Source organism: Triturus cristatus, chromosome 7 (assembly GCF_964204655.1).
Source record: "Triturus cristatus chromosome 7, aTriCri1.1, whole genome shotgun sequence".
Taxonomy (NCBI): Eukaryota; Metazoa; Chordata; class Amphibia; order Caudata; family Salamandridae; genus Triturus; species Triturus cristatus.
In genome coordinates this window covers 1097691166-1097979523 of record NC_140590.1, presented here as the reverse complement: position 1 = coordinate 1097979523, position 288358 = coordinate 1097691166, and the positions used below count along the sequence as shown (strand labels likewise).

At 42.9% G+C, this 288358-nt stretch overlaps 1 protein-coding gene across 1 annotated transcript; it reads left to right on the top strand.

Moving 5' to 3' along the window:
- The first annotated feature begins 46456 nt into the window (after positions 1-46456).
- On the top strand, positions 46457-270726 carry LOC146811153 (uncharacterized). The gene is made up of 9 exons (XM_085618217.1): positions 46457-46571; positions 49560-49645; positions 63763-63828; positions 76293-76352; positions 115662-115712; positions 124406-124459; positions 154128-154190; positions 204891-204960; positions 270531-270726. Exons 1-8 carry the CDS (start codon positions 46523-46525, stop codon positions 204915-204917), a joined length of 456 nt encoding a protein of 151 aa, XP_085474343.1. The 5' UTR covers positions 46457-46522; the 3' UTR covers positions 204918-204960; positions 270531-270726.
- The last annotated feature ends 17632 nt before the right edge of the window (positions 270727-288358 follow it).

The window sequence follows — 288358 nt, the reverse complement described above, 5'->3', positions numbered from 1 at the left end:
CAAATGTTAATGTACCCTTTCAGGATCCCCCCCTTACTGCAGTCTTAGAGGCGGCAAGTAACTCAAATTCAGGTACTTACAGGCAACTAGAGACTCAAAATGCCTATGATGTACCTACTCTGCAATACCTGAGCTCTATAAAAATCAAAGGCAAAATGGTATGTGGGACATCTTCGGCAGCAGTCTCCGAAGTACCACCTGGGGAGATTGCTGCGAGTACTGAAGGTAGCATTTCGACGGAACAAAACCAGGATATCACGCCCACCCTGGCGAGAACAAGTTACTCTGGAAGCATTAACAAAGCAATGAAGGATAAAACGGACTGTGCTGCTGGGGCAACCAAAAGAAAACTGCAGAAACAGACGCAGAAAAAGAACCCAGCGATTTCTACTCGTTCTCCGATGACTATGAAACCTCAACTGGGACAAGCTCTATATCTACCTGCAGCGATATTGAGGCTGATTATGGAGCCCAGAAAACAGTCAGGAAAAGAAAGGGCCATCATGGGGCAGCTGATTTGTTATGGGATTACACGCCTACTATACATCCTATGCTGCAACTAACAGAACACATCTCAGCTAGCGCTTTGTGCCCTCCTCCTCTTCAATCGGCTTCCTCTAGTTCTATGGAAATGCCTCCAGGACCAACGGCGACTCTAAATACAGTAATGGAGACTGTTCTGCAAGCTATTGCGGCACATAGAGAAGAGACAGCACAGGATGGGCGTAAGGTTCAGAATACTCTTCCTAAAGTACAAGGGGTCGTACGGAGATTAAACAAAACAGTAACCACATTCGGAAATCGGCTGACTGAGCTAGAGTCTCGCATTGTGGCCAATGAAACTGCGATAGCTTCTAATCATGAAATAACGGTGGCACATGAAGTAGAGCACTCTGACGTCAGGTGGAAGCTAGAGGATTTCGAAAATCGTCTACGCAGAAACAATCTTTGCGTGCTGGGAATTCCGGAGACTTCAGAAGGGGAGGACGCTCGTTCCTTCATCATCAGACTATTTCAGGACTCCTTACCAGAACTGTCCTCATGGAATTGGGATATCGAAATACAACGGGCGCACCGGGTCCCTATGTATCAAAAAGAACCTACACGTCCTGGGGGATATCCTCGAGAAATCCTGGTGTACTTTGGTAATTTTCTCCTGAGGCAGGCAATTTCAGACAAAGCAAGGCCAGAGGCAAAACGTGTTAGTGGTAATATCTCCTACTTTGTGCGTCCGGATTTTTGCCATGCAACGGTGGAAAGGAGGTGGCACCTCCGACAGATGATTAAACCTTTCCAGGAGAAAAATGTGATGGCCTATCTGAATAACCCTGCTCGCCTTAAAGTAATTAATGAGGGGACAACCAAATTTTTTACATCCGAGATTAAGGCCAAGGAATATCTAGATGGTTTATGATTAGATTAGATTAGATTAGCTTTGGCCTCTGCTGAAGATTTCATTCTAATCCAAGTAAAATCTTTGCATTATTGGCCACATCCATTGTCGGGAAGGGGGAAAAAAAAAAAAAAAGAAAGGAAAGGGGAAAAAGGGGGGGGGGGGAAAGGGGAAAGAAAGAAGGAAGAAAAAAAAATAGTAATAAGCTTTAAGGCTCTAAAAGCTGCAAGCTGTAGGGTGGAAAGAGTTCACGCTAGCCATTTCAGTCACCTTTTTTTTAGGAATTCCTTAAACATAGATATTGAAATTTTCTATCTTTTTGGGTCAAAGGTTAATATGTCAATGCGAAACTCCAGCACTGGCCCTAGTATGCACATTCATCACATAGACTCTTATTGAGTCTAATTGCCTCACTGAGGGTGCGGGGTGGAGGGTGGGGGGGCGGGTCATGGATCTTGGGGGTAGGAGCTGGGATGGGGGTTGGAAGGGGGGAATATGCAGGGGGAAAAAGACAACTTCTTACGTACAATGTTTTTTAAAGTAATAAAGAATATGCTATCTTTCTACCATTATGAAGAACGAACCTCCGGAAATAAGTGCTTGATGCTATGGGGAAGCTAAAGATATGTACTTGGAACGTGGCTGGTCTAAATGATAGGGCTAAAAGAGCCAGTATCTATGAATTAGTTAAACAAACACCCTATGATATTCTATGCTTTCAGGAGACCCATATTACATGGGAGGACAGCGACCTATTAAGAATACCAGGGTACAATTTGCTAGCAAACACTACCCAGACTACTAAAACTGGTGGTGTGGCTATTTTTGCTAGAGGTTTTTTGGGCAAGCCAAACGTAAGTTAGTGGATGCTCTCGGAAGGTGGGCTATTATTGAACTAGATCCGGGAATTACAATTTGCTCGATCTATGCTCCTAACTTAGATGATCCACGGATATTTGAAGAATTAGAGCTTGAGCTTGCTTCATGGCCTAAGCTATTGATACTCTGTGGTGATTTTAATATTTCTTTCAATCATCTAGGAATGGCATATAATCAGTACATGACCACCTATACAGGAAAAAAAACTAAAGCCTATAGGGCGCTCTCCCAAGTTAAAGGAAGTTTGGACCTAATAGATATCTGGGCTCTCAAACATCAACTGGATCCTGGATACACGTACTTTTCATTTCCACACAATAAATACGGACGAATCGATTATATGTGGGTAGTCAGCGAGCTATCATCTGGAGCTGAAATTGATAAAAGCCCTAAGGTACTTTCTGACCATAATATGCTCATTGTAACTATTAATTTGACTAATTTGCATAGGCCCCTATTCAATTGGACATTTGACAGAAAACTTGTGGCAAATAATGAATATACTGAACATATCAAGACGTGGGTACAGGGATATTTCGACTGTAACCGCTATAGTACAACAAGGAACATGGTCTGGGACTATTTTAAGGCTGCTCTCAGGGGCGAAACTATGAGCTTTGTAGCCAAATTGAGGAAAAAGGCAGCCCTGGATAACCAGCAGCAGATGTTGGAATTAGCTAATGCAGAGCAGGAACACATAAACACTATAATCAACAGGGATAATAGTCATGATATATTACGCAAACTAATAATTCTAAAAACGGAGATTAATAGTAAGCTCAATCAGAAAGCCGCGTTAATTTTCCAAACTTACCGAAATAAACTATACGAAGACGGGGAGAGGGTTGGAAAGCAACTAGCCCTTCGTACCCGACAAAAACAGTCATTCAATAAAATCAACATCATTCATGCAAATGGTATGATTTATAGAGAACCTGCTAAAATACTAGGGGCCTCATGTAGGTAAATAAATTTTACCGGTTCTTAAATACCGAGCCGTACCGAATCGGTAAATTAGAATCGGTAAGTTATATGTAGGTAAAAATTCGGTAACAGTTACCGATTCGGTAACATTTGGTAAATACGAATCGGAATTCACCGAATCGGTAAATACCGAGGTGATAATTACCGAATCGGAAAATACCGAGGTGGTATATACCGAATCGGAAAATACCGAGGTGGTATCTACCGAATCGGAAAATACCGAATCGGTACGTACGGATTCGGTAAATAACAGCACATGACTTGACGAAACAGCTAATCCTGTGCAACGACAGCCCACCCAACCAGGAACTGCCCACACCCAGGCAGGTGTACACAATTAGCCGAAGTGGCCACACCCAGGCAGGTGTACATAATTAGCCGACCCTGGAGAGGCTCGGAGTGCAGAGGAGAGGCAGGGAGCAGTTGCATGTGCGAGCGGGAAACGAACAGCATGTCCAGCCAGAGAACACAGAAAGACGGAGGGGAAAGGAGGAGGAAGCTCAAATTCAGCCCCAAGGAACTCCAGGTGCTGGTGGAGGAGGTGGTGAAGCAGCACCAGAAGCTGTTTGGGAGGCAATCCCTGCAAGTGCCTGAGGCCGAAAAGCGCAACATATGGCTGGCCATCCAGGCGCAGGTCAATGCTGTGGGAGTGACCCACAGGGACATTGAGGTCCTCAAAAAGCGCTGGTATGACCTGAGGATTGTGACCAAGAGGAAGATGGGCGACATCCAGAAGGAGGCCAGCCAGACCGGAGGTGGAACCAACAGGGCACCTGCCCTCACCGAACTGGAGGAGCTGGTGGCGGCCACACTCGAGCAAGAGAGCGTCGTGGGTCTTGGGGACGCCGACAGCTCTGCCAGAGCCGCAACACAGCAAGGTAAGACGAAAGCACAGCAATGTAGCCGCCCCTACCCCTATCCCACATCCCCCATTGTGAAACGAGAATCACACTGCAGTCCACACGTGTCAGTGCAGACAGGCAATGCATTCCGGGAGATGTAGTCAGGGCAACACTAACGATGACGTAAATGTCACAGGGCAACAAGGCATGTCACGCACTCGAGGCACAAGGAGACAGAGGACAGATTGGAATGTGAAATGATTTATTGTGACGCTTGCAATGCAGCCCTTCGGGGACACTGAGCCAATGTTGTTTTTCTGTCCACAGATGTGACATCATGCAGTACAGGGCATGCTGCAGGGGAGACGGCACACCGGCCACAAAAATCACCTCTAGCCAGCACGAGTTCAGACCAGGGAGCAGGCCCACTTGCAGCCGCACCACCTACGCAGCCAGCCTCGCCGCACACAGAGCCAGCATCACCTCACCGAGAGCCAGCATCACCACCACCAGAGCCAGCATCGCCACTCATGTTCGATTCACCGGCCACATCTCCGCTTGCAGGTGTGAGAATGAGGAGGCGTCCAGCAGCCAGGCTACGAGCCTTTGACACCTCGTCAGACGACAGCATGGGCCCAGAAGACCGCACCGGGCCCCAGGAAGGGAGCCATCCCACTGTGCCCCACACCTCACAGGCAGCACAGACGGGAGCAAGAGGGCGCCGCAGGTCGCGTGTCCAGAGTCCACCAGCACCCACTGACGGCCATGGTGTCTTCTTGGGGCTCGAGGGCCAAATGTTGAAGCAACAGCGCCTGCAATCAAAGGCAGTAATGTCAGTCCAGAGGCACATGCGGGTGATGAGGACAAGCTTAGTCAACATGGACACAAACATTGGCGGCATGGCTGCGGGCATTCGGGACATGTCCCAGTCAATCCAGCAGTTGTGCAGCAAATTAGATGCTGACATCGAAGCATGGCGCCGGGAACGCCAGAGAAGGGACACTACCAGCAGGGCACTCAACCGTCTGGCAACTGCGACTTCCCTACTTTGCCGGCGCTCTGTGACGATGCAGGAGGGCCTAACACAGTGCTGCAGCGACCTGTCTCGGGGGATGGTGCAGGTGACAAGTGCACTAGGGGTGCTATTGACAAGTCAGGCGTCGACAACTGCTGCAGGGGATGCTGCGGAGAGCATCGACACCAGCAGCAGCATCACACCCCCCGTCCCAGAAGCACGCAGGAGCAGCAGGCGGCTTGGGGTTGGCTCTAGTGAGGATGCACAGGCCGTGCAATCCACCACTGCAGCGCGTATGCGCAAACATTGATGTGGCCCTGCTTATCCACTTGCCATTGGGTGACGTAACCCTGGACATACTCATTGTATAGATGGCATATTGCCAGATTGGCCTGTTCATGTGTTCATGGCGTGGTGCCACATTAAACTACGTCATGACTTCTCACAACTCGCTGTGTCCCCTCACTTACTCAGAAATAGTTGCATGTGATCTCTGCCCGTCTCTCTCTCCCATCGATTGCAGTTGGCACTCTAGCTGCGCTGCCCTCTGGCTGGCCTGACTCATCCTCGTTGTCCTCAATATATGTTAGTTCCACATCTGTACCTTTTTTCGTGGCAAGGTTGTGCAGCATTGCACAAGTGGCAATTATCTTGCAGCAGGTGATGGGTTTGTACTGGCGTGCGCCTCCGCTCTTGTGGAGGCAGCGGAACCTGCTCTTCAGCAGTCCAAACGTGCGCTCCACCACATTGCGTGTAGATTTGTGGGCCACGTTGTATCGTCTCTCACTCTGGGTTGCTGGGTGTAGGTAGGGAGTGAGGATGAATGAACGGCATGCATATGCACTGTCGCCTGGATGAGTAAAAGGGAACCATCAGTTACATGCCTCTATACACTCTGATTTGCAGGTTTCAAGGGGCGTCACTGTTACTTACCCAGCAGGTATCCCTCTCCGAATTCTCCGGCTCTCAGTCGTGTGTAGATCCCACTATTCTGGAAGATGTAAGAGTCGTGGGTGCTCCCAGGAAACTTGGCAACAATATCTGTGATGATGTTCCCTGCATCACAGATCACCTGCACATTGATGGAGTGGGTGGACTTCCTGTTCCTGTAGATGTGCTCTGTCTCAGCTGGTGGACAGATTGGGATGTGTGTACCATCAATACAGCCGATGACATGGGGGAACTGTGCCATGTGATAAAAGTCTGTTTTTGTTTTCTGCAGTGCAGCCTGTGTGTTTGGGAAGCTTATGTAGTGGTGCATTCTCTGCATCATGGCATCCAGGAACTTCCTGAAGAAACGTGACAGGCAACTCTGGGATACCCCACCCACCGCAGCTATCACCACCTGATAACTGCCGGATGCCAACAGATGTAGGCTGCAGAGCACCTGCACATGTGGGGGTATGGCGTGCGCCCTTCTTATTGGCTGGTCCAGGAGTGGGTGAAGGTCCCTGATTAAGTCCATGATGGTTTCGGGGTGTAGCCTGTACCTCTCATGTATCTCTGCATCAGTCAGCTGGAATAGTGTGATGCGCTGTCTGTAGATTTGTTCCTCCCGTCGCCACACCCTCAGTCCTGCTGCCTGTAGACGTAGGCGCCTTGCAATGACGTACATGGCGGCCATGTTGTCCACGCTGTTGCATTTTGGGATTGCTTATGTGCATTGTTGATGGTTACCACCTGCTTTCCATCCGTGTTAATTACCGACTCTTATTTACCGATTTTCCTGGATTTCTTAATTACCGACTGCTCCTACATGTCATTTTAAATTTTTACCACTTCATATTTACCACTTCATATTTACCGATTCGTTAATAATGTATTCGGTAAATATGAATCGGTATTTTAGAATTCGGTAACTATGAATCGGTATTTACCGCCTCATATTTACCGAAAAGTGGTTTTTGGACTCCTACATCTCACTTGTCTGAATACCGGTCGGTAACGGCATATTTACCGAAAATCGGCCGTTACCGACCGGTATTTGGCTACCTACATGAGGCCCTAGATGTCTTTAAGAGATATTATGAAGACCTTTATTAAAATGAAGACTCTCTCGAGGCAGACAATTTGCAAGAGGTACTATGTGATTGGGGTGCGAGTAACATTCTCGATGCAAATAGTAGAGAAGAATTAGAAAAGGATATCACCCTTGAGAAGGTACAAGTGGCGGTAATGGATCTTGCAGCCGGTAAGGCTGCTGGCCTCGACAAGATTCCCATAGACCTTTATAAAATTCTGGGATCAGTAATTGGATCTTTGCATAGGGATACAGACGAATGGAAAATACGCCGGTGTCTTGGAGGGAGACTAATATAATGATATTCCTTAAGAAGGGCAAGGCGCCGATACATCCTACATTGTATCGCCCTATCTCCCTAATTAACTCAGATGCAAAAATGTATGCAAAGGTCTTGGCCAATCGGCTCAGGAGGGTGGTTGAACATCTGGTCTCCCCGTGGCAACATGGATTTATCCCTCATAAGGGAACCACGGATCATACCCGTAGGGTTATTTCATTATTTGATATCATGGCTGCGACGGGGGGCCAGATGTCCATTATCCTCCTTGATGCCGAGAAGGCCTTCGACCGAGTATCTTGGAGATATCTCTGGGCAATAATGGACTCTAATAACTTCGGGCCTGGGCTTATTAAAGCAATACAAGCTATGTATCAAGATCCGACAGCAAAAGTTCTGACGATGGGCTTAGAATCAAGACCATTTAAAATTCAACGGGGCACAAGACAGGGCTGTCCCTGCTCCCCAATATTATTTGCCCTATATATAAATCCTCTGATTGAGAAATTATTGACAAACACGGCCATAACACCAATTAAAACAGGCATCTACGAAACTAAGGTATTGGCCTATGCCGATGATGTGGCGATTGTGACACCTAATCCCTATGAGGCTTTAGAAGAAATCGGGAAAATAACTTGGTCTTTCGGAGATATGTCTGGATATTCTTTGAACACCGAAAAAACCGTTGTCATATGTACCCAAAACACCTTATTCAATGATCCCCGAAAGACATCTAACGCAGTATATTTGGGTGTCTGTATATCCTCACAGATGGAAAACATTAACAAACTTAATTATGACCCCATGCTTGCAAATATTAAAAAGGATCTACTGAGGGTCAACAGCCTCAATCTTTCAATTATAGGATGGACTAATTTTGTCAAAATGAACATCTTTCTGAAGATCTTGTATCTATTTCGCGCGATTCCCATCTTGGTTGAGGATAAGATGATTAAAATCCTGGAAACACAAATTTCTAAATGTATCTGGGGCTACGGTAAGATCAGAAGATCCTCAAAATTTTTATCTCTCCCACAGCAGAGAGGGGGCCTAGGGCTTCCGAATATAACTCTATATTTCTGGACTAGCCTTCTCCAAGGGATGTTCCCTTTACTTAATATAAGATCTCTGTCTTATAATACAGCTAGTATACGTATCCCTTCTATACATGAGTTAGCTGTAGGGGAGAACGCAAAAGGACTACTGTTGCGACATATTGAACCGTCCTATTTTAAGAAGGTTAAATTCAAAATTATAGATAATGCTTGGAGGGTTTCAAAGAAAATTTGCAATCATTTTGATATTTCAAAAATTAATAGATATACACCCTTATGGCACTCTTTTCTTTTTTCCAGACAAATCAATGATGATATTGCTAAAAGATGGGAGGCCCTTGGGTTCCTATCAGTGGGGGATTTCTTAGATGCTCTACCCAGTACGAGATTCTCCAACCTTCAGCTTAAATTTAATATCCCGACTTCCGATCTTTTTAAAAATATACAAATAAATTCCATTCTTTCCGCGAAGCTTTCACACACTTCAATGAAGATTGTTTCTATTCTTGAATTTATTCGCGGAGGGAAAAAACCTAGTATAAGTATATTATATCTGTTGTTGATGGAACAATGTCAGGATGACATGGAAAGAACAGAATCACGCTGGGCATCTAAATTGAATAATCCAAATGTGGATTTGGATAAGATCCTCTCCCTCGCTGATAAGATCTTTCTAACAGCAACTCTTAAAGCACAATTCTATAAGACTGTATACAACCTATATTTTACACCGGCAAAACTGTTCTCATGGGGGAAACGGACAGACGATAAATGTCCTCGGTGTGGGATGGGCCCGGCACATTTAATACATATGTTCTTTGAATGCAGTAAACTGACTTTGCTTAAAACTAAAATATCAGACTTTTGGGAAGAGGTTTTCGGGCATAAAGTCCAGATGTCTCCTATTTTATTTTTGATAGGGCATGACAATACTCTGAGTCATAGTAAGGAGGAAGAGTTGTGTATGTTTTTGGGCATGGCAGTATATAGAATAATATTGGCTGCTAGATGGAAAGACATAGATCCCCCTAATTTCCAAGTTTGGATAACTCGTTTTTTGGGAATAGCTAACCAAGAAATGGCAATTTATGCAGCCAAAGGTAAAAAGACTAGACAACGTGGTGCTCTAATTTGGATGCCATTACAACAAACAATTGATGGACGGAATGCTGACAATGCAGACATTCTCCCCCAGTCAAGAGATCTGGGTTAAATCCATCGTTCTTTTGCCCACTACACCACCCCAGTTTAGACATGGCCATATGCAAATCAGTCTTGACCCTGTGCCTCATGGGAACAGTCCAGCCCGAACTGCCAAGCCATGTCTTCACTGGACCGGAATCAAGCATCCTAGGACCGGTTGTTTTTGCATTTGTCACCCCGAGTGGGAAGGGTATGCTCAGACGTGAGTCCCTTGCTCTCCATGCCACTGGAATCAGGCTATCCTGGCTGACGAGGGCTGAAAGCCCGAAACCGGTCCTAGGATGCTTGTTTCCAGTCCAGGGAGGACCTGGCTTGGCAGTTCGGGCTGGACTGTTCCCATGGGGCACAGGGTCAAGACTGATTTGCATATGGCTGGGTTCAAGCTGGAATGGCATGGTGAGCAAAAAAACGATGGATTTAGGCCCAGATCTCTGTACTGGGGTGAATGTATGACATTGTTCTGCATTCTGTCCATCAATTGTTGTTTTTGCATTTGTCACCCCGAGTGGGAAGGGTATGCTCAGACGTGAGTCCCTTGCTCTCCATGCCACTGGAATCAGGCTATCCTGGCTGACGAGGGCTGAAAGCGCGAAACCGGTCCTAGGATGCTTGTTTCCAGTCCAGGGAGGACCTGGCTTGGCAGTTCGGGCTGGACTGTTCCCATGGGGCACAGGGTCAAGACTGATTTGCATATGGCTGGGTTCAAGCTGGAATGGCATGGTGAGCAAAAAAACGATGGATTTAGGCCCAGATCTCTGTACTGGGGTGAATGTATGACATTGTTCTGCATTCTGTCCATCAATTGTTGTTTTTGCATTTGTCACCCCGAGTGGGAAGGGTATGCTCAGACGTGAGTCCCTTGCTCTCCATGCCACTGGAATCAGGCTATCCTGGCTGACGAGGGCTGAAAGCCCGAAACCGGTCCTAGAATGCTTGTTTCCAGTCCAGGGAGGACCTGGCTTGGCAGTTCGGGCTGGACTGTTCCCATGGGGCACAGGGTCAAGACTGATTTGCATATGGCTGGGTTCAAGCTGGAATGGCATGGTGAGCAAAAAAACGATGGATTTAGGCCCAGATCTCTGTACTGGGGTGAATGTATGACATTGTTCTGCATTCTGTCCATCAATTGTTGTTTTTGCATTTGTCACCCCGAGTGGGAAGGGTATGCTCAGACGTGAGTCCCTTGCTCTCCATGCCACTGGAATCAGGCTATCCTGGCTGACGAGGGCTGAAAGCCCGTAACCGGTCCTAGGATGCTTGTTTCCAGTCCAGGGAGGACCTGGCTTGGCAGTTCGGGCTGGACTGTTCCCATGGGGCACAGGGTCAAGACTGATTTGCATATGGCTGGGTTCAAGCTGGAATGGCATGGTGAGCAAAAAAACGATGGATTTAGGCCCAGATCTCTGTACTGGGGTGAATGTATGACATTGTTCTGCATTCTGTCCATCAATTGTTGTTTTTGCATTTGTCACCCCGAGTGGGAAGGGTATGCTCAGACGTGAGTCCCTTGCTCTCCATGCCACTGGAATCAGGCTATCCTGGCTGACGAGGGCTGAAAGCCCGAAACCGGTCCTAGGATGCTTGTTTCCAGTCCAGGGAGGACCTGGCTTGGCAGTTCGGGCTGGACTGTTCCCATGGGGCACAGGGTCAAGACTGATTTGCATATGGCTGGGCTCAAGCTGGAATGGCATGGTGAGCAAAAAAACGATGGATTTAGGCCCAGATCTCTGTACTGGGGTGAATGTATGACATTGTTCTGCATTCTGTCCATCAATTGTTGTTTTTGCATTTGTCACCCCGAGTGGGAAGGGTATGCTCAGACGTGAGTCCCTTGCTCTCCATGCCACTGGAATCAGGCTATCCTGGCTGACGAGGGCTGAAAGCCCGAAACCGGTCCTAGGATGCTTGTTTCCAGTCCAGGGAGGACCTGGCTTGGCAGTTCGGGCTGGACTATTCCCATGGGGCACAGGGTCAAGACTGATTTGCATATGGCTGGGTTCCACCTGGAATGGCATGGTGAGCAAAAAAACGATGGATTTAGGCCCAGATCTCTGTACTGGGGTGAATATATGACATTGTTCTGCATTCTGTCCATCAATTGTTGTTTTTGCATTTGTCACTCCGAGTGGGAAGGGTATGCTCAGACGTGAGTCCCTTGCTCTCCATGCCACTGGAATCAGGCTATCCTGGCTGACGAGGGCTGAAAGCCCGAAACCGGTCCTAGGATGCTTGTTTCCAGTCCAGGGAGGACCTGGCTTGGCAGTTCGGGCTGGACTGTTCCCATGGGGCACAGGGTCAAGACTGAATTGCATATGGCTGGGTTCAAGCTGGAATGGCATGGTGAGCAAAAAAACGATGGATTTAGGCCCAGATCTCTGTACTGGGGTGAATGTATGACATTGTTCTGCATTCTGTCCATCAATTGTTGTTTTTGCATGTTTCTAATTTGGATGCCAATCACCTCTTGGGAAGACAGGTTTTAGTTTAGATTTTTTCTGATTTTTCTTTTGTTGTTCAGATTAATTGAAATGTAGTATTTATTTGTGAGTTATCTAAGCCACGGACTATTATTTTTTTTATTGTATTCTAAAAAATACGGAAACTTTGTTTTGTATATATTGTACGCAATGAAGTTGCCTAATGAAATTATTAAAAAAAAAAAATCACTGGAAAAACCATAGGTTTCAGGCACATTGTAGTTGGAAATAAGCATTTAAAAAACATTGAAATTCACTGAAAAAAACATGGGTTTCAGGCACATAATAGTTAGAAATTAGCATTTAAAAAACCCTAGAAATTCACTTTAAAAAAACATTGGTTTCAGGGAAAATTATCGTTAGTTGGACATTTCACTCCCATCCGATAACTTATCTTCCAGCGATTGCGAGGAACACAATATTGAAAGTCTGTTCAGTGGGACTCCATTTGCAGGTTAGACCAACACAGAGTGCAGGCAAATGCCACAACAAGCACAGATGGAGTTCTCTCTTGGCAGCCCACCAATTTCGTACTCCCCAAACTTCATCTTTCACTGGCGACACTTTATGTAGGGCTGATACACCCAACAATTTGCTAATTGACAATGTCCATCTCTTTTGGGAAGTTGACTTCCTTGAACGAACTGTGTATGAAACAAATCTGCGTGCAGAACAATTTTTGAAGGAGCGTGGAGGCATTCTAGGACCTCGTTCTGGGGCTCATCAGTTGACTCTACTTCGCTTGAGGTGTTAAAGATTTTTTGAGGTCTTACACTCAAAATAAGATTAGTGCAAAAACCAACCTTGCAGTCCTACTCATATACTTGCATGGTTTGGGTAAGCCCCATCTTTGCACCGTACATGAGCAGAGATTGGTTTTTTGCTATTGCAGTGCATGCTGCATTTCAATGACAATTCTGGTGCATTACCCCAGTACCTATAAACCATGACAGGTTGTTCAAAATCTGACTAGTCGTGGAACTTTTGAATAACTGGTTTCCAGAGATTTATATTCCTGGAAAGACTATAGCCATTAATGAGTCCTTGATTATGTACAAAGGGTTGGCTACTATTCAGGCAGTACACTGCAAGCAAAAGAGCTCACTATAGCATCAATCTGTACAAGCTGTGTTAGAGCTCTACTGGGTATGTGTTAAACTTTCAGAGTGAGTTCAGGGAAGGACTCCACTCTAAACCCTGTAGGATAAAGATCTTTAAACTTAAAAATAAAAAAAAACTGTAGGTTGCCCTTCCAGTCTAGGAGTGAAAGGTAAGATTTGATGGTGCTGTCCAGTCACTCCTTCACAAAGGTTATAGCATTTATGGGGACAATTTCTATATGGGATTAAAGCTGTTCGGTGAGCTGTACAAAGTTGGCACTGTGGCCTGTGGCACAGTTCATTGTCACTGCAAAGCATTTCCACAGCAGCTTGTTTGTAAGAAGCTCCATAAATCCCAGAACACTGTGTTGTGCTCCAACAAACGACATGCAGTCAAGTTCTTGGATAGGCGTGATGTGTACATGTTCGCTACAATTTATGATGAAAACACTTCCCCTGTCACAGTTTGGGGTCAGGTGGCTGAAGTTCACATGCCCACCCATATGCTTGATTGCAACAAGTGCATGGACAGAGTGGATAAGAACAACCAGATTCTTTAGCCATAAAATGCAAGTCGTAAAGTTTGACTTGGTACAAGACACTGTTTATCCACCTGATCCAGATGGCAACATATAATGCATATGTTGTTTATCATCAGAATACCACAGGAAGACTCATGTATTTTTTTTTACTTTAAATTGTCTTATATTGAAAGTTGTACTTGTATAGAAGCAGCAGCCGCCACTTCATGTGTTCTGGAGGATGCGGAAAGGCTACAGGAGTGACACTTTGCTGATTGCCTTCCTGCAACACCAAAAAAGGTTCAACCATGTCATCATTGTAAAGTCTGCTCTAAGCAGCGAAAGAGGCAGAAGATTCATGTTTACTGTCCCCAGTGCCCATCTTAGGCAACCATGTGTTTTTCTGCTTGTATTATGGTGTATCATACTAAAGTGAATCACTGGGAAATTGATTGAGGTGGAGCTGCCATTAGGTAAACCGTTCAATGGCTGTGAATGGATACCTACCATCCATAGACCACTACTTTTTCTAAGCAAGCAGCCACAGAATTTTAGTTCCTCTACTGCAGGAAATCACAGATTTCCTTATGGCCTGCTAGACACCTTTACCTGCTGTCAGAACGTGGTAGGTGTTCTGTTAGCCAGTTGACACATGCATAAAGTCCACACACTGGACACATAGGTGGATAGAACATATGCCACTTTGTCAGGGAGTAACCTGTGTGGCAAAGTGTTAAAGTCTTGAATATATGTTTAAGTGCTTGTTAGGGAAGTTATGTATTCATTCACGATTTGTGTCATGTACCCCTTTTCAATAACATTGGTTATGATACAAGTTACTAATTGAGTGTGCACACTTTCAAAGCAAGTATACATCCTAGTGAATAAGTCCCACAGGACCTTTGTTTGACACATTACACTTACATGATTGTTTTCACATCTTTAGGATAAGATGTGAAGAAAATTATCAAATAAGATATTGTGTCCTGTACCCTTTTTCAATAACATTGGGAAAGATACATGTTTGTAATAGAGTTTTCACACTGTCAAAGCAAAAGTAGAAGTGTCACCTGAATGAGTACCACAGGACGTTTGTTTGCCTTATTCCTCTAGGGGACTCATGCAGTATTTCCCAGCATGTTTGCCTTAGTTTCAATGGTAGATAAACACTCTCAGTTTGAGGAATGAGGCCTCAGTTTGCATCCACAGAATGTAAGGAGTTGGATTTAGCACAGTAAGTGTACTAATAGTGCATGAAAGTCATGGTTTCCTGCACTTCAAGGAGCTGGGGTGGAAGGCATTCGTATAGGTTCACTTGGTAATTATACAGAATTCCACCAGTGCTTAATTTGTAAAATATTAGGTGCCAGGGCTCTGACCAGGAGACCACTGCAGCTTGCACCACCTATCACCCTTGTCATTGCTGCCAAAACAACTACATACCTTCTCTCTCGCATGTAAATGCGACAGTTCCCATTATTCCAGGTCCCCACAGCTATAAGAATTTCTGGGAAGGCAGATATTAGCAATGTTTTAATGTATATTGTTTCCTTAAACAACTGTTATACTGCTCATCTCTAAATTACATGAGCAGCGCCACCTTGTGGCAGACTGCCCTAAGTTTGGTGTTGACAATTAGGTGCCGGTGCCGAGCACCGGAAACCAATTAAGTGCCGGTGCTCAGCACCGGAAAGCACCGGCTCAAATGAATCACTGCTCTGGACTCTGATGAGGACAGAGACATGAACCGGTAGGAAAAGCTTATGGTAGCTGTGCTTTGCCAAGGTAACTGTATAGGTAGAAAGCAGATAGTAAAGGTAGTACAGATACCCATGCCATGACTTCATCTATAAATTCAAACCCATAGGTGCCTCTCTCACCCCGATACTGAATTACTATGACACATATGGGTAAATGCCTGGCCCACTTGCCATGTTCATCCTCTGTCAGAACTTAGTAGATGTTCAGTTTTCTGTATGATTGTATTTTTTTCCACAAACTTATTTGCATTTTTAAATTGCACACATTCAACATCATGCAATAAACATCAATAGATTATAACAGTTTATGAAATAGGTAGGTCAATGGTCACAGTAGTTGTCTTTCTTTACAGTAAAAAGCATGACATACTAGAATATAGTAGATTATTTACCTTTAGTAAGCATATTATGCAAACTGTGACTGTATGAGAACTAATTAGACCCCAAACATCCTTCCCTGAACTGGACATCATCACTGTGGGCAGTAATTATGTCATATTCTGTAGATGTGCCTTGGTATTGTTGCCAAAAAACAAGAAAGGGCTTGATAAAAAACTTGGACCAGTCCTTAGCTTCAGTTCCACTATTTGCTTTTAAAAAAGATAGAAGCATTTCAAATCAAGTGGTAAGAGCTGCAATACCTTAAACAAGGAAGAGCACAGTACGGGATTTTGTAGGCTTGCCTCCAGTCTCCGGACACCATACATGTGGTACCTGTGTATGTTACAAATCTAAGCAAGAGGGCTCGTTGTTCACCCATAATTCCATTAATTGGAAACATGATTCTTTTACAAACTGTAAATCCAAAAATGTTGTCTCTGGCATATTATGCCCTTGTATGAAATTATACATACGCAAAACAAATCAAGAAGTGCGATATAGAATCTCTCAACACAAATCGAGGATACGTAAAAATGTCCAGACAACACCGTTAGTGAACCATTGGAGATTGAACGTACACTCTGATAAGGAATTAAAATGGACAGTTATCTTGAAAGTGGAACAAGACTGCCGAGGAGCGGATTTGGATGCAAAACTGATTCGGAGAGAGGTTACGTTGATTGTTAAATTCAATACGGCGGTTGATGGATTGAAACAAATTGTCAGAGATTTTTAAATTATGATTTGTAGACTTCTGCCACATATGAGATTAATCATATTATGATTCAAACCATCTTACTGTTCCAACCCGCATTTTGACATCGGAGAGAATAATATAGATTCCAGCATTGGCAAAGTAGGGCTTATAAGAATGCATCCACCTATGCATGTCATTGGAACCTTTGCATGTTACTTTGCATGAAGGAATATCATTATGTGAAACATTGGCTTACAAACTAAGAGGCACTAGGGGTTTCGCTAATAGAATGGATCACTTCATCATCCAGAATGCAGTGAGAAATCGCAGAACCTCATTTCCAGCGCTTCCGCAAAAAATCATCGAGTATTGCTTGTGATTATTTATTGACCTCCTGATTTTAATGGTACCTACAAACCATGACAGGTTGTTCAAAATCTGACTGGTCGCGGAACTTTTGTATACCTGGTTTCCGAAGATTTATACTCCTGGAAAAACTATAGCCATTAATGAGTCCTTGATTATGTACAAAAGGTTGGCTACTGTTGAGGCAGTACACTGCAAGCAAAAGAGCTCACTATGGCATCAATCTGTACAAGCTGTGTGAGAGCTCTACTGGGTATGTGTTAAACTTTAAGAGTGTGTCCAGGGAAGGACTCCACTCTAAACCCTGTAGGTTGAAGATCTTTAAACTTAAAAATAAAAAAATCTGCATGTTGCCCTTCCAGTCTAGGAGTGAAAGGTACGATTTGCTGGTGCTGTCCAGTCACTCCTTCACAAAGGATATAGCATTTATGGGGAAAATTAATATATGGGGTTAGAGCTGTTCGGTGAGCTGTACAAAGTTGGCACCATGGCCTGTGGTACAGTTCATTGTCACTACAAAGCATTTCCACAGCAGCTTTTTTTGTAAGAAGCTCCAGAAATCCCAGGACACTGTGTTGTGCTCCAACAAACTACTTGCAGTCAAGTTCTTGGATAGGCGTGGAGTGTACATGTTTGCTACAATTCATGATGAGAGCACTTCCCCTGTCACAGTTTGGGGTCAGGTAGCTGAAGTTCACATGGCCACCTGTATACTTGATTGCAACAAGTGCATGGACAGAGTGGATATGAACAACCAGATTCTTCAGCCATAAAATGCAAGTCGTAAAGTTTGCACTTGGTTCAAAAAACTGTTTATCCACCTGATCCAGATGGCAACATATAATGCATATGTTGTTTATCATCAGACTACCACAGGAAGACTCATGTATTTTTTTAACTTTAAATTGTCTGTTATTGAAAGTTTTACTTGTAAATAAGCAGCAGCCACTACTTCATGTGTTCTGGAGGACGTGGAAAGGCTACAGGAACGACACTTTGCTGATTGCCTTCCTGCAACACCAAAAAAGGTTCAACCATGTCATCATTGTAAAGTCTGCTCTAAGCAGCGAAAGAGGCAGGAGATTCATGTTTACTGTCCCCAGTGCCCATCTTAGCCAGCCATGTGTTTTTCTGCTTGTATTATGGTGTATCATACTAAAGTGAAGTACTGGGAAATTGATTGAGGTGGATCTGCCATTAGGTAAACCCTTCAATGGCTGTGAATGGATACCTACCATCCATAGACCACTACTTTTTCTAAGCAAGAAGCCACATAATTTTAGTTCCTCTACTGCAAGAAATCATGGATTTCCTTATGGCTTGCTAGACACCTTTACCTGCTTTCAGAACAGGGTAGGTGTTCTGTTAGCCAGTTGACAATTGCATAAAGTCCACACACTGGACATATAGGTGGACAGAACATATGCCACTTTGTCAGGGAGTACCCTGTGTGGAAAAGTGTTAAAGACTTGAATAGATTTTTAAGTGCTTGTTAGGGAAGTTATGTATTCATTCACAATTTGTGGCATGCACCCCTTTTCAATAACATTGGTTATGATACAAGTTACTAATTGAGTGTGCACACTTTCAAAGCAAGTATAAATCTTGGTGAATAAGTCCCACAGGACCTCTGTTTGACATATTACACTTCATGATTGTTTTCACATGTTTAGGATAAGATTTGAAGAAAATTATCAAATAATATATTGTGTCCTGTACACTTTTTCAATAACATTGGGCATGATAAATGTTTGTAATAGAGTTTTCACACTGTCAAAGCAAAAGTAGAAGTGTCACCTGAATGAGTCCCACAGGACATTTGTTTGCCTTATTCCTCTAGGGTACTTATGCAGTATTTCCCAGCATGTTTGCCTTAGTTTCAATGGTATATATACACACTCAGTTTGAGGAATGAGGCCTCAATTTGCATCCACAGACTGTAAGGAGTTGGATTTAGCACAGTAAGAGCACTAATAGTGCATGAAAGACACGGTTTCCTGCGCTTCAATGAGCTGGGGCGGAAGGCATTAGTATAGGTTCACTTGGCAATTATACAGGATTCCTCTGGACTCTGATGAGGACAGAGACATGAACCCGTAGGAAAAGCTTATGGTAGGTGTGCTTTGCCAAGGTTACTGCATAGGTAGAAAAGCATATAGTAAAGGTAGTACAGGTACCCATGCCATTACTTCATCTATAAATTCAAACCCATAGGTGCCTCTCTCACCTAGATACTGAATTACTATGACACATATGGGTAAATGCCTGGCCCACTTGCCATGTTCATCCTCTGTCAGAACTTAGTAGATGTTCAGTTTGCTGTATGATTGTAATTTTGTCCACAAACTTAATTGCATTTTTAAATTGCACACATTCAACATCATGCAATAAACATCAATAGATTATAACAGTTTATGAAATAGGTAGGATAATGGTCACAATAGTTGTCTTTCTTTACAGTAGAAAGCATGACATACTATAATATAGTAGATTATTTTCCTTTAGTAAGCAAGTTATGCAAACTGTGACTGTATGAGAACTAATTAGAATCCAACCATCCTTCCCTGAACTGGACATCATCACTGTGGGCAGTAATTATGTCATATTCTGTAGATGTGCCTTGGTATTGTTGCCAAAAAACAAGAAAGGGCTTGATAAAAAACTTGGACCAGTCCTTAGCTTCAGTTCCACTATTTGCTATTAAAAAAGATAGAAGCATTTCAAATCAAGTGGTAAGAGCTGCAATACCTTAAACAAGGAAGAGCACAGTACGGGATTTTGTAGGCTTGCCTCCAGTCTCCGGACACCATAAATGTGGTACCTGTGTATGTTGCGAATCTACGCAAGAGGGCTCGTTGTTCACCCATAATTCCATTAATTGGGAACATGATTCTTTTACGAACAGTAAATCCAAAAATGTTATCTATGGCATATTATGCCCTTGTATGAAATTATACATAGGCAAAACAAATCAAGAAGTGCGATATAGAATCTCTCAACACAAATCGAGGATACCTAAAAATGTCCAGACAGCACTGTTAGTGAACCATTGGAGATTGAATGTACACTCTGATAAGGAATTAAAATAGACAGTTATCTTGAAAGTGGAACAAGACTGCTGAGGAGGGGATTTGGATGCAAAACTGATTTGGAGAGAGGTTACGTTGGTTATTAAATTCAATACGGCGGTTGATGGATTGAAACAAATTGTCAGAGATTTTTAAATTATGATTTGTAGACTTCTGCCACATATGAGATTAATCATATTATGATTCAAACCATCTTACTGTTCCAACCCGCATTTTGACATCGGAGAGAATAATATAGATTCCAGCATTGGCAAAGTAGGGCTTATAAGAATGCATCCACCTATGCATGTCATTGGAACCTTTGCATGTTACTTTGAATGAAGGAATATCATTATGTGAAACATTGGCTCACAAACTAAGAGGCACTAGGGGTTTCACTAATAGAATGGATCGCTACATCGTCCAGAATGCAGTGTGAAATTGCAGAACCTCATTTCCAGCGCTTCCGCAAAAAATCATTGAGTATTGCTCGTGATTATTTATTGACCTCCTGATTTTAATGGCCACCTCTTTAGGTCCCCATAACAGAAGGCACATTAGTATTATGTGTCATTAGAGGCGCAGCTTTACAGAGCCAACTCTCTGTCCCAGCATGCATTGCGACTAATGCTGAAGCCTGAGTGTAGATAATTACCCGTTTCCGCTTCCATGTCAAGTTATCACCAAACTCTCTGGTGATCCGCGGAGAGGTTCGGGGTGGATTGATTCACGTTTAAGGTATGTGTGTCCGAGAGAAAAAGCGTTTTAGATCACATGATAGATTTCTGTGCATGACAAGCTAAGTGTGCTGTTAAAGACAGAGTGCCCTTGTATAATTCTAGCAGTTAGCATCAAGCAAGATGATGATTTTAAAACTGCAGGTGCCCAGTTTATGTGTTAATATAGGGCTCTGTCCTTTTTCTCCTTCACAGGAAATGGGACGCCAGCCACACCCAACTTTAAAAAAAGTAACCCAGGCGTCTACGGGCGTTTTCAACTGAAAAGGTAGAGTAGTCTCTTTAAAAGTCTGGTTCCTTTCCATCCCGGCTAATGTGAATCCTAAATTCGTAAAATATTCTTGTTCCTTTTCCCCTGGGTCAAATGAAGGATTCCTAGTTGAAAACAATTTACACAATGTATCGGGAAGAACAACTTGCGGTTTATGACCGACCGCCGTGAATAATGTAAGACCCTTTGTTTTTTTTTAAGATTGTTTATTAACACATTATGACCAACATACTTATTGGAGACATATTGTTGTTTTTTAAGACAAAGTTTGGTTTGTTTTGAAGCTTATATCGGTTGATCTAGCGATTTGATTGAGGTAAGCCGATGGTGGGAAACGGGGCAGGGCAGAAGAGAGGGGCCATTGAGTGTATTTCAGTTCAGTTCAAAATCTTTATTTCGATGGTTAAAAAATCATCATAAAAAGTACATATTAAAAATACAGCAACATATACAGTTATACATATCATCAATATAAAAATAACCATCAGCCGAACTGTTACAATTCATTTAGGTGCGAATAGTGAATTAGTCTCTAGTGTTCCTTAATCTCACTGCAGCTTTCAAAAAGCTTATCACTGAACATAAAGTGTACATATCACTTGCTTTTTGGAGAAACAACAAGGCTACCTTTGCATGTCGAAATTTTCCACGTTTTAAAATATCGATTAAAAACATTTGTCTAGGTAAACGGTAAAATGGACACAATTATACAAAATGAAGGGTGTCCTGCGGAGACAAGTTGTCGCAGCCGCAGGCACCCTTCTGCTCAATAGTTGCAGTAAAACCCGATGGATAAGATAAAATATTATGCAACAAATTGAGCCTAAAACGACACATTAAAAATCTATCCTGTTGTTTATGCAACAGGAATAGATATGGTTCCATGCCTCCTGTCTCCTTAACTAGACAATGCGCTACCACTGAACGTTTTAGTGTGAGTGCTTTAGTCTCCCTGAGGGCTTCCATTTTATCCAACAACAATCTTTTAATTTGTGTTTTACTATTTCTTGAAATTAGAGCAGGGGTGCTGAAGAGTATGTGCTGGCCTACAGATTCTAAAGTTGCTTTAACATATTTCAGCCATGGGATTGACATTCCTTTGTCTCTTTGTAGACAGTCATTAAGAATTTCCTTGCTTAGTTCAGCATCCGGGTTTGCCCAGATGCTGAGCCAAGCCAGAACTGGTCTAGTTTTGACCAAATCAGCAATGTATGGGATACCAAGTTCAGAGTGTGCGATTTCAGCTGGTATCGTGTGTGGGATCTTTAGTATTCTGCGAATAAATTTATCTTCTTCCATTTGCAGATATTTAACATCCCTGAAGCCCCACACCTCTGCTCCGTATACCGCTTTGGCTATACTTATTGAGTTGTATAAGGTCATTCCTTGCTCGGGGGACCAGCAGCCTAATCTTTGTGCGAAATTCAGGATTGCACCACATGACGAAGCTAGTTTAGAGCAGCGTTCCTCCACCAATTTATCAAATTGATTTTTTTGATCAAACAGTAGACCTAAATACGGGAAGGTATTTACTATATCCATGACATGGGTCCCAATATTGAACACTGGTTTTTTAATCGGTTTTTTGCCTGCGATCAACGCAAATGACTTGGTCAGGTTTACAGACAAATCTAATTTTTCCATAAAGTCTACAAAACCATTAATCAATATTTGAAGACTTCGCTGTGTCCGAGCAAGGAGGACCGCGTCATCCGCATATAAGAGAACTGGTATTTGGCGCTTTCCTACCCTGGGACAATCGGCTGCCTTGGCTACGAGGGTTGCCTCTAAGTCATTTATATATAGTGAGAATAGGAAGGGGGCAAGAATGCACCCCTGCCTTACTCCACTTGAACACGGGAAGGTATCAGTTTGTCCCCCCTCCATGCTATAGCGCACCCTCGCCGTAGTGTTCCAGTGCATCTCTCTCAGAATGTTTATCAATCCCTGATCAATCCCCAACGCAGTCATCATTTCCCAAAGCTTACTTCTGTTCACGTTGTCGAAGGCCGCTGCAAGGTCCATAAATCCCATGTAAATGGTCCCATTACTCGCACAAGTATATTTAGCGACCAGTAAGTGTAAATTTAAACATTGATCACTGGTCGATCTTCCCGCTCTAAAACCATACTGGGTGTCAACTATTGTGTGCTGTTCTTCCGTCCAGGCCATTAGACGATTTAAAACCACCCGCCCCAAAATTTTTGCCGAAACATCAATTAGTGATATAGGTCTATAACATTGGGGATTGTCCTTATTTCCTTTTTTAAAAATAGGAACTATTAAGGCAGTGGACCATGACCTCGGGAGTCCTGTTTTAATGGCTGTGTTTAGCACTCTCATCAAAATAGGTGCCCACAGATCAACATTGCTTTTATACAAATCTGGGGGAGTGCCATCTGGCCCAGGTGCTTTGTTTGAAGTTAATCCATTAATTGCTTGCGTAATCTCCGTGAGTGTGAAGTCCCGTTCCTCATTCCTGTTGCCTACCCATTCCCCTTCTTGTTTACAGGCCTTGGAATTATTATAGAGCTTCTCAAAGTGGGCTACCCATTGCTCTGGGAGTATATTTGTGCTGACGACCGGTGTGTTACAATCATACAGAGAGGGCCTATTTATAATCTTCCAGAATTCAGTAAAGTCTCTGTTTTCACCAGCCTCTCTTAAATCCGCCCATAATTCCGCTTTTAATGTGGCTTTTCTTTCTAGGATCTTTGTTTTATAAATTTTCCTATGCTTTGCCACTTCCCCAATATCCTTTGGCTTTACCTTTAGGCTTGACTTTAGATTTCTTAGTGCTCGTGCACAATTTACATCAAACCATCTTGGGTGAGTCATTAATTTTCTGGAGCCTTTTGCCACCAATAGTTTCCCAACGCGTTCCGTTAGCTCCCTAAAAGCGGCAACTAAGTCAGCTCCCTCAATGTGGAGGTCTAAACACTCCTCAAGCCACTTTCTCCCCTTTTGCACCAATGCAATATAAAATTCAGGGGCGTTGATTTTTGCCCATTTTAACCGCCTTCCCTGATCGGTGGGATGTAGAATAATATCCAGTTGTTTATTCATTTTAGTATAGTCTTTATACAGTATTTCTATAACCAAAGGGTTATGATCGCTGAAGGCACTCCATTTGGTATTTATCATCCCGATCAGGTGTTTAGCGAAGGTGGATATAAAAATATAGTCTATAATAGACGAACATCCCCTTCCTTTAAAAGTCGGTATCAGGGTGCCCTCCGGTTCTGGGATTACCAAGTCAATGGTATGTACTAATGAGTGTCTCCCTAATATTTTTGATATTAGTATACCCTCGACTGTGTGCTCCAAATGTGGGCCCTTTTCAAATGGGCATAGATCCCAATGGGTAGTTACCGGTGTCAAACGTGCGCAAAGATGACAATTTAGGTCCCCCATTAGGAGGACGAATAAATTATCTCCGCCTTTTCTTAGATCAGATTCCTGTTGTAGTCTAAGATCTAATTCTTCCAGCACTGCATTAGTGCCACTTCCCGGGCCGGGGTTATAGAAGTTAAATAATTGTACCCTCAGCCCATGTCCCTGGAAGGTAACTGCTTGCAAGTTATCTGAGGTCCAAGCAGGCACAGTCCATCTCCCCTTCAGGTTAACATCAGCGTATATTAATAGACCTCCCTTTGCTCTACCAGCCCTACTCTCTCGAGCTGGTACAAAGAAGGATTTATACCCCTCTAGATAACAATTATCGGGCTCAACTGCCCATGTCTCCTGCAGGGCTATTATATGGGAATCCCTTAATTGATTCCTCCATTCTGTATTGCTTATTTTCCCAGCAAGGCCGGCAATATTCCAGGATGTTATTTTCACTATTGGGTCCTGTGTCCCGGAGAGCCTTAAGCCATGGGTAACCAATTTGTGTACCTCCCTCCCTTCTAATAGTGGATCTATCCTCTCCCCAATCTGGCGTTGCGGATCAATTTCTAAGTCATTGGATGTGTGCATTCCCTCTGATGTTAGTTCACTTATTTCCGTGGGCGTCTTTATTTCCTTCCCTACCAAACATACATCTGATTTAATCAGTCAATCATTTTCGTCCAGTGATTGGAGGGGGCTGAATCTATTCTCCCACTGTGGGCCAATCGAGTTTAAAGGTGGGAAATAACTGTATTCACTATTCCTTATCCAGCCTCCATCTGTACCTCCTCCTTTCCCACCTAAATTGTGAGTCAGAGGGTGCACAGGGCCATTTCTAGGATAAAAATAGGCCAGAGGCAAAGTTCGAATAGTACTAGTTGCATTTTTGTTGTAATTTCCCAGTATGTACTCCACTAACTTTGGGTTCCTAAAATTTGCAATAATGCAATCCCCTTCAATGTCTTTTCCTCTATTGCCCAACCATGGTACTCTTCTTACATGGATGATTTCTCCCCTTTCCCTCCCCTGGAGCGGTCTGTGTGTATTTAACCAGTATATGATTTTATTTTTTAGCTCTAGGTGTACCTCCCTTTGGCCCCCCCTAAGTTCAGGAACCCCAGCGAAAATCACATAGGGGCTTGCTTCAGGGGGTAGATTTACTCCTGGGGGGGAGGGGTAGATTTTTCCCTTGCTAATAGGTACTTTCTGCCATGCATCCACCTGCTCATGGGACACAACCTGCCCTGACTTTACCTGCGGTCTACTAGACTGATCTTTATTTCTGAGTTGACAGTCTTCAGTGTTTTCAGGGCGACCTCTATCCTGTAACTGGTCTGCACTTATAGATGGAACATGAACCTGGGCAGTAATGCATAGCTCATTTCTAGTGCTAGTATTATCCATGGGTAGTGGCCTTGATGGGGGATTTACAATTGGGGTTACATTTCCAGCAGGGTTGGAGTTACTTTCCTTCAACTTAGCCTGTTTATGAAGCTCATTAGTGATTTTATCTAGTTTGCTAAAGAGTGGCTTTATTTGAGCAGTGATGAAGGATTCTAGATGTTTTTGCAAATCAGCTATGACTGGTTGTAGCCATCCTGGGGGATTTAGTGGAGTTGATGTATTTACATCTATAGGCTCGTCCTCAATTAATTGCTTCTTCCTACCCTTATTAGAAGGTTTTGATTTCTTTGCTTGCGTGAACTTGGGGCCTCTTTTAGGCAACATAGATTTATGAGAGTTGAGTTTTGTTGTTACCTTAGCAATGGGTGAATCGACCTCTATTAGTTGCTGGCCACAAGGTAAATTTTCAATTGAAATATCCGGGCTGTTACCTAGCAGGCTATCACACAGATTTACTTGTGGGGCTTGCATAGGACTACTGTGTGTTTGAGTATGAGGGTTTTGCGTGGGGGTCATTGATAAGCGTCTCTGGGTGCGTTCAATTTCCCCGTTTACTGCCCCAATGACCTTCCGTAGCATTAAATCAATGGCCGTTGGGGGTGCAGAATACCCGACAAGAGTATCAGTGTTAGATGGGCCATTTGACGTAATCAGCGGGGTGCTCGCTTTACTCTTGGTAGATCTAGTTTTTGGTTTGGTAGCCATTACACTCTTTATGTACACAACCCCCTTACACCCAATATAATGAAAACTAAGTGACCAGATATTATTCAGCGGTTGTTAATCAGCAGTTACCTACTCAATACAACAATACACCTCATATATATCAGTTACTATGTTACCTGTAGTGCTACACAACCACCACACCAATCAACATATGTAACCTCGACAGTCCGAATACCGCTACAATATTCACAGGTTTGCAACAGAAGCTCTCATATGTCATACGAGTCCAGTACCCACTTTTCAATCAGTTGTGACTGGACGTGGCCCAGCCCGGCCTCCTAGTGCCTCTGAGGGCCACGGAGGGCCCGCCCTTTGCCCGGGCTTAGCCCGGCGCGTCCCGCGCGCGTCCTCGCGGGACGAGCAACCGCCCTCAGATTTAAACGCCTCCAGGCGCGGGAAAGCTCGTCAGCGGGAGCGGGAGAGTCACCTGGTCCCCCTGGAATGCTGGGAGATGCAGTCCCTATCGGCGGAGCCCAGCCTGGCCGATCGTGACATTGAGGGGAAAAGCAGTGCAAGTGTGCTCAGCGGAGCACAAGCCCGGCCACACACAGAGGATTCCAGCAACAGCCCACAGAGTCCTCGCCACCGCCCTCAGATTTAAACGCCTCCAGGCGCGGGAAAGCTCGTCAGCGGGAGCGGGAGCGTCACCTGGTCCCCCTGGAATGCTGGGAGATGCAGTCCCTATCGGCGGAGCCCAGCCTGGCCGATCGTGATGTTGAGGGGAAAAGCAGTGCAAGTGTGCTCAGCGGAGCACAAGCCCGGCCGCACACAAAGGATTCCAGCAATATGTAAAGAATTGAAAAATGTATAGGAGTTCTTCAAACCTTTTCTTTTTTGGCCTTTAATTTAATTGTATTTTTGATTGGGTATTGTTTTGTTATTGTGGGTGTAGGGCTGCTGTAATGTGTGGGGAGTGCAAGTAGTGGATGTTTGTGAAAGTATGCTAGAAAAGGTTGGATGGAATGGGTGTGCAAGTGATGTGACGGTGGGTTGATGAATGCTGTAATAAGGAGATTTTTGTGATGTGGTGAGAATTTTTTTTATGTGATTTAATTGTGTCCATGGAATTCATACATGTGATGATGATGTTTATGAATACATTCTGATTAATTTGCATGAAAACAGAGGTTTTGTGCCTACATTGTTTCATTTCAATGTGTGGCCATTGAGAGATGAAATTGTATATCAGTATTGGCATTCTGTTGTTTATTGATATTGTTGTAGCACTGTAACCAATGGGTGCAAGGAGTTAGCCAGATGGCGGCAGAAGTTTCAATGTGTGTTAGTGATCCTAGCTCAGTCCCAGGGACATTATAACAGGGTGTGCTTTCAGGAGGGGTGTAGGCACCTCTATAATTAAAATTAAAGAGCTTATCTGAAGGAGGGGTAGGTAGTGTAGTCTAAGTATCTGTGTTATCTAGGGCCTTGAAGTATTCCAACAATGTATCCCATTGCAGTGCTATAGGTTTCTTCCGAAGGGCCCAGTACTCTTCTCGGCGCAGTGCACTACTCTCCAATAATACCCATGTATCCACTTCCTCCTGCTGTTAGGAAACCATGGGCACCGTTAGGAATTTTCACCTCCTCATCAAGAGGCATTTTGCCAATAAGAGCGCTAAGTCTACAAAGCTAGACACCATTTTATTTCCCTTGGGCCTAAGGAACAAACCTAAAATACAATGATCCACCAACTGAATATGATTATGCACAGTGAGTTTCAACAGGGTTGCATTGATTTGATCCCAGTAAGAGGATAATACTGGGCAGTCCCATAATATATGTAGGCGGATAGTGTTAGGGGTGTAACAATGGAGACATGTGGAAGGGTCTGTGAGGAACATTGTGTTGATTCTATGCAGTGTGAGGGAAGCCCAATCTAATATGGAGAATTGAATACATTTGAAGTAGGAGCTGCGTGAAATTTTATGGGGCTATTCTATAGGGAAGGCCCATTCCTCATCATGAAGACTGCGGGCCAGGTAATCCTCCCCTTAAGCCTACAAGAGTTCAGAATGACTATTGGGTGTGCACGGAGGCCACGGTGTAACCAACGGACTAAGTGTCTGCCATGACGATTGTATACATTGCCTGATCTAACTCATGTGTGGGGGGTTCGGTGCCTCACAGTGATAGTGACATAGCATGTGACGCTAGTATGGGTTAAAACTAGTATATCCGATAGGCCCTGTATATGTATAAAATCTGTATGATTCAGAAGAGATCACCAACAGTGGTGAGCCCTCCCTGCATCCAGGGGTGTATCCTGTTTGCCATAAGAATCCCATGTGTTATGGGGAGGTTGAGTAGAGGATTTTTTGGTGGCATAAAGAGCTTGCAGGTCAGTATAGCTTAAAGCCATCTTCCAATATGCAAGGGTGATCTGTAGTAAAAGGAGGCTATCAGTAGGCAAGGAAGAGCCCGGGCAGATCAAAATGTGGAGTTTGACTCAATTAAGCATAGCGTTTCTATTGCCGATCTCTGTCAGATTTCATCCATCTAGCCAAGAGGATAGCCTTTTCACTTGCCCTGCCAGCCAATAATTTATAAATCTGGAGCACCCATCCCTCTCTTGCTGGCTGGTAATTTTAGTTTGAATAGTCTAACCCTGTGGTGTCTGCTGCCCCAACTTGAATCAATCAGTAGGCTATTAAGTAGTTTAAAGATACAAACAGAGATAATAACTGGTATCTTTACAAAGTGGTAGAGGCACAGTAACATACCCATCCTGGTCTGGGCCAGTCAGTCCGATCCAGAAGTGGCAAAGTAACCCAGAAAACTAATCTGTGACTTGAGGGCTGTTATAGTTTTTGGGAGATTAACTTCCAGTATATCCACAGCATCTTAGTAAACTTGTATTCTCAAGTTAAGGACTGTCCGGGGAATGACTTGGATCCTCAGTTCACTGAAGGTTAAAAATGGTCTGTCATAGATGTCAGCGAACGAGAATGCATAGGATTTTTCAACATTAAATATAGACCAGATATTGTTGGAAATGTAGTAAACAGTCGGGCCATCTCTGCCAGGTCTGTGTGAAGGTCTTTCATAAACAGTGTGATATCATCGGCAAACAATGATATTGCATGGGTCATGGGTCTTAGAGGAATCCCTCAATCCTGCACATCCTGCCTTATTTGTTGTGCTAAGGTTTCTAGTGCTAATACAAACAGAAGCTGTGATAGCGGACAGCCCGGTCTGGTGCCGCAATTTACCAACTATGAATTGAGATATGTTGGCCTGTCTGCACCCTCAATGTGGGAGAGGCCAAAAATAATTGCACTCAGCAGATATAGGTAGAATGTGAATTGAAGCACTTGAGAGCAGCAATCATAAAATATCAGCTTAATGTGTCAAAGATCTGTCTAATGTCCAAAGAGAGACAACCTACCCACTAGAATCGCCCCCTGAAGCTGTCTATAATCTGGTGTAATGGAATAGTTGAGTGAGGTGTTTCTATTGGGAACAAAGCCACTTTGATCTATGTGGAGGAGTCATGAGAGTATGGAAGCAGTCATTGGGCCAATACTTACAGAGAATCTTATATTAGGTATTGAGTCAAGAGAGAGGCCTGTTAGAGACCATCTCAAAAGGAGGCTTAGACTTCAATAAAGTAGTAACCAGTGGCTGTGCAGCAGTGGGAGGTAGCCTGCTTTCTTCCAGTGAACACTTGTAGAGATGGTTTAGTTGCGGAACCAGGTGCAAGGCAAATGTGATGAAAAACTCTACAGGAAGGCAAACAGAGCCGGGGGGTTTATTACCAGCCAGCTCTTTAATGGCTCCACGGATTTCGCCTGATGTGAAGGGGTCACCCAACAGGTCCCTATCCATGGCTGTCATTTTGGGGAGTGTCAGTTGTTCTAGTAATGAGTGGATTGTCATGGGGTCTACAGAGGGGGCAGTGTAAAGGGCAGGAAAAAAATCATGGAACGCTGTATCCATCTCCAATTGGGTGGTGACCTGAGTATTCTGTGGTGTAGTTATAGTGAGGATTGAGATAGACGGTTGTGTTGGCCTGATCATTCGAGCCAGTAATGCACTCAATTTATAGACTCAGGTGTGGGTCTTCTGCAGATATGTTCTATAATCAATGATTTATAAGTGTTCCAAAAGCTCACCATATTCAACACTGGCTTCTTGTATCTTTGGGGGACTTGACCCACCCACAAAAGTGAGTTAGCATTTATACTAGAAGACTTGGAGGAATGCTGGGTTGTAGGAAATTCATGGCAGACCAGTGACCCCACAACTTTCCTACACAGAAATATGGAGAAAATGTGACTTTTTAGCTAAATTTGAGGTTTGCACTGGATTCTGGGTAAGCAAATAATAGAGGATCCACGCAAGCCACATCTCCCTGAGCTCCCCCACGTATCTCGTTTTCAGAATTGTCTGTGTTTGGTAGATTTCCCTAGATGGCCTTCAAAAAGGGAAGTGTCCCCCTTGCAAAGACAGGTCCTTCCCTGCCTTGGACACTTGGCTTACCCACAAAATTGAGGAAGCATTTTTATTGGGAGACTTGCAGGGAACGCTGGGTGGTAGGAAATGTGTGGCTGCCTGCCGATTCCAGGATTTATCCTCACAGAAATGCAAGGAGAATTAGTTTAGGCAAATTTTTAGCTTTGCGGGGAATTCTGGGTGAACAAAACCTGTTGAGGGCCATGCAAGTCACCCTACACTAGACTTCCCTTGATATCTAGTTTTAAAAAATATGAAGGTTTGCTAGGTTTCCCTAGGAGTTGGCTGAGCTAGGGTTCAAAGCTACCCACATTGGAAACAAGCGCTTGCACGGCAATAGGTCTCACAATTGTGAGATTTTGAGCTATTGGCACTGTAGATGACAATGCCTTTTTTGTGTTTAAAAAGCCTGCAATAATAAAAGGCATTGTCATTTACAATACCAATAGGTCAAAGTTTCTAAAGTGCTAGGCCTATTGCATTGCAAATGCTTGTTGTTTGCAAGTGCCCCATGCTGCGCTTTCACATTAATAGAAGCCATGCCCCTTTATTTGGATGAGCCATCTCTAAAGAAAGGTCTGTGTCCGCTATTAAAATGAAAGCATGGTATGGGGTGCTTTTACTAAAAACATAATTTTTTCCAAAAGTGCCCTGCAAAAGTGCGCATGGCAAGCTGAATGTTGCAGGAAAGCATGTTGTGCCTGCAGTAGGAGAAACTCATTAAAGAAAATAGTGCCTACAGACGAAATAAGACATATCGTGTAACAACCAAAGTAAAAGGGCCAGTCCTCATGGGGGTTACAAATGAAGACAAAGCGGTACTAAGAAGGGACTAACAAGCCTACTAACGAATCAGAAGCCAGCATTTATGAAGGACAATGACTCAAGCCAATGACAAATATGGGTGGAGAGTGGAAGGGGCCTTAAGTCTATACTCCATCACAACATGCCAAGCAGAGCAACGCATGCGCTGGCCAGGCTCAACCTAAAAAAGGGTCAATTTTCGGTAGAAAAATTAGATGCGTCCTTGATGCATTTTGGACCGTTTTCTGTTGCAGGCACTATTCCTACCCACACAAGTGAGGTGGCATTTGTATTGGGAGCCCTGAAGGTACGCAAGGTGGAAGGCAGTTTGTGTCCTCCCGCAGTTTTCAGAACTTTCCACCACGGAAATGTAAGAATAATGTATCTTCTTCGTCAAAGGTTGAGGTTTGCAAGGGATTCTAGGTAAAAAAACATGGTGAGAGCCATGCAAGTCAGCCCACACTGGATACTCCTCGGTGTCTACTTTTCTAAATTGTGCAGGTTGTATAGATTTCTCTAGGTGCCGGCTGAGCTAGGGTTCAAAATCTAGAGCTGTCCACATTGAAAAAAAATGGTGGGTTTTGGGAGGAAAAATATGATGCGTCCATGTTGCTTTTTGGGCTGTTTCCTCATGCTGGCACTAGATCTACCCACACAAGTGAGGTACCATTTTTATTTCAAGACATTTGGAAGTTCTGGGTGGAAGGAAGTTTGTGGCTCCCTACAGATTTCAGACCTTTCCAGCAGAGAACTTTGAGGATAATCTGTTTTTGGAGTTTGCAATGGATTCTTGGTTAAAAAATAAAGGGGTAAGAGCCTTGCAAGTCAGTCCTCCCTGGATACCCCTAGGTTTCTAGTTTAAAAAAAATGTACAGGTTGGCTAGGTTTTCCTAGGTGATGGCTGAGCTAGGGTGCAAAGTCTAGAGCTACCTACATAACAAAAGCATCTGTTTTCAGTAGAAAAATTAGATGCATCCATGTTGCATTTTTGGCAATTTTTGTTCCACCACTAGGTCTACCTACACAAGTGAGGTACCATTTTTTTTGGAAGACATGTGGGAGCTTAGAATTGTAGAACATTTGTTACTACCATTTGGAATTTGCTGCATTTGTGATTTTCAAATGTAAGACTGTGTATAAAAAAGAAGACATGTAGAAAAATACACACTAAATCATATGCTAGTACTGGTACGAACAAGTTCAGAGAAGCACAAATAAACACGCTTCCTAAACTCCAGGTCTTGTGCCTATTTCAGAAATACATAGCTTTCCTATTTACCTGATGTTCACTCTGCCTATGTTGTTATATGAATTGCTCTATACCCAGTACTCATTGCAAAACCATTGTACAGTGCAACTCAGTTGTGGCTCTGTGTACCTTAGGTTCCTGGAGATTCTACAAACACTATATATCCCCCCAAAATTGAAGGGACATGGGGAAAAAATGGTATATAGATTTTGCAAATTACTAATTGTTACAAATGTTACAGATGAAAATGTTATCAAAAATATCTTTTTTTCCTTTTAATTTTCAATATTTCTTCATTTCAACTATTAATTTCCCTAGAAAACCTTAAGGGATCTACACATATGACACCTTGATGTATTGGGTATTTTGTCTACTAAAAATCTATAGTTTGTCTAGATCACTCATGGATTTCACACTGGTTTCTACAGCAAAGTGGAAGTGGGTTGAGAGCAGCAACAAATGAGAAAATAGACTACCTCTTAAAAATGCTTTATCTGGAACACTTTTTCCAATTTTTTTCAATAAACTCAATATTTGTCATTACTTTGCCTTTTCTCTCAGACAAACCCTGAGTACCTTTAGAATCCACAGGGTGTTGGAAAAAAGAACACAAATTTGGCGAGGAAAGCTTATGTGGAAAAGTTATGGAAGTCAGAACTACCCCAAATAGCCAAAAAAGGGCTCAACAGTGGGTGGGAAGGTCCAGCAGCTAAGGGGATAAGTATAAATCCTTGAGCGAAACACGGGCATTTGTCAGAGATGCCAGCTGATAGAAGCTGGCTTTTTATGTAGCATACCAAAACGAGGTATGTAGAAAGTCCAGATGACCCTTAATGGCTTACAAGGTTTTCATTAATAATCCCAAATGCTCTCTTTTGTGGTAGTGTGGGCAAGCAGTTTAGGCTTATCAGAGGGTAGTTCTAATGCAATTGTTGAACACACACAGAGTAAGTGGAGTTAAGGGTGTAGGGGGCCAAGGTAAAATGTACCACCCTGTATTTCAAGTTTACCTGCCCTACAGTACCTGAGTGCAGACGTTCTGGATGGGTTGGTAGCCTTGCACACTACACTGTAAGAAAGAAGGGGGCACCTAGAAACAGGCTGCAGAGGGGGACTTGGGGACAAGTCAGTGTGCTCCAAATGGGGGGGCTCTGTTTGTCGGGTCCAGGAAGCAGGGGAGCACTGTTGGTTGTCATGGACCCGGGCAGGGGAGCTCAGATGAGGAGGGTGTAAGTTGTCTTGTGGCCTTGCGTCAAAGGCATCCAATATTCTTGGTTAGACCTGCAAAGGGAGAGAAAACAGGAAAACTGGACTACTCTTGGTGCGAGCCTGCCTCTGTGATGCTGATGTCCCTCATCGGCTGCTCAGTCTTTTCGGTTTTGGTGTCCAGATTGTATTCAAGCAAGCTTTGGTTGCTGCAAGGGGCCGAAACCTCAGTGAACTCAATGATAAGCAGAACGGTGAACCGGATATTGCAATTGTTTTCTGCAGCTTGGCAAAGTGCTGGAGGCCCTCTGAGTCTGTTGGAGGAAGCACAAATGCAGGAAGAGTCAGCTTGTTGCAATTATAGGAACAGAAGCAGGTAGGCAGACAGGATTAGGCACCAAAGTCCACCAGTAGTCTGCAGTTCTCACTTTTTTGGCTCCTTTGTCCTCTTATTTCTTCCGTCAGATGAATCTAAGTTCCTGGTGTCAAGGGGCCACCTAAATACTGTATTTAGGGTCACTAAGGGGAGTGCAGGGACTTGCCCTTGGAGTCAATATGCCACCTATATGACCACTTCCAGTGGGGAGTGGGCATAATCCTGGCCCAGAGCTCCTATTTCCACCAACATCAAGGTGGCGGAATCCTTATTTCATGGGGCACATCAGGCAGCTCACCTTAGGGGTATGACTGGCCTGGCAGGCTGGAAGATACCAGTCAGTCAGCGCACTAAGAGGTTGGAAGGTTTCAGGGGGCACCTTCAAGGTGCCTCCTCATACATGTTTTGATAAATCCACTATTGGCATCAGTATGAATGACAAGGTAGTTGATAATAAACATGTTCCCTTTGGATGCGATCCTATATCACACTATTCACACCTGATATAACAATATTCACACTTCACTCATACCGCACTTACCTATTTGTTCAGAATGAATTAAGTCACTTAAAAGTCTACGAATTCTTTAAAATATATATATATGCATTTTAATCAATGTAAAACTGTACAGTACAGTGGCATATCTGCTCATGCAGATATGTCCTCACATAACCTGTAATGCACCCTGCCTTAGGGCTCCTAAGTCCTGCTGTAGGGGTGACTTACATATAGTTCATGCAGTGTAAAGGCATTGCACACAGGCAGTGTGCACTGTTGTATTTTCAGAAGTGGTTGCACCCTTTCATGCATCCTGCAATGGTAGTTTTCATGTAGGTTTTGTGGGGATCCCTGTGGTTTGCATAAGACATGCTGTAGCCCATAGGGAGCCTCTTTAGTACCCATGCACTGGCTACCACAGGTACCTTTTGCTAGGGACTTACAAGGGTGCTAATGTTCTTGCCAATTGGGTTACAATTAGACATTTAGTTTTTACTGGCAAGAACACTGGCACTGGAGCACTTTGAAACTGTCAGAATCCAAATCCATCTAGAAGTTCAGATAGGGGCAATGAGTGGGGGGACATCTGCAAAGGTGTCCAGCTTTCTACACCCCACCAGTTAAAAACTACAACCTCAAACTTTTTAAAAACACAAAGCTTAGCGAACATGGGGCTCCAGTCACCAGGGACATGGAAAGCTACTTCTCCTAAGTAGCCAGTGTGACCGCTGTATCATGTCCAGCCATGAGGGGTTCAAATGCAGCAGGGACTCGATTACAAGTGTGCATGAGAACCAGCAATGTTCTGGCAACACAGATAGGAGAAAAATGTTCTGTCCAAGGTATGATACTGAAAAAACAGTGCACTCAAGTGCCCTTTCTTTACTGGCAGAGCAATCAGCTGAATATTTTCTCTTATGTTTTTTTTTGTCTCCACGCCATGTGCAAAGGCTGATTTCAGAGCGCTGCAATTAAAGAACCATGAGCGTGCACAGCAATAGCCTCAGGTGATAAAATATGGTAGGACAGGAAAGATTTACATATGTTTATGTGTGGCATCACCCCTGGCTCCAACTAGCATGCACTATTATGCATTATATCATTGTAGAGGCTGTAAACAGGAAACATTTGAAAGGGGAGCCTCTACACCAGGGCTCAATATAACAGCATTTTTAAAGAAGATAAGCCACTTTGTCCATGAAGTAAGATACACTTGACCACCTCTGAGTTTATTTACCACACTAGAACAAAGGTCACAAATTAACTATGTGCCCAACTGTTCTTTCCTCCTTTCTCGTCTCTCCAGAAGCTGTTCTTTAAAAGCGGAGTACCCTATCAACCCATCAAACAACCCAGAATGTAACTATCTCCACAGGGGAGATAGCCATTGAGTGTTAACCTATATGATCCCAGACCAAAAGGAATGTGAACTTCTAGGACTACCTGTCTGAATTCTGAGGTGTACACAATTAAGAGGTTTCCCACTCATTTTCAAAATGTGACACACATTTCTTGATTTTTGTTTTATATGTAGTGTCCTCCATAAAAGCCAGTAAGCCCTGAAGAAGACCTTCATCAAGTAAATGTCAGGCACACCTAGAAGGTTGAAAGGCGTTGGCATCAAAGGTTTGTTATGAGTGCACATACACCCTCACAAGGTAATTAAGTGCCAAAGGACAGTAATTAAGAGGCCTCATACATCTCTTACAACTGACTAAGAGTAAGTTACTGTGCCCCACCCACCCTATTGTTCTTACAACAACACACCAGGAGGATACTGTTGTATCTCCGCGGTCAAAATATTATTTATGTTGGACACTTTTCTATGCTTATATGAAAGTATTTATGTAATATGTTTGTAAATATGCAAATGTATATGTTTTATATTCATGTCTGTTGTTTGACTGTGGAGTCAATTGTCATTATGATATGTATATTTAGTTGAATACACATTGTGGACAGTCTATATGCGCACAAGAAAGATCACCCACCTCCTGTCTATTGTTTTGTGTTTTGATCAATTTAGTATGCATCCAGTATAAGCTTGTAGCGCAGATATAGATATGTGGGATATGTGAAAACCCTTTTAAAAAATTCAGGTAACATAGGTCTAAAAGAATAAGGCGGGTAACAGTAATGCTGCCTTGGTAATTTCTTAACAAATCCATGTTATGGAGTCCTCTCTTTTATATATTGACTGCTTATGGATCCCACCTCTATCTCCTTAACAGTATGTCTCTCTGTCAGGTTATAAACTTTCTGAAAGTGACATTTTCAGAACTACAACTTAAAATCTGACATTACCATTTAGGAGGAGGTTAAATTATGAGTCATTTGAGTCCAAACTTGACATTCATATATGCTCCCAAAAAAAAGATAGCACTTCTTAAATGTAATAAGTTAATCCAATATTATTCTCTGGGAGAGATATTCCTTACAACAGTGAAAAACGAATTTAGGAGTTTTTGATTACTAGGACATGTAAAACTTAAGAACACGTGTCATGTATTTTAAATGCAATGCACCCTACCCGATAAGCTTGTACTTCCTACCTTAGGGGGGACATATGTATTAAAAAAGGGAAGGTTTAGGACTGGTAAAAGGTTTTGCTTAAGTGGTAGATTTATCAGTTTAAAACCACACTAAAGGCTGCAATAGCAGGTCTGAGACATTTACAGTGCTACTCTAGTGGGAGGCACAATGCTTTCTGTAGGCCCACTAGTAGCATTTAATTTACAGGATCTGTGTACATGTAATATCACATACTATCATATCATATACTAGGGACTTACAAGTACATTAAATGTGTCAATAAGGTCAATTTCACCTAGTTTTTGGGAGAGAGCAGTGGTAAAATGCAGAGACCTAAAGCCAACTAAAACTAATTAAAAAAACAGGATGGATGAAGGTAAAAGGTTTTGGGGAAGACCACACAAATTATGTCACGTCTGAAAGAGATGTTTCTAGAAAGACCAACAGCCTTTCTCCAAATTCAAATTTATGTAAATTCATTGTGACTTATCCTTGCCTAGATAGACTACTAGGGGCACTAACTAAAGAATACATTGTCTAAAGTTAAAAAGCAACTAAAGAACGCATTACCCAAAAGCTAACTGGCACTTCCTACAATCCTAGTTGCAGCCAGTAGAGCAGATGGTGATTTACGTGAGCATAACACGCACCTACAGTTGCTTGTAAATTTACCACTAATTTATCATGCGTCCTGTCCTCAAAATCTTTAAATGCCTGCTGTTTCACCAGGGAGTTTTGTTTATTTGTTTCCTGTTTCAAACTTTGAACTAAATGTTTGATACCAGTCTTCATGCCAAAAGTCTACTTTTCATTGATTTCTTTGTTGCGCACTTTTTTACCTGTGGTCTGGCCCTTTAAGGGAACCTTTATGGGACACATGAAGGTTTAACAGTCACATCTCAACCAATGTCATAGAAGCTGTGAATCCCCTGTGCCTGGACCTCTCTGGTTGTAAATTGAGCGTTGGAGCTGTTTACAAGTGCCCACTCCTTGCGTGGCTGCTACGGGAGGGCATGTTGGCTGTTTCTTCCCCTCCCACACTCCGTTTCATTTACAGTGATTTCCTCTTCCTTTGGGTTAGAGACAGTAGCGGTTGGTGGAGGGAGTGCTGCGTAGCGGTGGGGTAGGGCGGGGGAGGAGCAAGGTGGGGAGTAGTAAACAACAGAATAGGGCCGAACAGAGGTAAGTAAACAAATAAATAAATCAAACGAATTTCGCTGTGTATGCTGCATCGCATTTGGCAATGCAGCGTGCGGAATGAAATTCATTTTATTTATTTATTTGCTTACTTACCTCTGTTCGCCCGTATTCCGTAGTTTACTACCCCCGACCCTGCTCCTCCACCGCCCTGCCACACCACTCCACAGCACTCTGTCCACCAGCCAGTGGCGGTGCGTCCATTAGGGCATTGGGGCGTAGCCTCCCCGCCCGCACCGTCGCCGCCAGCATCGGCGTCTTCTTTGATCTTAAGTAAACTGAATCAGTTTAGTTAAGTTCAAAGAGGAGAACTGACAATCATGTCGTCGCCCGCCCACCCGGGGGTGGGCGGTCCGACGTCATGTTGACTGACATGATTGTCAGACAGACCAGGCAGGGGCAACAGGCAGCAGCACAAGTGCGCATGATTGGGGAAGGTGAGCAAATTTTCGCTCCGTGCCCAGTCATGCGAACTTGTGTCTGCTCTGGTTGGCGCATGCCCATTAGGAGACTGAGGGTTGAGCAAAGGCTCCTACTGGGCAGGCGGGCGAGCCGTAACCATGCCCTAAGCCAATCCTGGCGCTGCTGGCAGTGCCAGGATTGGCTGAGAGCCTGAGAGGGGCTGTACCACTGTAGGCACCAACGGACGGACCCGAAGACGCGCGGACGTGCTCAGGAGTCAGACCTCAGGTAGGATAAGGATTTTTTTTTATTTATTTACACCCCCCATGCGCGATACCCCCCGCAAGACACATACCCCCCGCGCGACACATACACCACCCCCCCTTCCCCCCCCCGCCGCGAGCCGCAACTGGGTGCACGTAGTGATTGATGATCGAGAAAACTTAACTCTACTTCTCTGCCTCAATTTAAATGGCTGTGGTACGCAGTTTGAAATGAATGTTAGCAAGTTTTCCTGTATTAAAATAGCGTCACTTTTCCGCTCATTCACACCTTTGTTTTGCTGAAGATAACAAGACCGAGAGTGGGCGTTAGTGGTCCTGTCCTCCCAAAGTTCAGCCCCTCTCTTGGGAGCGCAGCGCGCTAAAGATAGAAGCCCAGCATGCATGGCTCCATCCTGGAACAATGGGCACCGACACGCGCTCTGGCACGCGCGCCTCCCGGCTGGCGCCTGCACGCAGGAAGCCCTCGGACGTGGAGAGCGGTCAGCATACATCACAGGCACCGTAGGTATCGGTGGAGAGCAGACTGCTGCAGTCTGACACGTTCACTACTGAGGAACACACGACGTAAACTGTGTAGGTAGGGAGGAAATGGGCCTTTTTGGTATGTTTAGCTCCTTAGCCTCTCGGATGTGGCTGAGAGGACTCTGGCAGTTGGCACCGCTCGGTCTGAGCATTATCATTGCTTGCAGTGGGTTACTTGGTGTTTTAATCTCAAGGTTTCAGAGCTGGCCGAAATACAGAGAGCGTGTGTTTATTTATATTGCCCTCCCCCCGTCCAGCCACTGATTCCCACTGGTGAGTAAATGTTGGTGGTAACTATATGAAAATCTATACTGATAGCACATATGCAAGAGTATGTTCAGTTAATGGCACACTGCTGTATATAACTACCAGGTATAAGCAGTTTGTAATAGGCAGCGCAGCCCGATACACAACTCTACACACCATGGAGTGCAGACGGCGCTAGACCTACAATTCTGTACCTATACTACTTAATAGCCCTTGCTGGGTATAACGTTCTTCTGGGTACACACAGGTCAGCCCTTTACACGCTGCCGGTGCACAGCGCTGGATACACACACCTGTGGTAACAATTACTAATTAATCAGGATATTAAACATCTCTCCTGCTCAGCGCCTCATACTTTGTTATAAATGACAGCGCTATATCAATAATCAGGAGTGCACGCACCTGGAGAAGCGGATGGACTGCGGTATTGTGTTTAAACAAAGCCTTCTGAGATTTGCTCTGCTTTATTTAATCCTGTTGGTGCTACTGGCGGCGGGCACTTTAAAAGCATAAATAGTTAAGCAATGCACATGGCTGGAAGTCATGAAGCGCTGCAGCTGACTGCTGCCTTAGCTATGATCCAAGCAGGATATCTATATTCGATTTTATGATGTTGCACATGTAAATTATTTTTTGTCTGTTTCCTGTTTCACATAAGTTTATTTTTTTAAATAATTATTTTCCATAAAACCAACATTGGAATGACTGAATTTTTGCAGGACCGAATCAGAATGATATAAGGGTGTTATCATTTCCACTGTTGTTTTAATGCTTTGTCTATATGGCACATTATGGTCACCGTGAGCAATGTAATTGAAGGAATTCTCTGTATACTGTTAAAAATTTTTTTTTTTTTTTAAATAGTATCACAAATACCTAGACTCTAATAAATTAAACCTATTGAGTGCAGTGCAGAGAAGGGTGAGTGATGTCTATGTGAGTGCAGGTTGAGCAGTGTGCCTGTGAGAGTCCAGGGTGAGTGATGTGGATGGGTGAATGCAGGCTTAGTGATGTCAGGGAAGGGTGAGTAATGGGTCTATGAGTGTAGGGTGAGTAGTGTGCCTATGTGAATGCAGGGAGAGTAATGTATCTGTGCAAGTGCAAAGAGACTTGTCTGGTTACTCCCAGAAATGTGTTCGCCAAGCCACCTCCTTCTCAAATTTGCTTTAGAATGCAACATTTGCCCCCCACTTTTTTCAATATTTTCTCGGGGGAGACCCCCTGAAACCCACCGTAGGTGGTTCGGGCTCGCTCGCCCGCCACAGTATTTACGCCGCACCACTTTCAAATGTCACCAGCCGCCCCTGCCACCAGCCACTGCTGGTTAGAGAGCGTGGGCAGACAATGGTGCGGGGGTGCCAACCCCCGCTATAGTAAGCCACATCTGAGCGCATGGACTCTCTCTTGCCTGAGTGTGTCCCTTGGTTTATTTTTTGTGTCACTAAACGCAGGGTCAGACTGGGACTGAAAACAGGCCCCGGGCACCAAAATAAAAGTGGCCCCTTTAGCGAATCATACAGCGAAAGAGTGGCCCACATTTGAAGATCAGGCCAGTTCTGAACTTGTAAAGACGCGCTGGTTAAGTGTTTTGCAAGGTATGGTGAACTGCATGCATGTGTACTTGCTGTAGGCACTGTTTGTGGCAATTTCAGCGAGATCAAAGTAAAAACTGCCTCACAACACCACAAAATATGCCCGAAAGAGTCAGAAAACGGGCGCTCACACTGACCGGTCAGAGAAGCCCTTCAGGCATTGCCAGATCGCCGGACAGGCCAGTCCATAAGAATTGGGCGCCTGTCCAGAGCTGAATGTGAGATGGAGGGCTGTGCTGTATGTGGCCTCAGAAGCGCATTCCCCGTTCGCTCCCTTCACTAGCTTTTGATCGCACGGGGACACTTCTGGCTTGTTGGTGCAGTACAAAACCATAGCTGACTGAAGCTACCCTGCATGTAGAATTAAATACAGTTGAAGCCGATTATGGAAAACATGTTGACAGTATGAGAGAAGGCAGATACTTTGCCACTTGTGTTGGCTTCTTCAGTTTGTTATTGTTCGCATTATTCTTTGCAAGTGTCTCATAAAGAAACGGGAAACTATGCTTTTGCGAGTATTCATTTCTCTGTAACCTTGGCCAGCAGCCGCCGTAATGCTGCAGCAGCGATCCTCACTATGCCAGCGCCATCTAGTGGATCCACGGCAAAAGTTGTCTCTTGAATTCTTCCTGAGGGTAAGTTATACATCAACATTGGCCCTCCTTGAAAATACTGCAAACAACGTGAGCAAAAGATCCCGGATTCCTGTAAAATCAGTTTATAGCATCCTTTCTCAGACCAGATGAAAAGTGAGGATGCAGGGCAAAGTCAGAGATACAGCAACTGGTGTCAAAGGAGGCCTGTCACTAACAGCCCGTTTCTTTTAGGGGAAAAGGACTAGTCACAAATGTAAAGAGAGTAATCTGGTCCCTGGGGTCCATCAATTAAAAGGCCTCGGTTCAGAGCAAGACGCCCTGGGCTCTTGCAGTGTGATTCCTATGAAAGGTGGGCATGCAGGATTTATACCTCCATGTCCAAAGCGCCCATCTCCTCCGAATAACCTGCGGCTTCAAGGCACAATGGGCAGACTACAGGTTTTCTGTCCTATTGTTACATCTAGAAAGGACTTATCGTTGAATTTCACAAGGGTACCGGCATTCCCGGGATCCCAGTCTCTTCTCCGGTGTCATTCCTCCTCGGTAACTCCGTGGTTGAGGAAACACGGAAACAAGGCCAACTCTCTCCATGTCACCCCATCAGCCAACCTCCATGGAAGGCCACTGTGCGTCATCCGATATATGAGGGCAGCAGGTCAAATGGCCATAGCTGACACGTGGAGTCACCTTGAAACCTCTTTAAATACTGACAAGTTCAGCTCAGCCAGATCATCAATGCGTCTGGGCAAAGTAACACGATTTATTTGATATAAAAATCTATATGAAGTTAGGTGTTATTAAGCACAATTTCCGTCCGTCATCTTGTCGTACTTTTATGAATGAAATGCATCCTCTCGTCCATTTTGGACACGAGAATGTATTTCACGGTGTTACCAACAGCTGCTCACATTGAATCATTCATTTGTGTTGCTCCCCTGCAATAGTATGTTTCCCAAACAACATTCCAAATATGTGACTTTATTTATTATGACATTTTGCATAATATTCATAACGTAAGATTATGCGAAATTACACGAGTTTAAACAACAGTTCACCAAGCCTAATCAATCATTGAGTACGTGTAAACTGGGCAATTTGAATCACTGTTAATTACTGTAGTAAGAAATGTCAAAGAGCTATTTATTCATTGCTATGAAAAACAAATATGAGTGGGGAACTGAAGTGCCTGCGATCCAGATTGCAGAACCACACTCCATGTGTGCATTACCGTCTGATGATTCTAGTGAGAGTCAACAACATACAGACTGGAGATTATGTCAAGAGAAGATGGGACATTTGCTATTATATATAACATTTCTCTAGATTTTTGGGTCCCAAATATAAGGTAGTGTGCATAAAGAACACTATGAGAAAGTGGATTATTAGTTGGAGTGGATGCTAGTCCAACATAAGTGACAATGTCCTTATTCTTGCTAGGTTCAGTAAAGGTTTCCGTAATTTAAACCTCAATCAACCCTTGTTAGCTAGAGCATACAGGCGTAAAGTAAGAAAATGTGTAAGTTAAAAAAACAAAAATAAAGCATTTAGTAGTACCAAAACAGTTTAAAAAGTATATTTTAATGACCAAAATGACAGAAATTCAAAAAGGGGAACCAAAGATATGACACTTTAAAGTTTTCAATAAAAACAGTGCCAACAAGTTTGCTACTTCTGCCCCTCTGCTTACGAAAAACAGGCTAGCCATCAGAACTAGAATGACCAGACTCCATTGCTAGAGCCAAGAAGCCCACACAACATGCAAGCATGAAAGAAATCACCACCTACAAAAACACACCAACGAGCTTGGGCACATATGTTTGGGAAGAAAACTCAACGTTTAGACTGCTTTACCAGTCCATGGACTCCTGGGAAATGAGCAAACTAGGAGGGTCAAGATTTGATAACAGATTATTCTGAGCTACATATGACAAACAAAAAGGACATGCAGGAAAACTCAAAAGGAGATGCAGTCATGAGGAAAAAAATAGGTCATCTGGATATATTCCCGGAAAATTCCTATGCAAAAAGACTATTAAAAGCAATGCTAGGATAAGTAATGTTGAGAAAATCAATGTAGGCACAGCCTTCTTCCAAGTTTGAATCTCTCCAATGAAAAGATGGAGGACACTCTGGGAAAGACTGAAGCCCTTGTAGAGGTCTGTGGTACAGTAGTGGGCAGAGTTACTTAGTTCAAAGATATTGTGAACAGTGACTTACCATGAGGGGAGACATAAGAATGTTAAAAAGAGGCATGCAGATTGAGAAACTAGATCTGGATGCACAAACCTCTGCAGAGCTGGGATCCAGAGGGGTCTGATTGGCTTGACCCAGGACTAGAAGAGAGAGTGTGGTCATTTATTTGGTAGGGAGAGATGAAATGGGAGATGAGAAATCAACATTTCTGCATTACTTCATTGCCTGTGTGCACCCAGTACCACTAAAAGCACCGAGAAACTGTTGACCTCCAAGAACATGTATTGTCTTTTCCATTATTTTTAATAGAGCTGTTAGCTAAAGCACAGGAATAAAGTCATTCAATTGTCCTTGCGCGTTACACCTTCCCTATAGTCGCAGACTTAGTATTCTGCACTGCCAAGAAGTTAAAAGACATGACACTGTTAATTTTGGAATGTGAAAATTTTGTTTAGAGTTTATGTTTCGATAGTTGTAATATCAAGCTAAAAGTCCAGTGAAAAGGTTCCTTCCCTCTAAAGCCAAAACTAGAAGAAAAGCTTAATCTTCTAAGGCAGATCCTAAAGCCCGGGTCTTTAGGAGAACAGCACATTGAAGGGGAACGAACGCCCTCCATAACTCATCCTCTTCCTTCCCTCCCTCTTTGGCTCTCTTTCCCTTTCCCGATATTGCTTTCTAGAATTTGTAACTTTGGCATGGAGTGCAATTGAATAGGGAAAGGAGAAGATGTTAAATTGCCAGCAAGGTCTATTTAGACATGTGTAGCACATCGGGTGCAAGGGAATAAACCAGCTAACCACATAATTCCCAAGGAATGCAAAAAAACACTAGTAGGTTTTCTTTACTGGCAAACATTTGATAGAGAAACTTAACAATTAGAGTGGTTTTTACTTGGCTCCTGAAGGTGATTGAAGATCCTTTTGCATGAGGGTGACAGCAAGCTGACTTACACCATTTTAGGAACTAAAGCCTGAATATTTTTTTTGACTTTGGTTTGGCCATGCATGGCGTGCACTCACTTGGAGAGAGGATGTGGTCCGTGGGCTAGACTGCCGACCTTGGTGCTGGAAACCAGGGTTCGAGCCTCGGGGTCGCGTCCACATCCTGTGATTCTGGGCAAATCACTTAATCTCCCCGTGCCTGAATGTGTAATGTAAATACGGTGCTCATGTAAAGCGCTCCAATACGTTCGGGTCAAGTTGGCGCTATATAAATATGCAACAAAAAAACCTCACTGTACTGTCTTCTTTTCTGAAGCTCTGCATTAAGATTTCAAGTCCCAGGGGGTGTGCACTTCCGAAAGTGCAAACTTGTAGAACCTTTGCAATCAGTGATAGTGTTTAGCCCGGTAAACCATGGTTATGCATCCTTCCCACTGCAATGATGATATAAAGAAAATTGCAAAAAAGAAGAAAATTAAACAACATGCAAAGGAGATCGTTTGTTGGTGTAAATATAAATGTCCGCCTAGGCTTATGTGTCCTGTTCTTTAGAACAAAAAACAGAGACCTGACAATTAGAGTTTTTAGCTCCTCCCTTTGGATGGAACCTGAGAATGAAGGTGGAGAGAAACTGGCACCTGTTGAGTCAACATTGATTGATCCCACGGCCAAGAATCAAACTGGTTCAATTGTCACGTGACCTGACATCAGACCTGCTGGGAGGAGACTGACTGGTCGCTTCCAGTATAAAGAGAGGAGCTCTGGGCTGAGTGAGACACCTTGAGATTGAACCTTGTGCACTCCAGATCGCATCTCGATACCCAGCCATCTCTCAGCCATGAAGATCGCTCTCGCTTTTCTGTTGGTGGCAGTCAGCTGCCCCCTTGGTGAGTGTCCATTCTATGCTCAGGGAGTGGGGTGAGAGAATGTGGTTTTGAATGGAACTGTATTTAAAAAAAATAACTTCTATAAAATTCTTAAGCACACCTCCAGGACTCAATAATATCTGTGAAAGCGGGGGTCATCGAGAGCCCCACAGTTAGAATAATATATACAATGTCTGCTTGGAGCAGTCTATACACCACTATAACTGAATACCAACTGCAGAGGTCCAACTTCAGCTCAGAACTGACTCATTGTTGGAAGTTCACCGAGTATTTCAAGAAGGACCATAATACTACTTCACTCTCCTCATTTGAAGCCTTAGGCTCGCATCACACTCTTTACGGACACTATTTGAGGCACCTTTTGTTTGGGGCGGCTATTATACCTCTGCTGTGGGGCGGAAACCAGGTTGTCTGTCACTTCTTAGTGCAGAGGCCCCTGCTGAGAGAAATGCTCCGTTTCCGGAAGGCCAGCCGGTCCTCCTGTTTAACCCAATGACACACGCTTTTTCTTAGTTGTTTTTTTAAAACATTACTTTCCTTATAGCCTCCAGCTCCTAGCTGTCACTTCTGTGACACACAGAGTATTAGTGCTGCAAGAGCGTTGAAGCAACTTGTGCTGACACGGGCGCTTTTCACCTTAAAATTATACTTTGTGAGGAACTGGTGTCCCGTGTTGTGGCAACGGCTTTCAACTCCCTCACAAGGGTGGTTATTCCAGTAATTGCAGTGTCATGATTACATCGAGTCATCCAAGATTTACTTTTACTTCTCCTTCGTTTCATAATAAGCCACTGCTTCTTATATTCTTATTTATAATGATCAATAAATCCGACCCTTCTTTCTTTATTTTTCCCAACAAACACATACAGACATACCATGTTTGCTTGATGGCTTTATTTTTAAAAGTAAATAGGAAGCTCGTTAGTTTCTTCTCTTATATGTTTCTTTACATGTTGGAGTTCTCGTGTTTAATGTTCCATACCCTCTGGACTTTACGTTATCATAACTGATAGGGGAGTGTGGCAGGAGGGTGAGAGTTAGGGTGGGGATTGTGAAAGTGCATTGTTATTTAACCCTCTCTTACTTTATACGTTTGCTGAACATTCTCAAGTGATTTTTTTTAACAATTTGGTGACAGTATTCTAAATCTAGTTTCGAAATCCACTCTGGAATCATTCCTTCTCAATCACTCTTTTAGGCGTTTGCCAAGCACACGCTAAAACGATTAGACTTTTTATGATCCAGAGATACATTGATTGCTTCAGGACTTTCCAGCAAACCGATTGTAATCAAGAGTCGCCAAGAAAACATACAATACGCTTCATTTAAGAAATAAGCAACAATGTAAGCAAGATAGCTTCCCACAAGCCCAAGCAAATAAAAATCATGAGGCAGGTTGGCAGTCTATTCCTGGAAGTCACCAAAACTATGTCTGAGGCCAGCTAACAGGTTTGAAATGAAAGACAGTGGAAAGCTCAGAGGGTTTGCTGTGGAGGAGGTATCTCGGTAGCTACATCCTAGGTTCTCATGGAGGCCAAACATGAGGTACTGGTTGAGCCGATAGGAAGACTTTTTCGAGGTACCTTTACAGATGGTTAAAGTGCTGGAGAGGACACATATGGGGCCTGATGGAACATGTAATGGTATACAAGTGAATATGCAAATTAGTAACAATAGGTTTGCCTTGAATGGAAAGTTAAATATTAGAAGAAAAAAAGGAGGATTATATTGTAGAACGTGCAACCAGTTACGTCATTAAGCAGGAGCTGCAATTGACTGATAAAAACACACAACAAACAAATGTGATTGCTGCCATAATAAAAACACGTAGATAGATTGCAATTGCTTTTTCTTTCGACAGCCTTAAAATAGTTGCTGACGGGTCGTCAGAGTAACAAACAGAAAGCATTTTCGTTACAACTTCCTTAGGAGTGGTTAAAGTATGTTAGGCGGCCTGAATTTAAGAGCAATGCCAACGTATCAGGGTCAAGCACGAGGCAACAGAACCATGAAAACTCCGATTCCTGGGTTTGCCACTAGCAACAATAGTGTTTAGCCTATGTAGCATGTGCTATCCAGGGTGGGACGCATTGCACACCTCGTTTAGTTTGGGGTGCCAAGGCATGCAATCACTACTATAGGCATTTTATTGACCTTCCTTGAGGCATGTCCTTCAATGGTAACTGGGCACTGTCGCTCTCCTATTGGAGAACTTTGGGACACGTTTTTGCCACGGCTCCTCCTCCTTCTCCTCACCTCCATCATTAATCACTCCAGCAAAGCAGCCCCAGCAGGTGGCGCCTTTCTAGCCCGTCTCCTCAAGCACAAATCCAATCGCCCAAAGAGCCCTGAGTAAGACGAAATGGCAAGGTTGATATTTTTCCTAATGTATTCTCCCATAGTACATTATGTCTTTTTACGCAATTGTGAGTTGCCCCATCTAAGTATATTAATCATTGTAATGCTCCATTTTTGATTATTTCAAAATCATCCAATGGTGTGGGCTGCATAATAAACAGCAAATTTAGTGAAACGCAGATTATAATTTCAAGCCTCCTTTACATTAAAAACATTTTACATGGAATGACGGTGCCAAATACATTTGTTACCCCCCCCCCTTCGTAATCTCTGCCCTAAAATCTTCCTAAAACCTTTCATGCATTGGTCACCCTTTAGAAGCATTACATGCAAGGTGGACAGACACATCTTCAGGCCCCAGACACATAGAACAACCAGACCCATGTACAGCACCCCACAGAGCCGCCACTTATGAAGAATACACAGCACTTCAACACAGGGCCCCAAATGTAAAACACATTCTCACTCATGAAACATTGCAGTCATTTTGGCACCTCGAATAAGACATGTGGTAATTACAGGTGAGAAAGAGGAAACCACAGAAGGAAACACATTCTTCATTGTTATTTGTAAAACGGATTTCTGTTTGTGATTGCGCTAATTATGTGTTTTCCCTCTCTGTTATTCTAGATGTGTCTTCTCAATTAATTGGTGGTCTGGATATACCTGTTGTCGGTGACCTCCTCGGTAAAATCAATGAATGTCTCAGTTTATTGGTATGAAATTTTAATTAAAATTTTATTTTAAAAAACATTCTTCTACTTTTAAACTGTTGACCTACATTTTTGGAAATTAAATATTTATTACTTTTTTGACAACCTGAAGTATTCCTGCAAGTGTTTGGGGATGGGTGCGGGGATAAGTACCTGATTGGCCTTCACGACAGGTGCACTGGAGGAATATCCTTTGGGAGGGGGGTGCTATACTGCTCTGGGCCGTATGAGTATTCTAGTAGTTTGGACTGGGAAATTACTGGTGCCACCAATACGGGACCTAGTAATCCTCGATTTGCAAACTCAGGGTGAGTTTAAAATAAGACAGGAGGCACCTGGAGAAGAGAGACGTGGCAGGTCTCTGTCTGCTAGCAATAGCAACAAATAAGTCCACACATCTACTGCAATAGTACGGGAACTAGTCATGCTCCCTCCTGCCTCCTCTCAATAGATGTCATTTAGGGGTCACCATGGGTAGCAACTGCAACTCCTGGCTTGCCACTTGCAACTCCTGGCACTGTCTTTGTGATCCCTGGCCTCAGACGTGACAAAGTCAGTGGCAAGAATTCCTACATTCCTTATTTTCTGTCCATTAATAGTTAATAATATTCTATTATTTACTATTAGTTTAATAAAAAATGGTGCACACTCTGGACCTTTGGTGGTAGCTGTGGGAAGTGCAAAATGGTTTTAAATGTATGTTGTGTGAGTGCTTGCGAGTGAGAGTATTCTTAAGGGAGATAGTTTGTGTGAGAGTGCGTGTGTATGTGTAAGTGCGTGTGGATGTGTAAGCATGTGAGTGTGAGTAAATATGAGTGAAAATCATTGATTAGGTGAAACTGATGGCCAGATTTACTATTCTTTGACAAAAGGCAACTCTGCACCAGAGTTTCTCGATGCCTTGCGTCAAAGGGTGAGAGAAAAATTGTGCCCTATCTATTGAGATATGGTGCCTTTTTACTCTCCAACACACACACCCTTGCACCAAAATGCATGGGTGTGTGTTCTCTGAAACATAGGTTTTATACTGAAAGGTGACCCTTCCAGTACAAAACTATGCTTTAAGGCTTGTCACACTTTGTATGTATGCTGTACAGTGTAGCACATATAAACTATTTCTCCTTCTTAAAACTGCCTCAAGGAGGAATACGTGTTTGGTGCAAGTTCCTGTCTGTTTATAGATAAGGGTTTGTGTCAAACCTATTTCAATGCCCTCTTGATGCAAAATAATGCAAAGAAGCGTAACATTGTGTTACTTTGGGATATTACCCATCACAAATCCAGGATTCTGTTGGATAATACATCCTCCCCAACAATTTGTTCTATATTTGTGTCACAATCCTGACACAAAAGATCATATACCTGCCCCTGACTGTATGAGTGAGAGAGAAAGAGTGAGATTAAAATGTAATACAAGTGAGTGACCATAAATAAAAATGAGGGTAAAGGAGTGTAAGAGAGGGTGCGTGAGGATGAATGAGTGTAAGTGAGAGAATGGGTATGAACGTGCGAATGAGTGTGGAAGACAAGGCAAAATACTGTTCCTAGCACACTTGCAGCAATTCGTAGCGTGGCAGACACCCTTGACAAAATACTTCCACTGGCACACTGTGGGGGTAATTCTTGGTATAAAGGGCACGAATGGAAAATTTGCTGGTACTAGAAATGATTCATGGCACAGAGGGCATCCATTGAAAAGTACTAGCATACTTGAGGAAATGCTTGGCATATGTACACCAGTTGCATAATGCTGGTACTAGCACACTGAGGGGACATTTGGCATAATGGTGGACAACCTGACATATGGAAGGGTGACAAAAGCTGGTTCTGACATACTGAGGACTTTTTTTACATAAGGGTTATCTATGGTATTTGGACGGCATACATTACTTAATTTTAAAACTGGCATATTTTATGTTATTTTTTATATAAGGGGGTAGTCATTGAATATGGGGCATCTATGACAAAATGCTGGCCTGGGCACAATGGAGGTCATTTTTTACTTATAGGGGGCACCCATACTATATTTGGGATTTGCCCACAATGAAAGAATTTGAATATTTTGTATGGGCCCTTTCTGCACCTATGGCATTTTAGCAAACTTATGTGGAAATTGTTTTTAAAAAAGCGTGGTTTTACCTATGCTTTTCAAAATGTTCTAAGAGGGAGAAGCCTGCTAGAAACGGACTGCATTATTCACTTTCCTCGCTCGCTTTAAGTTAGGGCTAGTATCATGCCCCAGAACTTTCAAAGATAGATCAAGCCATCAGCATCATAAATATAGGTGGTATCTAAAATAGACATTTATCGTTATTCTGTTAAACTAATAATCCAATTATAATGGCACTTCCACGAGGTCACGTGTTGTGATGTTAGTATCACATGACATGTCTTCCTGGAAATAATCAGGGTCAAGGGTCATATAATGTCACTTCCTGTGATTTCATTAAGAGCAAAGGGGATGTGATGTCACTTCTGCTATCCCTAGCATTTTGATAAATCAACACGCATGCTCCTTTCCCTCATATATCCCCTGCACCAAATCCTCCATCCCCTTCAGCAACATTCCCAGGTACTGCCAAAGCCCAGGGATGAACAATGTCTTCCCTAACATGTGACTCGTGCAGTGGCAGAGCCCAAGCCTGACACAAGACTATCTACTCCCTGCATGCTGTGCCTATGCCACCCTCCCCAGTCTGCAGGAACAGCTGAGTGCTGCAAACAGAAACCTTTTTTTTTGAGTTTAAAGAAAATGTTATTGGGTAGGAGCTTAGGATACATCAGTAATACAATACATTATATAATAATAGGAAAATGGAAAATATGTTGTAGACAACAAAGAAAAGAAAATAGGCAGGAAGGGAGGTAAAAGCAGGAAATAAACATATCTTATATTGATACAACTAAAATAATATACAAATATAACTTATATAAAATATTCAACTCACTGCTACAAATCCAATCCTATATTGATAATAAGAACAGACTGTAATAATAGTTAATTAACAATACTCTAAGGAGGTTTGGAAACTTCTTCTATACTTGGAATATGGGACGGTATTGATTGAGCAGACATATTTAGAAAATTAGTCACAGGTAACCATAACAAGTCACGCTTAATGGCAAGAGTAATCGGGTGAACATAAGCTCTATCCAATCTGTGATTATAACAAACACCATACCACCAGGCTTGAAAAGAGACATTTAAAGCATTTTTCCATGATTTAGTAATTTGTTGAAAGGCAACAGCAAGAAGCAAGTCAATGATAAGGGTATTAAGGGAAGTGGAAGAGGACCAAACTTCCGCAACACTACCTAGAAAAATATGAGAAAAAGAAAAAAGGATATGCGTGTGATAAATGTTGTTAATTTGACGCCATACTGTAAACCAAAACTGGTGTATAACTGGACATGTAAATAACATATGTTTAAGATCTGCAACAGGAGCTGGACAGGACCAGCAGGTAGAGGGAATGAGAGGGTTAATCTGATGCAATTTGGCCGGAGTGATTAAAAGTCTATTATATATGAAGAATAACGTTTGAGTAATAGTTGCTGCCCTAGAAGACTTCCTTATTTTGATCCAAATTTTATCCCACACTGACACGGAGAAGGATGTGCCTAAGTCAGACTCCCAGCGGAATTCTACAATGGACTTATCACGATTGTGACCAATGGTTCTCAATTTATTATACATTTGAGAAGCTGAAGTGGATAATTTCAAAAACGAAATTTGTACAGAAGAAGGGTTAATCTGCGTGGAAGAAGCCATAAGCTTATCATAAGAACTTTGAGCAGCTAGGGTTAATAATGTATATTTAGAATGATAAGAAGAGGGAAGTGAATATCGCATTTGCATTGTTGAAAAGGGATACAAGTATCACCTAGAAAGAGTTGATGAGTCCACTTAAGACCAAGATTGAACCAATCTTTCCAAAAAAGAGTCCTATTTTTAAACTTAATGTGGTTATTATACCAAATTGGGGATTGTAGAAAGCGATCTCGGTCATCTAGACCATCCAGCATAAGAGGGTGAAGAATTTTGCGAGAATGTTTAAGAATAGGGAGAGAAAATTTTTGAGGGGTATTGGATATGGAGAAAAATTCCTCAAAAGAAAGAGGGTGAATGAGATAAGATTCAATGTCTACCCACAAAGGTAAAGATAATGAGTCCGTCGCATTCTGTGATAGTAATGAAGAGGAGTTCTTAAGAAAGAAGGAAGTATGTTATGACGCAAAATAAAATTATAGGAACCAACATCATTTTTACAGAATCTAGCCTACCCCACCAAGATAAAAATAAAGGATGCCATTGGGATGTAGAATTAAATAAAGTTGACTGGAGGTTCTTAAGATTGAGTGATACAGTATCTTTAATAGAATGAGTAAACCATAGGCCTAAATATTTAATCTTAGTAGGGCTCCAGTGAAAAGAAGAAGACACAAAATCAGCATGATAACAATATTTATTTAACTATTTAACGGTAGAATTTCACATTTGTCTACATTGAGTTTGTATCCTGAAACTGAAGAAAAAGTAGAGACCTCTGAAAGAAAAGCCGGTAGAGAGGTCTGAGGATTAGAAATAAATAAAAGTATGTCATCGGCATATGCCCAGAGTTTTAGATGCTTATCGCCATAAAAAAAAACAGTAATATTTTTGTTAGTTCGGATTTTGGATAAGAAAGGTACTAAAGCCAAAATAAATAAAAGAGGAGAAAGGGGACATCCTTGCCTAACACCTCTGAGAAGTGGGAATGAAGAGGAAACAAGGCCATTAGCTAAAATAAATGACCTTGGAAAAGAGTAAAGAAGTGAAATATAGGAACGGAATTTAGGGCCAAAACCAAACCAAGAAAGTGTTGAAAAAATAAACTGCCAATTGACCCTGTCAAAAGCTTTTTCAGCATCCAAAGCAACAGCTGCTAATGAGGAACCATGGCAGTGGGATTTACTGAGTACGTTGAAAAAGAGACGAGTGTTATCAGAGAGGTGACGACCCTTAATGAATCCACATTGTTCTCTACCTATTAATTGTGGTAAAATATTGTTTAGACGGAGCGCAAGAATCTTCGCAAAAATCTTATAATCCAGATTGATTAAGGAAAAAGGCCTGTAATTTTTGCATAAAGTATGGTCCTTATTCTCTTTAGGGAGGAGACAAATCAAAGCCTCCTGAAATGAACCCTCAGACCTCTGGGAAGATATAAAAAACAAGAATAGTTTATGCAATTTGGGAACAAGTAAGTTAGAAAAATGAGTATAAAATTCTATAGTAAAACCATCAGGTCCGGGAGCTTTCCCTTTTTTAAGTGATTGAATAGCTTTGATAATGTCTTTAGTGGATATATCACTTTCTAGAGAAGAGAAATCTACATCCAAAGGGGGAGGCGGGGTAATAGAAGCTAAATATCGATCAATGACAGATAAAGGGGGTTGAGATTCAGGAGTATATGTGTATGTATGTATGTATGTATTAGATTCTTGTTGAGCGCGACTGTCACCCCAAGGGTATCCTGGCGCTGGACCATAGGTGAGTCATCAGATAATGATTTGTAAAAGAATGTCCTCGTCTTTGTGGAGAGTAATATTAGAGGAGGATAAAATAGACTCAATTCTAGTACGTGCTTTTTTGACTTTGAGATATTTAGCAAGAAGGTTGCCAGATTTATTTTGTGCACTATAGAATTTAGCGCTGGATTTAAGTAAACATAAATTCGCAGAATTAGTAGAAATTTTATTAAAAGAAAGTTTGGCGTTAATAAGCTCCTCTAAGGTAGATTGGCTTTTTGTTAGATAATAAAGATGTTCTAGTTTTTTAATTTGCAAGTTAAGTGACAGGGATGAATGAGAGGCTGCACGCCGCTTTTGAGCAACAAAGGAGATAATAAAGTCCCTAGAGGCAGCTTTAAAGGAGTCCCAGACAAGTTGAGGAGACACCTGAGGAGATTCATTTTCTACTAAAAATAAGGTAGCAAAATCAAGAAAGTCCGGTGTGAACTTAGGGTCTAATAAAAGGGAATTATTAAATCTCCAGCATCTAGTGCCTTTAACGGGAGGAAGTAGATCTAAGCTTAAGGAAGCTGGGGCATGAGCAGAAATTAGAATAGATCCGATGTCTGAGTGAGCAATATGCTGAAGTAGAGCTTTGGAAATAAAAAGGTAATCTAATCGGGATTGCGAAGAATGAGCAGTTGAATAATAAGTGTATTCCTGTAATGTGGGGTGACAGAGCCTCCATGAGTCCACAAGAGACCTTTGAGAGATAGTGGAAGTAAATTGAGAATGCATGAGGGAAGGGACGAATCTGGAATTGGAATTCCTGTCAATAAAGGGGTCTATGATCATATTACAGTCACTACCGAAAACCAAATATTCATCATTGCATTGCATTAAAAGGGAAAGGATTTGGGGCCAAAACAGCTTATCTTGAGTAGTGGGAGCATAAATATTAAAAATTGTAATGGGAATCTTATTAATCAATAAGGAAATAAAAACCCATCTACCCTCAGAATCGTTATCCTGTCGTATGAGCTGGACATCCAAACGTTTATGACAGAGAATAGCAACGCCATTGCGTTTACCTGAACCTGGTGATGCAAAAACATGGCCTACCCAATTCCATCTTAACTTAGCTACTTCAGTAACTGGTATATGAATTTCCTGTAGTAAAGCAATGTCTCCTTTTAGGTTTGCAACATGTGACAGAACTCGCTGACGTTTGATAGGAGAACCCAAACCTTTAACATTCCAAGTTATAATATTTAACAACATTTAAATCTTATAGAAAATTAATCACAACATTTCTTTAAAAAATGTGCCATGTTTAAAAGCAAAAACAGTGTGAAATATTCAATAAAATATGAAGAAGAAAGCTGGATTGTAGAGAAATAACAGTCAGAGAGATATAAAATCATAGAATAGAGAGAATAATGAGGGAGAGAGAGAAGATGATAGAAAAAAGAAGCATAAAGAAAATTTGGAGATTGAGATGAAACCGAAAAGTGGGGAGAGAAAGAAGGAAGAAGTGAGGATAACAAGAAAAAACAAGACAGACAAAACAAAATTAGCAATCGATAAAACAGTACAATACTAGAAAAACATACCACAAAAGAACGAAAATTCTGGGGTAGGTGGAGCCACATAGGAAAGGCCAAACACCGGGTGGGAGAACGCAGGATGAGAGGCACACAGAAAGAACATCATCCAGGCGAAATGAGAACACTGAGAGTAAGGGAGCAAAGAAACCACGACCTAGTAAAAAGGAAAAAAGAAGGTAATAGTTAATGGGAAAAATTACGATAACACCAAAACTTACAATATGACTGAGACAGAAGAAATTCACAATTGTGGGGAAACAAATAACAGACATGGAACGTTTGAAACAAAAATAGTCATGACATGTTTATGATTTAGAAATGTCCATAGAGACTCCTTTACAAGAGTCCAAAAATCTTTGAAGCACAGCAGGATCTTCATAGTTGGTTGTTCTGTTGTTATAAGTCACCTTGAAAAGGCAGGGGTGAAATAAGCCATAACGAGCGTTCATGTTACGAAGGGCCGGTCTCATCTGGAAAAATTTCTTCCGACGCTCAGCAGTTATTTTGGCATAGTCTTGAGCAAAAAATAGATTGGAACCATTCCAAGAAATCCTTCCTCGCTGTTTGGCTGCCTGCAAGACTTTAAGTAGATCTGTGTATTCTAGGAAATACAGAATTACACCTCTGGGTTTCGTTGAGGAAGAAGAAGAACGGGGACTCTGGCCCAAACGGTGCGCACGTTGAATATTTAATGGCGGAGATGCTGGAAGACAAAGAAGGGTTGGAAGAAAGGATTGAAAATAGGAAATTGCGTTAGTTCCTTCAAGACCTTCTGCCAGACCATAAATGCATAGATTATTACGCCTATTACGGTTTTCTAACTGTTCAACTTGTTGCTTAAGATGTTCAACTTCTTTATGGAGAAGGGGAACTTGAACAGCGACCTCCTGAACAGACTCAACACGCCTTTCCAGACCATCAACCCTCTGCTCAGTGTGAGACCAATTATCCTCCAAGCTCTGCAAACGTAGGTTGGTTTCTTCCATATACGGTTTGAGGGCACGAATCTCTTCAAGAATAAGTTCTAACGAAAGGGGCGATGAGGAGTCAGTAGGAGAGGGCGGATTTGTTTTCCCTCGCTTTCTAGGTGTAAAGGGAGCTGAAGCTGGTATCTTGGACCCCTGCTTGGAGCCCAATCGAGACGTGGAGGGAGAGGAGCCCTTTATAGCCACAGAGTCACTGGGGATATCCTCTGCACCTTCCTGTAGAAGATTAAAGGGATTGAAATCTTCTAAAGATGCACCCTGAGGTTGTAAAGCTTCTTTACGATTAGTCCAAGATGCTGCCATGGTCTAAATCGAGAAAAAATAATCTTCAGCAGAAGTTCTAGAGAGCACAGTATAACTATATGAAGTTACTAAAGGCAGGCCAGTACACAACGCCACTTTATGAAATACACATGAGAGGATGAGACGTTGCTGACGGTTCCAAAAATTCTGCGTGGTGGCAACAGTATATAGTCCTGGAAGACTGGTGCTATGACGAATAAGACACTTCCCTAATATAGAAGACGCAAGTGTGAGGAGAGCAAATGACAAAAATTGTGACCACGAGGTTGAAAAATAATCCAATATAATAAGTCAGACAAAAACAGTTCAAAAAGGAGGTAAAAAAAAACAGTTTAAGGCAGGCCTTCCATTAAAACAGCGTCCCCTGAGGTAAAAGTGGCAGCAAACGCGAGGAGCTCGCTAAAAATGGAAACAAAATGGCGGCCGCTAGTACATTGCAGCCGATATAGAGCCAAAAGACATCCTTGAGCTCACCCTTCACCAAAAGTTGAAGTGCGTTAGATGGAGCAACACTTCATACAGCATTAGAGGCGGTTTCCGCATCCCAAGAGAAACGGAGAAAGCCTGGAAACATGCCGCTGCCTCACGTCGCCGCAGAGCTTCCGTAAACGGCGGCCATTTCCGAAGGCGCCTAAGCCACGCCCCTGCAAACAGAAACCTGATGCTAACAAGGCTCCCATTCGAAGGCAGGACAAGATGGGCAGTGCAGACAAATCTCCCCCAAGATGACTCCTATCCTGCTCTCCATCCTCCCATCTACCCACCTGCCACCACTGACCCAGATATTTACCCAAAGGCCCTGCACCTATACACCACCTGCCCCACAGGTGGCACATATATGCAGATTTGTGCTTGGTATACAAACTGTTAGGGGGTAAAACATGGATTTAGATCCTGTATTCCTGAGCCTGCATGATGTTCCCCTTTGCAGAGGAATATCTCATGTGCACAGGACATAGATGCAAGCATACTGTCCGACATTAGAGATTCCCACCCTCCTTCCCACACATCAGTTCCCTCACAGCTGAAACCATGGATGCCATAAGGATGCCTTGTGTGTTCTTCTTTAATATATCATCAGCACCATGTAAATGACAGTTTTCTTTCGACCCATTTACATCTGTTTTACTTTGGGAGCCTTATTCAAGGGCGCTCCTGCTTCCCATTTGGCTTCCTCTTCACATCTTTTGGTCCACACTTGCTTCCTATTTTGACTTTGGATGTAATGTATTTACATTACCTTATAGAATGTAGATTGTAGGGGTCTATATACCTTGGTCCTGATTCACAAAAGTAAACTTACACATCTTGTGTAACTTTACGCTTGTTTGAAGTTCATAAAAATGCATTTTATTCATAAGTTTACACGTGGTGGGGCTCCACAGTCAGGGCAGAGAACTCAGCACATAAAATGAATGTGTGTCTTATCTTTTTATGTGTGGAGTTCTCCGCCCCGAATGTGGAGTCTCCGCACTCATAAACGTATGACTAAAATATAGTTTTGGGAATTTTAAACAAACTTAAACTTACACAAGAGTGCAAGTTTAACTTTGTGAATCAGGCCTTGCATTCTTTACAAAACTAAGTAGTGGTAATGTGAAATAGTTATTTAATAAGAGAAGTAGTAAGAGATGTGCTGTGGTGAATATCCTTGTCCACAGTTGTGTAGGTATCAATAGTGCAGCTTATGCAGTTGAACCAAGGCCTTTAGATTTGATGGGCTCGAGCTACCACAATTAATGACACGGGCATCTCAATTCTTACCACAAAGCCAGGGGATGAGGGGTGCCATTTTCTTACTTTCATTAGGGCCCCTGGAAACCTCACCACTGCTTGTCTATATGTGCTGCAGGCTGAAATTAATGACCTGGAAGGGAATCCAGTGTGTTGCCTTAAAGGCCGTCAGGCAAGTTCTCTGGGGGCTATTGCAACTTAGCAAAAATGCAGATCACGTGACAATGACAAGCAATGCCTGTTTACCTTAAGAATACAGGAGCAAGATGCAACCTGGATAACAATATACAGGAGCTTAGTTTGCATTTCTTATCTCACCTACATACACAAATGAAAACTGTTTCATTGCTAGCACAGAGTGGGAACCAGCTGGACTTCATTTCTGGTAGGCATTCTGATGACAGCACCAACTCATTGATGCCCCCAGCAATTCTTGCTCCAGTGGCATCCCAAGGCAGTGTACCAGCATCACTTTGGGTTGGCTTTGAATTCTCCAATTTCTTTTTGTGAAATCTGTTTCCTTTTTCTGAGAGCTGGTTTTAGGATTCAAATTGAGCATCCCATCTTCAAAAGCTAAGCAACGGAAAACAAGATATGTCACTTAACAAATTGCCAGAAAAACTGAAATTCCAAAATGTTTTAGAATTTCTCAAGCTCTGTTTTCTGTGAAATGTGTACCCTAGAGCTGCCGGCACCTAGGCAAACCTATCAACCCTGTACATTTTTTAAAACTAGACACTAGGAGGAATCCAGGATGGGTTGACTTTTGTGGCTCTCACCAGGATATAATACCCAGAATCCCTTTCAGAGCTCAAACTTTGTCAAATATAGCACATTTTCTTCACATTTCTGTGATGGCAAGTTCTGAAATCTGCATGGATCCACAAAATTCCATGCACCTCACATTCCCCAAAGTCTCTCAATAAAAATGGGACCTCACTTGAGTGGGTAGGCAAGGTGCCCGCGGCAGGAAACAGCCAAAATGCAACGTGGACACATCACATATTTCAAGTGAACTCTTTTTTGGCTATGTGCCTAGCTGTGGATTTTGAAGCCTAACTCAGCAAGCACCTAGGGAAACCAAGCAAATCTTTATATTTTTGAAAACTAGCCACCCAGGGAAATCCAATATGGGGTGACTTGTGTGAATTTCACCAGGTTCTGTTACCCGGAATCCCTTGCAAATCTCAAACTTTGTAAAAACAAAGTTTTCTGTGATAGAAAGTTCTGGAATCGGCATGGATCTGCAAACTTCCACACACCCCACATTACACACATTCTCCCGATAAAATTGGTACCTCACTTGTGTGGGTAGGCCTAGAGCCCGTGGCAGAAAACGAATTTGACACCCAGGAGAAAAACTGATGGGGTGATGTACGTGGCTTTCAGCAGGTTCTGTTACCCAAAATTCCTTACAAACCTAAAACTTTGTGAAAAAAAACACATTTTCCTCACATTTCTGTGATAGAAAGTTCTGGAATCTTCATGGATCCACAAACTTACACACACCTAACATTTCCCAATGTCTCTCAATAATAGTGATACCTCACTTGAGTGGGTAGGCCTAGTGCCCGCAACAGGAAACGCCCCAAAACACAACGTGGACACAACACATTTTTCCAGTGAAACTGACCCATTTTTTGCAATGTGCTTAGCTATGGATTTTGTACTCTAGCACCCGCGACACCTAGGGAAACCTTTCAAACCTATACATTTTTTAAGACTAGACACCCATGGGAATCCAGGATGGGGTGACTTGTGTGACTCTCACCAGGTTCTGTTACCCAGAATACCGTGCAAACCTTAAAATGTGTCAAAAATAGCACATTTTCCTCATATTTCTGTGATGGAAAGTTCTGGAATCTGCATGGATCTACAAACTTCCATGCTTCCCTTATTCCCAACATTCTCTCCATAAAAATGGTACCTCACTTGTGTGGATAGACCTAGTGCCCATGGCTGGAAACAGCCCAAAAAGCAACATGGAGACATCACATTTTTCCACTTAAAATGGAACCTCTTTTTGCACCCCCAGGTGCTGCAGCACCTGGGGGAAACCTAGCAAACCTATACATTTTTGCAAACTAGACACCTAGGCGAATCCAGGATGGGGTGACTTGTGTGACTTTCACTAGATTATGTTACCCTGAAACCCTTGCAAACCTCAAACTATGTAAAAAATAACACACTTTCCTCACATTACTATGATGGAACGTTCTGAAATCTGCGTGCATCCTTACATTTTCACCTACCCCGCATTCCCCAAAGTCATTCCACGGCAGGGAAGGAGACATCAAAATTACCTATCACAAAACGCCATGGTTTTACAAGGGGGCCACAGCCACCTGGATTTTTTTCCACGGCTTGGTGGTCATCTAGGGAATCTTACCAAACCCAGAAATTTCTGAAAACTAGATACCCAAGGGAGTCCAGGGAAGTATGGCTTGTATGGATCTTCCAACATTTTCTTCCCAGAATCTACTGCAAACCTCAAATTTTGCTAAAAAAAATCTCATATTCGTCACATTTCTGGTATGGAAAGTTCTGGATCTGTGTGCATCCACAAACATCTGCCCACCCGGCATTCCCCAAAGTGTCCCAATACAAATGGTACCTCATTTGTGTAGGTGGGCTAAGTGCCCATGGCAGGGAAGGGCCCAAAGCTTATTGTGGAGACATCAAAGTAGCCTATTACAAAGCAACCTAGTTTTGCAAGGGGTTCACCTGAGTTTGTCTGCCATCTAGGGAAACCTACCAACCCCAGAAATCTCTGAAAACCAGACACTAAGGGTAGTCCAGGGAAGTATGGCTTGCAAAAATCCCCCAACATTTTTTCTACCCAGAATCCCCTGCAAACCTCAAATTTAGCTGAATAAATCTCAGGAACATTCTTGCGTTGCAGATTTACTTTTCATGGTCACAGGTCATCATACCAGAGAACAGAGAGATGTATCTGAATGGGTCCCATCTAATTCCCAACTCTACAGAAATGCATGCGACAATAAGGGATCGACGCCTCTAGATCTCTGACAGAATTGTTTATAGGTGGGAACAGAAATGCTCTTTCAGTATTATTATTTAGAGAAAACTGCATACAAAGTGGTTTATGGGCAATTCACCTTCCTATTAATCAGATGTTGTTTCGATTTTCTGGTCATGGTAAACTTTTCCTGCAGTCTAAATCATTCAGGATCTTCTCTTACATCATGAATTTTGAGAAAGGTTCAGAAGTGGTCTGGCAGTTTCAGATATAGATCCTCATTTTGAGGTAGACTTACACAATTTTGACAAAATACAGAGCAGCACATAAAGCTGCTGACCAGTGTTGCGGCAATGGGAAAGGCAAAAACAGTGCTTGATCTTTCCAGCACCATAGTGAAAAAGTGTGCGTGTTCCTTGAAGCATTTGTTTTGTACTGGAAGGCGATTGTTTCAGAAGAAAATCATGCTTTAATACGTTTCCCTCTTTGTAGTTGTGCAGTACTTTCCAGCACACAAGCAAAGTTTGAAAAGTATCGAGAAAAGTAAACTTTTCTCTTACCTTACACTTACTTTAAGAGGCATACGTTTTTATCTCAAAACATAGTCTACCACTGTAAGTAGATAGGTTTTTACATCAAAACTCATGGCTGGTTAATTGTAAATGTATATGTACCATCCATTTGAATGAATTTAACAGAAAGTCGCCCAAAGTAGCTTTATACTGCTAATTTGCGTTACTTTAGCCACATTTCAAACACAAATTAGGAATTCATGGTGGTCTTGGGAGTCAAATACTAGGAGCAAACCCAACATGCAGGCAGCAAAATCTGTGCTCATCAAAAGCAAAAAACACTTTAAGTACCTGTTTCTGAAATAAAAAAAAAAAAGGTTTTGCAAAACATGAAGAATAAAAAGTACCAATAATGTTGCAAGGTAAAGTCATTGAACAAACAAACTGTTTCATATAATGTTTGGAGAATTCTTCTGACCACTTTGTTTCTTCATCTCTTTTGTAGTTAGGCCCTACCCTCCAACAGTTATTGTGCAAGCTCAGCGAGCTCGGCTGCGCACTTGAGGAGAAAGTAAGTTTGATTTTTATTTACTTCTATTTACGTACAGTCTCTAACTTTATTTGAAATGGTGCCTCAGATCATAGCGATTAGAAATCAAGCATGACAGGGATAATAAAATTAATGGATGGCCTTTACACAAATGTATGTTTTTTATACTTTTAACAAAAGAAGGGATTGATTTGGGATTGCACAGGTTGCTGACCCCCCCACCCTGGTAGAGGAGTGCCCTTCATGCCACATGTTGTTGGAGATCTCTTCAAATAAATTGCTTCTGCTAATGTGATGGAAGTACTTTTTGCAAGCCTGAATCTGGATGGCTGCCATAATTTGGCAAATTCCCAGCATTTTGTTCTTTAGAAAGAAACCCAGCACATGCGTTTATTTCTGCAAAATAACAAAACAATGGGCCTGATGTACAAAGGACTTTCTACCTATTAAATTGTTATAGTTGATTTCTGTGCCCACGTCAACTATACTTTGCCAGGCCATAGCAATCACTCTGATTCATGCTAGTGGCAGGACTTGTTCTGTTAAATCTGAAGCAGGTCTTTGTACAGCAGTTTTTGCTTTGACATTCTGCTTGAGGTGCTATGTACCCTTTGACTTTCCCTGCTTTCCCCCCACTATCCAAACTTTTGCCAGTTATCATTATCTTCTTTTTCACTTTTTAAATACAAGACAATAGTCTGTCTTTGAATCTTGTAGTGAGTGCTTTGACAACATAAAAAAACATACTCTGTTTTTTTCTGAGCACACTGTCTTAAATCTTGTAATCACATCTTCAAAACTATCAACTGTAGTACCTGTGTCCTGTTCTGCAGCTCCTCCTATTATCAACTCTTCATTTTCCCTAGTGTCCTGTTCTGGACCAAAGAAACAAAACTGGGCATCATCACAAACCTTTCTCACCTCTGCCACATTACCATGCAAAAGTGCCCTCTTCAATTCTTCTAAACATAAAGCAGGAGTTTTCACAAAGTACAGCCTCCTAACAAAAGGTTGCATTGTTGAGTGGTGTATAGCTATCATCCTGAAAAGATAAAAGGTGCTTTGGCACACTTTCCTTGATAAACATGCAAGGTACTGTCCCTGTAAATTTGTAAGCTTTATAACCTTACAAGGATCCAATACTTGTAAAGTACTTATTTTGTGTTTGAAACTTCACCTTTGAAAGATAAGTAGAAATATTCTTAATATATCAATGGACTGCTGTCAAATACTACAAACAGTACTACAATTCCATTTGTATATAGGGGTCTGATTGTGCGATCCCTGTACCTCTTCTGCAATAACTTGTGTTACATTTCTAGGTACAATCACCTCTTTCACTATAGGAGTGCCATTCTTCATTTCATAATATTGTCCTGTTTTATCAATAGCATGAACTAATGTGTTATCCTGGAGATAGCTTTCTTCATCAAATAAATGCTCTATGCTAGAAGTATGTATATATTCCCCACTAAAACCTATACAAAAGTTGTTTATATCCCCTAATCTTTTCTTCTGGTTTTGTCTCCTCATACACAACACAATTTTAACAAGTCTTCATTCTATTTATAATCCAAATGAAAAGATTCCTCTTCAAAGCTAAGGCCTTATCACTACTCCCTCAAATCTTTCTTTCTGCTTCAGTGCCTCTCTCCTTCTACTGAACTTCTTCATATTTTTCAGTAGATTTACAACCATTCCAATACAAAACATCCTGGTTCTTATTTCCTTAAACTGATTCTGTCTCTTGGTTAAGATGTGTCCACCTTTGTTACATTATTTCCTGTCCTTGCACCATACAATTTTTCCACTCTTATTCTTTATCATAGTTTGGTTTTTACTTTCATTATTTTGTAATCTTAGCAAATGGCTGCGTACATTTTAAAGAAATGTCTTTGTTCTCTTACTAGTAGATCTTTTTTCTTTCACCACTTATTCTACATTTTGCCCCTTTTGTGTCTCGGTTCTGCATAGACCCTCTAGTTGCTTGTGTTGCTTTTCACTCCAAGTTTTTGTGGGCATTCTAACTGTTTGTAGTTATGTAGATATTGTTCTGTAAAAAAAGGATATTTACAATTTTATTCTAGCCAACACACCAACTACTTTACTCCTGACTTACACATAATACAAAAACAGTTTTTATGTTATCCTGCAGTTTTAAATATGCAGTTAAGCTGGCTATATAACTACATACGCTTACTTCAATATACCAAACACAAACCAAAACACAAAACTCAGGGGTATTTGTACAAGAACAGCCGCTAACTAACGCTAACGCTAGTTAGCAGAAGTTTTCTTAACGCGGCCTATCACCAAAAACTATCACCCTGTTAGTGATGTATTCACAATATGTCGCTAAATGGAGATAGTTTCAGGTAGCCACGGTGAAAATTTCCACTATCACTAGTGTGAAGGCGATACAAATTCTGATGTTAGTGGGTGAAAACTGACGAAAGGCCCAATAGCGGCAAAAAAACTCACGTTAGGCAGCCCAATGCTTCTAAAGGCAAAAATAGCCTATAAGTCCACCTCCAAGGAAAAATAGGAAACAATAACAATGGAATGCAGAATGGAGCAGCTAGGACCAAGTGCAGCACAGATCAACAATCCCCCAAAGTCCACCAACAGCCAGGATCACCAGCCAGAGTCCCAGAGGAAGAGGAAATGCAGGGCTACAATCATGGAAAGAGGTGCATCGCTGGGGAAAACCAGTGATGCATCACTTATTATTTCGCACTCCTTGCAACACCATAGCATCTAAAACTTTGAAAAGCCAGCCAGTCTCTGGTGTCCGGAGGCCTCGCTGGGCCTGCGCATGGGACCTGGAGTAGGATGCAGAGGTGCTGTGGATTTGCTGGGCCATGGCGGTAGACATTGAGGCATAGGCAATCAACCTTACCTGGTGGTGAAGTCTGCCAGGTCTCACGGAGACACATTGCTGACCTGTGTGAGAAGACCGCCTGGTGCCTATTTGAGCTGTGATTGGTAGAGGTGCTCCTATGTACCAACATAGGGAGGTCTGCATCTCATACCACGCACCACCACCACACTGGGATGCATGGAGGAGATTACCAATGGTGGCCCGTGCCTCTCTGCATCACAGGCCGGAGTATGTTGCACTGGCTGGACGCTGGGGAGGGTGAGGCCACTGAGCTGCACCAAAAATGTGTGGCAGGAGCGCTGCAATTTCACACCTAATGGGGCCCTCTTGCATCACCTGCATTGGGAGGTTCCCCAGTGGACTTGGTGGTGACTGCTATACCGAGGCTTGTGAAATACCACCTGGCTGAGGCTCTTGCTGGGTGAGTCCTGCTGGCTGTTGGAGAGAGTGCTGCAGATTGCGCAACGATGCCAATGTCCAGGTGAGGAGAAGGCGGGACATGTAGTGGAGAAGGTCCGGGGGTCGAATCGGCCCAAGGCCAAGCACCTGTGGGTGACCACCCCCTGTGGCGGGTCCTCCCCTGTGGCAGAAAAGCGTCACCCCACTGCTTTCAAGCAGTGCAAGAAGAGAAAACATAACATGATTTTCTGATGTACTCATGCTATATTTACTTTGCTGGCAGGAGGGTGTGTGGGGCTGCTCTACTCACGGAGCAGGTCAAGGGCGGAGTGGTATGCCCACTCAAGTGTGCAATGACTGTTTGGTTGGCCCTCTCAAGCCGCCCAAAGCAGTCATGCACACTTCCCTGTTTGCAATGCAGGCTGCATTACAACCTGCATGAAGTACATGCCCACCCCTCCAGCCCCTAACTAAACGCCCCTTGTCACGGCGCTCAAGAACAAATACAATGCCGTATTGCAGCATTGTTATTGACTTAGGGAAGGGAGCCTGGCTGCCTGCTCCCTGTTCCTGGAAGCAGACTCAGGAGAGCAGGAGCACAGAAGACACAGGACCCAACCTCGAGGTAAGAATTATTAAAAAATATATTTACAACCCACATCCCCGCCCCCTCCAGTGTCCTTTCCCAGCTGTCAAGTCCCCCCATAGCACCACTTAATGGGGGCTGTTTGCCGCCATGTGCAGCGGGTGTACCAACGGAAAGCCCGTCTGCATTCGTCCGCCACTGGACTGCACCCAGCAGCAAGGACCCTTCCTTTCGAACACTCCAATGCTACAACGCTAACACCCCTGGACACCACACCGCCTGCCATCTAGCAGCACTGTAGAATTCTCTTGCACCCTGCTCCTATCGAAACTGCAAACTCACCTTCTGCCACATCAGTACACCAGCGCCTCGTGCCACCCAGCCATCCAACAACACAGCTGAATGGCTCAATTTCATCATTCTCAAGGTGTGGTCCCTCCAAAAACATGCAACAGAAATCTGGGACCAACTCAATGCCACCTATTCAGACATCTCCTTCTTCACGGAAACCTGGACCAATCTCCGCTCTGGAACGGACATCGCCATCATCATCCTTGACGGCTACAAATTCACCTGCATGGACCACCCCGACCACACAGGAGTAGGCATTGCCATTGTCTATAAATGCAGATATGTCACAAAATCACAAAAAAAAGCAGACAGTCAATGCCCACCGGCACATTAAAAAATTATAACTATAGAATTCCATTTGAAACATTGCACTGCATATATTACTATATATAAATGCTTCTTTAAAAGACATGTTTAAACTCATGATTTTGTACTGAGTTTCTTTAAAAAAAATCTTGGATTTTTTTTTTCAGTTTTCATGGTTAGTTAGGGCCTCAAGATGATGTCATTAGCAGCGATGATCGCGGCTTTCCCATAAAGTGTAAAACACATCTATTTACACATATTACAGTATTTTACACACTAGGGGTTTATTACTGTATTCTCTAGAGCCATGTTTTTGTAGAGAGTTTGTATAAAAACCATCTCTCAAACCTATTTTCCATTTCATTCCAGTCGCATTGATATCTGTAATACTGACCATCACAAATATGTTGCAAAAATACAAAGCAAAAGCAGGAATTCATTAGTCACCAATAGACTCAAAAGTTATAACTATATAATTCATTCAAACCATTACACTAGATAAATCACTATCTAAATAAACTCTAAAAAATCATTTATCAGTCTCTCAATATCTCTATAACAGTGTGTATTTATAATTCACTGGGTATGTCACTTGCTGCAAAAGTCTTCAACTAGGTCTGAGACTGGGTATATAATTCTGTGAGTGGGTGCGTCAGTAGCATCATGAGCCTTTCAGTGAGTCTGTGAGTGGCTGCATAAGTGTCTCAGTGGGTCTGTCTATCAGTGGGTGTGTGAGTGCAAACATAAGTGTCTCAGTGGGTCTGTTATTCAGTGTGTGAGTATGTGAGTGGCTCTGTGAGTTGTTGCATGAGTGTCTGAGTGGGTCTGTGACTGGGTGCATAAGTCTCTGAGTAGGGCTGTGAATTGGTGCATCAATCACTCAGTGGGTGTGTCAGTGGAAACATAAGTGTCTCAATGGGTTTGTGCGTGGGTGTTTAAGCATGTGAGTGGGCCTAAGAGTGCATGTATGAGTCTCTGAGTGGGTATGTGAATTCGGTACATGACTGTGATTGGATCTATGAGTGGGTGCATACATTTCTGAGGAGGTCTGTGACTGGGTGCAAGAGTCTCTGAGTGGGTCTATGAGTGAGTGCATCAACCTCTCAATTGGTGTGTGAGTGGAAGCATTAGTCCCTTAATAGATCTGTGAGTGAGTGCATGAGTCTTTGAGTGCATCTTGGAGTGGTTGCATGAATCTCTGAATGCTTATGTGAGTACACACATGGGTCTCTGACTGAGTCTGAGAGTGGGTGTATTAGTGTCTGATTGGGTATGTGAATGGGCGAGTAAGTTCCAGTTTGAGTCTGTAACAGTGACTGGCAATAAAAAAAATGAATTTCGGACACATAATTTGTGTCACCAACACCCCTATTTCTCAAACATGGGGTCAGAGTACCTCCACCCTGACCTATTTTTTTTGTTAGCGTTTACAGATATATTTTTCAGCCCTGGGAACAGTTCCTGATCGATAAAATGGTGGCTGCAACTTCCTGTTCAGGTTGCGTCCAGCCAATAACCATGATCACTGTGAAACCATCACAAAATATCAGTGACCAGAGATATCACTATTTTGTTTGGATTTAATGCCACAAAAACTACTGAATGTATTTACACCAAATACCCAAAAGGCACTTCCTCGAACCAACATCTACCTCCCTGGCAAATTTTGTGTAAGTCCGCTCAGTGGTTTGGGCTGTAGGTGTGGCTAAAGCATCCTATGGGAAATTACCAGTACAAATGTACCCCTATTTTGCACCCCTATTTTTCAATCCCTACTACACACATCAAACCCAAACTTTCCATGACATGCAGAACCCACTTTGAAACTTTTTTCAAAATTTCAAGAATAGTGGTCAAACGACTCCAAAGTTATAGGCAAGCCAATAAATGCTTTTTCTATGGAAACTAGATCCTAACTATAACTACATATATATTTATATGTATATATATCATAAACTGAAATTGCGTACACTGGAGTGGGGTATACTGGAGTGCTAAAGAGTAGATTAGCATAAAGTTTAGTGGTGTACAATGTGCTTAAGTAAAGTGGGGTGTGGTACAGTGCATGGCTGTAAAGTTTAAATGGAGGAACATATAACAGGGGCAGGAGTTTGGCAAAGGTTCACAGACATTTATCAAACGGGTGCAAAGGTATTACAGGGTTTTTTTTTTAAACCCCTATCCCTGGTGACCCTAACTATAAATACAGAGTACAGCTACAGCTATTTGCCACACTACACTAACTATTACTCGCCTCTCTACCATGCACTGTGTTCTGGCTAGAAATATAATTTCTCATGTCATTAGTGTTTTATGTTCTCCAATAACTTCACAGGCTATAACTTAGGTAATATCCAAGGGTGTAGGTAGTGCATGGAGAAGGGGTGAGTTATAGTTAATGTAGTTTGGTGAGTGAGGTGACAAGACTGTGTACGGAGGTGCGTGAATGATATTACCTGAAAGGTGGTGTGTAAGTATACATTTGAGTGAAAAGTATGGTGTACAGTAATATGAACATGGTGTGTAAATGCTAATTTCAACATTTGGTTGTGCATTGTAAGATGTGTCGGTTAGAAAGGAGTGCTGTGTCAAGTGAAAGTTCCTTTTCAACTCACTCATTTGTCCATATGAATTCTGCAATACCCCTTTATAACAGGTTTGCAACACTACGAAATCTGGAAGCATGCGACTGACTAAACAATTCCTTAAAAACACCATCTGATCCAGATAATACCAACAACATAGCAATAAATAGTTAATGATTTAAACTACTTAAAAATTATGTCCTGGAATAAAGTGGACTATAATCAGAAAAGAGCTGACCCTGATTAGCTAGCATTGGTACTACAGCATGATATCATATGCTTCCAAGAAACATGGGAAATTGGTGACATCCATATAGATGGCTATTCCTTCTACCTCACCCTTACACCACCCTCTGCTGCTGGTCGACACAGTGGGGGACTATTAACCCTTGTGTCTAATGCAGTGGGACCTAAGATAAAGATGTTTGTAGCCACCTCACCGTACTATCAACTACTATTATGTGAAGTATCTAAAGAGCAGGACTGGTGCTATTGGATTATTATCAATTTCTACAACAACAACTTAGGTATTAATATGCCAACATTATTTTCCCCCCTGGAAAGGGATATTAACCTGCTCATTAATTCCCATCCCAAAAACCTTGAAATAAACCGTGTGTGTGATTTTATTTCCCATAACTGTAGGCAGATGGCCACTACAGCCTGTAATATGATTGATAATTATGGGGAGAGGCCTCTTCATTTTAAACATAATGAGTATGGATATTGTCTTAATAGACTACTAATAACCCTCAATCTTGAGATTATTAACCCCCCCCAACGATACCACAGGCCAGTTACATTCTACGTTCTCTTCTGGGTCCTACTACTCAGTATAGGACTATTTACTGACCTCTGCGATTATTAGAGCATGTTTCTTGCATACAAAAATATCTTTTTATGCTTTTATTGACCATACGGCGATCACTACATATATCCAATTTGCCCAATGACCAAAATCCACTCAGAATCCTTTACCTCGACCCCTTATTGGTAAGAAAAATTGAGTCACTCTAAAATTGGAAAACGTTAATACCCAACATTTTATTGGAGTTGTTCTGTTTAAAATGAAAGAAGACATTTATTAGTGCTTAGATTTAAATCCATTTGATATAACAACACTTTTAGCCTTTAATCACATTTTAGTGGAAATCAAATGAAAGTATTTTTTGTCCAAAAACACACAACCCACAAAGGTAGGCAAGGTAGTTTATTGGTGTTTGTTCAAAAGCCCTAAGATTACTCCATACAGCTTTGCGATCGATCTCATGAGACATCACCCTGGTGAGATCCCTTTGCTATAAATACAAATCGGCAAGATCAGCAAGAGTACGGGCATTGAAAAAGGAGGAATGGGAGAAATTACGAAAAACAGCCGTAATGCTAGATAGCAAAGGGTTCTGGAGTGTAATCAATGCCAATTTTTTAATAGTAAATACAGACATTACCCTAGATATGCATGTACCGAAAGACATCTTGGTGGCCCACTTCAAAACAGTATTTAGAAATGATGATGAGGTACCCACTTTGCCTACACCTCTTACAAAGCCTCCTACCATTTAATCTTGAATTAATAAATCATGCCTTGACACAGTGCACTAGGCTAAAAGCACCGGGCCCTGATTGAGTCCCAGTAGATTTCTTCCTAGATAACCAGGAACTTTGGGACCCACTCCTTACTAATGTTTTAATGTCATAATAAGGATGGGTGTATTACCCTCTTGGAAGAAGACAGGTATAATACCTATTTTTTTAAAACGGGATATGGCCAACCCAAAAATCTACAGACCAATCTTGTTATTGGATTCTACGGCCAAATTATTGGGCTGGCTTCTTTTTAAACAGATTGGAGGACTGGGCTACTGAAAGGAATATCATAATTCCCTCAAAATATAGGTTCAGACAAGGAAAGGGAACATTCGACCAATGTCTAAATCTTAATTTGATCATAGCTAAATATATCACAATCAAGACCGGCCATTTGTACATGGCCTTAGTGGACCAGTTGGCCTCCTTCGATTTTGTTGTCCATTCCAAGTTGTGAAGTGTTATGGAAGAAATGGAAGCCGACGTAACAATATGCAATGTTATCCATGGTATGTATGCTGACACTACTGCTTGCATCAGATATGGTAGAGAGGGTGAGTGCATGAGACACTTTTAACATTACCCAAGGAGTCAGACAGGGATGCGTTCTTGCCCCATTTTTATTTGCCTTACACATGAAGACCCTGAAGGGATCCACTAGGGACGTCCCCAGTGTAACTCATCCCCTATTTGCATTCCCTATTATGCAGATGACTTGGTGCACATACCGGCAGTGCAGTTAAAAAACTTATAGGGGATTATATAAACTTTATTGGGAACCTGGCCCTAAAAGATAATGAATCAAAGTCTTTTGTTCTTGTTGCAGGCAAAAAGTTTAAGAATTATCCCAAAATGTGTATCAAAGGGGGAACGCTTGAGGTTGTGGACTCTTTTTAATTACCTAGGGGTGACGTTTGACCAGGAGAATAATTGGCAAAGTATGGTAATCAACAGGGGCCTGCAAATGGAAAGAACCATTGGAGGGCTCTTCAGCTTTATACAAAGACTTGGTTCAAAACCAACTGACACTATAAAAAAGATTTACCAGGCAAAGGTAGTGTCAGTTGCAACATATGGGGCAGCTATATTGGGCCTATGAGATATATCTAAACTCCAAATTTTAGAGGATAACTTTTTGCGGAGACTAGGTTCTCTTCCACAACCCTGCTCTTCATATAATATAAACTGCAAATGTAATTTCGCCTATATTACAGACCGGATTTGAATTGTCCCTATCTTACTTTGGCATTCAGTCTGGAAAAAAGAAAAACTCAATCTAACCAGGGACATTGTAAAAGATTGCCTGAAACCAATACCTTTTAACACAGAGGATAGATGATTTCATATTTTCATATTTAACATCAGTCTCCAACTATCAGCATAGATACATACTGCTGCAAATCCGGTTGCAATATATTCCCTTGATGCTAGGCCATCCTGCCAACACATATTCTAGTAATGCACTGCCACCTTGTCTATGTGATGGTCAATCCTCCCAGAATGACCTCAATTTCCTGTTCTTTTGTGACTTATACGTGGATGAAAGGAAAAGATATATTCTACCACTCATGCGTAATCTCAGTTTTAGCCAAAGACACCCAGCGTTGTATTATCTTCAACTATTGTCACACCCTTTTGTTTGATATTGTGTAGCCTCATTCCTCCTGTCTGCCATAAGAAGAAGAAATATAATAGCACATTAATTGAACATGGATGATTGTTTGTTTACATAGAGAGAGGGGCGATGCAAAGGATGAATGTCATAATTATGAGATACCTTTTACAATTTGTACAATTTTAACATTGCTAACGCTCTGCACATCATTCGATATTTTAATATTCATATTGTAATTGCTCAATTGTTCTTAAAATACTTTTTATGCCATATTTAGGTGCCGATTCCGATCCTGGAGAAACCGGGTATGAACCGTCGGACGGAGCATTTTCTCCGTCCGACTCGTACCCGGTTGTAACACTTTACAAATATGCAAGTACGATTCGCACGGAAATACTATTTCCGTACGAATCGTACAAAACACCGACCGACGAAAATTAACATACAAATGTGATCCGGGAAAGCGCCGACGTGACGTCGGGACGCATGCAGCCTGCGTTTCACGAACCAGGAAGTACGATTCGTACCCACAGCAGTCCGGACGGCAATATTTTTACGGCACCCAAAAAGTGCAGGGAAAGCGAAGTACGCCGCGAAACGACCAGAATAGGGGGCCCGGTACGCGCCGTACCCCCCCAGCCCCGGTAAGTACGCGCTGAACCCCCCCAGCCCCCGTAAGTACGCGCCAAACCCACCCCAGCCCCCATAAGTACGCGCCGAACCCCCACCCGTGTATGTACACCCCCGTACGTATGCACCGTACCCCCACCCGTGTATGTACACCCCCGTACATATGCACCGTACCCCCACCCGTGTATGTACGTACGCACCGTACCCCCACCCGTGTATGTACACCAGTGTACGTACGCACCGTACCCCCACCCGTGTATGTGCACTGGGGGTTTGTGCCGTACATACACGGGTGGAGGTATGGTGCATACGTACACTGGTGTACATACACGGGTGGGGGTACGGTCCGTACGTATGGGGGTGTACATACACGGGTGGGGGTTCGGCATGTACTTACGGGGGCTGGGGGGGGTTCGGCGCGTACTTACGGGGGCTGGGGGTGGTTCGGCACGTATGCGGGCACATGTCTCCATGGTTGCTATGGGAGTTCGGTCCGTACGGTGTTTTTTCCATACGGTTGTAACATCGGACGCACGGGACGGATCGTACTTGCGCGCTCGGACTTCACTTTTCACATTTGTACGGTAAATCATCCGGGGACATGTCGGACACATTTTCCGACCCGAGGACGTGTGGGGAAATGTTCCCAATGCCATTCGTATGGACTTTTTCCCATACAAATCGTACTTGGCAGTTTGTACGGCACTTGTACGATTCGTACGGAAAAAAATCCGGATACGATTCGTACGGGGGAATTTTTTCCAGGATAGGAATCGGCCCCTCGGTGTCAAATTAAAGTTATAATGACTGACTGACTGACTGACTGAGTGTGTAGGTATTGCATAAATAATTCATTTAAGAGGCAAGTATAACTATTGAATTTTTAATGTTTGTGGAGCTTAATTTAGGTTTGTACACCCAACCTAACAAAAGCTTCACTAACTATAACTGATGTGTAATTTAGTTTTTTTGTGTGTGAAATGCGTGTGTGTGTGTGTAAAAACAAATTCCATGGTGGTACAGACATTTATATCCTATGAAGTATTTCAGCTCCACCGAATCTTAATCACATGGAGCCATGTCTGATTTCAAATGCTTAAATGATACATTAAACTACCACAGTAGAACAAATAGAGTACCATTTTCTCATAGATAAACAACACTGATTAGTGAATAAAGAACTAAAAAAAAATATCCCAGTGATATTGAAGCTTATAATAAAGTGATGCAAGTTAAATTCACATATATAAATAGAAATTGAAATACTCGCATAAATTATTCACAAAGAAAACAATGATATCAGCTCCACAATCCATATTGGAACATGTCTAGTACCCCAATCAGGATGAAGTATTCATATAAAGGCAAATGCATAAATCACCAAAACTCTCTCAGAAAATACGTATCTGATTACTTTTTATCTTTCCTGGTATCTCTCCCTCTTCCCTCTTTATAATATTATGTATAAGTATAGCTATGCATTGCAAAAATGTAATTTTATTCTTTATTTTCTGGATAGTCAACTCTCTTATCTTTCTCTTTAAGGATCCGGAAAAAGCAAAGGAAAGGACAATAGCAGTTTTGGAATCAATACAGGCCTTGATTGTAAGTCATCAATATTTTATTATCCATTCTTAAAGATTCAGTGTGCATATATGTCAATTGAAGGAATGACTCCAAGAGTCAGGATTCTCATCCAGACAATACTCACACCCTATTATGACTTTGATATCATTGAAATCTTGGAAGTCTAAATGTTAGCTCTATTAAATGGAAAAGTACAATATTGTGCATTGGCCATTCGTATGATTTGTAATGCCATCCCATGCAAGTACTTTCACTAGATGTCATTATTGTAGCATATGTCTTTCTACTTTCATGATGTTCCATTCGTCTGTGTATTGCAGCAATACACACAGACTTTAAACAACCATTGCAATGCAGTCATTACAACACACTACTTTTACAACATGACTGCATTTACATTGCATGCCATTACAACGCAGGCATTACAATGCATGTCACTACAACGCATGCCATTACATTGCATACCATTACAACGCATGCCATTACAATGCATACCAATACCAGGCATGCCATTACAACGCTTTATAAGGTAAGTAATGGTGATTGTTTTTGTTTTAGGGTGGGTATGGGCTTGGGGGTATATGGGAATAGTGATTTTTACCCCTACACTATCCAACACTTACCCTACTGTTACACACATTCGAGTGGGAATAGTAATTTTTACCCCTGCACTATCCAACACCTACCCTACTATTGCATTCACTGGAGTGGTAAAAGTATTTTTTACCCCTACACTATCCAACACTTACCCTACTGTTACCCTAAAAGTATTATGCTTTGTAATGGTATACATTGTAATTGAATGCGTTGTAAAGGTAGTTTCTAAAAATGCGTAGTATGGCATGCGTTGTAAAAACATGCAATGTAATGGTAGTTGCAATGTAAAAACTGCATTGTAAAAGCATGCGTTGTAAATGTTTGCGTTGTAATGTCATATATTCTACCCAGACACAAGCAAGCACAGCCACACATATTCAAGCATGCACTTTTACACATTAATACATGTATTCACACAAATGCTGAATGAAAGGGTGAGTTACTAAATACTTAGATTGACAACCACTTGAAGAGTGGGTGATTTGTGTATGATTTCAGTAATTTTCTGAAAACACATGGCACATGGGTGTCATAACACCTTTCAGAGGGCTGGGGGCAAGCAGGAGCTACTGGGACCATCCATATGGGTTAAGGCCTTTTACTCCTGATGTCCTGGAGCTCGGGTTTCTATTGATCCTGATCAGCTAAGCCTAGTACCCCTTCAGCACTTGTCTGTCAATAGTAGTGTAGGTCGAGCCGCCCAAGGCTTTTCAGGGGCTAGGTAGATGCATCAGGTGAACACAGTCTAACAACTCAAAATATGTTCAATAGCAGCAATAAATGATTGTCCATTCAAATCCTTGCATTTATATACAATCACAAAGTATAACATGGCATACACAAATAATACACACTGTCTCATGAAGTTAGGGCTCTAGTGTTCAAAAATGGGTCCTTGAGTCCACTTACCTCTCACTACTGGTAGTTGCTATTCCCCATTCGCTATAGGTGACATTCAAGTGAAGCCCCCATAGTAATCAAAGTCTCAGGAGTCTCACTCCGACTCTTCCAAAAGTCAAACATGTTCCAGCACCCAAAGCACTATGTAGCAGAACAAAGTTCTCTGGCGCCTTACGGATTAGTCTTCTAAGCTCCTACAGGGGTTGCTCTACTGGAGTCCTTAGAAGCATTTCTGCATCATACGTTGCAGAGGGCTGCAGCAGATGCTGATGGTGAGTAGAACTCAGCTCTGCATGGACAGAGGAAAGGCTTCCATGGTGCTTCCTCCGGTGAGGCAGTAAGTTCCTCTGATCCTCCTGGTGGGGGAGACAGTCACTTGGCTTTTGATCCTCTGTTGGAGCTCAAGCCCGCACATGTCAGCACAGCACCCTCTCACCTCGACAATGGCTCAACTAGGCAATGTCCCTTGTTCTTCGCAGTTTACCCATCCGGTGTATGGTGTCAATGACCTTAATCCACACACTGGCAACAGCTCGATCAGCATGGCAGTACATTTGTTTTCATGGAAGTCACTATAGCAAACAGGGTCCCTGGCTTCACTTAGCACATGGACTATGGCCCCATCGGCGTGACAGTAATCATCATGATAGCGCCCTCTGACAAACGGGGTCACTGACTTCACTCTGCACATAGGCTAAAGCCGCGATTGGCATGACAGTAATGTTCACAGCGGCCCCTTATGACATACGGAGTCACGAACTTCACTCTGCACATGGGCTACGGCCCAATTATTGCAGCAACTATTTACTCACTTCTCACTGTGGTGATCGCCTTGCCAGGATCCCGTCTGAAACACTCTCCCTCCAAGCACTCTCCTGATCTTCATTGGGCACATTGATCTTGCAAAACAGACATTGAAGGGTGCTCCAAGCTCCAGGGATAAGTGGTCTTGGATTCCTTTAGTGATGTCCCAATACCCAGTTGGGAGGCTGGCAGGCCTTATCCTCCATCACAGGCAGAAGTATTACAGAGCTACCCTCCTCCACAGCCCAACTGACTGTTTGACATTTGACAATTTTGGGGGCATCAAGCTCCCCTTCCTATAGTCCATTTACAAACACAAAAGGTGATTTAGAGGCTTTGAAGTTAGTATTGGAGGAGTGCTTCCCCAATATCTATCCTGCTTTTTCACCAGAAAGCAATCTATCACATCAGGAGTGACTCCAAATCTAATAGCAGTACAACACAGGCCATTGGAGTGACCAGAGGGTCATATCTGGATGTCGGCCAGAGTGGTATGTTCATCACAATGCCTACACCAAGCCACAGCGTTACTTTTTATGATTCTTTTATCTACACCAGCTCCTCCCTCAGATGTGCCCAGGCCACTTTCCAGTCACATATCCCTGAACCAAAAGCTGTTTGAAGTGTACTAAAGAGCCTGGCTCTTCTTCTTCCAGGGTGTGTTTCCCCCAGCTCTCAGGAATGCAGTAATATACAAATCTGTTGGGGAAAATACTTCTATTTCTACATGCTTCTCCAGTCAGTCCTGGGTCTCTCAAATTTGAATCCAGTTTGTATCCTTGGCAATAAAGGGAAAGCTGAAGGTGACAAACAGTGGGGTTCCTACTACTCAGGGTATAAAACGTACCACCGTTGGTCACTCTTATTTGACATTGTTACATTTTTACAATGCTCAATACCACCCAAACAATCTTAGCACATTCAGGTCATGGGGTTGTTACTAAGAAAATTGCAGGGTACTAACATACTATCAGTGGACATTGTGGTGGCTAGAGACTTTAATGTCCTTTTGTGTGGGGATCTCAGGGTGAGGGGGAACAGGAGGTGGCTACAGCCTGTATGTTACTATCAAGCCATCAATTTGAACATACACCCCATGAATTGTAAATATTTCTTTATATTGTGAAACGTTTATGGTTCTTTGAAACAAAATAAAGGTATTTCTGACTTGACTTGAACATATACTTCAAGTTTTTTGCTGAACAGATTGTTGATTGAGTTTAATCTAGTATTTATCCTGGAGAAGATTGCCCCTACTGTGAGAGCCTTATATCCAACATTTATAGGGCAGGGCTGTGAGATATTTATTGACTGTTTGTACTTTGCTCTTCCCACTAATTACTAAGACAGAGATACCTATGAGCCCCTTCAGTGACAATAAACCAGTGTGTATGTGTTTAGGTCAGTCCACCTTGCTTCAAAAATGCCCAGTGGGATCAGGTGGTATTACTGCCATTATGTGGCGGGGGAGGAGATTGACATGGTCTCAGTTGGACCCTGATATTCTATAGGGCATTATATACTCGCTATTAACTCAGCGTTTTTCTGGAGGATAGCAGTTTGCCTGGGGATGTTTTGGGGTATTTGCCTTTATATCCAAAGTGACGTCTAGTTTTCTGGAGGCCCAGTTATCTTGTGGCACCAAGGAAGGGGCCAGATGGTTTGATAATGGGTCTATCCAAGCACAAAAGTGGCTTATAAATGCTTTGAGTACCAACCCTGGAGATCCCACTCTTGTGAAAAATAGTCATTTCCAATATAGAGAAGAGCTTGTGCAGAGGAAGAATGTCTTAAGGGACATGGGATGGGAAGAACTGCTTAATGCCAGTACCCTAAGAAACATTTTCAAATTCTGGAAAATTTGTAAATAGTGCATTCATGGCCTCTGAATCCACAGTATTTCTGGGGTTACATATCACAGAGGACAGTTGGGTTTCCTTTTATGAGTAGTGTTTTGTATCTAAGATGTGTCTGAAGGAATGGAGGAGGGGATGTTAGTTGGGACTTCCAAATTGGTATTCTCCCTTTAGGAAGTGAAGACGTGAATAGCAGGGTTAACTAGGAGGAAGGCCCTTGGTCCCAATGACATCTCGCATATGTACATTGAGGATGCCAAAGTATGGGCCCCGGTTTTAGCCTCACTGGCTAATGTGGCAGTGAGGGAGAGATGGCCGCCATCATGGGCTTGTTCTCTTATTATCCCATTCTTTAAAAAGGGAGATAGGGACAACTCGGTGTGTTACAGACTTATTTCTTTCCTTGATTCTGTTGTGAAGACAGTTGGGTGTATGCTCTGGACAGATAGGGGAAGTGGGCTGAGGACAATGATGCCCTACCAGATGTGCAGTTTGGTTGTCGCACTGGGAGTTCATTAGTTGACCAGTATTTAAATATTTTTATGATCTTAACTAAATACACTATGATTCACCCAGATTCTATCCATTTAGATTGAGTTAATTGACGGAAAATATGTCGGCTTATGTTGTCCAAGGGATTGGACCACGATATTGTCCTTGTCTTAAGAGATTTACATATGAATACCGCTGCTTCGGGTCATTATGTTAGTGATTTCAAATGTTCCCATAGATGTTTTATCAAAAGGGGGGTTAGCCTGGGCTGCATTTTGGCCTTATTTCCTTTTAATTTATATATCAATAGTTTGGAATAGGCCTTGATCGACACTGTTGCAATTGCCTGCATGTGGGAGCCCTGTGTTTGCAGGTGCTCTTTTAATTCAGATGATACTATGCTCATGGTAAAAACAGCAAAGGGGTCATAGCCCCTGTTGGAATCATTTGCCAACTTCATGGAAGACATGGATTTGACAGTGAACATTCAAAAATCCTATATGATGGTGGTAGGTCCACGTAAGACTAAGATATGCATCTTTATGTTGGGGTACAGTGCTATCCCAAAGACTGGAGTTCTTTCCTATTTAAGATTGCTCTTTGACTCCCAAATCGTTGGCACCCATTGGTGAACAGAAAAAAAGGAAGATTTCATAAGGGCAAACTCAGCAGTGTGCAATTTTGCCTCTATACTTGGGAGGAGACCAATTCAGGCCCTATTACAATTGTATTTGGCTAAGAGTATCTCTAGTAGTTTAGGGAAGTGAAGTGTGGGAGTTTGTCGATCAGGCTGACTTGCAGTCTCTGGGAAATTCTTTTAAAAGATGTCTCCTATGTGTTTAGCACAGTGCTCTGCCATTTTCAGTTCATGAAGAATTAGGGGTGGGCTATATACAGACTTTGCACCCACTTTCGTTGTGGTTAGACCCATGGCAAAACTAAGCAAGGAGATTTTAAAAGACTCCATGTCCATTGATAGGTCTTTTCAAATTCATTGGCTCAAATATATTAAGGATCTTTCTCAGAGTTTAGGAAAGTGTGAGCTGTATAGCTCACTGTAGGGAATCATAAAGATGGAACGCAAATGGACCAAATCATTTGTTTTTTCCATAAGTCTTCGGCTAGAGAAGAGGGCGCTCTTATGAAACCTTGTATACACAACAATATTTTATTAAAGTCTACCCTTGTTATTAATCCTTATCTTTCTATTGGCACATACAAGTGATTTTTATTGACTAGATTTAAGTTTGGGCTTTTACATTTTTGTGTTGACATATCCCCGGTGGAAGAATTAGGGTCACTCCCTTGAGCTCTGTGACTGTGACGGGTTGTCTCCACAGGATACCCTGCATTTTAAAATATTTTGTCATTTTTATGAGGTTCCAAAGAAGGCATTAATCATACCATTGTTAAAAGAAACGGAATTTCTGACAAGTGTGTACCACTTTCTTGTATTTACAATTGTTACCCGAAGTATTCATTTCTGTTGTGGTATGTTTTCTGAATGGCGCTATGAGATTGAGGAAAACTTTATCATCAATAGATTTTTATGAGCTTCTTTATTTATTTGTTTATATAAACATGTATTTTATTTGAAGTATTTTAATGTCTATGTTTGTGCATTTTTATGGATCTACTGTTGATTTAAGCTTTTATGGTTTTCTGCAAAGAACCGTATAAGGCGTGCTCTGATTTGATTTGAAATACAGTGTCTTCCATGTGTTGTACCATTCACAAGCATACATACAAACTGGCACATCCATGCAACCATGCAGCACTACACACTAAGTTGAAATAGGCTAAGGGTAAGTTAAGCATAGGGACGAGGAAATTTACATGAGAGAGCATGGAGGACTCTCTCCAGTGACACAGATAAAATGTCTTATTCACTTCTGGTGATCATTACAATCTTTGATGCATGGACTGCTTGTCTGTTCATTTTGTTTAAACTTAGCTGCACAGACTTAAAGTATCAAGCTTTTTAGTGTCAGAGAGAATGGGAGGATCAGGGGAAGTGGTATTATGGTTCCTGATGCATTTCAAGATACCGCTGGTGTTGATTTAGGTTGTTCTGAAGCATCCTGTTGGGATAGTAATGTCCCTACATGGTATATGAATATATGGGTGAGTACCTATGACCTGAAGGCCTCTTGCATCTCTACCTAGCACTCTAACTTCTACTTTTGACCCTGGCATCATGCTAATCTACTGGGTGTGCAGTGGCCTAGTCCAGTCATTGAAAAAGTGAGCTACTGTGCTGTGGTCTAATGAGCCACACTACCCGTACCCTCAAAGTGAACAGAGAAATTCTGTGCCTGTTTGGATTATAGCATGTACGAAGTTGGTTGCATAATTTAATGTTTAGTAGTCTTATATCCTTGACCAGCTCTATATATCTGAGTAAAAGTCTGATCCAATCCCTCTAATGCAAATTTCTGCTGAAATGTTAAAACAAACAGCCTTGCATTGACATCCTGTGTGTATGTCATTGTGTGTGTGATTAAATAGTATGTGTGCAGTAGGATTTAACATAGCTTAAATGACGGAACAGTACAACATTCTCAGAGAGTGGAAGTGTATTGCGTATTTTGCTGTGGCTCTGAATGGATATCCAGACATCAAAATAAGGAGGAATGAAACAGCGCTACCTTTCAAAAAGTCAATGAAGACTTTATTATCAAAGAGCTGCTCATTAGTTCTTCCTAAGCAATGCCATTTGGTAGATTGTTTGAATGAAGAGTGGACTGAAGTTTCTGCTGTTAAAAGCAAGTAAGTCTCTAGATCAGGTGTGCCTTTTTGTCTGTTCCTTATTGCTGCTCAGAGGGGCTGATCAAAGCAAGATGCAGAAACCTTATAGTTCTGTGTGCCTGTTTTCGGATTGAAGACCACCCCAATACAACCTGCTGTGAAAAACATTACTTTACATTAGATTGCGTCTGGAGAGTTGACTTAGTAGAACACTTTCAAGATAAACACCTCAAAACAGTTCAGAAGTTTGATATAGTGGATCCACATTGTGCTCAAGAAAAGGCATATGAAAATGGAACCCAGACCACTGCACTTTGTTCTAGTTCCATATTCTCCGAGACCAAGAAAAGAAGGGATCTGCAGAGTATTCGAAAGGCTATCGTGAGATCAAGGTTGCTATTTGACTACTAGCAAGTATCCAAGAAGTGAGGATCATAGTCTGCTCATTTTTTGGATGATCTAGGTGTCTGCCTAAAGCCTAGGAACTTGGTTGACGATTGAGAGGGAGAAGGAATGTGCATGGCCTTGCAAGAAGAGAGACTGCCCAGTTGGACTAGCCCAGCATGTTTCTGCCTGGCAAACCCCCATAGAAAGTAGACTGACTGAGAAAACAAAGCCAGGAGTGACCTGTGCTGTAGAGGGTCTCCTAGTTTCTCTCTATAGTTCCTGGTGAGAACTGTGGAAGTCTACGTACATCAACATATCAGCTGGAGGTAGCCAGTATCAGCCCAGATCAGGGCTGCATCTACCTTGCTGTATATATTGGCTGGCTTTTATCCTTTCTCTGCTCACTTTTAGGGAGCCATTTTTGCCTTTTAATCTAAGCACTAAGAGTGGGTGTGTTTTCCAGCTTTCTTCTTCTCCCCTCATCTTTCCCTCTCATTGTCTCACTCCCAACTCTTCTGTAGTATATTATTCTCTTCCCTTCTTTTCTACTCATCTTCATCCTCTCTTTGCCTCTCACCTCTTCTTGTATCTCTCCTTTGTTCTCAACCTCATATTTTGTTTTTCTTTTACTCCACTCAGCAGTTTTCTTATTTTGCCCCTCGCTTTCTTCTCCCTTCCTCTTTATTATACTCTCCCCATCTCTATTTTCTGTCTCTCATCTTCTTCCGTCTCTGCCTTCCCATTACCCGTCTTTCTGTATCTCCCCATCCCATCACCTTCTGATTTTTACTTCTGCACACCTCTACTTTCCTTGCTCTTTTCATACATACATCTGTACTCAATCCAAAAATATCCCCTTAAACACATGCCAAACATCATATATATATATATATATATTCACTGAAAAAACCATAGGTTTCACACATGTTATAGTTAGCTGGACATTTTACTGATAAAAAACCAATGAAATTCCCCCGTTATAGTTACTGTAGGCAACTATAACTCACGCGACCACAATCCTCTGCTGATGCTAATACTGTATTTAGACACTTATTTGCCCATGTCTTCTTCCATTAAATTTTAGCTATACATATATTACAAATAATTTTTTTTCATAAAGACACATATGTCATCAGCAGAGGATTACGGTCGCGTGAGTTATAGTTGCCTACAGTAACTATAACGGGGGAATTTCATTGGTTTTTTATCAGTAAAATGTCCAGCTAACTATAACATGTGTGAAACCTATGGTTTTTTCAGTGAATTAGCAAGGTTTTTTAAATGCTAATTCCTAACTATAACGTGTGTGAAACCTATGGTTTTTTTAAATGCTAATTTATTTATGTATTATTTTTTATATATTTATTTTACAATAAACTACGTATTAAAAATTAATATATTTTTTTTTTTTGGTTTTCACCCTGCGAATTATTATTTTTTTTTGTAAAAAAAAATTTTTTTTTGTGTTTTTCAGGGTGCGCGCACTGTGCGCGCACCCCCGCGATTTTTAAAAAAAAAACATATTTTTTTTTGCCTTCGGGGTCCTTCAGGGACCCCCTGACAAAGGCTAGGGGGTCAGGAACTCTCTACCCTGCCCCCTTTTCACGTTCGCCACCTTCCTTTTTCACTCTCGCACTGAAAACAAACAAAATGGCGGCCGACACTTCCTGATTTCGACCGATTCGAACGTTGACTAACATGTACCCACCAATCAGAATTACGCTCGCGCACGTTAGGGTGCTCGCACGGTGCGCGCACCCTGCGCGCATATATATATATATATGCTTTTAAATGCTATTTTCTCCGGAAATACTGAACAGATTTACACCAGACCTGCAAAAGGCACTTCCTTGACCTTATGGCTACCTCTCTGCCAAATTTCAAGTAATTCTGTTCAGCCGTTCGGGCTGTAGCTGTGTCTAAAGGTCCTATGGAAAAATGCATGGGGAAAACGCGTTTTGGGACCCCCCTTTTATCTCAGCCCCCGCTTGACTAATCCCCCCGAGACTTTCAGGGTAGGAGCGGAGCGTAGCGCCCCACCTATTTTGAAAAATTCGCGAGGATTCGTCGACTGGCACCAAAGTTATTCAAAATAGAATGTTGCGGATTTCCTATGGAAACGTGGTCCTAACTATAACTACCTACTGGCGACCGCCAGTAGGTAATATATATATATATATATATATTTTTCCTTTCTATCTCTAAACCAATCTCAGTAAATGCAAATAATTACACGTAACATGCTTAAGTTCTGACCATTGTAACATATCCCCCTATTTCCTTTCCATCTAAATATAGCACCCTCCATGTTTCATCATTTCCATCTTGTTACCTCCCAACTCCGCCCTCATCACCGAAATCCACCACAGTACCTCACATGGCAATAAAATCTACAACATACAATATCAGCACAATATATACCTCATCCAGATAGCACACATCTCTGACAATTCCACACATACCCCAATATCAGAGGGTATATTTACTAACGTTTCATACAACGGATCACTGACAGAATATCAGAAACCAAAATATTGTGTGGACAGAAAATGGTGTCAAAAATATTGAGGACCAAACTATCAAGAAGTTAAGTGCAAATAAGTAAGTATAGATTTACTATTCTGAACTCTATGTACATAGAGTTGACTTTTCTGTGCAATATAAACAGAAAGGTTGCACATATCGTAACAATAGCTGCTACGAACCATGCTTGAGATACATACCCTCTATTTGGTTTAAGACAAGCCTAAACATTATATCTTACAAGATTGCCACCATAGTATCCCTTCTAGGACTCTGACTTTCAACTCCTTCACTTTCACTGTCACTGATTTCCATTTACAAACATTATTTAAATAAGGACTGAAATTAATGTATTGTTGACCCTGAGGAAGGCGACCGAGCCGAAACATGTCCATCATCCTGGCTGTAGTGGAATAAACTATTGGAAGTTATAGTTGCTCCAGAGTGCGCTCAGTTCTTTCCTATTGTCAGGATGGACGATAGTGTTTTATATTATCTACTGGCGGTCGCCAGTAGATAGTTATAGTTAGGACCGTGTTTCCATAGGAAATCCGCAACATTCTATTTGGAATAACTTTGGCGCCGATTGACGAACCCTTGCAAAATTTTCAAAATAGGTGGGGCGCTCCGCTCTGCTCGTACCCTGAAAGTCTTGGGGGGATTCGTCAAGCAGGGGCTGAGAAAAAAGGGGGGTCCCAAAACGCGTTTTTCCCATGCAATTTTCCATAGGGACCTTTAGTCCAAGGTACAGCACAAACGGCTGAACAGAATTACTTTAAATTTGGCAAAGAGGTAGTCCTCAGGTCAGGGATGTGCCTTTTGCATATCTGGAGTGAATCTGTTCAGTAGTTCCTGAAAAATCAAAAGTAAAATCATATACATATCTGGGCGGAGCCTAACCACACATCTCATCGTGAGATCTGATTGGCTGTCAGCACTTCATCCAAGAAGTGTTGGCAGCCATCTTGGGACCAATATACATGATAGCACCTCATTAAAAAGCCTTGCAGTTAGTAGAAGGTTTTAAGACTTTAGTTACATTATAAATTATTTGTTGATGGTACCATACTCATTTTAGGAATTGTGGTGTGTTCTAAGGTGATTTTACCATGTGAAAAAGCCTTCTGCTGTGATATGAATCATGTTTGAGAGAAAACTATTTTATCATGCTTTTCCCACAGAGGTTTGGAAGGTGATCTATAAGCTAAACTGAGAGCATATTTTCTGTAAATTCACATTATCTTTCTCAGTCTCAGAATGAAGTCTGACAGTCTCAGTAAAACATGTACATCCAACAAGGTCAGAGACTGTCAGTTGATTCCTTTGTGTTCTACTGCAGCTTCCCAGAGTGTTCTAAAGAACAACTAGAGTGCTAACAGTCCTACTTATCACAAAAGTATGGCACACCTGAAGCCATCTTGCTTGGAATAAAGTGGTAACTCTTAAAACATTTAATTTAAAAAGGAACAAAATGAGGGGGCTCATTTTGCCATAGAAAGTATGATTAGTGCTGCAGAAAGAAAAATTAGGGCACATTTTGAGTGACTTCTCAAATCCTCTTCTATTTCATTAAAATATTCTGACATGCAGACTGAAACATGCACTTTCAATACCAGCAGCAGACGTCCCTGGTGAGCAGTAGCTTTACTAGAGTGATCTAATAAGCAACTAGAGTGCTAACATTCTGAATTTATGGCAAATGTGTGACACATCTGAATGCCTTCTTGATGGAATCAAAGTAAAAAACTGAAAGCTTTTCCTACTGAGGAGACTGAAGTAAATGAGGAAATTAGGAAACATCATAACAAATAAGTCTCCCAAAATGGCCACCAGAGACAAAAGAGCCCAAATGTAGCCCAAATATCACCGAGATGTAACCCAAGTATAGCCCAATGACAGAATGACCCAGAGTGTTCTAACAAACAACTAGAGTGCTAACAGTCCTACTTATCACAAAAGTATGGCACACCTGAAGCCATCTTGATTGGAATAAAGTGGTAACACTTAAAACATTTAATTTACAAAGGAACAAACTGAGGGGTTCATTTTGCCATAGCAATTATGATTAGTGCTGCAGAAAGAAAAATTAGGGCATATTTTGACTTCTCAAATCCTCTTCAATTTCATACAAATATTCTGACATGCAGACTGAAACATGCACTTTGAATACCAGCAGCAGACTCCCCTGGTGAGCAGTAGCTTTACTACAGTGATCTAATAAGCAACTAGAGTCATAACATTCTGAATGTATGGCAAATGTGTGACACATCTGAATGCCTTCTTGATGGAATCAAAGTAAAAAACTGAAAGTTTTTCCTACTGAGGAGACTGTAGTAAATGAGGAAATTAGGAAACATCATAACAAAGAAGTCTCCCAAAATGGCCACCAGAGACAAAAGAGCCCAAATGTAGCCCAAATATCACCGAGATGTAGCCCAAGTATAGCCCAATGACAGAATGTCCCAGAGTGTTCTAACGAACAACTAGAGCGCTAACAGTCTTACTTATGACAAAAGTATGGCACACCTGAAGCCATCTTGAGTGGAATAAAGTGGTAACACTTAAAACATTTGTTAGAGTCGGGGATCTCTGGTTGGCGCAAGGTTGCCCTTGTGTCAAGCAGGAACCCTCTCCTCCACGTCAGGGCGCAGGATAACCCCTCGCGAATGACCCTTGCTCACCCTCTAGGTGCGTGGCGTGAGCAGCCAAGGCGATTCCTCAGGCGTTGTTGGTTAAGCACTTACAATCATACACACAGTAAATACATCAATCCCCCCAGAAACGGACACCAGCCTTGGATATATATAAAAATACGATTCTTTATGTAAAAATAAGGTATATATATCTCAACAGACTTATCACAAGACCAATAACGTTTTCGCTAGGCCACCAGGTTATACAGCAGGCAAATGTTCTTGGTTCGTTGTTTCAAATGGATACTTTGTAGTCTCTTTACTTGTAGTTCCAGTACTCACAGAGATCGGTTCCTGCGAACGGGGAAATAAGGCGTTGCGGGCCCGAGCCCGATACTGGAACTTCTTTCGTGATGTGGAGAGTCGGCACAGGTCGGTGCGACTCTCAGCTTGGGGAGTGTTCTTGGGTCCTCAATCAGCAGGTGTGGGCACGTAGGCAGGCGCGGCCAGCGACCCTTTAGCACGGCGGTGCAGGAGGGTCTCCACAGCGGGGGCGGCGCGGCCTGAGATGTCCGAGGATAGCGAAGCGGGGCCACAGGGCACAGTCAGTGCAGCTGGGTGACCCGGCGTAGATCACAGTCGTCGGACGGCTTCCGGCAGGAGGGGTGATAGCGCGGTCAGCGCGCTCCAGTAGCAGGCGGTGACAGGGATGCAGGCGGCCTGGCCCGGGGACAGAGAGCGGCTCGGGACGGAGCGGGGCTCTCACGGGTTGGAGGCAGGCGAGCTTCTGAGTGTCACGGCCCTAGGAGGGGCGATGAGGGGCGCAGTCTCTTTTCCAGCGGGATGCACACACGGCTCGAATTGGAGGACGAGCAAGAAGCACAGAGAACCCACTGTTCCTGGGGTTCAGTTCAGGGGGCAAGCTCAGATCAAGCCCTTGGAGAATGTTCAAGCACAAAGTAGCAAAGTCTTTTCAGTAAGTCTCTTCCTCTCCTCTCTCAGCAAGGCAAGCAGCAGGCCAGCTCCTCCGGCGTCTTCTTCTCCTTCTAGTCGGGCAGAGGTCCTTTGTGGTAAACAGGATTCTGATTTCTTAGGAGCCAGGCTCCTACTTTTATACCATGATTCTTTTGTTCTTTAGCGCCAGGGGGCCTAGGCCTGGCTCAGTCCAGTTCTGGAGCACTTTGTTATGGTGACTCTGCTCTTTCCTTTCAGCAGCAGGGCAGAGACATCAGCCGCCCCACAGGGGGTGGCGCCGGCTTTGTGGTGGCAGAGCACAGGTCTATTCAAGAGTCAAGGTGTACTCCTCCCACCCATCCAGGTGTCACCTCTCTACCCACCACCTGGCAGCCAACCTGTCTCTGGGGATTCCCCAACCCTGCTCCTTACTGTTGCTAGGCAGAACACACACACACAGCAGAGGCGGACTGAGATGGTCAGGTCAGTAAATACTAACTTTCTAAAAGTAGTATTTACAAACCCAGGATATTAAAATAAACTTGACTACAAGAAGTATTTTATTATTCTGAGTTCAGGCATACCAAACTTGACACTCTACCATGCTCTCTGAGTCCACTGGGGTCACAGCGTTGGCGTGATCCCAGCAGCCCATTCTGGCCTATGGAGAGCAGGTAGCCTTCAATAGTGAAAAACGACAAGGCTGTAATTCACTACTAAGACATGCCACACACATCAGGGCATGTCCTACCTTATGCCTACAATGCACCCTGCCCTCGGGCCTACCAGAGGGGTGGCTAATATGTAGGTAAGGGAAGGTTTAGGGACTGGCAAGTGGGGGCACTTGCGCAGTCAGCGCGACGGTCCCGGACCGCGCACAGGGTCTGCGGTGGCAGACCCTAGACACACTTTACAAGGCCGCTTCCGTGGGTGGCGCAACCAGCGCTGCAAGCCCACCAGCAGCATTGGCATTCACAAGCCCTGGCACCCCTGGTGCACTTTACTGGGGACTGATAGTGAATCCAATAAACCAATCAGGAACATCAATTACAGGTACACTTTACCTAGGGAGCACTTGCACTGCGGCACGGATTAGCCGTGGCGCAGTGCCCTGAGCGGACAACACCAGCAAGACAATCGAGGCACACCATCAAAAAGTGGAAGGGAAACTCACGCCAAGGTGCCAGGTCTAACAACATTTAATTTACAATGGAAAAAAATGAGGGGGTTCATTTTCCCATAGAAATTATGAATAGTTCTGCAGAAAGAAAAATTAGGGCACATTTTGACTTCTCAAATTCTCTTCTATTTCATAAAAATATTCTGACACGCAGACTGAAACATACACTTTTAATACCAGCAGCAGACTTCCGTGGTGAGCAGTAGCGTTACTACAGTGATCTAATGAGCAACTGGAGTGCTAACATTCAGAATTTATGGCAAATGTGGGACATATCTGAATACCTTCTTGATGGAATCAAAGTAAAAAACTGAAAGCATTTCCTACTGAGGAGACTGCAGTAAATGAGGAAATTAGGAAACTTCATAACAAATAAATCTCCCTATCTAGCCACCAGAGACAAAAGAGCCCAAATGCAGCACAAATATCACCCAGATGTAGCCCACATGTAGCCCGATGACAGAAGTGTGCAAAACACTTATTTTTTGTGTATGTGCAGTTTTATATAGTGCAGACTTGTCAGGTATTGGAGTGCTTTACATGAGCATTGGTTACATCACACAAGATCAAATTAATTTTGGTTGTAGACATGGGGAGATTAAGTGATTTGACCAGAATCACAGAATGTTGAACTGAAGCAGAAACTCCAACCTTGTTCCCCAGTTGCAAAGTCTGCAGCTCTGGAAGTAACACCACATCCTCTCCCCTAGGTGCAACATTTAATCAAGTGGTCAACTGGATAAAAAAACATAAAGATTACAAACAATTTAAAAGTTCTTTGTCGCTATTTGAAAACTCAGAAAATATGTCCTCATTTTAGTTTTTTAGAGCACTAACCATAATTTTGATGCAAATAAGACCCTCTCATATATGTAATTTCTAAAGGAAATACTCTAGGTATTACAGTTTTGATTACATCAAGATGACGTCAGGCGTTCCACACTTTTGTAATAAATATAGAATGTTAGCAATCTAGTTGTTCATTGGGATACTGTTGAGAGGCAGAGGCCAGGGGCACAGACTCTGAAAATTGAAGGCAGGTAGGAGAGTGCAGAGGCAACAATTTGACCACACTGGGCAGGCAGGAAGGGCAGTGGCAGCACAACAGACTATGGAGGGCAGTGGAAAGGGGGGCAGGGGCAACAAACCAACAATACAGGACTGGCAAGAGAGGCTGTGGCAATATAATAGACCATTGTGGGCAGAAGGAAGAGGCAGTGGTAGTACAACCATACATGCCAACAGACCCGTTTCAGCCAGGAAACGTCCAATGTTTTTAAGCTCAAATGGGCTTTACTTGATCTGTCTCCTGTCTACAATCTCCTCTTTTTTAATGTAACTCAAAGGGGAAAATCAATACCCCAGTTTTTTTTCAAAATCTCCCTCTTACCAAGTTCAAAATGTTTGCAAGTATTGTACATTGGATCATGGTAGGCAGGAGGAATTGGGGTAGGGACATGGACTCGGATAACAGACGACATGAGGGACATGGAGAGGTGCACCAAACTGACCCTACAGGGCAGGCATCAGGGAGTGCAGCACAACAATCCATGGAAAGCAATAGGGAGGGGACAGGACCATGCACATGGACAACAGAGAACAGAGGGGAAAGAGGCAATGGTAGCTAGCTGACCATAATGGACAGACAGGAGAGAAAGCTGCAGCATAACAGACCATAAAGGGCAGGAGAGACGGATCAGAGGCATTACAATGGAACAGGCAAGCCAGGAGGGACGGAATAGGGGTCTGCACATGGAAACAGAGGGCTGGGGGCAAGGGGGCAGGGCAGGAGCAGCAAGATGACCATGGAGGTCAGGCAGGATGGGCGTTAGAAACAAGACACACCATGGAGAGCAACAATGAGACTATGATGTCATACACACAGACCATGGAGGGAAGGTGGGAGGGGGTCAGGGGCAGCTAGCTGACCACACAGGGAAGGTGGGAGGGGCCATGGCAGCACAGAAGACCATGCATGGTAAGCAGGACTTTTAGTGGCAGCACAATGGCTATGATTGGCAAGAAGGAGGGTGCAGAGGCATGCACAAAGGACCATGGAGGATAGAAGGGAGGGTCAGGACCCGGGCACAGACAAGAGAGTTCAGGGGAAGGGGCCTCACAACAGACCGCACGGGGCAGGCAGGAGGAGCAGTTGCAGCACAACAGACCAGGGAGGGCAGAAGGGTGTGGCAGTAAAATGGACCATGGAGGACAGGAGGAAGGGGATAGGGGCATGGCATGTGGACAGGCAGGGTGGAGGTGGCAGGGACAGGTTACAGTCATCTGACAATGCCAGGCAGGTGGGAGGGAAGTGGCAGCTCAACAGAACACTCAGAGTAGATAGGAGTGGCAGGTCCATGAAACATGGTGGGCAAAAAGGATGGAGCAGGGGCATGCACAAAGACATCGGAGGGCAGGGGGAAGGAGAATAGGGGCAGCCAGCTAAGCACAGAGACTAAGCAGGAGGTCAATGATGGGCCATAGAATTGGGCAATGGAGGGCAGGAGGAGTGGACTGGTACATCATGCTAAATGGAGGGCAGTGGCAGCACATCAGACCATGCATGGCAGGAGGGAGGAGGCTAGTCCATGGATTCAGACAACAGAGGATAGGGAGGAGGTGGATGGGGCAGCAAGCTAACTGTTCAGAGAAGGTGGGTATTAGGAACTTTATTGTTTTTAAAATGTGTGTCTGTGCGAACTTCTTAAAATATGCACAAGTATGCAGCATAATCTCACTTTTATTCAGGAAGAAGAGGACGTTTGTGACTGTGACTCCTGGCTCACTTGGCAGAAACACCCCCTGACCCTCCACCCCCCATCGCAAAACGTAATGTCCGTGAAAAGGGTAGGTGGACGCAGTGTTATATAGAACATAGTCCTGAGAGCACGATTGAAAATGAAAACTAGATATAGTATATGGTATAAACTATGCACCAAAAAGTGTGATATAAGATGAACCGGGCGTGAAATATAATATGCAATACATTGTGCGCAATGATAGATTCATTGGAGAGCGCGAGATAGCACAGGCACTAGCTCGTGCTATGCGATATGCGCCTTGGAGTGTAATATGCACAGGGCAGTGTTGTGTAACCTAACTAGTCTCTAAAGTTGTAATATAAAATATGTGCTGGGGAGTGTAACGTTGCATATGCACTGTGACAACGATATGGATCCCAGATTGTAATATGTATGGCATAGCGCTGTGCGTAATAACATAGGCATCGAGGAAGGCACGTTAGATGGGGCAATATAACCCGTGCGAAGGCAAGTGTGGTACGACATATTCACGGGGTGGTGTTACAGTGCACATGGGCTAGAGAGTGTCATAGCATACGCACTAGCTGGTGGAATACAACACAGAGGTGTGAGGCACTCGGCGGGCAATGGTGGGTGTAACACAGCGTTCGGCTCAGCCAGGAGCACGCTGTGACTCTCAAGTGAGGTTTGTCTCCTTTCCAGAGAGTAAAATAAAAAGTATTACACATGCAGCGGTGGATGTGTGTTTTATTAACTGTGAGGGGGGTTTCTTGCATAGTTTGGTTGAATTTTTGTTGAATCCCCATTGAATGGCTTGGTGTGCGTGTATATTAAATGTGCCCGTCAATAGCTACCCATGCTCGTATAAATAAACGACAAGGGTGTCTACTTGGAGAGTACCCACCGGTGGGGGCGCCTGGATTAGGCACGGTAGGGCGTCAGACACGTCAGAGCTTCACTAGCTGTGTAAATACATTCCATGTGGATTCATTCTATGCATAGTTGCCTTTTAATGATTATCACGCAAATCGTCATGGTGATAGGTACATACGGTTTGTCCAGCTTGTCCTAAGTGTTTCTATAAATATATATATTTTTAAAATAATAAAAAACAAAGGCCGGCCCCGGGGGATGGGGTCCCCTGGGCCATAAGTGGCCTGAGGAGGGGGGCAACACAGCCCCCTCCTAAAGATTTTTTTTTAAAAAGGCCATGACCCGGGTGTTGGGGTCCCCTGGGCCGATTAAGGCCTTGGGAGGGCCGAATTTAAAAAAAAAAAAAAAAAAAATTAGGGTGCAGGCCCTGGGGGATGGGGTCCCCAGGGCCAGTAAATTAGAAAAAGAAGGGGGGCAACACAGCCCTCCTTCTTAAAAAAATAAAATAAATAAAAGACTGGCATTGCGCCGGAGGCCACGCCCCATCCTAGCAGCACTCTGCAAACGCACCCCCTGGCCAGTTGTAAGTTGGGGAATTAATTCCCCTTCAACACTGAGGGTCCCTGAGGGCCAACTAGCCCAACAGGTATCTCCAGTATGCGCCAGGGAGCTGCGTTGCAGACAGGTGTTCTGAGGCCACGCCACTTTTTACACCTCTATGCAACGCAGCTCTGTGGCTCTTACTGGAGGTACCTAGTGGGCTAGTTTGACCCTAGGGACCCTTAGGATTCAAGGGGACTTAATCTCTCAACTTAGAACGCCCACAGGGCGCGTTTACACAGTGGTGAAGGGAGGGGAGGGGGCCTGAGGCACGCCCTTTGGCATGTTTTAAGTTGGGGAAATAATTCCGTTTCAATCCTGAGGGACCCTGGGGGCCAACTAGCCCACCAGGGGCTTCCAGTAAGCGCCACTGCTCTGCGTTGCAGAGAGGTGGTGCAGGCCGTGACCCTTTTTACACCTCTCTGCAATGGCGCTTACTGGACGTACCTAGTGGGCTATTTTGCCCCTAGGGATCCTCAGGATTCAAGGGGACTTAATCTCCCAACTTAAAAAACGGCCACAGGGCGTGTTTACACAGTGGGGAAGGGAGGGGACGGGGCCTGAGGTGACGTGTGCAAACACGCCCTATGGCGCGTTTTAAGTTGGGGAAATAATTCCCCTTCAATCCTGAGGGCCCCTGGAGGCTAACTAGCCCACCAGGTGCTTCCAGTAAGCGCCACTGAGCTGCGTTGCAGAGAAGTGGTCAAGGCCGTGCCTCTTTTTATACCTCTCTGCAATGCAGCTCTGTGGCGCTTACTGGAGGTACCTAGTGGTCTAGTTGGACCCTAGGGACCCTCGGGATTCAAGGGGACTTAATCTCCCAACTTAAAACGGCCACAGGACGTGTTTACACAGTGGGGAAGTGAGGGGACGGGGCCTGAGGTCACTTGTGGAAACACGCCCTGTGGCGCGTTTCAAGAGGTAGTTTTAATCACCTGCCCTATTATATACTGGGGGCTTACAGAGGAGGTCATGCTGATCACAGGGGGACCCCAACGCATAGTGTTCCCTAGTGTATGTAGGTGTTTTCACTGTATTCTGAGTGTCTTTTAACATAGCACTGGCTCTAGGACTGGTTAGTCAGACTCAGTTAACACCAGTATCCGTCTGAAAAAGTTGAGGGTACAGGATGATTTTGCAACAAGGCTTCTTTCTGTGTTTCTGTTTGTTCTTTCTCCACGTTGTCTTTCTTCCTGCACTTTTCTTCGTCTTTGAGGACTTCTGTTGCTTCTTTCTGCATTTCTTTTTTTTCTTTCTGTGCGTTTTTCTTCTTTTTTCACATGTCCTATCTCTCTAGCCATAGTTAGAAATGAGCATTTAAAAAACCTTTGAAATTCACTGAAAAAACCATAGGTTTCAGGCACGTTATAGTTAGGAATTAGCATTTAAAAAACCTTAGAAATTCACTGAAAAAACCATAGGTTTCAGGGGCGTTATAGTTAGCTGGACTTTTCACTCTTACAAAACCATTGAAATTCCCCCGTTATAGTTAGTTCAGCTAACTATAACTCGCGCGCCCGCAATGCACTGCTGATGACGTCACATATTACATCACTCATGACATGGTCAGTGACATCACTCATGACATCACTGATGACATCTCAAATGACATCACTGATGACATCATCTTTGTGATAGAGTGGCAGACCTCCTCTCCCCCTAATATAACCTTTGATACACACATTCAAAAATATTCCACATAACTAGTCGCATAGTAATACTACATTCATAATGCAGAGTGCAGATTTGTAAAATAAGGCAATAAGCACTAGCCCAAAACATTCTTTACATCAGGAGAGGGTAACGCAAACAAAACGTTTTGCCCCTAAGATGAAGAATACCAACCTTTGTCTCTCTAATATGCTCCAATAGTGCCCACCATTGGTAACCTGTGAGGGGGTACAGATGCCTTCCATTTGATGGCAAAACATAAGCGAGCTATGACTATTGCAATAGAGATAGCTACAGTAGTATGTTGACCTATATCTTCTTTTCTGTCCAGCATAATATCTCTAACAGTTAGCAGTACCTCAACCTGAAACAGCTGAGACAATTGTAATGCTGCATCACTTTAATATTGAACTAATCGCAAGGAGCCAACAAAAAAATGAACTATATCAGCAGCACATAGTCCATACCTTAGGAAGCTACATTTACTGTCAGTCTTGTTCGAAGCCCATTTAACTACCCTTTTCAGCATATAGTACAACATACAGGGGTTCTAAATTGTTGGAACTTCAAGTTGACCAAATCCCCAGACAAGTAGATAGTTTTGAAGGAGCCCTTAATATCCGATACTTGGATAGGCAAACCATTCTTGGAACTCTATTTTTTCCAAGGGTATGAAGTTCCTCCTCCTTATATACAGTCATTAGATGATAAAGTATCCTTATAGTGAGTTTGTTATCACTTAAATATATATATGAGAGAAGCGCCAAATCATTATTAATGATCTTACTTACAACATTATGTTGGAAATAATTCCAAATCTTGGGATATTTAAAAAAATAATTATAAGAAAATCTATATTCTTGCTAAAGGGAAGCAAAATTGTTAAAACCGACTGTTCAAATACCTGCCCTAGGATTTTGATGTCATGGGTGTGCCAAGATCTAGCAAAATAATTTTAAAAGATAGACAGTAGATATAGCTTGCTCAAAGAGGTGCAAAGAAATGTAAAGAAGTGATTTGAAAAGAAGAACAGATATCTCCCCATATCCAATGGTCATCAATTGTCACCTTAAAAAGTCCTTTTTTTAAATAATTGTGGTTGGAGTGTCGACACAGGTAAACTTTCCAGTAAGACCCAGCCCCTAATTCATATATGAACGAGTTGCGGTCTATTTGACAATTAGTAAGCAGCAAGAAGATATCTAATACAAGAGACACAGACTGCCCAAAAACACATCTTAACATCCAGTAACAACAACCCCCCCTGATTGGGAGGAGTTTCAAGAGCCTGAGAGTTCACTGGGCCCATTTATACCCCCATAGGAATCTAGATATTCCTCCCTTGACCCAACTAAAAAATCTATTAGGTACACAAAGCAGAATGGCACAGAAAAGCTATAAGAACAGGAAGAATGTTCATTTTCATAATGTTGCATTGGCCGATAAGTCTGATGGGATGTTAATTCCATCAGTGCATCTTGATTATAGCCTATGTAAGTAACTGATCATAATTTAGTTTGAATATCCTTGTAACAGCAAAGTGATCTTGACTCCTAAATAGGTAAAAATGGACATAACACTTTTGGAGCGGAAGTAAAGTTAAGAATGGTTTAGAGTCTTTTGATGATTCGAGTACCTAGAAACTGCACATATCTCGCACCCTCCTTAGCAATAGATTGAATTGCCTGAACTAGTTCTGAAGAATACACCCCTATATAGTCTACATAGGAAATAATCTTGATCTCAGGATTTGGTGCAGTGGCCTGAGCTGAAAGCTGGGGATCCAGGTATGAGTCTCTGTGTCAGAACAACATCATGTGATTCTGGTCAAATTGCTTAATCTTGGACAGCGCCTGGATACCCTTATGGCTGATAAGTTGCGGTATATAAATCTACAAACCTTACAAAATTTAATGCCATTCAAAGCTGCAGGCTTTATCGGAGGACTATGAATAAGAGACTTTAAGTAATGTTCAATATAAGAGCAAATACGAGCATAGATAATGGGCAGCCCTGGCTTGTACCACATATGATCTTAAAGACAAAAGAACTATGTCCAGCCAGAACTACATAAGTGAATGAGTATCGATATAAACACTGGTCACTATTGACATATCTATCTGCAAAGCATGTTATTTACAGAGTTCCCCCCAAAAAAGACCATGAGACCTAGTCATACGCCTTCTCAGCATCTAATAATATCATTCCAATATGGCTACATAGGATTTTTGTGGCATCAAATAATGCTATAGCAGCATTGATTTGATTAGTAGTGTCTTTTCTTGGGATAAAGTCACGTCAATGTGAACATACCAAATATTCACTACACGAGGCAAGAGTTTAGCCAATAATTATGCATATATCTTGGCATCTGCTTTAATTAATGAAATAGGGAAATATGACTAGGGTAAGCAAAAAGGTCCGCTCCACCAGCAGAGTTGCTCCATTGCTCCATTATATGTCCAAAATCTGGGAAAGTCTTGTCAATACCCAACTCAACTCCTTTCTGGAAGATAACAACTTGCTGGAGCTATCCCAGACAGGATTCAGAGCTAAAAACAGCACAGCACAGAGGGGCATATTTACAAAGAAAGTGGCAAAGCGATCCGTAAAGCCTATAAGGCTAACAACACACTCCATTACTTTAGAAACTCAGGGCTGCAACATATTTACTAGAATGTGGTGCAGCTCTGGATTTCCCCCTGTGCCGGTGCTAAATGTTGCTGCCTAGCACCAACGCAGGCTCCCTTGCACCATAGTTCAAGGATGCCTATGGTGTGTGAGGGGAGTGATTGTTTATGTGCAGGAAGGTGTCCCTTCCTGCACATAAACAATCTTTAAATGGTGTTTTGTAGCTTAATGCAGCACACATCAAAGTTGCAAAACATCATTTTTAAAAAAATTATTGTTTATGTGGAAAAAGGGACATCTTCCTGCACATAAACAATCATTGGTGTTTTGCTTTTTCCATGTATGCTGCACAACAAAGCACACATTAAAACAGCAAAAAGTGATGAAAAATGTAAAAATTCTCCTCATTGGGACAGGGTAAGACCAGGTTTTCCCTGGTCTTAATTTTGTCGCTGCCAGATATTTACGCCACCCTTTTAAATATGGGGCAGCATCCAATTCAATGGGTGCTGCTGTGCAACGCCCACTGAACCACCGATTGCCCTCCCGATTCAGGCCAGTTATAGCGTGAAAGGGTGCCCCTATTTATAAGGCAACGTTAAGCCAAGTTAAGTGGCTTAATACTGCCTTCTAATAATGTGAAGTCCTTATCACCAGCACAACATCGTTGAAAGTAATGTCGTGGTGACAACAAGGTTTGTAAATATGCCCCAGAGTCTTCTCCCCTCACAGTTCTGGACAACGTTAGACTAGAAGTAGATCAGGGCAAGGCCATTCCCCTGATTCTACTTGACCTTTCTGTTGCATTCAATATCGTCTCACATAGTCTAATGATTACTACACTGCATGAAACTGGACTACACTTAAAGCCCTACAATGGTTTGGTTACTTTTTAAGTAACAGAACTCAGCCTGTTTACCTAAAATCGTCTCAATCGTCCTCTCAGGGATGTAAATGTCGCTCCCCCTCAACTCTCGTCTGAACCTGACACGTTTTAATGTGCTTATTTCTTCCCTCACTAATCTGGTCAGATTTGAGTTTTACTCATATGCCGATGACACCCAACTAATTGATCCCACTGTACTGGCCGAGTCTGATTCTTAAATAAGCAGTTACAGTGCTCACCTTGTGTGAAATGGCCCAAAGAGTGATTTGTGAGCAACCCAGCTAGAAGTTGCATGTAGATAAGTGAAGCGAGTTGGAGAGAGCGTCAACAGAAGGGTCGGGGGAGTTAATAGATAAGGTCTCAATAAGCCAGCTTCAATCATCCTTACAAAAAGGCCCCACTTTTTCACTTTTTAACAATTTCATTGACCCAGGGCACTCCTTTCTAACTCTTACAGTCTCACAGCAGGGTATTGCCCACCTTGCCAAACAAAGGAGAAATAAGGATCAGTTTACAGAACTCCACACTGATGGTTTGTCTTCTGTCTTTCTTTACTAGTATCCTACTAATTAACATATATTGGATGTTTGCTTTTTGAAATTGAGTTTTTGTAACGAGGATAATATTGACTTTTCCTCCCTTGGTATCAATTCCTCACTTTTAGGTTGAGCCTACCAGACAGTGCAGATGTCTGGTTGAGCAAAACATATTGTGGACTAGAGAGGCCCACCCATTATATACCATTGGGTGGCTTTACTGTGAACCTCATTTGCCTGCTTCTTATCCGGAGGTTTGTCTTGCTCATTTTATGTTTCGCTTCCCTGGATCATTGAATATAGAATATTCCACAGTAATAACATTTCCATAAAAGAAAATATATAGAGAGTATATATATTTTAAAAACATAATCAATATAAAGCAATATAATTGTTGTATTAAATGGAGACATTTAATTTATAGCAGCTTACCCAATCAACTGTTCGTGTATCAAAATAACCCTCTGCAAAAATTTGGAGAAAGCAAAATGGACTTTATGGGAATGCAGTTGCAAAAAGAGCATTGCAGGTCTGCACTGTCTAAAATAAAATTTCTGTAATAGCGAAACACCATCACACTGAGTTATAAATCAATTTGGATGACCAATCATTTTCTCGAGAGATAGAGTTAAAACAGTGAATAATATCATGTCTATGAGGGTCAGCACAATCTGTGCTGCAGGTTGTAAACTTGTTTCAATTAAACTGGGTATTTTTATTTGTACACAACAAATTATAATCAACACTCGCCTTTGCACATTCCTTGGCAGACCTGTCCTCCTCGAAATTATTCATTGCTAGTTGTTTAATCTCAGCCTTGGAAATACCAAGGATGGATCGGTAAAAAGAGGGGGTCTTCCCAAACTATAAAGAAAGCCTTGATATATTTCAAATATGGTATTCTTAAGGCATAATCCTGTTATAGGCAGTCTGCAATTTTTAGCCTATTTAGAAGTGCCTCAGGTTGTGACCAAATTCTTTGCCACAATAATATAGGGGCGAGTCCTAATGAGATCTTCTAAAAAAGGGAGTCCCAGCTCTTTATGGCAAACATACACAAATACAAAATTCAGAACTGCAAGGTACTTCCTTAAGCATGCATTTTCCGTGAGTTGACATATCCCAACACAACAGCCCCATATTGTGCCAAATGAGGTACATTTTGCTTCATAATTAGTGCAGAGTTCTTTGAGTGTTCCCCTCAATCTGGCTGCAAATCTATGAGCCCGGAAGCAGATCTGTTCATCAGCAAGGTTCTAGATGAAACAAGCCGTTTCCATGAGCCATGGGCCTCAACAATAAGCCCAGGTAACAGATGGTGGAAGATACCGCAAGCTTATTTTCTCCTATGCTAAATTGCTAATATTTGTCAGCCGTACACCCATATTTCATATGGAAAGATTTAGACAAGTTAACTCTTGGATCTATCTCGGCCACATATTCCACAAAATTATTCATCAAGTTCTGTAATTCGTTTGGGGTGCATGCCATAATTACTACATCGTCCGCATACAATAATATGATTATGGCTTTTTGGTTGATATGTGGAACATCATGACCTTTCTCTCTAAGAACCTGCTAAGATTATTAATGAAAGGGTGAATAAAAAAGGGTCCGGACCATAGCCCTGCCATATCCCCAGTTTAACATCAATTTTTCAATGCATTCTCCAAAGATTCCGAACCTGAGTCCGGCCTTACCATTTACATAAATATGCATACTGAAATTCAGTAAAGAGAAATCAACACCCATCTTGATCATTAAAGTCTATAGTTTATCAGAATTTACCCATTCAAAGGTACCGCAGAGGTCCATAAGTGGCAAATAGATTAGAGTGAGTGAAAGATTCTGCTCTGCTTGCGGAGTTTGTAATGTTTTACCCTTGGAGTGTGAAGTTTCGGCAACACTCCGCTAACCAACAGAGTTTTTCCTCGCACGTGGCTCACAAACATTAAGTTGGCGAGTGCACTCTAGAATTTACATCCTCTAGCTTGATTTTTGAGTGCTAGAATGCCTCCCACAAGATTCCTTAATGTAGGCAGTCACAGCAGGTCGCTACCTATCACGTTGAGAGAGCTACTGTTCAAGTAGAAAATCTTTGGTGCTCTGTTTGGTTCCCTTCACTAAAAATAAGTGTGAGAAGCTCAACATGGAAAAACTCCACAGCACCTCACAAATGTTTTAATTGGAATAAAACTTCACAAGTTCCACCCACCCCTAAAACATCTCTTTGCTATTGCATATTTAACAATAAGTAAACTAAAATTAAGAGACTGTTCTAGAGTACCCACCCCCTTTCTAAAACCATGTTGATTAATTTGCATGAAAGAGTTTTCCTTTGCCCAATCCTCCAATTGTCTAAGTATTATTCTCCCAGCCACATTTATTAGTGAATACAACAGGGAAATTTGCTGATAACAAGTTGGAGCTCCCCTTATCTCCTTTTTTTGAAAAATGGAACTATCATGAAGGAAGAACAAGATTCAAAAGGACCTATTCTGCAGATCAATCCTAAAACATTAGTCAATTCAGTTCCGTTCAAAACTCTTCATTTCGGCCACCAGTGCCATTAAAGAACAATTCATCACATAGCCACATACGTGATAAAACATAATTTAAAACAAGTAATTTTCTTAAAAACATATAGGTTATGAATCTATATACAGTTATAAATGGATAAATATAAATAGGGCATATCAAAAAATAAAATGGGGTATTGCAAAAGATAACCCAAGTAGAGCACATATAAGACAAACTGAATGGTGGTTTGCTAGGCAGATAAGTGACCTAGGGCTTTCTTATGGAGAATCCACATTGTACCCAAAAACGTTGCGAGAGTGATGACCAGTTGCATGGAAGGGTCTGATCTGAGGCTGCAAAGGGCATCTTGGTTGTTCTGCATGCCTAGTAGCCTACATATCAGTGCCAGCCATTTTTTCTGGGGAATGAATAACCTGGACAAGTATACATAGCATGTGAAACACATTCCATCAGATGATCACATGAAGGGAAGGAGCTACCTCCTTCACCCTTCCAACCAGCAGTGAATGACCTAAGGGGCAGGGTGCCTATACAAAACTGGAAATAAAATTTCCTATGCAGTGGGACCAGTATTACATCCCAGAATAATTCCCGCCCACACCATAACTTGATGTCCATGTGGTCGCTTGCCAGCTTGGCACTAGCTGACTTCCGAACGACCTTGTCATTTCCAAGCGACTGGTATCTCTTTTTGAGCTCATCTTTGGATGTATTAGGTTGATGCCACAAATCATGATAGTCTAATTATTGCAAGGCTGACTTCATATTTGAAAGCCATGGAATTTAAGTGAATTGGTCATCCTTCATTACATTCCTCAGGCTGTCAGTATATTGTGCCAGCTCTGGAGTACGCCACAAGCACCTCCAATACAACAATGGCTGTAAACTGATTTTGTATCAGGCCCTTGTAACACCTAGGTCTTTAAACAATGGGAGTAACAGGAACTAGTTGGGAGGGAAGTCAGGTTCCTTAAAAAGACTATTCTCGTATCTTGTGATCTCATTTTGTTTGGCAAATCCCCACAGCTCAGCCCCATACAGGATTGTGCCCAGACCCTTGGCATCATAAATATTAAGTGCAGGAGTAATGGGTTTGGAAAAGGATGTCGAAAACTCCTTGAGTATTATGCCAGAGATCTGTTTTAGCCTAGTTGTGGCCTTGCTAATGTGTGGTTGCCAAGGCATACCCTTGACAATGATAACCCCTAGGTATGTAAAAGTATTGACTTGTTCAAGAGAAGAGTCACCCAGGATTAGGTAGCCCTTAAAAGATTTATGCTGCCTGAAAGACATCACATTATTCTTTGAAGTGTTAATTCCCAAGACTTGATCATCACAAAATTTATTGAGATGATCCAAAAGTTTTTGGAGTCCTGACGGAGTCTTGGAAATCAGCACGTTGTTGTCAGCAAACAAAAGAACTGGAGTTTTAAGACCTGCCAACAATGGGGCATCTGCCTCCAGTTCAACCCAGAAGGAAGCTATGTACTTAATAAAAAGTGGGAACAGGATGGGTGTCAGCAAACATCGCTGTCAAACAACTTTGCAGACTGGTACTTTTTCTGTCAACTGAGTCTGGTTACCTCCCCATCTTACTTGCATAGTGGCCTTTGTGTAAGCAGATTAAGAAGGATAACATCCTGGGAGACATGTGCAAGTCGGACAAAATACTCCACAGTTTCGGTCTAGAAATCATATCGAAGGCCAATTTTAGGTTGACAAACACAACACAAAAGATGCCACCATGGATCAATACAGTTCTCCAGTATATTAACATGAATCGAAAAACCTGATCAATAGTTGAAACCTTGATGCAGAAGCAAGCTTGAAAGTGACTTAGAATATTATTCTCGTATATCATTAGTCTCTAATGACCCTCACAAATCCAAATTACTTTTAAAGAGATTGATTGCATCCCATTTGGTCCCTGGGCCTTTCCTTAGCGTGATCCGCTTATAGCATCCAAAACGTCCTTTAAAGTAAAAACAAGGAGTGGTGTTCCCTTAGTATCCATGGAGCCCTGGGCATAAATACTAGAAAAGTTTCTCACCCAGTCTTCTTGGCGTATGACAACTTCAACTGTTGGAATATCAGAATCTTTAAAATGGATTATTACAATTTGATACAAAGCACAGCTATCTTTACAAGTGCTGGCATTAATTAATGCTTTCCCGGCCACAGAATAAATGTATTGCTTCCTGTGTGCCAATGCAGTTTTTTTTGCCCACCTTCATGATACTCCTTCATTACTTACTCAAGGTAATCTGTTTAGTGCCTCTTTCAGTTTTCTTATAGCTTTTGTACATTTGGAGTCAAACTATCCGTTATGGTTTGCAATTGATCTCAGTGGGTTGTGCGTCAGACTGGCTGTAACAAGCCTGCCATTTGAGAGGAAAGAATTTTTAATATCCCCATCCTCAGCATTATCATCAAGGCATATATTCACTTGAGCATGATTTTCACAGAATAAATTTAAAAGAAAATCCTCAGTGATGACATTGCTCCATTTAATCCATATATAATTTCATGTAGCCACCTTGATATCATTGGTGCAAACTACGCTGCTAGTCTTTGCCTTGTTATCCGGACAAGTAATATCTATACATTGTGGATTAGGATTACTAAAGCCATTTAGCTGTGTCCTGAAATTCATAATGAAAAATCTAAAAGCACATGTGACTAAGCTAATATCAATAGTTGAACTACAGTCTCCACTCATAAAAGTGCACCCAAAAGGAGTGTGCAGGTCAGAGATCTCATTAGCAAAAGCCAAATCAAAATTTTAAAAATGCACTTTTTAGTTGCTCGCCATATGCATCATGACCAACTTGAGATAGACCCTGATGGTCTACATAGTCATATATTTCCCTGCCAGTGATGGGACAGAAGCAGTTGTTTAAATTCCCCCCAGCCCCCAAGCCAGCAGATTATCCCTACCTTTCACATAGCAAACTGTCTCAAATTCTCTCACAATACTATCAATTGCAAAAGCTTTCTCTGGAGTAAAATTTTTATTATAATGATTAGAAATATAAAAATGTATGCTACTGCAAATTTTAAGACCAACAACATGATAGTAAGATCAATGCAGCCTTTTTTTTAAAAACGTTCCCTTATAGCACAGTGGTAATATACATTGAGAGGCCTCCCTTTGGTCTCCCTGCTAAGAAGGCAACTGCTGGTGTTTGAAAAGTGGTATAGCCATTTAATATGGTAATCAACAGTGGCCCATGATTCCTGAAAACACAGGATTCCAAAATGCTTAATAAAGGAAAGAAAAACATGGTTCTGGATTTTGTTCTTAATACCACCTACATTCCTAAAATAAAAGTCTCAATTTTGTGTTGAAATCTCTTTTATTATTATTGAAGGACTTTGCACACTTTTATCACACATACATCATTTTGATCAATTGTGCAGTAAGTTAATAACTTAGCGGATCCTGTCAGCATGCTTCTAGTGGCCCACAATGCGACCAAGTGTTCTTAGCACAGTGCACTGCTTATACACATATAATTATTTCCCTTGGGCTCATACAGATGCTCCATGTTACAAAGAGTTATGAATATAAATCAAAGCGTTACACAGTATAAGCATATATTGTCGTCACCCCATCTTGACTAAAGAGGGGCCTGCAATCTAGAGACAGGTATCCGATTATGCCACTTAAAACAAAAGGAAGAGGGATGGAGGAAGGAGGGAACGAAAGGGGAGGGGCCCAAGGAAGTCATTGTTTAAAGACTAAGGATCCTTAATTTATGTTAGAGGGGCCGGTGCATTATGAGGGGTCAACCACTCACAGAAGGAGGAAATTGTCAAATAGTTTTAGAGCTCGGAGGTGGGGGTAAAGCAAAAGTGTTCTAGTGTAGAGAGGTGGGCAAGCAGTGGTTGCCATACAAGTGTAACATTTGTTTCAGAGTGCGTGATATGACAGGTTAGGAGATCCACTGTCATAGTGCGCCATAGACGGGTGAACCATAGTGAGGTAGGTAGGGTCGTGGGCTTTTCCACTGCAAGGCTATAGTTTGTTTTGCTGACCCCACCATATGCAAGATCAGGCGCCAGTCAGTGTGCGTCACAACTATGAGAGATTGGGGCCGGATCCCTAGGATGGTTAACTGTGGTGTACTTGGTATGGGAAACCCCACCGTGTCCTTGAAGTGACTCAGTACCTCCCTCCGAAACAAGTGGACAGGACCACCAAATATGGAAGAAGGAGCCAGTAGTAAAGTTGCATCGGCAACACAAAGGTGAGGATGCAGGAAACATTCTCTGAAGCTGGACAGGCATATAGTACCAGTGGGTCATAACTTTATAGGCAGTTTCAAGTTGAGAAGTGCTTCGATAGGTCCTCAGAATGTCTTGCCATAACTGTTCCCACTGCTCCGTGGGGATGGCATCTGGAATGTCTGAGTGCCGGTGGGTCTGGTAAGGATGGAGGGGCAAAGGGTGCTTTAGGACCAGATACATATGCGAAATAAGCCCTTGTGAGACATCATAGGAGCGCACAAGTGTTTCGAAGGAGGTAAGCTGACATGTGGCCCCATGTGTGTTGGTGGCAGTGCAGCCAATGTCTGTGCTGGAAGTATTGTAGCCATGTGTAGCGGGGAGGCAATAGTCTCTTGTGCATTGGTTGAAAGTCTTAAAGGTTCCTCCCTCAAAAAGATCGCTGATTATGTGGCATTTTTCATTCCCCTGGTCCAAGAAGGAGTGACGCTGCAGTGTCGGCGGAAAGTCAGGATTCTGAAACAGTGGGGTGTTGGGAGGTGAGGTCCCATATGTCCACAACTGTTATTATTGGGGTGACAATGGTGGCACTGCGTGGTCCAAGCCTTTTAGGCAATCAGGCCAGATCTCAAAGTGGTCTGCATGCCATCACCCTGCCCATAAAAAAAACAATGATTTTTCTCTCGCGAACCACCCATTCTGGGATATATTGGATGGGGCATGCAAGTTTGCCCAATCTCGGGTTAGCATGAGTATCTTGTTGGAGAACCGTTGATGACCTTTTCTCTAGATAAAGGAGTTCACCTTCCTCTGGAGGCCTGTGATAGACATTTGGGGAAGGGGCGTAGGTAGTGTCTGAAAAAGATAGACCACTTTTGGCAGTAGTGACATCTTTACGTCGTTTAGGCAACCAAGTCACAATATAGGGAGGGTCCTTCATCGCCTCAGGTACTTTAAGACAGAGCGCCAACACTCCGGACAATTATTGGACCGAATGGGTTGGCCATTGGAACAAGGTGAGTGACTGCAACTGCAAAGCCTCCTGTGGTGGAAGTGTTAAGTTCAATGCTTGTGATTTGTTTGTGTTGATCTTAAGGCTCGAGATTTATTTGAATGCATGAAGGAGCAAGAGCAGGGTGGGAAATTAATCATTGGGGTTGGTCAAAGTAAGCAAAAGATCCTCCGCAAATAGCATTACTTTGTGCTCATTGGATCCTAAGGAGATACCTTTAATGTCGGGCGCCCGACGAATGGCTTTCTCCAGAGGTTCCATTGCGAGGGTGAAGAGTAGGGGGGAGAGTGTGCATCCCTGTCGGGTCCCCCTACGGATGTGCAGTAGGGGGGAGAGAAGACCACTGACCCGGCTTTGCATGGTAAGAGCGACATTGGCTGCCATTATTCAGGATATCATGATAGGTCTAATCACAATTTTCAGGAGTACCGATCTGAGAAAGGCACTGTCCACCCTATCAAAAGCTTTCTCAGCATCCAGGTAGAGGAGGCACGCAAGGATGTCTTGTTGCTGGACCTTCTCCACCAGATGGGCCAGGCGCTAGATGTTGTCTGCCCCCTGGCACTGCCAAATGAACACAACCTGGTTTGGGTCGAAGAGACCCAGTAGATAGGGCTCCAACCAGTTTGCCAGGAGCGTGGTGTATATCTTGGCATCTGGATTAAGGAGGGCGATAAGGCAGTACGATATGTAGAGCAACGGGTCTTTGCCCAGCTTGGGTATTCAAACTATCTCAGCCATGGTCAGTGTAGGCATCAAGCTAGTAGTGTCAGAGAAGGAACTGTAAGTTGGGGCACAAACAAGTGGTAGAAAGACACTGTAAGCCCGTCTAGGCCTGGGGCTCTGCCCACCAGAAGGTCTTTCAGTGCCCGACACACTTCATATAGTGTAAACGGGGCCTCTAGACTGTGCTTGTGGACCCACTCCAGAGGTGGCCATGGGCACGAAGCATGGAAGGGGCCCACCTCTCCCCTTGGCTATATAGGACAGAATAGAATACGTGGAATGCCCGCTGTTTGTCGTTTGTGGAGATGGCCCACGTGCCATCCTCATTTTTGACCTTAGCAATGTGGGAGCGGTAAATTCAGGTATGAAACCAGCAGGCTAGAAGGGAGTGGACCTTGTTCCCACCTTCATAGTATTTTTGTTTCAATATAAGGAAATGAGCGCTCTGCTTTGTTTACCATCAATGCCCACAATTGACCACGTAGCAAGGCCAGCTGCTTCTTTTGCAGCCTCAAAGGTGCAGTATGGTCCACGTGCCCCAGGCCCTTTATGTCCCTAGCTAGCCCGTTTTCTAACAGCCGGGCCTCCCTGTAATGGGCAATTATGATTGAAGTGACAGTGCCGCAGATAGCTGCCTTAAAGTATGCTCATCAGTGTTGGTGAGGGCATTTGTCTCAAAATAGGATTGAATCTCTCTCCAAATTTCTGCATTGTTCCCCGGGTAACTTAAGATGTGAGAGGGGAGCCGCAAATGCGGTGCAGAGCAGGGTGCCACCCCAACACCCTCAGGGTTTTCTCAAGGTGTGCATAGGCTGAGATAGAGATATCGAAGATGCTCGCTGCTTCAAGGAACCAGACAAGTGAATGTGATAAGAAGAAATAGTTGATGTGTGAGTACGAGCGGTGGACATGGGGAAAAAAAAGTGTAGTCCTCTGCATCAGGGGACTTATAGCATTATGCATCTACCAGGCCTAGGGTCATAATGTCCTTCTTCAAAGCGGCCGACATCGTCCTCATGCCCTGAAAGGAGTTCTCGCTACAGTTCAGCTCATGATCCTAAACCAGATTGAAGTCCCCCCTTAAGAGCAGCTGTCTATCTTCTTTTGCAGCTAAGTCCTTGAGGAGTGTCCTGAGATATGTGTCCTGAGATTGCTTGGGGCATAGATATTTATCAAGGTAAGGGATATGGTGTTATGCTGAGCTCTAATTTTAAGGTAACGGACCAATTTAGCAACCTGTAAATTGAAACCCACCTTAAACAGAATAGCAACTCCTGCCATCCTGGATGTAAAAGTCGTCCAGTATTGAGTTGGGTGCTTTGGATGTGCCATGCGGTGTGTATCTGAGCGCAAGAGGTGCATTTCATGTAAGAAAATAACCTCAGGGTCTTGCAGCAAGAGTTATCATCAAACCTGCCTGTGCTTATTGGGGGAATTGAGACCTTTCACATTAAGTGAAATAAATCTGACCTGTATCATTGGTATTTGTGTGGGGTGTGTCAGAGTGGAGTGTAGTTTGCCAATTATTGGCCGACAAGAGAAAACCCTGCCACCCGCAGAGGTAAGGATAGGAGAAAGATCCTAATATGTTTTATCCCACTTATTTAGCAGGAGGCAGTCTGACAGGCCCCCATGACAAAAGAAAGTAGCAAGAAAAAGTTGCAGTAACCTTCTAGTTCACGTAGTAGCGCTACGCGTAGCTTCGCGAAGTGCACTACGCGAGATACGCATAGCACTATGCGAACTGCAGAGTGCTCTGTTCGCGATGATTGCACAGTGCCGGATGCTTGTCCGCACTGTGCAATCATTGAAAATGGCATCTTGCACAGTGTGATCTGTCATTCTCTGCCGCTCTAGTAGATTTTTACTCGAGCGGCAGCTTTCTCAACGCAGACTGGTAGTTTCTCAGCGCGAGCAGTCGCGAGCATACGCGACCACTCGCAATGAGAAACCTGACCTCCCCGCATTGAGAATCTCGCCCGGAGGTTTATTTTCTATGCTTGCGATCGGCAACTTGATGTTGCTGATCACGAACGAGGAAAAAGTCTCGCTGGGATGTTGTTTTGTTTGCTCTCTGTCGCCAATTTGATGTTGAGGACCGCGAGCGAGCAAAAATTGTCAACTACGCTACGCTGTGTGATTTTTCACTGTGCTATGTGCAAATCGTGTAGCGCAAAGTAGCACAAACTACGCAAACTTAGTTGTCCGCCCAGGGTTACTTCTAATCCCAGGGCTTCAGGGACAAAATGGAGAGGAAAAAGAGGAGTAAGACAGCGAGAACAAATTCAATAATGCCAACAGGGCCATAACGAGCCATTCAAGTCCTGGAATGTTCCATTGGTGGAAACCAGGTCTATTCTGAGGAAGTCACTCCCCATGGGGACAAGTTGAACAGGGGCTGAGAAAATCTTCTTTGCAAGTCCCAGCCTCTTGTCCTGGCGGCTGACCACATAACACAGGAGTCCTTTCTTGGACCCAGGAGAGCATTGGGTCAGCTCCAAACATGAACCGCTCTAAAGATGGGAAGTGGAGGCAGAGGGGAAGCTACTGAGGCAGACCTGAAACCAATCAGGGGACAGCCCTGTCAGGTTAGGCCCAGGAATTCCAGCTTGTGCATCACTTGTCTGCATATCAAGATGACGAGGCCACCAGGGCAGACACCAAGGGCCAGGTGGAGCATGTTAGTTGGCTGCAACTGTACTCAAGGTGTTTGTAGGAAAGTTGCCACAGAGGCCAGAGGAGAATGAGTGGGAGATTGAGCGCCATCCATGGAACGGAGATGCTGTATGATGTCTTATTTAGCCTGGGAGGTCGACTTTTCCTTGGACTGGGACATGTGCCTTGAGCGCGGTACAGCTGTCCATTCCGGGCATATAGAGATCCTGGGTCGAGCAGTGCGCAGGTCAGGGCTGCTGGGGCAGGAGTCCATCATGAGGTAGAGCAGTTCCCGAGCCTCTGGCACCAACTATAGAGATCTGTCCTGAGCAGCAGGCCTCAGCTCCTTCGGTCACTCAGGAGGAGGCGGTGGGAACACCTGCCATCCAATAAGGCAGCCAATCACACCGCCAGGCACTGCAAGTCCCATGCCGCAAGCAGGTGCACAGATGATATGTCAAGGAAGTCTCTCACCTTAATGCCGGAACCCCAGTCCCAATATCAGACCCAGGGGTGGGACATCTTCAGACCCCGACACCAGCACACTCAAGGGGGCCCACAGGCTCACCACCGCTCCCTCACTGTACCCTGCAGTCAGGCCCAGACACCTTGGGGAAAGCCGAAGCATGGGCCGCCCACCCAGAGCTTTCCTATGCGAGCAACAGGGGGTCCGATGTGTGCCCAATCCTGGCCGTATGGGCCCCTCCTGAGCCCAACCTGGCCAGCTTCTTCCTGCCAAGACCAGGGGATCGAGGCTCCAAGCCCCATGGAGTCAGACACCCAAGGTCTCCATCAAACAACAGTCCCCCAAGATGGTGGTATCGCTCTCCGGCGGGCGGGCTACATCTGCATCTTAGGGTGGCCACAGCAGAGGGCCCGATGCACTTTAAAGATTGGCCCCTGGCCCTCAAGAGCCCCTTGCCCCTGCCTCAGCCTGGTTTCAAGATGTCAAACCCAGTCTTTTCTGGCTCCCAGGCCTCGATGTTTCAGGTCAGCAATTCACCCCCAGGGGCTCCAGGCACTCACAATGGGCAGCAGGCAACTAGTAGCTGGTCAGCACTAGTCCCGCTATCCCCTCCCAGGTCCCGATGCCATCAGATAAGTATAGTCCGGCCACAGGGAAACGGAGACACAGTGAGGTGCGTCCTATTTCATCGCCAGCCAAAGGCGCCATTTTTTATTTTGGTTAGAAATTGGTTCAGTGGTTCTGGAAGGTAACTGATTCAAATTACTTAAACCACAAGTAGCAGTTTTCTGACAGATAACCTTTTGCAATGCTATTGAAATCGGTTCAGTAATACTTGGAGCTAACTGATTACAATTGCTTTGATCACAAGTAAAAGTGTTCTGGCAGGTAGTGTTTTGTGATTGATGTTACTTAATCATGGCTAATACACTTGTAATTATTACACATGAACCTTTCCATTTCTTTGTTCCTAAGGCTCAACATAAGTACATCAAGGTCAGTTTGTTGGATCATTGAGGCAATCGTTTGCATCCAAATACCCCAGACCAGCAAATCGATTCATAATAGTGACATTGTATAGGGAGTAATCATGCCTCTGATCAACCATCTGCTTGTTGGCAAAATCACTTATCTCTGGAGTTTTATAAATGAAGCCCACAGGTAAAGCACTACCCTTGTATTTACCAGTAATGCCCCTCTGAGATAAGGAAAAACATGCCTGACCATATAACGTTTGTGCTGAAAATAGAGACCCTTGCCCCCGGCGACCACTCCACCCTGTTTTCCATGGTGTGGCTCATCAATGAAAGCACGTCAACTGACTGGCCCATTCTTTTGTGTATTTGTGTGAACCTTACCCTGAAAGCCCAGCATATGCTTAACTTTCTGGATCACTGTGAGACAGGTACTAGCAGCGTTTTCAACCACCTGGGTTTGTTGATACCGTCTCAGTCACAGCCTTCTTGCTACCAGGTAGATTTGGAATAGAGTTTATTGATGGAGTTTCGAACATTTCTTCAGTTGAGTTTTGCATTGTAGGTTTGCGCTCTTCAGTACTGCTAATTTCTCTTTCAATCACACCCTTAAAATTACTTGAATTATTAGTCATAAACTTAGATGCTTTGCAAAGGATGCTAGCATGGTACACATTAATTTTCCTTTTGCCCATTTTGAAGTTTTTGGGGAACTGTAGGCAAAGCTGGATACTGTAGTCAAGAGAGGGGGCCCAGTCTCTTCCAAGCTCCGTTGGTGCAGGAGTGTCCCACGCTGTGGGTGTCACAGAGCGGGACAGAGCACAAAAGATAGCTGGCGCCCTTCCTCCTGTCTGTGGGCTGCTGGGTTATGTAGTCCCACTGCAACAGCAGCAATGCTGCCAGAAATGCATCCCCTGGATCATTGTCAATTTACTTGTGCCCAAGTAGTACTCACTTTCTGGGCCCTACTTTTGCATTAAGCACTCCATGAGAATGCATGGAGTGCTTAAGTATATTTGACTTCCTCCTACATGCTGCATATTATTCTCACTTGCTAATGTACTTGTCCCCTTTATTCACTCTGTGATGTGCTTATCCTTATGTGGTTCTCCCCATATTACTTTCTTGCCCTGGTCCTTTTCCCCCTGCTTTCCACATTGCTCTCTACCTCTCCCTCTCACCCGTTTGCTTTGCATTGCCTCCTAACTATGGCCTCTGTGTTGCTTCCCACACTCGCTTTAAAAGTTAAAACTCTATCACATATTCTGTTTTTTTTTAGCGATTCAACTTGGATTAGCAAATGAAAAAAACAAGGCTATTGTAATTTTGTAGGCGCATACGTGTTCTGCTTGCCTTTAAAATAAGTTGAGCTACAGCATCACAGGCTTTTAAAAATGTTCTGCCTTAGCCATATTGAAAAGTATTGGGGAATGCTCTACAGCTTTGCTAAAACAGCTTGCATAGCCAATAGGTCCCAAAGACGGGAACTATTGGCTTTCCCAAACCTTGTTGCTATATTATCTACATGCCAATGATTTATCATACAATGTTTCATGCCCCCTTTCAGTTAGAGGTAAGAGGTATGTATCTAAAAAAATTAACACTGCTTTTGAAAACTGAAATGGTATCTTTCACAAATGAAGTTGTCCTTTTTGTTCTTTCTTGTAACTATTTATTTTACATTGTCTTTTAGAAAGATGTGGGTTGTCTTCTTCCGGTTCTTGAAGCAGTAACTGAAGCTTTGGTAAGTGTATTTTTGTCAACTCCATAATGTAGTCCTTCATCTTTATTTAATCTAAGACCCTGGTCTTTTTTCATACGCATGGTATTTTTTCCAATAGATAGTGTAGTTTGTGTATGGCCTGCTTGATCTACAGATCCAACTGCCAAAACAAGGAGCTTATGCGTTCTATCCTGGCAGTGCATTTGTGCATAATATACTTCACCCTCTCTCACTGGGTCTTCACAGATCATAGGAATCGATGTAAGTGTTGCTGCTATAAAACTGCTCTCCTCTGTTACCCATTTCTCACTTAGCTACCCATAGATGACTAACTGTACTGCACTGTGAAGTCAAAACCTTGTCCTGGAAAACATGTCAATCTTTTTGACTAACCAGCAAAGTAAATGACACTATTAGATGTACATTCATGGTGATGAATAATCTTCCCCTATTTTGAGAGTCTCTCTGCGGTCTCTAAGGACTTAAGGTAAGTGGTAGATGGTAGAAAAGTGCAAGTGTACCCTTATAGTGTTCAACTCATTTCCACAGACTTGTTGGATATCAATGGAAGCATGAATCTCTGCTACCCTCTGTTTCTTCTCTATGTCAGAAGAAGGCTGTATGAAAGCATAGAGAAGGAACACCATTAGAATAATTTATCAATAGTCTACTTTAATTCAGGAAAGGCAGAGCTCACAATTAAAAGCACCCCCAGCATTTAGGCATTGAAGAGAATACAACCATAATCAGCAAGTAAAGTAACACATATGTATTTGAATATCTCCTCCCACTCCCCAGACAAATAACTCTTTTTCTTTTGGTTGGAAAGCACCCCCCATTATATTTAGGAATATGCCCAGGAGCCCATTTTTTCATCTCTATGATCTCCAATTCTTTAAAACAAGCTTGGACTAACCAATTTGATGTCACTGACCAAAACACACACTCTGTTCATCTCCTATCGTGCAATATTGATAACCAATGTCTTCTCAGACACTCTCCATACCAATCTCAGTATTAGCTGTTTCAAGATCATTGGTGCTCCTATCTAACAAGTTTTTTTATCTTAAATTGCCCTTATTTAGTCTCAATAGTCAGTTTCAGTCCTGCCTTCTGTATCCATTTGATTTAAACTAGATGTACAGCTATCAAAAACAACTGTATTTTTAACTTCTCATTGTAATTCCACATCTTCAAGGTACCACATTGTCTCTTTCCCGTAATTCAGTTTGTGTGCATGTTCCCATGACCACCTAATAATCACACGGTCATATGTACATATTTCCAGCTTTCCCTTGCTAGTACACGTCTTCTCTAGTCAATGACGGAAAATAATAATCTAATAAACACGGAGGTGGGAAAGTACTCCTCCCTACAATTCATTGTCCCCTTCATATACTCCTAAATCTTTCTACCTTACTGACCAAACCAAACATGCAGGCAAAGCGCTTTCACCTATCGAATATGGAACCTGAGGTATTTATGCCTTAACCTAGGCATTTTGATATTATTTTCCTTGACTTCCTCAGTCCTGAGAAGGCATTTAATTGCATTGCCTGAAACATGTCAACCTTTCTTGTTGGAAGGAGTCCTGTGAATTTTTGATTTAGATTCAAACAGCAATAGGAGGAACATGTAGTTTCTTTTGACTCTTGTCAAGTTAAGATATTCGATGTTATACATGCTTCCTGTGCATTATATCCTCATAGGCTTGCACTATATGGCCAGCCTTTGTGTAGTGTGTTTAGGGTGCAGTATAGTACATACTTTGTTATAGTTCTACTTTTCTTTTTCCTGTTGAAATAATAGACTGAGTAGGCTATTCACAAAGGTAGTTCCATTTGTGAGTAAGATATAAGAGTCATTTTACTGGTACCATTTTGAGAACATTACTACTTTTAGATATTCACAAAATTCTAGTGTAAAATAGTGGTTGCTTTGGCATATGGAGCACGGCCGCATCAACTCATACATATAATAATAGAGAAGTTGCCTCTCACAGCTAAAGGAGCAAACATTAATACAAGTGAACGGACAGACCTGTTCATTTGAGTGCTTTCATTTCTGTTGTCTCTGTGCTGACAGCATTAAGGGTCATCAGCAATGGGAAAGGAGTATCAATATAGTATTGTGAATTGAGAGCCATGCTACATGTGAGCTCCCCTCAAACATTTACAAGCCATGAACATACAATGCATGTCCAAATCAGTGCAGCATGCCTGAAGCTAGAGACCGGCTCAGGAGGTGATGCTTTTTAGATAGCACAGGTTGGAATTGGGTGAAGCAATGTCAGCCCCATTCCTATACTAAATTCTGATTGGGCTTTCAACAGACCCATTTTCAGTTGGGTTTGTTGCGCATTGTCCCTTTAGACTCCTGCAGCGAATATCCATGGAGTGCATGTTCAGCGGTAAAGGTAAACAGTACGAGCCGCTCAACAGTAAGAGATGTGAATGAATGGCAAAAACATTATAACTGGAAAAACAAGAAGAGGGCGAGGGAAAGAAAAGGGGGTACGTCCTGATCCCCAATGTAATGCTAGACTTAAATAATGTGGATGAACCCACTATGCATGTGTGTTGCAATCACTATGTGTGGTAAGTACATGGACCCATTAGGTGTACTTAAAAGACCCCTCACACACCAACCTAGTTGGAGTCATGCATCATCATTGAGGTCCCAACCGGTTTGCCGAATGTCCCCGGGGTTGTGCTATAATGCCTGGTTACAGCGGAGCTGGTGCGGTGCAGATATGTGATGTGACGTGAATTGATTATGTTAAAAATATCTCTGAGAATCCTTGCCTTTAGACTTTAATATTGGCGGCTCAGGATATGGTTAAAAGATATATATGTGATGCAACTATCAGGAGATTATTATCGTTAGTTGACTATTTGTTTAGGTATACATGTTTCAGCCCATTAAAGACGTGTGATAGGGCTTTCTTCAGGACCAGGTGAGTGAGAGTAGTGAGTGGCAAAGGTGAAAAATGACACATGAATCCAGTGAGGTACCTACACATGCGCTAAGGTGTGTGGTGTAAGTGTCAGCGTACTTAATGACACTTGTCAAAAAAACCTGTCGGGGGAGAAAAAGGACAAGACACATAGATTATAGCAACATAAAATGCAATCTTAAAAGGTGCTGTAGTCATTGTCTTGGTGACTACCACAGTTATTGTTATGCTAAAATGCGGCACATGCTGGCAACGACGTGCAATGACTCGTGGCATGCTGCACCTGCAAAAGAGTGGTTGATGGCTTCCTGTGCCACCTCGGTGAGTGAGAGCACGCATATGTCTAGACAGATGGTGGCCGCATTGAAGTAAGCGTTCAAGTGGCTATGCGCTCTAATGTGATATATTAATGGGGCCACCAAAGCTGACTTAATGTTGAAAAGTAGACTAACTATCCCTTGTTTCACAAAGGATTGAGGAAAGAGAAGAATTCATTTAAAATAAAAAATATATTTTCATTAAATATAACATAATGATACTAGTAAATTCAGATTTTTGCAACATATTTACTAGTGGCTATCATTACTAGATGGTTTCTTTTCATCATCTGCAACATATTTCAAACTAATTGTAGATAATTGGCACATATTTGAGTTGTAATTCCACATCATAAAGAGTTTTCTTTCACTAGAAGGTAACCAGCAGGAAGGGCAGATCTTTGGTGTAATTTAAATTTTACTCAAGTCTCCCGTCAACTGACATATTGGGCCACATGTGTTTATAATGCTCAGGAACATAATGTTTACACCCAGTATCTTTCATCTACACTCATCTCATTTTCTATCATGTGTGCGTTATCTACCGCACAAGATACATGCATCGCCAAGTAGTCCGATTACATCATGAGTACAAAATCTGTTTGAAGGGGAGACTTATTATTAAAAATACTTTACAGTTGAAAGATAAAGGAAATCAAAACCGCATTACAAAATAAATATGAATTTCTGTTAGTCCTGCCTGCCTCATTGTGGGCTTCCCTCCAACATTTTTCCTATCTCCTCTACTTTTTCTGACCTCGCTTTTGCTGGCTTTAGGACTCTGTTCACTTTATTACTAGTAACCAGTGCTAATGTGCCTGTGCTCTCTCCTGTAAACATGTTAACATTGGTTCTACTTGAAAGTCCTTCGTAAAGCGCACTACATGTGCCCAGGACCTGTAAATTAAATGCTACTAGTGGTCCTGCAGCAATTATTGTGCCACCCACTTAAGTAGCCCTCTAACTATGGCTCAGGCCTGATGTAGCAGGGCTTGTGTGTGCAATGTAAATTGCTATTTCGACCTGACAAGATAAACATCTTGCCAGGTATAATCCCTTCCCTTTTTAAGAATATTAGTCACCCCTATGGTAGGCTCTGGACAACCCAGGGGGCAGGATGCAATGTATTGTACCTTTAAGTTTAGCATTTCCTAGTAGGGAAAAGCTCTCAAATTCGTTTTTTACTAATGCAAGGCCTATCTATCATAACATTGGGATCACCTTATTACATTTTTAAGTGTAATTTTCAATTGCTAAGAGAAAGACATTTTGATTGGCGTGTCTCTGGACTCACAATTTAAAATCATAACTTATGGTAAAGTTGATTTTAAATTGCTAGTCTGAAAATGTCACTTTTAGAAAGTTGGCCTTTTCCTACTTTAGCAATTTGGTTGCTGGTGCCTGTCTCTGATACATGTTCGGGGAGGGTGACAGCTGGGCTTTGTGTATTTTCCCTGGACAGCCATATGTAATGGGAGCTTAAGTGTGACTTGATGGGCCATCCAGGGAGATGGGAGAGAGGAACTGAGCAAAGCCTTACACGTACACCTGAACAGGATGTGTCCTGTCCCCACACAAAGGTCAATATACCCTCCTGTAGTGTGTCTGGAGCCAGGGCAGTAAAGGAGGACCTCTGTGCATTTCATACAAATCTCCTTGAAGTCTCCCCCACTTCAATGGAACAACTGCGTACAAGTACTGGAATTCTTACACCATGACTTGAGTACTCTTCTGGACCTGTGACCACTCTGCCAGGAAGAAGAACTACTGTGCTGCTAAAGGAAAGCCATTCTGCTGGACTGCTGTTTGCTCAATTCCTGCCTTACTGTGTTGACCGGCTGCCTGCTGATCTCTCTTACCTGGGTGAGAAGGACTGGAGCTGCATCACTTGAACGCAGAGTCAGTCAAGGGCTAGCTGGCTGGCCTCCTAATCTGAAGTCTCGGGGATATAAAAAACTTTAAACCAGTCTCCGACGACATTTCGACAGTGCCCTGCCAAGGTGTGGCACCCCAGTCCTGGACCCTTTGAAGTGGGCCTAAAGTGACCATTGCATCGAGAGCAGAATCAATGCATCACCGCTGTTGCAGAAGCAGGATTGATGTATCATACATGGATCCTGAGTATCACCTTCAGTACAGCTGCTTCAGAACTACTGCATTGCCACCACTGTGTGGAAAAGATCAATATATCACCCCTACTGCATGGAGAAACACAGTACATCACCTCCAGAACTGCCCTGTCTCAGAACCGGTACATCACCCTCAGCTCAGAACTGACGCATTGCTGCCCTCGCATGGAGCGCGGAAGCCGCCATCAGCGAGAGGCAGCACTGGAGCTACAGCCACAGCCAGCAGCACAATTCAGGGGGGACTGCAAGCCCCACAAGTTAAGCGCCGGGAGGTGCTGACATCACTGTGTTCACGCCCGGAGGCGTGTAAAAGCCCATCGCAGCTCCCGCAGCGCAGGAGCCACCAGCAGCGAGAGGCAGCACCAGAGCTACAGCCACAGCCAGCACCACAATCCAGGGGCGACTCCAAGCCCCAGAAGGCACTGACATCACTGTGTCTGTGTCAGGCGGTGCGGAAAAGTACATCGCCGCTCCAGCAGTGCAGGACATGCGCGGGCGTGCCCGGGCCACACCCAGGGTGGGCCCATCTGCGTCCTTCAGCGACAGGAAGAGGCAGGGCAGTGCCACCCCCTTACGAGGCCTTCAGATGCAATGAGATGAGTGCCCCCAAGTTCAAGTTTAAATTCCTGGCTTACCCTGACAGCTGCAAACTGTTTTATTTGTTTTAAAACATATCATGGGGAAGCGCATCGGGCAAACAAATGCACGCCCTGTCACCAGTAGCATCAATAGCATGCTTAAAAGGGTGGTCACCATTGTGTCAGGGGAAATCAAACTCACCGAGTGTCATTTGTCTCTTGGTAATGATTAACTTACACACCAGAGGGGCCCCATCTGACCCTGACCCTTTACTTGAACTGGGCCCAGCTACCGCATAGGACCCCCGCAGCCCCACTTTTAAGGCACTAATAACAATAATAACACTCTGGGACATTCTGTCATTGGGCTATACTTGGGCTACATCTGGGTGATATTTGGGCTACATTTGGGCTCTTTGTCTCTGGTGGCCATCTTGGGAGATTTATTTGTTATGAAGTTTCCTAATTTCCTCATTTACTGCAGTCTCCTCAGTAGGAAATACTTTCAGTTTTTTACTTTGGTTCCATCAAGAAGGCATTCAGATGTGTCACACATTTGCCTTAAATTCTGAATGTTAGCACTCTAGTTAGTTGCTCATTAGATCGCTGTAGTAAAGCTACTGCTCACCAGGGAAGTCTGCTGCTGGTATTCAAAGTGCATGTTTTAGTCTGCATGTCAGAATTTTTTTATGAAATAGAAGAGGATTTGAGAAGTCAAAATGTGCCCTAATTTTTCTTTCTGCAGCACTAATCTTAACTTCTATGGCAAAATTAACCCCCTCATTTTGTTCCTTTGTAAATTAAATGTTTTAAGTGTTACCAATTTATTCCAATCAAGATGGCTTCAGGTGTGCCATACTTTTGTCATAAGTAAGACTGTTAGCGCTCTAGTTGTTCGTTAGAACACTCTGGGACATTCTGTCATTGGGCTATACTTGGGCTACATCTGGGTGATATTTGTGCTACATTTGGGCTCTTTTGTCTCTGGTGGCCATTGTGGGAGACTTATTTGTTATGAAGTTTCCTAATTTCCTCATTTACTACAGTCTCCCCAGTAGGAAATACTTTCAGTTTTTTATAGGCCTGGGCGGTAAATTCCGTTCCGTTCGCGGAATTTGCGAAATTTGGGTAATTTCGCGTTCCGCGGAGAACGCAAAATTGCAAAAAAATCTACGTTCCGCAACTTCGCCAAATTTTTTGCTTGTTCGCGTTCTCAATATGCGTGTTCGTGAGATATTTCACCGCGAGCACGCAAACAGCGATTGCGAACAGGAAAAAAGTATCGCGAACAAGCAATTCCGCGTGTTCGCAGAATTTCTGCATTTTCGCGGAGCATTTTTACCGTTTCGCGGAGATTTGCGTAACGCGATTACGCAAATTCCGCCCACCCCTAGTTTTTTACTTTGCTTCCAACAGGAAGGCATTCAGATGTGTCACACATTTGCCATAAATTCAGAATGTTAGCACTCTAGTTGCTTATTAGATCACTGTAGTAAAGCTACTGCTCACCAGGGAAGTCTGCTGCTGGTATTGAAAGTGAATGTTTCAGTCTGCATGTCAAATTTTTTTTCAACAAATAGAAGATGATTTGAGAAGTCATTCAAAATGTGCCCTAATTTTTCTGTCTGCAGCACTAATCATACTTTCTATGGCAAAATGAACCCTCTCATTTTCTTCCTTTTTAAATTAAATGTTACCACTTTATTCCAATCAAGATGGCTTCAGGTGTGCAATACGTTTGTCATAAGTAAGACTGTTAGCGCTCTAGTTGTTCTTTAGAAGACTCTGGGAAGCTGCAGTAGAACACAAAGGAATCAACTGACAGTCTCTGCCTTGTTGGATGTACATGTTTTACTGAGAAGGTCAGACTTCATTCTCACATGACTACGAGAGAGATAATGTGAATTTACAGAAAATATGCTCTCAGTTTAGCTTAAGGATCACCTTCCAAACCTCTGTGGGAAAAGCATGAGAAAATAGTTTTCTCTCAAACATGATTCATGATATCACAGCAGAAGGCTTTTTCACATGGTAAAATCACCTTAGTAGAACACACCACAATTCCTAAAATGAATATGGTACCATCAACAAATGATTTCTAATGTAACTAATGTCTTAAAACCTTCTATTAACTGCAATGCTTTTTAATGAGGTGCTATCGTGTATATTGGTCCCAAGATGGCTGCCAATACTTCTTGGATGAAGTACTGACAGCCAATCAGATCTCACGATGAGATGTGTGTTTAGGCTCCGCCCAGATATATCTATATTTTTAACTCTAATTTTCTCTGGATGTACTGAACAGATTTACACCATTTAAGCAAAAGGCACGAGTCTGAACTGAGGACTACTCATATGTGTGGTAAAAATTTGTGTGATAAAAAATGGATGGTAAAGGCACTGCGTGCTAATTAATGCAATGTAAAGGCTGTTTCCCAGGGTGGTTGCACCTTTGCTTTGAAGTATTTTAAACTCTTACCCACCTACATAAAAACAGAAAATGCAAGGTAACTGCATCTTCGTGAGGAGCTGAACATTTCAGCAAAATCCCGGCCTGGGCTTTGGCCCAAGGTGCATATTATCTGATACTCTGATATGAATGTAGCCAAATGCAAGGAATGCTTTTATGCTGATTAGTGCACTTTTTGCAGATTGGGGGGAAAACTGTCAATATACTTGTTAGCTTTCAAAGTACTTTATAAACTCATTAATTGTTCGACTTTTTGTGTTTTAGGAAAACACAGTAAATAATGTGGAGAATCCAGCATCGAATCTGATCAAGTCACTGGTAAAAATCCTTTATAATGAATTTGTGTTAGGGATTTTTCAGCATAGTTTATTTTTATATATGAATTGTTTGATTTACAAAATGTTTGAAACGCCGATCTAGAATAAATGAAGCAAATTGTTTATTTTAAACAGACAAATATGTCAATTTTCAATATACAGCACATATTCCTATATACCCTTCTGTGGGGATGCTGTGTGTTACCAATCAATATGGTGGAAGGCATTGGCTTAACCCTATGGCGACTGATTGCACAGAATTGTTAGGAATGTTATCTGCATTAGCCCAATGGTAGAGGCTCAGCATAAGGGTTTAAGTTAGGCTTAACAGCTAGATGCTAGAAAAATGAACGTATCTATCAATCAATCAGGATTTGTAGAGTGTGGCTGCTTCACCCATGAGGGTCTTGAGGCGCTGTCAGATAATGCTGCCTGTTCTCCTATTGATTGAACATCCATGTCATGAGGTCCTAATTGAATTGCAAGAGCGATGGTGAGGCTCTGATATGCAGGGGGAGGTAATTCCAGGTCTTAGCACCTAGATGGGTGAAGGAGCAGCCTCTGCTGTATGTCTGGCAGATGCGACAGAGCAAGGAATCTGGATCTGAGTTTCCTAGTGGGCTGGTAAATGGTTTTGCGTTGGTTAAGGTACACCAGTCCTTATTTGTATGATGCCTTGCATGAGTGGGTGAGTAGTTTGTACTGCTATCGCTTCTCTTGTAAATCCTCTATGATAAATTTAATCAATCTTGCAAATGAATGACAGAAGAAAAGGTAGAATTTAGTTCTTACTAAGTGGAGATACTTGAGTGTATGAGCTATATTTGACTTAACCTTGACTCACCTATAAAGCAGTGATTTTAAAGGTGGTTGGCAATAAATATCTTTGATCCTCATCATGTGTATCAGCGGTTATCAACACTTGTCAGTTTTTGCTTTCTTTAATTTTGTATTTTCATCTAATGATTGGATATTTTTGCTCAATTAGGTGATTCTATAAATTCTAACCATCTTTATCTAGCACAACTTTGTCTTAAAAATTGAAATTCCGATCTTCAAATCTTTGGGCAATTAGTTCTGTTTTTCCTATGAGAAAATGTCAGCCCTTTACTCCTGTCTGTCACTTGATTTAAGGTGACAGATAGATTAAAGGTAATATGTTAGGAAAAAGAAAGAGTTCAGGTTTGGGAAAGGATAGGGAGCAGTAGAGAGGGTATACTATTTTTTGTTTAAACAAGGGAAATCTCAGAAAAATGATTTTGACTAAAATTAAATGTCTGTGACTTCAAGGAAAAAATTAAGGAGATTAAGGATCAAATTTGAGTATTGTTTACCCCAAAAGTAATCTTCTAATGTTAATGTTGACTCATCAAGATTTAATCTTCAAGTATGTATAGCATTGTGGCTCTGAAGCTGGTTTGTAAGAGCCTTTTTACATTTGAAAAAATACCTTGAAGGAAGAACAAATAATAAGCTAGAAGTAGGTGCTGCAGTTAAATATTGCTCCCAGGGTGTGTTTAGTTTCCTGAGAGAATTTGTATTGACAGTAAAACACATGCAGAAGGCAGCCTGTGCCACATTTCTAAATGCAGTGTTGCACTAAGATGTTGCAACAATATCGCATTACCTGCTTTGATTGTTATGCCCAAACACAAAAATTGTGGTTTTCTTAGTTCTTAACTCTGACTGGACATGCTTCAACATCATTTTTTAGCTCAAATACAGTGATAATTGGCAAAATGCCTGCAAAAAGAAAAGTTTTAGCCACTGGTAGTTGAGTCCACTTTCCAGTCCATGGTTTTTCACCTACTGTGCCACTTCAGACAGAGATAAGGTACCTGAAAATCAACCTTGGTCCAAAGGGAAATGTCCCATCCATAATAACAAGCCAGGTCCTCTCTGAACAAGAACACTTCCAATCCATATCAGTTTTAACATACATTTGCCTTGTTAGTAAAGAATTGTTTGAATCTTGGGGGGTATACAGGACTCACATCTGAGCATACTCGCCACAATTAAGTGTCACACTCATCAAAACACAAAGATAATGGAAATAATGCATGCAGAAAAAGTCTCAGACTCTGGCAGTCAACTTTTCAATTCATCATTTTTTACCCACTATGCCCCACCAGAGATCTGCATACAAATCATCATTGGTCCTGCTTTGATAGGAAAGGTCATAACAAACTGTGAAGTCTCATCTTCAGTTATGGGAACACAAGCAACCCACGGCCTGTATTAGCTTAATTCAACATTAACATTGTGGTATTGTTTAAGTGAGCATGAGACTCACATCCCCCTCCAGTGATGATATTACCACTAGAAGAGCTTCTGGACCAGATGATATTCCAGGTGACTTATTTGTCTATGATTGAGAAAATTGACTCAAGTATATTCTTGCCTTTGTCAATGCCAATGCCATAGTAGAGGGAGCTTCCATCTCGAGTTCATAGAAGGGAGCAGAGATTATTCTTGTTTCTAAAAAGGGGGACAGATCCTTACCTGCCAGGACCAATAAGACTTATAGACTGTATCCAAAAAATTCAAAACCATGACTGGGTCGCAAAATACAAGATGATAACTCCCTTTAATCTGTTTTCACTAGAAAACTAGCACTATTGTTCAGGGTTTTCAATTCATTCAGAAATTTTGGAAGATGGTTCTTATCATCAGAGGCAGCTTATATATTGCCTTCATCGATCTCAAGTCAGAATTCAACCTAGTTCCCCACTTTAAATTATGGCAGGTTCTTCGAGAAATGGGTATGCCCCTTGATCTCATAGTATTGGTCATCTGTCTGCAAAAAGAAAATTATGCCAGAGTATATCGGGGTAACCTGGGCAGGCTTACTGATTGGATTCCCGCAAATAAAGTAGTCTGTCAGGGCTGTGTCCTGGCTCCCACTTTGTTCCTTATATCTTAATGATATAGTCCACTATTTATATCAGCACACCACTACTGCCCCATTCTAGCGACACCTAAGACACCTATTTTGCTACTTGATGATGACACCTAATTGATCTCCAAAAATCTTAGTGGACTCCAACACTAACTAACTATACTGTTTTGAGTAGTTTGCACCTCCTGTGGTTTGAAGATCAAAGTAGCAAGGACAAAGTTATTTACTTTCAATCAGCATTAAACCTTTAAAAGTAGATTACTGCTATGGGGCATGACACTTGAGAGGGTGGATTCATTTAACTGTCTGGGTATCACATTATCCTTATCCATGTCTTGGAAGCCTCACATTGAGAAAATGACTCTTAGACCCAAGCAGATCACAGGTGCTATTTCCAAGGAACATTCTGCCTCCTTTAGGAAACCAATAGCACCCTTTCCCCAGATATACAAAGCTAAGGCTGTGGGTTCTTCCAAGTATGGTTTTGAATTACTGTTCAGATATTGTAATATTGAACTCCAATATCAGTGTCCTAGTATAAGCAGCAAAGAATAAGCTCTCCTTCCTCTGAGCACTCCAACCTTTCCATTGTTGCTTTATATGGGTAGGAAGGCAATAGATGATAAGCCCATGTATCGCCCACAGCCATTCTGGAGGAGTATTTAGTTTTACTCCCGAACTTTTTCATTATGCTGCTGCTTTGCAGGTTGTTCTGAACACTGATAGTATCAACAAAATCATGTGATTCACCCATAGTAAAAAAAATGCTGAACTGTTAGAAATGGGAGTCTCTAGTTGGCATAGTTGTGCCTTTGTCAAAGTAGGGACCCTTCTTCCTAGTCAGGAACCCCTGCTTGCCCCCTTGGTAGCTTGGCATGAGCAGTCAGACTTGCCTCAGAGGTAGTGTGTAAAGCATTTGCACATAACTAACAGTAATGCAGTGAAAACACTACAAAAGGACACCACACAAGTTTTGAAAAATATCCAATACTTTAGATAGTCAAAAAAGACAAAAGCGGTAAGAATCCACCATACAGTACTTAAAAATATGCACTTTACAAGATTAACCTTAAAATTCAGTTCCTTGGAGTCGGTCCGCGATACCGAAAATGACAGAATCCAACAGTTCTGTCTGACCACTCCAGTCCATGTGTTGGCAGACTAGTGAACAGTACCTTTTTGTTGTAGCTGACACGTTGGCGCGAGTCAGTTGTGGTAACTGTTGTGGTTGCAATACAAAGTATAGCGGTGCAGCGTGCAGTGCCTGCAGGCAGCGGCTCGGTGATGCTCGTCCAGCAGTGTTGTTGATACCAGGGCTACGATGCAGAGTGTGGCGGTGCTCATTGCAGTGCTGACAGGTCATGGTGCAAGTGACAGAGCCGGTTAGCGGGAGCTGGCACCGGTCAGCCCAGACTGCAGTGTGGGACGAGGAGGTGCCTCATGAGACATAAAGCGGTGCCCCCAGCCATGATGCGTTTATAGGTGTCCAAGTCAGCAGGCAGCAATGGCATCGGTGAGACCAGTGTGGTGTACTGAAGTGAGGTGGTGCGGAGTACAGTGCCCACAGGTCACGGTGCAAGCATGGCTTGGATGGCGACGGTGGCAGTCGTATTCAATGGTGAGACCAGGGTTGTGGTGCAAGATGTCTTGGTGCACTCTGCGGTGCCTTCAGGACACAGAGATGGAGGTGGTTGCTTTTCCCTCTCTGTGGCAAGTTAAACCATGGTTCCTGAGGAGGAACCCAGAGGTCGGTGAAGTCTTTGCGGTCCCTGAGACTTCAGAACAGGAGGCAAGCTCTACTTAAAGCCCTTGGAGATACTCATCACAAGTAAAGAAAGTTCAGCCCAGTCCTTTCACTGCCCAGGGCATAAGCAGCAACTGCTGGCCAACCCAACAAAGCACCAACAAAGCAAAGGGGCACTACTCCTCCAGTCCAGCTCTTCCAGCTCATCTTTTTGGCAGGTTTCTTGATTCTCTGAAATCTTCTATCTCCCTGAGACTTCCAACAAGAGTCAAGCTGTACTTCAAGCCCTTGGAGAGAACTCTAACAGCTGGATGATGAAAGTACAATCCAGTCCATTCCCTGCTAAAGACAGAAGCAGCAATCAGCAGGCCAACACAGCAGAGAACACAGCAAAGTAGCAGTTCCTCCTGACAGCTTTTTCAGCTCTTCTTCCTGGCAGGTTCCTTAGTTCAGCAGTAATCTACATTTCTGGGGTCTGGGCCCCAATGTTTATACTCAGTTTTTCTTTGTTCTTTTGGGCTCAGAGTATCTGTACTGGTCCCAAACCAGTTCTGTCCTCTTTGGTCTAATTTCCTGGCAGGAGGTGGAGACAGCATTGTACAAGGCCGAGAGGGCCTATTCATGTGCTAGGAAAATCTCCTCCCACCACTCTAAATACAGATCAGGCCTATTCAGGTGATAGTGAAAACACCTCCCACTAGACTGAATGCAGCCCAGGTCTATTCAGTCCAGTCCTGACTTATTCAGGAAGGGCAGGACACACATCAACCCCCCCCCCCCAGTGGCTGTCTGAGAAAATGCACATCTCTAGCCCCTGTCACTCCAAAGCCAGACAGTCAATCCACAAACCAACAGAGGCACACAGGTGGGCTAAGCATAAAAATACCTACTTTCTAAAAATTGTATTTTCAAACACACTATATAAAAATCATCGTTACTAAAATATTCATGTTTATATTCTGAGTTCTGGCATGATAAACTCCATCTTTCTATCTTGTCCCAAAGCAAGTTATATGTATAAGATGTTATAAGTATACTCCCATTCTATCCTATGACACAGATAGCCTTTCAATAGTGAAAAACAAAATACACTGTATTTCACTATCAGGACATGTCCTACACCTCAGTACATGTCCCATCTTTCACATGCATTGCACCCTGACCCTGGGGCGACCTGGGGCCTACCTTCGGGGTGTCTTCAATGTAAGAAAAAGGAAGGTTAGGGCCTGGCAACTGGGTGCACTTACCATGTGGACATGGCCGTACAAAACTGTGCACAGACACTACAGTGGCAGGTCTGAGTTACATTTAGAGGCTGCTCATATGGATGGCAAAATCAGTGCTGCAGGCCTACTAGCAGCATCTGATTACAGGCCCTGGGCACATACAGTACACTAAACTAGGGAATTACCAGTAAATAAATCATATATGGCAATCATGTAATCACCAATCCATAAACACAATTTACAGGGAGAGCATTTGCACTCTAGAACTGGATAGCAGTGGTAAAGTGCCCAGAGTCCTAAAACCAACAAAAACAGGGTCAAAAACAGGAGGCCAAGAAGCAAAAAAGTCTGGGGGGCAAACACGCTGAAAAAGCCAAGTCTAACATGAACTCTGCATGAAGGAGCGCTGGGAGATTTAGTCTCAAATTGCTGTTGAAAAAGCAATATTGGTCTTGGCTTATGCAGAGTAACATTGATATAGCTGCCCATATGGATAGCAAAATCAGTGCTGCAGGCCTACTAGCAGCATCTGATTACAGGCCCTGGGCACATACAGTACACTACACTAGGGAATTACCAGTAAATAAATCATTTATGGCAATCATGTAATCACCAATCCATAAACACAATTTACAGGGAGAGCATTTGCACCCTAGAACTGGATAGCAGTGGTAAAGTGCCCAGAGTCCTAAAACCAACAAAAACAGGGTCAAAAACAGGAGGCCAAGAAGCAAAAAAGTCTGGGGGGCAAACACGCTGAAAAAGCCAAGTCTAACATGAACTCTGCATGAAGGAGCTCTGGGAGATTCAGTCTCAAATTGCTGTTGAAAAAGCAATATTGGTCTTGGCTTATGCAGAGTAACATTGCTATAGATTCCAGAGCCATGTTGCCAGAAGGGTTTCTTGATTTTAAAATAACTAGTGTCCTGGAACACTGTTGGGACTGTATAAGTGTCCCACTGGTCAGGAAACTCTACTTTCAACCATTGAAAGCGTTTACCTGTAAATGGGCATCTTATGATAACTCTGCTCTGTGTCCTGTTTGTAATAATGCTGATCAAACCATAGCCCATGTCTTGTTCACCTGTCCAGCCTATGCTGGCCTGTATCAAGAATGGATCAAGCCTCTTTGCAAGTAGCTGGGGACATGTAGTCATAGTACTGCATTAAGAATTCTTAGATCAGATTCTCGTGCAGTTGCCACATTTTTGGGTTGCATGTGATTCCTCAGAAGAAGGCTACTTTCTCCTTAGTATCACCAGAGGCTTTTTTGTAAATTAGGCAATGTAATGTTTTATGCACTGTACTGTATTTTTGCATTTTAGGTTCTTATGTCTTTTTGTTGATGATATCTGTGAGATCTACTGTATGCTTTGGAATCCCAACCCTCATCTCGCTTATGAATTGATCCACTTTCTCTATCTTGTGGCGCTGTTTATTTCATTATGAAATATCTATTTATAGAATTAGTTTATATTGATTGTATTGCCTAGTGGATTTTAATATTTTATTAATTCACACTGTGTGCTACTTTTCATTGCATACTTTTATAGCACAGTCTTCCAAAATAAAGTTATTTGATTTGACTTGAAAACACAACATTGATGCCATTTCAGACACAGATCAGCTATATATCAATCATCCTTGTTCCTGCTTTATGGGAATAGTCCTGTCCGAATGGCCACCTTTATAGGGGACATAGCATGTTAGTTCAACTGGACTGTCTCACTGTAGAAATACCAAGGCTAATTTGTATATGGCTAGATCCTGCCTGTGGTTGCATGGTGATCAACATTCGATGGACTGGAAAATGCACCAATAATTGCCAGTGGCTAAGATTAATTCAAGCATTCCATTCTTTATTAGTTCTATTTTCCTTAGATTTGTTTTTTGATTAGGGGTTTCAGTAGTTATACAAAAATGTTTTTTTTTTAAATGTTATTTGCTAGGGCATCTGCACAGGTGTTCACAATTTGAAAAACACATTTATTGCAGGGCTTTAAGGCTGCCTTTTAGCTGCAACCTTCTTCCTTCTTTGTATGCTGCTGGCATTTTGACAGGCTGCAATGGACTTGCAAGTGAAGCATCTGAAAATAGTCCTGCTCTGACTAAACTTTTGCAATATGCAGTTGAAAAGACAGTGCTTTACCTCACAGGGTCTCTTTTACTTGCAAACCTCTCTCAAAATTGGATCATAAGAATTATGAATTCTCTCTCTGTGAAGGTCAGCCTTTGGATTTCATGTGAGTTAAAGGAGGAATGTAAATCAACAAGTGCACATTTGGTGCAGTACTATCTCTTAGCTATTCAAGCAGAGAGGCAGGGATCATTCTGTAGGAAGTGTGGAGGCAGAAACATGTTGGTGTTACACTAGGGTATGCATTACACAGGCTCCCTAACACAATGATTTTACTTATACCATAGGGAGAACTCCATCACTTTTTACTTGCATTTACTTCATATTTTCAAATATAGAGCAATATTAAGGAGACCTTGGTATATCTGTGGAATTTGACTTTTGATGCTCATAGTAGTTCATGTAATGGTTTTACGTAAGATAAGAAAGGTAAGGGTCAGCCAAGAGCCATGAAGGCACCCAAACATGACCTTTTCTTGGAAGAATGATGTATCTCCTCTACAAGTTCTGACCAGCCCATCCCCTAAAAAGGACTGAACCAATGTATCTGTTCCCCCAGCAATCTCTATCAACTCCCTTATTCTTTTAATCAGAATATTGTGATCAACCTTGGTAAGGGCCTCCAAGAAATGTAGTAACATGAACAAAGCACAATCCCCACCATCCATAATGTCTAAGATGAGTAGATGTACATCTAACAGTCCTATCCAAGTCCTTTTGTTCGTTCTAATGTTTGACTGCCACAACCCTCAATGAGTTCTTACCTCACTATAATTGATGTAGAAATATATTAATTATACATTCCATGTTATACCTCATTTCAAGTAAAAAAAAACTTCAATAAGTAGATATCTGCCTCACCCCTTAGGTACCTCATCACTGGGCAATGGCACTTACCAGGTCATGTGAATACCTCAACAATGGGTAATTTTATTTACTGGGTACCGTAAATGCCTCAGCCATTGAGGTCTTAAGTTTGGTTGTTTGTCCTGAATAACACATAATTTAAAGCATCTACAATAATAGAATACTAATTTTGTGCAAAGTTAACCTCATGATATTACAAAAGAAAGCATCATGAATGCATCATTTTCACATACTGCTGCATTTACAATAAAGAATAATCTCATGGATAGTGAACATTTGCATTGTGAAAGTCACCACTCTTTAAAACATATGAACTTTGACACTTAGGGCTCTATTTACATAATACATTTACACATGTATATTTACTCATGTATAAATGTATGCAAATTCCCAGGTGTAAATCTATACTTTGTTGCTAGCAATCTTTTCCAAGTATAGATGTACACCTTAGTACAGACCTACAAGTCTCCACCTCCTTAAACCATAGGAGTGTTGGGTAGAGCTATCTAAGATTGAACTTTCGAGTGTAAAATTAGTACTAGTAGCTTTTTTCACTTGTAAGCGGACACAGTTCCGCCACCACCAGTGTGGGGAAGTCCCTATGATACATATAGGGAAAAATAATAACTGGCAATTATTTATAAAAAAATAAAATATTAAAACATGTTTTCATTAATTAAATAACTACTATTAACCTAGAACTAATCAAATAACATGTTTCAACATATTAACTGTTCATAAAATAATTCAATAATTAAAATATATTGTTTAATTTATATATATTATTTCATGATAAGTATCATTTTAAAAATGGTAATAATAGTAAAATATAAGTAAATATGTTTTTAATTAATTTAAAAAAATTTAAAGTGTATTTTTATTTGCTTTTTTCTAAGTTATCAATAGGATGTTTACATTTAAATCTAAAATAACCATTTAAAATGTAATTCCAATACATATATCTACATTGAAAGTCAAAATAATTTAATTATTTACATTATTTCCAATAGGGTGATTTTTAAGTCCCTGTCACCATTATATTCTAAGGCAATATGTTGCAGTACATTTGAGTAGTACTAGACATACTGCAAGGTGGGACTGGATTAAATGTACAACTGTTTTGTTGTCTTTTAGGCCGTAGTTAATTTAAAAGTGCTGCCTCTGAATAGTAATGGTCTATTTTGTGACTGGTTGTTTGTATAACTGTGTCCCTACACAAATCCCTACTATTTTGTTGTAGGCATTCACCATTTTCCTGCCACACTTCCTGGTCTCTCTCACATTATTGTCTAAATACAAATTTTACTCATGTGGGGATCTCACCATTAAAAATATGGTGGTGCAGATTTCCACCTGTAGGATTGTGAGATGCATTTTGTAGTAAATAAGTAGTACAATGGAAGTAATCCTTTCATGCTACTAAATGCAGTTTGTGAATAAGGCTTTTCAAATTTTTGTTTTAAAAGACCTGTTATGTTTGAGACACGGAGGCAGAAAGAGCAGAGTAAAGAGGACCTGCACAAGACACATAAGAAAGATACGGGAAACCACATTATTGCTGAAATTTCTACACAAAAGCCACGGATTCAGGCCTGAAAAACAAGCTGTTTAAATAATGCTGTACCAAACCACTCTAATATGACAACAGAGTGGGGTATTGGTAGAATCATGGAATGCTGTGTCATCACCAGCAGCCTATGTGCGGACTAGAAGTTTCTACTTTAAATGTTCTGATCAATTGTGGAGCAATATGATGAGCATTGCCATGTGCTCATTACACGAAGTACGCTAAGTGCTTCTCCAAGGCCAATGACTGTCATGCTGGCAAACCAAAAGACAGAGACAGCCTGTGCTGCTTAAATAAAAGTTAATTAGGCTCGCTTATTCCTAGATTTGATGTCAATGTTTTGGGATTTTAGCAAAGGGAATTGGCTTGCATCAATTTAGTAATGAGGTGGTTTAATCCTCACTGACTCTCAGACAACTATGAATATGTTGACTCTAAATGACCAGGAGTACGATAATCTCAATATGTGTTAACATTCTAAATGACTCACAGTTTCTTTTACTAAGAAAGCAATTTAAAATCAAACTGTTTTAACAATATAGAAGGTGTTTCAATTGAGAGAAGCCACCTGGCTCTGTTCCAACTTCCAAAAGTACAAGCCCAAAATTAAACCACCCTCCTTGTGGCCCTAGCAATTGTAAAACTAAGCTCAGACTTTATCTGTGAATGGCACAGTCCAGAGAGAAATCTGATGTCATCTCTTAAAACTTAAAAATCTTTCACTGATGACAATCTCACCACATTTGTGATGCTTGAAGGTGCAGCTACAGTATCCTCAACAGGGACTGACATAGCTGAAACACCTCAGGTATTTCTAGTTTTAAGGCTAATAGGGATAGTCACTGTTATTTATATATGACATTCACTACAAATACTACTACAGTACACAAGAAAAACTCAAGAAATAGCATGTACATAAAAACCCATACCTGGCTTAGTGGACTTACTTTAAAATGTTTGAGTTATCACGCAAACTTGTCTGCCAACAATAATCCTACCTAGGACTGAATATATTGAGCATCTAATAGTACTTTCAACTATGCTAGCTAGCTCAGTCATGTGATTATCATTTCCATCAAACTAAGTTTACTTGAGATTGATCAAAAAGTGAAAGCCAGTTATGTTATGTTATTTGCACTTGTAGAGCGGGCGATTACCCTTGGGTGTCCTGGCGCTAAGTACTGGTTGCCTGGGGAAGCTGAAAGAGTACTACTGCGAGAAGAGCCATATCTTCAGGCCCTTCTGAAATGAAAGAACATCCGGGGCAGTCTTAAGAAAAAAGGGAAGCTCATTCCAGGCTCTCGAGGCACAAAGAGTAAAACTCATGCCTTCCCAATTAACTTTTTTTGACATGGGGACTTGCACTTGTTTAGCACTGGTAGATCGTAACATTCTACCAGGAACATACCAGTGGAACTTTTGCTTAAGAAACTCAGGACCAATTCCATTGATGGCCTTAAAAACAATACAGAGTGCCTTAAAGCGAGCTCTTTTTTATCGGAAGCCAGTATAGATTCTTAAGCTCTCCTTTCACAGAGACACATTTAGGTGTTCCGGACAGCAGCCTGGCCGCTGCGTTTTGGACTAATTGGAGCCTATACATATGTTGTTTTTGTATGTTCAGATATAGGCTGTTACAATAGTCCAAACGTGATGTTATAAGGGCCATGACTACTGTCTTGAGATTGCTCTCGGTCAAGAAGATCCTGATTTTCCTTATGATTCTAAGAATCATAAAGCAAGTTGAGGTCACCATGCTTACTTGATCATCCATGGTGAGTTTGTTGTCCACTAATACCCCAAGGTTTTTGGCCTTCCTAGTGGGTATAGAGCAGGAGCCCAGTTCTTCCGACCACCAGTCCGGTGTCCACACTTGTGGATTATTCCCAAACTTTAAGACCTTGGTCTTGTTGGAATTAAGTTTTAAGCAATTGGAGGGCATCCAACAAGATATTGCACTCATGCATTCATGGAAGCGGTCCCCAGTTTCTTTCTCACCTCCCCTAGTCAATGACAACACTATTTGTGTGTCGTCAGTGTATGAGGTGAGCTGGAAGCCAAAAGATATCATAACTCCTGCCAATGGTGCCACGTATATATTAAAAAGGGTTGGGCTAAGAGAAGAGCCCTATAGCACCCCACAAGGGAGTGTAGATGGTTTAGATGGATTACCATCCAGGTCCACAGTTTGAGACCTGTCAGTTAAGAAGGATTGTAAAAGTATCCATGCTGGGCCTTCAACACCGATCTCAGACAACCGGTCCATCAATAATTTATGATGGACCGTGTCAAAGGCCGCGGACAGGTCTAATAAAATTAGTACCGCACTACATCCTCCATCTACGGCCTCTCTAATTTCCTCAGTGGATTTCAACAGAGCCAGCTGAGTGCTATGATCTGCCCTGAACCCATATTGCGATGGGTCCAGAGCGTTATTACAATGGAGAAATGCACTGAGTTGGATGTTCATCACCTTTTCCAAGATTTTGGCAGGAAAAGGGAGCCGCGAGATTGGCCTGTAGTTGTTGGGGTCTTTTGGATCCAGATTCTTCTTCTTCAAGAGTGGGAGAACAGAAGCTTGCTTCCAGATTGTAGGGAATATGCCAGATGCAAAAACAGCATTTAACAGGGGAGTCAAGGCCATTCCTATCACTTCAGGTATTTGTTTAATGACCCAGGCAGGGCAGGGTTCACTAGGGGCTCCTGAACGTATCAAGGTCAGGACCTTAATTGTCTCTGATACCTCCAGTGGTGAGAATTGGTCAAATTCCAATGAAGGACCACTCCTGCCTGATCTATTCATATTAGAGTTTAACTGTGCCATTTTATTGGCTTCAGTGAAGGAGGAAAATATAATTTCAACTTTATGTTTAAAAAAGTTAGCAATTTTTTTGCAAAATGATAGATTACTATGGCTCCTGGGGGCAATTGGCATAGACAATTTTTTAGTGCTAAAAAGTTCCTTTGAGTTGGACTTGGCCAATGCTATCTGAGTTGAAAAAAAACTTTCTTTTAGCTTCCAGTAACAATTGTATGTAAATAGTGATGCAGCGTTTGTATTCTTTCTTATCTGCTTCACCATAATTTTTTCACCATGCCCTTTCTAACAATTTACAATCCAATTTTTTAGCTCTAAGTTCTTCCGAATACCAGGGAGCTGACAGTAAGGCTCGTTTAGGATTCCACTGTTTCCTAGGAGCTAGTTGATTGCAAGATATGGCTAGCCATTGATTATAGGCCACTCCGGCATTTTCCACTCCCATGGGAGGGGATCGCATCGAGCTACTGAGGGAGTTTCCGAATTTATTAATATCCAATTTTCCCCAGGCTCTGGTCACAATCTCCTGGGCTGGTTTAGTATTAGCTAATTGGCTCCCATAGCCATTCAATTCAAACTGAATGGCAAAGTAGTCCGACCGTGAGATGGGAAGGACTGAAGTATAGACAAGATCATGGTTGTTCGAATATATGCCATCAAGGGTATGTCCTTTTTCATGCGTATCGGCCTTCACCAACTGTTGAAGCCCTCCAGCCCCCATAATTTGCTCCAACCGATTAGAATCAGAATCCAAATGGCTTTCTAAATAAAAATTAAAATCACCCATTACTGTGTAGGATTCTAGACATAATCCTTCTTCAAGTAAGGTGCCTACTGTCTCCAAAAATCCATTTTTAGGACCCGGTGGGCGATATAATAATATGCCTTTAAAGGTCCTATGATTTATTGAATGAATGTTGAAAGCTAATGCAGTCTGTGTCTTTCTAATCCATGCATGTTAAATGCTGACAATTCTTTTCAAACTAAAACTTTAATAAAATGCTCTACATCACAAGGCACACTCCCCCCTTCTACTAACCTAGGACTGATCCTCCGACCAGTCGAAGCCCTTCCAGATATGGCTTTTGTACCTTGAGGACCCCAACCAGCTCTTCCTGCAGCATCTTCTCACCTCTCTCACCCTCACTTGCCTCTTCTGGGCTCTTGGCCCTCCCCCTCAAACTGTCTGCTCACTCTGTCATTGTCGACTTTTCTCTATTTTCACCCTTGGCCCTCCCTGTGTGCTTTTGTGCTAATTTGTGTGCTTTTTGGGCTCTCTCGTGGTCTTTCTGTGCTCTTGTATGTTCTTTATGGGTTCTTTTAGGAGATTTTTGCTTTTTTGTGCTCTTTGACAACTACTAAACTTTTCCACTTTTCCACCTTCTACTCTTGTTCTCTCTTACTGTTGGAACTCTTTTGCAACATGTTCGCTTTTCACCTTCTCCCTCTTCTACTCTTTTACTTATCTTGCGCTGGTTTTTGACTTTACCTTTTCTCTTGTATATCTCTTGCCCCTAAAGCCCCTCCACCCACCTGCACTTTTTCTTCCTGCCTCCACAGCTAGTACCTGCTCTCCCGAGTCATTTGTCTTCTTTCAGCATCTTCTTCCTGCCCTAGCCAGACCCACCAACTGCACCCTGTGCTCATTCCCACTCCAGGGACCTACTTAATAGCAGTAGCTGTGCAACCAACGCAAGCAAGCATGCCTCTGTTTGCATCTCAACCATGCCCACCACAACAATACCCCTGACACCCTTCACTCACTTGACCCAAAACAAAACCACAATCACTGCTACAGTGCCCCACCACAGATCACAGTAGGACCTTTCACCTGTACTCAATTCACCTACTGCAGTACTTCTACATGTGCCACCCTCACACAGTCTATGCCACACACCACATACGCACCATTAAAAGTCGAGTGCATGATTCTTAGCACACACCCATTTTGCGGACATGCCATTGAGGTCTGGCACCTCTTTGAGACTCACCCATCCAACCTGCTCTTCCTCACTGAAACCTGGCTCAAACCAGCATCTGCACCTGACATCGCCAAAGCCATCCCAATGGGGTAGAACACTGTGCACCAAGACAGACTTGCACAATCCAGGCAGAAGTCTCACCATCATTCACAAGGACACCATCAAATGTACCACCTCTGCAGACACCAACACACTGTTCATGGAACACATGCACTTCAAACTACAAACAGATGGTTAAACCACTATCAAAGGATGCCTCATGTACCGATCACCCGGACTCCGGACCAATTTTAGCAACTGCATCAGAGACTTCATAGCACCTCTCCCCATCATCTACAAGGATGTCATCCTTCTCAGTGACCTTAACTTCCACCTGGATGACCCCAGAGACACCCACCTCCATGGTCCTGCTGAAAGCCTCAAAAACATTGTCCTTTTCAGCTCGTCCAGGGCCCAATGCACACCACTGGAGACACTCTAGACCCTATTTTCAACAAAATAACAGAAGTGGACGCTCTCAGCATCGTCAAATACAACCAACCTGTCACAACCAACAACCCAGACAATGACGTAAGAAAATTCAATTGATGGATTTCTGACTGAACCAATACCTTTGTACCCATCAAGATCATCAAACAAAGGAGAACTAACAAGCAAGCTAGATGACCTCAGGAAATCCAAACACTACTGCATGCATATAGAGAGGAATTGGAGAACTAGCCAGGAATCCTTCAACAGAAGCAACTACATACCTGCACTCAGGCTCCCCGTTACCAACCAAGGGGATCAAATAAAAGGGCCCCGGCATTGAGAATTGAAACCAGCTCTGACAACTGCAAAGAAGTATTCCCCATCTTTAAAGGATTCTCCAACCCTGCAGCCTCAACCAACCTCCTTACCCCCTCCCACTAGCTCTGTAACAACATCTACCATTTCTCACACAATAAAAAAGAGAAGATATACAGGGACGCTGATCCCTAGCCCCACCCAGATGACCTCACTGACCAGATGTGGACCACCACCAACAAGGACAAACACCTAACCAACTGAAGCCCACTCACCAATGAAGACACAACCTCTATAAAAGAAAGAAAGAATGAATGAATGAATGAATGAATGAATGAATGAGCAATTATAATGTGCACAGCTACTCAGAAAGAGTATCCTGGCGCTCAAAGTCTCAATGAGACCTATTACTGCCCCACGGGGCAGGAGACCAGGGGTTAATTCCAAAAAAGCCAAGTTTTGAGCATTTTCCTAAATATGTTAACATCGGACAACTGCCTGAGTGTCAAAGGTAAGAGGGTCCAGGCATGTGCACTCTGCACTTGGAAGGAGCGGCTACCTGTGCGGACGTGGCATATCTTAAGAATAGAAGCCAAAGTCAGTGTGGAGGACCTCAAGGTTCTAGGAGGCACACAGTGGGTGACTTTCATTCTGAGGTACTGCATACCGGTTCCCTGCAGTGCCCTAAAGAAGAGAACCAAGGCCTTAAAACAAATGTTCTCTTTTACGGGAAGCCAATGTAAGGCCTCCAGGTGAAGAGAAATATTAATCCTTTGTTTGAGCAGGAGAACCGCCCGTGCGGCCATGTTCTGGACCACCTGTAAGCGGTTAAGCAGATATTCAGGAAGGCCTAGATACAAGACGTTAAAAAAGTCCAGTCTGGAGACAACCAGAGCCTGGACAACAGTCTTCCTGTGATAAAGAGGCAAGAGAGAAAGGAAATTCCTAAGCATCTGTAATAGCCCAAAACAGGAGCCAGCAACTGACAAGACCTGCGCTCTCATTGAAAGGGCGCTATCCATCATGATGCCTAGATTTTTGACTGTGCTAACAGCGGAGAGTGGAGCTGACATATCTGATGGCCATCACAGTTTCCACTCATCCACGGGTCGTGAGACAAAAAAGATTACTTCAGATTTCTCAGGGTTACATTTAAGCTGGTTCGACCTCAGCCAGGAAAATACCTTCGAAAGTCATAGATTAATCTTTCCACCTTTGAAGTCTGCTCCCTTCTCGCAGGCGAACAGAAGCTGCGTATCATTTGCGTAAAAGATAATTTTATCACTGCACGCTTCTGCCAGAGGAGCCAGGAGAGGCATGTAAATGTTGAAAAGAGTGGAACTCAATATTGAGCCCTGAGGCACTCACACTTTCAGGGTAGGGATGGAAGTAGCGAAAGGGGGAGTCCAAACTTCCTGGTGTTCGTCCTCCAGGAAGGAGGCAAACCACTTCAGAACCGTGCCGCCAAGATCACAGTCCTGCGACCTGTTCAGGAGTCTATCATGCAGCACAGTATTAAAAGCTGCATAGAGGTCCAATAAAATAAGCATGGCTCCCCCCCCCGTCGAACTTCTCCTTGATACACTCAGAGACTTCAAGAACAGCTGTCTCTGTACTATGTATGGATCTAAAACACAACTGACAGCGTAGTCAGAGATCACTGAGTTGACGTATTTCTCCAAGGTCTTGTAGAAAAAAGGCAAAAGTGAAATGGGTCTATAATTAGCTGACACCGAGGGGTCAGCTGAGGGCTTTTTTAGCAGCGGGAGAATTTTAGCGCTTTTCATTATGACAGGCACATGGCCAGTCGTCAGAGAAGAGTTAAGGACTTTATTCAATGAAGGCTTGATAGACTTGGCCACAGAGGCCAGCAAATTGGCTGGGCAGGAATCCAAGGGGGAGCTGAATTTCATGCTTTTTTTGATCCTCAAGGACACTTCCGGTAGGAGTGGGAGAAACTGTACTAGTGTTTGGCCATCTATGGGTGCCACTGGAGCTAAAATGATGGCATGGGCGGAGTCCGTTGGGGGCCCCCTGGCGAAGGGGTCCAGAATGGTCTTGAGCTCATTGTGAAAGAAAGACGCAAGTTGGTTAGCCAGTCCAAGGAAGGTAGAAGAGCCATGTCGACAGAAGATGGAGAGGAAAAGGCTTTCACAATTTAAAAAATTTCCTTGCCCTTATTGCACAAGGTCTCAATTTTGGCTGCAAAATACCTTTTTTTATCATCCCGTATTTTAGTGTGGTGGGCCTTCAAGGCTGTTTGTATTCAATTGTATCCTCTAAATGAAAATGTTTGCGCCATAACCTTTCCAGGCATTTGCAGGAGCTTTTATTCAGCCTCAGCACCTCATTAAACCAGAGAGCAGAGAGTCTGGCTATCTTGGGGGAGTGGGAGGGCATAGGGACGAGCGCAGGAGTGCAGTGCTGCACCCAGGTCTCGAGATAGAGAGCATCACTCTCAGGATCACCACAAAGTGATGGAGGGTGGTTTTCCAGTGCATCACTCAAAGCAAATGGAGTGATCCGATGGAAAGGTCTTTGTGTATTTACCCATTTCGTGACTGAGGACTGGTGACTCCTTGCAAACCTGTAGACATTGAAACCGATAACGTGGTGTTCTGACCACACTAAAGAAAGGGGCGGATGCACCTCGATCTCAGAATTTGAAAACATTTGGTCGAGGGTATGTCCCTTAATGTATGTGGGATGGGAAATATAAGGGGACAGGTTGAAAATGGCAAGGGACTCGGTCAAGGAAATAGCCTTGGGCTTTGTGGGTAAGTCCAAGTGGATGTTAAGGTCTCCCAAAACCAAGAAGTGATTATATCTGAGAACCAGGGGGGAGATTGCCTCATTGATGGATTTCAAGAAATTTCCAGCTGCACCAGGAGGCCTGTATATTAGGACCCCTTTCAAGGATTGATCTACTGATACAGCACAATGAAATCCAAGGCATTCTGCATCTATCATGAAGTAAGTCCACTCTTGGTGCCCCATAGACCCATGACCCCACTACATCTATAACCTAGGAGAAACCATGATCAGCTATGCGCTCACATCCATCATCAACTCCTCCATCGAAACCTCAACATTCCTGGAGAGTTAGAAACATGCAGAAGTCAACTCCCAAATTAAAAAACAATCTGGCAGCTAAAGTGAATTCAGCAACTACTGACCCAACTCGCTGCTACCCTTTCCAGCCAAGCAACATCTTGGTAAAAACGACCAACAAGCAACTCTTCAGCCTCCTTCAACTTCAACAACTTCTAGATGGCATGCAGTCTGACTTCAGCAGCACCAAAACAGCCTTAATCGTGGCAAAAGATGACTTCCAGGCCACCCTCAACCACAAAGCACAATGCACCTGGTAAAGTAGAGAGTACAGATAGTCACTTATGAGTAGGTGATGGGCACTTCTGCAGACAAGAACACCAGAAAGCCTTGAGATGTTTCAGTAAGCAATGATAAAACAACTAACTTCATTAATTTCTGGATCTCTCACTTCATTGTGCACCTTCAGAATAAGGCAACACTTACTAAAACAGTTAGGCTAAAACAGCAGCATACAATATTGGTAATAAAATGGTAGCACATTAAAAGTAAGTTTAAAGTTGTAGTAATGCTAACACTTTAGTGTGTTTTAAACAGGTATAAAACAACATTTACAATTGTTAATACAAACAGAACAGCACATGAAATGTTACATCCTCCATTATTTGAGAGACACCTCCCCACCACCCAGAGTATTTGCTTAAACAAATAAGGTAAAATTACTTAAAACTGTTGTTAAACAGAGACAAAATTCCAGCATTGTAAATCTCTGATTTGATATTTTCAAAGCACATATTATTCCTCCCTCCACACAAACCTTTGCACTTTCCAAAGACGTTTTCTCAAACAATCCGTCTTATACGCAAATCTGTCAACAAATTTGGCATAGTACTCTATGAGTCCAGAAAATTATATTAATTATATTTTTTTGTTGGAGCAGGTACCTTTCCCATTGCATTCAATGAAGAACATTTAGGTTTGACGCCATCATAGTATATAGTGTAACCAAGTGAATCTATTTTTCGGTCAAAAATGTACTCTTATCTCTATTAAGTGTCATACCAATTTCTCCCCAGTTCTTCAGTACCAACATCAACGTGAAGTTATGTTGCTCTACAGTTTTATCCATGACTAGAATATAATCTTGAAAATAGATAACATTTTTCACCTCCTCAAATAGTTTCATCATCATCCGGTGCAATACACTTGCAGCCGCCGCTAAACCGAACAGCATATGAGTGAATTGATGCGTCCCTTCTGTAGTGAGAAAGGCTATCAACATTTAGGAATCCTCATGCAACTTGATTTAATGGTAAGCACTCCTCAAATCCATGGTTGAAAAATACTTGCCATCCTTCACCAATACCAGCAGCTTGCTAATATTTGGGAGAGGAAATCTCTCCATGACTATCTCCTGGTTGAGGGATCTCAGATCCACACAGAATCTCAAATGGCCATCAGATTTTTGGGCAATGACAACTGGAGATAACCATTGTCAAACCTATCCAGATTCAATTATACTCTCTTTTAGCATGTCACTCAGAATCTCTTGACACCTCTGACAGAAAGAGGTACTCTATGACGTTTTTGATGCATTAGCACATCATTTTCCTTCAACATAATTTTGTGGACATACTCCTTCAAGCCTCCTAGGGTGTTTCCAAACAACTTCTCTGCACCGTCCAGCACATCACTCAAGTTTACATCCTCCATAACCATTATTTGGTTGATTGCTCTGGGATTTATTACTATACTGACGTCAAAATGATACATCCACCCTAAAATTGTTTGCATCCCATAGTGCATGCTCCCCTCCATGTATCTCAAAATATCAGTGGGTTCCACTTGATATCCTCCAGGATTGATATCCTTTGCTGACAATGTCACGTTACTCCACTGTGCCTCGGAATGATGGTTTACATTGATCGCAAATCCACCTCTTTCTCACACATACTCTTCAACAGTGCCTTCACTACAACTAGTATTATATCACTATAATCACTGTTCCTTGCCTCCTGCACCACTGCCACTTTTGATTTACATTCCTTGTTCCATATGTTAGTGTCTTTGTTGTTTTATATATATATATGTATGTGTTTATACATACACATAGTGTCCTCTGCATCATCATCTGCATGCTATATTGATAGCAAAACACCGCTTTGAATCTGCAATGTGATATGTACAACTAACCTAGAGCACTCCTTAATTTTACCTTTGCCTGTGGGCACTGTTGTTCCCTTTCCATCTTTCTTTTTCACAACAAAATCCTCCTCTTCCTCTCCATTATGACTTCCATCATTAATGACGGAAATATCACCCCCTTTCTCTTTTCCGTTAAGTTCCTTCAGATATATTTAAGGCTCCTCAATAACCTTTGCCAAATCCATCACCTCCTTAGGAGAGGGGTTCTTTGCTGCCCCTAACCTCTCCTGAATTTCCTTGTCTTTGCACTGTACAATGAGCTGGTTCCGAATCAACTCATCTGTCATAGTGCCAAAGCATCATTTGATCAAAAGCTCTCTGAGTCATGCTACAAATTCATCTATCGATTCATGTTCTACCTAAGGGTGAGTAAAAAACGTATACTGTACCATGACCAAATTGAGTTCCTTTGCTAACCTGCCCCCGAAGGCGTTTAATTGCCTCTATGGACACATTAGCAATGGGTTGGCCATAGGGTCCCACAGCTATTGGCAAATATTTACAAATCCTTTGCTCCTTTCTACCTTGTGCACTTATATATAATGCCTTCTTCCTTGCTGGCAAAAAGTCATGTCCAGCCAATGCTATTATAAAATTCTCCATCATTTCCACCCAATCCTCCAAGGTATTGGTGGCAACCCCGTTTGATTTACAGAAATAGTGGAGTTATAATGTTACTGTGAGCAGCCATGCCAGCTGAAACACATCTTGGGGATTTCTGTGACCTTCAAATGATGTTGAAATGGTGTGCAAATCACTGCAAACGATGTATGCACAACACTGCCATGGCCCACTACTTCCGGGAATGCACATCTTATGCCACTGTGACTGATTCACTACATTGTTAGATGGCAAAATACGGTCTTGTGCAGCGTAAGGTGTGTTGCAGCGACGCGCTAAATCAGGGACTCAGATTGCATTCCTTGAGTGATGCAGAGAATGCAGGCAACACACTCTATATTACAGCAGCAAGTTCCAGGCCTGTGCTCTCACGGCTGCATTCAAGCATTCACCCCATCCGTGAGTTTGAAAATTAACCTTCCTGTTGGTATTTAAAAAAACACAGTACCTGGGCTTGCGTTGAATACTTCCCAAATATTCATCCAACTTCAAACGTAAACTGACGACGGTCCACTCGGCACTTCAAATCCAATCCGGTGTCAGTCCAATCAGCACCATACCATTGCCTCCCGCAGTAACATCTGCAGGACCACCCAGGTTATGTCTACCACCTTTCTCCACATCCCATTCTCATTGCCAAAATGTTATGATGTTATGATGAAAAGATGCCACTGCACACTAGGGTAGGTTTTCCAATTAGCTTTATCGGTGACACAACATGGTGTCAGCCCTCTCCAAGGTGCCAGCATCAACTGACCAAAATAGAATTCCTCCCACCTTACCATCTATACAAGAAATTTTAGCATAGAACTCAGGCCGATGAGATAATAGAACACATGCAAAGACACCCACCACATAACACACTCTGCACTTTCCTTTGCTAGAAAAAAAACAGACAGGTGCTAAAGTCTGTGGCACAGAACCCAGGTACCAGAGGGTGCTGTTGAAGTGGAACAAGAACCAGGTCCTTAGGGGAGGAGAGAGCTAAAGTAAAGGGACTCTAGGTGCATGTGTAACCGTGGTGTCAGTGGGACCAAAATGACTCTTCTATATGTCACAAGGATCCCACCAAGTTGTCCAAGATAATCAGAAGCTGCTAACAAAGTTAATGTCCAAAACCCCTGTCTCAGTGCACCTTTTGCTCTTTGATTAGCCTTCCTCTAAATGTTTTCCCATTTCTTTCTCCCACATCAATTATTCTGCTTTTACTTCTCCATTGTGCCTCTCTTCCTCTTATCTCTATTTATTTTGGTTTCTTAATTGATCTTTCCGCTCTTGTTTTCTTCCCCTCTGATAAATGCATTGTCCAGTTGCTGGTTGGGTCTGGGAGCTGTGAGTTGGATTTGGCAATGTGTGTGCTGGGTTTCTCTTGGATAAATACACACTCATACCTCAAGCAAATATACCTCTTTACCTATAAGGCACTTGTCTAGACCAGCACATCCTTTTACTCCCACTCCACAAGAAAAGGATAAGCAAAGGCAATTATTAGAATGCATCAAGACCTTATGACTCTAAAATCATTTGATGTAGCAAAACTCTTCCCAGGTCAAATAGTGCTTCCCACTCTTTTGACACTAAGAGAAGAAATCTTCACTTGTTTATTTTTTGATCAGGGGTCTTATAGACTATTCAAAACATCTTAGCTGTGAATTGAAAGTGGAGAGCAGGGTAAATATCAATGAGCTTCTGTTCAGTATAACTTATGTTTTCTGGGAAGAGAGGGATTTGGAGTGTGAGAATGTGGGGGAAAAGTATGCTGTACCTTTATGTTTAAGTCAAACCACACACTGAATGGTCAAGGCACGCTAGTCCGGCACTCGTCAACATAAAGTGATAGGAGTAATTATGAGCTATGCAATAGTGTAAAGAACCAGAGATGTGACCCCCTACGCCTCTAAACAGGATCAATGAGTTTCCAAGCAAATTTCTCAAAATGGTTCAGCACTCATCTATTCAGTCAATTATGTTTGTGACACATTATTTTGGTCCATATTGTACAGATATGAAAGATGAGACAATTTTGTTTCAGAAAACAAATGAACCACACTGAGACCTGCCATGTCTGTAACCCATTATAGAGACAGTGATCCTCTGTCAATGCACACTTATAACTTGTTTTTTATAATGCACTTTGCATATTTCTGAGCACTATAAAAACATGATAGTAGCACATACTACATAGCAATTGGTTTTTGCAACATCGAGGGATGCTTGGCAGATTTGAACTCTTAACTTCTAACACTCTTCATAGTAAGTGGTGAGCATTCAGAGTATTAAGTTGTTGAGACATCCTGCAGCTAGACATAGTACTCACCTTTTCGACTTGGCCCTTTTGGCAGGTTCACCCCGAAACTTGTTTGCATTCTGCTAGCCTTTTTCTGTAACCTGGTGGTGGTGATTTTAGGCCTCTGAGCACTTTAGCACTGTGGTCCAGTGTAAAGTGCGTGCGCTCTCTGTGTATGTGTGGTGAGATGGGCCTGCCCTCCCATAGGAATGCATGGGGGATATGTGTGTCCATGGTAATTCCTGGTATGAGAGGAGTGCAGGGTTGGGTTTAGTATGTGCGAACACGTGAGAATAAATGCTGCGCAATGGTGTGCGCAGATTTAGGGTGACTGGTGGAGAAGTGCCACTTTTAGAAGTTGGCATTTCTGTGTGCTTCCTGATGTGGAGTGCATGTCTGGCTTGTGATTGAGAGGTGCTGGATGGTGTGGGGAATTCCAGGAGCCAGGGTGAGTCAGCCCAGTGGTGAATAGAGAGATCTGCATACAGATGGGAGGGAGGAGTTGCACCAGGGACCTGAATAGGACTGTGCCTTCCCTCCACAATGCTGGTTCCGCCCCCTGTGGTGCGTCTAATCACCGAGCCCCACCTGACAAAGGAGAGAGGAGCTGAGCAAAACAAAGTGCTCCAAAGCACCCCTATACCAGTACTAACTGGTATCCCTAAACCCTGAGCTGTGACACAAAGGGAAATTAAGTATAAATATAGAGGCTGTGGCCCCATTAAATTGTTCAGTTCTGGAGTGCTGTTCCTGCCAGGGCATTCTGCTGCTGGGACCCAGGGGGGGCTACCATGAGGACTTGCCTCCCTGGGCCCTGCATTGCTCTTTTCATCTTTAAAGACATCTTGCTTGACTTATGCTTTTTACTACAGGCACTTTGCCAAAGAGCTGTGGCTCCTAGCGCCTCGTGAGCACTATATCTTAATTGATCAGGGGAGAAGAACATGTGGGCCTTGCAGTGCACCGCTGCAGAGAGAGGGAGAGAGGGAATCCCCAGCGTAGGGATTCCCCCGTGCTGCAGTAGTGAGGCAGGAGCCCACCCTGCATTTTGAGGTATTTTGCGGGTGCCCACCCCGCCTATCTGCCATCACGGTGGGTGCCCACCCCACTAATATCTTTATGTGAAAACAGGAGTCTACCCCATATTGCGGAGGAAAAGTCACCGAGGGGAAACCGCCGGTCCGCTGCCAAATGCGACCCGGAAGTCAGGCAATCCTTGAGCGACGTCGGCTGGGCGGCGGCAGGACCGGGCGTTGTGGCTGTGTTGGTGCGAGGGGAGAATGGGAGCCCACCCCACCTCCCGAAGCACCAAAGAGAAGTCCCGGGTCCCAGGAGGGGGCCCGAGTGAAGAGTAAAGGTGGCCGGGGATGCCAATGCAGCGCGGGGCTCCCAGGAGTGAAGGGAAGCCCCGCGCTGCAAGAGAAGTGCAGCCGGATCCCCCAGCGAGGCTCTCATGAGTGAGAGAGACCCACCCGCTGCCCAGTGGATCATGCGGCCCGAGTAGAGAGGAGAAGCGACCGTGCCATAATCCAGGCGGGGCTCCTGTTGTGTAAAGGGAGCCCCACATGCAGCAGTGTGACCGGGCAATGCGAAGAGTGGAGTCCAGGAAAAGAGAGCGAGACCTCCCGAGGAGCGGGGGCTCTCCTGTGAATGCCGCCTGAGACCGGGAGAAGTGGTGCCAGTCCCGCCAGCAAGGAAGATCCCAGGGAGTGGAGATGGCTGGAGGGAGGACACAGGAGGAGTCCAGCAGACCCGGTGAGTGGGGGGCATTCCTGACCCAGAGAGCCGGTGAGGGATGGCTCTTTGTTGTTGGGGCACAGAGACTGAGCAGTCCCGCCAGGACAGTGGGCTGCTCCAACGTTACTGGCATAATTGTTTATAGTGGGTCTAGAAGGGCACATGCTTCTCCCTGTGTTGGCCAGTTATGCAACAGCTGCCCCGCTGGACAGTGGGCAGCTGCAACGGTGGGCATGTTGGTTAGGAGAGAGTACTAGTAGGGGACTCAGGGCACAGGAGTGCCCCTGCCTACAGTTTTCCACAGCTGCCCAGCAACTAGTGGACAGATGCAACGTTTAGGCCAGTGCCAGTGCGCACTTTCTTCTGCTGAATGAGCAGCCGGCCCTGACATTGGGACATAGGGCATTCAAGCCCTTTGAGAAGGCCAGTTTGCCTGGGGGCAGTTTGGTGACGTTGAAAGAGCACCAGGCTCTACCAAATTGCGTAATATGTCTATTACGAGGAGTGTTGCCAAAAGAATGATTTAGGCCCATGATATCTATGGTAATGTGTTTATGCTGGGGATACCTAATACGTACTGGGTTTATGCTAATGAGGTTTGGGCCTAATGTGTTTATGCCTAATGTCATGTTATGATGTTTCGGGGAGTGCCTATTTGCGTAATGTGTTTATGCTTATGGGGTTAGTGCATAATGTGTTTATGCTGGTGAGGCCCATTGCGTAAGGTGTTTATGCTGATGAGGTTTGGGCCTAGTGTGGGTTCATGTCTAATGTGATACTGCTTAGGTCATTATGGTACCAGTATTTACTGGTTGTGTTTTAGATTTACTTACCCGATCTGATGGTTCTGACCGTGGCCCAATTGGCCCCGTCTTGTATATAATCACCTGTAAATATTTCCTAGTGCCGGTTGGCACAATGTAAATGGGTGATTATGTTACTAATGTGTTTATGACAATACAAAGGCTATTTTTTATATAACCTTGTGTGGAGTTCCTTTTGTAGTGTGCCTGAGATGTTGTTGCTGTGTGCGTGCGCAAATGCTTTACACATGGCCACCGGGATAAGCCTGATAGCTCATGCCAAGCTACCAAGGGGGTTACCAGGGGTTATCTTTGGCGTGTACCTCCCTTGCCCTGACTAGAGTGGGGGTTTCTGCCTGGCTTTGGCGCAAGCCTTAGCCAACCAGAAATCCCATTTCTAACATCACCGCTCTGCCTTCCCTAAGCACAGCACACTTCATCTTAGGATGGTGCAACACAACTGTTACAGTTTACTTTCAAGCACCTATTTGTTCCATAGAAAGTGTAGCTGATATTGGGAGTGATTAATTGTGGCTGCTTTAATGAAATATGATTTTTAGGCAACAGAAAAATATGGGATCTGGTGAATTTACTTAAACACTGGTTTTAATCCTAGCTTTGGCACATTAGCATACACATAATCTTTTTCCCCCTACGCCTCAAGTTGTAAATACGTGAAATTTAAGGAGGAAAATACCTATACAGTACATTTCATAGTGAGTACATTTCACAGTACCTCCTCTTTCAATTACATAAAGCGTCCCTTAGTCCACTCTAACTGCTCAACACGCTGTTCCGTCTGCAGGGCCTTGCAGTCGAGACTGTAAAATGTATTAAGAATTCCAGCCTCTAGTTCTCACCTATAGGCAGCTTTTAGGAATCTGTTTGTCGGAAACCTATGGTGGACAATAGCAGAACCTATAGCACATGTGGCTCAGCCATTGGTTGGCTTTCTTCTCAACCTCATTTGCTTGCTTCTCATTTGACGTCTTTCTGATCTCTTCTTGTGTTTATACATCTCATGGAGCACAGCTTTTTATCATCCTTTTGACTGGATGTCTTGCATTTTACCCCTGCTCATACTTAGGGAACTTCTTATTTCTAGTTCTGTCACCACTCCATGGTAGTGCATCTGTTTTATTGCTATCTCTGTTGTGTGCTGCTTTTCCCTCAAATACCCATCACCTCACTTTCCGTGTTGCTCCCTCCCCCTCCAGCTAACATGTTGCTACCCGCCCTGTCTGTCCTTTTTTACTTTCTTGCCTTGGAACAGTAAACTAAATGTTCCAAAAATGAAAATAAATCATGATGCATCATGATACAGACATCCAATGCGGTCCCGCAAGCAGACATGTTTTATTCTTTTTGTGGATGCACAACAGAATTGGCAAAAAGCACCAGCAAAGAAAAAAGGTAGGATAACACCATTGAAAGGCACAACCAATTACCTGTACCAATGTTTGTTCTACCAAATAAGGGAGTAGAAACGTGGCAGAAACTATCACAGCCTTCATGGCTAAGGTCACATTTTGTATCCTGTATGGGGCAGTCTATTTTACGCCACAAAATGTACTTGCAAGTAATGCAGTCCTGTGAGAGAGCAGAGTCCACATGTTCAAGGTTAAGCTGGGAGCACAATCATGTGAAGGGGTGATCAGTTAACTTGTTTCAACTTTAAACAATACTTTACTACTTTATTTGTAAACTATAATCTTGGCACACCGGATTTTTTAAGAAGTCTATCAAAAACAAACGTTCAAATCAATTTGAAAAAAATAATTAAACAAGTCTCATTTGTAGTGTACTTACAGAAATGCAGAGAAATTAGGAATTGTTGTTATTTGACTGAAACATATTCTAGTGCGAGTCATCAAAGTATGGTGCCAATTTTAGGTACTATTGTGATTTAGGATTTTCTTCCTTTTCGACTTTTATACTTTCCAACACTTGGGGCCAGATTTACGACCCTATTTGAGAGTCTCAAACTTAGACACTGTTTGTGATTCCTAATGGGGTCGCAAACTGCCTGTCTAATTAATATTCATGAGGCAGGTGCAATTTGCGACCCCATTGGGAATGGCTAGCACTCCCAGGGATGGTGGCTTGCTGGGGTCAGCAGATCACCATGTCTGTTACTGCTTTCTTAAATAAAGTAGTTTAAAAAAAATGCAGCCTGTTTTCCTGAAAGGAAAAAGAGATGCATTTAAGAAAGACAAATTAAATGTAAGTAGGCAATAGTCCCTGGGACCAATGCCTGCTCTATAAATATACTTTCAGTGCCAGTCCCAAAGGGGAAGGGGTCCCCTGGGGACCCTTCCCCTTTTTGAGTGGCTTACCACCCATTTAAAACTGGTGATAAACTGTTAGTGTTTTGCAGCCGCAATTGCGGCTGCAAAACAATCTTACATCTTACATGCAACTCGCTATTAGGAAGGGTCACCCTTGTAACTGCTCTTCCTAACAGCGAGTCGCAAACCCAATTTTGTGAATCGATCATAGGTTACTGAAACGCAAAATAGGGTATGTACATAGGGCAGACCGACTTTGCGGTCGCAAATGGGCGATTACCGGTTTGTGGCCACAAAAAATGGTCGCACATCTGGGCCCTAGTTTGATAAGCAAGAGCAAAAGTGTTGCTCATGTGCAATTGTCCTGAATCATTAGGCCACTTGACTTGTATCTGTACTGGCCTATTAGACGCCAGGAGGTAATATCAAAAATGTATATTTAATTGTTCAATTTGAAATGATTCTCCTTTGCATGGAAGTATTATGTGCAACAAGCACTTCTCCTAAGAGGTCTTATGGAATCCAATTTTCATGTGTACTAAAATAAATGTACAGATATAAAAAGGTGAAGGTATTATCTTTTTGATGTATGAAGCTTTGCCTTAGAGGATGGATTCCTGTAACGTTTTCTTTTCTTTGTTTATGTTACAGGTTGGAGTAGAGCTTCTCAGTACTGTTTTTGGTGTGGGAGGTTCCTTGATTTGCCCTCTGACCGTAAGTCATGTGCTTGTCTTAGAAATACTGGCATTGGCTATCCTGAAAATGTAGGGGATTCTGATGTTGCTTTTTTACATATTTGATTTCCATTTATTTCATTCAGAATTAATAGTTTTGACTTTAAAAATTAGCTACTAAATCCCTGCATTTCCGCCTGAATGTAGTTCTGTCTCAGCTGCCATGAATCACCTCAGGGTTTGACTTGGGCAGATAAAACAAGGGAAGAAGGCTCTGTTGGCTGCACTCTTCATCTTTTGGCTTTTCAAAGTCTTTTCTGCTCCAATCCATATTTGTCTGGTGTAAGAGTTGAATAACTAGGTCTGTAGTTTGTAATTGATAGAGAAAGAAAGTTTGTGAGCAGCAGAGTAACAGAAGTTTGTTCTCCCTCTTTAAAGTATTTCGAGGACCCCATACCAAATCACTCATATTCCATTATGTGACAGTAACCTAATGCAGCCAGTAACCTCATGATGTTAGAAGGAGTTCCACCAGCACAGTTAGCATCCAATGAACAACACATCTCCGAGTTACTGCTGTCCATAAAAAGGGTGTAGTACCTCACAGAAACTAAGATCAATTGAGCCGTTAAGAATCTTTACTGGGCAACCACTGTCAAGAAAATTTGGACAAAAATTGAGCTAACAGTTTTTTCTTGCAACACAGTTTTTCAAAAAAATCAGTGCGTAATCTCAAGATTTTACAAACAGTTCTGAAATGGCACTTCCAGTTTAGTCCACTACTTCAGAGTCTGCCTTAGTACCCATAACCACCAGTTTAGTCCACTACTTCAGAGTCTGCTTTAGTACCCAGAACCATTATTTCCTTTGTTACAGTTCCAGATCATGTATGTGCCAGTGTAAATTACTGGATGCACAAAAGACATATATTTGTACCACAATAGAAGCAATGGCTGAAACTTTTTGTTTATCTTGCTAATACCTATATCAGAAAATCAAATACAATCAGATTTATGATATCAAATCAATCAACCAATTAGGATTTGTAGAGCACTGCTTCATCACCATGAGGGTCTTGAGGTGCTGGGAGCGCATGTTGAATGTTCTCCTATTGGTTGAACATCCAGGTCTTGAGATCCTTCCTGAACTGCTAGAGCAATGGCAAGTGCGAGAGGTTGTAGGGGGAGGTTTGTTCCAGGTCTTAGCCACTTGGTGGGATGGTGTTCGTCTGGAGGATGCGTCTAGTGGCTACTAGGGAGAGGGATTTTGAATGGAGTTTCCTGGTAGGTTGGTGGAAATACATTTGATTGCTGAGGTACGCCGGTCCTATGTTGCATAATGCTATGTAAGCATACACCCGAAAGGCATCGGAAACACCAAATCTCGAGCTTGTCTACTACATGCAAATGCAATGTGAAGTTCAACATTCATCATTGAATCACGCTTTTGAATAAAAGAAGCAACAAAATACGTTGGATTGAGAATTTATTTTCACGCTTATGCTCATTGGTTTATTATGGAATGTTGAGTTGGTTTGCTTGATGACATTTTGTTAACGATTTTAAAACACACTCATGTGAGTGTCATTTAGGTAGTGCAGGCTTCGTCTAGGACATGCAGTCTTAGAAATTTTTAATGTAAGCATGGGTGAGCATCTTGAACTGGCATCTCATTGCCACTGGTAGACAGTGGAGTGACCTGAGGTTTGGGGTGAACTGGGTCCATCTGGCGGGGTCCAGGGTGAGTCTGGCTGCTGTGTTCTGAAGTCACATCATGAGTTACGCTGTTATTCCTAGGTAGAGTGAGTTGCCATAGTCTTGTTTGCTGGTGATGATAGCTTGCTTGACTGTTTGCCTGGTGTTAGGTGGGAGCCATCTGATGACCTTCCTTAGCATTTGGAAGGTGAGGAAGCAAGCGGAGGAGACAGCGCTTACCTGCTTCTTTATGGATAATGAAACTGTTTGGTAGGTGGTTCTATAGGGTATTGGCGCTCCTGGGCAATACGCAGGTAAGTATACTCTGGCACTGAATGAGGATTGTGGTGCATAAGGGTAGGGAGAGCCACCCTTCTCCCATCTGTGTGGATATCCACTGGTAAAACAGAACAACAGTCCCCTGCACACGCTGGATAGCTGAGGAGGAAGCTGATTTTGTAGGCATGTTGGGTGGGTTTGGGCTCAACTTTGGTGGCCACCTTACGTTGTTCCAGAGTGTGTCCTTTCCTTTTCCTAAGATGAGTACCTCTGTTTTGTCAGTGTCAAGTTTGAGGCAGATGTTGTTCATCTATACTGTATTAGCACCAAATCTAGTTGCTCGAAAACAGAATGACATAAGGTATTGGCATCCAATGTCAGAGTACTTCCAATATACGTCTGACTTGCATGAATAATCTAGAGGGTTGGTCAAATATCCTGGAATGTTGGTATTATCATATTTTTCAATGTCCCAAAAGCCTAGCAACTTAAGGTGTTCCCCAGTTGAAACATAGATGTCCACTTTGTTGGAGGTGCTGCTGGAATATCATGGCTAGCAACATTTATACATTACTCCTGTGTTACACATTTTACAGGAACCAGCAGCCTCCGTATCCATTCTGTCACATATAACAGCATGAATCTGCTTTTCACCCCAATATTCCACATAAGGTCTTCCACTTTTCCCCAATGAATGTATTGTACTTAACATGGCTTGGTGCAATGTCGGAAGAGTACATTAGAATGGCTTTTAGCTGTGGACACCACAGAAGATTAGAGTTTCAACTACGTTATTTACACCACACAGAAGTTTAACTTTGTTGTCTTTTTCTAAGATTGTGGCAGAAGCTGTCAAAGTTAAACTGTGCTTTGTTTATTGCTTCTACTGGACAACAGTGAGTGTAAGCTCAGTATTCTGGGCAGCATGCAATATTTGACTACAGGCGCAGAACGTGGCTGCCTGTATGCTTTTTGCACTACCTAAGTACTACCATGCCTCAGACCTTCTGAGCCTGCTTCACTGGCTGCAGATAGAACCGAGAGTCTATTTTATGACTCTCTGTACAACACACAAGATCTTGCATGGCCAAGGTCAAATTTTGAACAGGTTGTGCTCACCGTTTTTTCTGGCTCGAGCCCTGTGCTTCGCGGATCTGCATCTGGTCTGTGTCCCCCGGGTGCGCAGGGTAAGAGCAGGTGGGCGCTCTTTCAGGGCTATGGCACCAGTCCTATGAAATTCTATTCCTCTAGCTGCTCAGGGCACGCAAGACCACTGGGCTTTCAGAAAAATGCTTAAAACGTGACTTTTCTCTAACCTTTAGGTGAAATTTTTCCCTGCATGCTCCTGTCAGTTTTAGCACTGGGATGCCCCGGTGCTGGGGCAGCCACGAGCTTTATAAGAACTTATAACATATATACACCTACAAAGAGGAGAAATCTCAGGTGAAGTGTTGAGCGTCCCTGGAACAGATACAGATACAGCTATACACACCTAAAACATCCCAATGATCAATAGTGCTTCCTCTGTGCAAAATGTATTTTCACTGCACTAATGCACAGATGCATCTCCGACAGCACCAACACCATAGTCCCCCTCAAGAAAAACAACAACACACACGCCAAGAAAGCTAGATGGTTCACCACTGAACTTCAAGAGTCCTGATGCACTTGCCGCCACCTTGAAAAGGCCTGGAGGAACACCAAATCCACAGAAGCCCACTACAGCTTCAGAGCTGCTACCAACGCCCACCACCAACTCATCAGAAAAACGAGGAATAAAGCAATTGAAGAAAGAATCTCCACTCATGCACACAGCAGAAAAGAACTCCTCAACATCATCAAGAAGTTCGCCCAACCCACCAGCGAGTCCACCGACATCCCTCACTCAGAAGACTTCTGCGACAAAACTCAGCACCTTTTTCCACCACAAAATCAAGAGCATCTACGACAACTTCGACGAAGACAAGCAACACACTGAACCCTCACCAAACACCCCGACACCCTAAAGCCAGCGATCAACACATGGAAGACTATAAATTCAATCCACTCCAGGGCCCCCACGGACCCCTGCCCCCACCACATTTTCAACGGAGCCGCTGAATCCATCACACCCATGATCTGCCACACCGTCAACCGCTCCCTGGCAACCGCCTTGTTCACTGATGACTGGAAACATGCTAAGATCAACCCCCTCCTGAAGAAACCCTCGGCGGACCCCACCGACCTCAAAAACCGCAGACCCATCTCCTTGCTCCCATTCCCAGCGAAAGACATCGAGAAAGCCATCAACAGCCAACTTGCCACATTCATCGAAGAGCACAACATCCTTGACTCCTCCCAATCCGGCTCCAGAAAAAAAACACAGTACCGAAACCGCCCTCCTCACCACAACAGATGACATCCGTACCTTACTGGACAAAGGAGAAACAGCAGCCCTCATTCTCCTTGACTTCTCAGCGGCATTCAACACAGTCTCTCACTACACCCTAATACGCAGATTCCACGATGCAGGGATCCAAGACAAAACGATACCAAAGGGGATGATGGATGGAGCATCTGAGCGAATCAAACACTCAACCCCTGTCAACTGATCTGGGTTTAATCCATCATCATTCTTTAGCTCACTCCACCACCCCAGTTCAGACATGACCATATGCAAATCAGTCTGACCCTGAGCCTCATGGGAACAGTCCAGCCCAAACTGCCAAGCCATGTCTTCCCTGGACCGGAAACAAGCATCCTGAGACCGGATTCGGGTTCATAACCCTCATCAGCCAGGCTATCTTGAATCCAGTGGCAAAGTGAGCAAGGTACCCACGTCTGGGCATACCCTGCCAACTTAGAGCGAACAAAGCGATACCAAAGGGGATGATGGACGGAGCGTTTGAGCAAATCAAACACTCACCCCCAGTCAACTGATCTGGGTTTAATCCATCATCATTCTTTAGATCACTCCACCACCCCAGTTCAGACATGGCCATATGCAAATCAGTCTGACCCTGAGCCTCATGGGAACAGTCCAGCCCAAACTGCCAAGCCATGTCTTCCCTGGACCGGAAACAAGCATCCTGAGACCGGATTCGGGTTCATAACCCTCATCAGCCAGGCTATCTTGAATCCAGTGGCAAAGTGAGCAAGGGACCCACGTCTGGGCATACCCTGCCAACTTAGGGCGAACAAAGCGATACCAAAGGGGATGATGGACGGAGCGTTTGAGCAAATCAAACACTCACCCCCAGTCAACTGATATGGGTTTAATCCATCATCATTCTTTAGCTCACTCCACCACCCCAGTTCAGACATGGCCATATGCAAATCAGTCTGACCCTGTGCCTCATGGGAACAGTCCAGCCAGAACTGCCAAGCCATGTCTTCCCTGGACCGGAAGCATGCATCCTGAGACCGGTTTCGGGTTCATAACCCTCATCAGCCAGGCTATCTTGAATCCAGTGGCAAAGTGGCAAAGTGAGCAAGGGACCCACGTCTGGGCATACCCTGCCAAATTAGGGTGAACAAAGCGATCCAAGACAAGGCCCTCAACTTGATCTGCTCCTTTCTCTGGCAGAACGCAGTGGGTCTGACTCCCCCTTTCCTCGCGGATCCTACACCCACCACCTGCGGTGTCCCCCAGGGTCCTCCCTCAGCCCTACGTTCTGCTCGCCCCCATCGTCAGTACCTACGGACTCAACATTGTGTCATACGCAGACGACACCCAACTCATCCTCTCCCTATCCAACGAACCCTACACCGCCAGACACAACTTTCGAGAAAACAGCTGCCTACAACTAAAGACCAACAAAACGGAAGTACTCATCATGGGCCCAAATCCCGATGCCTGGAATGACACCTGGTGGCCCTCCGCCCTCGGAAGCCCGCCCAGCCCCACAGACCACGCACGTGACCTTGGAATCATCCTGGACTCTGAGCTCCAAATGGACCGCCAGATCAACTCCGTCTCGTCCTCCTGTTTCCACACCCTCCGCCTCCTACATAAGACCTTCAAATGGATCCCTATCAAACACAGAAAGACTGTCACTCACACCCTGGTCATGAGCAGGCTCGACTACGGCAACGCATTCTATGCCGGAATAAACAAAAACCTCACCCGCAAGCTACAGAACGTCCAAAACGCCACCGCAAGACTGGTCTTCAACCTGCCAAGACACTGCCACATCTTCCAGCACCTGTGCACACTTCACTGGCTCCCCATCGAAACTAGAGTCAACTTCACGATGCTAACCCACGCTCACAAGGCCCTCCACGACACCAGACCAGCATACGTGAACAGCCAACTCAAATTTCACGCACACCAAAGGACCCTACGATCAGCCCAACTCTCCTACGCTTTGGTCCCCTGCACCAGAAATACCAGATCAGGAGGCCGCTCCTTCTCCTTCTGCGCGGCCAGAGCCTGGAACGACCTTCCGCTCCACCTCAAACAGATAACATCGCTCCCCATCTTCGCAAGAAACCTCAGAACCTGGTCTTCGACAGACGCCCTCCTTGATGGACTGGAACCTGTAACCCCCCACGCCCCCCAGCGCCTTGAGACCCTTCTGGGTGGGTAGTCATGCTTAACAAACTCCTGATTTGATTTTGATTTGATTAATGCACTTTGTAAGAGGTTTTATCACTACTATTCATTTATATCAATCCCATGCTGTGTCGCCCTCATATCTATCTCACAATTTTGCCAATCAATCTCTTGTTCATTCACTTTCTATACTACTCATTTTCTCACCAACATCTCTACCTCAGTACATCTCTCACCATCACTGCAATCTTCTCATCACCTTACATTTTAGCCCTGGTCTTACCTCCATATCTTCTTTTATCATACCTATGTTAAAATGTACTAGTTTGATTTCCCTATCTTCTCTTGCTTCCAGGCTGTGTATTTTACCTCTGTGTCTGCACACTGTTACATCTGTTAATTTCTGTTTATCTTCAAATATATTACCCTCCCTCTAACACTTTTATGCTATGTTCTGTCACTCTCTGACCTCTGATGGTCTCTCTCCTCTGTCTTCTGGTTTAACTTGTACCTCTACCTCTTTGATTTGTTTTCCCTTCTCTTAAGGTTTGCTCTTATCACCAGTTTTCCCACTTTTATTTTATTCATTCACACCTTTCTCTGTCACTCACTCACTCACTCACTTCTAGCTCTTCTACCCACCTCTAGGGGCCTCATGTAGGTAGCATACCAGTTACCACTTCTAAAATACCGAACGATACCGAATCGGTATTTTAGAAGTGGTAACTGGTATGTAGGTAATGAGTCGGTATTTTTTACCGAATCGTTACTAGTCGGTAATTACCGAATCGGTATTTACCGATTCGGTAATGAGGCATACCTTCCCATTGATGGGAAGGTATGCCTCATTACCGAATCGGTAAATACCGATTCGGTAATGGGGGGAACACCTACAAGGGTGGCAGGGTGTCACATTGACACCCTGTTGCACCCCTGATTCGGCCATGTGTGCACATGTGGCACACATACATGCCCTAAGGGCATGTATGTATGCCACATTGCACACTGCTACGCGCGTAAAAATGCATTTACACATACATTCATTATTTACCACCAACTATAAGTTGGTGGTAAATACCGACTCTAAAACACACACACACACTCCCCCTACATCTCGATTTTGCTTTCAGAATTTACCGAATCGGTAAAATTACCGAATCGGAAAAGTTACCGATACGGTAACATTACCGATTCGGTATTATTACCGAATCGGTAATTTTACCGATTCGGTAAATTCCGAAAGCAAAATTTGTCCCCCTACATACCAATGGCCAAAATACCGGTCGGTAACGGTAAAATTACCGAAAATCGGCCGTTACCGATCGGTATTTGGCTACCTACATGAGGCCCTAGATCTCTTATACCCAGCCTCAGTTTCCTGTGCCCTGCATATCTTAAACTCACAAAACTCTGTTCCATATTATCTTGAACATTCTGCTGCATCTTTGGTATTATCTAAATCTCTTTAGTATCCCTCTTCAGTTAATCTCATTCACATTCTCTTACCATTATAACTCTGTGTCATTCTCATTTCTATTTACACCACTCTAATCTACTCAACTCTATATCGTTCCATCTTTCTCCGAGTTCTTCCAAATCTATCTATTCTCTATGACCACTGTAGCTTTCGGGTTCTCTCTCGCCAACCACACTCATTCATTTTGAAGTTTTCCTCTATCACTCTTTCTGTATTTAATCAAGTTTCTTTCTACTACTCCAGGTTCTCCATTCACACCCGTATCTTTTCATTTCATGCTTCACACCTGTGCCATCAGTCTTCAATCTCTCTTTGTCTCATTCTATCTTTCAGTTCATCTTGTTGTGTTACAGTTCACCTCTCTCATAGTCTTGTCTTCTTTAAAAAGAATAGCTGCATTTCACTCACTCCTTCACTATCTGCTTTTTGCTCTCTTTTTGTTTACCTTTCTTGGGCATCATCTTTTGGCTCTTTGTCCTGTTCTTCCACTTTTTTCGTACCCATTCTCTTGATCCTCTATGTCCCTCTCCTTTTTCTTTTTACATATCCACCATTTCTTTTGTTCTCTTTGTTACCTATTGTTTATTTATATCTTTCCCTCTACCGTTCCTTTCATTCTTTTATTTCTATTGGTCTCTTTCACCTTTTTCTCGTATTAGCTTTTTTATTTCTATATTTCACATAAGCTAATATTGTAGCCTCTTAATATATTTCTTTTTTTGTTGCTACACATTTTGTTTCCAGATCTGCTTTGTTTCTTTCTCATATAGTTCTACTCCTTCTTTATATTTTTGCCTTTTATTTTTTCTCTTCTTTTCCTTACCAGGTCATTCATGTTTTCTTTCTTTTCTTTTTATCAAATGTTTGTTCTTTCCTTACACTTTATTGTTCATCTACAACCCCCCTCTAATTTTTCCTCTCCTATTTCCCTTTATGTTACTTATCTTTTACTGCCACCATGGTCAGTCCATAACACCCCATCAAATGATGAATAAAAAAGCCCTTGGTAGACAGTTCTTCACTCAAGGTAGTTCCCCAATACATAGAAGATTATGCTATGAGGAAAATATGATCCAGTTTGCCATTCCGGTATAGCATACCTGTCCATGTTGGGTTAATCTTCAGAAATAACAAATTCATAACTGTGCTGTGAAGGGATGTTTTACCAACTTGTGTGGAACATTTCAACAGCTTTTTTGTTCCAGTGACCACATCCACTGAGTTACAACTAGTTCTCACAAAACAGGTATAGAACAGAAAACAGCTGTACAGAATGTCTCAAACAAAACAGATCTAGCATGAGAATCAGCCCCCATTCCTTTTTTTAAAGGATGTGCATTGTTAAGTGTCATCAAGAAGACCATCAACACCCAACTCTATGAGTTAATCGAAGAGACCCAAGTCATTGACATGTGTTTTAATTTGCTTTCTTGAGCTTCTGCATCACGGAGTGTGTTTTGCGCTGATTGGCTGCCACTGGCCAATAAGACGCAACGGGAGGAACCTGTTTGCCCACCGATTATTTTAAACACATCGGATGTGGACGCACAGCGGACGGGCGCAGCAGGCGTGCTAAGGCGTGCCTAAGGCAAGCCAGTCTGCCTCCGTCCATACCTGGACGTCGCCAGACGCCCGCCAGCCAACCCGCCCGTCCCCTAAATGCTCTACGATCTTACTCCCGGTCTGAGCTTTTGTGTTTCAAAATTGAATGCTCTACGTGCATAGAGCATGCCTGGTCTCCCACGGTTGGGTTCTTTAAGTGCTATCTCTGTCCTTTTCAAATTAAGACAGATGCGACAGGTGTACCTTCCCTTAATTCCACTGAGGACAGGTTTCTTAGCCTGAACTGCAGTTCCTTAGTTAACCATCCTGCTGAGATCTTCAATTTACTAACAGAAATATCTCCTGACATATTGTTTCTTACCGAGACATGGCTGATGCAGGATTCCGTTGCAGTATCCTGACTGGCCCTTTCTAATGGGTATATCATGAAACAACCTAATAGAAATGGTAATAGAAGGTGTGGTATTGCTCTAATCCACAAGGAGCCTTATTTGTGTAGCTGTAAGAAAGAGGACATCCCTGAGTGCGAAAGCACGCTATTTAAAATCACCTTAAACAATAATTTGACAGTCTCTGGATTGCTCATCTGTCATTCACCAGGGCCATCTAAAGTTTTTAGGGAAGAACTGGTGAACAGGACCATTATTTTCGCCAGTAAAGCAGTGAACTTCACCATTCTAGGAGACCTTAATTTACATCTTGAAGACAATTGTAAGATGGGAATTTCGAGTTTAATAGCTGACTTAGAGGCCTGTTAGCTGATCCCATGCGTCTCTGATACTACCCACATACTACCCACATAGCAGGGCACATAGCAGGGCACTTACTGGATCCTATATTTTACAACTTAGGTTCCATAAATGTTGTGCCCCCGATTCCCATGGCTTGGACGGATCATTTCCTTGTTTCTTTCTCTTTTTATTGTCCAGGCAAGCCAGCTCAGCACCACTCACGGTCAATATTAAAATGACTGTGGTATATGTTAGATGTCAACTAACTTACGGATCTATTGCTTAGTCATAAACCCCAGCTGCCACCAGATATAGAATCAGCCAATATGCTTTTTCAGGACTGGCTGATTCCGGCCAAACTTAGTCCTAATATAGAAAGAGGACAGTCCAATCCATGGTTTAACGATTCTTTGATTAAACCAAAAAAAACCTGCAAACAACTTGAATGGGCCTGGAGGCGCACTTACGGCACAGAAGCAAAAAACAAATATCGGGACTCAATTAAAACATACCACAAGCTGGTCCGGAGAACTAGAGCAGAATACCTTGCTGGTAAAATATCCAACAGTATCAATCCCTCTAAAATGATTTTCTCCCTTCTCAAGACTATGAAAAGCTCTAACTCGAAAGTTGATTCATCTATCACTTCTAACACTCAGTGTGATGAACTGGCTGAGTACTTTGTGAGCAAGGTAAAGAATATTTATAATAGCTTTCCTTCAGTCAATACTAGTACCAATATGGTAGAATGGTCTGAGGATAGTGGCCCTTCCACAAAAAAAACATTGTCTTCCTTTCCCCATCTATCTCTCATTGAGACTGAATCTCTTTTTTTGAAAATAAAATCAGGCTCTCCAGCTGACCCCTTAAGACCAGCCCAAATTCACCAATTTCATAACTCTGTTCTACTACTGGCGAGAGAACTGGTCAATTTATCTCTGTCGTCTGCATCCGTACCTTCATCCTGGAAGCATGCTAAGGTAATACATCTCCTTAAGAAATCATCTTTAGAACCTTCGGAGCCAGGCAATTACCGCCCCATCTCTCAGCTGCCTTTCTTGGTTAAAGCTACGGAATGTCATGTATACCATATTCTCACTTAGTTTGTAGAGCAAAATGAAACCTTGGACTCCACTCAAAATGGCTTTAGATCTCGCCACAGTACTGAGTCTGCTCTGCTGGCAGTGATCAAAGAGATTTGCAGTAGCTTGGATGATGGTAACTCCACGGCCTTAATTCTTCTTGACTTAAATGCCGCCTTCGATACCGTCTCCCATGAATTATTGATACAGTGGTTAAAGGGGATTGGGGTCGGAGGTTTGGCCCTAGCCTGGTTTCATTGTTTTCTGGAAGGTAGATCTTTGCAGGTCAAACCTACCACTCCCAGGATCACGCCATCAGACACGGGGTACATCAGAGTTCGATACTGAGCCCGATGCTCTTCAATATTTATGTACAACCCTTGGCTGTGGTAGCAAGAAGCAGAGGGTTGTCGTTGGTGTCTTATGCCGACGACATCCAATTGGTCATTGCGTTTTCTAAGGAGTGCAAAGATAACCTCGTTAAATTTGAAGAAGATATGCAGGTGATTGCCAACTGGATGACAACAAATTGCCTGCAGCTTAATGAAAGCAAGTCGGAGATACTTTTGCTTGGGAAAGTCAGTGATATGTGGTCAGAGCAATGGTGGCCAGACAAATAAAAACCCGCACCTTTGCCTAAAGAGGCAGTCAATTACTTAGGCTTCTGGATCGATACACACCTGTCCTTTGACACTCAATCTAAATTAGTTGCAGGGACTTGTTTTGGACTCCTGAGGGGAGTTAAAATCTTTATTGGGTTTATTTGACCCTAAAATTTGTCAAAACATCCTACAGGTCATGATCTTGTCTAGGCTAGATTACGGGAACTCCCTATATCTAGGTGCCAATAAATTCTGTATTCAGTGCCTTCAAAGAATTCAAAACGCGGCAGCCCGCACCTTGCTGGCACTCCCAAAGTCATGCTCAGTGTCCAAGCTCCTACCTAAATTCCACTGGTTACCCGTAGAAAAAAGAATTCAGTTTCAGACATTTTGTGTTGCATATAAAATCATGACCCAACAAGCACCTCCGGTTCTAGCAGCTTTGCAACTAACGAACGTTCCGAGACACTCCTTACGCTCAGCCAATCATGGACTCGCATATACCCCCGAGTGCTAAGAGCGAGAGCGGGTGGTCGCGCTTTTAAAGTTTTGGCAGCTAAACTCTGGAACTCTCTTCTAATTCCCATCAGAGGGCTCTAGAATCATCTGGCGTTCCGTAAAGCCGTAAAGACCTGGCTTTTCTCGACTTAACTTTCATCTTCTGTCTGGGCAGTTTTTAGTCACCTGTACCTCGGGTAGTGCTGGGGCAGCTATGCGCTGTATAAATCCAAATCAAATCAAATCAAATTAAATCTCCCAATCTGGCTTCTGAAGCAACCACAGCTCAGGGAAAGGTACATCCACTATCTCCTTGACCAAGGCAAAACAGCAGCCCTCATCCTATTGGACTTCTTGGCCATCTCCGATACCATCTCCCACTGCCTCCAAATCATGAGACTCCACAATGCCAGCATTTGTGACAAAAGTCTGGACTGGATCCACTCCGTCCTTACTGACCGAACACAGTGAGTCAGACAACTTCTGTTCCTCTCAAAAGATACAGAGATCATCTTTAGAGTGCCCCTGGGCTCCTCCCTGAGCCCTACCTCTTCAACCTCTACATGGCACCCCTCGCGGCTATTGTCAGCAACCAAAGACTTAACATTGTCTTCCTACGCTGATGACACTCAGCTGATCCTCTTCATCAACCATCCCACAGTGGGATGAAGGCTGTTGCCACCTGGATGAAAGATAGCTGGCTCAAGCTCAACTCAGACAATACCACAGTACTCATCCTGCGACCCGCCCCCTCAGCCTGGGACAACTCCTGGTGGCCCACTGCACTGGGAACCCCACGGACCATGCACATATCCATGGCATCATACTGGACTCCTCACTCACATTGAAGTGCAAGATCAATGCTTTATCCTCCTCCTGCTTCAAACTGCTCCGCATATTTGAAATACATTCAGATGGATGCCCACAGAATCCAGAAAGAGATTCACTCACGCACTCATCACCAGCAGACTCGATTACGGCAATGCACTCTATACCGGAGTCACCCAGAAACAGCTGAGGAAATTACAGAATATTCAAAATGTAACAGTCAGACTGGTCCTAGACATCCCCGCCACAGCCACATCAAAGAACACCTTCGACAACTCCACTGGCTCCTACTCAAAAAGAGGATCACCTTCAAGCATCTCACACATGCCTGCAAAGCTTTCCACGATGTAGGATCAGCATATATGAAACACCACCTTTCATTCCACATACCCACCAGAAAACTGCACTCCATCCAACTTGCCCTGGCCACGTTCCCACTGATTTACAGGACCAGAACTGGAGGAAGATCCTTCTCCTACCTCACTACCATGACCTAGAACACCCTGCCCCTCCACTTCATGCAATCCCCATCACTGACCCAATTCAGGAAGGAACTCACGACCTGGCTCTTTGACTGCTGATCCTCCATGCCCAGATGGATCAGCAACCCCCTCCCTCAGCGCCTTGAGACCCTCTGGGGTGAGTAGCCGTGCTATACAAACTCCTGATTGATTGGTTAAGTGGTCCATGCCAGATTTGACACCTTCAGCCATTCTTGCTGTTTAATGCACAACACTCTGGAAACCCAGATTGTTAGGCTCATGTTCGCAGTGGCAACACAAGAACTATGAATTCCAGAATGCAGAGTAATATTGGCCAAAAAACTAGGACTTGTTGAAGATGCCAAATATGATATCGGGTCATTTGGCAGATATGTGAACTTAATTACTCCATGAAATATGGCAGACAATGATCCTTATGGTTGACAATTAAACTGTATTGCCAAGTATTGTTTATTTTCAAAGTACCATCACATGCATGTGGCTTTTAATGTTGAAAGTGCCTGTTTTGAGCTCCAAAAATGAGATCTTGTAGTGCACACTTAACAGCTTCTTATTGATCACAGGATTAAATAATGCATTTAAACATTATTTTTGCTTTGCAAAGTTTATTGTAATCGGAGCTGTTTTGCTATCAACTTTAAATGTTTTATAATCGTCAGTCAGCCTTTGGATTTCTGTCCTTCCATGCTCTCTCCTACTCAGGTGAATGCAGTGGCTGAGAAAGTAAAACAAATGCTGTGGTATGAGGAGCCTGAACTACACCGCCAGTGCATATTGCAGATGGTTAGAAGGCCTCACCTTGAAAATGGTACATTCCAGAAAACCTCAACTATGAGGGGCCCTCCACATTCCTTTGAGAGATAGAACCATGGAATTAACCTAGCCCTGCTATGATAGTGAGCTGAGCAGTTGAGTCATAACTCCTGTGAATGAGTTCCTTTTCTGCAAATGAAGGCCCCTGAACCTCAGTTTCACCTGTGCCGTGGGGTCCCCACAGCTCCAGGGGGATTTGGGGACTTAGGTTATGTCGCTGTTTTTAAGTGAGGTCGACTACTTTTGCCACCAATGCTTGTCTTACAAACACAGTTTTTCATGTATTCAGTGGGCTTTGATGTTACCTAAAAAATATTACTTTTAACACTTTTCTGGTGAGGCATGCCAGCTTTCGGATGGAAGAGGTTTTAAAGCACACAAAAGAGAAAACTACTTTTGATTTTTACTTTTATTGGGAAACAGGGAAGATTAGGAGCAATCTTGTTTAAAACCATATCAGTTTAAGAACATTTTATCTCTAAAAGTGGCACTTTGACTACCAAGTAAACAGAGTTGTCATTGTTATATATATATATATTTTTTTTTTTTTCCTGAAGAGATTTGCTATGAAAAGAATGCAATGTGCACGGGCAGCGCTACAGCACTATGGAGCATCTGGATCTTAATTATTTTCCCACACTGTCTTCCCTTCCTTCAACCAATTATACCTCCTGCTATCTTCTCTCAAGATGTCAACCTCTTGGCCATGTACCCATGTTTTGAGGTTATTGTGTAAGGACTGCAAAACTGCCCTGGTTGTTCTTGCAACCACATACCTCAATTTCTTTCCCTTCTTTAAAAATCCCATGCTCATGACCTGTCCCTTGTCCATCATCATATTGTGGTTTAGCTCACAGGTATTGCTAGGCTTAAATTTAAGTCACTGAATTATAGGCTCACCATATTTGCAAAAACTTGCACCACACCATATCCCCACTAGAAACCTGCAATCTATATTGTCACACTTCAATTTAATGGTTGTTTGTTGCAATTTCAACCACAATTATTTCAAATTGCATTTATTTCGGATCTGTAATTCTGGATTATCTATATGTGAACCTTAAAAGTGTTTTTACAAATATTTTACCTACATTTATTCAAACCTTTATAAGTGTTGTATTTGTCCTATTGTTTTAGTTTTTGATAATAATTACTATACATGTAAAGTTTTTTAAGTATTTACACTATAACTTAATCAAATGTTTTTTGATAATTTGGGGGCGCTAGAGGGTGGACTAACAAGATGGCTGCACTGTAGTGAGGCTCCGTCAGCCCTGGAGAAAACATCCATAAATCATCCTGAACATGTGGAGTAATCTCACTGTACTCTGCCCCAACAAGCAGCGGAGGGTCGGCAGGAGTGACGCAACCCATTAGAAACGAGCCAGAGACAGCGGCGGACCAGCTGGGCGCTTTGCAAATTTGCGGCCAGTGAGGTGCGGTGCTACTGGCTGGGCTGAGGGAGGTGAGGGCCCGCTGCCGCCCGCAGAGACCATGAGAAAACAGCCGCATTGGACTGCCGGGACTCGACTGTAACAACTCTGCACACACGTGCAGACATCCGAGTGAGGTGACAGTGCCACCGCGGAGACCGTGCGACCAGGAGCCGCCCCTGCACCTGCGGACTGCTCACCACCCAGGGGGAACCCCTGCGCTGGGCAGCGCAGCGTGGGGCGGGGGTCTGGAATTGCCATGAGCAGCGCACAGTTCTGCTGAGCCCCAGCTTGGGTCATAATCCCAAAATCTGCAAAGGAGCCAGGTTTGGTGCAAGCATGGCGGGGCTGGGAGACACACAAGTGCATTGCTGGACAGCAGGCGACAGACTGCAAAGAAAGCTGCACGGGTCTGGGAGATAGTACGCGCGAGAGCCGACTCCAAGCCAGACCGGGGATCACAGCCTACTGCCCCATAATAAATACCTTTGCTGTTGATTGACCGAGCGCCACTAACTGTGACCTGCTGGAGCGAAAGTCATCAAGTACACCCTGCGGAGCTGAGGGCCACGGTGACACCCTGCAGGAATTAGTGCCCATCCCGCAATGCAGTGCTGCAAGCCCGCTGCCTACTACCACGGCTCACCTGGTGACTGCAGTAGGCCTCATTTGTATGGAGCTTTCTTCTGGCAGCCATAACATCCCAACCTGAGCACCCTGACACTCTTTCTGGACCATGGCAGTATTGAGTAGGGCACAGCCTAGGCCCTGGTCCGGGACCTCCTCCACATGGCGCGCCATACACCTCGCTCGTGCTGCAGCCCTGCACCAAACTAAAGATCGTAGAAGTGCCATTTTGCCCACAGTGACGTGGTGCCGAACAGGAGTGGGGCCTTGACAAACCACTTTTTAGACAACGCCTGCCACCCCACTTCAACATGGGATGAATGCATCACCCGCAACATTCGGTGCTGTACAGTGAGGAGTACATAGTCTTCACCAGAGCGCCCAAGCACACATCACGGAAATTAAAGGGCTCTTTGCCACCACCGCCGTATTGCTGAGGAGTCAACCCAGGAAGGGTGGCTGGGGGCAAGACGAGGGGTTGGAACGAGGCAAAGTATGCCTGCATAACCAACCGCACTGTTTCGTGGGGCCCCCACTGCCAAGAACAGAGACGCAATGCCTAGCCAAGAAAGAACACGCTCTCAGTCAGACACCCAATAGGACACGAGCTGCTGCGAAAGTGGGAACACCGAAAACTCGCCAGTGCACCTGCCTAAACAGATGGGGAAATGGGAAAACCGGATGGCAAACAGGCCAAGCTTATGTTCGACACCCGCAGAACATCCAGAGGGCAGCCATCTGATGTGGAGCAGGTCAAAACTGGTCAGGCGGGCCAGAGCCCTGACAACGTTGAAATGAAGGCACTACTCACAATGAAAAACAGCCTTGTATCCATCGAAGGGAAAATGTACTCAATGTGCACCAGAATGAAACAGATGACCCAAAAGCTCGAGAAAAAGGACAGCAGAATAAAGGAGGTAGAAACGTGAATCTCTACTCCTGAGGATGACAACACGCAGGCGGTAGGGCAAATTACAGACATGGGCAAACTGCTCAAAGTGATCGGGGTGAAGAATGAAGACATCGAAGCCCGCTCGAGGCGGAATACATTCCGCATTACTGGCATCCCTGAGACAACTAACACAGGATGGCTGGAAGACGTATGTAGATAGACTGCTCACCACCTGTTTTGGCCAGGAGGCCTTCTCCAAGCTGCTTATTGTGGAACAGGCGCATCAAACACTGGTGCCGAAGCCCCCACCAGGAGCACCTCCCAGACCCAAGACTACTTAATTATAGAGACCGCGATACAGCTCTCCGCAAAGCGAGGGAACTGAAAAATGTAATATATGAGAACAATGCCATATCATTATATCTCGACTTTACACTCAATGTCCAAGAAGGGTGGAAAAAATATTTGCCAATCAAGAAAAAGTTACAGCAAGTGGGAGTGGAGTATGCCATGCTCTGCCCTGCATGTCTGCGGCTCACCTACAACTGCAAGCACCACATCTGCAACAAACCACAACAGGCAGCGGAATTCTTCAAAACAACGGTGCAGGCTGCCAAGGGATTAGAGCGCTCCTCTTCGGGTAGTAGAGAAGACCCTATGCACCACGATGAGGACTGAGAGCAATCGACGGGGTCTAGATGGACACCTTCAGCAGGCTTGCTAATGGACCCCGCCTGCCCAGGCGTTAGCTCTATTGGCAGGTAATGCTCTAGGTCTTTACTATATGGCCTTCCGACCTATCACCAGATTGACTAAAGACAGTGAGAAACCTACTGGACATTAGGCATGCATTCCAGGGTCCCCTTCTCTATGCCAGAACCATGCAGGAGGTGCTGCCATGCCCCCTAGGACACACACCTCCAAGGGACTTCCCGTTTCCTCCGTTAGTGGGGAATGTTTTTCTTACAAATTTACCTTTATTCTTTTGTTGTGGGAATGTTGAGTTTGTTGTTCGCCAGCAACCCAGTGACTCAGACTCACTCCGTTTTTCACATTGTAAGTGCCAACATGCTAACAAGACACTATACACCTATGCCGCTAGCATGCTATAAGCACCCAGCACGGACCGCGCACCACCAACATGGGATAGTTGCGCAGAAGGCTAAACAGTTTCTTTTAGATCTATCGGGAGGGTTTAAGAGGGTGGGGATGGTAAAAGGTCTGTTGGGGTCGCTGCTGTGGGGGGAATTTTGGGGTACCAAAGAGGGCATTGCTAGGATTTTAACGGATTTTAGGCTATACATGTACAGAAAACACTTAGACATAGAAGCATGTTGGCAGGACATATATACCCCCTCAGCACCAGCAGATGGCAAGTGATGGACTACGAGCTAACACTACTGCGCGAGTGGGACTCCTAACTTGGAATGTTAGAGGGCTGGCTGACCCCAGAAAAAAACCACATATATTGGCCTACCTGGACAATCATTATGTAGGCATAGCTAAGTTGCAGGAAACACATACTCTCCCTTCAAAGCATCGTCAGTTTGCGACTAGGTGGGTTTCCCACAGATACTTTTCCTTGTACTCAGCCTACTAGAGAGGCATGGCTAGTCTAATTAAACAAACTGTGCCTTATGTAGAAGAGGGCACCATACTCGACCTGCAGGGAAGGTTCTGCAGGACTTGGGACAGGCTGGCATCGGCATCAGTCACAGTAGTATGCAGCTATGGGCCCAATGTGGACGACAAGGATTACTTCATTAAACTATGGGCACAAATAGTGAGCATAGACTCGACTCACCTCATATAGAGGGGAGATTTTAACCTAACGCTCCACCCACCATGCGATCACTCACACCCCTTGCCACATCACTACACCAAAGCACAACACCAACTCCAGAAAATAATTGACAACAACCTGCTAGGGGATGTCTGGTGGCATCATCACCCCACTGAAAAGGAAGGGACATTCCACTTACCAGTACACAATTGGTTTAGGTTAGACATGTGGCTCGACTCACAAGACATAGCGACACACGCCCTAGCCACACGTCATTTAGCGCACACTTACTCCGATCACTCCCCACTGCTAATGCAGCTGACTCCCCTGGTACGTCGCCCCAGACCAAGGTCTGCCGTTTACAGCCCACAACAGTCTGGGACATGAGCGATAAGGCAAGATGAGACAGCACAATATTTGCAGCATATAGAACTTGCCTGGCTTAGTAATGGGCAGCGGGAAGTCCTAGCGGCCGAGATTGCAGAGGAAGAAATATGAGGGGCCATCATGCAGATAAGGAATGGGAAGGCGCTGGGGCCTGATGGCCTCACTATTGAATTTTATAAGACCTACTTAGACACGCTCGCCCCCGTCCTGAAATCGGTATATGAAGATGCGGCCCAAATGGGGACACTTCTGCCCACCATGCGAGAGGCGATGTTTGTTTTCTTGTTGGAGCCAGGGAAACCCTTGTCTCTACCGATTCATTTAGGCCGCTGTCCTTAATTAACAGCGAAGTCAAGATATTGGCTAAAGTGTTGGCCAACAGACTTACGCTATTGCTTGGCAACTTAATCAGGCCAGTCCAAGCGGGTTTTATACCTGGTTGGTCTACCTCGCACAATTTACGGACCCTATTCTCTATTATGCATGAGATTGACCAGAAAGACCAGGCGGTAGCGGTCTTTCTAGACGCCACCAAAGCATTCGATTCACTGGAATGGGGCTACTTATTCACAGTATTGACGCATATTGGGTTCCCTCCCGGGTTCCTCATGTGGATCAAGTTGCTGTACCACCACCCCTGTACCACCCTGCTCCTGAATGAAGAGCGCTCTCCAGCCTCAGCATTTCCAGAGGCACGTGTGTCCCCTCTCACCCCTGCTGTTTGCGATAGCAATGGAGCCGTTGGCTGCCATGCTTTGGCAGCACCACAAGAGGTATGCGATGGACTACCCCACAAGGCCAGTCTTCATTTCCCTGTATGGGGATGACATCATGCTTTATGTGCATAATCCTGGAGAAGGATAGAATGTCATGATCAGCAAAAAATTACAATTTGGGGCCTTCTCGGGCATCACCATAAACTGGTGCAAGTCTCAAATAATGCTGCTCACTCGGAGCACCACTCCCTTTCTGATAGACTACCCGCTACAGTGGTGCGATGATGAGGTCTGGTATCTTGGCATAATCGTAGTCAAAGATAAGGAGCAACTCAAGAGAGCAAACTATTGGAAGATCCTTAACAACGTGGAGGACTCGATCACTAGGTGGATAGCCCTACTGCTTTCCCTAGCAGGCCGAGTAGCCTTAATGAAAACTGTTATCATGCTGAAATTTTTATATCTGTTCACAAACATTCTCTTCACCCCAGGCCACCCTTTTTTCACAAGACTTAAGCGTCAGCTCATCCATCTGGAATGGGGCGGGAAACAGCCACGGTTACATGGAGCACCCTTAGACTGCCATTTGCCCAGGGTGGGTTTGAAGCGCCCGATCCAGAACTCAGTGCTCAGGCACACTATGCTGCATACTGGTTTGAGCCTCCGCCTTTCATGATACACTTAGTGGTGGAACAGGGGTATATGGCACCTGTCCCCCTAACAGGATTTTTGGGAGCTGATGATATGACAGTCGGAGGACTAAGGTCAACAGTAGCCTGCACTAATAGTGCGTGGTGAGCTCTCGCTAAGCAGTCCCAAATTCCCATGCTATACTCCCCGCTGCTTCCCCTCTGAGATCAACAAGGCCTGCAAGTCACACAGTAAGGTATCTGCAAGCATTTGCTCCTCAACTATGGCTTCAACACCTGGGGGGGATATGTATGATCTCGGGCAACTCAAAGGAGCAGATAGATTTTTGGGGGACTGCTCCCCCACAACTATGGAGCAATTCCTATACATACGCCTAAGACAGGATGTTAAGGCTGCCACTCCTGCGTTCCCTGTGGAACCCCCCACATTGCTTCCATTGCACCAACTGTTACAAGCCGGGGCGCCTCACGCAGTGTCTCATATATACATGGCAAGCATAGGGGCAGGAACACAAAACACACTGAAAGCGAAGATGGGTTGGGAGGCAGAATTAGGCTATCAGAAAACGGACAAGGCCTGGACATATGGATGCCAGCAAACAGAAAGCATCACAGGGAGCAGCAGATTTAGGATAATACAATTTACATTTATCCACAGAATGTACTATACCCCTGTAAAAGTCACAGGCTCCAACTGTGCGATAATGACAAATGTGACTGCTGTAAGCAAGAGGGAGCGGGATGTTTACATCTTGCATGGGAATGCAGGTTCATAGTGAGCTACTGGGCAGAGGTGCAAGTGGCCCTGAGGGACATGGTTGGGGACCAGCTGGTCCTAACACCTGAAATGAGCCTCCTAGGATACCTGCCTGGGTATAGAGGCCAAATCAAATGCTTACTAGTTGTGGGCCTGCTCATCGCAAAGCGAAATATTGCATTTAGATGGGGGAGGGGCATGGTCCCCACTTTTAAGGAATGGCTGACAGATCTGACTTACTGCCAGGAGCAAAATAGTATATATGCTGAGCTGCTCCCTCCACGCTCTAGACCATGTGACATTTGGGAACCTCTCACAAATTACCTGCTACGGGCAACTGCTTCACTTCCATGGACTAGTTGGCCCGCTGTGGCCGTCGGGTCACAGACTAATGAGGTCGATCGGCACCATGCTCATCGTGTAGTACTGTATTCCTTTCCTACATAACAAATGTACTATGTAATGTGTCCATAATGCCTATTAAGTACTGTACTTGTTATGTTCTTGAAACTGAAAATGCCAATAAACAAAGTTATAAATAAACTTCCCACTCCTACAAAATATATATATATATACATTTTTTGATAACTTCCCTTCCTTTCCAAAATCCGAAATTTAATAAGAATATAGTAAATAATTAATCATTAAAATAGCAGCCAAATGTGACTGGAGTTTGTAGACAGAAAATTGAGTTGTTGAATCCATAATACAACTAAGTGAATAGAATTGTCCGAAAATTTCACGTGAACTTCACAATCGCTGGAAGTGGTTGGGAACCCAACTTGGATCTAAAGGTTCAAAAAATCTTGAGCCAGAGAGTAGACTTCTCAAACTATGGTAGGGACCCAAATTAAGTCCACAGATTTCATATTTTGTAGAGCCTTTACTTTCTTGGCAAATTTCTTAACATAGTCATGGAGGGATTTTTACCCGTTTGGGTTTATAAACCTTGTCTTGAATTCACAAACCAAGAGTGACACATATTTTTTCCGATTTCAAATTTTGCCACTGGGTTGTTCCTCTATCTAGGTCTGAGGGTCATAATGTGTCGACCCTCACCCTTATGTGGCCACAGTGAGCAGAATGGAGTTTATCTATCAAACTTCATATGCAGCAGGCAGCAAAGGTTTCTGAATGTTTGCAGGAAACCACTGGTTCATATGAACAATGGCTATATGCAGTACCATTAACCTTTACAGCATGCTTAAATGCCACGCAGAGCATTACAAAGCATGCATTTACACCACATTGTAAAGCTATATATATATATATATTTTTAATTGCAACGCATGTTGCGCTTGCACTTTTGCAACTAATGCATCACATTAAGTGACAGCATTTAGTGATAAAATGATCCAGATTTAGGAACATCTAACATGTCGCACTGAGTTTGCAATTTACAAGTTACATTGCACCTGTGGCATGGCATATATAGGAAGCACTTATCTCCCTGTGCATAAACGGATTTTACAACACATCAGAGCAATTATTAATTCAGACCCAAATTATCCTGTCGCCAGACATTTCAAATAGGTACACCAGAATAAACTCAAGGATTTTGAGTTTTCTGTGTTAGGGGCAGTTCCTATTCCCGGCCGGGGTGGGAACATAGAGAAAAGCATGTGCCAATTAGAAACCCATTTCATTCTGGCCCTAGAGACTAAGATGCCCAACGGCCTCAACACAAGTGAGGACATGCACAATTTCCTCTAGGTGCTGTTCAGATAGTTGAACCTGTATCAGTAAGCTCATACTCTGTAAATATATAGAAACAGCTTTGAGGTTTCTCAAGTTGTGGGAAATGATTATCAAATCATGTCTTGTTTTTATGAACAGTAAGCTTATATATGCCCTCTATTTATATCACAATATTAGCAATTGCACTATATAGTATTATTGAATAATAAGTAAAGTCTATGCTGCTATAGAAATCATGAATTGCACAATACTTTTTGGTGCTGGTTATTTGGTTCTTGTACTCAGCACGGCACCTTATAAATACAGACTGTTTTAGATATACTGCTGTGAACAAAATCAATTTGATGTGTAATATTATTATGTGTACTTGCTTCTTTATACATTAATTTATGGTGTAGTAATAATTTGGCACTGAAAGAAAGTGTTGGTTTACTATTTGGCTTTGGCTTTCTCAGTTAGAAGATCAATTGGAATGTGGCTTTTTGCACTAGCACTTTATATTTATGTGAGCCAAACAAAAAGATCAATTGGATATGTTATTGTGCACTTGCACTTTATATGTGACACAGTTCAGGTAACAATGAATTAGGGTACCTTTTCTTTTTATTAAACATTATGCATGATGTGCAAATTGAATGAGGTACGTTAACAGCACTAGCATTTTATTCGAAATTCCGAGAGAAATGTCAAACGAGACAATTCTGTTTGATTATGTGTCTCATTGGTGCTATAAAGGACATTCAGTAATTCGTGCACTCTATAATTCAATGTTGAGTTTTCCAAGCATTGCGCATTTGCACAAAATTTTCTGATGTATCACAGTTGTAATATGTACCCGTGTTTTAATTAAGGTTTATTTATCAACTGTCATATTTATTGTAATGACTATGTAACAATTGATATGAGACAATAGTGTTTAGATAACAGTCTGTTTTTCAGTTCTACTCATGAGGCAATCATTTTTCACAGTTATTAGTGCACACTTTTCTATTTGCAGGCAACTATAACTCACGCGACCGCAATCCTCTGCTGATGCTAATACTGTATTTAGACACTTATTTGCCCATGTCTTCTTCCATACATTTTTAGCTATACATATATTACAAATATTTTTTTTTCATAAAGACACATATGTCATCAGCAGAAGATTGCGGTCGCGTGAGTTATAGTTGCCTGCACTAACTATAACGGGGGAATTTCATTGGTTTTTTATCAGTAAAATTTCCGCTAACTATAACATGTGTGAAACCTATGGTTTTTTCAGTGAATTTGCAAGGTTTTTTAAATGCTAATTCCTAACTATAATGTGTGTGAAACCTATGGTTTTTTCAGTGAATTTGTACGGTTTTTTAAATGCTAAGTTACTTTACGCCATTCGTGGCGTGCGCGCCCACTTAACGCAGTTCGTTCCGTGCGCGCACGGTGCGCGACGCAGTTAGTGCCGTTACGCTACGTTACGCTAGATGGGCCATGTACGCACGATGCGCTTCGCGCACCGTGCGCACATGGAGGAATATGATGCACTTCGTTTTGAAAGGTAATATTTTAATTTTTCGTATGTGTTATAAGACATGCACAAATGGTGCCCTTCGGGCACCATTTGCACACGGGGTAGAGAGAGTGTGGATAATTTTTTTTTTTATTATTTTTTAAAAAAAATATTTTAGTTTATCTCAGCTCTAATAAGCCATGCACATTTGGTGCACCTCCGGGCACCAATTGCACACGGGGTGGGGAGAGTGTGGATAATTTTTTTTTTTTTATAATTTTTTACCGTACGCGTACGGTAAGCGTAATTGGCGAAATTAGCGAAAAAATAAAAATTCGGTTTTTGGCCTTGGGGGATCATTGGGGACTCCCTCAACATGGCTATGTGTGTGGGAGCTGTCTAAACAGCCCCTTTACATGTTTTTGAGCTTTATATTTTAAACATCACTCTCAGTGCGAGAGAGAAAATGGCGGCCGCCGCTTCCTGGTTTCGGCCGATTCGAATGTTTACTAAGATCTAAGAGCCAATCAGAATCGCGCTCGCGCACGCCACCGTACGCGTACGGTAAGCGTACCGTAAGCGCACCGTAAGCTGGCTCTGATATATATATTGATTTAAAGGCTATTTTCTCAGAATATACTGAGCAGATTTACACCAAACCTACTAAAGGCACTTCCTTGACCTGAGGACTACCTATCTGCCAAATTTCTAGTAATTCTGTTCAGCCGTTCGGGCTGTAGCCCTGTCTAAAGGTCCTATGGAAAAATGCATGGGAAAAACGCGTTTTGGGACCCCCCTTTTATCTCAGCTCCCGCTTGACGAATCCCCCCGAGACTTTCAGGGTAGGAGCGGAGCGTAGCGCCCCACCTATTTTGAATAATTCGCGAGGATTCGTCGACCGGTGCCAAAGTTATTTAAAATAGAATGTTGCGGATTTCCTATGGAAACGTGGTCCTAACTATAACTACCTACTGGCGACCGCCAGTAGGTAATATATATACATATATATATATATATATATATATATATATATATATATATATATATATATATATATGTTCCAAAACACCTCCATTTTACTGGGGGCCCCCAACTCTGCAGGGCGGGCTTTGTAACAGGAACGGAGAATCCTGGTAATGCAACACCATAAAGAAAGGAAAGCCCAACTCCGTCTTGCTTGACAAGCTGACTTTATTCGTCGCATGTAGGCAGCCTCACAACACTCATTAGTTCCGACTGGTTTCGGCGTCCTCACCTTTTTCACAGGTGAGTGTCTTTATGTAACTCCCAAGTGGTCACATGACCCGTGGCAACTACTACGGGCCCCAGAATGCACCAAATTGTTAATCACATTGTCCCAGAAAAATTAGGTTTCTCAATGAGGTGCATAACTTTAAAAATTAAACGCACAGTGCACTTAGCTGCCTTGCATGAAAAATAGGTGCTTGAAAATGCGAAGTCCCAGAGAGAGAAAACTCCCTCTTCTCCCTTTCTCCTTTACGTTACCAAATGGCCTTGGTCAATCCTGTGGCTGGTACGCAATGAGAGCGAGTCATGCCCCCTCATTTCAATGTTCCAAAACACCTCCAGTTTACTGGTGGCCCCCAACTCTGCAGGGCGGGCTTTGTAACAGGAACGGAGAATCCTGGTAATGCAACACCACAAAGAAAGGAAAGCCCAACTCCGTCTTGCTTGACAAGCTGACTTTATTCGTCGCATGTAGGCAGCCTCACAACACTCATTAGTTCCGACCGGTTTCGGCGTCCTCGCCTTTTTCACAGGTGAGTGTCTTTATGTAACTCCCAAGTGGTCACATGACCCGTGGCAACTACTACGGGCCCCAGAATGCACCAAATTGTTAATCACATTGTCCCAGAAATATTAGGTTTCTCAATGAGGTGCATAACTTTAAAAAATAAACGCACAGTGCACTTAGCTGCCTTGCATGAAAAATAGGTGCTTGAAAATGCGAAGTCCCAGAGAGAGAAAACTCCCTCTTCTCCCTTTCTCCTTTACGTTACCAAATGGCCTTGGTCAATCCTGTGGCTGGTACGCAATGAGAGCGAGTCATGCCCCCTCATTTCAATGTTCCAAAACACCTCCATTTTACTGGGGGCCCCCAACTCTGCAGGGCGGGCTTTGTAACAGGAACGGAGAATCCTGGTAATATATATATATATATATATATATATATATATATATATATATATATATATATATATATATATATATATATGAGTGTGTGTGTATATATGTATATATAGCTTTACGATGTGGTGTAAAGGCATGCTTTGCAAAGTTCTGCTATAAAAAATATATATATACAGACACACACTCACACATATATATACACATACATACATATATATTTGTATATGTGTGTGTATATATATATATATATATATATATATCCCCACCAAAGAAAGATCTATTTTCAAGGCTCATTTTATCCAGCATGTAGCCATACCCAACACATCACAAAACTAACGCGTTTCGACCAGATTGGTCTTGATCACGCTTATCGATGATCCACTGTTCATGCGTATTTATACACAATTACCCAAACAGCCTATAATGATGCATTTTGGGAGGTGTAGTTTACAATTTTATGTGAAGCAATAAACATGCAAAAATAAGCATATTGTCTCTTGTGAGTCCCTCATTAGTCTTGTTCACTTTACAGCTATTGCTGTTTGTTTCAGAGCGTTGTGGATTGGGTTAAAGATATTTTGGGCTAGGTGCCCTGGGATGACTTAAATTCTCTTTGTCATCACGGATGCATTCCAGCTGTTGCTGTTTGTTTGGTGACAGGTCTAGTGCATACTTTCAGCTCTGTAACATGAATTATGTACATGTTGGCCTAAGTGCCCATGATGCTACTTTGACTCTCTATACATCACAGTTGAGGTATCTTTGTGGATTATAGACTGTCATTAGAAGCCAACTTTTGTATTTGTATGTACATATTTACAGGTGAACATGTAATTCTTCCCCATGGAATCTAATTAGCAGTCTTGACTCCAGGCGCCTCAAGTTTTTGATCCGGTCTCCGCCTCTTTCACTAGCCAGGATCGTTGCCAAACCCCAGTATTTCATTTGTTGCCAGCTATAATTCTGATGTATTTTCAAGTGTTTGGTCATGGCATAGTTTGTATCTTCATTATGGATCACATGAATGTGTTCCAAGATTCTTTTCTTCAGTTTGCTGATTGTACTTCTGATGTATCTGCGGCCGCAGTTGCAATCAGCATATAGTCCTTGTACGTGCTCTCACAATAGATTTTTTAATTTGTTATGAGCTTTTTTCCTTTGAAGTCAGTGATCACTTGCTTATTTTCCCCTCGTGACATTCCCTGGGCTGATGAGCTGGTTGACGAGTTAGGGGCTGCTTAGTATCTCAGTGCCTTTGATCTTACATCAGAGTGCTAGCAGATTGCCCTAACAGATTGAGCAAAGGAGATGTCTGCTTCTCCACTGAAGAAAGCCACTATCAGTTTAGGGTGATGCCCATTTGATTAAAGAATCTGTTGCCACATTCCAGATGCTGGAGAACCAGGTCCCGCCGGCTTGGAGGCCTTCTCTGCCGCTTATCTGGATGATATGGTAGTCTTTTTCACCTTCAAGAAATTCTTCAAGCTCTGTAACAGGCATACATGACTATCAAGGCAAGTACATGCCAGATAGGGTATGGGGCTGTTGTGTACTTAGGACACCTGGTGTGCAGGGAGAAGGTACAACCTCTTCAGGCCAAAAGAGAAATCATCATGGCCTGGCTTCCCTCCAAAACCAAGACTGAGGTCAGAGCATTCTTGGGCTTGAGTGAGTACTATAGGAGGTTTGTCAAGGAGTATGGCACCATTGTTTGTTGTCCCCTTAATTGAGCTGGCTTCCAAGAAACAGCCGAAAAATGTGATTTGGACAGAGGCATGCCAGATTGTATTTGACTTCCTTAAGCAAGCCATGTGCACAGCTCCTTTGATTAGTCCCCTGACTTATCTAAGGAGTTAATCATTCAGAGAAATGGCTCAGACCATGGCATATGGGCAGTACTATCCCAACTTACTGAACCTGTCACCCTCATCTCCAAGAGGTTACACCCCAGAGAACCAAGGTAGAGTGCTACTCACTTCCTGATTCAGACTGACCACAAGCCCAGGTGGCTAATGCAAATGAGGGGTGAGAACATCAAGTTGGCAACCGTGTGCGTGCAAAATGACATCCAGGCGAGACTTTTTCCTCGTTCCCGATCAGCAAGTTGCCGATCGCGAGCGTGGAAAATAAACCTTCCGGCAACATTCTCAACGCGGGGAGTTCAGGTTTCTCATTGCGAGTGGTCCCGTATGCTCGCGACCGCTCCCGATGAGAAACTATGAGTCCGCGTTGAGAAAGCTGCCGCTCAAGTAAAAATCTACTCGAGCAGCAGAAAACGACAGCTCGCACTGTGCAAGATGCCGTTTTTAATGATTGCACAGTGCGGACAAGCATTTGGCACTGTGCAATCATCTCGAACAGTACACTACACAGGTCGCGCAGGTCGCGTAGTGCTTTGCGTATCTATATATGCTCCTACCCTGAAAGTCTCGGGGGGATTCGTCAAGCGGGGGCTGAGAAAAAAGGGGGGTCCCAAAACGCGTTTTCCCCATGCATTTTCCCATAGGACCTTTAGTCGAAGGTACAGCCCGAACGGCTGAACAGAATTACTTGAAATTTGGCAAAGAGGTAGTCCTCAGGTCAGGCATGTGCCTTTTGCATATATGGTGTCAATCTGTTCAGTAGTCCCTGAGAAAATTGCAGTTAAATGTACATAAATATCTGTAAGCACGCACGGTGCGCACACGGTGCTCGCACTAAATATCCGCGAGCGTAATTCTGATTGGTGGTTAGATGTCAGTCAACATTTCAATCGGTCGAAATCAGGAAGTGTCGGATGCCATTTTGTGTGTGACAGTGAAAAAGAAAGGAGGAGAACGTGAAAAGGGGGCAGGGTAGAGTTCCTGACCCCCTAGCCTTTGTCAGGGGTTCCGGAAGGATCCCGAAGGGTGAAAAAAACATTTTTTTTTTTTCAAAAAATCACGGGGAGCGCGCACGGTGCGCGCACGGCGGCAAAAAATTTGTAAAAAAAATAGAATTAAAAATCAAGTTTAAGTGTTTAGATGTTGGTTGGCTCTAAAAAGAGCTGCTGTGTTCATTGAGTGTTTTTTGGTACCTACAAGTAAGTACCGATGTACAGTCTAAAGTTCAAGAGGAAGACTCTGTTCCCTTCATCTGTGAAATGTACACCGTCTCCTCTATAAATGCCTTGCATGTTGTAACGCAAGTTGTTGTGGTATATAGAACCCATACCATAGTCTCTGAGGAAAGCAGAAACAGATTTATGGACGTGCTTTTTTGCTTTCTCAAACTGCGGACAATATTGGTTGGACCAGTTACACTTTTGCCTTTGGCATATATTAGTATATACAAAGGTTGGTGGGTGGTAGGTGGAAAAAGTGACATCAATTGCACAAAGGTGTCCTTAACAAGCATTTCCAGACCTACCCCAGTTAAAGTGCCTAGGTCATTTACACCACAGTGCACAATTATAAGGTCAGGCTGTGGGAGATGTAGAAAGGATTTCACCAAAGGCATTAATTGGTGCCACTTTAACCCTCTCTGACCAATCCATTGAATGTCTACATTTGGCAAAGCAAGGTCTTTAACAATACCTCTTTTTTCTGCATACTTTTCACTCCAGTAGACATAGCTATGACCTACAATCCACACGATGAACATCTTTCAAGGAGATCTGGATGCACTCAGAAGGTGTCTTTCAGTAGAATGGCAATATGAAAAGAAAGATAGTTGTAAAATGGAGGCTTACATACTTTTTTTTTAATAAAAATAACTCATTGGCTGTTTCAGACCATTCAACACTAAAAACTAGGCTGTATGTTTACATTTTTACAAGCATGTTTTGTATTGGTTCAGAAAAATGTGTTCCCACAGAACATTACTTTGGATATGCCGTTAGGTTTGAAAAGTCAAGCACTCTTGCTCTTTGGATTAGAAACATTGTGTGCTGAACTTCTGACCTCTCTGCTCACACCAGTGTTCCATGATCTGTTGCTATAGTAACAGCATAAGTCATGTTGGGGGTAGGAATCATTTGGAAAGGGTTGACATTTGCAACCAATAGAAATGTGTTTCCATTTAAAAAAATGTGGGAAGCAATGTGATTTGAAGTTAACATGTATATGATTGAAAAAAGAGAGGGACAGTTTGCCATTTAGTGGTTCTGGTGAGAGAAGTACAGCTCAGAGATTCTGGCTCTGATAATCTGCTGTGTGAGTGGCACATTTCTTTCTCAACTAACTACTTTTAAAGGTGAGTTATGAATTTGAGAGGGGATGTATGTGGTGTATTTTGATATAAATAATAGAAAATGGTTTCTTCTTTTAAAGTTGTGTTTTACATTTTATGTTTTGGAAGATATTTAACTGCCTTGAACTTGTAAGATATTATGGAGTATGTCTTCACCATAAGTTAAGGTGTACTGGTATCACCCAGCAATACTATTTTCTGCCTAGAATCACACCATGAGTCTGTGTGCACACAAGAATTGTTGTCAGAGATTTAATTTGTGTTGCTCTTGTTCTTTAAGACTTGCACTCGTAGGAAAGGGGCAGCTTGTTTTCTTGAACTGTGATGGTTAGCATACAGCACACATCACCATCTCACAGATGAGAGGCAAATGCTAACACATTTGAAAACAACAGGGTAGATTTTCCTTGCAGTACTGTAATGAGTGAGGTAGTTCCTACTTGTTCATAAGCCCAATTAACCCTTACCACATGTGCTCTTACATACATCTCTGCAGTCTTCATGCAGTTGTGCAAGCGTCCATGCAGATCTCTCTTGCACCTGACAATACACAGTCTCCAGAAACACACTTTTAGCACACAGGCAGCTGCTTCTCCTGCACTCCCATGCTTACTATTCAGCACTGTGTGGTATTTCAGATAGCAGTGTATAACACTAACACATTCAACATCACCAAGGCTCATTTCCTTTGCTCTAGTCTAATCACTCACCCAGGTTCCACATGCCCATGGTCTGAAGTAGCTGTTAGGACATGTGCTCTTTTCTGCCTCTCTAAACTATAAGGAAAATGTGTCAGGCTGTTACAGTAATTATCACTTGCTCTACCACAGTAGTAAATGTGCTTTGAAATTGCCAATCAAATATCGTTTTCTGCCTAGAATCACACTATGAGTCTGTGTGCACACAGGAATTGTTGTCAAGGATTTAATTTGTGTTGCTCTTGTTCTGTAAGACTTGCACTCGTAGAAAAGGGGCAGCTTGTTTTCTTGAACTGTGATGGTTAGCATTCAGCACAAATCACTATCTCACAAATGAGAGGCAAATGCTAACACATTTGAAAACAACAGGGTAGATTTTCCTTCCACTCCTGCAATGGGTGAGGTAGTTCCTACATGTTCAAAACTCCAAATAACCCTTATCACATGTGCTCTTACATACATCTCTGCAGTCTTCATGCAGTTGTGCAAGCGTCCATGCAGATCTCTCTTGCACCTGACAATACACAGTCTCCAGAAACACACTCTTAGCACACAGGCAGCTGCTTCTCCTACACTCCCATGCTTACTTTTCAGCACTGTGTGGTATTTTAGATAGCAGTGTGTAACGCTAACACATTCAACGTCACCAAGGCTCATTTCCTTTGCTCTAGTCTAATCACTCACCCAAGTTCCACATGCTCATGGTCTCAAGTAGCTGTTAGGACATGGGCTCTTTTCTGCCTCTCTAAACTATAAGGAAAATGTGTCAGGCTGTTATAGTAATTATCACTTGCTCTACCACAGTAGTAAATGTGCTTTGAAATTGCCAATCAAATATCGTTTTCTGCCTAGAATCACAGCATGAGTCTGTGTGCACACAGGAATTGTTGTCAGAGATTTAATTTATGTTGCTCTTGTTCTGTAAGACTTGCACTCGTAGGAAAGGGGCAGCTCATATGATAGGATTTGAAAAGCTAAAAAAAAATATAGTAATATATTTAAATTACATAAAGGTATTTTTTTGTAGTTTCCTTTAGGAAATAAATGAAACATGCCTATAAAACCAAGAAAGAGAAAAGAACAGCAAAAACATCTATATTTGAAGACAATTGGACAACAAAAATTAGTTGAAGAACCTCATGTTGGAAAAAAGAAAAAGTCTTCTGGCAAGCAGATTAAGGATTTGTTTTAAAATATCTTCAAACATAGAAATAATTTAAAAAATATATCCACTGAAAATAGTGTTTCAAGAAGAAAACAACAAGACAATAGAAAGAAAATGCAAAATGCTAATGTTCAATCAAAAGCAAGAAAGAATGACTTAAAAAGAAAAACAGAATTTCAAAACATTCGTAAAAAAATGTTTCAGAGAAGAGTGATGTTCAATTTGCTAAAGGATGTGAAAAAATATAGGAAGAAAACAATATTTTATAAGAAAAAGAAACATATTGAATCAATTGTCGCAAAGGCTTTGGAATTAAAAAGTAAACTATCCATTTTAATTTTGAACAGGATCCGTACATTAGATAAAATAGTCAATGTAATGAAGTCAAAAAGCAAAAGGAAAAGAGTAGTGAAAAAAATAACTTTTGTAATGTGTTCTTAGGAGAATGGAAGCATAGTTCAAGTACTGAACCTGTTTTTTAATGAAGAGAGTTATCTTCAAAGTAATAGTTTGCTGCATGCAGTTGACACCAGTGGTCGAGCTTATGAAGTTAAAGATGGTTGTGTAATGGAAAAGGAGAAAATGGTTCCAAGAAATGAGGAAGAAGTGTTAGCTGATGAGGTTATGGGGAAACGTCCTAAAGCCCCAGTGTACACTTGGAATTGAAGTAGTATTTGTACTGTACGACAAGAATCTATTGACAAATTACGTGACTTTCTAAGAGAATATAGTAAAAAAAAGTGTTAAACAGAAGATTAAGGTGCTTCAAAGACTAGATCCATGCAGAGTGAGAAAGAATACTGGTTTTCAAGGACATTCTCTGGCTTGTCTTTCTAGGAAAGTTTGTCAAAGTGTTTTTCACCATTTTAGGATGCTGGCAGTACATCATACTGAAATGATAAAGTTTGTGAGAAGATTGTATTTTGCTAAAAGTCCAGCACTAAAGTTAAATGAGTTGAATAGTGCTCTGTTGCATGGATCTGTATCAGATGTAGAGAAGGTTACTGATGATATTCAGTTTTGTTACTTTGGTCCAGAACAAGAAAGTGCAGGAAATTACACAATTATTAAGGAAAATGTGGAAGAGAATGTAGCACCCACTGTTAGTAAAAATTTTGAAGATCAAATGACAAAATTTACTATCATCTCTAATGAAAGACCAAATATTACTTGTATTTGTTGCCGGAGAAGCCATTATAAAACTCAAACAAGGAATATTGATCTCTATAAAAAAAGTGAAAATGAAAATAATTATGAGTGGAAGGATTTTGCTACATATTTATTTCTGGAAAATTGTTTTGATTTGGGTGAAGATCAGCGTATTTGTAAATACTGTTATAACAAGTTAGAAGAAAATAAAATGCCAGCTAGAGCTTCACATAATAATTTAGATTTGGTTGATATTCCAGCAGAACTTTGTGATTTAAATACGTATGAGTCTATACTCATTCAATGTGTCCATCCGTTTCAGACTTTAGTTCGTATGGAGCCCAAAACAGGTAAATTACCTCCTTCAGATTTACAAAGAGATTTAAAAGGAAGAATTGTCTATTTGCCATTAGATTTGAAAAAAAATATTGAAACAATTGATGCAGATAGTTTGGAAACTGACCCATTAGTTATTCTGGTTAATGGTGTACCTACAAAGAATAAGAAAATTTGGCAGGAGCTAGTAGATGTACGAAAAGTACAAAGAGCAAATTTATATTTGAAAAGAAATAATAAATACTATGAATCAATTTATATGGATGAAGATGAAGAAGTTTTACTAGCAGACACAGGAATACCAACTGGGCAAATTGAAAAAGTGGATAAGTCAAAAGAAGAAGAAATTTATGAACATTTTAGCATACATCCTCTTCATTCTAAAGAAGTTATGGGAAACACTATTGATCTGTTTCAGATGAAAAAAGCAAAAGGAACTCCTGTGAGTGTATGGGAGGAGAGCTTGGAAGCTCGTTGTTTTCCCCAGCTGTTTCCTACAGGAAAAGGTGGATGATATGATGAACGTCCAGTACAGATTCCTGCTTCTGAGTATCGGACTACAAGATTATAAGCAGAAGATCCAAGATTTTGTCAAAGTATTCCTTATTTGTTCCATCTTTTATTTGAAAGTGACTTGTCTGCACTATCTTATGCAGTAAATCACATTTGAAAAACTGGAGTACATCTACGTAACGTGTCTGCAAAGGATTTTATGAACAAAGTGCAACAGCGAGATGATCATTTGGAATCTCAATTGATTAATCTGATGGCTTGTCAGCGTGAAACTAATGAATATTGGTACCGACACCATGGAGAATTGAAATGTATGTTACGGAATTTAGGAACTCCTACATGGTTCCTTACCCTAAGCTGTGCTGAGTACGCTTGGGATGATTTACTGGATTTTCTTCGAGAGGCAAATTCAAATATTGAAAACATCCAATACAAGACAGCAGGAGAATTGTGCTCATTGGATCCGGTTAATGTTTGCAGATATTTCAATCATAGATTTGAGGCTATGATGTCCTTCATCTGCAATAAAAAAAATCCACCTCTTGGAGAAGTTGTGGATTTCTTTTGGAGAAAAGAGTACCAAGCAAGAGGTGCTCCTCATATTCATATGCTGTTGTGGATCAAGGATGCCCCAAAATTTGGAACAGATTCTGATGATGCAGTTTTATCTTTCATTGAAGATTATGCAACATGTGCTATACCTAAAAGCACAGAAGAAAAAAACTTAAAAGAGCAAGTTTTACGTTTCCAAAGTCATCGGTGTGGAAAATACTGTCGACAAAAGTACAAGAGTAAAGATAAATTCTACACAAAATGTTGATTTGGATTTCCACAACCTGTTCTTTCAAAAGGAAGAGTAAACAGTTTTATGTCAGCTGTGCGACATACCATTACAAGAAAATTTTCGAAAAATACCTACAACCTAAGAAGAAAAGAAGAGTCAAAATATATAAATGACTACAACCCAGTCATTTTATCCATGTGGAATGCTAACATGGATATTCAGTATGTAGCTGACAATTCTATTGCTGTTGCTCGGTATGTCACATCTTACATCACTAAATCTGAGAAAACGGAATTGAAAGAAATGTGGGAAGAGATTTCTCACGAGAAGGCTGTCAGTAAAAAGCTATACAGTTTCAGTTTAAAGATGTTATCGCATCGAGAAATTGGGTCATACGAATGCTCAGATAGGTTATCATCTGCAAGTCTGTACTCCAAATCCAGAAGAATAATCTGGGTAAGTTTAGGCCTTGCAGGAATGCAAAATCGGGTACTGAAATCTATTCGAGAAATTGAATATTTAGCAGAGCACGAACCAGAAAGTACAGACATTTTGAAAACAAATATGTTGGAAACATATTACCCAAACAGAAGTCATCATCTTGAAAACATGTGTCTCTATGAAGTGCTGCAGAACTACATTTTTACACGGAATGCCACAGAAGACCTCAACAATGGAAAATATAAAGTCATTGGTGAGGAAGGATGTTTGGTGAAACAAACAAAAGGAAGTTTGATTAATCACAGGAAGCTGAGTTGCGACACTACTGACAAAAAGGAATTTTACTACTTAGCACTTTTACAGCTGTTTAAACCATGGCGTTCAGAGGATGAATTACTTGGAGATTTTCAGAGCTATGAAGATTCCTTTAATGCATGTAAAGATAGCATAGAATGCAGTACTTTCGCAAATTATGTACATATGTTAAATGAAGAAATTGAACAAGAAGGTACAATTGTAGCTGAAGTAGCTAGAGACAGTTCTCAAGACAGTCAAAGTTCTGGTACGCTCAGTCAAGATCCTCTAGGACAACCAATCGTAGAAAATGAAGCTGCAATAGCCATGACGGAAGTGGAAACAGCTATGAATCAAGCTCAGGAAGATTTAATAAACTTACCAAATTTGGAACAACAACTGAATGATAAACAACAACAAATTTATGAAGAAGTCACAAAACAAATTGATCATGGATTACTACATGAAAATAAAGAGTGCTCATGCACATCATTTGAACCAATCAGAATGTATGTGAGTGGACAAGCTGGACCTGGAAAAAGTTTCTTAATTAAAGTAATTAGAAGCTACCTACAGAAAAAAACTGATTCAACTTTGTCTTGTGTTGTTACTGCTCCAACTGGGTTAGCAGCATATAACATAAAAGGAATTACCTTACATCGTTTGCTAATGTTACCAGTAGAGCATGAAAACAAAATAGAATACCACAATCTGACAGGAGAAGCATGTTTTGAAGTTTCAAGAGTGTTGAAGAAAATGAAAGTCCTCATTATTGATGAGGTAAGCATGGTATCAAACTTAATGCATGCCTTTGTGCATTTAAGAATGCAGCAAATTCTAAAGACAGACTAAGACGTGTTATTTGGAGGAAAACATGTTATAGTTTTTGGGGATCTACTGCAGCTCATTCCAGTTAAAGGACAACCAGTATTTAATACTCTTGCACATGAAGACACGAAAAAGTCATTAGGAAGTATAGGTAATGTGAATATTTGGTCATACTTTGAGTACAAAGAACTCATTACCAATATGCGGCAAGCAAATGATGATGATTATGCAAGTATTCTCAAAGATATCAGAATTGGACTACTCACAGAACATGGCAGAAAAGCTTTACAGAGTCGATTGCTATGTAATTTGTTTCCAACAGTACAAATAGTTCCAGAGAAAATATACAAGAAAATTGCAGAAAAAAATACTGTAATCTGCTTAATGCCAACACTACATGAATGCTCTATATTCAATGAAGAACTTTTGAAATTGGAAAATGAAGAGATTATAAAAATGGAAGCCGTGGATAAAATACAGCATGAAGGAATAACTATTATATTGACAGGCAAATTGAAAACTAAATTGGATTCTCTTGAGAAAACAGCTGGTTTAGAAAAGAATCTTTATGTATGTATGACTTGTCGAGTAATTTTCAGACGTAATTTGAATGTAGAAAAAGGTTTAGTGAATGGAGCTATGGGTAAAGTTGTCGGTTTTGTTAATTACCAGAAAAAAGATGGAATTGAATTTTTAAAAATAAAATTTGATCAGATTGAAGAGGTTAAAGACATTAGTCGTTGTTCAGTTCGTTTTTTGCTTGTGAAAGACATATATGTACGTAGGAAGCAGTTTCCGTTTTCTCTAGCATATGCTGTAACTATTCACAAATCTCAAGGATTAACTATAGATAGTGCTTTTGTAAACATTGGATCTAGTGTGTTTAAAGAAGGTATGGCATATGTTGCTTTGCCACGAGTGAAAAAATTATCTGGTTTATTCATGATAGACTTTGATGATTCAAAAGTTAGTGCTGATGCAAATTGTGTAAAGGAGTATAATAGATTAAGAAGAAGCTATGCTCCTCATTTAGGTCAGTATCCTGTGTTTGAAAAACGTGTTGTTTGTCGGAAAAGGAGAATGGAGAATATCTGTAATGAGGATGTACAGAGGAGAAAACAAAAAGAGAGTGATGTGATTGCAAGCAAGAAGAAAAAGGACAATGTTGAAGAGGTTGTTGGTTGTCATTTTGAAAATAGCTCTGGTGTCAACTGCTACGCTAATGTAGTGCTGAATGTTGTATTTTATCTTGAAAGTTTGCAAGAGCAGATAATACTAAATCATGAAAAAAGATTCTGTTCTCTGCTGAGTTTCCTTTATGAGAAGCTGAGTAATGATAACACTAAAATAGAAAGTGCTTCTGATGTTAGAAATCTTTTAGATGTATGCTCTGGATGTACACAGTTTACACAAAATGTCCAGCAAGATGCACAGGAATTCTTAATGTATATGCTTATGGTACTGGAAGATGAAGGGGTAGAAATAGAAAATATGTTTGGTCTCTCTTATATATGGGATCATTGTTGTGAAAACTGTATGAACACATGCAGCACTAATGTTGATTCTGAAAGGTTCATACATTTAACATTACCAGAGAGTAAATCAGTGACTTTTAGCAAATTAGTTAAAGATGCAAATCACAACATGGAATGTTCTCAATGTAAATCAGAAATGTTATCAACGTTATTTTTAAAGAAATATGGACAGTATATAATTTTAATGATACAACGTTGTAGAGCTGATGGAACAAAATTGGACACTTTAATAAAGAAGTTTATAGGAAATCAATTATCAATATCAGGAAAGACTTTTGTTGCAGTTGCTATAATTTTCCATGATGGACCTTCTATAACTTCTGGTCATTACACAGTTTACCTAAAATGTGAAAAAGGCTGGACACTGTGTAATGATTCTCAATTGATTTTCAAGCAATGTTTGCCTGCAGAATTACCAAATTGCTACTTAATTTTTCGAAAACCAAAATTTTAGATACAAATTGTAGCATCTGAAGAAACCATTATTTCGATTTTATAGGATTACCATTGGATATTTCACCTAAAAAGGATTTAAAAATTACCATTTGGCCTCATAGAAAGGTAAATGTTTCTATTGTGGACTTCTTTGACAGATATTATTTTGGTGTATGTGCTTAAGCAACAAGATTTACAGACGTTATTTATAGGAAATAGTTATTGTATATTTTTAATATATATGTTACATTTCTATCAAGGTATGTTTTACTGAGGATAGATTCAGGGCTTTTTGCCCGCTGTTAAGTGATGAATACAATTGATATCACTATTTTCAGTGAAATTCAATATATTCTGAAAACGGCAAAACAAGGGCAAAAAATTACTTTGTTAAATATGAAAATATGTGTACTGTTTTTTAAAATGTATTTTTAAATATTACTACTTTTTTATTTTTTTTCAGATCTAGAAAGAAAATTTAGGAAATTGAATCCATTTTTCTTGCAATTAAAAAAAAACATTTATTTCTAATTAAGTTATTTTGTTGGTCAGGTAAGTTTAAAATATCTGTATTTCTCACCCCTTCACTTTCATGCTCCCTTTTCTTCACTTCTCCTCACTCTGCTTTTCTCATTCCCCTTCCCTCTCTCTTCTTCCTTTACTGCTCTTTCGTAACTCCCTCACTCCTTCTCTACCACTTCCCTAGGTTTACTGCCTCCATCACTATTTTTTCAACCATGTTTCTCTCCCTTTCTCCATATGTCTCAGTCATTCAAACTGCCTTACTCCTTCTCAGTTCCTTGCTCTCTGTCTCTGTTTCTGTCTCTCTCCCTTTGTCTGTCTTACCCTTAATTACCTTACCATCTCTGTTTCTACCACTCCTCCTCTCTCCATCACTCATTTTCCATCTATGTTAATTTTTTAACCTTCTCCGTCATTCTCCTTCCCTCACCTTCCCTAACTGTCACTATCCTTTACTCATAGTCACTCCTATTCTCCTACTTCACTTCCTCCTGTCTGTATCTCACAACCCTTCACCTTTTCGCATTCTTTCCTTCACTCTCCCTCACTCTCCTTTGCTCATTGAAATCCTGACTCCCTTTCTCTCACTCCAGTTTCCTAAATCCCTCCATCCCCTCACTCCCCATCTCTCACTTTCCCTTACCCCCTTTTCTAATCCTCATACCCCTTATCTCGCCATCGCTCCACTTCTCTTACTTTCAATCCCTTTACCCTGCTGTACTTCATCAGCTTCATCTGCTACTCCCTTTTCCTATCTCCGTCTCTTACTCCCCTTTCCTCACTCCCCCTCCCTCACTCTCCATTACTCAGTGCCATTCCCTTACTTATTCACTCTTCTTACCTGTATCCTCTACCCTTAGTCCTTTTGTTGCAGTCAGTCTTTCACTTCCCTTTCATGACTGATCATACTTTCCTTTTCTCACTCATTCTGTCAGTCCTTTCCTCCTCTTCACTCAGTCATTTCAATCATTTCAATCATTCATGTATACACTACACATTCATTCAATAAAATTACAACACAGTATATTAGGAATATAGCTCTTCTTGGAGAAGTGAAGTGAGTTCTGAAAAGAACAGTTTTTTTTGTCTTTTTTGTTTTGTATTTTTTTTTTAGTTTTTTAACAATTTTGTAGTTTTTTTGATTTTTTTAAAGCACCAAAAAAAAACTGCCAATGAAAAACTGTTCAACAGGAACAAAAACAATAAATGAAAAAGATTATGGGCTGGAGCATGTGTGCTGCTGTATTTTGTTTTCAATCAAGTTAATACTGATCTCACCGTAGCAAAGAACAGCATTGCACACATTACAATGTATGTGCACCTTCTGGAAAAGTGGGCGGATGTCCAGTGACCTGGTACACGGAGAATCTGCGGCCGCAGATGATCTGCTCGGCTGAGCAGGTGGAGGGTTGTCTCTTAGGGCTCTAGTTGTCTCTCAAGCATAATGTACAGGATGCACTGTCTTGAAGTGTCTCAACATTGAATAAATACTAAATGAGTATTTCTTGGTGGGATCTCCTCTGGACAACACACTTCCACAAATAGTGCATGTCGCCTTCGGTGCATTGACCTTCTTTTGGCCCTCTGGAAAGGTGAAGAATTTCCAAATAAAAGAGTCTTTTTGTTTGGTCTTCCTTGGTGGTACCACAAAGGTCTCCTCCTCACTCCCTGAAGTAGACTGCTGTTCTGCCATTTTCTATAACGTCTGATAGCTGTTCAGCTCCTTGTCCCAGGAAATGAGAAGAAATAGTGAGGGGAGTGGGTGTGGTGTTTGAAGATTCGGAACAGAAACTACTATGAACCAATGAAAAGTGTTGTTTCGTAATCACATGACTAGCCGTGCGCGCACGGTGTGGGCACGCACAACGGTGCACGCACCCTGCAGAAATTAATTACTTTTAACCAGATTTCTAAAACATGAAAAGGAGACAGGGAAGACACTCCCTGACCCCCTAGACCTTCTCTGGGGGTCCCTAAAGGACCTCGTAATTAAAAAAAATCATTTTGTTTATAAAAAAAAATCGCAGGGTGCGCGCACGGTGCACACACCCCCGCGGCAGAAGATAGCCAAAGAGAAAAGTTAAGAACGTGAAAACAAGTAACAGAAGACACTTCCTAACGCCCTAGGCCTTGTCACAGGGTCTCAAAAAGACCCACAAGAGCAAAAAAAATACTTTTAAAAAAAAATAAAAAATTGCGGGTGAGCGCACGGTGCGCGCACCGTGAAAAACCCCAAAAAAAAAAAAAAACATTTTAAGCTGTTTATGAGTTTATAGAAGATATTACCTATGCTGTTCAACTGTATCCAAATTAAAAAAAAGAGCTGAGCCATTCCATATTACAGGATACAGTCAATCTACAACTATATACAAAGGTAGTTTATTGTACAATAAATATAAAGAAAATACAATAATACATACATAAATTAGCATTTAAAAAACCTTGCAAATTCAATAAAAAAACCATAGGTTTCACACACGTTATAGTTAGAAATTAGCATTTAAAAAACCTTGCAAATTCACTGAAAAAACGATAGGTTTCACACACGTCATAGTTAGGAATTAGCATTTAAAAAACCTCGCAAATTCACTGAAAAAACCATAGGTTTAACACATGTTGTAGTTAGCTGGACATTTCACTCATACAAAACCATTGAAATTCCCCCGTTATAGTTAGTTCAGCTAACTATAACTTGCGCGCCCGCAATCCACTGCTGATGACGTCACATATTACATCACTCATGACATGGTCAGTGACATCACTCATGACATCACTGATGACATCTCAAATGACATCACTGATGACATCATCCTTGTGTAAGAGTGGCAGACCTCCTCTTATCCTAATATAAACTTTGATACACACATTGAAAAATACAAACTAAAGTTTTGAAAAGTATAGAGATACCAATACCAGTTAGAACAACCTATTCAGTAATTCCAAAATCTACATACGCATTCACTCATTCATCAACACTTCTATATAGTCACTCATACATGTACTCAGTCATCATATGTACTCATACACCTATACATCCTGTTACACACCTACACTCATACATAGAGTTACTCACACACATACTCACACATGCAAATAAACATCCATTTACTTGCATATACAGCTATTCACACACCACTACACTTACTTCTACATTAACGTACACATACCTACTCTTAAACAATCACTTATAGAAACACATACTTATTTATACAGGAACTCTTCCAATCTCTCACTCTCATATATCCTCACTTATATACATCAATACTCACATATACTAGTTTAAAACATATGCACTTACTCATAAAGACACTATTGAGACAGTCATTCACTCTCTTACTCACCCATACACACACTCATCCACCCATACTGTCCTGCTCACATACTGTCTTCAAAACACATACAAACAGTGAGTCACTCTTTCATGCATCTATACGCTAAGTAACATCCCCCACTGAACCATACAGACACTCATACTGATACTCTAAAAACAAACTAATAACCCACATACACACTCATGTAGCTACTCACCAACCCATGCAAACACTTATACACAAAGTGAGACACTGATACAGATATTTAAATATTTAAACATTACTCACTAATACTTGTATTCACTAAGATACTGTTAATAAGTCAGTTATACAATTATTTTACAAAAAAACCCATCCATTTAGACACTTATTTACCCATTTATTCTTCCATTAACCTTTAGATATACATATATAAAAAATATTTACTTTTCCGAAAGACACATATTCACTGGATGATGTCATCAGTGATGTCATCAGTGATGTCATTTGAGATGTCATCAGTGATGTCATGAGTGATGTCTCTGAGCATGTCATGAGTGATGTAATATGTGACGTCATCAGCAGTGGATTGCGGGCGCACGAGTTATAGTTAGCTGAACTAACTATAACGGGGGATTTTCAATGGTTTTGTACGAGTGAAATGTCCAGCTAACTACAACATGTGTGAAACCTATGTTTTTTTCAGTAAATTTGCAAGGTTTTTTAAATGCTAATTCCTAACTATAACATGTGTGTCTTTCTGAAAAAAAAATATTTGTAATATATGTATAGCTAAAAATTAATGGAAGAAGACAGGGGTAAATAAGTGTCTAAATACAGTATTAGCATCAGCAGAGGATTGCGGTTGCGTGAGTTCTAGTTTCCTGCACTAACTATAACGGGGGAATTTCAATGGTTTCTCACGAGTGAAATGTCCAGCTAACTATAATTTGTGCGAAACCTATGGTTTTTTAAGTGAATATATATATACATATATACATATTGAATCCACCTCTAAACCAGAGACTGGAACAACAGGGGCAGTGAAATGGCAAACAATGTTTTAATGACCTAGGCTATCATCTATGCATTTTGCCATAAGCATTGCTAATGATAGTTGTATTTAAATTACGTTCAACCAATCACTATCAACATTATATAACAAACAGTAAAGTAAGAATAAACAGACCACGCTTAAACATTCAGCCATATTGTAGTGAAGCAGAGCACACATATAACATATATAGACTACAATGTTATCCAAAGCCATGAAACACCAGTAGAAAAATAATAGATGAATTACAAATACATTAATATCTATACATATATATGTATCTCAGGGGAGACAGAAATGCGTAGATGTTGCTTTTACCTTTGAAACAAATATTAAAATAAAATAAGGAACTTATTGACAACATCTCGTGAGTGTGACCTAACTCCTTTTTGTGGGAGGACTTATGGGTATATATATATATATATACATATATATATATATATATACATATATATATGTACACATATATATACATACATATATATGTGTATATATATATATAAAGTCCAAAGCTCAACCCAGATAAGAATGAGACCGACACACCATGGGAAGGACAACGGGATTTATTTCAGCAAAATGTTGCAGCGCGTTGTATGCACGATTCAGGAAACGCTGTGGCAAACACGTTTCAGCTGCTTAGGCTTTCATCAGTGCCTGGTTTCCAAGAAGGTTCTTTCGCCTGGGGCTGGTTTAAATCTTGTGATACAGTTGTAGCCACTCCCATTATTGCGATGTTTTTTGGCTCCTCCTTTGCTTTACTGCATTGTTCACCGTGCTGGCCTAAGATCCGCTGCATGCTGGGAAACGAGGTCCTATGCGGTTACCCATACAGTGAGGGGTTTGACCAAACACCTAGTGGCGTCCCAATTCCTATTGGCATCCTGACTTCATTCACCACCAAGGAAAAATCCTAGGAAATCAGCTATGGCAGCTGAAACCAGTAGATTCCCCTGTAGAAAATTCTACAGCCTCTCTCCCCGCACAGTAGGTAAGACACTGTGGTAATATAACCGCATGGGGTTGATGCGTTGTATTTAGGTACATAGTCCAAAGTTGGTGGCTTCACGCGTCACACCAAACCGAGAGGGGGTGTCGGAGACCAGTGCCTGCCTTCTGGTCAAAACATAAAGTCCAATGCTCACCCCGGATAAGAATGAGACCGACACACCACGGGAAGGACAACTGGATTTATTTCAGCAAATTGTTGCAGCACGTGGTATGCACGATTCAGGAAACGCTGTGACAAACGTGTTTCAGCTGCTTAGGCTTTCATCAGTGCCTGGTTACCAAAAAGGTCCTTTCGCCTGGGGCTGACTTAAATCTTGGAATAGTGTTGTAGCCACTCCCATTATTGCAATGTTTTTCGGCTCCTCCTTTGCTTTACTGCGTAGTTCACCGCGCTGGCCTAAGATCCGCTGCATGCTGGGAATCGAGGTCCGATGCGGTTACCCATACAGTGAGGGGTTCGACCAAACACCAGTGGCGTCCCAATTCCTATTGGCACCCTGACTTTACTCACCACCAGCGACGAATCCTAGAAAATCTGGTATTGCAGCTGAAACCAGTAGATTCCCCTGTAGAAAATTCTACAGCCTCTCTCCCTACACAGTAGTTAAGACACTGTGGCAATATAACTGCACGGGGGTGACGCGTTGTATTTAGGTACATAGTCCAAAGTTGCTGGCTTCACGCATCACACCAGACTGAGAGGGGGTGTTGGAGACCAGTGCCTGCCTTCTGGTCAAAACATAAAGTCCAAAGCTCACCCCGAATAAGAATGAGACCGACACACCATGGGAAGGACAACTGGATTTATTTCAGCAAATTGTTGCAGCGCGTGGTATGCACGATTCAGGAAACGCTGTGGCAAACGCGTTTCAGCTGCTTAGACTTTCATCAGTGTCTGGTTTCCAAAAAGGTTCTTTCGCCTGGGGCTGGTTTAAATCTTGCGATCGTGTTGTAGCCACTCCCATTATTGCGATGTTTTTCAGCTCCTCCTTTGCTTTACTGCGTTGTTCACCTCGCTGGCCTAAGATCCACTGCATGCTGGGAAACGAGGTCCGATGCAGTTACCCATACAGTGAGGGGTTCGACCAAACACCCAGTGGCGTCCCAATTCCTATTGGCATCCTGACTTCACTCACCACCAGCGACGAATCCTAGGAAATCAGGTATTGCAGCTGAAACCAGTAGATTCCCCTGTAGTGAAACAGAGCACACATATAACATATATATACTACAATGTTACCCAAAGCCATGAAACACCAGTAGAAAAATAATAGATGAATTAAAAATAAATTAATATCTATACATATATATTTGTATCTTAGTGGAGACAGAAATGCTTTTATCTTTGAAACAAATATAAAAATAAAATAAGGAACTTATTTACAACCTCTCGTGAGTGTGACCGAACTCCTTTTTGTGGGAGGACTTATGGGTATATGGGTATATATATATTAAGCTTACAAAATATCATATCCTCAAAAATGCACAAGGCAAGCAAAATCTCAGCAATACCAGTGTGGATTCATCTAGCCAGTCGGAGGTTTCTATGGCGGATCTCTCCCTTGTTCGGGAGTTAGAGGACCTTTGGGATGACAATCCCAGCCAAGAACTCACATCTACCCCTGGTTTGAACACGACTGGCATAGTTATAGAAAAGAGTAAATTCACCCACTTCAGGCCCAAATCCACCTTCACACCTATCGCACTACACGACTACATCGATGCGTTCCATGATATAGTGACTACCAAAATTAAAAAACTCAACAGGTCAGTCAACATGGCCAAACGACATTATTGTGAACAAGATCAAAAATATCATAAACTCATAACTAAATTGAAAACCAAAAAAGTTCTAGTCATTCGCAACCGCGACAAAGGGGAAAACATAGTCCTGTGGTCCCAGCAGGACTGCAAAACTGAGGCTTTTGGTCAACTCAACGATCGTGAATGCTAAACTCACTCGAACATGGCAACTCTTAAATTGACATATCAGACATTTCACAACTAACTTACAATGTGGAGGAAAAAGGACCTTATATGTAAAGATGAGTACAAATTTTTAAAGAAAGATAAACCAACTACTCCTTCCATTTACTTTATTCCGAAGGTCCACAATCACTAAACCGCCAGGTCGTCCCATCATCACAGCTAGGGACAGACTTCTTGAAAACACCTCCATTTATATTGATTTCTTTTTGCAAGATTTTTTAAAAGCATTACCCTCATATGTGCGGGACACCAATGACTTCATTAGAAAGATCACAAATGTTAATTGGTGTACAGATTATTTGCTAATGGCACTCGATGTATCAGCTCTCTACATGAGTATCCAATATAATGATGGCATCAATGCAGTTCAGTTCTATCTGTCCCAAAGATCTGCACTTTACAGGTCACACAATGAGATGCTTATTTCTATGATTGACTTTTGTCTTCATAATAACATCTTTATGTTTAACTACCTCCTATATCAACAAACTAGGGGGGTTGCTATGGGGGCTAGCTTCTCCCCCAGCTATGCTTGCTTACACATGGGCTGGTGGGAGGAGCTGGTCCTGAAGGCGGTGTACACTAACATTATGAAACACAATGTACAAATTTGGCTCCGCTTCATCGATGATTTGTTTTTAGTATGGCATGGGACCAAACAACAGGCTTTGCAATTTGTTGAACAGATTAACTGCAATTCCCTCAATTTGCATTTCACAGCCACGATCAGTGAGACTAGCGTTAATTTTCTAGACACACAGGTATTTATACAGAATAACAAACTACAAACCCGCCTGTACCATAAAGAAACGGCTGGAAATTCTACACTGCACGCAACCAGTCCTCTCCCACGACATTTAGTGAATAGCATCCCATATGGCGAGATGCTTCGACTCAAAAGGATTTGCAGTACCGAGGTTGATCTTAAGATTGCACTGGAATTGAGCAGGCAGAGGTTTTTGGAAAGAGGTTATTCACCCAAAATCATTAACCAGGAAATAGCTAAAACCCAGATGCTTGACAGGAAAGATCTACTTAGAGATAAGCAGGTGGTGAATACCCCCATTGCAACCAGAACTGATTTAAACCCCAATGCCATGCAGAAATTCCGCCTTATCATAGGATACAGTAGACAGCACAAAGAAATCCACAAGATCATACAATCAAGTTGGCCACTAGTACTGAATGACCCAGTGTTAGGACCCCTGCTTCCTCAGAGGGTGTCCATCACCCATGGCAAAGCTCCCTCCATGAGGGACCGTTTTGTCACAACTAATCCAGAGATCATTGAAAACACCTCCTGGCTGCAGACACACAAGGGTTTTATTCATTGTAAAACATGTAAAGCATGCATTCATGGTGTTAATACTGTATCTTACACTGTCCGTTTCTGCCAAAGAAAGTATAAGATCACGAAACAGTTAACATGCAAAACTGAATACGCAGTTTATGTACTCACATGCTCGTGTGGCTTAAAGTATATTGGGAGTACAAAACTTCAAGTACACAAGCATATTCTCCAACACCTTCGCGCCATCACAAACCAAGACAGCACTTATCCAGTAGCCAGGCACTTTAGAGAAGTACATCAATCTAACAACAAGGAACTGAGCTACTATGTGATAGACACAATTTCTCCCAGCAGAAGGGGTGGAGATAGAGATTACAAACTCAGGAGGCTAGAAACCAGATACATCCTGCAGTTTGACACCAAGCACCCCAATGGGCTCAATGTTACTGAAGACCTCCATACATGTTTTTTAGATTGTATAGTACGATAGACAATTGGGTATTTTTACTTATGTGTACAATAAAGCTTGGTGAGGACAATATCAAATGTGCATATGACATTACATTGCTACTATTTATTATAGATAACTGTACTATTTATTAGGCAAGTTCCATTTGTAGTGGATGATTTTAGCTAATAACTCAATTTTATATATGCATTTATATAATTATATATTTATGATGAACATAGGATTTTATTCATATTCTTTGTATAGATTTGATATGGATAATCCCGTATTTATTTATTTATTTATATGTTCATATATCCCTGCTCTATGAGTTAGCGTCGAACTTGTGAGAAATCCTGCCCACCTATCTTATACGAACATATAGGATACATGCAGTACATGTCCTTTTTCATGTATTATACATCTATTTTTTGTACATGCTCTCTTGCACATATTTATACCCACCTGAATACACATATTTATTACCTGCCAGTCTGCGCAACAACAGACAAGTATATCAGCCGCAAATGTACTTTAAGCTAACTAGGAGGCAGTACCATTTGAAAAAAAAACATAATGGGGAGTCTTTGAGCCATGTGACTTTCACCAACATAACTCTTGTTCTGACATGGATCTACTACTTCCTATGCCAGGGAATCACGGGTATTTTACTGTAACAAGCCTGAAACGCAGAATGGCACACATCCCCCAGCAGATTCCTTTTCCACATCTCCTTGTAGAGTGTTCCTATCATATGAAACCATATTTGGCCTCAAACACTCTTTGATACTATATGGAGCTATGAACTTTTAAACTCTGTTTGGTGCCATTTTGGTGTGATTCATAGTCCATAATGTAACTGCTGTTTTTTATGAAATCAACTATTTATTTTGCACTTTGCACTTGTCAAACACTTTCGCACTGATTGTTGACCGCGTGGCTTACCAGTACGACCCTATTTTCAACAACAGGGACAATGTATTAAGTTTATGTACCTTACTATGTGACAGGACTGTTGATTGAAATTATGATTACCAGCCCGTACAGCATTTTATGATGTATTTTACTGCCATTCGGTTATCGCTATGTACAAGTTTAATTTGCCTCAACATTTTATTGTAAATATTTGTATGGATAATTTTATCTTTACATATCTATATCTATTGAATCATTGGAGGCTACACATAGAATGATGTGTTAGGTACTTAACTTTGTGAGTATTTTCTCCAGTTTTATTGTACTGCCGGTCACGTGGCCATCGGATTTCTGTTGCACTGCCACTTTAAAAGCACTGAAAAAATGTCTTGCCATGCCGAGTGAACAAGGCTCGTGTGAGCTGAAACGCGTCTTGACATCCGGAAATAAAAATAATTGAGCACGAATCTGGGTCCGTGTCCGCCATTCTTGATTCCAGAGAGTTGGATTCAGGCTGGAACTATGCAATATATATATATTCCTGAAGCCGCTAACTCACAGTTAGAAACTTACAATTGCAGGTTTAAGTAGGAAAAATGGCACAGTCCGGTATTTGTTCTTCATAAATATTTTTTTTTTCTTTTTTCAGCCAGCTGCATCGTGTGTGACAAAATAAGACTACGTGTAGAGGCCGGACCCTTCAACTGGACCATAGAGTGGTAACTATTAGATTGTCTATTTAAATGACAACATCCCTTATTCTCTCCACCTACTTTAAAATCAGCACAAACCTACATATGTTATTTCCTGTTTTAAATCAGTGAACACTGCGTGCAATATGTTTCGAGTAATTCACAATGGAAATGCATTTATACAGAATCAAATTATATACAACAAATTTTCCACAACAGAGTTTATGATATTTTCAAAAATGCAACAGAAAATTAACTTTTCCATTAATGCCTTTTAATTATCAACCTTTAACATTTTGATAAATCTTTGTGGTAAAGAATCATGCTTAAAAACAACAATAGGGCACAGTCCATTTCAGTGCCTTTGGATATTTACTGTAGGCAAATAAAATACTATTGCAACTAGTTGGTTTAATATGCAGTTTTGTTCACATTTTTTCATTTTTAATGTACACTTAAATGTCCAAATAATTAATGGTCTAATTGTTCATTTTATATTCAAATTGTAGCTTTTGGACATTATTGTTTGAGAGGTTTTAAATCCATTATGTGTCTTGTTATTTTTTCTTGTTTATCTTTTCGATAGTCTTAGGCACCAACAAATCCTCTCTGTTTCATGCTCTTTCACTCTTCAATGCATCTACAAAAACAGATACAGGATAGCCTTGTCTCTTAAATCTTACAAGCATCTCTTGTACCTAAGTTTCAAACTCCTTCTCCTCAGAAGAATCTCTTATGAGTCCTAAACGTTCTCTGTAGTGCAGTTAGTTGGTTTACAATGCAGTTATGGGCATTATATATTCTGTCTTCCAAATAATGCCATTAATGTGATTTAAAAAGCCCATTACGTCCCTGATATAAGATGTGAGGTTTGCTACATATGGAACAAAAAGATATCGACAAACCTGAATGCATTGTCAAATAAAGCATCATAGGAACTCACAATCTGTCACCCTGGGGGATTTTATACCTTTAATAATATATATATCGTTGGTGTGGTGGGCTGGTTCTTCTTCAAATATTGGAATTCCTCATCTTTGAGCAGCCCTATTTTATGCCAATCTTGCAGTTGTTTATAAAATTCCATCATGATTTTATTAATCAGATTCTCTTCCAATCTTTCATAGTAGTTAGGATCAGTAGGCTGTCTTTTTACTTGCTCATAGTATTTAATGTGATCCACTATGTTTCTTCCCTTATCAGAGGCTTTTATGAGAATGTACTTGTCTTTTTGCAGATCTTTTAATCCCCACCAGTCTTCCACAGCCATATTTCTCCATTGTTGGCAACAGTTCTTTCTCTCTTTTAGAGATATATCTTTTAATTCCTCTGCCATCAATTTCTGAAATAGATCTAATGCATTGCCTTGTGGAAGTTGTGAGCATAACTTTGATTTTGGGATACAACTACTGATGATCAATTTATGGGTTTGTGTTCCCATTATTTAATAATACTCCTGATCCGATATTTCTTCCAAATGGTCAACTCTCTGTGATGTGCATGACTCCATTTCTATGCTAGATAGAACTTTCATGGGGGCAATATCTTCTGTTATCAAAGTTATACATATTTGAGGAGCACTAGACCTTCTCATGTATGTTTTCATAGCAAAGTATTTTTATAATTTTCATTTTCTACAAAATTTGTATAAAGCCACTCTTGCTGTGGCGAAATTAATTTCTGTACAGGACAAAAATGTGATACCTTTTGTTTAGCAAATTTCTATACTTATTGTTCAAACTTTTTGTTGATACGTTGATTACCAAATCATCCTCTGAAATGCATATGTTTGTGCTGTACACTTCTTTGTACCTCTGACACTTTTGTCTTTGACTTTTACTGCTCCCCCTTGTTCTTTTTGATTTCCAGTAGTTGGAGCTCTCTTGCCTCCCCTCAAATTATCATTCGGAAGAGGCGCATTTCTCTGGGCAAACACAATTTTAACTGCATTGTAACTGGTCCTTCATCCCCTGAACTGACTTCAGAGCTTTCTAAGCTTGACGGGGGTCTACTATTATCCTGCATGTGATCCATTGTTTGTCTGCTATAAATTGCATCAAATCATCTGGAAAAAGTGAAATTCTTCCAGTAGTGTAGTCTGTGTTGTGTTGAATGTTTTACATTTTTGAAGTTGTGCTTCTTTTTCATGCTTTTCTAATTTTTTTCTCTAGTTGCTCAAAGGCTTTTTTTCCCCTCTTCTTTTTCTTGATATTTTTCCAAGGAGTTTTCTAAATCCTAGATCTTCTCAGTTGTTGCCAACAATCAGCATGAATAATGAGGGTGTTTATTGATTTCATTGAATGATCTGTGGTATCAGTCTGTCATTGTTTAAGCAGATTCTGATCCATATCGCTAAGTGTTCATAGAACAAAAATCCTTGAGGCTGTCGGAATCTGACTCCATTCATTATACTTCTTCATATATATATATATATATATATATATTTATATATATATATATATATATATATATATATATAACGTGGATTCCGCTGTAGGTATCGTTTCTTTACCAAATGACGGACACGGACCCAGACTGGTGCTAGAAAGTGTTTATTCCACCGTCGCCATAACGCGTTTCAGCTCCGTAGAGCCTTGATCACATGACATGGTAACCACCTTACGTGTCTTATTTAAAGTCGTGCACAACACTTTGGGAACATCATATGGTCATAGATATAAAAGACAGACATAAAAGACAGACATCATTGTGTTATCGTAATCGGCATATTTGTAAACCCAGTGTTTAAAATTCTACTTAAAATTATACACACAATGGATGCCTCATTGGCAATCAAAGTTATATATATTTCTTTTATACTTGCTTTTACAGATAGTAAATGATATTTATATCCCATACTGATTGCATTGTCACATTTTATAGGGTTAAATCCCTGTTTCCATACAATATATAATCAGACAGTCCGGACCCCTACGTGTCACCAAAGTATGTTGTGCAAAATTATGCTGTGCAAAACCGTGCATTGTATGTACAAAAAGTGCAATGTGCTTAAGTGCAATGAGAGTTGGGCATATCAGCAACCTAAAACCATAAAGAATAGCATCTAAGTTCTCTATGATCTTACAGACATATTCAACAATTTTCTATTTTGAAAGTCTCTTACATGATTTAAGGAAGATATCTATGGATACCGGAATACCTCAACATGGTTAACCTATTTAGCAGCTTTAAAGTGCAATGCGCAGATTCCAATAAGTTACGGCATATATAAATACAATATCAATACAATACAATATAGATAAATATATAAATACATAAATATATAAATAAATACTTAAAATATATACATATTAATATTTATACACCATTTTAAAGGAATCAATTTAAAGCATTAATTAGTGTTTTTATGCAGTTTCTAATTCTTGCCATTGTGTTTCTTAACTTGCAAATTTTACTAATAATACAGTGATAGTTTTCAACATTGACATGTATGTAGATCTTCTCAGTTTAGTGATCCTGTCTCCTCCTCGTCTGCTAGGTGGTACTGAGTCTACAACAAAGTATTTGAGGGCTGTGTTGTCGGAGTTGTGTTTCTCTTTAAAGTGACGTGCCACAGGATATGTGTTATCTTGATTTGTTATGGCACGTAAGTGCTGAAGAATGCGTTGATGCACCTGCAACACAGTGCTGCCTACGTATTGCAGGCCACAAGTGCACTGCAACACATACACAGCAAACTCCGTTTTACATGTTAGTAATTTGTCTATTTTGTATTCCCTATCGCTGAAAGGGGTGTTATAAGTGTTTTTATTAATACCATGTGTGCACGCCTTGCACGTTTTACATCTAAAAAATCCCCTTCTCATTTGTAGCCAGCTGCTTCTGTCAATAATTTCAGGATTTGTCTTGACGACTTTGTCCCTGGTTGATGGTGCTCTACTATAGGTGATGGGGACACTTCGAGGCACTAGAGGGCCTATAACAGGGTCACATAGTACCATCGCCCAATTTTTGTGAATAATTTTCTTAATCTCTTTGTGCTGATTATTATACTTTAAAATCATACAAAAATCTGCAGCCCCTTGTGTTTTTGTATCCTCCTCTGTTCCTTTTTCTTTTACTTTTAAAATTTAATTTCTACTTTTCTCGCATGACCTTTCAATGGCGCTGTCTATTGTTCTTTCCTGGTACCCTCTCTGTAGGAATCTAGCTTTGCTCTCTTTCTGAGCTGCCACCAAGTCATTGTTATTACTGCATATTCTTCGCAGTCGTAACATTTCACCATACGGTATACTGTTGACCAGATGTTTTGGATGCATACTGCTTGCGTGAAGCGTTGAATTGCCTGCAGTTTTCTTCCTAAATAATCTGGTTTGAATTTTGTGATTGTCAACAAATACCTGGGTGTCTAAAAATTCCACAGAACTAGAGCTGATAGTGGCCGTAAATTTGAGATTGATATCATTGATGTTAAGATTTTGCACAAATTCATGGGCTTCACTTTACGTTCCCTGCCATATTATAAAAAGGTCATCAATGTAATGTCGCCACATTTTTACATTAGTCACCATATTATGTTTATGTACGTCCATGAGAGCCAGTTCCTCCCACTTACCCATATGTAAGCATGCGTAACTAGGAGAGAAACTGGCTCCCATGGTGACTCCTCTCGTCTGTCGATATAGTTGGCTATTGAACATGAATATGTTGTTGTGTAAACAGAATAATATCATGTCAATTAACATATTGCTATGACATTTCAATGAGATAGATCTCCTAGACAGATAGTGTTTTATTGCTGCTATACCATCCATGTGTTCAATACTCGTGTATAACGAGGTTACATCCAATGCCATCATCAGATAATCGTCTTGCCACTCAAATTCAGAAATTTGTCTTAAAAAATCGCTTGTATCCCGAACATAGCTGGGTAGGTCTTTGACAAAGTCTTGAAGGAAAAAGTCAATATATCTAGTAGTATGTTCTAATAATCCATCCATGGCTGAGATGATAGGGCTGCCAGGGGGATTATCTCGGTTTTTATGTATCTTTGGGATGAAGTAAATTAAAGGGGTAGTTGGATGTTCATTCCTAAGGTATTTATATTATTCTCCTGTGATTAGACTCTCCTGTTTCCACCCAGATAGTTTCACATAGTATTCCTTGTATGACATAGAGAGTTTTGCTTGATTGCTACGTTCATAACATGATCTGTCATTCAGTTGACTGTATGCTTCTTTGTCATACATGTTTCTAGGCCATAGCACAATGTTACCACCTTTATCGCTACTGTGTATTACAACATCATCATTTTCTTTCAATTTTTTGATTAGGTTTCTGTATTGCAAGACTTTGTTATTGGAGGTGGTTATTTTGCCTGCCACACTTTTGTTTAGTTTTTTTATATCTGCTGTTGTTGATTCATGGAATAAGTCAATCGAGTCTCTCATCATGATTGGGTTGAAGGTAGATTTTGTTCTAAATGGAGTAGATATAATTTCTCTCAAATTGTCAGTTTGTCTTGTTTCAAAATCAGTGTTATTTGCCGAACTGCTAACATTTTCGTTCCATAGCTCTTCCATTGTCCGAAGGAGTGTTTGATCACTTTGTGACATGCATGAACTGCTGCTTCCATCATTAGACATTTGATTTACTTCAGTTACCTTTTTTTTGTCATCATTAATTTTGTTGGTTTTCACAAGATAGTGATATTTTTTTAATTTCAATTTTCTGACACATTTGTAGATGTCCAATCTTGTTGTAGCATAGTCAAAGTTCACTTTATGAGCATATGAAAGTCCTAGATTTAACATGTTCATTTCTTGATTCGTCAAACTGATATTTGACAGATTGATTATAGTATTGTTGTTATCATTTAGTTGTTGTGTAGGTATTACCAATTTTTTCTGCCACCTCTTCTGTATGGTCTGCGCGTGCCTCTTGTTTGCTTTTCGCCTCTGCCTGCGCTTGTAGTTGGAAAATCATCTGCGTTGTTCATTTGTTGAGCTCGTGGCCGTAAGGTTTGTCTCCTCTCCTGGCAGATAAAATGTAATTCTTCCCCCGGGGAGGGTTTAGATATGTATGTATGTATGTATATATTCACTGAAAAAAAACATAGGTTTCAGGCACGTAATAGTTAGGAATTAGAATTTAAAAAACCTTAGAAATTCACTGAAAAAAACATAGGTTTCAGGGGCGTTATAGTTAGCTGGACTTTTCACTCATACAAAACCATTGAAATTCCCCCGTTATAGTTAGTTCAGCTAACTATAACTCGCGCGCCCGCAATGCACTGCTGATGACTTCACATATTACATCGCTCATGACATGGTCAGTTCCATCACTCATGACATCACTGATGACATCTCAAATGACATCACTGATGACATCACTGATGATATCATCCAGTGAATATGTGTTTTTCTGAATATTACATATGTTTTATATATGTATATCTCAACGTCGATGGAAGAATAAATGGTATATAAGTGTCTAAATGGATGATTTGTTTTTGAAAAATTTATTGTATAACTGACTGATTAAGTGTATCTTAGTGAATACATGGCTTAGTGAGTAATGTTTAAATATGTAAATATCTGTATCAGTCTCTCACTTTGTGTATAAGTGGATGCATGGGTTCGTGAGTAGCTACATGAGTGTCTATATAGGTTATTAGTTGGTTTTTTGAGTATCAGTATGAGTGTCTGAGTGTCTGTATGGTTCGGTGGGGGTATTATATAGTGCATAGGTGCATGAATGAGTGACTCACTGTATGTGTTGAAGACAGCATGTGTGCAGGACTGTATGGGTTGATAAGTGTGTGCATGGGTGTGTTAGTGAGTGAATGACTGTCTCAATAGTTTCTTTATGAGTAACTACATATGTTTTAAATTAGTATGTGTGACTATTGATCTATATAAGTGAGTATATGTGAGAATGAGAGATTGGAAGAGTTCCTGTATGAATAAGTATGTGTTTCTATAAGTGATTGTTTAAAAGACTAAGTATGTGTAAGTTTCTGTAGAAGTAAGTGTGGTGGTATGTGTGTAACTGTATATGCAAGTAAATGAATGTTTGATTCTTTATTAGCATGAGTGACTATGTGTGTGAGTAACTCTATGGATGAGTGGTGTTGTGTAACAGGATGTATAGGTGTATGAGTACATATGATGAGGGAGTACATGTATGAATGACTGTATAGGACTGTTGGTGAATGAGTGGATGTGTATGTGGATCTTAGAATTACTGAATAGGTTGTTGTAACTGGTATTGATATGTCCATTGTTTTGAAAATGTTAGTTTCTATTTTTGAATGTGTGTATCAAAGGTTATATTAGGGGGAGAGGAGGTCTGCCACTCTATCACAAGGATGATGTCATCAGTGATATCATCAGTGATGTCATTTGAGATGTCATCAGTGATGTCACTGACCATGTCATGAGTGATGTAATATGTGACGTCATCATTAGTGCATTGTGGGCGCGTGAGTTATAGTTAGCTGAGCTAACTATAACGTGGGAATTTCAATGGTTTTGTACGTGTGAAAAGCCCAGCTACCTATAATACCCCTGAAATCTATGGTTTTTCAGTGAATTTCTAAGGTTTTTTAAATGCTAATTCCTAACAATAACGTGCCTGAAACCTATGGTTTTTTCAGTGAATTTCAAAGGTTTTTTAAATGCTAATTTCTAACTATGCCTACAGAGATAGGACATGTGAAGAAACAAGAAAAAACGCACAGAAAGAAAAAAAAGAAATGCAGAAAGAAGCAAGAGTAGTCCTCAAAGACGAAGAAAAGTGCAGGAAGAAGGATAACGTGCAGAAGCCTTGTTGCAAAATCATCCTGTACCCTCAACTTTTTCAGACAGATACTGGTGGTAAATGAGTCTGACTAACCAGTCCCAGAGCCAGTGCTATGTTAAAAGACACTCAGAAAACAGTGAAAACACCTACAAACACTAGGGAACACTATGCGTTGGGGTCCCCCTGTGATTAGCATGGCCTCCTCTGTAAGCCCCTAGTATATAATAGGGCAGGGGATTAAAACTACCTCTTACAATGCGCCACAGGGCGTGTTTGCACACGTTAAATCAGGCCCTGTCCCCTCCCTTCACCACTGTGTAAACACGCCCTGTGGGCGTTAGCCCCCAGGGTCCTCAGGATTGAAGGGGAATTAATTCCCCAACTTAAAATGTGCCATAGGGCGTGTGTGCACACGTCACCTAAGGCCCCGTCCCCTCCCTTCCCCACTGTGTAAACACGCCCTGTGGCCGTTTTAAGTTGGGAGATTAAGTCCCCTTGAATCCAGAGGGTCCCTAGGAGCAAAATAGCCCACTAGGTACGTCCAGTAAGCGCCATTGCAGAGAGGTGTAAAAAGGGACACGGCCTGCACCACCTCTCTGCAACGCAGAGTAGTGGCACTTACTGGAAGCACCTGGTGGGCTAGTTGGCCCCCAGGGTCCCTCAGGATTGAAAGGGAAGTATTTCCCCAACTTAAAACGCGCCACAGGGCGTGTTTGCACACATCACCTCAGGCCCCGTCCCCTCCCTTCACCACTGTGTAAATGCGCCCTGTGGACGTTCTAAGTTGAGAGATTAAGTCCCATTGAATCCTAAGGGTCCCTAGGTTCGAACTAGCCCACTAGGTACCTCCAGTAAGCGCCACAGAGCTGCGTTGCATAGAGGTGTAAAAAGGGGTGTGGCCTCAAAACACCTGTCTGCAACGCAGCTCCCTGGTGCATACTGGAGATACATGTTGGGCTAGTTGGCCCTCAGGGACCCTCAGTATTGAAGGGGAATTAATTCCCCAACTTACAACTGGCCAGGGGGCGCGTTTGCAGAGTGCTGCAAGGAGGGACCCCAACCCCCGGGTCATGGCCTTTTATTTTTCTAATTCTGTAGGAGGGGGCTGCGTTGCCCCCCTCCTCAGGCCACTTATGGCCCCGGGGACCCCATCCCCCAGGCCCGGCCTTTGTTTTTTATTATTTTTAAAAAAATATATATTTATAGAAACACCTAGGACATGCTGGACAAAACGTATGTACCTATCACCATGACGATTTGCGTAATATTCATTAAAAGGCGACTATGCATACAATGAATCCACATGGAATGTATTTACACCGCTAGTGAAGCTCTGACGTGTCTGACGCCCTACCGTGCCTAATCCCAGCGCCCCCTCCGGTGGGTTCTCTCCAAGTAGACACCCTTGTTGTTTATTTATACAAAGATGGGTAGCTATTGACGGGCACTTTTAATACACACGCACACCAAGCCATTCAAAGGGGATTCAACAATAATTCGACCAAACTATGCAAGAAACCCCCCTCACGGTTAATAAAACACACATCCACCACCGGATGTGTAATACTTTTTATTTTACTCTCTGGAAAGGAGACAAACCTCACTTGAGAGTCACAGCGTGCTCCTGGCTGAGCCCAATGCTGTGTTACACCCACCAGTGCCCGCCGAGTGCCACACACCTCTGTGTTGTATTCCACCAGCTAGTGCGTATGCTATGACACACTCTAGCCCATGTACACTGTAACACAACCCCGTGAATATTTCATGCCACACTTGAATTCGCACTGGTTATATTGCGCCATCTAACGTGCCTTCCTCGATGCCTATGTTATAATGCACAGCGCTATGCCATACATATTACAATCTGGGATCCATATCTTTGTCACAGTGCATATGCAACGTTACACTCCCCAGCACATATTTTATATTACAACTTAAGAGACTAGTTAGGTTACACAACACTGCCCTGTGCATATTACACTCCTAGGCGCATATCCAATAGCACGCGCTAGTGCCTGTGCTATCTCGCGCTCTCCAATGAATCTATCATTGCGCACAATGTATTGCATATTATATTTCACGCCCTGGTTCATCTTATATCACACTTTTTGGTGCATAGTTTATACCATATACTATATCTAGTTTTCATTTTCAATTTTCAAATCTGCGTCCACCTACCCTTTTCAAGGTCATTACATTTTGCGATGGGGGGTGGAGGGTCAGGGGGTGTTTCTGCCAAGTGAGCAAGGAGTCACAGTCACCAACGTCCTCTTCTTCCTGAATAAAAGTGAGATTATGCTGCATACTTGTTCATATTTTAAGTAGTTCGCACAGACACACATTTTAAAAACAATAAAGTTCATAATACCCACCTTCTCTGAACAGTTAGCTTGCTGCCCCATACACCTCCTCCCTATCCTCTGTTGTCTGAATCCATGGACTAGCCTCCTCCCTCCTGCCATGCATGGTCTGATGTGGTGCCACTGCACTCCATTTAGCATGATGTACCAGTCCACTCCTCCTGCCCTCCATTGCCCAATTCTATGGCCCATCATTGACCTCCTGCTTAGCCTCTGTGCTTAGCTTGCTGCCCCTATTCTCCTTCCCCCTGCTCTCCGATGTCTTTGTGCATGCCCCTGCTCCATCCTTTTTGCCCACCATGTTCCTTGGACCTGCCACTCTTATCTACTCTGAGTGTTCTGTTGAGCTGCCACTCCCCTCCCACCTGCCTAGCATTCTCAGATGACTGTAACCTGTCCCTGCCACCTCCACCCTGCCTGTCCACATGCCATGCCCCTATCCCCTTCCTCTTGTCCTCCATGGTCTATTTTACTGCCACGCCCTTCTGCCCTCCCTGGTCTGTTGTGCTGCAACTGCTCCTCCTGCCTGCCCCGCGTGGTCTGTTGTGAGGCTCCTTCCCCTGAACTCTCTTGTCTGTGCCCAGGTCCTGACCCTCCCATTCTATCCTCCATGGTCCTTTGTGCATGCTCCTGCACCCTCCTTCTTGCCTATCATAGCCATTGTGCTGCCACTAACCCTCCCGCTTGCCATGCATGGTCTTCTGTGCTGCCATGGCCCCTCCACCCTTCCCTGTATAGTCAGCTAGCTGCCCCTGACCCCCTCCTACCTTCCCTCCATGGTCTGTGTGTATGCCATCATAGTCTCACTGTTGCTCTCCATGGTGTGTCTTGTTTCTAGTGCCCATCCTGCCTGACCTCCATGGTCATCTTGCTGCTCCTGCCCTGCCCCCTTGCCCCCAGCCCTCTGTTTCCATATGCAGATCCCTATTCCCTCCCTTCTGGCTTGTCTGTCCATTGTAATGCCCCTGATCCGTCCCTCCTGCCCTTTATGGTCTGTTGTGCTGCCACTGCCCTTCCTGCCTGCCCAGTGTGGTCAAACTGTTGCCTCTGCACTCTCCTACCTGCCTTCAATTTTCAGAGTCCGTGCCCCTGGCCTCTGCCTCTCAACAGTATCCCAATGAACAACTAGATTGCTAACATTCTATATTTATTACAAAAGTGTGGAACGCCTGACGTCATCTTGATGTAATCAAAACTGTAATACCTAGAGCATTTCCTTTAGAAATTACATATATGAGAGTGTCTTATTTGCATCAAAATTATGGTTAGTGCTCTAAGAAACTAAAATGAGGACATGTTTTCTGAGTTTTGTAATCTTTATGTTTTTTATCCAGTTGACCACTTGATTAAATGTTGCACTTAGGGGAGAGGATGTGGTGTTACTTCCAGAGCTGCAGACTTTGCAACTGGGGAACCAGGTTGGAGTTTCTGTTTCAGCTCAACATTCTGTGATTCTGGTCAAATCACTTAATCTCCCCATGTCTACAACCCAAATGAATTTGATCTTGTGTGATGTAACCAATGCTCATGTAAAGCACTCCAATACCTGACAAGTCTGCACTATATAAAACTGCACACTTCTGTCATTGGGCTACATGTGGGCTACATCTGGGTGGTATTTGTGCTGCATTTGGGCTCTTTTGTCTCTGGTGGCCATCTTGGGAGATTTATTTGTTATGAAGTTACCTAATTTCCTCATTTACTGCAGTCTCCTCAGTATGAAATGCTTTCAGTTTTTTACTTTGATTCCATCAAGAAGGCATTCTGATGTGTCACACAGTTGCCATAAATTCAGAATGTTAGCACTCTAGCTGCTCATTAGATCACTGTAGTAAAGCTACTGCTCACCAGGGAAGTCTGCTGCTGGAATTGAAAGTGCATGTTTCAGTCTGCATGTCAGAATTTTTAATGAAATACAAGAGGATTTGAGAAGTCACTCAAAATGTGCCCTAATTTGTATTTCTGCAGCACTAATCATACTTTCTATGGCAAAATGAACCCCCTCATTTTGTTCCTTTTTAAATTAAATGTTTTAAGAGTTACCACTTTATTCCAATCAAGAAGGCTTCAAGTGTGCAATACATTTGTCATAAGCAGGACTGTTAGCGCTCTTGTTGTTCTTTAGAACACTCTGGGAAGCCACAGTAGAACACAAAGGAATCAACTGACAGTCTCTGCACTTGTTGGATGTACATGTTTTACTGAGAATGTCAGACTTCATTCTCACATGACTGAGAAAGATAATGTGAATTTTCAGAAAATATGCTCTCAGTTTAGTTTATAGATCACCTTCCAAACCTCTGTGGGAAAAGCATGAGAAAATAGTTTTCTCTCAAACATGATTCATGATATCAAAGCAGAAGGCTTTTTCACATGGTAAAATCACCTTAGAACACACCACAATTCCTAAAATGAGTATGGTACCATCAACAAATGAATTATAATGTAACTAAAGTCTTAAAACCTTCTATTAAGTGCAATGCTTTTTAATGAGGTGCTATCATGTATATTGGTCCCAAGATGGCTGCCAACACTTCTTGGATGAAGTACTGACAGCCAATCAGATCTCACAATGAGATGTGTGGTTAGGCTCGGCCCAGATATATCTATCTTTTTATCTCTAATTTTCTCAGGAACTACTGAACGGATTTACACCATTTAAGCAAAAGGCACGAGTCTGAACTAAGGACTACCTCTTTGCCAAATTTGGTGTATTTCCGTTGAGCAGTTCGGCTGTAGCTGCGTCAACAGGTCCTAAGGGAAAATGCATGGGGAAAATGCGTTTTGGGACCCCCCTTTTTTCTCGGCCCCCGCTTGACGAATCACAGTGAAATTTTCTGAACTGGAGCGGACCGGAGCTGGCCAAAAGTTTGGAAAATTTCGCGAATATTCATCAATCGGCGCCAATGTTTTTCCAAATAGAATGTTGCGGATTTCCTATGGAAAATAGGTCCTAACTATAACTACCTACTGGCGTCTGCCAGTAGGTAATATCTATATATATATATATATATATATATATATATATATATATATATATATATATATATATATATATATATATATATATATATTCACTGAAAAAACCATGGGTTTCACACACGTTATAGTTAGGAATTAGCATTTAAAAAACCTTAGAAATTCAGTGAAAAAACCATAGGTTTCACACATGTTATAGTTAGCTGGACATTTTACTCGTAAAAAACCAATGAAATTGCCCCGTTATAGTTAGTTCAGCTAACTATAACTCGCGCGCCCGCAATGCACTGCTGATGACGTCACATATTACATCACTCATGACATGGTCAGTGACATCACTCATGACATCACTGATGACATCTCAAATGACATCACTGATGACATCACTGATGACATCATACTTGTGATAGAGTGGCAGACCTCCTCTCACCCTAATATAACCTTTGATACACACATTCAAAAATAGAGACTAAAATTTTCAAAACAATGGACATACCAATACCAGTTACAACAACCTCTTCAGTAATTCTAAGATCCACATACACATCCACTCATTCACCAACAGTCCTATACAGTCACTAATACATGTACTCACTCATCATATGTACCCATACACCTATACATCCTGTTACACAATGCCACTCATCCATAGAGTTACTCACACACATAGTCACTCATGCTAATAAAGAATCAAACATACATTTACTTGCATATACAGTTACACACCACCATACTTACTTCTACGGAAACTTACACATACTTAGTCTTTTAAACAATCACTTATAGAAACACATACTTATTCATACAGGAACTCTTTCAATCTCTCACTCTCACATATACTCACATATATACACCAATAGTCACATATACTAGTTTAAAACATATGTAGTTACTCATAAAGACACTATTGAGACAGTCATTCACTCACTAACACACCCATACACACACTCATCCACCCATACAGTCCTGCACACATGCTGTGTTCAACACATACAAACAGTGAGTCACTCATTCATGCACCTATGCACTACATAATACCCCCCACCGAACCATGCAGACACTCAGACTGATACTCAAAAAACCAACTAATAACCTATATAGACACCCATGTAGCTACTCACCAACCCATGCAGCCACTTATACACAAAGTGAGAGACTGATACAGATATTTACATATTTAAACATTACTCACTAAGCCATGTATTCACTATGATACACTTAATCAGTCAGTTACACAATCAATTTTTCAAAAACAAATCATCCATTTAGACACTTATATACCCATTTATTCTTCCATCGACCTTGAGATATACATATATAAAACATATTTAATTTTCAGAAAAACACACATTCACTGGATGATGTCATCAGTGATGTCATCAGTGATGTCATTTGAGATGTCATCAGTGATGTCATGAGTGATGTCACTGACCATGTCATGAGTGATGTAATATGTGACGTCATCAGCAGTGCATTGCGGGCGCGCGAGTTATAGTTAGCTGAACTAACTATAACGGGGCAATTTCATTGGTTTTTTACGAGTAAAATGTCCAGCTAACTATAACATGTGTGAAACCTATGGTTTTTTCACTGAATTTCTAAGGTTTTTTAAATGCTAATTCCTAACTATAACGTGTGTGAAACCCATGGTTTTTTCAGTGAATTTGCAAGGTTTTTTAAATGCTAATTTTTTTTTGTTTTCTTCATTTTTTTCAAACATATTTTTAATTTAATTTTCTTTCCTTTTTTAAAGACTATGCTTAAATTTTTAAAATCCTTAAATATTTTTTTTAAATTTATTTAATTGCACATGTCCAAGCTGTTTTTTTTTCAGACCACCACCGTGTGTATTCTCTGTGACTGCCTACACTCCAGCAAGGGCAACCAGCCTTAGTGATGCTGAATGTATTTGCATTACAGACTTAAACCTGAAAACCCCACTCGCTTCTAAATACTGTGCATGACTATACATGGCAAGCACATGGGTGTGTGCTAAGCCTCTGCTTCTTCCCCCAAAAATTCGCTCCCCCTTTCCATCTAATGCAACTGTGAAATCACCAGCGCAAGACGCAATAAATCTCTGCCTATAATTCTTCTATGCACACAGAGTCATGTTTTCACATTAGTCCCAAAACGAAATTTCTTTGCCATTTTTAAAGCACACTTACTGCTCTTTTTTTTTCGGGCCAAGTGAAAATCACTTTTACAGACTGACACATTATGAAACCTTTTTTTTAAATTTATTTAATTGCACATGTCCAAGCTGTTTTTTTTTCAGACCACCACCGTGTGTATACTCTGTGACTGCCTACACTCCAGCAGGGGCAACCAGCCTTAGTGATGCTGAATGTATTTGCATTACAGACTTAAACCTGAAAACCCCACTCGCTTCTAAATACTGTGCATGACTATACATGGCAAGCACATGGGTGTGTGCTAAGCCTCTGCTTCTTCCCCCAAAAATTCGCTCCCCCTTTCCATCTAATGCAACTGTGAAATCACCAGAGCAAGACGCAATAAATCTCTGCCTATAATTCTTCTATGCACACAGAGTCATGTTTTCACATTAGTCCCAAAACGAAATTTCTTTGCCAATTTGAAAGCACACTTACTGCTCTTTTTTTTTCGGGCCAAGTGAAAATCTCTTTTTACAATTTGAAATCACTTTTACAGACTGACACATTATGAAACCTTTTTTTTAAATTTATTTAATTGCACATGTCCAAGCTGTTTTTTTTTCAGACCACCACCGTGTGTATTCTCTGTGACTGCCTACACTCCAGCAAGGGCAACCAGCCTTAGTGATGCTGAATGTATTTGCATTACAGACTTAAACCTGAAAACCCCACTCGCTTCTAAATACTGTGCATGACTATACATGGCAAGCACATGGGTGTGTGCTAAGCCTCTGCTTCTTCCCCCAAAAATTCGCTCCCCCTTTCCATCTAATGCAACTGTGAAATCACCAGAGCAAGACGCAATAAATCTCTGCCTATAATTATTCTATGCACACAGAGTCATGTTTTCACATTAGTCCCAAAACGAAATTTCTTTGCCAATTTGAAAGCACACTTACTGCTCTTTTTTTTTCGGGCCAAGTGAAAATCTCTTTTTACAATTTGAAATCACTTTTACAGACTGACACATTATGAAACCTTTTTTTTAAATTTATTTAATTGCACATGTCCAAGCTGTTTTTTTTTCAGACCACCACCGTGTGTATTCTCTGTGACTGCCTACACTCCAGCAAGGGCAACCAGCCTTAGTGATGCTGAATGTATTTGCATTACAGACTGAAACCTGAAAACCCCACTCGCTTCTTAATACTGTGCATGACTATACATGGCAAGCACATGGGTGTGTGCTAAGACTCTGCTTCTTCCCCCAAAAATTCGCTCCCCCTTTCCATCTAATGCAACTGTGAAATCACCAGAGCAAGACGCAATAAATCTCTGCCTATAATTCTTCTATGCACACAGTCATGTTTTCACATTAGTCCCAAAACGAAATTTCTTTGCCATTTTTAAAGCACACTTACTGCTCTTTTTTTTTCGGGCCAAGTGAAAATCACTTTTACAGACTGACACATTATGAAACCTTTTTTTTAAATTTATTTAATTGCACATGTCCAAGCTGTTTTTTTTTCAGACCACCACCGTGTGTATTCTCTGTGACTGCCTACACTCCAGCAAGGGCAACCAGCCTTAGTGATGCTGAATGTATTTGCATTACAGACTTAAACCTGAAAACCCCACTCGCTTCTAAATACTGTGCATGACTATACATGGCAAGCACATGGGTGTGTGCTAAGCCTCTGCTTCTTCCCCCAAAAATTCGCTCCCCCTTTCCATCTAATGCAACTGTGAAATCACCAGAGCAAGACGCAATAAATCTCTGCCTATAATTCTTCTATGCACACAGAGTCATGTTTTCACATTAGTCCCAAAACGAAATTTCTTTGCCATTTTTAAAGCACACTTACTGCTCTTTTTTTTTCGGGCCAAGTGAAAATCACTTTTACAGACTGACACATTATGAAACCTTTTTTTTAAATTTATTTAATTGCACATGTCCAAGCTGTTTTTTTTTCAGACCACCACCGTGTGTATTCTCTGTGACTGCCTACACTCCAGCAGGGGCAACCAGCCTTAGTGATGCTGAATGTATTTGCATTACAGACTTAAACCTGAAAACCCCACTCGCTTCTAAATACTGTGCATGACTATACATGGCAAGCACATGGGTGTGTGCTAAGCCTCTGCTTCTTCCCCCAAAAATTCGCTCCCCCTTTCCATCTAATGCAACTGTGAAATCACCAGAGCAAGACGCAATAAATCTCTGCCTATAATTCTTCTATGCACACAGAGTCATGTTTTCACATTAGTCCCAAAACGAAATTTCTTTGCCATTTTTAAAGCACACTTACTGCTCTTTTTTTTTTCGGGGCAAGTGTAAATCACTTTTACAGACTGACACATTATGAAACCACCATGTGTAACTACAACAAAAACAATTCCCATTTCTATTATTCATTTCTTAATTTACCATATACATCCCCTCTCAAACTCATAACTCACCTTTAAAATTAGCTAGTTGTGAAAGAAATGTGACACTCAAACAGCAGATTATCAGAGCCAGGATCTCTGTTGTGTTCACCTCTCTCCTCTCAGCAGAACCAGATAATGGCAAACTTTCCCTCTATTTTTCCACACATATACATGTAAGTTTCAAATCTCAGTGCTTCCCCCTTTTTTTCAAATGTAATCACACATTTCTATTGGTTGAAAACCAACCCTTTTCCAAAAGTACCCTTCCCCCAACTTGACTTCTGCCTAGTACCCTTCCCCCAACTTGACTTCTGCCTGCTACCATAGCAACAGCTCATGGAACACTGCTGTGTGCAGTTAGGTCAGAAGTTCGACACTCAATGTTTCAATTCCACAGAGCAAGAGTGCTTGACTTTTCAAACCTAACAGCAAATCCATAGTACTGTTCTTTGGTTACACATTTTTTTGTACCAATACAAAACATGCTTCTATTAATTTTCACATACAGCCTAGTTTTTATTCTAGAATGGTATGAAACAGCCAATCAGTTCTTTTTGTTTTGAAAAAAATATGTATGCCTCCATTTCCAAACTGTCTTTCTTTTCATATTGCCATTCTACTGAAAGACACCTCCTGAGTGCATCCAGTTCTCCTTTGAAGATGTTCACAGTGTGGATTGTAGGGCACAGCTATGTCTTCTGGAGTGAAAAGTTTGCAGAGAAAACAGATATGGTGAGAGACCTTGCTTTGCCAAATGTAGACATTAAATGGATTGGTCAGAGAGGGTTAAAGTGGCACCAATTGATGCCATTGGTGAAATCCTTCATTCAAATCCAACACCCTGACCTCATAATAGTGCACTGTGGTGGCAATGACCTAGGCACTTTGACTGGGGTAGGTCTGGAAATGCTTATGAAGGACACCTTTGCACAACTGTTTACACTTTTCCCTAAAACTGCCTTTGTGTTTTCCAACATATGCCAAAGGCAAAAATGGAACTGGTCCAATCATTTCTGTCCACAGATTGACAAAGCAAGAAAGCACGTCAACAAATCTGTTTCTGCTTTCCTCCGTGACTATGGTATGGGTGCCATTTACCACAACAACTTGCGTTACGACATGCAAGACTTTATAGAGGAGATGGTGTGCACTTCAATGATGAAGGGAACAGAGTCTTCCTCTTGAACCTTAGACTCTGCATCGGTACTTACTTGTAGGTACCACTAAAAAAATGACTCCATAAACACAACAGCTCTTTTTAGAGCTCCCTAATTTCTAAACTCTTAAATCTGATTTTCATTTATTTTTTTTTTATTTTTTTTTACCGTACGCTTACCGTAAGCGTACCCCGTGATTTTTTTTAAAATCAATTATTGTTTTTTTTGTACTTTTCTGTCCTTCTTTGACCCCCTTACAAATGTTAGGGGGTCTGTAACTCTCCTCATTGCCCCCTTTTCTTGTTTTCACTCTTTTTTTTTCAGAGCAAAACACAGAAAATGGCGGCCGCCGCTTCCTGGTTTCGGCCGATTCGAATGTTTACTAAGATCTAAGAGCCAATCAGAATCGCGCTCGCGCACGCCACCGTACGCTTACCGTAAGCGTACCCCGTGATTTTTTTTAAAATCAATTAATGTTTTTTTTGTACTTTTCTGTCCTTCTTTGACCCCCTTACAAATGTTAGGGGGTCTGTAACTCTCCTCATTGCCCCCTTTTCTTGTTTTCACTCTTTTTTTTTCAGAGTGAAACACAGAAAATGGCGGCCACCGCTTCCTGGTTTCGGCCGATTCGAATGTTTACTAAGATCTAAGAGCCAATCAGAATCGCGCTCGCGCACGCCACCGTACGCTTACCGTAAGCATACCCCGTGATTTTTTTTAAAATCAATTAATGTTTTTTTTGTACTTTTCTGTCCTTCTTTGACCCCCTTACAAATGTTAGGGGGTCTGTAACTCTCCTCATTGCCCCCTTTTCTTGTTTTCACTCTTTTTTTTTCAGAGTGAAACACAGAAAATGGCGGCCGCCGCTTCCTGGTTTCGGCCGATTCGAATGTTTACTAAGATCTAAGAGCCAATCAGAATCGCGCTCGCGCACGCCACCGTACGCTTACCGTAAGCGTACCCCGTGATTTTTTTTAAAATCAATTAATGTTTTTTTTGTACTTTTCTGTCCTTCTTTGACCCCCTTACAAATGTTAGGGGGTCTGTAACTCTCCTCATTGCCCCCTTTTCTTGTTTTCACTCTTTTTTTTTCAGAGTGAAACACAGAAAATGGCGGCCGCCGCTTCCTGGTTTCGGCCGACTTGAATGTTTACTAAGATCTAAGAGCCAATCAGAATCGCGCTCGCGCACGCCACCGTACGCGTACGGTAAGCGTACCGTAAGCGGGCTCAGATATATATATTGATTTAAAGGCTATTTTCTCAGAATCTACTGAACAGATTTACACCAAACCTACAAAAGGCACTTCCTTGACCTAGGGACTACCTCTCTGCCAAATTTTGTGTAATTCTGTTCAGCCGTTCGGGCTGTAGCTCGTTCTAAAGGTCCTATGGAAAAATGCATGGGAAAAACGCGTTTTGGGACCCCCCTTTTATCTCAGCCCCCGCTTGACGGATCCCCCCGAGACTTTCAGGGCAGGAGCGGAGCGTAGCGCCCCACCTATTTTGAGAAATTTGCGAGGATTCATCGACCGGCGGCAAAGTTATTCAAAATAGAATGTTGAGGTTTTCCTATGGAAACGTGGTCCTAACTATAACTACCTACTGGCAACCGCCAGTAGGTAATATATATATATATATATATATATATATATATATATATATATATATATATATATATATATATATATATATGTGCGTGTGTGTGTGTGTATATATGTGTGTGCATATATATATGTGTGGATATATATATATACACACACACACACAAAACAAATCTCCCTAGGGTAGTGAAACTGTACAGGAATACACAGGCACGTTTCTCAATTTGTTTCAGCAAAACGCGATTCGTCACCATTGCCTTTATCAATTGCTGAAAAAGAAATAAAAGAAACATGGTTGAGTAATGCATTTAAAATATCCAAAAGATACTCCTATTGGCTGGTGACAGGGAGGCAAAGAGAGAGCTGTGCCATCTAGGTGCAATACCATATTTTGGCTGCCATTTTGGGTGTAATATTACAATTTTTGCTATGTCATCCTACTGGCTTCCTTGATCTATATCCTTGACCTTCTATGATTCAATCAATATTTGAAACTTCACAGTTATAGCTGATCGAGACTAGCAGGATTGGGTGTCTAGTGCCCGATGAACAGCAGCAACTATTTTGAATAGCTGCTCCTGGGAGTGATGGGGAGGCGGCTCATACAGAGCATGATTGTTACTGAGAGGACTAATATATAAAGCCAGTGGAATGAATAAGTGTAAACTGTCCATCCTGGTAAGCAACTACAGCAAGTGTACAGTGTGCAATTTGGCAGGTCAGTGATAAAACAGTTATTACAGCCTAAGACAATCAAACATACATTAAAACATTATAAGAGAAGAGGAAGGGGTGTTGCAAAGCCTCCGCGTGTGGGGCCTCTTCAGTTCGACACAGTTTGCAATCCCCAGCAAACCTTTTAAGATTTTTGAACCCTCCTCAGGACAACATTGTGTGGAGACTAGAGGCAATAAAGTGCACATGCATAGCATATACGTAAAACATGAATTACCAGGTTCAGAGCACTGTAGCAGCTACGTGTGGTTCTCATACTGCCGAAAGCTGTAGCATTCCCATTAGATCCTTCTGCCTTATGAGCCATGCATGGCTTAAAAGGTTGGCCATGCTAGAGGCAAAGAGTGGTCTAGGAGCTGTTCTAAGTATGCGCAGGGCAACCTGGTCGTCCCATATGCCCAATTGCCGGAAGGTCGGTTTTAGGCATTTCATCCTCGGTGTATGCCTGGCAAACAAACAGAACGTGGGCAACACTTTCTACTGGTGCCTTGCAACATTGGAAGTCCCTTGGTGTTGGATTGCATGGGTGCCATTTAGCTGTTGTCTCACAAAAGGGAAATGTGACAAACCTAAAAAGGATATATAACATCCTGTCCCGAGGGACCGTTAATTATATCTGAAAAGAGCTCTAAGTATCTGGTCTGCTTGTGGAGATCCAATTCTGTGGTTTGGTTTGCTAAATTTGTGTTGTTCCACACCAATTCCAGTAAATAAGTTTAAGGTCTTCTTTCCTAAGTGGGTCCAGCTTGACCCAATGTGCTTGGAGCCCTAGTGCTGACATCATCTTCATAACGATGGAGATCCAGCCTACTTTGTTACTATGTGTCTATCCGGATGACCTCAGATAAGGCTTCTGCATAATGTAGGATATCTGGGATCCACCTAATGTGAGCCCAAAAGATCAGGGGACGAAGCCTCGCAATGCCACCAATGGATCGCCTACCCATGTCAAGCATGAGGGAGGTGAGGGGAATCTATTGTGGCAAAATAACTAGATCCTTTAAAAATGTATGCTCAGATCTGCATAGATTGTGAACCCTATCAAATCCCCACAGCTCTGCTCCATACAGTGCTGTACTGACTGCCTTTGCATCGTCGGCCTGGAGTGCAGCGGCCACCGGTCTGCTATGTGAAGAGCAATGCTCCTTTCCACGTAGCCCTGTTACCCTCTTGTGGCCATTCAGCATCTTTGTTAGCTGGGGCTTCCACAACATTTTATCTGATATTCGATCACCAAGGTAATCAAAAGTGCCAACTCTTTACAAGAGAGTCCCACGTAACAAGGGGCTGCCTTTGTAGGACATATGGGGATTTAAGGTCATAAATGTGGTTTTTGAGGTGTTGTTAACCAATCCCCTGTTATTGCAAAAGAGTTGAAACCTATTGAGTAGACGCTGCAACCCCACTGGGGTCTTTGACACCAGCAGGGTGTCATCTGCGAATAAATGGGTCGGTACCTTATCACCTCTCAGAGTTGGTGCATCAGTTTGTTCTTCTTGCAGGAAGCTGGCCACTCCATCCGTATAACCTCTTCAGTGCCCATGACGAGATAGTCTCGTCATGGAGCACGGTAGCGCTGTGCCCATGACGAGACTATCTCGTCATGAACCCCACCCACTAATAAAACGCCCGGCACAGGAGGGGGAAAGGGCGTGGCACTGAAGGGGTTAAGGGGAGAATAGGGTGGGAGTGAAAACACAACCCTGTCTAACTCCCCTACTGACAGGAATGCAATTGGTCAATTGCCCCTGCACCCCTCATCTAATCTGTGCTAATTGTGTTATCAACCATTGTGGATTTTATATCAATTGAATCATACACTGACTCACCCTCTCTGACATTTATCTCATAGCTTCTCTTTATCCTATGTTGAAGTATTGTTTTTTATTGCTGAATGGTGTATGCATTTATACACTACCTATTCATGCACATACATTGTTACAAAATCATCATGTAAGTTCAAGCCACAATCAGTGAATACAATGGGCCCGGAAAAATCATCAGCAAATTTCAAGCCCACTAATTTACATTAGAGTCAGAAATGTGTGAAAAATTAGAAGTGTGCTGTTTACACCTGATTACAATTTCCATAACCAGTAATTGCACATCTGCCTATTTACATATGATTCTGTTTAATATTGACTTCACAAAATGCCATGTGGTACAATTTTTTTTTTGCAAATTTGCTTAAACTTTTCCTTGTCTTCCATGGTGGGGTAAAGTGTAGCCATATTGTAATCATAATGTATATGCAAATGGAAGTCTGAACCCAAAACAAGGAAACAAAGCCCATTGTAATCATAGCCTTTGTGTTTTTAAAGTAGGTTTAAAGGGGGCTTTGCAGGAGCCATTCTAATGTTTGATGTAGGCTGGTTCACCTCTCTCTTCTGGCACAGTCATTCTGTGCACTCAAAGCTCCATCATACCGTTATAATATCAAGTGTGGTGTGGTGTGGGGGCAATGGTAGGCCTGAGACATGTTTGAAGCACTACTTATGTTAGTGCACAATGAATGCTGCAAACCTATTAGTAGTACCACTTCACTAGGGACGTTTAAGTAAATTAAACATGCCAGTTGATTATAAGGTAATCCTACCATGTTTTAAAGAGAGAGAACAAGAGCTTTGGTGCTGGTTAGCATTGGTAAACTGAGCAGAGTCCTAAAGCCAGCAAAATCAAATTCAGCAAACAGGAGGGTTGTAGGCAAAAAAGGGGGAAAAGATCCAAGGATGCTAGGTGTAACATTTATGAAATACGCAGGCTTATACATTTGATGTACATAAGAAAGCAATAAAGCATGCATTCCGAAGCTAACCTCAGTTTTAATATTTTCTGTAAACACTGTCCTTTATCTCCATTTTCGTCTGGTTGTCACTAAGGATAGTATGGTTGCTGCAATCCAACAAGTTAAGGTGAAATTAAGATATCGTCTTACATTTGTGTACTTCTAAGCTTTTATTACAGTTGAAAGCCACAGATCAATAAGCCTTGTTTCAATAATACCTGCCTGTGAAGATCATATAGTTCTAATAAAGACCTTGGGTGCAATGGCAGTACTAGAAGGGGCATGTGGGACCTGAGCCCTAGTCATATTTGTCCTTGCCCCCCTTGTGCCCCACCATCACAACTGCTAATGATACCAGGAAATGACACAAGCAATGCACTGCACGTTGCCACACACATTAATTTGCCCTATCACTTTTCACTGTAAAGCAGAGTTGCTTGTTTAAAATATTTAAATCTGACTTTGTATGTGTTTTGGGTATGTCAGTCAGTCAGTCAGTCATAAGCTTTTATTCGATATGCAAGATATCTTGTAAGCACATAAAAAATACAATAGACACATAAAAATCACAGTTACAAGAAGCCAGTATGAAATTCATAAGAATATAAAAAAGGGCATAAATTTCCCATAATAAATTATCTAAAAAAAGAATTAAACAGCTACTGACAATCTCTTGCAGCGAATAAGCCAGGACCACTTTAAAAATTTCGCAATTCCACACACAAAGAGGGGGGAAGTGTCCGTAGTTAAAATACGCAGGGCTTCAAGGTGACTACGTGTGCCCATATTGCGACAGAGGGGTTTCAACCAGACACCCCTGGGCCTTGCATAGTCCGGGCAAACAAATAAGACATGTACAATAGTCTCAGCCTTGCTAGGGCAACACGCACAGTTGGGAGAAATGCGGGGCACAGGTGACCAACTCGATACCAATGCACTTAGGGGGAGGCATCCAACTCTAAATTTGAAATAAAGGGCTCGGTCATAAGGGAGAGTTATCAAGTCCAGGTAGGGTTCAAAAGCCACAGTGTCTTTAATTTGCAAAAAGGCGACAGTCGACTTGCAGTGATTAGAGGTTGTATTTAACCGCTCCGCACACCAGTTCCAATAATGCGCCTTGACAACTTCTTTTGTAGGGGCTGAACGTGATGACCAGCAGCCTCCTAGACCGACATTCTCCAAAAGCTTTTTGGTATCTCTAAGCCACTTTATTTTAGCCCAGCCCCCCAAACTCATAATTTCTCCCAAGGCATCAGCATAAGATTTCAATTCTTCACCCCTCCAGATTCTTGTCCATAACAAAAGCGGGCGAAGCTGGGCCTGGTCTTTTATATTTTTGCAGCCCATGTCCAACCGGACAGGTACGGATGGAGTACTCAGGGGGACGGAGATAAGGGATTTCAATAACTTACTCTCCGCTGTCTCTAGGTCTTTCAAACAACAGTGGCCCCACAATTCTGCCCCATACAAGGCTGATGACACTACTTTAGCCTTGTAAATATCAACTACTGGGGTGAGTGATCTTCTTGAACTCCCTCATAAGGGCACCTCCCACTCTCCTGTGACTGAGGACCATTTTATCAATATGACTAGCCCAGGACATCCTATCCGTAATACGGATGCCAAGGTAGTCGAATTCGGCTACTTTCTCTAGGGGGATCGAATTTAAAGTCGGAGGGCGGCCCAGTTTCTTAGGAGGATTTAGGACTAGATATTTTGTTTTATCCACATTTATTGTTAATCCTCTTGCATCACAGAACTCCTGAAATCGTGTTAATAATTTCTGGAGACCTTGAGGGGTCTTCGAAATCAGGAGCGTGTCGTCCGCAAATAGCAGGGTGGGGATCCGGACTCCACCGAGACAGGGGTCGTCGGCTGGTTCTTGCTGGAGATGTTTTACCACCCCATTCACATAAAGTGAAAATAGGGTTGGTGCCAAGACGCAGCCCTGCCTTACGCCCCTAGAGACTGGAATCTTCTCAGTAAGTTCACCGTTTTTACCCCAACGGACCTGGGCAAAGGTATGGGCGTGAAGGCTGATAAGAAGTGACAAGATGTAAGGGGGTAAGCCCAGCTCGAGGAGTACCCTCCAAAGATCTTCTCGGGGGACTAGGTCAAAGGCAGTCTTCAGGTCTATAAAGGCCAGATAAAGGCTGCCCTTGCCCAGTTCCACCACCTTCCACCCCAATAATACCAGCCTAAACACCTGCTCAATTGTCCCCATTCCAACCCGAAAACCTGCCTGAAAGTCTGAAAGAATTTTATTCTCCTCCACCCAATGGAGAATCCTTCCAAGGATAGCTTTACCTGCTATCTTTTGGGTGGAGTCGATCAGACTTATGGGTCGGTAATTACCTGGAGCTTCCCTGCACCCTTTTTTATAAATTGGGACCACCACCGCCCCTTTCCAGGATTCAGGTACTGCCCCTCCCATCATGATGTCATTAAGTAGCGCTGCTATGACCCGTGCCCATTCCGCTGGGTATGCCCTCATAAGGTCTCCCGGGAGGCCATCGGGACCCGCAGCCTTGCGTGGGGCTACCCACCCTATAACCCCCTCAAGTTCTAGCGGGGTAAAGAGATCGTAGGCATGAGGTTCAATTATATGCGTAAGAGCCATCCCCGCATTACAATCCCCATCTGGAGGGAGGTATAAAGACCCAAAGTGCTTTACCCAGCTTTGTGGCGAGATGTTACAGGGTCTCATAAGTGCATCGGGGTTTTTCCGTGCACTTATAAGTTTCCAAAATGCCCTTGGGTCTCTACTTTTGCTGGCCTGGAGCAGGTCATCCCAATATTTATCTTCCCACTCCCTCCTGGCTAGTTTAAGAGAGTTATTGTAGGCCCTCCTTGCTTCCTGTATCTCAAGACGGGACTTAGCTTTGATCGCCTCAACTAACTTAGCCTTTAGAACCCTACATGGTTGGGAATACCAACCGTCGGGGGTTTTTTTAGAGAGTTTATTACCCAATTTATTGTGGTGAAGAGTAAAGACATTAGTCAAGGCATCTGTCAGGGAGACAAAGAGCCCACTCGCTCTGCCCACACCTTCCGAGGATGTTCCAAGGTTTAGTACTGTATGGTTTAGGAGAGATTTTATTTCTTCTACCTTCCCCTCTGATAAAACCAGTTTGGCCCATTTAATTCGCCTACCACAAGGGGAGACTTCCGATACCTCAGGTGGTGCTGCTACCTGGTTTATAGAATCCTTACTTGAGTGACGCCACCACTGAGCCATACTTAAAGAAAGCAGGTTGTGGTCGCTTTCAACCGAGGGAACCACCTGCATGTCCTTTACATAGGGCCAAAGACACACGTCTACTAAAAGATAATCTAACCTAGAGGTATGTCCGGGCCTATTATACGTGTGTGCGCCCAGCCTATCCGAGGGTGTCCTCCCATTAGCAGCCCTTAGATTGAATTCAAGGCTCAGGGAGTATAACTGAAGCGCCACTTCTGACCACCTCTTGATCGGTGGGATTTCCAGAGCCGGAATCCCCCACCTAGTGTCCTCCTCCTCTTGGTCGAGGGAGACGTCCGAACCCAAAGGCTCGAACGTACAGTTCATATCACCTGCAACCAATGTACGAGACTTATATGGGGTGTTGTTTAACAAAGTCTGGAGTAAAGATATTACAGGAGACTTTCTCCCGCCCACGGTTCCCCGGGCATAAACATTATAAACGTTTAAAACAACTCTCCCCCTTTGGTCTATTAAGGTTATGTTTTGAATGTCAGGAGAACCTGTGGGGAAATCCATAATTCTGCAATCAAGAGATGCCGCAGCCCAGATAAGGAGGCCACCGGCTGGGCGCCCCCTCCCTGAAGATGAGACATGCGCACGGGAGAAATAGGAGGAAAAACCCACCCTGTGGACCGGCACACAACTCCATGTCTCTTGAAAGAGGCACAGAGAGTGCTCGTCAACCTGTGTAGTAAAGTCAGGCAGGGGCAGCTTTCCTGCAATCCCCGCGACATTCCAGCTGAAAACCTTAAAGGCAAGGTCCGTCACAGCCGGAGTGCTGCAGGGCACCGGAATGTCCCCGCCTGTAGAGCTCCTCGGGAAAACGTGAGGACAGCAAGGGTCATGCAAGGTGGGTATAAGGTCACCTATCCCACTTGTAGGATTACTTTTGCTGAGTGATAATATTTCCACTGAATCTACTCTCTGCCCAGCTTCCAGTGAAATCGGTCCCGCTGACCACAAATGTTTCTCCCTGGTGTCCCCTGAAACCCCATTCCTATTCTGGTCAAATCCAGGGGGACTTAAGCTTCGACCGGTAGAGTCAATGATATGCCTGGGGTAAAAGAAGGAAAGGTCTACCACTTTAACCCCCGGGACCCCCATATTAGGAACAGGGGTACAAATCGATAGTACCACTCTTGGATCTTGGAAATTTACAATTATACAGTCCCCCTCCTGTGTTTTTTCCCCGTGTCCAACCCAGTCCACTCTACGGACACTCAGTATAATGCCATCCACACCTAGCGGGATTGGCTTATTTGCCTTTAGCCAGTGGATACACTTATTCTTAAGTGATTGATGATTTTCCAACTGGCCGTCCTTTAAAGGAGGCACATTAACCATGACTGCCGCAAAGGGTTGACAGTCTGGTGGAAGGTTTACTGGGGGAATTTGTCGTACTTGTTTACTAGAGGCAAGTGAAAGGGTTGATCTAGTGGTAGGATGGGGGACGGACCTAGGGGATTTCTCTAAGGCTAACCTGCTAGAGTTGGTACATGCCCCTTGTTTTTTAGGAATTTCCATTATGCCACTCACTACCTGTGGCTGCTTCTGTCGGGGAGACTTAGGCTTATTTTTATCGGGCTCTATCTGGGTTTGAGGACCCTTTTGCTGAAGTCCTGCTTTGGGACTTGGAATAGATGTGGAAGCTAGGGAAGATGGGCTATTAGAAGCTCCCTTCTCACAGCATAGTGGATGCTTAGAAGCTCGCTGAGATGAAGGCACGTTCCCGCTTGCAACCAGGTTCTTAGCTTCGGTCACTCTACTTGTTTGTTTAACTGCTACTTTAAGTGAGTGAAAGCCGTCAAGGGTTGATTGCTCGAGTTTGTCAATCCTATCCCCAAGGCCTTTAACTTGAGTTAGCAACGGATTCAAGAGTCTATAGACCTTCTCAAGAATATTTTCTACCGTCGCTAAGTCCGTAAACTTTAAAAGTTTCGCACTATTTGGGCCAGAGTGTGGCTCCTCAGGAGAGTTTACAACATCCCTGGGTATGGCCAGTTTATTCACTATAGCTTTGGCCCTTGTAGTTCTCATACCCACACCAAAAGGCTTTCTTGAATTTTGATAAAGCGCGGCCTGTCTAACTGGGCAGCCCCTTTTACGTTTACGAACCTTTTTGCTTAAGGGCCTATTCTCCTGTCTAATGATGGTTGTTTGGGAATTATTGGGGGACCTAACTATCTCCCCTTCTGGTAATCCCAAGTGCGAGGTGGACGAAAATAAAGGTTCCACAACACTAGTGGCTTCACTTGGGACATTGATGGAAGATGATGCAATCAGTTTACCAAGACCATCAGGCTCCATGGTGACTATTGGAAAAAGAGCAGCCAAACTTTCTAGCCTGCCTATATTTTGTTCAATGTCAACCAACTGGGGTGGGTTTGAGGAAGTACCAAAAACACTAGGCGCAGTATCGCCCTGGAACTGGGTGCTGGCAGTTATAAGTGATGATTGAGCATCGCCCCCCAGGGATGAACGTCTCGAAGGGAGGTAGACCTCAGATAAACGCCGCTCAGACATTGCAATCTCCTTATCAATCACCGCCGCCACCCTGGTAATGAAGCGGTCCATAGTTCCAATAATGGGGCTTGCTGCATTTGGCCCCCTTACCCCTTCATTCCTTAACAGTTTACCAGAACGGGTAGACATAGTTTAGTGGGTACGAAACCGGAATATGTACTCACAGGTCTAGCAGAAGCAAAGGACGTGGCCCAGCCCAGCCTCCTTCTGCCTCTGACGGCCTCAGACGGTCCGCCCTTTGTCCGGGCTTCGTCTTGGGCGTCCCGCGTGGCGTCCCGCTCCGCTGGTACTGGTACTGGTACTATTTGGCCAGGTCAGGAGCCAATAGGAAATAGGGGTGGTCCGTTTATTCCGTTAGTGGGCGGGATGGCGGGAAGGCGGGCCGCTACACAGCTGCGGCGCTCTGCAGTTCAAGGGCTCCTGGGACCTGCAGTCCCGTCCGGCGACTCCTTTTGCGAACAGCAACCCAGGGACACCAGGCTCAAGTGCTGAGAGAGCCTCCACCTGCTATACGATGCGGGACGTTTGGTTTGTTGGTCTCTACCCTGTTCTCTGGTCTCCGTTCCTATTCCGTGAAGGCTGTGAGAGCGGGGGAGGAGGGAGTTTTTAAGGGGTGATGGGCTATGGACCATGGGCAACGAGCAGGGGAGCAGGGAGCGTTTGACAGGCAGCACCAGGCAACACCGAGCACCAGCACTGCTCCCCGCTCTCAAAGCTCCAGTTTCAAGCACCAATCCAGCCCAAGTCAGCACTCAATCTGCCCAATTTGCCCTAGGTGGGGTGCCTCGTCGATGCTCCACGCTGCTCCGCTCCTGTCTGGACACCACACCTCGCTTGCCTGCAATAGCGCTGATACCAACTCGCGCTGAGAGTTCTTCTCTGCTCCTCCCTCCTCCTCTCCTCTAGTCAACGGGTGACCGGGAAGCAGGAGCCGGAGCAGGAGTGGGTGCCAGCAACTCTCTACTCAGCTCGCCAGGGGTGTCAGGTCACCAGCAGGTTCCCAAACGGCACAAGCGTATGTGTATATGTTACTATCATACTATATATATATATATATATATATATATATATAAATTATATAAACATATATTGTTCATGTGAACAAGACCTCTTGAAGGTCGAAACGCGATGTGCCAGAGGTGCGTGAGATGAAATAAAAATGTACGAACTGAACATTGGGTCAGTTTTCGTCTGTATCCAAGAAATGGATGATGTGTGGCTAAGTCCTATAAAGAAAAATATATATATATATACACACATGTGTATGTATGTATGTATGTATATATATGTATATATCTGGATAATTGGATATATCTGTGTGTATATATTACCTACTGGCGGTCGCCAGTAGGTAGTTATAGTTAGAACCTAGTTTCCATAGCAAAAGCATTTTTTGATTTGCTAATAACTTTAGCATCGTTTGACAAATGTTCGCGAAATTCTCCCCAAAAAGGTCTATCCAGGTCAGCTCCTATCCTGAAACTTTGGGGGTGATTTGTCAAGCGAGGGCTGAGAAAAAACAGGGGTCCCAAAAAGTGTTTTCTCTATTGTAATTTCCATAGGAAATTTTATTACAGGCTACAGCCCGAACTGCTGAATGGACTTACACCAAATTTGGCACAAAGGTAGAGCTTGGTTCAGAAAGCAACCTTTTTTTTTTTAAAAGGTGTAAATTCGTTCAGTAGTTGCTGAGGAATAAAAAAAAAAAAAGTTTCTGTATCTGTGGCAGTGGTGGGTTCGCGCACCCTCCCGACTGCGTTCTTCACTGTGATTGGGTGCCACGACCACGGGCTTCACTGTCGTTGGCTACGAACACTCCAAACCAGGAAGTGTTGGCAGTCATCTTGTGACTCGGTAGAACCGAGTTACAAGAAAACAGGCGAAAAAAGATTAAAAGAGAAGAAAAGGGGGCAGGGTAGAAACACCGTGACACCCTAGAACTGCTAGGGCCACAGGCCTAAACATTTTTTTTTTTATAAATAAAGCATCAGAATTGACCCAGGGCGTAGTTCGCGAAGTAGCACTACGCGAAGCTACGCAAAGTGCACTTCGCACTACGCGAGCTACGCGTAGCACTTCGTGAACTGCGTAGTACCCTGTTCGCACAGTGCAAGATGTCGTTTTCAATGATTGCACAGTGCGGACAAGCAACCGGCACTGTGCAATCATTGAAAACAGCATCTTGCACAGTGCGAGCTGTAGTTTTCTGCTGCTCGAGTAGATTTTTACTCGAGCGGCAGCTTTCTCAACGCGGACTGGTAGTTTCTCATCGCGAGCGGTCGCGAGCATACGCGACCACTCGCAATGAGAAACCTGACCTCCTCGCCTTGAGAATCTCGCCAGGAGGATTATTTTCCACGCTCGCGATCGCCAACTAGATGTTGCTGATCGCGAACAAGGAAAAAGTCTCGCCGGGATGTCATTTTGCTTGCTCGCGGTCGCCAACTTGACGTTGAGGACCGCGAGCAAGCAAAAAATGACCGCTGCACTACGCAACACTACGCTACACGTGTTTGCACTGTGCTACGTGCAATTCGCGTAGTGCGAAGTAGCGCAAACTTCGCAAACTACCTGAGCGTAGCGTAGTGCTTTGCCAAGGCTTAATCAGAATGAGCATTCGGTGCTCAAATCCGGAAAAAAAAAAAAAAATGAAGCGGGGGCTCCCTCTTCATTAAAATGATCCCCCGGTTGGGCCAGGTTCCGGGGGCAATCCTATAATTATATTGCTGGGGCCTGAGGGGCCTCTGCAGCCCTGGGGACCACCACCTCCCATGTAAATTAGGTGCGAAAGGGCACACGGCCCTCCCGCAGCACAAGGGATTGCCACCTCCCCGGGGCTTGTTTTGTAATTGTTCAGGGGCCTCTGAGGCCACCCCAAGTCCCAGGGATTGCACCCTCTGGGGCTTTAATTAAATATGCAGGGTGGGCCTCGTGGGCACCCGAAGACCCGGGGACCACCTCCTTCCCAGGGCTTTGAAAATAGAGGGAGGGGGGTCATGCCTTCCCCCTCCTGCAGCGCTTGATGGCCTTAGGGATAGCCACCTCCCAGGGCCGGCTCCTGCAATGTCCCAGGGTGTGCATCTCCGGGACATTGCCATTTGCTATGACAGGGCATGACCATGGCTTCCACCCAGTGATAGCAAACCCTAGTTTGCGTTGTTGAAGCAAGAGGAGGAAAACCTTGTCTTGCTTCAATAAAGGAAGGAGAATTAATTTTGGGCAAGGGAAGCTGCATGTTAGCAGCTCCTGTTGACCAAAAGCAATGCCGGCTTCCGTAGGAGTCGGGGAGCCGGGAGAACGTGGGGACATTGGGGCTCCCCCCACAGTCCCCAACAGAGAGGCCAGGCCCTAGGGGGATGGGGTCCCTGGAGCCAGAAGTGGCCTGGGAGGGGTGCCACGCTGCCCCCTTCCCCTTTAAAAGAAAATTAATGAAAATTAATGAAAATGAACGTTTGAAAAAAAAAGTTTGGAGTCGCGACCCCCCATGTCCACCCCTCACAAACAAATGTGATAGCAACCTTTCTAAATCTGGAACATAACAAATTGGCTGATGTCGTACAATTATATAAGTCAAGATGCATGTGAGGTTGGACAATTGAGAATCATAGTCATCTATGGATTTACATATAAAACATTTTATTTATACAAAACAACAAATTAAAAGTAGGTACAGCCACGGCGTGTCATCCCGTGACAATCTGTGAATCACATCCTGCAAGACAAAAAGTAAGGTAAGATTGTGTGTTATGAGTCCATCAAAAGAGAGAGAGAAACAGAGAAAGAGTGAGAGAGAGAGAGGAAGAGATAGAGAAATAAAGAGTGAGAGAGAGGAAGAGAGAGCGAAAGAGAGAAAGAGGGAGAGAGCGGAAGAGAGAGAGAAAGAGAGAAATTGTGTGAGAGAGGAACAGAGAGAGAAAGAGAGAAAGTGTGAGAGAGAGAGGAAGAGAGAGAGAAAGAGAAAAAGAATATGAGAGAGAGAAAGGAAGAGATGGAGAGGGAGAGTGAGAGTGAGTTCCGAGATTGCGGACAAAACCCTCACAGCTCACCTTTCCGCCACCGGTGTGTCTCCAACCACGTGCTGGGACATACTCTAGCCCTCAAGCTCGCTCATCTGAAACATAGTTTAGAATCAGTAATGGCAGAGTACATACAACTGCACACGCCTTCATCACTGCCTGCCCCTGCGCACCCAAGCTGCTATACACCATCCCCTCCCACCGCCCAGTGATGACTACCCGCCGCTGCACAAACAAGCGTCTCTGCTCACCTTCCGCCACCGGCGTGTTTTCAAGAGAGCCTATGATGTGAAGGTTGCACGTTTTTTTCTGGGTCTTTATATCGCAAGGGCCGAGAACATATCAATGCACAGCGACGAAGAGTTTGTGGCATACACGTGGTCCAGCCAAGCTCACAATTCAGATCGGGTCTTTATTGCCAGTATGGTGTATCGGGGCCATGCATCATTGCAGGCTGTACACCCGGTCAGCTCTGGTGGCACTAACTCAGTGGAACTCAATTCATCGCCACATGGCGGAAGGCCCGTGTTGGGGTGGGTCGACAATCTGTGAATCACAGCCTGCAAGACAAAAAGCAAGATAAGATTCTGTGTCATGCACCCATCAAAGGAGAGAGAGAGAGAGAAAGAGAGACAGAGTGAGAGAGAGGAAGAAAGACAGAAAGAAAGAGTGAGAGAGAGAGGAAGAGAGAGAGAAAGAGTGAAAGAGAGAGGAAGAGAGAGATAAAGAGAGAAACAGTGTGAGAGAGAAGAAGAGAGAGAAAGAGTGAGAGAGAGAGGAAGAGAGAGAGAAAGAGAGAAAGAGTGTGAGAGAGAGAAAAGAAGGGATGGAGAGGGAGAGTGAGTGCCGACACTCCGGACAAAACCCTCACAGCTCACCTTTCCGCTACCGGCGTGTCTCCAACCATGTGCCGGGACATACTGCAGCCCTCAAACTCACTCATCTGAAACATAGTATAGAATTAGTAATGGCAGAGTACATACAACTGCACACGCCTTCATCTCTATCCCGCAAATGCGTACCCAAGCTGCTGCACACCATCCACTCCCACCGCCCAGAGGTGACTGCCTGCTGCACAAACCAGCATCTCTGCTTACCTTCCACCACCGGCGTATGTCCAAGAGGGCCCATGACGTGAAGGTCGCACATTTGATTCTGTTGATTCTGGTTCTTGATATCGCAGTAGCCCGAGAACATTTCAATGTACAACGCCGAAGAGTGTGTGGCGTACACGCAGTCTAGCCGAACTCACAATTCAAATCCGGTCATGATTGCCAAGATGGTGTATCGAGGCCATGCATCATCGCAGGCTATACACCCGGTCAGCTCTGTTGGCACTAACTCAGTGGAACTTAAGTCATCGCCACATGGCGGGAGGCCCGTGTTGGGGTGGGTCGACAATCTGTGAATCACAGCCTGCAAGACAAAAAGCAAGATAAGATTCTGTGTCATGCACCCATCAAAGGAGAGAGAGAGAGAGAAAGAGAGACAGAGTGAGAGAGAGGAAGAGAGAGAGAAAGAAAGAAAGAGTGAGAGAGGAAGATAGAGAGAAAGAGTGAGAGAGAGAGGAAGAGAGAGAGAAAGAGTGAGAGAAAGAGGAAGAGAAAGATACAGAAAGAAACAGTGTGAGAGGAAGAAAGAAAGAGAGAAAGAGTGAGAGAGAGAGGAAGAGAGAGAGAAAGAGTGAAAGAGAGAGGAAGAGAGAGATAAAGAGAGAAACAGTGTGAGAGAGAAGAAGAGAGAGAAAGAGTGAGAGAGAGAGGAAGAGAGAGAGAAAGAGAGAAAGAGTGTGAGAGAGAGAAAAGAAGGGATGGAGAGGGAGAGTGAGTGCCGACACTCCGGACAAAACCCTCACAGCTCACCTTTCCACTACCGGCGCATCTCCAACCATGTGCCGGGACATACTGCAGCCCTCAAACTCACTCATCTGAAACATAGTATAGAATTAGTAATGGCAGAGTACATACAACTGCACACGCCTTCATCTCTATCCCGCAAATGCGTACCCAAGCTGCTGCACACCATCCACTCCCACCGCCCAGAGGTGACTACCTGCTGCACAAACCAGCATCTCTGCTTACCTTCCACCACCGGCGTATATCCAAGAGGGCCCATGACGTGAAGGTCGCACATTTGATTCTGTTGATTCTGGTTCTTGATATCGCAGTAGCCCGAGAACATTTCAATGTACAACGCCGAAGAGTGTGTGGCGTACACGCAGTCTAGCCGAACTCACAATTCAAATCCGGTCATGATTGCCAAGATGGTGTATCGAGGCCATGCATCATCGCAGGCTATACACCCGGTCAGCTCTGTTGGCACTAACTCAGTGGAACTTAAGTCATCGCCACATGGCGGGAGACCCATGTCAGGGGGGTCGACAATCTGTGAATAGCAGCCTGCAAAACAAAAAACAAGATAAGATTCTGTGTCACGCGCTCATCAAAGGAGGGAGAGAGAGAGAAAGAGTGAGAGAGAGGAAGAGAGAGAGAAAGAAAGAAAGAAAGAGTGAGAGAGGAAGACAGAGAGAAAGAGAGTTACAGTGTGAGAGAGAGAAAGAGAGAGGGAAAGAGTGTGAGAGAGAGGAAGAGAGAGAGAGAGAGTGTGAGAGAGAGAAACGGAGAGGTGGAGAGGGAGTGTGAGTGCCATCACTCCGAACAAAACCCTCACAGCTCACCTTTCCACCACCGGTGTGTCTCCAACCACGTGCAGAGACATACTGCAGCCCTCAAGCTCACTCATCTGAAACATAGTATAGAATCAGTAATGGCAGAGTACATACAACTTAACACGCCTTCATCGCTGTCCCGCTCCTGCGTACGCAAGCTGCTGCACACAATCCACTCCCACCGCCCATACGTGACTGCCCACCACTGCGTAAACAAGCATCTCTGCTCACCTCCATCACCTGCGTGTAGAAAAAAGGGCCCACCACGTGCCGCTGCAAGCACCAAGCCCGGGGTCCACGGACAGGGCACCCTCCACATCATGCAGCCCCGCTCCGCAGGCCACCAGGTCTCACATTTGGTGCTGTGTCTTGATTTTACCATGGCAGAGGACATACCAGTGCACCCGTCATCATCTTAGGTTGCATACCCATTCAGCTCTTGTGGTGCCACTAACTCTGTGACCAGCGAGGCCATGCCACATGGCAATAGGCCCCTGCTGTTCGATGGCTCAGGCCTACACTGCGGTCCAGCAGGGCACACAAAACCTGATCTGTCCAGACTGCCGTGACGGAGCATCATCGCAGGCTGCACACCCGCTCTGCACTTACGGTGCCCCTACCTCAGTGCACCGAAAGTTACTGTCCCATGGCGGTGTGCCTGTGTCGGCCGTAGTGCATCCGGTGCCAGCAAGTCTGAAATACAATGGCAATGGCGTAGAGCTCATGCGCATGGTCTTTTTTATTGGCAGGGTCACATGTCCTGTAATGCATGTCCTTGATGGGTGGGGTGTGGGTGTAAACCAGCCGTGAGGGAGTGGCTGTGGCGTACTGACAAATAGACCTGTGACCAGCAGATCACTGCAATGAAAACCTGGACCATGTAGTGTTGTCATTCCTCGCTGTAAGTGTAAGCGGAGTGGGCTGGCCTGGCTTATGCCAGTCCTGCGTGAGGGAGTGAAGAATGACTCCGGAGCTATTGGCGTGGTTCCGTCCTGGCCTGTATGAGGAATCAACTGATGTGGGTGTCCCTGTTATAGTGCTGCCTCCACCCAGGTCGCAAGTCCCACAACATGGCCAACATGGAAGGTAGGGGGAATCACAGACCCTACATCCATCCATACTTCTACACATGAAAGATGGTGGACATGACACATCTGTGTGGATATGAATGTTTATTGCACATTCAGTGGAGTGTTGCAGCTGCAGCAATTCAGGGCCATACAATGTCCAAATTTCAGTTTTTGGCACATGGAGGGCAGCCAAATAGGGCCAAATCGTGCTCGGGGTTAGGCTGCACCAACATATATACTTATCCAATCACTCCACAAATCCCTAAGCACTTATAAATTCACTATATACTCTCCTTGCAATACTGTAATGATCCAGTCTATACACATGTACTTATAAAAATGACCGAGACAAAGTTACATAACCAAAGTGTTCTCCACTGTCAGAGGTAACATGGTTGCGTACGCTGTCCACCGCACAATGTAATGTGGTAGGGCCCAGGGCCAGCATCATGCATACATAATGAACACTCAGACTGAGTTAGAAAGATAGTGGAACTGGGTACGGGAATGTGCGCTCAACTCATTTTTATTACCAGGGTCACATGTCCAGTAATGTCTGTGATGGATGCGTGTGGGGTGAGTGTAAGCCAGACCTCAGGGAATGGTTGGTGCTGGCAACAAGTACAACAGTAATCATTGGATCACACAAAGAGATTCAATCATAAAGGGTCAATGATTTGTGCTGCACTAAGGTAGGGGCACCAGATGTGAAATAATACACAAACGATTCAATCGTAAAGGGTCCATGACTTGTGGTGCACTGAGGTAGGGGCAGCAGATCTGAAAATATACACAAAAGATTGTATCATAAAGGGTCCATGAGTTGTGGTGCACTGAGATAGGGGCATCAGAATCATTCAGCATATGCGCAGGCAGCGATGATGTGTGGTCCGGGAGGGCTGCACTGGTAGCATTGTCTGTTGCCTACTGGGCTGCGTCATCTGCAATCACAACTCAATCTGAATTGTGAACCATGCTGTCCATAGTGTTGATGGAAGGTAGTAGTCAGCACAGACATCGAGGAATGCTTTTTGTCACTTCCTCTTGACAAAATCCGAGGACATAGAGTACAATTCTCTCTGCAATTAATAAATGAAGGTTCAATTCAAATTGTGAGCCCTGCTGACCGCAGTGTAGGCGTATGGAACAAAAGATGAAATATGTATAGAATACATTGTCGAAATGTGTAGGTTTCAGGGACATAATAGTTGCCTACTGGATTGTGAAATTACTGAATCAAGACTGAATTTTAATGGTGAGCCCTGCTGACCACAGTATTGGCTGGAGGCAGCAGTCAGGAAGGACCCACAGCAACTTGGTGTTGACTTGAACTGCACAGTTAGTGTTACCTGAAGCACTCAGTGTGTGCGCAGCCAGCGATGATGCATGGTCCGGGCAGGCCACACTGGGAGCAATGTCTGCTGCCTATTGTATTGCTATATATCACACTAAGGGGTACGAATAATGGAGAAAAATAAAGCATCAGACATCACTGACTCCAAATGAATGTATCTCACAAAAAGTGACGAGATGCTTATGTCCTAAGAGGGAGACATGTGTGTATGAGGAAGGGAGGCCAAGAAAATAATTCTTTTAAAGACGAGAACCCTCACTCACCCGAGGGTGACATGCTTCATCATTGGGTCCCCTCTTGCACACTGTAACCGCAAGGTATACAGTGTGGGCTACAACTCTCAAAAAAGGGGGACAAGAGAGGAGCGTGAGGTGTTTTAATGGGGGTATCCAAAGTGACAGGGGGAGTAAGGGGCAGAGTGTGAAAAGAAACAGTGTGTAGGTAAGTAAAACTAGCTACAGGGTAACAAAATCAATTTTAATAGTAGTTCCCATCAGCTAGGATTAAAATGAGGTGATCTAGGATTAACCAAATATCCTAGTAATTGGTGGTCGACATGTTTCTGCCAGATGACTTAATTGTTCGCGGCATTCATCAGGACCTCTCAATATATCACTCTGCTCATATAATTAAAAATGAATTACAGACCATACTCGTTGGTAGGTAATAAATGACACAAGGACCAGCTGCAGTCCGGTGCAATGTCTCTGAAAAAAATTAACAGTTCATTGTCATTTATACCAACTTAAAAGGTCAACCTCCACATACCCAAAAGAAACACCACACACGTGATAAGTGTTGCACACGTGATTAAAACACAAAACATTCTGGTGAGTAAGTATTTTCTAGGAACTCACCTATGGGTAATATTAATTTACCTCTACCTTGCGACGAATGGTGCTAAAGAGCACAGGTTGCTAAAAAGATAAAAGACTGGTTCAGAATGGTTTACACAAGTTGCACGAAGAAATATATAAACACTAATAGATAAGTGTTGCTCTCAATCGATGTAGTGTGGCGAGCACTATCTAGAATTCACCCAGACAGCAGTATTTCAAAAATAAAAATAGGCTTATTCTCATGTCCCAAAAGGAAGGAGAGGAGACGATGGAGAGGTGTGACACGCATTCACTTCATGCCACGTCTCACATGTAGATGTAAGGGACATATTGTGTGCCAAATCACAATCGTATGTGTCACGTCTCACATGTAGATGTACGTATTGTGTGCCAAATCACAATCATATGTAAGTAAAAACACATACAAATCAATCTTCCCAGCGAGTGGGTCCAGAGCGTCACTCGCCCGCTCCCAGCTCTTAGAATCATCAAGTTTGACACTACAGGTAAAGTTGGTAGAAACTGCGCTGACCCGTTTTGAAAAAACCTTTTATAACCCCAACATCCATGACCTAACTGGTTGTAGCCACTCACTCCAGGGCGTCACTCGCCCGCTGCCAGCTCTCAAAATTAAGGGGTTCCACAATGCACATAAAGTAAGTCACAAGGCACTCGGTACCTCCAACACCCTTAGCAATACCGATTTACAACAGTAACTCCTTGAATTACCTTTCGTTAGTCTGGCTCAGCCTAGTTGGGGCACCAAACCGCTGGGGAAAGGCTGCGCGTCTCGCAGTGGTAATGAGCGTTCCCGTTAATCATCGTGAGCGCGTGAACCCGGAAGTGCAACAAATAACTTCCGGGCAGCGCAGAATCATGGGACGTGTAGTTCGCTGTAAGGCGGAGGCGCCAGACGCGATTTGAATACAGCACAATGCGCCGTATTAAGGCTATAATGATGGTTATCACCAGCTAAACAAAAAACGGGTCAAAGTACAACAGAATGACAGACACAGAACGTCTAGTGTTGCCTCCGTGTGATATGCCATAAAATCAGCAAAACGAGAGCTCTATACAAAAAGGGGGGGGGGGGGGGGCTATATGGCCACAGTCATACTCATGCAGAAATGGTGGCTAAATACATGGAAGCACTCCATAAAAAAGTTTCAAAATACAGAGCCAGTTACCAATTCCGAAGCCCATAGTATTGGTAGTTACATATGTAATGCATGTATTAGGCTGTCTATCCCAAAGGGAATCAGCCCAGTAACGCAACATAAATGTGTGGTGTTGTGCGGCAACTACAAATGGGAGAAGCTGATACAGGAGACCCGGATGAGGTTACACAGAACACCAGGGAATATCTTCATTCAGACCCCTCAAGTGGCTTTTGAGACGGAACACCCACCGTTGTTCACGGCGGAATAGAACTTGTTCCAATGGTCCCATATTAGTATCATAGTGAGGTTTGTCAATAATGACCCACTGAAGGTCATTTTCTGTGTGGCCCTTCTCAAGGTAATGCCTAGTCATTCGTGTATTCGATTTTCTGCATCGGATGGTACTACGATGCTCAGTAATTCTTTGTCGTACCTTGCGACATGTCATTCCAATGTAAATCAAATTACAAGGGCACTTAGTCATATATATAACCCCACTGGTGTTGCAGTTGGTGTGGTTATTCAATTTCCATGGTCTCCCCGGTAAAATGTCCAGCTCTGTAGTGTGACTGGTGAAGGGGCAGCACGAACAGGATCCGCATGGAAAATGACCAACCACAGGATTAGTGTTCCATAGTGTTGTCTGGCTGTTGTGATGTGCAACGGTTCTTGGTCGTGTATGTACCATGAGGTCCTGCAAGTTACTGCTCCGTTTCAATGCAAACAGAGGTGGGTCCAATGTCAGCTTGCCTGTATTGAGTATGTGCCAATTCTTGTTGATTGCCCTTTTTACATTTGTAGTTAAGTTGCTGAAAGTTGTCACACATACCAATTTGTCTGATTTTGGTTTGGTGTATGTTTCCAGGAGTGCCCCCCTGTCATTGTTGCGTGCTCTTTTTGCCGCTCTTTTTACCAATTGTGCTGGATAGTGTCGTGTAGTTAATTCATCAGTTAATTTCTTTGCATGTTTATAATACTGCACCAATTCTGAACAGTTTCTCCTCAGTCTAAGAAATTGACCGACTGGAAGATTGGTGAGTAATGCCCTTGGGTGGAAGCTATGAAAGCTCAGTAGGGAGTTACGGGCCATCGGTTTCTGATATAGCTCAGTGTGGATCCTCCCATCTTTGGGGTATAGTCGAAGGTCCAAGAAGGGAATGCTCGCCACACTACATCGATTGAGAGCAACACTTATCTATTAGTGTTTATATATTTCTTCGTGCAACTTGTGTAAACCATTCTGAACCAGTCTTTTATCTTTTTAGCAACCTGTGCTCTTTAGCACCATTCGTCGCAAGGTAGAGGTAAATTAATATTACCCATAGGTGAGTTCCTAGAAAATACTTACTCACCAGAATGTTTTGTGTTTTAATCACGTGTGCAACACTTATCACGTGTGTGGTGTTTCTTTTGGGTATGTGGAGGTTGACCTTTTAAGTTGGTATAAATGACAATGAACTGTTAATTTTTTTCAGAGACATTGCACCGGACTGCAGCTGGTCCTTGTGTCATTTATTACCTACCAACGAGTATGGTCTGTAATTCATTTTTAATTATATGAGCAGAGTGATATATTGAGAGGTCCTGATGAATGCCGCGAACAATTAAGTCATCTGGCAGAAACATGTCGACCACCAATTACTAGGATATTTGGTTAATCCTAGATCACCTCATTTTAATCCTAGCTGATGGGAACTACTATTAAAATTGATTTTGTTACCCTGTAGCTAGTTTTACTTACCTACACACTGTTTCTTTTCACACTCTGCCCCTTACTCCCCCTGTCACTTTGGATACCCCCATTAAAACACCTCACGCTCCTCTCTTGTCCCCCTTTTTTGAGAGTTGTAGCCCACACTGTATACCTTGCGGTTACAGTGTGCAAGAGGGGACCCAATGATGAAGCATGTCACCCTCGGGTGAGTGAGGGTTCTCGTCTTTAAAAGAATTATTTTCTTGGCCTCCCTTCCTCATACACACATGTCTCCCTCTTAGGACATAAGCATCTCGTCACTTTTTGTGAGATACATTCATTTGGAGTCAGTGATGTCTGATGCTTTATTTTTCTCCATTATTCGTACCCCTTAGTGTGATATATATTAAGTACGGCAATTGCTGTGGGTCATTAAGTTTTTAGGTTCTCAATTGGTTCGACTGGTTGCCCGTTTGGCAACCAGTCGAACCTTCCCGATGGTCATCTGGGAAGGTGACCAGGAGTCTCTAGAAGACTTTTCTATATGGCTCAATACACGGGATACCAACTTGAGGTTTACTGGTGAGAATAATAACTTCTCCATTCCCTTCTTGGACCTTCGACTATACCCCAAAGATGGGAGGATCCACACTGAGCTATATCAGAAACCGATGGCCCGTAACTCCCTACTGAGCTTTCATAGCTTCCACCCAAGGGCATTACTCACCAATCTTCCAGTCGGTCAATTTCTTAGACTGAGGAGAAACTGTTCAGAATTGGTGCAGTATTATAAACATGCAAAGAAATTAACTGATGAATTAACTACACGACACTATCCAGCACAATTGGTAAAAAGAGCGGCAAAAAGAGCACGCAACAATGACAGGGGGGCACTCCTGGAAACATACACCAAACCAAAATCAGACAAATTGGTATGTGTGACAACTTTCAGCAACTTAACTACAAATGTAAAAAGGGCAATCAACAAGAATTGGCACATACTCAATACAGGCAAGCTGACATTGGACCCACCTCTGTTTGCATTGAAACGGAGCAGTAACTTGCAGGACCTCATGGTACATACACGACCAAGAACCGTTGCACATCACAACAGCCAGACAACACTATGGAACACTAATCCTGTGGTTGGTCATTTTCCATGCGGATCCTGTTCGTGCTGCCCCTTCACCAGTCACACTACAGAGCTGGACATTTTACCGGGGAGACCATGGAAATTGAATAACCACACCAACTGCAACACCAGTGGGGTTATATATATGACTAAGTGCCCTTGTAATTTGATTTACATTGGAATGACATGTCGCAAGGTACGACAAAGAATTACTGAGCATCGTAGTACCATCCGATGCAGAAAATCGAATACACGAATGACTAGGCATTACCTTGAGAAGGGCCACACAGAAAATGACCTTCAGTGGGTCATTATTGACAAACCTCACTATGATACTAATATGGGACCATTGGAACAAGTTCTATTCCGCCGTGAACAACGGTGGGTGTTCCGTCTCAAAAGCCACTTGAGGGGTCTGAATGAAGATATTCCCTGGTGTTCTGTGTAACCTCATCCGGGTCTCCTGTATCAGCTTCTCCCATTTGTAGTTGCCGCACAACACCACACATTTATGTTGCGTTACTGGGCTGATTCCCTTTGGGATAGACAGCCTAATACATGCATTACATATGTAACTACCAATACTATGGGCTTCGGAATTGGTAACTGGCTCTGTATTTTGAAACTTTTTTATGGAGTGCTTCCATGTATTTAGCCACCATTTCTGCATGAGTATGACTGTGGCCATATAGCCCCCCCCCCCCCCCCCCCCCCCCCCCCCCCCCTTTTTGTATAGAGCTCTCGTTTTGCTGATTTTATGGCATATCACACGGAGGCAACACTAGACGTTCTGTGTCTGTCATTCTGTTGTACTTTGACCCGTTTTTTGTTTAGCTGGTGATAACCATCATTATAGCCTTAATACGGCGCATTGTGCTGTATTCAAATCGCGTCTGGCGCCTCCGCCTTACAGCGAACTACACGTCCCATGATTCTGCGCTGCCCGGAAGTTATTTGTTGCACTTCCGGGTTCACGCGCTCACGATGATTAACGGGAACGCTCATTACCACTGCGAGACGCGCAGCCTTTCCCCAGCGGTTTGGTGCCCCAACTAGGCTGAGCCAGACTAACGAAAGGTAATTCAAGGAGTTACTGTTGTAAATCGGTATTGCTAAGGGTGTTGGAGGTACCGAGTGCCTTGTGACTTACTTTATGTGCATTGTGGAACCCCTTAATTTTGAGAGCTGGCAGCGGGCGAGTGACGCCCTGGAGTGAGTGGCTACAACCAGTTAGGTCATGGATGTTGGGGTTATAAAAGGTTTTTTCAAAACGGGTCAGCGCAGTTTCTACCAACTTTACCTGTAGTGTCAAACTTGATGATTCTAAGAGCTGGGAGCGGGCGAGTGACGCTCTGGACCCACTCGCTGGGAAGATTGATTTGTATGTGTTTTTACTTACATATGATTGTGATTTGGCACACAATACGTACATCTACATGTGAGACGTGACACATACGATTGTGATTTGGCACACAATATGTCCCTTACATCTACATGTGAGACGTGGCATGAAGTGAATGCGTGTCACACCTCTCCATCGTCTCCTCTCCTTCCTTTTGGGACATGAGAATAAGCCTATTTTTATTTTTGAAATACTGCTGTCTGGGTGAATTCTAGATAGTGCTCGCCACACTACATCGATTGAGAGCAACACTTATCTATTAGTGTTTATATATTTCTTCGTGCAACTTGTGTAAACCATTCTGAACCAGTCTTTTATCTTTTTAGCAACCTGTGCTCTTTAGCACCATTCGTCGCAAGGTAGAGGTAAATTAATATTACCCATAGGTGAGTTCCTAGAAAATACTTACTCACCAGAATGTTTTGTGTTTTAATCACGTGTGCAACACTTATCACGTGTGTGGTGTTTCTTTTGGGTATGTGGAGGTTGACCTTTTAAGTTGGTATAAATGACAATGAACTGTTAATTTTTTTCAGAGACATTGCACCGGACTGCAGCTGGTCCTTGTGTCATTTATTACCTACCAACGAGTATGGTCTGTAATTCATTTTTAATTATATGAGCAGAGTGATATATTGAGAGGTCCTGATGAATGCCGCGAACAATTAAGTCATCTGGCAGAAACATGTCGACCACCAATTACTAGGATATTTGGTTAATCCTAGATCACCTCATTTTAATCCTAGCTGATGGGAACTACTATTAAAATTGATTTTGTTACCCTGTAGCTAGTTTTACTTACCTACACACTGTTTCTTTTCACACTCTGCCCCTTACTCCCCCTGTCACTTTGGATACCCCCATTAAAACACCTCACGCTCCTCTCTTGTCCCCCTTTTTTGAGAGTTGTAGCCCACACTGTATACCTTGCGGTTACAGTGTGCAAGAGGGGACCCAATGATGAAGCATGTCACCCTCGGGTGAGTGAGGGTTCTCGTCTTTAAAAGAATTATTTTCTTGGCCTCCCTTCCTCATACACACATGTCTCCCTCTTAGGACATAAGCATCTCGTCACTTTTTGTGAGATACACGCCTATTGTATTGCGCCATCTGCAATCGTGACTCGATCTTAATTGTGAGCCCTGATGTCCGCAGTGTAGATCCAAGGCCGTAGTCAGCACAGACATCGAGGAATGCTTTTTGTGACTTCTTCTTGACAAAATCAGAGAACATAGAGTACAGTTCACTCTGCAATAAATAAAGGAAAACTGAATTCGAATTGTGAGCTCTGCTGTCTGCAGTGTAGACTGCCATTCAGTGTTCCTTTGGAGTTGCAAGATGAATTAGGTCATTGTACTAAAGCTATAATTGATATAAAACAAGTTCTTGAAGCAAGGATACTAAAAGGGTATTATGTAGGTTTTAGGGACGTTATAGTTAGTTGCCTACTGGACTCTGTAATTAATGTATCAAGACTCTATTTTAATTGTGAGCCCTAATGACCACAGTGTAGGCCAGAGGCAGCGGTCAGCAAGGGCCCATAGCCACGTGAGCTTCACAGTTAGTGGCACCAGAAGCATTCAGCTTGTGTGCAGCTTCAGATGATGCGTGGTCTGGGCGGGCCGCACTGGTAGCAATGTCTCTTGTCTAATTATTTCTGCTTTAATAAGGCTACCTGGTGATGACTTGTGGTGCACTAAGCTAGTGGCACCTGAAGCAACATGAGTGTGCGGGAGGCACTGGTAGCAATGTCTTTTGTCTAATTAATTCTGCTTTAATAAGGCTACTTGGCGATGACTTGTGGTGCACTGAGCTAGTGGCACCTGAAGCAACCAGCGTTGCCAACTGGATTGCTTCATCTGCAATCGCGAGTCGATGTGAATTGTAAGCCCTGCTGTCCGCAGTGTAGGCCGGAGGCAGCAGTCAACAAGGGCCCGCAGACACGTGGCATTGAGTTGAACTGCACAGTTAGTGGCACCAGAAGCATTCAGCGTGTGCGCAGCCTGCGATGATGCATGGTCCAGGAGGGCCAAACTGGTAACAATGCCTTTTGTCTAATGAATTCTGCCTTAATAAGGCTATGTGGCAATGACTTATTGTGCACAGAGTTAGTGGCACCTGAAGCACTCATTTTGTGTGCAGCTTGCCATGATGCGGTGTCCGGGCGGGCCGGACTGTGAGCAATGTCTCTTGTCTACTCGACTGCGTCATCTGCAATTGCGACTCGATCTGAATTGTGAGCCCTGCTGTCCGCACTGTACATCGAAGGCAGTAGTCAGTACAGCCATAATTCTGCGGTGTTGTGCTGCTGGGTTCACAGGGGGCCTTTATGCAGGAGGTTGGTGATCACGTCGGCGGCCTCGTGGCAGGGTGAGGGCCTCTGCTGTGGCCTTCCCAGAATTGAACCATGCCTAGAGCCCCGGCCTATTTATTCACACTCCTGCGCTGGAGTGCCGTACTTTGGACCAGCCCACTCTGCTTCCGCTTACAGGGGGGACAACACAACTACGTGACCGAAATCTTCCCCACTGCCTGAGGTATCATTGTTGCGTCCACTGTCCACAACACTACAAGCACCCACAGCCTATGTCCACATGAAGAGGTTTCTGCTCTGCATAGTGAGGTCTGTCCAGCACAGCACCTCTACACTTGGTATTGTGTGCATTGTTATTGATGGGTGACTTGCGTCCTTCGCACATACTTAGTTGCCACATCTCCCAACATTCAGCTATTGTGTGGCTGAGGTGCCATGCCGTTTTTGGAAGGCCTGCTGTCCTGTTCTGCGCTGCCTCAGTGGTAGTGGCGGGGTGGTCTGGGGGGAGCTCCTGTGGGTGGTAGGGGTTGTGGCCTTCTTGGGTGTCAGAGCTGCATGATCAGTAGCTCTATGACATGTGTTGTTCTTCAGATTTGGTTCTGGGCTGGGCTCCCTTTCACTATGTAGGTAGTCGTCCTGCTTTATACCAGTAAAAGGCAGATGTTTAATTCTTACTGCTAACGTTGGTTATCGCCTGTTTTTGGATCTCATCGCAGATTTGGCTGGTCATTGAAAATATCGGGAAGTGGTGTTTTTGTGGTATTTTTGCACAGGAATGCCTACTCTGCATATCGTTAGTTGTCAATCTCATTTGTGGTGATTTTTTTTGCGGAAGCTATTGCTGGAAAACTGGCGATATCGGCTGGTTTTACCAGTTTGAGAAAGGAATGATAATTTAAAATCACTGAAAAACATAGGTTTAATGAACATTTTAATTAGAAATTAGCATTTAAAAAACCTTTGAAATTCATTGAAAAAAAACATAGGTTTCAGAGACGTTATAGTTAGAAATTAGCATTTAAAAAACATTAGAAACTCACTGAAAAAAAACATAGGTTTCAGGGATGTTATAGTTAGTTGGATATTTCACTCGTACAAAACCAGAGAAATTCGGCCGTTATAGTTAGAAGAGCTAACTATAACTTGTGGCCCCGCAATGCACTGCTGATGACGTCAAATATTACATCACTCATGACATGGTCAGTGACATTACTGATGACATCACTCATGATATCTCAAATGACATCACTGATGACATCATCCATGTGATAATTGCATGCACCTCCTCACTCCCTAATATAAGCTTTGGTACAGCCACTGTAAAATACAGACTACCATTTTTGAAACCATAGACAAACCAATAGCAGTTACTACATACCACTGACTAGGTATACACACACATTCATTCATTCACCCATACAGTCACTCATACATGCAGTCACTCATCAATACAGCACTATCATATGCACTCATACACCTATACAGACACTCACACACTGCCACTCATCCATAAAGTTATTGACACAACTAGCTAGTCATGTAAAGAATCAATAACACTGCCATTTACTCACCTATACAGTTATACATTCACTACCTAACATATTCATACAGATACTAACATATACTTACTCTCTTATACAATCACTGACACAAGCACACACTCATTTATACCGCCGCTCTCACAATCACTCACTCTCACATATAGTCATTTATATACTCCAAGACTCACATATACTGCCTTTCACATATGTAGTTACTCACACATGTACCACTGAGACATCCATTCACTCACTGACACACCCATGCACACACTCACTCACCCATACAGCTATTTCCACATGCACTATTGAACCCATACACCCACTAAATTATCCACTCACACATGTATGCAGAAAATCACACACCCTCACCCACCCACACACACAAAAACTGAGGCACCCCTACAGATACTCATGCAACCAATAAATAACCCATAAAGACACTCATGTAGGTACTCACCAACCCATGTAGCAGATTACACAACAACAGACAGACTCATACAGACATTCACACAGTTTAGTCACTAACCAATGCATTCAGTAAGACACAATGAATCAATCACTTATACAGTCAGTTACACACCTATTAAATCCTCCACCCAGACACTTATACGCCAACTCATTTTTCAAAACACCTTGGCATTAACATATCTAAAACATATTTAAATTTTACAGAAACACACATTCACTGGATGATGCCATAAGTGATGTCATTTGAGATGTCATCAGTGATGTCATCAGTGATGTCACTGACTATGTCATGAGTGATGTAATATGTGATGTCATCAGCAGTGAATTGCTGGGGAGCGAGTTAGAGTTAGCTCCACTAACTGTAACAGACGAATTTCTCTGGTTTTGTACGAGTGAAATATCCAACTAAATATAACGTCCCTGAATCATATGGTTTTTTCTGTGAATTTATAATATATATATATATATATATGTGTATGTGTATGTGTGTGTGTATATATATATATATATATTATATATGCAGAAATGAAACAGAGAACTCTGGGTGGTTCTCAAGTTTAGGTGGAAAGCAGCTCCTGTATAGAGCACTCTCAACACCAGTGACACTCTAGATCTGCTCACCTCAAATGTCTGCTTTTCTCTCGAAGTCTTTAAGCATGGGAGGAGTACACTGCCATCCATACCGAGATATGGCCATTTTTACAGCAAAGTCTTTAAGCATAGGACTAGCACAGTGCTGTCCATGCCGAGCTACAAAATGACACAAGTCTTTTACCACTCCAGGCACAGTATTACAGTTTTGAATTCCTAAAATGCCAACCTGAAATGAGTAAAAGCAACCGCTGACACAGTGTTATGCTCTTCTTAGAGCTTTTCAGAGAGGTATAGCTTTGTCCAGAAACATTTTGCAGCTATTCAATAAAAAAACAAAGGTTAAAGCTTAGTTATAGTATTTTTCAAGCAGCCTGTACATCAAAACAATTACCTGCAAATGCTTAACATAAGGATCATGAAAATCAGAACATGTCAATCATGCCATTATGATTCCAATATTAACATAATGGATAAGCACAATCCCAAAAATGAAAAAAAAATGAGCCATCATCTCTGCTCAATCGCTCATGCCCAGCTCCATCCATTCTCAAAGTACATTAGGAGTCAGAACCTTAGAACACTCCAATAGGCAGTAAATTACTCACGGCTACAGCCAACAAGCGGCCTTATGTCTAAGATGTAGTAGCATTGTCTGTGAGGGAAAGAATTACATTTTGCCTGGCTAAATACTCATTCCATTGCTCCTTGACATTACATCTCCCATCCCGTGCTCGAGCATCTATCCAAACCAATAGCTCTGCATTTGCCCATGGAATCACTTCCCTTTGCTACACAATCATGGTAGGGGTGAGTGCACTCCTCCATGCCATTGTGATATGCCATTTTGCTCATACCAATGTCAACATTTGGAGACCCATCAGCAGTGTCATGAAAGCATCTGACACGCAGGCAAACACTGTCTGCCAGAAGAACTCAGTTGTTGGACACAGCCATACCATTTGGAGGAGGTGTGGATTAACCTGTTGGCATCAAGGAAACCTCTTCCCAGTGCCGTGGAAAACACTTTCTATTCTGTCTGGATAAAGGTATGTGTGGTGCAAATAATTGAATTACGTAAATCTAAACCTTGCGTTCGGCATAATCATTTTTATTGAACCCAACCTCCTCCATGTGGAATCTTGTAATTCCACATTTAATTTCTCCTCCAACTAGACCTTGAGCCCTGGGAACCTCTCATCAGTGCTGTGATCTTTGAGTGCCCTGTATGTATGTGAGATAGCCTGTCTGATTCCAGTCAATGTCAGCATCAGGTCCAGCGGGCCAGCAATATGTGAAGGGTTCCCCTCCAATCTCCTCAGGTTCCCCACCACTCTCCTCAGTGCAGAGTACAAAAGGAACAGCCCTGGATCGAGTCCATCTCCGGCCATCAATTGTTCGAAAGTGCAGATACTACCATTCACTATTATATCCCCTGAGGTCTTCAACCCAACAGCTGTACAAGAGTCCACCGGGAAGGTCCTGGTTAAGTGTCTGTTCTGTGGGAGGGGCCAGAGTGGCAGGCCAGGCATATAAGGAATATTTTGTTTTCCCCAAAATATATATATCTTCCAAGTCCACGCTGGCATATTGGTGACTGCAGTATGGGGGGAAGTCAAAAGCCACTCCAAGGGTGAGCAGGCCCCAAAGTCCCTGTCAGAAGCTGTTCTGGGTTGGCCTCATCCAGTATCCATTGGAGGGGCCTCTGGAGTTGGACTGCGGCTTAACAGAACTTGTAACTGGGAGCTTCCAACCCAACATCCTCTAGTGTGGCATATAACGTCTCTAGTTTCACTTTATGCCTTTTATTCGTCCAGATCAAGGCGGCCAGTAACCACTGAAGGTCCACAACAAAGGCTCTCTTCAAAATCACCTGCAGCACTATCAAGAAATACGGGAGACACAGAAGGACTGACATTTTAGCAATGGACATCTCTCCCCCTAAGTGATAGAGGTTGTTGTGTCCAGAAGGGCAGCGATTGTCGCATCGAGGATCATGCCCTTCCCAGGTTCCCCTCCACCAGTTCCTGTCATACTTCCATAACAATGGGGCATCAGGGGTCTGCAATAATGGGAAGAGACATAATTTCCCCCAGTTAATTTGCAGTCCGGATATTTGGTCAAAGGTGTCTAAAGTCGACATTCACATGGGAGAATGAAAGAGTCCACTTACAAATATTTTAGTATGTCATCCGTGTAATGGAGACTATGTTAGGATGGCCTCCAACTGTATATCCTCATTCACGCACCCCCTTATGGAGCATAAACACCAGTGGCTCCATGGCCAGGGTAAACATCAGGGGGGACATGGACACCCATGACTGGTGCATCTCTCAATCCTGAAACTCTCAGAAACGAGCCTCCTACTGCGTACCGTAGAGATGGGGAGTTCATACAACACCTGTGTTCAGTTACAAAACTCCTGGACCAGGCCCAGCTTTCCAGGGCTGCCTGTATACAGTTCCAATCCAGGGTGTCAAACGCCTTCTCTATGTCAAGAAAGGCCACTAATCCCTGATTATTTGTCTGGTGTGCCCAATCCATAATCCCAAATTACTGATGCAAGTTGAAAAAAGTTTTCCAGCCTGGAATAAACTCATTCTGGTCTAAGTGGATTACTGTGTGGACCATAGGCATCAATCCATTGGATTGTGCTTTACTCAATACCTTATAGATAAGATTGAGTAAAGAGGGGGTCTATATGATGTTACCTCCAGGGGTTCTCTACCAGGTTGCAGGGGTACTTCTATTAAGGCTTCCCTCATGCTGCCTGACAATCTTCCAGCTTCTTAGCTCCACTATACATTTTCAACAGACAGGGCATGCCACGCCCGGTATGTGGAAGAAACTGATCCATGCCAGGTGTTTTCCCTCTAGCTATCTGGTTAATAGCCAGGATAATTTCTTCCAGTGTCAGTGAGTCATCTAGTTCTTGTTTCAAGAGCGGGTCACGTCTCGGCATATCAAGGGGTCGTAGGTATGCAACTATGTCGCTGGGGTGTGTTGTCACTTGTGCCCAGCAAATTGTTGAATAAAATGTCTCACATTCCCTGTTGAAGCTAACTGGGAATTCACCATTTGGATGGCCCATATGACAAATTGGGGTCACTCAGAGATAAGCAACCAGTCCAGTAAACTGCTATCCTTATCTCCCAGTTCATGTTGCATTTTGGTGTATTACCTGCAGTTGAAGATAGAGAGGCATTGCAGCATCTGCCTATGTGAGTGTCTAATGTCCTGTAGTGTATAGAGGCCCTCCGGATCTGATTCCTATCGCTACTCCGCTTCCCTCAGTGGACCCCCCAGCTTGAGTAGTTACCGTTGAAAACTCCTCCTAATGCCGAAATGTGATGACATACATTCCCCTGTATCGTTACCTTGAATTCATCCCATTTTACTCCTACATTTGTAGCTGTGTCTTTGTTTTCCATGATGTATTGAGTAATCTGTTCTACCACCTGTGTCCTGTATGGTATATCATCTAGTACCCTGGGCTGCAGTCACCACATAGGTATCAATGATGGAGCTCAGCCCCATCCAAATATCACCCACAATGGGTCCAATAATGTCCCTGCTAAATATTTGGCCCCTGTACAGGCAAGCTTCAGTCCCTTACTAGCATATATCAAATGAATACATGTGTGGAATACATTTAGATGAGAGTAATAGGAAACGTCATGGTGCAAAGATAAAGGGTATGCCACACATCCACAACTTGCCTTTTCATGGGCCCACTGTTGCAGTTGTCTGGAGTTTATGTGCAATTGAGCAGCCGGTATTGGGGGAATCAAGCTGTCCAGTACCAGGTCTTGATCACAATTAAATCCCCACACCACAATGCCAGACCCATGGCTGACTGCAGGATTGCAGGAGTGAACCAGTTAAAAACCATGGGTTATCCCAAGTTCGGAGCATACAGTACCACCAATGTGAAGGGTTCACCATCCACCATACCCTTTACAATGACATAACGGCCCTTTGGATCAATCAGAGTGTGCCCGAAAACAAATGGAACTCCCAGAGCAACCCATAGTAGCACCCTCTGGCGCATGCTGAATATGTGGTGCCCAACACCTGTCTCCACCACCTTTTACGTAGCCTGATAAGTTTCTCCTTGATCAAGTGAATTTCTTGAGGGAAAGCAAACTGAGCAGTGCGCCTCCGCAAGTAGAAATAGATCCTATGACGCTTAGTAACATTTCCCATGCCCCTCACATTAAAGATCAAAACCATGTATTCTCTGAAGGTCTTGTTCTCCCTATTAAGTGCAGTAATGGCACTACAAATCATCATTCAAAAAGTGAGCAAGACCACAGAGGACCTAAGCAGTAAAGCAAATGAACACCAACAAATAAACTTTCAACTATCATGGAACTGTTTCCCGCAACTCCCACTCCTTGGGTGCACCCTCAATCGGTCACAGCCATTTAACACTGGTAATTATTTGGCTATTACTACTGAGCTTCTGCACTTCTGGTGGTAATCTATCCCAGATACAAACACAGCCAAAAGCCTCCGCTGCTTCATCTCCCGCTATCATCATTATGTCGAAGCACACCCTCGCTCACAAATATTGGTGCAGGACTGCAAGTGTCTGCCCTTTAACCACTGCCTCTATCCCTCCCCATCCCCACTCTTGCACGCATGCCACTGCACTGCATGCTCAATGGTTAGGAAGAGCTATGGAATAAGAAAGGAAGAAGAAAAAGAAGACATATACCATACTCAAGTAGAATGAAATAAGTCCACAGTCAGTGGGGTGATCTACGGACCACTCCACAATTCCTCCGGCAGCTCCAGCACCAGTTTGTCTTCTCGCTGAGTCTCATTAAAGTCCTCAGAGTTCCTGTACATCTGGTCAAAGGCCAAGGTTTGTCCCACCACTGCTATCACCTCCACTACGCCCAAGCCAGCCTGCGCCTTGGAGGGACTGCCTCGTGCGGGCTACCTTTTTTAGTGGCTCATATCATGCACCTCTGGGGCTGCCAGCCACCTTCATTATCCGATGGAGGTGTGCATTGTTGATCCTCCCTAGACTCAAGCCAAGACCACGTTTCCTCAGAAGTGGTGAAAAACAATGTCTAAGTGTCAGATACCACCCTCAACCTTGCTGGAAGCAACAACGTGTACGTGGTTTTCAGTGTGCGGAGCCAGTGATTCACTTCACAAAATGCATCATGCAGCTTGCGGACATCCATGGTGTAATCTGGGAAAATAGTGATCCTGCTGTTCTGCAGCATCCAGGGCCTTCAGCACAAGAATGCTACCACCGGTCTCAGAGGTGCCTGATGCTAGAGGGTGGCCACGTTTATAGGTACAGGTCCATGCTTGGTTCTTCTGCCCCCTCCAGCAGAACACCTACCCTGATATTATTCCATTGTGAGCATCATTCAAAATCATCTGCTCGGGCCGGTGGTTGTGCCACCTCCTTCTGCAGCACCTCTATCTGTGCTTGATGATCTGTGACCGTGGGCTGGGCTATCTCCAGTGCCTGCTCCACATGCTGCACTCAGTCTTTCAGTTTTTTATGATCATCCTTCAAAAGCACCATATCAATTATAAAAGAGTCCAGTTTTGGTTCAATGGAGGACTTCAGGCTGCTGACCACCGCCAGCAGTTCTGTGAAAATGGAGCTCAACCAGGGACAATGACAGTTCCACCACAGCCTGGGCCTGTGAGATATCACCACCTCTCCCTTACTGGGCTTTAGCTATTTGCGAAGGATAGTTAGTGAGTCCAGGAATACAGATCTAGCTAGAACAACCTGCATTATTAGGGGTATAAAAGTCCCCCCTCAGTCCTGTGGCACACAAGGGGGGCCAAACTGCAGCTACAATCTCTGTGACTATGATTACATGTTGGTACATATAGCCCCATAGGCAGCAGGCCATCCCAGGTACTTCAGGGTATATGCAGCACCGCACAATTTGCTGTCTCACCAGGTATTGGGAGGAGATGTCCTGAATGACCAGTGGGCAGGCAACAGTAACTATGCGTCCCCAATCCTCCAGGCAGCTGAGAGGGGGATAGAATCCAGTGACGGGTTATGCAGGACAGCCATAGGGCATGCAGGGCAAAAAACAATTAGACACTTTCCTCTGGGCTTCAGCAGAGCCCCCACCTTCTGCAGCCACCTAATGCTACACTCAGACTCTATCGGGGAGGTGGTCTGCTCCTTCTGTCACCATCTCCATCACTTTCCCTGCAGGAGCCTCATTAAGCCGGCGAGCCCGCATCGACCACTACTGGCGTTCCCTGCTGGGTGAAGGATTTCCTTGGTTGTGCTCCGCAGCACAGCGTGCGCCGACCACCACATTCCCCAGGGATGAGGGTACACCTGTCAGAAAGCCCAATCTGCCACCTCTACCCTCCACCTGGATCTCTTCCTCTTTACAGTGTGGCTGGGCACAGCCGGATGCCTCAGTATCATCGTGGTCCCGGCCAACCATCAACCGGTTCCTTCATTGGTTCCAGCCTGCCATCTAGTGGCCACCCTCCTGTCACAAAACATACTCCTCCCCCGCATCTAAGTGACCATCCCGTTCGCCATCTTGTACACGCCCCCCCAAATCACCCGTCTAAATAATGCAGAATGAGTGTACTCCATTTTTCCCAGGAATGTTCTCCTGCCCATATCAGTTTTATTACTAAAGACCTCAAGTTATCAAAACACTAAAAGAACCTAGTACTACCATCCTAATATTGACGATACGAGACCAGCGAGGCTGATCCATTGGTCACCTTACTCAGTCAGCTTGTCAAGTGCTTCATCAAGTTAGCTCTTAATCCTGCCAATGCATTTAGATGTTCTCAGCGGTGTCACTATGGGGGTGCGGGGGGTGCGGACCGCACCGGGTGACACCCTCACATGGGGTGACACCCAGCAGGGCGCAGGGGGAGGGCGAAGGCAGTGTGGAGCGAGGTTGCCTGCCTCTGATCACCGAATTGTGGGCCCATCTTTTGAGCTGTCGGGAGGCCTGCGAAGACGACTTTCAGGCACAGCAGCTTTGTGTACAAGCTGAGGCCTCTCGCCTGCTTGCCCGGCAGTTCTTCTCTTACTGAAACAGTGGCTGCAAGACGGGGTTCTCACTCTCTTTCCTCTCCTTTCTTTTATTTGCTACCCTGTGAAATGGATCCAAAAAAGAAAATCACTTTTGCTGGAAAATCAATGTCGTATTTTTCTGACATTTAATTCCAAAGTGCAGCATCGGGAATAAAAGTTTAAAAATATGAAAAATAAATAACTAAATAAAGTAAGACAGCGTGGTAGCAAACTGGCCAGATTGATTTTATACACACCCGAACACATTAGCGCCACTTTTACAGAGTTTGCAGTGAAGCGCTATTTTTGTTGTCTTGGCTTTGTTTTCCCAGGGCTTGGAACTAGTGCACCAATCCTGGAGGTACTGCAATGTGACGATTGAAAAACAAAATTTGTACTGCTGCTCTGCATCTAGGGATGTTGTCTTTTTTTACCATACTGCTTACGTTTTGTAAGGATATAAGCAATGGTCATTGAAATAGGTCCATTCAGGGCCCTGTTGTTATGACCTTAACTTATCAGGCAAAAGCACTCACTGATTTCTGAACAGTGAGTGTAAAAACGTTAAGGTAACCATGTTGTTCCTGCTTACATTTCACATGGTTTGCAAAATTTTGCATTCCCTATGATTGTTTGCTTTTTCCAGGATGCTGTCACTTTTTACTTGTAGGCCACATATTGCTCTTGCCCAGTGCGTAATTTAAATTGAACCGCATCCAGGTGTTTATAGCTGGCAACAATTGGGTTGTAGTTGAAGGCAGTCTGAGATTTTCTCAGTGGGGCTTTATGGTGTTCAGTGGGGGAGAGGATGTGGCACTATGGCCAGAGCTGCTGAATTTGGAACTGGGGAACCAGGTTCAGCCTTAATAACCAGTCCACCAGGCCACTCTCCTGAGAGAGCACTATCTCATGCTAGACCTTAGAAGGCTTCGCAAGACATTATAATCCCTGGTGTCGTAGCACCAGAAGGTGGACCCTAGCATGACAAGTGTAGGTTAACCTTCAAGGCTTGTCCACCACTATTCATACTGAAGTTCACCTCCAGTCTTGCGGGCAGGCCTGTGAAGCAGCACACCCTAGAACAACAATGACCCTGTCACTGAGATCACAGGACCCTTGAGAAGGGCCAGCTCTAGGGCGGTGCAACTGGTGTGACCGCACCAGGTGCTGACTTTAGATGGAGGCATCATTTTTGCAAGTCTGTTATGGTTTTAAAGGCGCTTGCTGCCTCCTTCCTGGCCTCCAGCAATTTTCAGTAACAATAAAAATGTCATGATGACTCTGGTTATTAATGTTCTTCCTAGAGAGAGATCGGAATTTTGTCTAATGGAAGATTTGGCTCATGGAAAGGTAGCTCAGAGGGTTAATGTACCTGCTGCAAAGAACATGTACCATGCAGATCACAAAGTGCACATAATGTAAATAGGCCAGTGGGCTACTGCTTTTGTCAGAGAGATCCTTTTGTTACTTGCAGTTTATAAGGTAAAATCCTAACATAGAACAGTGAGCTATTAACTGTCATTTACTCCGCAGCAACACAAGTCACATTTTTTATTAACTTTTGATACGTTTGAGCTACAAACAATTTATTAGTTTAAATGGTCAGATCATGCTGCAGATCTTGCATTATGAGGTAAATATGGAAGAGCCATTATTATTTAGAAAACATTTGCAAACTAGGATTGTTAGCCATTCATGTTTGAACTGCTGTTTTGGAAAAGGGAGAAGTGCTGATGATAGAAACTCCATGGCTCGGAGACAAATGGCTTGTGCTTCCACATTTTATCGTATTTGGGGACATTCTGTGATTAGAAGCATATCCCACTTTGTGAATACGTTTTACTGTCAATAACTCATTAATACCTTAAATATTCATGTGTATCCATTGGTTGATAAAACTGGGCAGTGAAACCAAACAAATAAAAAAAATTGGGATGTTTGCGCATTCTGGCCACACCTAGGGCTCCGCCCACTGATCCAATCCTTGGATTATTCCCGCCCTCTGATTCTCCACCCACAGTTCCCCTACTTTTTTACCCCCACTTCGACCACTGATATATAGTGTTGCTGGATAGTGGGAACACCACACCAGTACAAAGTACCATACCTATGATATTATAAATTCCAATAAACTGTTGACCAGCAGGCAGCCCACTGTACAACCTGATTAATGAGTCATTATCACACTGTTGCTAACAGGCACATTTTGTAAATATAGGACCTACATTTACAAACGTTACTAAGGATTCTGTATGGTCCCGTTATTTGCCAACTGTGTCCACTGACGGACTCGGAGCGGAGGAGGTCCATGCGGTAAGTCGTGAGGGGGTGACACCATGAGTTACCCGCACCTGGTGACACCAACTATAACAAAATGTAATCTGCCTAGAGAGAAATGTTGATGCATATTTTGAGAGGGGAAACAACCATTATAACACAGTCATTACAATGCACTACCTTTACAGTGAATCTGCATTTACATTGCATGCATTACAGCGCAGACATTACAACACATGTCACTACAACACATGCCATTACAATGCATACCATTACAACGCATGCCATTACAATGCATTTTAAGGTAAGTAATGGAGAATTTTGTTGTTTTAGGGTAGGTATGGGTTTTGGGCTACATGGGAATAGTAAGTTTTGCCTCTACACTATCCAACACTTACCCTACTGTTGCACTCACTGGAGTGAGAATAGTAATTTTTACCCTTACACTATCTAACAATTACCCTACTGTTACCCTAAAAGTATTAATGGTATGTGTTGTAATGGTATGCATTGTAATGGAATGCATTGTGAATCTAATTTCTAAAAATGCATTGTAATCATAGGCATTGTAAAATCATGCAATGTAATGGTAGTTGCGATGTAAAAACCACGTTGTAAAAGTATGCATTTTAATTGTTTGCATTGTAACGTCATATAGTCTTTGCGAGTTGTGTTATTTTAATGCACACACTAGTGGCTCTGTTGCCAGTGTCAGACTGACCTATTGACAGATCAGCATGTGGGCAGGCTGTGTAGCTGTTTGTGGGCCTGTTTTATGGCCCTGTGTGTTGGAGTTTACGTTATAGTCCCTAATATTACCACAAACATTTCCCATAGCAAACACAAATGCATGCAGTGTCCAATACCTTGAAAAATACCCATACAGCATGACGTTACAAGTTCAAAACTGGCATGATTTCGGAAGGTGGCACTATATTTTATCTATCTGATTCGCTTTGCGTGTCACTTTTATTTTGTTGCCCGGGCCTCTTTTTGGTCCTAATCTGACCCGGTCTGTAGCTAATGCATAAAAGTGCGGACAGTGAGCAACAATGGTGAGTTTCTTGCAGCATAATATACACTTGAGGAAAAGCCCCATTAATTTTGTTTCTGGCGCTGGGGATAAAGTACAGGAGTGAGATCCAGGACAAAATCAAATCTCCCACTCTTGTTATTCTTAGCACAGTGTGTATATATATCCACATTCAAGCAAGGTTGAGGTTCCAAGTTTGTCTAAAAGAAAAACAACTCCAAAGCAGAGACTGGGGATTTATAAGAAATAACACAAGACTACAATGTACTAAATTCCTGTACACCTTCATCAAGGAAGGTGTTTATTATATCAAGAATATACCCTGTCAACATTTTAGGTTACTAGGAACATATCTTTATGTTCCCATTATAACTTTCTGCCACATCAAATAATTATTTCAATTTTTGGGAAAGGTAAATCAGCATGGGGGTGAATGTGGAAGTTAGAAGGAGACTGCCAGAAGGTTATGTTCATTGATACAGTGGGAAATTATTTTGAAGAGTTAATTCTGTCAATCTTGTCCACAGAGACTATTAAAGGACACTCAACATGCCTCTTACTTTTAAATTAAATAATCATATCAAACACATCTATAAAGTCCATCATAAACCTTTCTTGGTGATGTATTCTGCTGTTTAATCAGGTTGCCAGTATTTTCCACTCTCATCCTTCCTCAGTAGATGGAATCACAGCACAGCAGGCCAGAAATGTTGGCATTGAAATCATCAGCTAACAAAAACAAATCATTAGCACAGTATTATTACGCACCAGGCCAACCTTATGTCTATGCCAGACACGTCTGACAGCTGTATAAAATGGATACATTGAGAAGTTCTAAAATAATTGCTGTGAAAGTTGTCATGCAAGATCATTTTTCCAATGGTAATTTTTAATATAGTATACTGTTTTTGTTAATACTCACAAGTCCAACTTTAGGAAAGAGTGTGCAGCAACACAGTGCAAATGCTGAAGCCACCTTTAGCTCAACCCAAAGTTGAAAGTGCAACTAAAATAAATGATGGATACCGTCTATATGTTAAGGTGTGGTGATCTATGGCTGTGAGAGCAACATAATATCAGTGACCCACCAACATTATCTAGTTTAGATTATCCTGCAAAATACTGTAGTAAAGCGGGTGGTGTTGGTAAGGACAAAATTGTTTGGGGTATCATTATATTTAATTTTATTGTTGCCTTTGTACACCACCCAAAGGATTAATAGAGTGCATTTTCACTCATCCATAAAGAGGCAGAGTCGACATGTTTCAGAACTACAACATATATGCCTCTTTTCACAACTAGTAAGTGTCCCAGTTTGTAAGTGCCCAGATGGTATGGAAAGGTTTGCCTTTAGCATTTGCAGAAAGCTGTGAAAATTAGCTATATTCCACAAGTAATGTATAGACTGCTCCTTTCTCCATAGGACCAAAACTTCTGATGTATATAGCAGAGAAAGATGAAAGGCTTAATTTGGTCAAAAACTGGTTGTCAACTGGAGGTTAACACCAGCCAAATGTGGTTGAGATGAGAAAAACACAACTATGATACCAGCAATGCGATGCAGCGCGCGCAACGAAATTAGTTTTATTAAATGTTTTCGTAACTTACCTGAAATCGGCCATATGCCGCATTTTGCAACCCCCCACCCTGCCCCTCCTCTGCACCACGTCACCGCCCCACCAACACGCCCTGCACGGGCCGTGGCTGTATGATACTGTTCAGAACTGTCAGTGTGGTTTTCAGTGACCCCAGGCATAGAGCTGGCTAACTGAGTTTGAATGGCTGCGGTAGTCACATCAGAAAGAGCAGTCATCTTGTTTTGGGCCTGACTGCCAATATAAAGATTGCAAGCATTTCTCTAACCAATCTCAGGGCAATTTCCATGAACTAATCGAGTTTCACCACTCTTTCACATCAGACATTGATCAGATCAAATATAGTCCACTACCCGGAACACAGATGACTGCCGTGAGGAGTTGACAGCATACACGCTTCGGATTACCCTAAAGACGCGATCTCAGTTTTAATCACGTTCCCCCTCAACCTAACGAAATTCACCACCATTGGTCACTATAATAATTCTTGAGTCCAGCACCTTGGGACTTTTTTCTAGCTCGCCTGTGAGCTATTTCACCAGCAGCGCGGTCAACATCTATCTTCTTTGGTCATATTAAAGAACACTGCTGTGGCATGCCGGAGAACCTCTGAACCGGCAGCCCGGCGTTCCTTCAAGATTAACTGTGCACAGATACTGCTTAGGCCCAGTCGGGTTGGAATTATCACCGGCAATGCGAATACAAAGATTTAGACTTCAATATTCAGCCCTGAGGAAGTCGCGGAATTGCTTTCCACATGCGACGAAACACGGGTTGGCTGGTTTCTGTTGTGGCTTAATGAAAATCGCATTAATGAAACAGCAACACTACTGCAGCATGATTATGGATCGTTCTTGATTGAATCAAATTGTTGTAATAATATTACATACTGTTTATTATCTAGTTGTGTGCCTAGGTCTTGTTAGAAAATTGATCAGAATAAATTAGTTTGTTCAGATATTTAAAAACATCCAATAAAATAAAAAAAGACAACAACATATATACACTGTTCTAAATGAATAATAAATCATTTCAAATGTTCAATAAACATCAAATTAAAACAAAATTGTTTATACCTGCTAGAAATGGTTCCAAGTCGTGACATCTCCTATTTTGCATAATCATTGCCATCAGGCAAGTGGTGTGACGTGACCTTTTATACAAATTAAACCACGTGACATTATACAAATTCCATGTTATATAAATTCAACATCATATGAATTTTTGTGACTTGCGCTGACTTGATGTTACCTACATGCTATACATAGAATAAATAACATACCATACCATAATGTAACGTCAACATCAACCATTTTTGCGAGCGCAAACTGTGCGATTCGCAAAAAATCGTCCGTTTGCATCCGCAATAAGGGCTTCTGCGATGCATTAAACTGTCAGCCTCTCACAATTTGAGAAATCGCAATTTTTTTTAGATTTCTTAAATTGCGATTGCATTTAAGGAATCACAAATTGCTAATCCTTAAATGCAATGCATGATGGAATAGCAAATTGCAAATTTGCTAAATGGGGGCGCAAATTACCATCAATTTGTACTTGATGGTAATTTGCAAAAACTTTTAAAAATGCCTTAAAGTGCTTTTTTCAAAGTTGTAGGTTACACTCACACATGCTTTTGGGGCATGTGTATGCGCAGCATGTGTGCACAGGTCAATTTCAGGGTGTCCTTTTGACTCCCTTGCACCCTTGAAATTGCACACTCAATTTGCGAGTAACATTGGTACTCGCAAATTGCGTATGCAATCTCCCATTCATGAATAGGAAGGCATTCCTTATTTGCGACTCGCAATTTGCGAGTCACAATTAAGGAATGTTTAGAAATCGCTAATTTCATAGCGATTCCTACATGCATTGGCTTTTGCAATTGCTTAATTGCGATTCCTTAATATTCGCAATTAAGGAACCGCAAAAGTCTACATTGATGCATGTGCCCCATAAAGTTACTGTTTAATGGCCACCACAACAACATCAGGGTTCTGCTGTTTAATGGGTGGTTAAGTCACAATCAAAGGGAATAAATCACGTGTGTCAGTTTTCCAGAGTCAAAATGTCTCCGTCAAGGGTGCAGTTTATGTTTATACCCCGTTCCTTCAGTTAGATGAGCAGTGTCATTATCGGGTCTTAATCACCTGGGTTCTCCAGGTAATCTGTTGTCCTCCACCAGGAGGGAGACTGTTTGGTTTAGGAAGCCTTAAGTGATAGGTAGATAGTGAAAAGTGTGAGTTAAACTTACCTCAGTTCAGGTAGGAAGTATTTTATTAGTCAGAAAGGAATAATATTAAAAAAGAATAAAAATTGAGCTTTAGTTGACGTGTTAGTGATCCAGAGCACCTAGTGGTTGGTTGACCTGTTTTGCCCTAGGTCGCCCTTGTGGTTCAGGGGGTCTTCATCAGGATCAGTGTGAGAGTGACTTTTTGGGGGGATCTCTCAGTGTGTGTAGGTAGATTGACTTACGACTCTTCGTCTGTGAGCTTGATTGCTCAATCTCTGACGGTGTGTTATAGGTCCAGACTCTGCCCATAAATATGGACGACAGAAAAACAGAAAAAGACACTACATTCTGACTACATGCAATGATAGGTACTGTCTTGCCCAATGTGGTGCTACAATGAATAAAAACCTAACTAAGGAGCAGGGGTGCACATACAGACTCTAGTAATCTTGCAAAGGATTTGTGAATATACTCTTTATGTATCCAATGTTGTATTGGTGTCCTCTAGGAGCCTCACAAATTGTTGTTGGAAACAACGGTGTCATCATAAATGAAGCTGTGTTTGACTAGGGTGGCTAGAGCAAAGGGAAAAGGGAGCGTATAGGCAGCACCCCCGATGCTTGGTTAATTCAGAGAATAACACAGCTTCCCATCTTAGTACGCAAATGTTAGGTGATTACACACCCCGCTGTCAACAGCGGACTATCGCTCAGAGGCAAGAACAATATATGGCTTGGACATGCCCAATCGTTTTCCTCACCTCATGTAAGCAAAACTGCAGGGTAGAGGTGTCACTGTGAGGCGGCGTTTTGTGTATAAATATAACCTCTTCAGGGCTGGGACAGACAGAACACTGCCCTGTTCATAAATGTTGCGAAGGACTGAACACACGCTTTTATGAGCGGGCTGTCACTTTAAAAAGCCACTTATAGACTGAAGAGTCTCAAGGCAACTTCCATGTGTGTTAAACCGAGTGCTTGCTCCCCTCCCCCCGTAAGTGTGTGCGACCTTAATTGGGTTAAGCCTAAATGATGATGTTTATTAGGGAACTGAGTCAAACACACTAAGAACCCGGTTTCATAAGTGCACACGACCCAAAGTTCACTCATTTGCAGGTGTGCATTCACAGGGCTAGAGCGTGAACTAAAAATGACAATCTCTTCAGTAGGCAGCATGCACACTACCACTACAAGCCATCGATCAATCTAAACAAATACAAAGGCTGGTATATTAATTTTCAGATCAGGACACATTTCCTAAGATATCCGGTTAAATGCCCCTCTGAACTGTCATTCCCTGTCTAATGTATCAACTTGATGAAGGGCAAAATTATGCCAGCTTATGTTGACACACCATGCACAAAGAAGTCTGCTATCACTGCATCAGTTGGTTTTACAGTGATCTGCTTAGAGGGGTTTGCATTTCATTCATACAGTAGTAAGTTATTCACCATTGTCTGTTTTTCTCTCTTGCAGGGTAGCACTGCCCCTGGTCTTCATGCTACTTGATGAATTCTGCAACAACGCTGATTGGTGGAAACAGGCCCTTTCCAACTTTCTACACAAGGGATCAATTTCTCTTTCTTCGACTTAACACGTTATTCTCTAGGAACCTCTTGTGATTCTGCTATTCCTTGTGCCACTTTTCCAATAAAGTAGAAAGAGCATCACAGTCACTGTCTCGACTCCATCATTTATTAGATCTAGGAGGATAGACTGAGCAGCCAGAGACTGCATTTGAGAGCGGACGTTGGACTTTTACGCAAACTTTGTAAAATATTACTATCAGTGGTAAGAAACCATCCAACACATCATGGTTGTTCAGCACTGTTCCTTGTGGAGGCGGGAATTCTTCTGCCAGTTTCAGCTCTACAGACATTGCTGGGGTCACTTGGGGACTTACTGAGCAGAGAACCTTTACAATACTAGCACAGCTACTGGGGGGATTCTGAGCCAATTGCACACCAGGAAACACATTCAAACTGCACCGCACAGCCAATAGGACTGGCCGTCACACTGTTTATTAGTGGATATGTTAGTTAAAGTAGAGTAAATCTAACTGCCAAATAAAACAAACATTGTGTTATAGCTCTTAAAGTGAAGTGATTAACATAATGACCTTGGCATAAAGCAGATGAATTCATGATAAAATACAGTGCCTAAAGCAAGATGAGGCACTTTTATCACGTGTGTATTAAAACAGCAAACTTAAAAGAGGCACTGCTTAAACTGTCTCCGTACCATGCAGAAAAGAATGACATTAACCACACCTATTTTCATCAAAATCTAGATATTCAAATTAAAATCTTTTGTGATCATGACAATATGTAGCACGTCATACGAATACAATATGTTTTTACCAAGTGTGCACTATGATAACAACTGCATGACAGGTAATAGTTCAATTATATCTGTAGACAGCAAGGTAAAAGCATATACACTGCCATATTATTGCTAAGAAATTCAAACATCCAGCTGTCACCAGAGGAATAAGAACAGGATGATGAATTAGAGCGGGAAAAATTAAAGTAGGTTCTAAAAATGGGCTGAACAACAACAAATAAACACAACCGCCACCATTAAATGCTTTTTTGCAAGTAGAAAACAGTACAAGTGAGCACAAAAACCAAGAAGGCATTGCCACTGTATCATAAAGTATTAAAATCTAACGTTATATTTTCATATTAAAAGTCATGCGCTTCACATTGCCTAAGATAGGAACACGAGGCGCTTTCACCATCCATGCATTGGCGCTGCAGCATCGACAGAGGCACTTGCTAACATGTTTGCTTGCAAAGTAGAGACGAGGAAGAACCCTGACCGATAAGTGCTATTGAAAGTCAAGCATTCCGCGGGTGATGGAGCCGGCCAGTCTGGAAAGCATCAGTGCTCATCTGTCACCCAGCTCCGAGATGCCCTTCGGGTTGAACGTGAGCTTTACAAATGTTTATATAGATTTAGGTAAAGTCCGACACAGTTACGTTTTTTTCAAAAGTGCTTTGCCTGGACTACTGTGTAAACTCAAGCAACCGTTTGGTGCATACATACATGTTTTGTAAACAATTTCAAAAAGTGAGCAGTACAGTTGCCAGTAACATGCCATATATCACAAATGTCTTCACAAATTACATCTTAAAACATGGTTGTTCTCTAAATTGCTCCGAATGTTCCCTCCTTTCCTCTTGAGGTAAACTTAGAAATGTCTATTTCATGGTCCGTGACTGGCTACCCTCCCCTCCCAGCTTCCCACACCACACCTTGAAGGATTGACATAGGCAAGTTGTCTTTGGAAGGCGGGGGGTCAGGGACCCCCCGGCCGTATTTATTATACAAAACAATAAAGGATGAATATCAGCATTACATCAATATGTTAAGAACCGCAAAATTCATAACATTAGATCTACAGTATTAAAGACAAATATCAAAGGCTAACCTTAACAAAAGTCTAATACAGCGTGTTTCCTATCCGAATCTAACATCCTGCCTGAATTTTGCATTCTAACATTTCTGGCCCGACGGCAAGGTCGCTAACCGGTGTCAAGTCCTACTAGCCACGCCCTTACCTACAGGTGCGCATGTGCGACAGGGGACCGCCTACCCCGCCGGCATCGTGAACTCCATTTAACCAACAAGGAGGGCCCTTACACTCTGCGTCATTTGCTGACGTCATGATGTATGTGCGGGGTGGCTACCAGCCTAAGGAAAGCGTGATTCCCTCCCCCGCATCTTAAGCAGCTAGCGGATATTCCTGCCCCTGAAGTTCTAGGAGGGACCAGTGGCCCCTCCCCCTGGGCCGCCCCCTCCGTGGATGGTGACGCCCCCCCAGGACCTTAAACTGCTGCTCACCGATCATGACATTACCGCCTGACCAACCCTAATAAATACGACGATGAACCTAGGGAAAAAGGGAAAAGAACTCGCTAAAGGACAACTACACTAACTAAAACCAGACCATAGTAATACAAAGCATGCTGTACTAATGGGAAAAAAGGCCTAAGTACACACAATATTACACTTTTAATGACAACATAATCACAGCCATAACGCGAAAAAGGCCTAAGTACACACAACATCCATATTTGATCACAACCAATCACAGCTAAAAAACGGGAAAAAGGCCTAAGTTCAGATATGACCAAGGAGAAAAATGGGGGCCTATGTAAAACCATACAATCACGTCAACTTCCTACACATGTAACGGGAAAAAAGGCCTAAGTCAACTTACATAGTACCTTCGACTAGCATTGTTTTGTAGCTTGTATTTTAGGGCTGGTGGGTGGGGAAAATTAAATGCCCCGAACGTGGGGCACACGAGGTATGCGGGGAGCGAGCCAGGGGCAAGAGGGCGCCCAGCTTGCTCCTCGGGCCTCTTAAGGAGCTGTGCCACCAGTGGGTGGCCGGCCCAGTCGGCCCGCCCCCCCTCCTATTTTGCATAATCCTTGCCATCAGGCAAGTGGTGTGACGTGACCTTTTATACAAATTAAACCACGTGACATTATACAAATTCCATGTTATATAAATTCAACATCATATGAATTTTTGTGACTTGCGCTGACTTGATGTTACCTACATGCTATACATAGAATAAATAACATACCATACCATAATGTAACGTCAACATCAACCATTTTTGCGAGCGCAAACTGTGCGATTCGCAAAAAATCGTCCGTTTGCATCCGCAATAAGGGCTTCTGCGATGCATTAAACTGTCAGCCTCTCACAATTTGAGAAATCGCAATTTTTTTTAGATTTCTTAAATTGCGATTGCATTTAAGGAATCACAAATTGCTACTCCTTAAATGCAATGCATGATGGAATAGCAAATTGCAAATTTGCTAAATGGGGGCGCAAATTACCATCAATTTGTACTTGATGGTAATTTGCAAAAACTTTTAAAAATGCCTTAAAGTGCTTTTTTCAAAGTTGTAGGTTACACTCACACATGCTTTTGGGGCATGTGTATGCGCAGCATGTGTGCACAGGTCAATTTCAGGGTGCAACAGGGTGTCCTTTTGACTCCCTTGCACCCTTGAAATTGCACACGCAATTTGCGAGTAACATTGGTACTCGCAAATTGCGTATGCAATCTCCCATTCATGAATAGGAAGGCATTCCTTATTTGCGACTCGCAATTTGCGAGTCACAATTAAGGAATGTTTAGAAATCGCTAATTTCATAGCGATTCCTACATGCATTGGCTTTTGCAATTGCTTAATTGCGATTCCTTAATATTCGCAATTAAGGAACCGCAAAAGTCTACATTGATGCATGTGCCCCATAAAGTTACTGTTTAATGGCCACCACAACAACATCAGGGTTCTGCTGTTTAATGGGTGGTTAAGTCACAATCAAAGGGAATAAATCACGTGTGTCAGTTTTCCAGAGTCAAAATGTCTCCGTCAAGGGTGCAGTTTATGTTTATACCCCGTTCCTTCAGTTAGATGAGCAGTGTCAATATCGGGTCTTAATCACCTGGGTTCTCCAGGTAATCTGTTGTCCTCCACCAGGAGGGAGACTGTTTGGTTTAGGAAGCCTTAAGTGATAGGTAGATAGTGAAAAGTGTGAGTTAAACTTACCTCAGTTCAGGTAGGAAGTAATTTATTAGTCAGAAAGGAATAATATTAAAAAAGAATAAAAATTGAGCTTTAGTTGACGTGTTAGTGATCCAGAGCACCTAGTGGTTGGTTGACCTGTTTTGCCCTAGGTTGCCCTTGTGGTTCAGGGGGTCTTCATCAGGATCAGTGTGAGAGTGACTTTTTGGGGGAATCGCTCAGTGTGTGTAGGTAGATTGACTTACGACTCTTCGTCTGTGAGCTTGATTGCTCAATCTCTGACGGTGTGTTATAGGTCCAGACTCTGCCCATAAATATGGACGACAGAAAAACAGAAAAAGACACTACATTCTGACTACATGCAATGATAGGTACTGTCTTGCCCAATGTGGTGCTACAATGAATAAAAACCTAATTGAGGAGCAGGGGTGCACATACAGACTCTAGTAATCTTGCAAAGGATTTGTGAATATACTCTTTATGTATCCAATGTTGTATTGGTGTCCTCTAGGAGCCTCACGAATTGTTGTTGGAAACAACGGTGTCATCATAAATGAAGCTGTGTTTGACTAGGGTGGCTAGAGCAAAGGGAAAAGGGAGCGTATAGGCAGCACCCCCGATGCTTGGTTAATTCAGAGAATAACACAGCTTCCCATCTTAGTACGCAAATGTTAGGTGATTACACACCCCGCTGTCAACAGCGGACTATCGCTCAGAGGCAAGAACAATATATGGCTTGGACATGCCCAATCGTTTTCCTCACCTCATGTAAGCAAAACTGCAGGGTAGAGGTGTCACTGTGAGGCGGCGTTTTGTGAATAAATATAACCTCTTCAGGGCTGGGACAGACAGAACACTGCCCTGTTCATAAATGTTGCGAAGGACTGAACACACGCTTTTATGAGCGGGCTGTCACTTTAAAAAGCCACTTATAGACTGAAGAGTCTCAAGGCAACTTCCATGTGTGTTAAACCGAGTGCTTGCTCCCCTCCCCCCGTAAGTGTGTGAGACCTTAATTGGGTTAAGCCTAAATGATGATGTTTATTAGGGAACTGAGTCAAACACACTAAGAACCCGGTTTCATAAGTGCACACGACCCAAAGTTCACTCATTTGCAGGTGTGCATTCACAGGGCTAGAGCGTGAACTAAAAATGACAATCTCTTCAGTAGGCAGCATGCACACTACCACTACAAGCCATCGATCAATCTAAACAAATAGAAAGGCTGGTATATTAATTTTCAGATCAGGACACATTCCCTAAGATATCCGGTTAAATGCCCCTCTGAACTGTCATTCCCTGTCTAATGTATCAACTTGATGAAGGGCAAAATTATGCCAGCTTATGTTGACACACCATGCACAAAGAAGTCTGCTATCACTGCATCAGTTGGTTTTACAGTGATCTGCTTAGAGGGGTTTGCATTTCATTCATACAGTAGTAAGTTATTCACCATTGTCTGTTTTTCTCTCTTGCAGGGTAGCACTGCCCCTGGTCTTCATGCTACTTGATGAATTCTGCAACAACGCTGATTGGTGGAAACAGGCCCTTTCCAACTTTCTACACAAGGGATCAATTTCTCTTTCTTCGACTTAACACGTTATTCTCTAGGAACCTCTTGTGATTCTGCTATTCCTTGTGCCACTTTTCCAATAAAGTAGAAAGAGCATCACAGTCCCTGTCTCGACTCCATCATTTATTAGATCTAGGAGGATAGACTGAGCAGCCAGAGACTGCATTTGAGAGCGGACGTTGGACTTTTACGCAAACTTTGTAAAATATTACTATCAGTGGTAAGAAACCATCCAACACATCATGGTTGTTCAGCACTGTTCCTTGTGGAGGCGGGAATTCTTCTGCCAGTTTCAGCTCTACAGACATTGCTGGGGTCACTTGGGGACTTACTGAGCAGAGAACCTTTACAATACTAGCACAGCTACTGGGGGGATTCTGAGCCAATTGCACACCAGGAAACACATTCAAACTGCACCGCACAGCCAATAGGACTGGCCGTCACACTGTTTATTAGTGGATATGTTAGTTAAAGTAGAGTAAATCTAACTGCCAAATAAAACAAACATTGTGTTATAGCTCTTAAAGTGAAGTGATTAACATAATGACCTTGGCATAAAGCAGATGAATTCATGATAAAATACAGTGCCTAAAGCAAGATGAGGCACTTTTATCACGTGTGTATTAAAACAGCAAACTTAAAAGAGGCACTGCTTAAACTGTCTCCGTACCATGCAGAAAAGAATGACATTAACCACACCTATTTTCATCAAAATCTAGATATTCAAATTAAAATCTTTTGTGATCATGACAATATGTAGCACGTCATACGAATACAATATGTTTTTACCAAGTGTGCACTATGATAACAACTGCATGACAGGTAATAGTTCAATTATATCTGTAGACAGCAAGGTAAAAGCATATACACTGCCATATTATTGCTAAGAAATTCAAACATCCAGCTGTCACCAGAGGAATAAGAACAGGATGATGAATTAGAGCGGGAAAAATTAAAGTAGGTTCTAAAAATGGGCTGAACAACAACAAAAAAACACAACCGCCACCATTAAATGCTTTTTTGCAAGTAGAAAACAGTACAAGTGAGCACAAAAACCAAGAAGGCATTGCCACTGTATCATAAAGTATTAAAATCTAACGTTATATTTTCATATTAAAAGTCATGCGCTTCACATTGCCTAAGATAGGAACACGAGGCGCTTTCACCATCCATGCATTGGCGCTGCAGCATCGACAGAGGCACTTGCTAACATGTTTGCTTGCAAAGTAGAGACGAGGAAGAACCCTGACCGATAAGTGCTATTGAAAGTCAAGCATTCCGCGGGTGATGGAGCCGGCCAGTCTGGAAAGCATCAGTGCTCATCTGTCACCCAGCTCCGAGATGCCCTTCGGGTTGAACGTGAGCTTTACAAATGTTTATATAGATTTAGGTAAAGTCCGACACAGTTACGTTTTTTTCAAAAGTGCTTCGCCTGGACTACTGTGTAAACTCAAGGAACTGTTTGGTGCATACATACATGTTTTGTAAACAGTTTCAAAAAGTGAGCAGTACAGTTGCCAGTAACATGCCATATATCACAAATGTCTTCACAAATTACATCTTAAAACATGGTCGTTCTCTAAATTGCTCCGAATGTTCCCTCCTTTCCTCTTGAGGTAAACTTAGAAATGTCTATTTCATGGTCCGTGACTGGCTACCCTCCCCTCCCAGCTTCCCACACCACACATTGAAGGATTGACATAGGCAAGTTGTCTTTGGAAGGCGGGGGGTCAGGGACCCCCCGGCCGTATTTATTATACAAAACAATAAAGGATGAATATCAGCATTACATCAATATGTTAAGAACCGCAAAATTCATAACATTAGATCTACAGTATTGAAGACAAATATCAAAGGCTAACCTTAACAAAAGTCTAATACAGCGTGTTTCCTATCCGAATCTAACATCCTGCCTGAATTTTGCATTCTAACATTTCTGGCCCGACGGCAAGGTCGCTAACCGGTGTCAAGTCCTACTAGCCACGCCCTTACCTACAGGTGCGCATGTGCGACAGGGGACCGCCTACCCCGCCGGCATCGTGAACTCCATTTAACCAACAAGGAGGGCCCTTACACTCTGCGTCATTTGCTGACGTCATGATGTATGTGCGGGGTGGCTACCAGCCTAAGGAAAGCGTGATTCCCTCCCCCGCATCTTAAGCAGCTAGCGGATATTCCTGCCCCTGAAGTTCTAGGAGGGACCAGTGGCCCCTCCCCCTGGGCCGCCCCCTCCGTGGATGGTGACGCCCCCCCAGGACCTTAAATTGCTGCTCACCGATCATGACATTACCGCCTGACCAACCCTAATAAATACGACGATGAACCTAGGGAAAAAGGGAAAAGAACTCGCTAAAGGACAACTACACTAACTAAAACCAGACCATAGTAATACAAAGCATGCTGTACTAATGGGAAAAAAGGCCTAAGTACACACAATATTACACTTTTAATGACAACATAATCACAGCTATAACGCGAAAAAGGTCTAAGTACACACAACATCCATATTTGATCACAACCAATCACAGCTAAAAAACGGGAAAAAGGCCTAAGTTCAGATATGACCAAGGAGAAAAATGGGGGCCTATGTAAAACCATACAATCACGTCAACTTCCTACACATGTAACGGGAAAAAAGGCCTAAGTCAACTTACATAGTACCTTCGACTAGCATTGTTTTGTAGCTTGTATTTTAGGGCTGGTGGGTGGGGAAAATTAAATGCCCCGAACGTGGGGCACACGAGGTATGCGGGGAGCGAGCCAGGGGCAAGAGGGTGCCCAGCTTGCTCCTCGGGCCTCTTAAGGAGCTGTGCCACCAGTGGGTCGCCAGCCCAGTCGGCCCGCCCCCCCTCCTATTTTGCATAATCATTGCCATCAGGCAAGTGGTGTGACGTGACCTTTTATACAAATTAAACCACGTGACATTATACAAATTCCATGTTATATAAATTCAACATCATATGAATTTTTGTGACTTGCGCTGACTTGATGTTACCTACATGCTATACATAGAATAAATAACATACCATACCATAATGTAACGTCAACATCAACCATTTTTGCGAGCGCAAACTGTGCGATTCGCAAAAAATCGTCCGTTTGCATCCGCAATAAGGGCTTCTGCGATGCATTAAACTGTCAGCCTCTCACAATTTGAGAAATCGCAATTTTTTTTAGATTTCTTAAATTGCGATTGCATTTAAGGAATCACAAATTGCTACTCCTTAAATGCAATGCATGATGGAATAGCAAATTGCAAATTTGCTAAATGGGGGCGCAAATTACCATCAATTTGTACTTGATGATAATTTGCAAAAACTTTTAAAAATGCCTTAAAGTGCTTTTTTCAAAGTTGTAGGTTACACTCACACATGCTTTTGGGGCATGTGTATGCGCAGCATGTGTGCACAGGTCAATTTCAGGGTGCAACAGGGTGTCCTTTTGACTCCCTTGCACCCTTGAAATTGCACACGCAATTTGCGAGTAACATTGGTACTCGCAAATTGCGTATGCAATCTCCCATTCATGAATAGGAAGGCATTCCTTATTTGCGACTCGCAATTTGCGAGTCACAATTAAGGAATGTTTAGAAATCACTAATTTCATAGCGATTCCTACATGCATTGGCTTTTGCAATTGCTTAATTGCGATTCCTTAATATTCGCAATTAAGGAACCGCAAAAGTCTACATTGATGCATGTGCCCCATAAAGTTACTGTTTAATGGCCACCACAACAACATCAGGGTTCTGCTGTTTAATGGGTGGTTAAGTCACAATCAAAGGGAATAAATCACGTGTGTCAGTTTTCCAGAGTCAAAATGTCTCCGTCAAGGGTGCAGTTTATGTTTATACCCCGTTCCTTCAGTTAGATGAGCAGTGTCATTATCGGGTCTTAATCACCTGGGTTCTCCAGGTAATCTGTTGTCCTCCACCAGGAGGGAGACTGTTTGGTTTAGGAAGCCTTAAGTGATAGGTAGATAGTGAAAAGTGTGAGTTAAACTTACCTCAGTTCAGGTAGGAAGTATTGTATTAGTCAGAAAGGAATAATATTAAAAAAGAATAAAAATTGAGCTTTAGTTGACGTGTTAGTGATCCAGAGCACCTAGTGGTTGGTTGACCTGTTTTGCCCTAGGTCGCCCTTGTGGTTCAGGGGGTCTTCATCAGGATCAGTGTGAGAGTGACTTTTTGGGGGGATCGCTCAGTGTGTGTAGGTAGATTGACTTACGACTCTTCGTCTGTGAGCTTGATTGCTCAATCTCTGACGGTGTGTTATAGGTCCAGACTCTGCCCATAAATATGGACGACAGAAAAACAGAAAAAGACACTACATTCTGACTACATGCAATGATAGGTACTGTCTTGCCCAATGTGGTGCTACAATGAATAAAAACCTAATTGAGGAGCAGGGGTGCACATACAGACTCTAGTAATCTTGCAAAGGATTTGTGAATATACTCTTTATGTATCCAATGTTGTATTGGTGTCCTCTAGGAGCCTCACGAATTGTTGTTGGAAACAACGGTGTCATCATAAATGAAGCTGTGTTTGACTAGGGTGGCTAGAGCAAAGGGAAAAGGGAGCGTATAGGCAGCACCCCGATGCTTGGTTAATTCAGAGAATAACACAGCTTCCCATCTTAGTACGCAAATGTTAGGTGATTACACACCCCGCTGTCAACAGCGGACTATCGCTCAGAGGCAAGAACAATATATGGCTTGGACATGCCCAATCGTTTTCCTCACCTCATGTAAGCAAAACTGCAGGGTAGAGGTGTCACTGTGAGGCGGCGTTTTGTGAATAAATATAACCTCTTCAGGGCTGGGACAGACAGAACACTGCCCTGTTCATAAATGTTGCGAAGGACTGAACACACGCTTTTATGAGCGGGCTGTCACTTTAAAAAGCCACTTATAGACTGAAGAGTCTCAAGGCAACTTCCATGTGTGTTAAACCGAGTGCTTGCTCCCCTCCCCCCGTAAGTGTGTGCGACCTTAATTGGGTTAAGCCTAAATGATGATGTTTATTAGGGAACTGAGTCAAACACACTAAGAACCCGGTTTCATAAGTGCACACGACCCAAAGTTCACTCATTTGCAGGTGTGCATTCACAGGGCTAGAGCGTGAACTAAAAATGACAATCTCTTCAGTAGGCAGCATGCACACTACCACTACAAGCCATCGATCAATCTAAACAAATACAAATGCTGGTATATTAATTTTCAGATCAGGACACATTCCCTAAGATATCCGGTTAAATGCCACTCTGAACTGTCATTCCCTGTCTAATGTATCAACTTGATGAAGGGCAAAATTATGCCAGCTTATGTTGACACACCATGCACAAAGAAGTCTGCTATCACTGCATCAGTTGGTTTTACAGTGATCTGCTTAGAGGGGTTTGCATTTCATTCATACAGTAGTAAGTTATTCACCATTGTCTGTTTTTCTCTCTTGCAGGGTAGCACTGCCCCTGGTCTTCATGCTACTTGATGAATTCTGCAACAACGCTGATTGGTGGAAACAGGCCCTTTCCAACTTTCTACACAAGGGATCAATTTCTCTTTCTTCGACTTAACACGTTATTCTCTAGGAACCTCTTGTGATTCTGCTATTCCTTGTGCCACTTTTCCAATAAAGTAGAAAGAGCATCACAGTCCCTGTCTCGACTCCATCATTTATTAGATCTAGGAGGATAGACTGAGCAGCCAGAGACTGCATTTGAGAGCGGACGTTGGACTTTTACGCAAACTTTGTAAAATATTACTATCAGTGGTAAGAAACCATCCAACACATCATGGTTGTTCAGCACTGTTCCTTGTGGAGGCGGGAATTCTTCTGCCAGTTTCAGCTCTACAGACATTGCTGGGGTCACTTGGGGACTTACTGAGCAGAGAACCTTTACAATACTAGCACAGCTACTGGGGGGATTCTGAGCCAATTGCACACCAGGAAACACATTCAAACTGCACCGCACAGCCAATAGGACTGGCCGTCACACTGTTTATTAGTGGATATGTTAGTTAAAGTAGAGTAAATCTAACTGCCAAATAAAACAAACATTGTGTTATAGCTCTTAAAGTGAAGTGATTAACATAATGACCTTGGCATAAAGCAGATGAATTCATGATAAAATACAGTGCCTAAAGCAAGATGAGGCACTTTTATCACGTGTGTATTAAAACAGCAAACTTAAAAGAGGCACTGCTTAAACTGTCTCCGTACCATGCGGAAAAGAATGACATTAACCACACCTATTTTCATCAAAATCTAGATATTCAAATTAAAATCTTTTGTGATCATGACAATATGTAGCACGTCATACGAATACAATATGTTTTTACCAAGTGTGCACTATGATAACAACTGCATGACAGGTAATAGTTCAATTATATCTGTAGACAGCAAGGTAAAAGCATATACACTGCCATATTGTTGCTAAGAAATTCAAACATCCAGCTGTTACCAGAGGAATAAGAACAGGATGATGAATTAGAGCGGGAAAAATTAAAGTAGGTTCTAAAAATGGGCTGAACAACAACAAAAAAACACAACCGCCACCATTAAATGCTTTTTTGCAAGTAGAAAACAGTACAAGTGAGCACAAAAACCAAGAAGGCATTGCCACTGTATCATAAAGTATTAAAATCTAACGTTATATTTTCATATTAAAAGTCATGCGCTTCACATTGCCTAAGATAGGAACACGAGGCGCTTTCACCATCCATGCATTGGCGCTGCAGCATCGACAGAGGCACTTGCTAACATGTTTGCTTGCAAAGTAGAGACGAGGAAGAACCCTGACCGATAAGTGCTATTTAAAGTCAAGCATTCCGCGGGTGATGGAGCCGGCCAGTCTGGAAAGCATCAGTGCTCATCTGTCACCCAGCTCCGCGATGCCCTTCGGGTTGAACGTGAGCTTTACAAATGTTTATATAGATTTAGGTAAAGTCCGACACAGTTACGTTTTTTTCAAAAGTGCTTCGCCTGGACTACTGTGTAAACTCAAGCAACCGTTTGGTGCATACATACATGTTTTGTAAACAGTTTCAAAAAGTGAGCAGTACAGTTGCCAGTAACATGCCATATATCACAAATGTCTTCACAAATTACATCTTAAAACATGGTTGTTCTCTAAATTGCTCCGAATGTTCCCTCCTTTCCTCTTGAGGTAAACAGAAATGTCTATTTCATGGTCCGTGACTGGCTACCCTCCCCTCCCAGCTTCCCACACCACACCTTGAAGGATTGACATAGGCAAGTTGTCTTTGGAAGGCGGGGGGTCAGGGACCCCCCGGCCGTATTTATTATACAAAACAATAAAGGATGAATATCAGCATTACATCAATATGTTAAGAACCGCAAAATTCATAACATTAGATCTACAGTATTGAAGACAAATATCAAAGGCTAACCTTAACAAAAGTCTAATACAGCGTGTTTCCTATCCGAATCTAACATCCTGTCTGAATTTTGCATTCTAACATTTCTGGCCCGACGGCAAGGTCGCTAACCGGTGTCAAGTCCTACTAGCCACGCCCTTACCTACAGGTGCGCATGTGCGACAGGGGACCGCCTACCCCGCCGGCATCGTGAACTCCATTTAACCAACAAGGAGGGCCCTTACACTCTGCGTCATTTGCTGACGTCATGATGTATGTGCGGGGTGGCTACCAGCCTAAGGAAAGCGTGATTCCCTCCCCCGCATCTTAAGCAGCTAGCGGATATTCCTGCCCCTGAAGTTCTAGGAGGGACCAGTGGCCCCTCCCCCTGGGCTGCCCCCTCCGTGGATGGTGACGCCCCCCCAGGACCTTAAATTGCTGCTCACCGATCATGACATTACCGCCTGACCAACCCTAATAAATACGACGATGAACCTAGGGAAAAAGGGAAAAGAACTCGCTAAAGGACAACTACACTAACTAAAACCAGACCATAGTAATACAAAGCATGCTGTACTAATGGGAAAAAAGGCCTAAGTACACACAATATTACACTTTTAATGACAACATAATCACAGCTATAACGCGAAAAAGGCCTAAGTACACACAACATCCATATTTGATCACAACCAATCACAGTTAAAAAACGGGAAAAAGGCCTAAGTTCAGATATGACCAAGGAGAAAAATGGGGGCCTATGTAAAACCATACAATCACGTCAACTTCCTACACATGTAACGGGAAAAAAGGCCTAAGTCAACTTACATAGTACCTTCGACTAGCATTGTTTTGTAGCTTGTATTTTAGGGCTGGTGGGTGGGGAAAATTAAATGCCCCGAACGTGGGGCACACGAGGTATGCGGGGAGCGAGCCAGGGGCAAGAGGGCGCCCAGCTTGCTCCTCGGGCCTCTTAAGGAGCTGTGCCACCAGTGGGTCGCCGGCCCAGTCGGCCCGCCCCCCAGCCGACCCGCCCTCCTGCCCCGGAAGCTGTCCAGCTGCCTCCGGGTCACAGGGGAGGCATCAGCCTATCGGTGGTGGGGGCGCGCCGCGCGCGTTATCGCCCCGCAACGCACCCCCACCACCGAGAGGCCGGGGGAGGGGGGGAGTGCCGCACCGCCATGTGGGCGGGAGGGCCGAGCGGCCCCCCTTTACACATGGTCCGCGACTGGCTACCCTCCCCTCCCAGCTTCCCACACCACACCTTGAAGGATTGACATTGGCAAGTTGTCTTTGGAAGGCGGGGGGTCAGGGACCCCCCGGCCGTATTTATTATACAAAACAATAAAGAATGAATATCAGCATTACATAAATATGTTAAGAACCGCAAAATTCATAACATTAGATCTACAGTATTGAAGACAAATATCAAAGGCTAACCTTAACAAAAGTCTAATACAGCGTGTTTCCTATCCGAATCTAATATCCTGCCTGAATTTTGCATTCTAACATTTCTGGCCCGACGGCAAGGTCGCTAACCGGTGTCAAGTCCTACTAGCCACGCCCTACCTACAGGTGCACATGCGCGACAGGGGACCGCCTACCCCGCCGGCATCGTGAACTCCATTTAACCAACAAGGAGGGCCCTTACACTCTGCGTCATTTGCTGACGTCATGATGTATGTGCGGGGTGGCTACCAGCCTAAGGAAAGCGTGACTCCCTCCCCCGCATCTTTAGCAGCTAGCGGATATTCCTGCCCCTGAAGTTCTAGGAGGGACCAGTGGCCCCTCCCCCTGGGCTGCCTCCTCCGTGGATGGTGACGCCCTGCCTAGGACCTTAAATTGCTGCTCACCGATCATGACCTTACCGCCACAGGCCAGCATTGTTTCCCGACGATCTGGCCACCCCACAACTCCTGCCTGAAGGTCATCCCTACCTCACAAAGCCCTTCAACCAAGCTAGGATATAATCACACCATAATGTATTCCCTGCCTCAGTCAAATGGACCCCATCCTGTAAGTACAATTCATCCCCCCAAATAGTCCCATGTGGGATGGTCTGTAAGTGCGTGGTTCGGAAAAGTTTTTCTAACTTGGTATTGATCCTCTTTACCGAGTGATTCAATGCCCTGACGGAATCACCCCCATGCCACTGCAGCTGCGGTATCAGCTGGGACCAGACTACAGTGCAGTCAGGGCACACCCTCCATACCCAACCTGCTGCTGAGATGATCTCTTCCAGGAGGACCCTCAAACCCAGTCTAGCAAGGTCATTTCCCCCCAGATGAAGAATCACCACCGCTGGTGGTGCTGCATGTTGGGCGACCAACTCTGCAAAGAACCCCTGAAACTGACTGAGGCAGAGACCCCCCCTCCCAAAGAAGGAAATGGACAAACCTTTGCGTTCTAGCTCCCTTCTACCCTTGCCTGTAAAAAAGACATGTTTAGCACGATTAACATATGAATGACCAACAATCCAAACCCTGCCTGACCGCGTCCTGTGTTCCTGACTGTTCACGCCGCGATGAGTCGCCGATGAATCTTGATGATGACCCGAAGCGGGTTCTGCGCCTGCGTCACATAGCGAAGAAACTGCAAAACCAGAAAAAACAACCCAATGTCAGCAAAAGCTCTAGGTACTTTACAACATGTGTACCCGCACATACCATTTGTAGCAATTGGAATTGGGTGACCATCTCCCAATTCTTTTAACACTGTTCACATGCAGACCCCTTGTGATTGCCTCAGTGGCTGTGCCTATCCTAAAGGAGTGTGTGCCAAATTCCTTCGGGTCAAGGCCCACCCTGGTAATAGACTCCATGACTCTTCTGAACTGGTATTTGGTTAAAGGGGGTGCCATCAGCGTGTAATAAGAGCGACTCACCCAACAATCCACCTCGCTGCCTGATGCAAGTCTCCACATGGTGTACCAGGCCGCAAGGATTGGCCCTCGCCCTGTGCAGTACCACAGTCTCCCCCCATGCCCCCTGATCAGTTTTTGATCTCAAAATTGTCACCCACCATGTGTCTCCCTGTATAGTTGTGTTCAGGAATTGGATACCCCCCTGCCTATCTGCCTTGGAGGCTGCAACCAACTCGCTCAGCCTCAAAGCACCATACAAGGCTAATGTGAAAGCTGCTTTAAACAATTGTATCTCCCAGTCTGAACTACAGACGTCATGCAATGCAGGCAATAATGCCGTCAACCTCCCCAAGCCTATTGGTTTCCTAGTGTCAACCATGCTGCCCTGTAAACGGCGCCAACCCCTCAAACCCTTCCGCACCACAAAGCTGTTAGTTGAGTCTTTTACTCCCTTTGCCTGTGCTTAGAAGGAGACAGCTGCCCTATGCCTGTTAGCTGTTGCGACTAAGCGACCCTCCTGATGCAGTTTACCAAGATAATCTGTAAAACTATTCTCTAGAGCCCATTTGGATTCCCAGTCTCGCCCCAAGAAAGTGTAATATGAACCAAATGCCCCTTCATACGCTGTCCTTGTCTTGGGGGCTAAGCTAGCCACCACGAGGTCCTGTAATTTGGGGCACCAATCTGCCAGAGTGCTGATGGGAAGTGTATCAGTGTAGGCTCTGCTGATGGAAGATGTTCCCTGAATACCTGCATTTTTTGGCGAGAGAGTGCATCAGCTGCATTATTAAGGACACCTGGTACCTGTTTTGCCCTGAATATAACATTCAATTTCAAGCATCTCAACACAATCTCCTTCAAGAGGCAGAGTATGAACCTATAGCGTGCCGATTGCTGATTAATACACTCCACCACCGTCATGTTGTCTGACCAGAATATCACTGATTTGTTACACAGAAGTTCTGGCCAGACCATTAATGCAACCCATATGGGGAACAGCTCCAGAAAACCAATGTTGGTTGTCAACTCACTGTAAACCCATTCGTCTAGCCACCTGTGGGTGACCCACTTGGTTCCCAGGATGGCACCAAGCCCAACACTCCCCGCAGCGTCAGTCCATAAACCTAACTCTGCTGAAGTAGTGGGGGGGGGGCCAGACCACACAACCCTGCCGTTGAAGTCCTCCAGGAATGCCATCCATATCTGCATGCCCTGGCGTACCTCAAGCGACAGTCTAGTGCTGTGGTGTTTTTCCCGCAGGCCCTTCATAGCCTGCGCGATTGAGCGAGAAAAGGGGCGAGCCATTGGTATCACCCTCAATGCGAAATTCAACTGGCCCACTGTTTCCTGAAGCTGTTGTAAAGAGACCTTCTCTTTGGCCAGGCACGCGCCTAGTGCCGCCTTGAATTTTGACACCTTCTCTTTCGGGAGCCTGAAACAACCCTCCACCGAGTCTATTTCAATGCCCAGAAATTCTAAGCAAGTAGCTCGCCCCACTGTCTTCCCCGGCGCCAGCGGGACCACAAAAGCCCGCATGAGCACGCAAAATTCCTGCAATGCCCGCGCACACTTCTGAGACCCAGCCGCGCCCAGGAAGAGAAAGTCATCCAAGTAGTGCATGACCTGCTGATGCCCGGTTGCGTGCCTCATTACCCATTCCAAGAAGGAACTGAACGTCTCGAAATAGGCACATGAGATCGAACAACCCATGGGCACGCATTTGTCCATGTAATACTTCCCATAAAACTTGAACCCCAAAAGGTGGTGATCCCCCTGGTGTACAGGGAGAAAACGAAATGCATACTCTATGTCAGACTTGGCCATCAATGCCCCTGAACCCAGGCCCCTAAGCAACCCCACCGCTTGCTCAAAAGAGGCATATTTTACACTGCATACCTTCTCATCTATAGCATCATTCAGAATGCCCCCCTTGGGGCTG

Bases quoted from the DNA above. Each gene is read 5' to 3' on its own strand.
- LOC146811153 (XM_085618217.1), top strand. From the start codon at position 46,523: ATGAAGATCGCTCTCGCTTTTCTGTTGGTGGCAGTCAGCTGCCCCCTT. The intron at 115,713-124,405 runs GTAAGTGTATTT...TTTGTGTTTTAG, and splicing joins AAGCAGTAACTGAAGCTTTG to GAAAACACAGTAAATAATGT. The intron at 124,460-154,127 runs GTAAAAATCCTT...TTTATGTTACAG, and splicing joins CGAATCTGATCAAGTCACTG to GTTGGAGTAGAGCTTCTCAG.